Source organism: Camelus dromedarius, chromosome 25, assembly GCF_036321535.1.
Source record: "Camelus dromedarius isolate mCamDro1 chromosome 25, mCamDro1.pat, whole genome shotgun sequence".
Taxonomy (NCBI): Eukaryota; Metazoa; Chordata; class Mammalia; order Artiodactyla; family Camelidae; genus Camelus; species Camelus dromedarius.
The window spans coordinates 17,112,175-17,400,532 of record NC_087460.1 but is presented as its reverse complement, the minus strand read 5'-3'; the positions used below and the strand labels follow the sequence as shown (position 1 = coordinate 17,400,532).

Here is a 288,358-nt window from a genome sequence, read left to right as displayed (position 1 = left end):
AAGGAATACCTTGTCCCTCAAGTCTTTTTTATGAGGTTATATAAGTTTGATATTAAAATCTGATAATGACAGATTTTAGAACGGATAACTATACGCCTGTCTCATTCATGAACAAAGATACAAAAAACACTAGCAAACAAAATTCAGAAATGTATAAAAAGAACAACCCATCATGACCAAAATAGTTTTATCCCAGGAATGCAAGACTGGTTTAATATCTGTAAATTAATCAATATAACTTACCATGGTAACAGCTTAATGGCAAAATATTATTATCTCAATAGACTCAGAAATATCAATAAAGAAATACTGAAAGCATTCTTTTTACAAGTGGAAACAGTATCTTTCGTCCCTACCCTTTTTCAACACTGTATTAGAGGATCTGCCAGTGAAATAAGGCAAGAGAAAGATATATAAAGTATAAGAATTGGAAAGGAAGAAAAAAAATTTTTTTGCTGTTGTTGAGAAATGGTATGATTGAGTATACAGAAAACCCAAAATAACCAACATATAAATTATTAAAATTAGAAAGTGTATCAAGTTGCCGTATGTAAAATCAACACATAAAAATAGCCTTTCTAGATACATGCACCCCAACGTTCAGTCTCATTATTTACAATAGCCAAGACATGGAAACAACCTAAATGTCCAGCAACAGAGGACTGGATAAAGAAGTTGTAGTATATATACACAGTGGAATACTATTCAGCCATAAAAATGATAAAATAATGTCATTTGCAGCAACATGGATGGATCTGGAGATCGTCATACTAAGTGAAGTAAGCCAGAAAGAGAAAGAAAAATACCACATGATATCACTTATATGTGGAATCTAAAAAAAGACAAACGAGAAACATACTCACAGACACAGAAAACAAACTTATGGTTACTGGGGTAGAAGAGGGTGGGAAGGGATAAATTGAGAGTTTGAGATTTGCAGATACACACTAGTATATATAAAATAGATAAACAAGTTCATACGGTATAGTACAGGGAACTATATTCAGTATCTTGTGGTAACTTATGGTGAAAAAGAATATGAAAACAAATATATGTATGTTCCTGTATGACTGAAGCATTATGCTGTACACCAGAAGTTGACATAACAATGCAAACTGACTATACTTCAATAAAAATATATATTTGGATTATAGTTCCCTGTGCTATACAGTATGAACTTGTTGTTAATCTATTCTATACATAGTAGATTGGGAGTTTGAGATCTGCAGGTACTCATATTGTTTTTTAAACCCAAAGAGTAAATACAGACTGTGGACGCCGTGAACTTGGTGTTGCTGAAGATATTTCTTGTACGGAGCCACTGAGCCACTTTCAAGGAACATTTTAATGTTTTCCTAAAGAGAAGGGACAGGGAGTTTCTAATCAAATGCACAGGAGTCCAGACTGACCCTTGTCCTGAACTGTGTGTGAAAAGAGAGATCTTGGTGAAGTATTTAAGAAAGAGTTAAGAAGAAACTTCCCACACACGTTATCTGCCTACAGAGGATTCTCTTTGTTGCAGAGGCAGGAGGGCAGGTAACTGTCCTGATTTCAGAAAGTGGCAGCCACACCAGATAACACACTGGATAACTGATTGAAAGCATCCCTTGGGCACCACGTTTCATGCTCTGGAAAGAACGGTGGCGTCAGACAGCCCAGAAAGAGCTGTTGGGGGCAGGGAACAGCGCCTGGCCTGCCAAAGGCACTGCTTTTCCCCATGGGGAGTGCCTGAGCAGCCCTGCCAGCCCGCACTGATGCCTGAGGACTCTCAGGGAAGAACCTCCCGACTGCACGGACTTGACGGATCTGAGCTCAAGTCCAGCCCCCGCTGCACGGGAGCAGCCCACCGCCGCCACTGACCGTGGGACTGGATGGCCACGAGGGGGCCCCGGGCACAGCAAGAGCACTTTCATCCAAGCCCCCCGCCAGCCCCCCAGCCCCGACTCACTGTGTGGCTCTAGGTGAGTCGTCCACCCTCTCTGTGGACTCCTCATCCGTAAAACAGAGGTTACGATACAGACTAGAGTTGCCCCACAGAGCTTTTATAAGGAAAAAAAATGAGATCAATGTTGAAGCCTTTTAGAATCTATGAAGTTCTGTTGGACAGTTATTAGGTATTAATGACTTATGTGAACTGGGTATGTACATCGGGCTCAGGGCCACGTGAAAGATACAGATGGACACAGATTTTTGATGTGTGGTGTAATCGGAATTCAACACCTAGGAGATGTCTCGTCCACAGAGAGAGGAGCTTTCAGTGATAATGTTTTGATTATACTTTCATTATTTAGAAGACTGCATTCACTTTTATTTTATATGTTGAACCTTCACTTCATGCTGTTGCTTCATTCCTTTATATATTTTAGAACTGACACTACAGATGGTCTAGAATAACTCCCTCTTTTTCCAAGAGAGAAGCAGAGTTCCAGAGCCGATCACGTCCCTTGCCCTTTACCACCCAGCCAGACGCTGATGGAGGAAGGAAACTGTTTAAGTCTCCCGACTCCCAGACGGGGCTTTCCTTGGCTAAACCCAAACCTGTCTTCTCTACAGGCTGCTGTTAAGCCACCTCTTTACCATTTCATACATTTGCATTTTTTTTTATACTTAAGTGCTAGCCTTCTGTTGTTGTTGTCAAGTTTAATCTTCTTTGGTCTCACAACATCTTTGGGGATTCAGATTCTGTCTACCAGATTGACTAAGCCTCCTCAAAATATGCCATCCGCAGAAGTGACCAGCATGACACTTACATTTTCAAACCAAACTTCCGGCTAGCATGTTGAACAAAAAAAGCCGAAGAGGGGACGGCAGGGAATGACCAAACACAGTGGAGGCAACGTGAGAGCCCACGTAAGCGTCAGAGAAGTAAGCAAAAGGTCGACACCAGGAAAGGGAGATGAGTGGCTAGGGTGGACTCAAACAGTCACTCAGGAACCACGTAGGGTTGGGGAAAGCAGTCTGGGAGTAAGACTGGAAACAATGCAAGGGTGTCAGAGAGGCTCGGGGATTAAGTTGTGTTAACTGCATGGACTATGTTGATCCTCATGGCTTAAAATGAGCCAGAGGGGAAACTGGTTTCCTATATGACACATCCCTCCTACTAGTAAAGGGAGGCCAGGGATTTCCCAGGCTTTTTCTGTGCAAAGGCATTTATATTCCAGAGAATGTGTGAGGTTAGATGTGCATCTGCTTATATCACTCCCACCGGACTTGGTACTAAAATAAGCAGACGCCCTGGATCTCCTGCATGGCATGGACTAAGGCTGTCTGTACCTGGTCACCAGGGCACAGTGTTCAGGGTGGGACACAAGCCAGTCGCGTGGGTGTGAATGCGAGAAGCTGGATGCAGAGGGATATGAAATGTATGGCCTGTAAACCTTAGAATGAACTCAAAAACCAGTTCTCCAGTTTGCAGCATGATAGGTATAGTCCAACAGGTGGAAAGGGCATGGTGGGAAAAGTCCTAGCCTGTTCCCCTCCTGAGACAGTCACCTGGCGAGTGGAGCTTGTCAGCTGTGGTCCTAGAACGTCCCGCTTTCCATCACTATATATCCATCAAGCTACTATGAAGCAGACGGCGTGCTTTAAGGGCTGGGAATATGATGGTGAGCAGACACTGCTCCTTCATGGAGCTGAAAACCTACTAGATCTTCCTGCGTATCCTGGAGTTCTACCAGGTACTTGCCACAGGTGTGAGTGCTGCTGATGGAACGGTGAAATGGAGAGGAAGGACAAATTATTAGGAAATGGTATCATTTATGCATTTCTGTGAATAAAATCTAGTACGTGATATTAAAGTGTCAAGGTACATAGCCCACTCGTGTGCCTGAGTGACATTCATTGCCAAAGATCTCATTCCTATGGACTTTAACCGTTCCTAAGTTCATTCATTTGTTCACGTGGTTTCTCATCTGATGGAATAGGGAAATGAAGACTCTTCCCGGCTAATTTTTTATTTGCTATTTGATTCAACTATAGTTAAGTACTGCCTTTTAAGTATCTGTTTTGATTTGGAAAAAACAAGTTTTGCTCTTAAACACTACTGTAAAATACTTTTGGAGAAAATCCTTTTTTAAAAAATCTGGTTTTCTGAATTTACAATAAAAGATTAAGAAGAGGGAAAAGGAACAAAAGATATCCTATTCCATTTATTACTCACATTACTGTTAAGAAAACTGAGGCTCAGAGTGTGAAATAAGATGCCCAGCTGTGTGTTACACTGCAGTTTCAATAAAGGAGACAGAAACAACATAAATACAACAGCCTATTTTGGAGAAACAGTTCTCATGCATGTCCCACTCTCAGTCACTACAGAAATTAAAAAAAAACAAAAAACAAAAACCCAAAACATTTGATGCCATTGGGGAAGGCAGTCCTCCCAATCACTAGCTTTTAGCAAGCAGGCGTCGGGGGCACCTTTGGGGGAGGGCACTATAGTATTGCACTGATACATTGAGAAAAGCTATAAACACAGTGGGTCAGGATTTCACTAAGACATTTTTTCAAAGATCAAGAGTAGTGAGCTACTTTAAGCCTCCAATGTAGTCTTGAGAAACAGACCAAGATGGCTGAGATGAAATTTCAGGCAGGAATACCAGTCAGGCAGCCAAGCACTGCAGTAAATCAGACCAGCCAGAAGAGCGACAAAGGTGGGGATTCCAACACTATTGTAGGTGGGACCACAAATTAAATCATCTTTCACTGATTCCTTGCATTCCAGGCACCATAACCTTTACACACCTGATCTGACACAATCTTCACACCAGCCCTATAGTGATGGTCTGGCCTATGCGGAGACAGGCTCAAAAAAATTAGGCTAACTTGTGTGATGGTCTTTTTCCTGTGTCAGCTTGGCTGGCTGCAGTCCTCAGTGACTCAAACACTAATCTAAGTGATGCTGTTGAAGGTTGTTTGTGGATGTGATTAAACTCCATAATCAGCTGATCTTAATAAAGAAGATTATCCTAGATTAGGATTAGGGTTAGAGTTAGGGTGAGGGTTACCTAGGGTTGTGCTAGATAATCTGGGTGGGCCTGATTTAATCAGTTGAAAGGCCTTAAAAACAGAGTTAAGGCTTCCTTGGAGGAACTCCACCTATGGCCGGCTGCTTCAGTCTGTGCCGGGGCTCTGACCTGCCTTTCCTGATGGCCTGCCCTACCGATTCCAAACTTGCCTGGCCTGCTCGCACATTTGCATAAACTGATTCCTTGTAATAAATCGCGAATATACATATCTCCCACTGGTTCTGCTCCTCCGGTTGAACCCTGCGTGATACACATGCCAAAGATCACACAGCTATTAGGGGACAAAGCTCAGATTCTCTCAAAGCCAAAAGTAGGCCAGGATTCCACAGTCCCTCCCAACAGAAGCAGCTCAGTTTTAGACATCAGCATATCACAGAAACGGCACCTCACCCAGAGGGCTAGCAGGGCACTGAAGCAGAGGCTAAAAGCTCTGAGGCCAGCCTCCTTGGGTTCAAATCCTGCTTCTGCTACTTAACTATACAAACTTGACCTCGGGCAACGTCCTTAAATCCTGTGTCTCAATTTCCTTGTTGGAAACATGGAACAATAATGGTACCTACTTTACATATTTGCTGAGGATTCACTGAATTATACCACATAAAGCATTTAGACACCTAGCACATAGTAAGTACTCAACAGAAGTTAAGAGTTATCAGCTACTTGGTAGAACCAAAAAGTGAGAATGGTCCACGCTAAGCTTTTGAAACGGGGCAAAGGGGGAGTAGAAACAGCCAGGATGACTGTAAGGAAAGGGGAGTCACGGGAAACCACTCAGTCGTTACGCAGAACATAATCAAATGATATAAGCACCAAAGAATGCTTTCCTGTTGATGACAATTCCAGAAAAGGCCAATGTTTCATAAGCACTATAACCTAAGCCAGGGATGGGCAAAAGCAAGAACAAGTCGTTCACCAGGATTTGTTCCACATGGAAACAGAACAGTCCCCTAACTTGCTCCAGGCCTGATTGATCCTCACGCATAAGAAGAATGCAGCGTTCAGCATTTTCAGCATCAGCAGATTTCTCCAAAAGGCACACAAACATATTTAGATTCTGATGGTTTACGCCGACGTCATTGTTACACAGGAAAGTACAATTCTTGCAGGTTATGAGTACACAGAAAACACGACGGAGGCTAGTGTCATGATTAATATTAGGCATGATTGGAGATGCCAAGTTTGATACAGAAACTATAAAAGACACAGTGGTTCCTGACATCAAAAGTATCAACAAAATAATAAGATATCTTCAGTTAGCTTTGAGTGGAAAAATTGATCATTGTTCACAAAAATACTTGTGTATCTTTTCACCAAATGGCGATTATTCTAGAAAGAAGAAAGACCCCTTAAAAGGGGGTTCGGAGGGAAGCACCGACATTGCAACCAGAAAACGCTAAAGTTCTACAAACAAACTGAAACCATGAGTTTTAAAAGTAATAAAACCCATGTGACATTTCTTACTTTAATATTACCTAGGTATACATGATACACCATAGTTATAATGATGATCAGATCTAAAGCTGCCTGCAGGCTGTTCCTAAGCACATAGCTGATACAAAATTATTTAAAAGCCCCTTCATAAATATCCCAGATGTCTTCTAAAATTCGAGGTGTGAATTTGAACACCCAAGATCTGGCTGCTTTGCTTAAAACCACATGTCCCAGAGGTAGCCATGATCACTGTCAAAAAGGCACTGACAAGCCAAAAGTGCTGGTGAAACTCAAGGTTGAAAACTGAAGAAAGGAGAATTGTCCTCAAGAAGCCACTAGCCCCAGGATGCGTGGAAAATAGGGTTTGGTCTCTCTTTTCTAGGTCAGTGTTGCTGCCTGGATGACTCATTACAGCAGAGATGGCCCACCTAGAACGCAATGGCGTTTGTCTCCTTGGTAGTGTGAGCATAGCCTACCTTTGGGGACCACGTCACTCAGAGAGGAAATCCAATTCTCCAACCAGGGAGCTAGTAAGAGAAATAAATGTAGGGCTGGAGGTTGTGTTCAATATTTTAATCAAAACTCCCTCCAGATTGTTAACAATGATTAATCTTCACAATCTTTTACTCATTTAAACCTCTGTTGATCTCTGCTCTGTGAAGTGTTCAGGTTCAGTTCTGGACATTGTACCCTGATCTATCTTTTTAAATCTGTGTTTCTGTAAAACACATATGGGTTTGGTACTATCTAGACTCAACAGCAATCTCTTCTCCCTACATCCTCCTCTCCTGGGTGGAGGGGAAGATGAAGAGGTATTTTGATGCTAACGCTCCTGCTTTTAAGTAACGTGTAAGCCACAGATCCTCTACATTGTATCTGAGTCCAATTAAGAACGTCTGATGTCATCACACATAGGTGTTTCCAGGTGTGCTCTTTTCACATCAGGAACATGTTCAGGTGTGCAGGACGCTGGATTCCTTTTGGTTTATGAACCTTCACTGTTCATATTGGAAGTCAAGGCTGAGGGTATCGTTCAGCTCTGTCGTACATGGCTGCATGGGAAGGGCCTGAGAGCAGACCTGGAGAACATGCCCATGTCGGGGGCACGTCAGTGATGGGGACAGTGGAACAACCCAGGTCATTACGTTAACAGACAACGGAAGTCCAGAAACCTGCTTCCCAAGGGGCTGCCATGGGAATAAGTGAAATTGCACTTGTGATGCTTTTCAGAGGAAAGAATGTGAAATGGATTTAAAGATATAAGCAGCTACTTCTTTTCAAGGAAAAGATGAGAGAAAGCTGTGGCCCAGATGGACCTGGAGTGAAGGCTGAGACCACAAAACCAATTATCAGGCAGGATACTTTTTTTCCTTTCTGATCAGAAATACGCCACAAGTAGCCTTTCAGGGTGATACAAAGCTCAACTACTGAGCAGGAACCAAAAAAAAAAAAAGATGCACGGACCTTTCCTTTAGGAGGCGAGGCGAGTCACCAGCCTGTAACTCAGGCTTCTGTGTTAACAGTCCCGCCACATCACAGGCGGGGGGGGGGGGGGGGGGGAGCCCTCCAGGACACTAACGAGGCAGTGACTCCTTCCTCTTCCACTTGTCCGGGCCAGAGCCGCAGGATCCTCGCACCACTTCTTCCAAGCGTGTCACTGACGAGTTTCCATATCTACGCCTAGTCTCTGCCCTGAAGGACCCTCTTCTCCACCGCCTCCGTAGAATTTTCTGTCCATCAATACTAAAGCTGGCCCCTTCTCTGAAGCCTTCTGTGAGTCCCTCCCTCCCCCATGAACTAGATAATTTCTTCCAACTTTGGATGGGGAGGCTCCCTCCTAGCAGTTAAACTATAGATTTCACCGGTTCTGTCTTGTATGACACATGTTTGGCTGCTTTCCACCTTGCCTCATACGTTTTATAAGCTCTTTAACCCTTCTGCTTCCTTTATCGGTTTCTTCGTCTCCGCCTGGAACAGGAGTACGTACATTCATTCATACTTTATGAATGAACCAGCCCTGCTGGCACCTCAAACCATCATTCACTTAAAAACAATAAAACTTTACTAGGCACTTAACCCATAGGTGCAAGGAGTGGAAGATCGCAAAGGTGAGGAAGAACCCATCCTGCTCTCCTGGGAACGTGCAGCCCAAGGATGGAGCTAAGATACGTACCTAAATAAGCCGGGGCAAGCAGGCACACGTGTTCTCATAGGAACACAAAAAACTACAGTGTGGAAACAGGAGAGGAGCGAGAATCATTTCCATGCGGCGGGGTGAGGGTGGGGATGGGTGAAGGTTCTGGGAAGGGTTCGTGAGAAGAGGAAAAATCATCTGCTGAAGGTCAGATCTCACTAAATAGTTTGTAAGCATCTCATTTAATTCACGCATAACTCTCCAAGTTAGGTTTTTTTTAATCCCCATTTTATAGGCAAGGAAAATGGGGCTCAGAGAAGTTAAGTAATTCAACCAATCTCACATGGCTAGTAAATACACTTACACCCACATTCCCAATGGCCTGGCTCCAAAGCTCATGCTGATTTTCCTACAGTGGCTCCCCTCCTCCACAGGCAGATGAAACACAGTGACACCTGAGCTCAGCCTTCAAGCCCACACAAGGCTTCTTCAGGCTGGACTGGAAGGAGGGGAGGGAGGGGAGGGAGGGGAGGCAGGGCAGGGCTCTCCAGGGGCAGCCAACAGCTTGAGCGAAGGCCTGGATGTGGGAGAGTTTAAACCCTATGGGGAAAGGCAGACTTCCTCACGTACTGAGTCTAGGATGTACGAGGGACACATAGCCGAGATGTTTTGGAAGAGAAAGCTAGTGGGTGGTACCCCACTTCCCCTGTGATACGCTTGCAGCAGATGGTAAAGTGTATTTCCTATCTAAGTAAAAAAATTAATAACTATTGTAAGTAAAACATCTTGAGTGTATTGGAAACTGCTGCTTTATGGCAGTCATCTTGACGCTCAGTTGTAAATGTCTTGTAATGCAAACCATGTTGAGTGGAAGAATGTTTCTCTTTACGCTTCCTTTTCCTTTTCATCTTTGTTTTTCTCCCTCTGTAAAGGTACTATCTGGAGATTTAAACCATAACATTTAAGACTAGAGAAACGAAATACCAATAATTTACTTAGGTAAATGACCAACTTCCTATCACGCCAACCAACATTTAAGTATTTTCAAGTGAGAATCTCAATGTTATATAACTGGACTGGATTTAAATATTTCGAGAAGTTTTCAAACATTGTAAGTTTAAAAACTGAGAGCAGGGTAAATGAGATCTTATTAGCCTAAAACGATATAATATAAATAGTATATTGTATCACGGACCAGTAAGTGTGACTTGACCCAAGGAAGAGATGAAAACAGGGTAGGGGAGCGTGCGTAGCTAAGTGCTTTGTAAATTCGCAGTACATATTCAGAAATACTACACACTACTACAGAGGACATCTTTCACCTGTGGTCCCAGGTCCACTAAGAGCTTAAATTCCAGGTTCTTCTAAGTTCTTACAGCCTCCTGCCACCGGGAAAGAGAGAGGCACGAGGGGAAGCAGGGATCTGGCAGGAGCCCCTCAAGTTAGCACACTCGCAAAAACCAGAACAGGAAACCGCTGTCTCCCAGGGAGGGCAGATGGCTCGGGACCACTTGCCTCCTGCGAGGCACCCGGCTCACTGAGCCCCTGACTAATGACCCCAATCCCAGGCCCTTGAGTAACTCAGCTGTCCCGGCGGCACACTGGAGGTCTTCAATTAAATGGGAAAACAGACATTAGGGCTACAGAATGAAATGTGATTACCTTGTGGATGATGACCCGAACGCTATGTACAGGGAGAGACTTTAAAAGGATGCTCTACTCAATGTTCACTGCACAGAAAGAGATCACGCTTTTTAGAACCAGGAAGTCTTCCACAAACGAAAAAGTAAACTGAGATCACTGTATTCACTCATATTTTGGCTTTCCCATGTATTTTAAACATTTAAACATCTTTTTTTTCCCCTGGAGTCAAACTTTTATGGATAGCAGTCCCTACCCTGCCTTCCTTCTCTCCCCTCCACTCCTCAGCTCCAGCCCTCCTCACCCCTCATCACTCTTTCCCCTGTGCTCCTTTTTTATCTTCCCTCTCTCCTCCTCCTCCCATCTCCCTCTCCCTCATCTCTTCCCACTCTGTCCTCCCCTCTTCAGCCTGTCTTCCCTCACCCCTCCCCCTTCTTTCCTCCTCTCTCTTTCCTCCCCCTAAAACATGTGAAAAGTAACGTTAGTGCATCCTGGTTTATCCTGAGTAATGCACTTTCAGGCTGAAACTCTGCCTCAGGATCTAGGCCAGGAGGAGTTTATGCAAAGTTGATTGGGACATCAATGGAACTCTTGATGCATGAGTCACAGAAATGAATGTAAGCCACTCTAATTGCAGACCTACATCTCAAAAGAATTTGGTCTGATAACATCACAGGTGAAAACATGAGTCTGTTAAAAAAAAAAGTGGGGGGGAAGGTGACAAAGTTGCCCCTCAGATGCCTAGATCCAAGACTAAGTCTGGCAGTCAGTCTTGGGAACGGGCTGCCCCACCCCCAAGATCGCCTGCTCACTAACACCAAGGATTCTGGAATCATTTACCAGGAGGACGCCCAGTCACTTGGCAGCTTGCTTAATCTTGGTGTTTACCAGAAGCCTGCCAAAAAAAGTCAGTGAGCAGGCAATTATGTTAGACACCCGCTGATCTTTGGCGGCCATCTTCAAAACCGGCCCACCAACTTTTTCCAACAGTGACACCAAACCATAAGGGGTTTTCTCTGCACCACCAGTCTTAGATTTATATTTTATCAGGAGGGCCCTCATGTCAACCAACCTCCTAGGAAAAAGGAATCTGCAGGGATTTTGTGCCAGGAAAAAAAAAATTCAAATGGCCCTGGATTCTGATACAGACACCTCTTTTGTTTTGTTTTTCCCTCCAGTAACGGGAGAAGTAGAAACAATATTTTTTTGCTCCCTCTTTCGGTAAAGCAGCATCTCGAAGTGAGTGTGCCCTGGTCATCAACCATCTAGGGAGACAGAAAAGGAGGGCAGCCTGCGCAGGAGCCACAGCTTTCAACTTCAGTTTTGCCACTTTCTGGCTAACATGGGACAGACTCAGTTTTCTCATCTCATCTCATCTTGAATGGGACCAGGGCTGCTGTGAGACTAATGGCAGAATCCCTTATGAAATGCCTGGTACGTAACAGAACCTCAGTAAATGCTGGCCCTCCCAGCCCCCACTGAAACTTCGCCCCTCTTACCCAAGAAAGATTAATTTTGATCATTCCCAACCTAACACCTGGCATTCAGCCAAACGGCAATAAACTTCTCTGTCCAAAAAGTTGTCATATGTCCTTAAAACTTAACTGGTGAAAACCCCTCTTTGAATTAGTAGGTACATTTTTCATATCTCCTTCCTTTTTTCAGTAAAGCCCAAATATTCTTTAAATTTGGCCAATTTTAACTTGTGTGCAACGACCCTTTCTTAATAGACTAAACAAGAGTCATTACTTTCACAAAGCATATTGAAACTGTAAATTAATAACTATATTAAGCTATCATTTATGGAGTACATACTGGGCGAAGCATTTTTTATGTATTTAAATGCATTTATATCTCATTTAATCCGAACAATCCTATAAAAACAGATACTATAATTATCCCCATTTTACAGATGAAGAAACTAAGGCTAAATAACTTAACCCGGGTAACAAAGTAAAGGGCAGAGTTCAGTCACAGCCAGAGCAGAGAGGATGTCTGAGCTTAACACCGTGCATAATGCCTTCTCTTTTCAAACCAGTGCTCATGTTGTAATATCATCCAGAAAGACTTCAAATATTCAAATAAGAGAATTTTAGAAATCTCCCCACGATCCAAATCCCCACAACTGTATTCGATTTTCCAAAGCACTGCTTCTCATTGCTAAACTCATCACAATATTAGAAAAGGAGAGTGGAGATTTAAGAAACTGCTTCCCTGAATTTCTCTCTGCCAGTCTATCTTCCTTTATTTCTGGTTTGTTTGTTTTTTTTTTTTTTTGTCACCTCCTGTTTGTCTTAAGTAACAAATATTTTATGATCAACCCATAATTGAGTAGTCCCTTGGAAGAGACCACGGAATATCGCCAGCGAATACTAGAGAGAGGAAAAAGACATGGCAACGCTCCCAGCTCCATTCACCAAAAACTCTAAAAAAAAAAAATACATATAACAAAACAAAGCAAATTCCACTGACGGCTTCCCTTACGCTGTAATGGCAAAAGACAAGAGCCGCCTCTCGCTAAGGAGAGCTGTCGCGGTGCAATCCGTTTCTGAGGCTAAGAGATGCGAGGGACCTGCCTCCTCGCGCGCCCTGCCCGCCGCACCGCGGGGCAGTTTTTGGAGGGGGAGCAGAAGTGAGCATTTCCAGTTCAGAGACGATGGGCTCGCACGAGCTCCTTCAATGGCTGATGACAACCGGTTTACACAAGAGAAAAATGAAATCTAAGGAGTCCGCGCAGCAATCCCTGCAGACCGCGAAGTGGACGCCCAGCGGGGGGCGAGGGAGGCTGCTCGCCATCACGGGGTGGATGGTACTTCGCCACTCACCTTTGCCCAAACGTCCAGCCTGGGGCCAAGAAATGAGGCTACGAAAGCCGGCGGCGACCCGGGGCGTCACTCCCCACCTCCGGCTCCCGGAGAGGACCCGCTGGGCGCGGCGCCGCACCTGTGTCGCAAGGGACGCCCTTGGCCCCCGGAGCCAATCGGAGGTGATGCCTGACCCGAGGGCCCCCCGCAAAGCGCTCCCACCTGGCGTCGCCGCGCCCGCCCCCCGCCCCCCGGCCGGACCCGAGCGCCTTCCGTGCGCCGGGCGCCGCGCCCCCACCTGGAGCCTCACCTCTCGCCGCCGCCGCCGCCGCCTCCTCCGCCGCCATCGCACGAGCCACCCGGCCGGCTCCGCAGCCCCGGGGCGAGCAGCATGGAGCGCCCGCGGCCCGCCCTGCGCCGGCCCAGGCGGCGGCCCCGGGGCTGGGGCGCCGGCACCCGCGGGGCTCTGCCGGGTGCCGCGGCGGCCGCCACTGCAGCCCCCCGGGCGCGCGGCCGGCGCCGACCCTCCGCCCGGCCGGCCGGGGTCCCGAGTGTGCGGCTGGGGCTCGCCCGCACGCCCCGGGAGAAAGGGACCGCGCGCGGGGAGGAGCCACGGCGGCCCCGCCCCGCCGACCCCTGCGGCTGGAGGCAAAGTGCGAAAGGCTGCCGACGTAGCACCTTGAGCTTTTCTGGAAAGCGGCCTATTTAAAACAGGTTTCCACGATCACTTTAAGATTCGTTGCCTGCCAGCTGTTCTGGAGGTTGGAGTTGGTTCCTCTGCGGGGAGAAGTGAAGGATGGATGGAGATCATCCATGGTGGGGGCTACGGAGCGGGGAGTGCGGGGGAGCTGGAAGCGGGACTTCCCGGGCCCCCTTTTCTTTTCTGCCGTGGAAGGGCTTAACTGCAGAGACGAGGGTACGATGACCGAGGGGGGTCACCGAAGAAGCCGTTGGGGATCCTGCAACGGTTGGGTAACTCCAGAAGCAAGATCCTTGGGGGCTCACTTGACGGCCCCCCATCATACGCTGGTTGGCTCCCCGCCCACGGGCCCCTCGGGTGCCTTGGTTACAGTTCGTCTAGTAGAGGCAGTGCGGGAAAGGAACGGCAGGGAAAACACCAAAGCGTCGCAGCAACCAGCCTAAATCTATTAATTTTCCTACCAGGGCGCTGCATTACAGCATCTTAACTAGTTGCATTTTATGTCCTGAGGGCCACTGGGCGCGGGTGTGGGGCGCGCGTTCCTGGGCGGAAGAAGGCGTGGCCCGGGGAGAGCTGTTGCAGCGTTGAGCGCGGACTGGTCTCCTGCTCGGGAGTGGGAGGAGGTCCTGCCCTCAGTAACACACACCGAGACACGTCTCCAAAACCATTCTTGAAACATCCCCGTCCTAGCTTTGACTTGGAACTCAACCCGAAATCCACGGACATGACACCAACTTAGGCTGACAGCTCAGAAAGAAAAATCCTACGGACAGCCTAGCAGATAGTCTTGAAATCTGGCTTAGGTTTCCTGAACGTGTTCGGACTCTGGCTTTCCAGACAAGTGTACGCAGTTTTGAGGTAGTTTACCCAGACTGTAGTCGGGGAGGCGGGGAGATTCTCTTAGACCCGCACATGTGTTCAAGGAGGCTGGCTGCCTTCACGGTGAAGTGAAATTGCTGGTTGAGATGTGCAGTACAGACTGTTTCCCTTACAAACATTTTCCTCTTTGTCATCTCATGTGAGCCTCCCAACAACTTTGTGAGGTGGTTGAACACTTACAATTCTTCTCAGTAGGCAAACAGCGGTTCAGAGATGAGTCTTTTGTCCACGATCTCTCCGTAGACGGCAGGAGCCAGATGGTAAAAGTCAGATCTCCTTCTTAGGAGTTCATCCGTGGTGTTGTTACACGCTTGCTGGTCGGTCATCGCAGTCCTCGTTTCTTAGGAACGATGATTCACTGCCACCAGAAGCCTGAAAGCAAGAGAGAGGAACCCAGAACCTACATAAGATAGCAGGAAATGTAAGGCACAAGGAGAAGTTAGACCCACAAGATTCCTTGGGGGCAAATCACTCTCATAGTTTAGTATGTATTCCCCCGATTGTTCAAGTTTAATTCTACTTGGTACTTCTTTACATTCTGGAGCTTTATTTCCTAAGACATGATTTTTTTTTAAGAGTAGTTCTATTTATTATACCTCATAGGATAAGGTAGAGTCGCATAATATCTTGACAGATAGATAGTAAAGTAATTGCTCATTTCCAACTAGTGGTCTTTTCGTTTTTCTCCTTGGGCAAAGTATAAGCAAATGCTTTGAAACATAACTTGCGGAGTGCATGGTATAGTTCCTTGGGGTCAGTGTGGTTTCCTTGCCAAAACCCAGGAATGGCTTTGCTCTTCACGAAGCATCACTGATCTTGGGGGAACTTGGTTTGTTCAGCAGTTTGCTTCACTGACAAGTACTCAGGCGAGAGCAGTACTGGTTTTAGGAACCACTGCCTTGCACACCATCAATTCCACTTCTTGTCAACCTCCTGTTGGGACTGTAACAATGTAATTTAGGTTGGGGTTTCCTTGAAGGTCACTTAGACATTTCAGTTAGTTCAGGACAAAAAAAAAAAAATCGACCTGCTTCAGAGGGTAGTTAAATTGAAGATACCATTTCAGTGATGCATAAAAGTAAGTAACAACTACCCATTAACTAGCTCCTAAGTGACTGAGGAAAATAATTAAATTACTAATATTTAAAACTACACTTTCTTCCTCAACACTCCCCCTCCCAACCCCCGGCAGTCTATGGAGGGTGAACACTGGGTGAGATTCCTGGATGTGCGGAGCAGGCTGACGAGTAGGGGTGCAGTTAGGAGAAAGGGGTGGGGGGCAAATGTGTTTAGAGGGATAGATGGCCTATATAGTGTATTTCTGGAACGGGAAGGATCAGCTTGGGCTTGCCTGTAGACAGGAGAAGCAGAGAAGGTAACTGCAGGAGGGTGTACTCAGGAGAGAGAGGGAAGGAGGTGGTGGCAGCTGCCACAGGGAGTGGAAATTTGAGAGCTTTTAAAAGGGTATTTGGGGAGCTTCACTGTGTAACAGAAACTCAGTTACATTAGTTCCCCGGAAAATAACAACTTTACAAAATCTGCATTCCTTTTCAATAATTTTGGAGTTGCTTTGTTATTAAAAGTGAAAACATTTTGAAATTGGCCTTTAATGGAACGTAGGGCTGGCTGCCCACAAAATGCAGTTATTTAATTCATTTATTCATAAATGTTTATAGAGCACCTACACTGTGCCCAGCACGGCTGTCAGCACTGGCTTCCTTACATCACGTCCTGGGCATCCATTACTTCATTCATATAGACATTCTCACGACAATCGATGAAGCAGGTATATTTCAATCTAGAAGAGCCCAGTGTCCTTTGTCCTTTAGCTCAGTAGTTCCCCAAGTTGGATGTGCATGAGACTGTGCTTAAGTTCAGACCCATCCCAGAAATTCTGACTTACTAGGTCTGGGGCAAGACACACTAAATCCTAATTTCAAATAAGCACCCTAGTTGATTTTTGAAACAGTTGCTCTGAGTACTCTACAGGAAATATTGCTTCAACTTGTCAAAAATGAATTTTTCTTAAGCCTAGGTTGTTGCAGGGGATAAGTTGTGTATCTGTGTGTGTGTGTATTTCCACAAGCCAGAGGACAGAAGTAGCAATAAATTAAAATTGCAAGAAAAATTCAGGGAGAACAAAACTTAGGGCAAGATGGAATAGTTGTGCAGGCATCTCTTCATCTATGGAGTCATTGCCCTGGTCAATGGGCCAAGCGCCCATTATTTGTATAATGTCCAGAGACCCACTCTTACTCCTGGTTCTCTGAAGGGCAAGAAACCTGGGACCCCAGCGGCTGAGCCATGGTCTAGCACAGTGGTACTCAGTACTCCTGTTCTGGATAGGTCAAGAAAGATGTTTATGGACCAGCTTTCAGTTCACACATAGGCAATGGCAGAAACAACAAAAAAATCCAGGTGCAGTGGCTTCAGGTAAGAACCATTGCTATAAACCTGTGTGGCACCCTTTTAATAATTATCTCGGAGGTAACTCCAATTTGCTTCTGGTATCAGGTGCCCACGGGCTTTAGGCGAGCAGCAGCCTAGTACCAGGGAGGGAATCCTGATTAGTTTTAAACCAATCACCAGACCAGGTACTGTTGTAGGAATGGATGGATGACATAATCATGGCCAACAGAATGTGGGGGTTAACTTTACTTAGAATACTCCTGAGGGAGATTTTCCTTGCTCTTAAAAAAAAGAGGATGAACAACCAGTAGTTCCCCTTTTTTGTTGCATGAGGATTTGATCTTCAGAGCCCGTGGCCATCTCATCCCTCTGAGAAAACAAGACCAAGGACAAAGCCAACACTTGGAGGATGACAAAGCAGAAAAGTGCAAAGAACCGATGTTCTTGATGATGTTTTTGAGATGCTTAACTGACTCCTCTGGAAGGTTCCCATCTTGTGTCTTAGTGTTACTCATTTTCCTTATTGGTGAAGCTATTTTTACTCGCATCTTCTGATACTTTTTTTGGGGGGGAGTGGCAGTCAAAAGCACCCAAAGTGACAACTCTGTCACTAGCTTCCCATGTATTTTTCTGAGGTCTAGAAGCACATGAGGTAATTTGTCAATGAAACCTGCTCTATGATTTGGAGGAGTGGAAGGAGCACCGGACGTGGGTTCAAGAGCAATTTACTACCCGTACTGGGTAAGTCATGCTCAGCCTCGTGTGCAACACCTGTGAAATAAGTGATTCTGCTTATTTCAAAGAGTGGTAGTAAAAACCAAAATGAATAATGTAAGTGAAAGCATTTGTATATAAATGTAAGTTTTTTAATCACAAGATGCTTTTGGAAGATGACTGTCCAAGTTTGCTCCAAGGTCCAAATGTTGAGATTCAGTGTTTTCAACACCTTGTCTTGGCAACGGCATTCCTGATGTGACCTCAGTCAGGGAGCGGTGGGGAGCTCGTCTCGGGCGAGCAGGACTCCAGCTGGCTCCCGCTGAGCTCAGTAGGAAGAGACCCATGATGAGCCATCAGTGTCTTCCACAGGACAAGATGCCAGGGTACCTGAGCCCCGGGGACTTACATCACTAACTTCCACCTATTCTGAGGCCTTTTCAACTTAACTTTGAAGCATTTTCTCTTTCAGTTCTGCCTACTAATTGGTTTCAGCCTCATGTGTGAATTGTATATAAACCCATACAACTGTCCTGATTGTTTAAACATAACACAATTGAAATGAAATATTTATTTTGTTCTTGATGTGATCTTTCAGTGTGAAAGTTGGGTACATTTACAAAACCGCCTTTCTTGAATTTTGGATAACACCTATCTGAAAACTTTGAAGATAAAACCAAAAAAACCTCACCAACAGAAATATTATAAACATAGTTTTTATTCTTTTCTTACCTTCAATGAAAAAGGCCTCATGCCACCAAAACATTTTTTTGAAACTCAGTAACTGAACACAGAACTCCATAGCCTGATGGTTATTTTTCCAGACAACTGCTGAATAATTTATATTGCTTTTTAAAAAATAACTAAGATCTATTTTTATTACTTCAGTCCTTTTTAAAGCAGCAATATCTGCCTCACATTTTGTCCATAAAAATCTAAAATATCTTCAGTAGTCCCAAGTGTCTTGTATTTATATTTGTTCCAAGTGTGTTTCATTAAAATTTTCCAGAAATAAGTGCACTTCTACAGAGAACGTAAAATTTAGATAAAGACAAGAGGAAATAATCATGGTTGTAGCAAAACAGTTACTTTGAACGTTCTGAATCTTAGCAATTCCAAGAGAGAACGTGCTTATTACCCAGGGACCTCTCTAAGGATTAAATCCCAATTCATTTGTTTGTAGATCACTGAAAGATGGATACGTATTTCTCCTACCAGAAGATACGGATTGATTGATTGTCTAAAGGTTTTCTACAATAAAACGCCAAAAATAAATGTACTTAAAAATATTTTAAGATTTACAGATTTACACAAAGATACGCTGGTGTTTAAAAAACAGAAAAAGTATGCCATTATAGAAATAAACGAGACCCTATCTTAAGCCTTAGCAACCAAAGACAGTTTTGAATATTCCACACGTGTTATTTTCCATTCAACTTATAGCTTATTAAATCAGCTATATGTTCCATTCAGAAAAGGCTGATGTATAAGAAATCCCCTATTTTCAGGCAGCATGCTGCTTCAACAAATTTAAAGATTTAAAGCTATGTTAATAAGAAAAGAATAAAAGAAAAATAACATAACTTGCTTTAATACAAAGGTTTTTTTTAATAAAAAAGTCAAAATCTACATTAAATCAGGAAATCAATAAATCTGAATTATACAAGCTTTCTATATACTTAGAAAAACCAAAAACACACAGTTTATAACAAAACTCTTTAATTCAAAATAGAGTCTAATTTAAAGAAAACGTCATTATGCTCAGTTGATTGGATAGGGTTTTGTCATTTAAATTAAATGGTTCACCTGAAGTACAGGAAGTATATTATAGAGAAAATTCAGTCTCAGGGGTGTTCTGCAAATTATCTAGCTAATTTGCATCATGAATCAAATTCTCAGCTTCCAAAGGGCAGACACGGTCCTTAATTGCTTTTAGATAGGCACTTAAGAAATGCTTTTGATGAGGAGGAAACCCCAAAGATTATGAATCACTCTGTTAACTCCAGGGAAAGATGAGACTCCAGACAAAGCAAACTTTCCATAACTGCCCTTCCATTGCCAAGCAACCATAACTATCCCCACGTTCTTCTTATTAATAAGAATAAGGAGATGGAAATAAAAAATGCTCTATTCTTATTCAATTAAAAGGTAAACCTAGGTAATTCAGCTCCTTTATATCAATCTCTCTCTAACTTGAATTAATGAAAATTTTTTTATACTAGAATAGTTACCATATTAGATGTTGCAATATGCTCGTAACTTAACCCATTCACTATCACACTAGCAAAACAGTCTTTTTTTTTTTTTTAAAGGTGGGGAATGAGAAAATCTCATAAAATAGAGCAGGTTTTTTAAAGATTTTAAAGATTTTTAAAAATTAGAGGCAGTTATAGTAAGAAAACCCAGAGTTAGTCAAATTGAGATAACCCCAGAATTATCATAGTTCTCTCTCCTAGATATGCAGCCACATGATCCAAACAAGAAAAATGGAGATGAGCTATTAGATGAACACATAATAAGTATCAAACAAACACTAGGGAGGGAGAGGAGGGAGGAGGAGGGCAGAGGGGAAGGGAAGGGAGAAAGGGAAGGATTGGAAGGGGAGAATGGGGCGGGGGCAACAAAACCTCAGGATGGCCTTACCGCAACCCTGTGGTGCTCCCTAGCAAGCAGCAACATTTATAAAAGCTTTTGTAGATTTGCATAATGATCCTATGCAATTCTTCCCCATTAAGAACATCTGTACAAATAAATGATCATTTTACATTTGGATCACAGACCATTCGTAATGGCTGTAATTGTATCTTTAAAAAAAAAAATTCTACCAATTAGTAGACAAACATTAGGCCATTTTTTGATCAAGTGTTACTCCTCCACTAGTATTGATGAAACCAAAACCTCAGAGAGTCATTTTAAAATTAAAATGGTGAGCTAGAAAAGACTATTTTTTAGGGAAATATCCCCAAAATTTGATGCTGACATCATCTCCCTATCCTCTAATCATGACCCCCGGGGCCTGCATGTACTTCCTTAATTCCATTTACATTAACTACAGCGATGTAGCTAAACGCGAACTCTATTGCCCTTGAATGCGCAGGCCTCCATCAAAGGTCGGCCACGTCTGAAGACCGCGTTCGCACAGCACAGTGAGACTCTCCTCACTTGTGAACATCCACTCTGTTCAGGATCTTTGGTACATTTGGAGCATAGGAAAATAATGGCACAATAATACAAGTGCTATCAAAGGAAAGGTTTTCTTCGAAAGAAATCAAAGTTAACCAGCCATGATATGTAACAACTTTCTAGAAAAACCAAAGTAAATAGCTCTTTGTTCTCTACAAGTCCATTTACATGATCCGAAGTTTGACATTTAAAAAAATAGTTTAATAAAAATACGCTAGTTCTACAGGCAGCCTTCGTGGTCATTTCTTAAATTCAACTCACCAGAATCAAATTAAAATAATGCCATGTCCTCTGGTTAAAAAAGAAGTCCTTTTGTCACAAGAAAAGCAACTTTACACTTTATATAATACAGTACATTTCCCTATGAGTATACAACTACGTATATAAAGTCGTCAGTATTTCTGAATGCAAAGTGAATATATTAGTGGAGTGCTTGAGTGAAGGTGTCAAACTTCCTCCTTCTTATAAACTTGTCACTCCCTACTGTGGAGCTTGTGGAATAACATGATGATAAACTCTATTTTTTAAATAACCAGTGTATTTCCATTTTAAAACTTCTTAAAACCATTACAGAAATTGTCTTCATACATATTCTACAGGTGTCCCAACCCACAGGGCAAGTGTTCTAATACCAACTATGGAAGATGGCTTTTGTTTTATTGATTATCTAGACCCATAAGATTTGCAGTATAACAGCAATACTGCAGGGTTACCTATAGGTGAGCCTACGCCGCTTTAAATGATATGTGTTTCTCCTGAATTGATTAGAGGTGTTACAGTACAAAGCCACAGCACGCACAGGCAGAATGGACCCTACTACGCATGTAGGCAGTGCGGTTAGAAAGGGATGTACGCTTCTTTTATTCCAGTACCTTCATATAATAAAGTTAACAAAAACAATAAAATATTAAAAAAAAAAAAAAAGCCAGCTGGCACTGCCAACCAATTCCTGTAGTAGTCTTAGAAATCCTAGTCCTGCAGAATTTCCCCTTGTAGTCAGAAGCACCGCCGTCAACTCAGTGTCTTGTCATCTACGCCAAGCAAGCCTGGTGATGCAGCTACCTGAGTTCTCTTGGTTGTGAGCGAAGGTGACCTGCATTCATAATTTCCCAGCTTTCATGTAGGTGGGGATAGAGCCACGCTGAGTCAACCCTTCAAACCTTTTGTAGGTATAATTGAGAAAAACCCAGTCTTTAGATTTGTAGTCCGGTTCTGTGCTGTTTGGCACTAGAGAGAGAGAAATGAACCCAGAGCAAAGGAATTTCATTAGTGAAAATGCCATCCTCTTCAGAGACTTTCAACCGTGTTAATCGTGTTGTACGTGGTCTTACCTGGTTGTAAAATATCAGATTCAGGAAAGTCATCAAAATTTGATGTGTCATCAATGCTTTTGATTTCTATAGGGATCGCTGCTGGCCTTTCCCTGGAAAGAGGGATTGAGTAAAAATGGTCAATTTTCTTGAGTTCGATTTTCCAAAACATAATTTCACGTGTAAATTCTGCATGCTGTTCTCTAGATATGAGAGGAGCCAAGGAAATTTATTGTAGATTGGAAAATACCTGTAGTTAAGTGGGATTTCAGAGTTAGGTCTAACTTTTTATTAAAATATTATCATTTACTTGGAACTTTTATTTCTTTGTACCAAGATTTTCTCATGCTGTTTTTTTTTTTTAAGTGAAAAAACAACAATCAATGAAGGGAAAAGTAGAACAGAAGAGATTTCATTTAAAAAAATGTATCATTATATAAAGTACCCTAGATATTGTGGGGACTGGACCCTAACTAGTTAATTCAGGTATAGAATTCTTCTAGTAGAGGATCTGTAAGTCAAAAGTCATTTGGGAAAACACGGGGCTCAGAGGGTGAAGGGACTACACATTTGCGATGAAATCTGAATCCAAAAATTTCTTAATCATATAAATTTTAAGGGAATTAGGGGCATTAGGTTCGAAAATAAGCCATGAAAATGCCTTCTTATCATGCTAAAAATAGTTAAAAGGTATCAATTTTTATTGCTTCTGTCTTTCCAACAAGTACTTATTGGATCTTTGAAGTGATAAGTTTATAAAATTATGCAAAATCAAGCATATATTTTCCCCCAAGTTACTCTAACCTATTTATATTTAATGTCCTAACTTAATAGATTTACATCAATTTAGTGAAAAGAAGCATAAACCCTGGTGCCCTGAGATCTAATCTCTTGTCATTAACTAGCAGAGTGACCTTTGTATGAGGGCACAGTGACCGTCCCCTCCTACAAAACCAGCAGGCTGGACCAGTGATCTCTAAGCATCCTTCCAACTGTAACAAGGCGGGAATCACAGTTCCGCTCAATGAGATGATGTCTGGATGGTATAATACAGTGTAGCAGCTAAGAGTCAGGACACCAGAATCAAACTGCCTGGGTCCAGCTCTAGTTAGTAGTTCTAGCTAGGTCATTCACTGGCTGAGGCACTGGAGGCAAATTCCTTCTCTGTGACTTAGTTTCCTCATTTGTAACGTAGGGGTAATAACAGTACCTACTTTACAAGGTTTATTATGAGGTTAAGAAAAGTACAGAAGGTACTCAGAACAGTACTGGACACACAGTAAATCCTCCCCCTGCTCCCCAACAAGTGGTTATAATCAGACAGGATGCCTGGCACACTGCGGGAACTCCGGCAAAGATCTCCAGTGAAGTGACATGCCAGCTGTCTTGAAAGTGAGAAGGGGCGGGCTAGGTGGGGCAGAGGCAGGAACGGGGACACGGAGGAGATTTCCGTCACAGCGAATAGCAAGTGACAAAGCTCTGGGGTGGGAGAAGTGGGAAAGACCACACAAGATGCTCCTTGTACAGATGAGGCAAGAGCCACGCCCCACAGTCCCAAAATGCATTTAAGGATCCTTAGTTTTATTCTAAGAGGAAATGACCGATTAGATTTGTTCCTAAACCACTGCTCTGTGGAGAAGAGACCAAGACTATTGGAGGTAGTTTGGCTGCAAACGGAATCAAGGCCCGTGCTCACAACTAACTATAAGCAAAGTCTTAAAAGTTACTTGCATACTTAAGGGGGAGGGTGTAGTTCAGTGGTAGAGTGCGTGCCTAGCATGCATGAGGCCCTGGGTTCAATCCCCAGTACTGCCATTAAAAATGAATAAATAAATAAAAGTTACTTGCATTATTTAACTTTTTCCACAATGTTTAAAAGAGGGATTGTACACTCTTACAAATTAACAACGGAGACACCGTATGGTGTATTAGAGACAAAACTGAAGGGTTATAGTGTGAAATGTAAATATATCATCGTTGTGCTAACAGCCTTTATCATGTAACCCTGAATAGCGCAACCTGAACAGGTGCACAGACCTCTGGGGGAGAGATGGAAATGAGAGGTGTCTTGATTGTGGTGCATACATATACCAAAATTCATCAAACTGTGTATCTGCAATATGTGTAGTTTACTGTACACACATGACACCACGATAAAGTTGTTTAAAAAAATAAAAAATAAACAGGTGCATCATATGTGCTTTTTCCATAAAGTGGACATGAGATAAAATGAGCTATTTAGCTACAGTCACTATGCTCAGTCATTTATCTAATACAGAAAACACTGGCTTAATAACGTTATCACAGTGTTACTTCTTATATTTAATCTAGCAGAATCAGAGACAAATTTAATCACTAAGTCTAGTAAAAAAGCTTTCACTCAGACCTCTCCCGCTCAAAGCCTAAAAACATACCTGATGTGCCCCCAGTCTACACCCTCAAAAAAAGCATGCCCTTTTATTTCTTCTACTCCACTATTTCCAATTCTGTTTTCAGAATCAATACAAAACCTAGAAAATGGAAACAGAGAAATCATCATATGCCAATTATGTCTAAAGTACTCTTTGCATTATTTCAAATATTTTTTTATATTATTATATTTAAGTCTGTTTACGGTGGGAAAAGAACAGAAATCATCTTTAATTGCACTACTTAGACACAACTTCTTTGAAGCCATTTCCTTCTAGTCTTTCATTATAAGTTCAAAAATATTGTATTGATACAGTAATTACCATTTTAGTACTGTTTTCTTTCCACTTAATATACTGAGAACATGTCCCAAAGTCATTAAATATTTTTCTATTACTTCATTTCCTAAAATTTACACATGGAAACACTGTATTTAACCAGTCCACAATTGGTGAACATTTAGATGGTTTTCAATTTTTCATTAGTAAAAACAGTATCAAGATAACATATTGTATCTGTCTTTACACATATCTAATTATCTGCATAATCAAAATTCCTAGAAGTAGAATTACTGGGTCAAAGGTCATATATAGTTTAAAGATTTTTTTTTTTTAAGAATATGCTGCTACTTGGCTGTTCCCACAGGTTGTTCCAATTTATATTTCTTCTAGCCATCTCACAACAGTACCAAAACACGTCATCTTAGTTGAGAAAACAAATGGAATATTGCTTAGAGAAGGTTTTATATATGGACTTTTGTGATATGAACTGCTACTAACAATTTATTTTCTCTTTCTCTTTAGGGGATAAAGTCACTGCATTCCAACAGGAGTGATCTTTGAAATAATATAAGACCTCTCCCCTCTTCTTAACTCTTACTTTTTTTTCTGCATACTCCCTTTTAAGAGGCTACATTTTTTTTTTAAAACAAAACACCTTTTCTTTATTGACCCTTCTGATTTACAGATCAGTGACAGTCCTTCTCCTCCCACCACCAAGCTGAAATACGCAACCTAGTCTTCTTGGCACCTGTGAAGTTTTAAGATACAACAAACTCTTCTAGGGATTTAACCACTAACCTAAGAATTAAGTCCTTGGCTTTCTCAGATATAGGCACCTCTGGAGGAAATACCAGAGTTTCTTTCCAGTTCATCACTTTCCTATATGTTTCTTGAGGTGTTTCAGAGCAGAAGGGTGGATATCCTACGTATCAGAGAAAATAAAACTTTCATTAGCTTTTATGATCAAATATGTTTTATCTACTATATACGGCCCTGAGTGCTCTACTAAGCAATAAAAAATACCACCAGTCATCAATGTATAATAAAATCGGTAATGAAGTCAATAAAATAAAGGATTTAAAGCACCGCCCCCTTTTTACCCAAAAGGCCATGCAGATACTTCTGATACGTGGGAGTTTAGTTAAATACCCCCTTCCTGAAGCAGGGTCCCTAGAGAAGTTGTTGATATTTATCATCGTGTATTTAACTCTCGGGGAGGTCAGAACTCACTTTCAAGAGTTCAGATATTTTAGCCCATAATACCTACAATATGATCAATCAGCAGCACCCAGGGAATGTGCACAGTATGCACATAAATGAATTGATAAAACACACCTATTAGCATCTCGTACATAATTACTCCCAAAGACCACCAGTCACACAATTTGTTGTAACCAGTCTGCATGAAGACTTCTGGAGCGATGTAATCCGGTGTCCCAACGGTGGAATATGCCTGCAAAGGAACAGCTCGTCAGATCAGTGTTCTCAGTCTTTCTTTTTTGAAAGATCACAGTGTGACTCTACCGGAAAAACCAACATATACAGACGCTAACCTTTTCTTTAATATTTGTGTTGCTTACCATGTATAAGGCTTGGTGATAGGAACTGAGTCAGATAATCCATCGTTTAAGACATGATTTCTGTCCCCTAAAGAGCTCAACTAAGTTATTTACATATTTAGGCCTAAATCCATTCCAAAAATAAATAAACAAAGAGGTTGCACCCAGTAGGCCTGGCTTCCCCACTCACAACTAATGTGTTCTCAGGCCAAGTTATTCAACCCTTCTGAACCCCAGCTTCTGCCAACATAAAACTGGAATAATAATACCGGGTGGATATGGGGATGAAACAAGCAAAGGAATATGTCTGTAAACTATAACCTACAACATAACATCAGGTATTTTCATTATAAACTTATTTCCAGGGCACTGCTTATCCATTAGAAAGCAATGCAGTTTATCATTCTTAATTCATATAAAATCTTATAAAAACTTTCTTTAAGGCAATAGTTTTCAACTAAAGGTAGTACTCGAGGAGCCACTTGAAAATGTGTGACAGCAGATTTTGTGACTTCAGTACCTGGGGGAGGACATGCCTGGCATTCAGTGGTCAAGGGACACAGGTTCTAAAGGACTTTCCTGCCCCGAATACCAAGAGTACCTCTATTTCTCCACCGGGAAACACTGATGTAAGTCATAGTGATGGTCATGAGAATAGTAAGACCTGTACATGAGCGATCAGCTGTGAATATTCTGTGATTGGGGCACAGAATATTCCACGGTTCTAAGCAGTATTCAGTTTTCCCTTTACAGGTACGAAATACTGCGATCCTTTTCTCAATTGTAAAATCTGATCTAAAAGTGACACATTTAAAAGTAGAAGGAAGACTCTGTCGTTACTGCACTGCTCAAAATATTTTCAAAACACTTTTAAAGACCCTGAAATGTTTTGCAAGCACAAGACGTTTGCAACTGCTTGGGCGAGTGAGAGAGTGAGCTCAGTAATGCAAAGGTCATTTTCTTTGCTTTGAGAGGATATCAGGCCACTGCCTTTGGCCTATTTACCTTCCTGAGGGAATGCTGAGTGAGTTTCAGTTTCCCTTCGTCGCTTGGTCGGATTTAACAAATATTTAGAATGTTGATAGGTATGGTACGTTGTACAAGAAGTTAGGAAATTAAAGTCAAAAAGCACACGGCTAACCCTGACACTGTTCACGGACCTAGTGAACAGGATAAAAGGAAAGAGGAAAAGGGGCAAACAATTCTAGTACGTGCTAAGTAATGGAGGAGAAATCATGTGGGGTTAAAAATAGTGTTGCTCCACATGAAAGGAGTCATTAAGTTTATCTGCGGTCAAGTCTGCTTTTCCAACTTCACTTTATCTGTTTTACTGTAACACTGTTACCACGCCAAACTTTCTGTCTGTCTATGAAGAAGTTCTCAGAAACACGCAACCACATTACGTATGCTGGTTGGTATTCGTTGTATCAGGACAGGTGTGGAAAATGGAGCCGCAGAAATCACAAGGCGTTTACTACAATCACACTCAGCTCGGTGAGTTTTACAGAAAGTGCTAATTACTAAGTGCTAAAAATCGCATTTTCCTTTACAGGCCAGGAAATGTACAGAGAAACTAAGAAAACTGCATGACCCCTGAGCAAGCTCTAACATTGCTATGAAGTAAGAACTAACCATTCTGAAGATCCCAATTATCAAGCAAAGACCAAATGAGATTTGAGGACCAAGGCACAAAGTTCTCTCTTCAAAACGTGGCTACTCACCAGTTGTCTCCTGTTCTTTTTCCACGTTTCTGCTTTCCTCTTTGAGTTCATGTTCTGGAATGCTAATTTCAACAAGACAGAAGAACTGTAATCACGAGGAAACAACTCTCCCCAAAAAAACAAATTCACACAGATGCACTGAAAATACAGTGGTTTAAGGGGTGAGGAGAGAGAGACAAGCTTCAGTTCCCAACGGTCCTGAATTAAACCAGCCGCACCACCTCCACTCGATAAAAATCAAACTTACAGAAGTCACTTGGGGGGTTGTGTGTAAGATTTCTGTAGAATTCAGTCCTATGAGCTTTCTTTAATCCCGTGCACAAACCAAAATCAGATAATTTCACATGACCCTAGAAAAACAACAACAAAAAACACTCAAATAAAATCAATACATTATGTTGACTTTGAGACAAAGTCTTATAATAAACTCTTCTAAATGCAATTATTGTAAAAATGCTTAGTTTAGAATTCATACAGGTGAAATGCAGATTAACTATCTGATGATGATGATTTTAAGAGGCAGACAACGGAAGACAAAGACAGCCAGTTTTCCCTTGACGCCATGTCACCTCAGAGTCCTCTCCTGTTGTGTCACTCTATGAAATAACGTAGGTGAGCAATGAGAGAAGCAGCAGTTGCCCGTTTCCAATCACAAAGTCAGCCCTATTACTGCATAAAATAATCAGCAACCTAACAGTTCACCAGCTTCTTCACGTGCCTTGGCATCCAACAAGAGGTTGTCTGGTTTAATGTCCCGATGGATGAAACCCAGCTGGTGGATCGCATCTATTGCCAGCACAGTCTCTGAGATGTAGAACTGTGTCTCCTCCTCCGTCAGAGTGTCCTTCTTCATTAGCAACGTCATCATGTCACCTAAGTAAAGGGAAACAGGCACCAGGGATAAGAAGTGCCTCATGGGGGGGGGGGGACACCTCGGAAAGATGTCTTTGTAATACACAACATTTGCCTGATTTTTGCATTTTATGATCCACCCAGTGTACTCTCAACCATCTCTAGGGCTAAATGTAGTTTTCTCTACTTTTTTTTTTTCTTTTTCTTTTTCAAATGGAGGTACTGGGAATTGAACCCAGTACCTCGTGCATGCTTAGCATGCGCTCTACCAACTGAGCTATACTCCCACCCACTCTAGGGCCAAATTTTAAAAAGTGTTGTTGCATAGCAAAAGCTTTTCATGACATTTAATGATTTTTTGGGGGGGGGATGGGGGCGGTATTTAGGTTTGTTTGTTTGTTTGTTTGTTTATTTACTTATTTTTGGAGGAGGTACTGGGGATTGAACCCAGGACCGCATGCACTCTACCACTTGAGCTATACCCTCCCCCTGTTGAAAGATTTTCATGTAGAAACTATGTGAAATCAAATCAGAACAGAGCTGGTGATGATGTCATATGTACCACTCAACATCCAGAATAAGTTGCTGAAGAAAACACATCAAGCTGTGAAAATGAATCAGTGTAAGCACACCTGGAAATGGGATATATTCTTTCAAATTCAAGTTCCAAAAAAAAAAAAAACACTCAGAGCTCTTGGGGCCAGCAAAAATAGGCCATTGTCCCACTAAAAGGGTCACCTCTAGACATTCTTTTATTTTCAAGAAATTCTGTTCTTTTAAAGGGGCAAAGAATATACACTGGTGGACTTAACAACTCAGAACTGACAACTATTAATATTTTTCCATGATGCTTCAAGTCTTTAAAGACAAACCCCATGCAGAGTTTCTGCCCTGCTCTCCCATCCTGGGCCAGTCCCCTTTTTGCTGAGCAGCCATTATCACGGATTTGCTTTGGTGTGTATCCTTCCAGCTTAGTTTTGAAATATGTTTTCATACACGTGTATTAATCTGCAAATTTACGGCCTTTTGTATGTTTTTAAAAATCACATAAGTGACATCAACTATATATATACATAATTCCACAGCTTGCGTTATTATTCTTGTTTCTGAGGTCTTACTGTTGAAACAGATAAAGCTCCTGACTTTTCACTCTGTTAAAACATCTCATCACGTAATTATGCCACACTTTATTTATCCATTCTTCTGCTGATGGACATTTATCTTGCAGTGGGTTTTTTTACCATCACGACACTGCTGCCATGAGCATCCTTTTACAGGCCGCCCGTGCGCCTGCGGGGGAGACTCCCCGGGGAACACAGCGGGCTGGGCTGCTGGGCTGCAGGACACACGCATTTTCAGCTTCACTTGGTGTCTATGAACTGCTCTCCATGAGAGCTGGGGATTCCGTTGCATGGATAAGAGGCCGGCTCCCCCCACAGCCTCATCAGACTTACTGTTTTTACTAGTCAGTTGGGTAAGAAGTGGAATCACTCCTGTTTTAATTTGCATTTCCCTGAATGCGGGTGAAGCTGAACATTTTCCTATATATTTGTAGACAAGTCAGAGTTTCTCTTCTGTTCACAGCCTACCATGTGCCCACTGGGTTGTCTGTCTTCTTCCTAAGTGACTCGTTATTCTTAACTCTAAACTTAGATAACAATCTTAATAATTATATACAGTAAAGACAGAATGGTAATATTTAAAATGTACCAACTTTATCGTTTCTTCATAAATAATCTGATTTGTGGTCAAAACTAGCATTATTATGAGAGCAACTATCAGAAAACCATGATTGACTGTAAAGCCTCAGAGCCAGGAATATAAAAGTGCACCTAATCAATACAATTATAATTGCATACAAGTATGTGCCTGTATTAGCCTGTCACTGCTGTCATATTTGATTTACCTCCAGGGAGAAATTCCATGATCAGATATAGGTTCCTCTTATCTTGAAAACTGTAAAACATCTTCACCACCCAGGCACCATCTGCTTCTACCAAAATATCTCTCTCTGCTCGGATATGGGCCACCTGGATGAATGTATTTTGAAATAAGAATTGTAACACATTATACAGTTTTCAAGCTTACTTCTTAACAATTATCAGTCCAGTTCCTTAACAGTCATAGAGGAAAGTGGGAGTTTTAGAAAAGATCTGAAACCTATATGCATGTTCGTATCCTCATTAAATATGGAATTCAGGAAATAGTTTATTTTAGCTGATAGCTTTAGGCTGGCAAGTTGGAACCACAGGAGGTATATTAGGGAAGATGAGGCCTTCGAGGTAGAACAATGATTAGTCTGAAAAACCCTCTAACCAGGATCTCCACCTCGCCAAGGATCTTGGCTTTGTCATATAAACTTAGGGCCTTGGTCTGACTTTTAAATGTTAAAATTAGTAACCAATATCCTATAGATTAGTACAACAAAGTCAGGGTCCTCAGCAAACTATTTTTAACTGTTACTAGTCCAACAAAGGGCCTGACTTGGTCTTTAGCCATTAAGTTGTTTGTTTAAGAAATAAAAACATATATAATAATTCTATATTATTTTGTCATGATATAAACCGTTATAATATCTATGAACATGATCTACAGCAAATTATTGTACAATTTTTGGGAGTTTTGCTACTGACTTTTGTCAGACACATATTTACTAGAGCAACTATTACGTGAACACTTTGTAGACTGAAAAAATGAAAATTCAATGGTGACAAAAGCAGATTAATTTATATGGGGCGGGGGGGAAGCAACCAAAGTGTAAGACAGACTTGATGCTGGGCTCCAGGGAGATTTCTCCTGCAAAATATTCTAGATCAGGGCTGTCCAACAGAAATAGAACGCAAGCCCCGTACGTCATTTTAAGTATGTCATTTCATGCAAAAGGTAAAAAGAAATGGGTGAAATTATTTTTAATACAGTTTCTGTGACCCCCATAGATCCAATCCAAAATGTTATCATTTCAATATGGAATCAATATAAAAATTATTGAGACGTTTTACATTTTTTTTTCCCACCAAGTCTTCAAAATTTGGTGGATATTTTCCATTCACAGCGTATCTCCATTCAGACCAGCTACGCTGAAGCGCCCAGTAGCCACGTGTGGCTGGTAATTGAAGATGCAGCTGGAACTAACTGCTGCCTTTTGTCCTTCCTCTAAAACCCCACCCGGGACTAATCCTGTATGGCTCAGTTAGAAGATTCCTGAGTCTTCCCACTGCATTCAGAGTAAGACCCGCACTCCACTTCTCGGCCTTCGGAGCTCTGTGAGATCTGGTCCCTGCTTCCCTCTCCCACTGAGTTCCAGCCACAGTGGCTTCCTCCTCTTCTCTGAGCGCGCCAAGGTTCTTCCTGCCTCAGGTCCTCTGCATCTGCTCCCCGGATCTTTATTCTACTGGATGGTTAGATGTCACTCTCATTACTCAGTCCCTCATCGAATACGCCCTTCTCAAAGAACCTTCCCTCATCTAATTCTTCCTCCTAAAGCCAGGTCACCTGCATCACTTTATCCTTTTGTAAAATTCTTCTTCATAGTACTTGTCAATCATGACTATTTGAAACAGCTGTCTGCCCATTTTCCACATGACTATAAATGAACAAAAATCAGGCTTGTCCTGGGAATCACTGTATTCCCAGAACCGTATCTGACATATCACAGGTACCTGATAAATACTTGTTGAATGAATGGAGTAGAAATAAAGTAAAACAATGCAGTGAAAATTCAAGCGGGCCATATTTAAATAAAAATCAACATCATGCTACCGTAGTAACAAGTAAGCATTAAGTGGGACTAAAAGACTAAGCAAATAAAGCACCAGGTCCAGAGCGGTGCCCTCTCCCTCTTTACCCCACTGTTGAGTCCTTCATGAGCACGTGTATTCAGCTGAGGCTTCTAAGGGCGTCCATCCAGACTGGAAAGGCAGGTGAGCACATAAAATAACACTATGGATGTTTTCAGATTTATGGCCATTCCATAAGCTGTATTAAGTTACAGGAGATACAGAGAGAGCCCAGAAGTATGAAACTGGAGTGGTTACAGATTTTGGAAGTAAGTAAACTCAGCAAATTCTCAGGAGCCTGGTTTGCTTACTGGATGTGTGACAGGATTAGGAGGGCTGAGAATGCATCTTTATTTTCACTCAAGTCAGAAAAGTAGGTATTTTCTTACGGACTGAATGTTCGTGTCCCCCCTAAGGTTCCTATGGCGATGCCCCAACCTGCAGTGTGAATGAATGAATCCGGACACAGGGCCTCCAAGGAAGCAATCAAGGTTAATTAAGTGAGGCCGTAAGAGGGCGGTTCAGTGTCCTTGTAAGAAGAGAACCCAGGGGGCTCCCCCTCCGCCTCCCCCTGGGCACACACCGAGGAAAGGCTCTCTGGGACTCAGTGAGAAGACAGCCATCTGGAGCCAGGACAGAGCTCTCACCAGAAACCAACCCCTGCCCTGATCTTGGACTCCAGCCTCCAGAGCTGTGAGAAAGTAAGTTCCTGCTGTTTAAGCCCCCAGTCTGCGGTGTACTGTCATGGCAGCCCGAACAGATGTGTAAATTAGATTATCAGTTTGGGAGCAATTTTAACTGCAAGAATTGAGAAACAATGAAACAGGCTACCAAAAAAAAAAAAAAAAAAAAAAAAAAGCATGGATTCTAAGTAAGATGTGTCCGTTTCTTTTTAAAAACCCTAATGCGTAACGTTTCCTCTCACACCGTCAGTTTGGTCACCTGTGTTAGAGAACTCGTACCTGCTCTTTTTCAAGCATGTCAGCTTTTCTCAGTATCTTCATTGCATAGATATGGCCTGTGTCTTTCTTCTGGACCAACCGCACCTGGAATGTAAAACTTAGTATCATCAATGTCAAGCAGCCACTACTGCTTATTTAGGAGTGAAACGTAGGCTCCTGTAATTTGCCATGGCTGGTATTTTCGAAATTCTACTAAAATTAAGCTATTTTAATACACATTTTAATACATTATACTGCTTTAATACAGATTAAACTATTTTAATACATCTTGTAAAGTGTGGCAAGATGGACACTGTCGGCAGCGGCAACTTAGGGAGGACGCGCACCTCTCCGAATGCTCCTCTTCCTATAACCTTCAGAGACTCAAAGTCATCCAGGCCCAGCCTGGTCCTCTTGAGCCTTAAGAACTCTGTTTCCTTGCGAGCATGTTGTGATCGGCGTAGCTTTTTCTATTAAAAAAAGGACAGTTTAAAAGGATGACTTTAAAATCGGACTGTTTCAAAGGAAGCCTATAGTATTAAAAGATGAGACACAGTATAATGGGGGTAAGGCATCTTAAATATTAGTGCTATAACTTGTTGGCCAAAGCTGAATGTTTATTCAGCCTGGAAAAAAAGAAAACCATCCAAAGATTTTTAAAATGTTTTAACAACTGATAAATCTTTATTCTTGGGTGGACTCCATTAAATATCTCATCTTAACTACTTCACATATTCTTTCATCTATACACTAACTTAATTCAAAAATAAAAATTAAACTTTAGAAAGTGCTAATAGTATTCTGATATTGATTTTACTCTAAGAAATCTATTTTGCTTCAATTCCCTAATTTCCAAGGTTGCCCTGTCATAACTACTGAGACTTATGACACCATAATAACACAAAAGCAGTATTTCTATACAGATTTATTTATGGTAGAATTTATTCTTGGACAAATTTTTTAATAAACTGCTTGAGACCTGGCACACAACTTCCTTGAAAATATAAAATTGTGACAAAAAATAATTACACAAGAATTCTTTAAAATATTCAAGAATTTCATAAGTCATTCTCCAAAGATCACATTATTATTAATTATCATTAATAAGAAACATCATGAACTGCCTGAAGCTTACACTCAGAATGGGCATTTATTTAATTGTTCTAAACCTCACTTCTCCCCTTACCTAACAAAATTCTGGTTTTTTGACATAGGATTATGTCAAACTACCTCTGCCTAGTAGAGGTCACATAGAATAGGTAACAAACAAAATCAGTGAAAAAAATTAAACTCCAGTTCATCTTCAGCTGAACCCTATCAAGCTCCCGGCAGTCCAGGTCCGAGGAGGAGACAAGTCTTAAACGGCTGAAACAGCTCAGAACCATTACTCCTAAATGCAGCTCAAGGTGTAACCACTGATTAGTCCCTTCCTAGCCCTGTGTACATCTGTTTTCAAAAGAGTAAGGTGAACTATTAATTAGAAATATGCAACTATGTAACACCCACGCAATGGGATTCTGATACTTCTGACAAAGTTAATCCAAGAGGATAAAAGTTAAGAAATTATGTCTAAACATCTTTAAATAGCTAAATGGAGTCACACACTCAGGCACATCAGTGGTAGAAACAGCAAAGATATTTTCGTTTAAAAATGCCTTTGGAATAATGTTGAAAAATGAATTACTAGTAAAATGAAAGAATCGCTCAAAAAAGTAGCTTGTTTTAAACTGACTATAATAAAAAAGGCCACGTGGTGGCACTGTAGTACCGTCTTTCAAAGCAGTAAAAACCTTTAAAAAGTTACATAAATGATTAAATATGGGCATTTTGAAAGGCATTCTGGATTTCCAACTTTATGGATTATAAAACAGAGTACAGTTGAATGGATACTCAGAAACTTGTCTAATCTGAATGGAAAAGAAGATCTCATCACACAGTTTCATAAATTATGCTCAAAATCAACAGACAAGAGAGGCAAGCAAAAAAAAAAAAGTTCGTTACTATCTGACAGGTTGTGTAATGCAGCAAGTGAACAACGTTCACGGAGTTTGAGGACAGCTACTTAATGGCCAAGAGGAAAATCACAGGTTATGGAATATTTAATCCCACAAAAAACGGAAATCACTTACGTTACTGCTACCTTACTTAAAAAACAAAAACAGAAACAAAAACAAAAACAAAAAAACTATATTCCATGATATTAAAGCCCATGTTGTGGTCCAGAGGAAGCTGAAGCCAGTTCACATTAAAAAAAAAAAATCAATGATAAAAAGCATGTTGGTATATCTGCTCCCGACTTGTGAAGATTAAGTCGCCTTGAAAAATAAATAACATTTTGGTGGTAATCGCATTCTTTCCCCTCCAAAGACAACAACAAAAACCTGGGGACAGGCTTAACATTACATGGCTCTCTTGCAGCTTAAATTTGCCCACTTTGGTTTTCCATTACAGTAAATAATATTCTGCGTTTGGGATTTTTAAGTGAGATGAAACTAGACATACATTGTTTTCTTTTTTTCCCCTCATTCCTTTTCAAATGGGCATTCTGCAAACTCTCCATCTGCAGGGTGCTCAGCTTTTGTAACAGACAGTGGGCACAGAAGTTTTAGGACATGAAAGGGGTCAGCTCACAACTTCATCTCTGTCCGGATGCTTTTCACAGCCACATTACATATGGTTGGGTTTTCACAAGTAACTTTCACAGATTTCACAAATAACTTTCTGTTACCGGATGAATTAAGGATGAATATATTGTTATAAAACAATTTTACACTGAAAAGACTCACCCCACATAAAGATAGTTTCACCGTACTGTACACTGAATTGAGAGAGGATGTCTGTTTTATAGAACACGAAAGAGTCTAGAATCCAGCATGGGGCCTTACAATACGCGTTTGTGGAATTCAAATATCTCTACTGAAAATTTCAGGTGTTTTATAAATGGTTATTATGGGCCACGGAGCATTTTTAACGGTAAAAATCACCTTACATTTTCTGTAAGTTATTAGGAGGGTTAAAGAAAACAGCTGGAGATAAACTCAGTACTTCCTGGCGTGGACACCAGGTGTTTGTCAGCTGGAAGCTCCAAGCTGCGTCCGACTCACAGACGCATGTGATTTGGCCAAGTTGTTTTTAAAACACTCTAATGACCTGTCAATATTTTAAAAAGCAGGTGATTTCATAAAAGCCCAGATTTCCCTTGGCCTCCCTTGGCCCACAGGGCGGGCCCTCTGGGTGGGCGGGACGCAGCTTCGTGACCAGTCCAGACCTGCCACGGCCCCAGTCACCCGGTGATGGGGATGCGGTGGCGATGATCAGGCTGGCGCTCTTGTCTTCTCTCAGCAAAGTGAAGAGCTGAGATAAATTTATCAAAAGATAAACTGTGATGAGCAAATACTTTACAACAAGGCAAAAAAAAAAAATTCCATTTCTTCGTGGAGGTGAAAAAACATTCTCATGAGTTGACTATGCAAGGTATGTTAGATCAAAAGAGTATAACCTAAGATGTCACTACGAAACCAAGCTGGCCGGCTTCTCCCATTTACGTCACCTGCTCAGCCCTTGGGCATCTGTTTTTGTAGAGTTCATTATTAAAGTTCAATATCCTGCATAGATTCCTTATTTGGTAGATACCTCTTAGTGATAATGTAAATTCTACCTATTTCTTTAAGATTCAAATCAATTGTTAACTCCTCCTTGAAACCTTTTCTGATCCTCTGAATTAGGGGGGGGAAAAATCTCTGTATTTTCAAAGTTCACCACATTCCATCACATATACATAGTTTTACCTGCACACACACACACACACAAACACACACACACAAGTAAAGTCTCCTTCTAGTCTGTGAGCTCCTCATGTCGAGATGCAGCAAAGCTGCAGGTGAAACTCACAGCACTTTAAGCTACTAGGTTAGTGACGCTGGACTAAAGAACTGGGGGTTTTAAGAAATATTTAGGAAAAACTTTTAAGATTTGGCAATTGATTCATTCTTTTTGGAGCCCTTCTCACTCCTCACACCTAGAATATTGTAGATACTGTTCACTGAATATATGTTCTTGAGGGAGGGTATAGCTCAGTGGTAGAGCGCATGCTCAGTGTGCACGAGGTCCTGGGTTCAATTCCCAGGACTTCTATTAAAAAGTATATGTATTTTTTTTCTTGGAATTTAAAAAAAGCTGCCTACTTTCAAAGATAGCCATCATAGCAAAAAAGTAAGGAGCCCACATTCAAATAGGAAATCCACGTTACCTAAGTTATAAAATTATCTTACACCAATAAGTGAAAAAGTCACGGGTTGCTTTTGTATTGCGGTTACAGTTTTTCCCCCTTTACTGAGATATAACTGACATACAATATTGTGTAAGTTTAAAGTGTACAATGTGATGATTTAACACATGTATATATTATGGAATGATTACAACAATAAGGTTAGTTAACACGTCCATTACCTCACATTACTACTGGGTTTTTTTTGTAGTGAGAGCATTTAAAATTTACTCTCTCAGCAATTTGCAAGTATAGAACACAGTATTGTTAATCCAGGCACAGTAATTACAGTTTACGTTACCTCTTCATCTGCTAATCCTTCTTCTTCCATAGCCACTTCTAATTTCTTCTGCCTTTTCAAAAGAAAAAATAATTTAAATTTTAAATATGTTTCTAAGTATTCCCATTTAAGAAATGTACATGTTGTATCTGTATTATCTCTAAGAACAATTTAATCCTTACTTACTTTCCTCCAAACTGATGATCTACTGCAGAAAAATATTTTAATTCTATTTTTAAAACACATAAGACATTATCATTATTGTTGATTTTTTTTGTAGAGTCATTTTTTGTTGAGATTTATCCATATATTTACATCTAGACCTCCTGATTGTGATCACCTTCCTTCTGCTAAAGTTGAAACTTTTGGAATTTCTGCTGATGGCGAACTCTTAGTTTATCTTGCCTCTCTGTTCCATTTTTCTCCTCTCTTCCTTTAGAAACTCTGATCAAAAATACGTTGGTTCTCCTCACTCTTCTCCACGCTTCTGAGCTCTCGTTCGTATTTCTTTACTCTAAATTGACTCTGGAGCAGTTGGTTCAGTTTCATTTTCTAATTCTAATTCTCTCCTCAGCCCTGTCTAGTCTGCACTTAGACCTGCCCCTAAATTATGCCCAAAACCCGATTCTTCCCCTCGAGTCCTAGTTCACAAAGTTGGACTGGTAGTCGCCATGCTGCTACTGTCTTTCTCACTCGGTTCTCCTCTCTCTAGCTGTCATATCCTGATGTGAGCCTCCTTTCCACCAGCCTGGTCTACACTAGCCTTCCCTGTTTCTAACCCCTCCTCCCACAACCCATTCTGTACATCACAACTAAAGGAGTCTTCCAGAGAAACACCGGTGATCATTTAAATCTTCTGTTCAAAAGTCTTCAAGGCTCTTTACTACCAGAGAATAGCTACATTAACCAAGCACCCCTGGCTCTCAAGAAATGGAAAATCCAGCCTGAGCTAAACTGGACAGCACCTGACCCAGCACTGAAGGTGGCTTCTTCTGTCTCCATGATCCTTCCTCCTGCTCCTTGACCTCTTCCTTCTCCCTTTGGAGTCCTGTTTAAATCTCACCACCACTTATGAAGCCTTCCCAGTTGCCTTAGTCAAAAACACTCTCTCCCTGCTGTGCCCTTAGCAAAGGATTCACTTTTCACTCTTTCGTGTAATATTTATGTGCGTGATCTCCCTGACTGTAAGCGTCCGGAAGGGCAAAATAACATGTCATTCATTTTTTTTTTTTAATTCTCCCATTCCCAGTGATAAACACACAACACTGTAACTGTTTTTGGATTAAAGGCAGTCATTCACAAAGCATCCTGCTAAAAGAAAACATAAAGATATATCATAATTTCATGGTTAGAAACATTTTACTTAACACATCAACTGACATGTGGTATCAGTATATGGGTGCACAGAATGAGATGCTATTTTGTGAATATAAAGCAACTAACTAGGCACACTGTCAACATAGGAAGCTTAAAAACAGCGTATCAGGATGCGTAATATTTATATTATTAATGGGCATGTTTATACCCCACTTGCAGCATAATATCTTCTTTAACTACACAAAAATTCTGACCAGCCTTTGCTATACCTGGTCTCTCTCTCTTCATGCTGTAAAATTAGGTTGCTGTAAAAATTCTCCAGCGTGAGCTTGGCCACAGTCACCCTTTCCCGGGTATGGTTGCTCATAGGAAAGGTGGTTGTGGTCCCTGCCGTCATTGCCATAGTAACAGAACCTAGAACAACAGACACACAAGTTACTCAGTAGAAAAAAAATCTTCCTATTCCTTTTAACAAACTCTAGAAATGGCTTAAGTTCTACCAGGCAAAACTGTACCCTAACAGTTAAGATATCTGAGTCGTTAACGTTGTAAGTGATATAATGTAAATGCTATAGTAAAGAAAGAGAAAGATGCACAACCCCCCCCAAAATAGAAATTAGCTTTGTGCTGGCGAAACCAGGGGCAACTTACAGCAAAGAAGCACCGGTGGCAGGCCACACACAATACGGATACAATTATATACAAAATATCATATTCAACAAGCATTCAAAACAAGAAAAGTTCGATCTATTTTGTGGTTGTTTTATTGATTGCTAAACAAAATCCATAAAAGCTTGCTAACACTTGTGTCCTCAATAAACAGAAGTCTCCTAAGAGTTAATGAAGTTCAGTCGAAAGTAGTGGCTTCTACCATATAAAGTCTATAAATCCTGATGTGTTACATCAAACATGCGCACAAGCATCAGCCTAAAGCAATTCTTATGGGTATACATTTTGGGGACAAAGTACTTTTAGAGGCAAGCCCCCTTTGGATGGAGCCCATGGATGCCCTATTTCACCCTGTATCCTATGTCATTCCAAACAGCACTATGACAAGGTCTAGCATACCACTCCAGATGGTAAGGTCCATTTCATTTTCAAATGAAACTCAAATGCCTACAGGAACGAGGCAGGAAACACAAAAGTATGAATCAAGCCAGGTGACAACAGGGAAGCTTGATGGCTTTACCTGGACAGTGTTTGTCTACTTAAAGCCATTCAAGTGTCAAATTTTTTAAAACCCACTGGGCCAGCCAAACAAAATACTGGTTTAAAGAAGATAATGTGGACCATTAGACGAGATAAGGAATGTAGTAAGATGACTACTCCAGAGGGGGGCAGACTGAATTCTGGTGGAAGCTATTGATGGGCACTGACCCTAACAGACTTGCTTAGCACAGTCTGCAACTGGGCAAAAAAAAAAAAAAAAAAAAAAAAGAACCTAGAATGGTTGCATACATTAAAGTGATTTTTGCTTCTCTGGATGGAGAACATAACAGACCATCCTAGAGAAGATGCAGCCTAGCAGGGTGACCATCCAATGTTGCATTCTCAGCTGAAAAGAGTCCCCCCAGATCTGCCATTTACTCTCCAACACCCACCTCTCCTTAATTACAGAAAGACTCAGACCCCTGGATGTGGGCCTGAACTGGACTAGACTCCAGGGATAATGGAATGAACCAAAGATCTCTCTTGTTCTTCACATCAAACAAGCCAAAAACAGGTGGAAAGTAAACAATTTAACGATGGCAAACTCCCAGCTCCACTGTTGCCAGTTTACTGGGTTTATACCTCCACTTCCTGCTTGAGCCTCATTATGCCTAAAAGTGCATCTATTACTTTCACATCATGAACTTGTTCCTCTGCTGGCTACTCTAAATCTTTTTGTAGCAAGAAGCTGATCAACTTACTTGTTTAAAATTGTTCATGGCATGGATAGCAAGTCAAATTAACTTAGCAAGATAAGACCAACTCACACACCCAGACTGCTGGTACACACCAGGAACTTTATGATCGTTTATTTCATCAATTTCTCCTTTTTTTTTTTTCCCTGAAGATCAAGGACGGTGACACTCCCAGGTATGAATGCATTTCATCCTCACAACAGCCCGGCAAGGAAAGGAACTGAAGCTCAGAATAGTCACCCAGCTGTGAGCTGCGGGGTCCCACCCCACCCAAGTGCTATCTCCAACGTGCCTTTCGGCGTTATCTGCTGCCCTCCCTCACCACTCACTCTTCTCCAACATACTTGGCTCTCTCGTGCCTCCGAGCCCTCACATGACCCCTCCTGCCCTGTCATGTCCTACACTGGATTTGCAGGACTCCTGCCGATCCTTTACAGCCCAATTTAGCTGAAATCTTACAGTGGAGACTTCTCTGACATTCCCCATCGGATGAGACGTCAATCTACCAGAAGAGACCAAATCGCATTCATTCAAGTGTGTTCTCTAACTTTTGTAACAATATATCCCAGGAGCTGGTGCTGATCACACCATCTGCCCATCCCACTAAACTCGGAGCACCTCTGGGCAGGAACTTCTGATTCATCTTCAAGTGTTCACCCTGACAGCACCGTATTGGACACACAGTAGGCATTCATGAATGAATGAGTCAACCTATCAAATGGGGGGTGGGGTGGGAGGAGAGTTGAAAGCATTGGCAAAAATGGCCTACAAAAGTTAGCCACTGTGGAAAAAGAAATATACTGAAACTTGGAGTCAGAAATTTAGAGATCTAATCCAGACCCTGCCGCTAACTGATCACATGGGCTTTGTCAGATCACCAGAACACTCTGAACTCAAGTCACTTTCCCCCAAGACAAAGATTATATTTGCTCTGCCTAGTTCACAGGCCGAGTCTAAGGTCATCTAACACAAATATAAGACATTTTTTCATGCACCTAGTTTAATTTTTTAGTATGTTAAATGCTTTAATAATAACGAGTGTTCTTTTTTAAACAATAATACAATTAAGCTCAAGAATTATCCTGGCCAAGTGGTTTCTCAGCACCAAGCTGTTGGTTTGGTACGCTATCGAAGGCACTATACTGCCACGCCTCGTTCGGAAACCTCAGAATCACCGAGTTCGTGTTCTGTGTTTCAGGATCAGATGCAGAATAAGCCAAAGAAAGGAAAAGAAGAAAAGGGATGGTATATAGCAAACATCCCAAATCATGTTTGCTAATTGGCATTTGGGGATTTGATGGGAAGGTGGGAGCTGGGGAGGATGGACTGGAAGTTGAAGAATTCAAATCAATGCAGGAAATCCATGTTATACAAAGTTTCCTACTGCAAGACTTCCCAGCATCGTTTAATATGTTAATATATATCCTAAACTCTCAAAAGGGGGATGGGTATACAATTTGCCTAAGCCGCCTCCTTTAGGCACATCAAATCTAAGTTCATATAGGTAATGATCTTCAAACACTAGTAAAAAAAAAAAGTGCCTGCTACTTTTTTTCAATATGGGGAGGGGGGAGCTTAGAAACTCTAACAGAGAGCAGGACCTAGGGATTTTAGAATGCTTTCTGATTTGTCCAGAGTATCTTTAGCTGACAGAGAATTTTCAAGTTGGTCTGCCAACTTCCAGGAGGAAAAAGGTCAAGACCCAACTAGAGTTGTCCAAGGTCTACATTTTCCTTTCAAAAAGCAAACGGTGAAAAAACTAACAAACAAAACCTTTTAAAATGCCTCTTGAAAGAAGCACAAAGAACTTACACATCAGTAATGCTTGTAGAAGTTGGAAAGAAAGATGAATGATGAACTGAGGGTGTGGCCTTGGAAGGCAGCTGACAGGCTGCCAAGGAGCCCTGCAGAACAGGCTGCTCTGCTCCGTCTGCCAAGGAGCAAGGTCTGGCCTTCAGCTGCCAGTGTCCCAGGGCAATCCAATTCTGGAAGCCACGTTATCCTCACAAAATCCACGAGAGACTGACAGACAACACATAATGGCAATTTACTGATTTACACAGTAAGAAACTGAGGAACCTGAAACAGATACTTGCGTCTTCTGGCAAATGCATTCTGTTCTTGCAGGCGGAGCAGGATGTCAAGACTTAAGAAGATTGCTTGGTGGGCATGGAACCAAAACAAGAGAGCCGTTATTCAATTTAACTGTTTACTGGCATAGGATAAGGTGGAATCTTTAAAAAAATAATAATAAAAAAAAAGACTGATTGCTATCTTGCCTGGGACATCTCTGCCCACTGGAAAGTGGCTGGAGGAGTGGCCAATATTAAGCCTGGCTGCTGACTGGGCTTTACAGATGATGCAAAATTGGGGGGGGGGGGGGCTAGCAGTGGGCAGAAATGTTGCTGAGCAAAGCTTTGGGAGAAATTTTTATGAAACATAAAAACAATGTTAGGGAGTTGAAAACACTTGCAAACAATGGAAATGGTCTGCATTCACAGTACAGAAATCAATATGCAGTTGTTTTAGATAAAAATGTATGAACCTGGGTAGGGTATGGTCTTTATAAAAGAGGGGTAAACAGAAGATCAGGTTTCTACCCTATAAAGATGTAATGAGTTTATAACTCTGAAATCCAGAAGTCAGTATCAAGTAATGAAAAACAACTTCCAAACACTATGTAATTTAACCATGATCACTGGCTGTTCCTTCTATTCTCGTTACACATACATGCAAGTATGTCCACCTTGTTGAAAAACCACATCAGAGGAAAACCTCTGTCTTACTTATCTTTGGAATGAAGGTATCGCGCACATGGCAAAGTGCTGAGCACACAACAGGCATCCAGCAAATGATGGGGAGTAACCGACCTCAAATTTAATGGACTGTAAATTACATGTGTTTCGTATCTCATAATTTCCTTTGGATTGAAAAACCACAGAATCATTTAGTGTTATGTTAACCTTCAAAGAGACAAATCCTGCTTGAGAAATACAACTTGCAGAAAAAGCCGAAACTCCCACCCCTTAGTCTTGATTAAATAATATCTTTTAGAAATTAGCCCAAAAGAAAAAAAAAAACAAGAAAAAGTTACTGCTCTGTAATCAGACAAAAATAGGCTCTATAAAATTCAAATGAAACAAAACTGAGAACAGAAGTGACCAAATTATGACAGAGAATGATCTGGAAGATTGGCACTTATTATAATGGCAAATTTACTCCTTTAATGGATTTCACACTGTTCTTTGTCTTTTATTAAAGCCCTTTCTTTCGCTAGAAAAAGAACAGGATACAATTTGCAAGTCTAGAATTCCTGGACTGATAAAAACAACACGAGGTGCCCTTGAATTTCCTGTTCACGTGTTTTCTCCAGCCTCCCCTATTCATTAATGGAGACACTACCAAGAGTAGACTCCAGCATTCTTTCGTCTGTCAAGCCTGGGGAAAGGAGATAACAAATCTGGCACTCAGGCCATCTATAAATAGATGTGGTGTCTGCAACCATTTACCATCAAACTTCCAAAATAGGAAAACAGAGCCGCTTTACCTGACTCGTAAAACACACTATTTAACCAGTGATTTCACCTTAGTCTGCACATACTGCACTTCAGAGGAAAGCGTATCCTTAATGCCTTCAGCATCAAAGTTTCCTTAAATGCAACCACAGTGCCCTAGGCTACACCAGGTCCTCAGGTTGGACACAGTCTCTGCTGAGTCCCTGATGATAACAGGGCAGCCACAGCCTCTTTCCTCTCTGCGGCACAATCCGAAAGAGCAAGAAATTCATAATCAGGTGACAGTTCAAGTCCCAGCACGAACTTTTACCAGCTGTATTATTTCCAACCAACATGCCTGCAGATACACACTGTCAGCACTGCACAGAGCACTGAGAGCTCGAAGGTGGATCAAACACAGTCTCTGCCCTTAGGGAGTTCACATCCTACAGGGACACAAAGAAGGGAAAAATCAGTTCTCCCAGGAAAAGTGTCATCAGAGATTTCAGAGAGGAGGAGACGCCTGGGCTGAATCCTGTTGGGGGGAGCGGTGGTGGGGTGAGTTCACAAGTTAGATGGATAGAGCAGAGCAGGAAGAAGTCTAAGAGCACGAAATAAACTGACACACGAATACAGAGAATGGCATGGTGAAACAGCCAAAGATGAGGGTGGAAGGGCAGCTAGGGATCATACAGTTCCTCTTTCGCCATGCTAAGTGAAAAATCCTCCTGAGTATGAATGGGAGTCATTCAAGGCTTTTAATTAAGTGGAGAACTAGCAGCCAATAAAGAACTTTTACTGCGTGATCACCCAAGTACCAAAACTCTTCTAAAAAGCTTATGTTTTAATGCATGTAGTCCTCCCAGCCACCCCTGCAATTCTGACTGGCACTTCAGTTAGACGATGCCAGGACAGGGAGGAAGGCAAAAGGGCTGGGCGGAGATTAGACCGGAGGAGAGCACATCACGTTACCGGAGCTCAGCCAATAACAGCAGGGCTGCAAACTGGTGGCCTGCAGCCATATTTTGTTTGGCTTGTACCATGACTTAGAAATTGGAAAATTTCACATAAAAATCCAGACTTCTGGTTCCCCCTGAAAAATCCAATCTATCACACATGAGCACACATTCCTGCCTGGAAACAGAGGGCATCCTTGCCAGAGAAGCAGTCGACCCCTTGCAATCCTGCATCTAGCCAGAGTCCCCTTCCCTCAGGCCCAGCGCCCTGCACTGGTCTTACTACCTGCCTGCTCCCCATAAGCATTTGAGATTACAATCCTTGGTTAAGTACAGGGTAATGAGGGCCCAGTGTAAGACAGTAGCAGATGAGATTAAAAGAAGGGCTCAGATACTCAGCTGAAAAGACTGAAATCTATAATTACCTCTGGGTTTCAGAAAAGAAGTTCAAGGCTGATCCTGTCTAGTTATTTCACCAGACACGGGAGCCACGTCTCTAAAATGGATATAATTCTTGGGGAGGGATGGAAATGTTAGTTATCTTGATTGTGGTAGTGATTTCATTGGTGTAGACATCTATCAAAATTCATCAAATTGTAAATGTGAAATGTGTAGTTTACTGTACAGGAACCATACTACAATAAAGGTGTTTAAAAATAAAAATTAAAAATAAACAAAAATAAAATAAAATAAGCAAAATAAAATGAAATGCAATAGATATAACCCATGCCAACCCTCAGAGCGGATGTGATGCCCCCGGGATGGCAGCGCACAGTGGCCTAGACACGCACGAGCTGTGTGACTTCAAGCAAGTTGCTTAAACTTTCTGTGCTTCAGTTTTCTGTTGACTAAAATAAAGATAATAAAGATAATGATGGCCAACTTGTGTACATGCTTATTATGTTAATGCAAGACTTATACGAATTATAAAAGTTAGTATTTCTAAAGGACTTCATGCCTAGCACAGAGAAATGGCATGTGTTTGGTAAATCAATACATAAATGAAAAAATATTTTTAAAACATTTCGTGGCTCACATTCAATGCACGAAAATGATTAGTTTTCTTCCCTTTCTTACCTAATTGTCCTGCCCGTTCTTTTTGCCTTGTTCCAAACTGCCTAGTAAGTTAGTTTGGAAATCTCTTCTCCACTGGATATTCCCTATGTCTTGTAGTCTTAAAACCTACTTGATTTGAAAATTTAGATTGCTTTTATGGAGAGAGAAGGGAAATGTATCAGAAAGTACTTATCAGGGTTTTTAAAATTTTTTTGAATTTTTATTTTTTTGAGTTTTTTCTAATTGTTTTTTGTTTTGGGGAGAGGTAATTAGGTTTGTTTATTTATTTTGGTGGAGGTACTGGGGATTGAACCCAGGACCTTGTGCATGCTAGGCATGTGCTCCACCACTGAGCTATACCCTCCCCCAACTTACTAGTTTTCTAAACAGAAAGGCTTGAAGTTAAAAGAAAAAAGAAAACTTTCAGTAGAAGTCTTACTAGAAGTCAGCGGTGATGTGGGGGGTATGACCCAGACAGGAGAAAGTGTTCCAGAGAAGAACTAACCTCTCCTCTCCCAAGATGGAGTAATTCTCACGAGGCAACAGACATCCAATCTATTTATAATCCATTTACTGGGTTTCGTGCCAAGAGCTTTTGTTTTTGTTTTTAATTAGTTAACGTGGTGTGTGCCCTGTTCTCTAGTCCAGGGGAGCGAATTCAGACAGACAGCTGTCCTCGCCGTCCGTGTGTCAGGAGCCTGGTGGTGATGGCACAGTTGTGCTGAGGCCAACGTTACTGTTTCTATTTTCAAAACTGTTTTAAAAAGAGACATTTTTCTCTGCTGATCAAATTACAGTTCAAAGGTTGAGCTCCCTAAAGCTTATCTGGCTACAGTAATTCTGTTCATAGCAGACTACTTAAGTATGTTGGTCCAAATAATTACCAAAAACCCTCTGCACGTTATTTTTTAAATTTGCAATGAGAAGGGAAAGTGTTTATGAAGCAAATGTAAACAATTAAACTAAGAGTTAAATTTGTAGTAATTTTATCTAAAAACTGGGCTGTTTACAGATTTTAGTGTTTAAGTACAGAAGTAACCCATTTTTCTCAAAAATATTTGGAAAGAAGCCACCCACTCTTAAATATACTTACATGATTATTTTTTTCTATTGCTCTGTCTCTGTCCAGTAATGGATTAGATTTTGCCTGCAAAAGTTGCTCAGCTGAATCTACCAAGTCACAGTTAAATTAAAAAAAACAAAAGCAAAAAACCAACTACCTCAGCTGAAATGCCGAACAACTTGAGATACTTGTAATTTAGCACCAGAACGGGGGGTGGGGAGAAACTTTTAGACAGTAGCAGGATCCCTAAAAGAGTTTTAAATCAATTTCTATTAATTAGTACACACGTAAGCACACACAGGAACATACTCGCCTTTATTAGACTAAAAGAGAAAAAAAATCACAATTTACAAGGCAGGAAGTGGGGGGCCACAGGGAGGTGGGGGAATGAGGGAGGACCAGAGTGAGGACTTCGAAGCTATTGGCAATGGAGAACTCTTCAGAGCTAAAACAAAACTGACAAGGGGAAAAAAAAAGAAAAACAAGAACTAATAGATTATGAACATAGAGATATACCTTTATTTTATTAATAATTTATTTATATAGAATTCATATATGGAGAAGTTATAGAATTTACAGACATGAATTTAGTAGCCTAAAGAAGTTCTTGGAGAGCGAGAGAGTGTGAGAGGGAGAGATGACAGCGATTTGGAGAATTCTGGGCTACGAGATTTAAGCTGTGGCTCTGAATTGGGAAATGGAGGAGCAGGATGAACAAAGAAGGTACCAGGATACTTATGCGCCCAAAGGAACTAGCCCACCCTTTGCCCTGTCAGTCATGTTCCCATCAACTTTCTTTCTTTTTTTTTTCAATTGTATTTATTGGGGGTGGGGGTAATTAGGTTTATTTATTTATTTAATGGAGGTACTGGGGATTGAACCCAGGACCTCGTGCATACTAAGCATGTGCTCTACAGCTGAGCTATACCCTCCCCCATCCCCATCTACTTTCAATGCCCAACAACATGAGTTTTCTATACCTTTCACTTCAATTATAAAGAATATGGATCAGTGAAAATAAGACAAACGATTTTTTAAATAAAGGGTTCAATGTAAAGTTTAAAATTTATGCTTTAAAAAGGTTAATTTAAAGATACACATTTAGAAATGGAAAAATAATCCTGCTCACAAAAGTAGCAAGGAAGAAGAGACAGGGCTCAACATTCATAAAATGCCTAAGGATAATCTCGATCCAAAAAAACCAAAGTGTTGCCCTTTTTATGAAGAAATCTAATAACAGACTGTGGAAGGAACAGAAGAATCATTCAAGTAATGTGTTGGAACAATTGGTTATCCATTTGGGAAAAAAAGCAAGTCACATGTTCATTTCACTCCAAAAGGCAAAATAAATTTCAAATGGTTCAAAAGGGGGAACATAAAAACTATATTTAAAAAAAAAGGAAAAGAAAGAAAAAGAAGGGGAAGAGAAAGGAAAGGAAGGCAAGGAACAGGGGAAAAATTAAACTTCAAAAGATTACAAGAAAATGAGATGAATAACTTAAACGAAAATAAGATGAATGACTTAAAAATAAGATGAATAACTTAAAGGAAAAGGGTCTTAAAAGGCAATCATACTGAAAACAGCACTAGGTATCATTACACAAAAATTTGGAATATACACATACGGATGTCAAACAAGATGAAAAGACAGTACTTTAAAGGAAAACCTCAAAATAACAGTGTATTTAAAAGTATATTTTAAACCTTTGTGTTAAAAATACCTTATACCTATGTTAAAAATAACAAATTATATTTCTTAAAATATACATAAAGTTCATAACACAGCTTTCGAACATTCAAGCTGTAAAGGGACAATAAAACCCTAATAATAAATGGATAATACTGATTGCCAAATATATGAGTAGCTAACAAATTTATGAAAACTGTCCAATTTTACCAGTAAATCAAAGACAGAAAAACTTTAAAATAATGCAATATACTCCCTACATGAAAGTAGCCACAATTTTGTGGAAAACCTTCTTGGTGGGGTCCAGCCGACCATCGGACACTTTTATACACATCATCTGTGCTCATGTGTATGTTTTTTCTAGCTTTATTGAGATATAACTGACATTATAAGATTGTGAAACCTTAAGATGTACAACAGAATGATTTGATATATGTATATATTGTGAAGTGATTATCATAATATAGTTAACATATTCATAACCCCATATAGTTACAATTTTTGTGTGTCTACTGAGAACTTTTACAATCTATTCTCTTAGCAACTTGAAAGTATATAATACTTTCAAATACTTTCAACTTTCAAATAACAGTATAATACTGTTAAATATAGTCACCAGATTACATCCCGAGAACTTACTCATCTTAAAACTGGAAGTTTGTACACTGTGACCACCTTCACCTATTCCCCCTCCTCATTCTACCCTCACCTCCGGCACAATAAAACCACCAATCTGCTCTTTGCTTCTATGCGTTCCTCTGCCCATTTTGTAACTGGGTTGTTATTTTGCTACTGAGTTGTATGAGTTTCTTGTATATTAACTCCTAGTTCTGGGCTTTTCTTTGTTGAGAGATTTTTGATTACTGATTCAATCTCCTTGTTCATTATTGGTCTGTTCAGATTCTCCGTTTCTTTGGGATTCAGCCTTAGTGGGCTATATGTTTCTAGGAATTTACTCCTAGGCTGTCCAATTTGTTGGCATGTAATTGTTCATAGTGGTCTCTTATGATCCTTTGTATTACTGTGGCATCAGAATAACATCTCCCCTTTCACTTACATTATTTATGAGTCCTCGCTTTTTTATTTTCTTGGTTAGTCTAGCTAAAGATTTCTCAATTTTGTTTTTTCAAAGAATCAACTTAGTTTTGTTAATCTTTTGTATGGCTTACCTATTCTCTATTTCATTCACTTCTGTTCTGATCTTTATTATTTCCTTTCTTCTACTAAGTTTAGGCTTAGTTTGTTCTTTTTCTAGTCCCTGTAGGTGTATAAAGTTAGGTTGTTGACTTGAAAGCTTTCTTTTTCCTTAAGGTATGCTTTGCTTTTATCACTGTAAACTTCCTTCTTAGAAGCTTTTGCTGCATCCCATAAGTTTTGGTATGTTGCGTTTTCATTTTCAGTTATTTCACATTTTAAAAATTTCTCTTTTGATTTCTTCTTTGACCCACTGGTTGTTCAGGACTGTGTTATTCAGTTTCATGTTTCTGTAAATTTTCTAGCCTTCCTCCTGTTACTGATTTCTAGTTTCATACCAGTGTGGGCAGACAAGATACTCAATATAATTTTTTTTTTTAATTTGTTGAGACTTGTCTTGTGGCCTAACACACGATCTCTCTTAGAAAATGTTCCTGTACACCTGAGACAAATGTGCATTCTGCTGCTACTGGAATGGAATGTTCTGTTTTTGTCTGTTAGATCTAGTTGGTCTAATTCAAATCTGTTGGTTCCTTATTGATCCTCTGTCGGAATGATCTATCCTTTATTGAAATGGGTATTAAAGTCCTCAACTATTATTGTATGGCTGTTCATTTCCCCTTTTCATTGTTAGTATTTGCTCTATTTGGTGCTCTGATGTTGGGTGAATAATTATTTACAATTATTCCATCTTCTTGATGGATTGACCCCTTTATCATTATATAATGACCTTCTTGTCACTTTTGACCATTTTTAGCTTAAAGTCTATTTTGTCTGATGTAAGTATAGCTCCCCCTGCTTTCTTTTGGTTACTAGTTGCTTGAAATGACTTTTTCCTTCCCTTCACTCTCAGTCTATGTATATCCTTAAAGCTATAAGTCTCCTGTAGGCAGCACATTATTGGATCTTGTTTTTTTTTAATCCATTCAGCCACTTTATGTCTTTTGATCTGAGAATTTAATCCATTTACTGCCATTTTGTTGTTTTCTGACTATTCTGTAGACCCTTTGTTCTTTTCTTCCTCTCCTGCTGTCTTGTTTTATGAATGATGACTTTTTGTGGCAGTATGCTTTGATTCCTGTATCATTATCTTTTGTGTACCTACCATAGGAGGTTTTTCCTGTGTGACTACCATGAGGCTTATATAAAACATCCTACCTTAAGCTGAGAACAACTTAACTTCAATAGCATATGGAAACCTTATACTTATACTCCTCCTCCCCTTTATAAGTTATTGGTATTACAGTTTATATCTTTTTAATATTGCATGTCCAATAACAAATTATTGTAATTCTGGTTATTTTTTAATACATTTGCTTTTTAACTTTTAAACTAGAGTTATGAATTATATATCATCATTTCAATTTTAAAGACTCTGACCTATCTACCATTACCAGTAAGTTTTACACATTCATGTGTTTTTATGATGTTATTAAAAGCATCCTTTTATTTCTGCTTGAAAAATATCCTTCAGGATTTCTTCTAAGTTAGGTGTAGGGGTAATAAAACCCCTCAGCTTTTGTCTGTTTGGGGAAATCTTTTTCTCTCCTTCATTTATGAAAAACAGCTTTATTGGGTGTAGCATTCTTGGTTGAAAGCTTTTTCTTTCAATATTTTGAATATTATCATCCCACTCATAATCTTATGCAGCCTTCCTTGTACATAAGGAGTCAATTTTCTCTTGCTGCTTTCAAAACTCTCTCTTTTTCTTTGAATTTTGATAACGTAATTGTAATGTGTTTCAGTAGAGTCCTTTTTGGGTTCAACCTATTTGGAATCCATTGGGCTCCTTGAATCTGGATGTCCATTTCTTTCCCCACATTTGGAGAGTTTTCAGCAATTCCCTTCTCCTTCTAGGATTTCAAATATTTGCATCTCTTAATTGTGGCCCATAAGTCTGTAGGTTTACTTTGCTCTTTTTCCTTCTTCTTTTTGCAACGCTGACTAAATAATTTCAGTGACCTATCTTATAGTTCATTCATTCTTTTTATGCTTGGTCAAGTTTGTTTTTGAAATCTCAACTGAATTTTTCAGTTCAGTCATTGTATTTTTCAGATCTAAGATTTCTGTCTGGGTTGTTTATTTGTTTGTTGATAGTTTCTATTTCTCTGCTGAACTTGCCCTTCTGTTCATGCAGTGTTTTCCTAATTTCATCTAGCTGTCTGTCCGTGTGTTCTTATAGTTCACTGAACTTCTTTAAGAGGATTATTATAAATTCTTTGTCAGACAGTTCCTAGATCTCCATTGCTTTAGGGTCAGTTGTCAGAGATTTAATAACTCCCTTTGGTACTGCCATGTTTACCTGATCCTTTGTGTTCCTTGATTTCTCGTGTTGGTATCTGCGCATTAAGGGAAATGGTCTCCCCCTCCAGTCTTTGTAGGTTTGCTTTGCTGGGGGAAGACATTCACCAGTCAGTTCAGCTTGGGATACTGGACAGGTGAGCTGGTGGTGTCTGCGGGCAGGCAGAGCTTGCTACTGGGGTTTCTAACTGGGTGAGGCCACTGCCCATGTTCTGAAGTAAGTGGGGGTGCTGTTATTGGGTGAGCCTGCTGGCTGAGCTCCAAATTCAAGCAGGGCTGCTAGGAGAGCCCCCTACCTGGGTGGGGCCACTAGCTCAGTTCTGTAATCACCTCTGGTAGGATGAGGTAGGGGGCTGTGTTCCCTGGCAAGGTGGTGCTGCTGGTCGGACTCCATAAACAGGCAGGGCTATGGCCTAGGCGCTGCAATTGCTCCTGGCTGGGTGGGGTCTCAGGTAGTGCTTCCTGACCAGATGGTGCTCCTGGCTAGACTCCATATTGAGGTGGGGCCCCTGGCTGGGCTTCACAATTAAGGCGGCTGCTGGCTGGGCCCTACTGTTGGGTGAGGTCACTGGCCAGATTTGCTGTTTAGGAGGGGCTGCATCCTGAAGCTGGGTGGGTCACGGACGGTACTCTACAGATGGCCAGGGTTGCTGTCCGGGCTCCTTCAACAGGTGGGGCTGCAGGTTATGCTCTGAGATTGGTGGGTCACTGGCTGGGCTCCCCACCTGGGCAAGGCTGCAGGCTGTATTCAGCAACTGGGCAGGATCACAGACGGGGCCCTGCTGCAGAGCAGCAGGGTGGCTCCATAGCTGGGCAGGATCGCAGACTGGGCTCCATGGCTGTCCAGAGTCACTGTTCAGGCCACTTAACAAGGCTGCCGGCTTGGCTTCCTGCCCAAGCAGGGCTGCAGGATGGGCTCTGTGGCCACAGGCTCTCTGGCCAGGCCTCCTGGTCAGACAGGATGGAGGATACACTCAGCCATCAGGCAGGACTGGGAATGCACTTCCCCGCCTGGGTCGGACCACAGAGTGGGCTCCATGGCCAGTCTGCTCATTGGCTAGAGACCCAAATCAGGCAGAGCTGCTAGCTGAGCTCCCTGGCCAGACAGGGCCACCAGCCTGGTTCTGCAGTTGGACAGAGCCAGCGGCTGGCATCTCTGCTCAGGCATCACTGTAAGCAGGAGTGTGGTCTGCCAAGATCTGAGCGCTGGTTGCTGGGAACCCCACCCTACTTCTCCGTCTCTAGTGTCTCCCAGTGGCTGAGTCCTGCAGATTTTCCCAGCGAACCCTGTAAGGTAAGACCCTGGAAGGCTTCCTGGGAAGTGTCCCATCACACTGGGGAAGCTGGAAGTCCACCTTGGGCTCTTCTTCCCACTGGAAAAATCACAGACTCAGGGGGGCTCTCTTGCTGTGGCGCAGTGCTGGTCTAGGGGAGCAGCAACACGTTGGAGGGTAGCTGCTCCTTTTATCCTTCCAACGTGTCCTTCTCGGTCTCCACAGTCCAGCCTCAACCCTGGGTTCTGGGATTTTCACAGTGGGTGTCAATTGCCAGTTGGCCTTCTTGTGAGGGCAACTGAAGTCAGGAGTGGCCTATGTCACCATCTTGATGGTAGCATTCCCTGTGCTTATGTTAACTGGTAGGGATGTAATCCGTCTCTGGTAGAAAATATGGCAATTTGTATCAAGAAGTTTAAAGTTTAAAATCTTTTGACATAAATAATTCCACCTTCAGGAATCTATGCTAAGAAAATAGTCAAAATTATAGCAAAGATTTATAGAGTTTTTTTAATCAAAGCATTATTTAAAATAGCAGATAGATAAATTTAAAATAGCAAACATTTAAAAGTAAGTGAAATGACTGGTGGAATGATGATAGCATGAAATATTATAGAAATAACACCGAAGAAAAATTTCCCCCCCAAATTAAGAGCATGAGAAATAATGTTAAATAAATAGGATACAAAGTTCTATCTTCAGGTAAAATATGAACTCCACCATATGGGGGGGAAGGGGTAAATTATGGTGAAATACGGTGTGAAATTACAGATGATTTAAATATTGTCCTTTATCATTTTTTGAATTTTCTCATTTTTCCATAATGGGAAAACAATCATTTTTATAACAAGAAAAAAAGTATTTAAGAGTGTGTGAGGGTGTGGGTAGGAATAGTAAGAGGAAACCAAATTTCACTCCTCAGCCCACAGAGGTGGTTTCTAAGTACCTCTGTACTTGACTTTTCCCCCTAGGAACCAAATTCTTAGTTGTGGTTTACTGGAAGATTATGAAGAACAGCAAAAAGAGTCTGAAGTCACAGAATAAAACTAAAGGCAAACCACAAGACTAATGGGAATTCTGGAAAGTTCTTCAGTCCTACTTTACACTTCTTTTTAGGGAAACTTTTTTTAGTGGCTTATATTTGTGCATATTTACAAGGGCTCAAATTGTCACTCTCCCCTCAAATAGCTTTTCTACTGATGACTCAAAAAGCCCATACCAAAATCAGAAAGCAAGGCAGCAGAAATCTTAGCTAAATTAACTTCAAGTCTTATTTAAGGGGAGGGCGTTACTCCCCGAAAATCCTAAGAGGGATGAAAGGAATGCTCTAGTTTAATGAACATCCCCACTCCCTTCTACTCCTTCTTGGCCTGGCTTAGAGGACGTAATAATGCCTGATTCAAAACACCCGTACAACCCCAAATGCCTATTTTGTGCTAAAAGGTGAAGGTTTGGTGTGACCCGGAACAAGTAATGAATGCGCGAGGCAGGAAGACGATGAGGGGTGAGACGAGGTGTGATCTGCGGGTGAAACAAAGGGGAGGAGCGAGCTTTGGGAAGCAGCCTGAACACAGAAATCCCTCAGCAGCCCAGTTATAAAAAGCTTGGTCATCTCTGCACTCTGAGTTTAATATACTTTCCAAAATGACTCTAATTAAAAATATAAACTCGTATTTTAATTTTCCTATTCTTTCAGAATATTCAAAGCTTCTGCATCACTGAATAGCTTCAGGAGAGGCTTATGTAGATTCCTCCATAGTATCAATTTCTTTTATATTTCTTAAGTTTAATTTTAAAATTGCCATGTTGCTTTTTGTGTGCTTTTCTTTTCTAAATGAAAAGAGATCAGACCAAGTTAACAGCACTAGAGCCATAAACAGGAGTCCTTTTCAAGGGAAAAGATTGCATTAGACTCAAACTAAAACATATCACCATGCTTACAATTTTAAGACGTAAGTAGCTATGAGTTACTTTTAGTTATTCTGAGTGACTTAAACTTTCCCAAGAGACTTTTGACCATTGCAAGTGACCACCGAAAACTGCTCCCAGCGAAAAGCAGACATACCACGTGACTCAGCAAACCTAGTGTGTGTAACACACGGATTACCTAACTTCTGCACCTGTGAGAAAATCCAGGTGGTGTCCACCTCATTAAGACATCAGAGAACCAAAAACTTCACGGTAGAAAAAAAAATTTGGGGTGCTAGTGACCTTTATAATAAATTAATACCTGAAACAGCTTATTATCTAAGTATTAAACAGGGCCATTCCATTTTATTGACCTGTGATCTTTAGAAAACAATTCTGGTTTGTTTGGAAGACAAATATAGGAGGGGAAAAAATGCCTAAAATGGAATAAAAAGTAAATAGTATAGTTTCTGTCATCAAGGATATCCTGTAATTCAAGTGAGTATACTGGCAAACCCTTCCCTAAGCCAGCTTACGAGTCCAATTCTGCTCAGCATTTTTCTAGACTCCACTGAAGGTCTATGGTCACAAATTTAGTTCACGAACAGGCAAGATGGTTAGAAATCACAGAACCTGAAAACAGAAACTATTACCTAGTCCATCTCCCTCATTTTACAGACGTGAAGCCCACAGTCACTTGGATACCTGCTGGAAAAGCCTGGACTAGATAGAACAGGCCACTCAACCTTCAAGCGGAGCTCCCGACCCAGCTGGAGAGTCCCCGGGCGGCGCTGGCTCTGGGTCACTGGGTGAAGCGTGTCAGGACACCTGCAGGGAAGCAGCCCATCAGAGCGCCGACAGCCAGGGCAGTGCCGGCTACAGTGGTACCTACAGGCTCTGACACCGTGCCCGTGTCTACCACTGAGTCACTGCTTCCTATCTTATGATTATGGGTCTGTGGATCAAATAACTGGTTTCTGCCTGCTTTTCAGATGACAGAAGAATGACATTTTTTACCCCTAACTTCCTAGAAACTAAAATACTGTGACAAAGCTTCTTGAAGGCCACAAGGACTGCGATTACATAAGTTAGTCACCATTGAGTGATGCAGATTCAGCTTGGGACCCTACCGCTACCTATAATTACTTCCTTATAAAATTATGCTCCCAAGTGTGGTTCTCAAAAGCATACGTACTGTCCTGTGTGCTCCTTGTCCAAGACACCTGAGTGTGAGGGTAAGCCTACGTGTACAAATATTCAGGTCTCTGCAATTTGCCATAGGAGATCTGTAACAGATGAAATAAGGTTTCCACATATAAAAATGCACTTTTCCCCCAAACTGGAAATATCTTTTTTTTTCTGTTTATGAAAGTAAAATATCTTTTATGTAAAAATGTGAAAATACCCAGAAGTACATAAATTGCAAAGCTTTCAGGGACCTCACAATCCTACCTCCCATAATATCTAGTTTTAACTCTTAAGTGATCACCTGGAGCTAAGACTGCCTGGATTAAATTCTGGCTCAGCCACTTATGAACTGTAAGACCTCTCAGGGTGTCAGTGTCCTTATCTACAAAACAGAGGTAATGACAGCACATGAGAATTATTAACCAGTGTTGACAAAGTACTTTACAAAGTGTAGGTATTGTTCCAAGCACTGACGACATATTAACCAATTTTAATAAAGTAGTTGATTGTTCTGTGTGAAAGCACTTAGCTGTGTGCCCGAGATTTAGTCGAGTGCTCTCTGGAAAGCAACTAATCAGTGTCCTTACTGTTACCAGGGTCATCACTTGTCACCATGGTAGCCACTGCGATGGGCCAGACAGTGCGGTGTGCATCACCTCCACCTTCACACCAACCATGTGAGGTAGGTACTAGTTCCGCATTTTACAAATGAGAAACAGATTCAGAGAGGTTAAGTTACTTGCCAGAGGCCTCTCAACTACAAAAGAGCAGAGCCGGGATTTCAACCCCGTCTGACTCCAGAGCTATTGTCCTATTGTTCCAACACCATGCCTACCCTGTATGACCAGACGCAGTGAAACAAAGCTGAAGCCAAAAATAAATCCGTAACTTCCGAGAGACAACTCAGAAGAATGACTGGTCTTTTCTTACGTGATCACCTTATTTATTCTCGATAAACCTAAAATTGCTGTATTAATTCCTAGTTTTAAAGAAACTTAAAAGGACTGACTTGCCCATTCTTCTACCAGCAACAAGGCTGTGTTAACCTTCCTCCCACTCAATCTGCCCTCTTGCCCGAACAGCTCTATAAGCTGTTTAAAGGGTTTTATAATCTTGTTGGGAAACTTTGCTGTCCTCATTTACTTGACTAAATAGGGGGGAGGTATCCGAATGCTCTGCTGTATGAGCGGGAGGATTAACCAACATTGAGAGGCAGCTAGAAATCTTGGCAAAGATACCATCATTAGGGTTGAAGTCCAGGTTGAAGCTACATCTAGATGGGTTCTCAGGAGCCCTGAAATAACCTCAGGAGGCCAGAAAGGCCTCCTACTGGTGAAAAGGAGTCCTTCTTATCTGCTTGGCAGCCCTGCAATCAGAGTTCTCACAGCTAACCTAAATCCCTCCCTCTGAAATTCAAACCCATTTCCTTTTCTCATATTCCCCACAAAAAGGAAGAACTTCACTGCAGTAAGGAACTTGCTCAAATTCTCACAGCAAATAAGAAAAAGGTAGCTGGAATCCGTGCTGATTTTCTTTGATCCTCTTCATTGCATAATCAAAAGTCTTAAATTTTCAGTCCTTTTTGCTAAAGGAAGAATTGCTTGTCTCTCTCAAGAAAACTGTGAAACTGGCTTGGAAAGAAAGTTGCTTTATTTATAAATCTTCACAACTAGCACCAATCTGAGAATTTTAAAAAAACAAAAGCCCTTCATGGTGCTTTTAAAGGTCTTTATTAACAAAAGTGAAACCTTACGTAACTTGTATCAAACACTTGTGTGTCAGGGGTAGCGCTAAACATTTAGCATGTGTGACGTTCTTTCATCTTCATGACAGTTCCACGAAGTCGATGCTTCCCACACTTACAAATGAGGAAACTGAGGCTGAGTTAAGCTGCCACCCTAGACATACACGTAGTAAGCGGAAGCGGGTCTGCCTCAGACCAGAGTCTAAGCTCACGGCCCCGTCCGCTACATCATCGCTCACCTGACCTTTATCTGTAAGTGGGTAAGCCTCCGCTGGTACAGCACTTTGCTCCTGAGAGCACCAGGTTCTTCTTGATACGTTTTATCTTCCTCATGTGTGTCTATTGTGCAAATATAACAAACCCCAAGGGGTCACCAAATGAAATAGAGTCATACTTAAGAATGTGACAAACATCTTATAAAACTACGGGGAAAAAAAAAAATGTGTACCAAGACTTAGGAGCCTGATTTGAGCAACTATAGAAATTTTGTACTAGGTAACCACCTGGTAGAGGTCCACTTTGAAATCCTACTCAGTTCTACCGATCTCTTTCTCATTTATTCTCATACCTAACCCAAACTATTTTCAGAACAGTAAAATACATTTTAACATCCAGTTGGGCCTCTCCCCTTTTTCCTTTGTTTCCCCCACAAATTTTCAGACACTTTCATCCGGAGTTTATTTTCTGCTTGTAAAGTTCAATTAAAAATACTGTTGGGATTTTGTTTGGGTATCAATATTTTGAAGAGGAAAAAGGCATGGGTTAAAGAAATCCAGCCTCAACCTCAGGATTAAAATTACCCACTTGATTTCAGTTCCTTGGCCAAGGTATTTCTGCCACCTGGGAAACAAATACCCAAACTGAATATTAACAAAACAAAGGTTAAGGTTTTTTTTAAAAGTCCCTTCTAAGAAGCTGCATCCCAACTTACAGCATCTGTTATTGATCACAGAAAACAAAATGAGATATTCTATACCCCCATCAGGCGGTGTCTGCAGGACAGTTAGGGCTTCAGGATGACCAAAAGTAGAGAAATAGGGGAAAGCAGCTAAGCTAATAGTCCCACAGGTTCTGCGTAAGCCTAATCAAATAACTGGCATCATAGCACCTGTAGGACACCAGACACTTTGCTCGCAGGAAGAGACCCAAATAGTAGGAGAGATGACGTGGGCGCTTAAACTCCTATAATCTTTTGAAAAAAGCAAGACTAACCCACAAAACCAATTAGTGCAAGTGACCTATAAGCCTGGGCGGGCCTTTCTGATACAAGCAGGGAGAGATCAGAGTGAGTGCTCAAGAAAAACTAACACATGGGGGAGGCTCGGCTCTAGCTTAACAGAACGCGGTAACCACATTCAACGCCAGCTATTTGGAAGCCCATGTGAAGAGAAACAGTGATGCTCTCAACTTGGTTTACACATCACGACTGAGCCAAACTTCCAGCACCCTGATAAAAGGGTGGAGATCCTATAAGCAAGCATCTCTCACTGTTCTTACAGCAGCTACTCCAGATGACATGCGGATGACTGTGGTTGACACGAGATTAACCCAATGGGAAATCCCCCAATACTGGGTGGCTGCAGGGCTATTCAATCCCAGAACCTGATCCTCCTCCCCCATACTCAACCTCAAGAGTCCCCATGCCTTAGGACTGGCATCCACAAAAACACCACCCAGTTTCCTGACATCATGGAAATGTACTAGTTCACTCAGAAGACCTAGTATGTGGGCTCATCTATTTGTGGAAAGAGGTAGTCTTTCCAAAAGTACTGAGTCAGAAATTTTTACCAGCACTAGATCTGTTTAAAAGGAAAAAAAAAATCTTTTTTTTTTTTTAGTTGAATAAACAGGATGAGCACTGTATCTCCTTCCAAGGAGAAAAAAAAAAAAAAGCTAAACATAGCTGGGAAAACTAGTTGGGAGGAATTGGGGTGGAAATTTTCAAAAATTTAAATCATATGCAAACTCTACAGTTATTAATTCTAAAAGCATTATTAGATAATGCAAAGACAGACATCTCAGTGACTTCTTTACCAACCTGACATGTCCGTAAGCATCACTTAGGAAGGGTATGTTCTCTGAAAATGAGCAGAAACCTTACCTCTAAGTTTTAAAGCAATTTCACTAAAATCAGGAAGTTAAAACAATTTAACCATCTGAGGTTCCTTCCCAGTCCTATTACACTGTTTGTACTTTTTAAAGGTAATTATTAGTCCTCTAAATTAGGCAGAGAACCTGGCAGGATGTGAAGAGCTTTCACAGACAAGCCTCAGAACTCAATTTCTAATGAGACATACTGTAAATCATAAAACATCACTTCATATCCTATAGCTTTTATTAAGTGAAATTGGGGTAATTTGGTGGGTTGCACATTTTTAGAAGTGAAATAAACACTCTATATAGTTCCCTACATACTTCAAGAGTTCTGAAGGTCAACTGGAAAAGGTAAAATTGCTTTCTAAAAGGCAAAACACTACTCAGGGTACAGTTATACATGTACTGGAACAATGGAACTTCTAAATCAAAGATAAGGGTTATTTCTGGGGAGGAAGAGGAGGGAGGACTTTTTAAAAAGGCATCTCAAACTCTATCTATATGATGTGGCATGTATATACAATGGAATACTACTTGTCCATAAAAAAGAATGAAATAATGCCATTTGCAGCAACATGGATGGACCTAGAGATTATCATACTAAGTGAAGTAAGCCAGAAAAAGAAAGACAAATATATATCACTAATATGTGGAATCTTAAAAAATGACACAAATGAACTTATTTACAAAACAGAGACTCACAGACACAGAAAACAAACTATGGAAACAGGGGGGTGGTTTGGTGGTGGGAAGGGATAAATTGGGAGTTCAGGATTTGCCTGTACTAACTACTATATATAAAACAGATAAACAACAAGGTCCTACTGTACAGCACAGGGAACTATATTCAATATCTTATAATAACCTATAATGAAAAGGAGTATGAAAAGGAACACACATATATGTATAACTGAATCACTATGCTGTACACCAGAAACTAACACAACATGGTAAATCAACTGTATTTCAGTTAAAAAAAAACACTATCTGTAATGTTTTCCTACTTTAATAAAATCTGAGGCAAACATAGCAAAAAGTTACGATCTGTGCAGCAGACACATAAATGTTTCTTACATTTTTCTCTGTAACTTTATAATGATTCATAATAAAAATGTCAACTATAAGTTTCTAATGTAATGTTGAGAAAATAAAAATGACAAAGATTCCAAGAACTTTTAAAGGATTCTTATAGATCAATTTTTTAAAAACTATTTAACTCTACATATAAACAGAGTATCTTGCTTTCCACTATTTTCCTTGTTAATGTCATCACCATCTCTTTTCTTCCTTACATCGCTATCTGACAGTTTAAATGAAAAAGCACAACTCTCTCCAGGGCATGTGGGCAAAGGCAGCTCAGGGAGATGGGCTCAGTGGACCTGTGGTCCTGGGAACAGCGGGGGGGTGGCGGGGCACTGAGACAGAAGAGCACCACCCACGGGGGAGGCCACCAGATTTCTGGAGCCAAGTCTTCAGTGAGGCTTCATTATTTTGTTTGAAGCATCATGACTTCCCAGAATACCAGAGAGAGCTGTATTTAAAAGATTAAAAACATATCCCATACATACTAAAATATTCCCAGATGAAGTAATACAACATCAAGAATTTGCTGCAAAATCATATGGAGGGAGTGGGTGTGCATATAGATGAAATAAGACTGATCATGATGTGTGTAATCATTTAAGCTGGTGACAGTACATGGGAACATACTATACTCTATTTACTTCTGTGTATATTTAAATTTTTCCATAATAAGGCTTTCAAAAAAAGTCCCCAAACTAAAATAAACTGTTTAACTGCCATTATTGGAAATCTGATCATTCTACTCCCAAGCCACAACTTTATAAAATGTTAATATCACCCCAAATGTTACTGACAATTATAACAATATATAATTAATAATAATTAACTGAACAATAATTATGTGCCAGGTGATAGGCTTAACACTGTATATATATTATCTCCTTCGATTCTGGTGCTCACACTAACCCAAAGAAGTCGTACATAAAGTTACTGCCATTTTTCAGTAGAAAAAAATGGGGCTTGGAGATGTATCTTATCTGATACTATATAAGCAAAACAAGCCTGTCTGACTCAGTAGCCCAGAATTCCTCACCACTCTGCAGGACCGTCTCTCCCAAACCATGTCAGGTAGGTGGGCAGGTACTATATTTAAGGATTAAAAAAAAAAAAACCCTGAAGCTCAGACTGTTGACAAGACTTACCTAAGGTCACACATTTAGAAAGAAAGCCAGCATCAGGCTCCTGGTTCAGAGCCTCAACCTCTCTACCTCTGATAGTGGATCTCTTCCAAGAAACAAGTCATAACCACCCCACAGGAATCAGCCAAGTATAAATTCCCCACCCTGTTTAAAAAAAAGAAAATCAAACACAAATGGCTTTGTCAACATAGCATAAAGGTCATGAGGTTCTTTAAAAAAAAGAAAAAGCCAGTAAGATTTCTTTTTGACACATCAAGGCCACGCAAATCATAAAAGGAGCTAATTTAAAAAATAATACTTTTCAGATTTCTAATTGTGCATTTATTTTTGCCTTCCCAATATTTATCTATGTGCTTCTTTTGCAGACCATATTCAATTGTCAGAGTTTTCAGTACTTATCAGAGATTTGGGAAAAGGTTAAAGAGCAATTTTCTGTCCCAACCCATATAGAAAACAAGGTATACAATTAACTCTCACAGAATGTACTGCCAAATAGCAAGCAGGTGCACTATTTCTCCGATGCACTTGTGCTGGGGTTGGGGTGGGGGATGAAAGGGGTCAGAAAGAAATATTACAAATAAACCACACACACACACACACACACACACACAACCCACACTTGGGTGGCTCATTTCTTCTAAGTGACTTACATCTCATAAGGCATTTGGCTGTTGACAAGATGATCCTGTCCTTGAATACAAGGAAGTTGCGCCCAGTCTCACAAAGCACAGATTCCATCACCCCAAACAGAAGTCTGGACTTCCCTCCAGGACAAATATGGAATTCAATCTGGGTGATGCCTTGAATGTGGCTAATTAATTTGCAGTCCTTCATTGTGACCATACAAGGGAGGGAAAAGAGCTACTTTCCTAGTCCTTCCTTGAGGGGGAAGCAACAGAGAAAAAAGCATCATATTTAAATCTCATAGCAAAGTTTTAAAACTTTTCCATTAAGATACACACCCTAGCTGAGTCATCAGTACAAAACCCTACAGTGGCTTAACCTCAGTACTAACTACCTTTCCTATACGTGGTCGTTCCAACTCTGCTAATTTACTCAAAACAGAATGGGTAAGAAGCTGTCATTTGTTCCATTCTTTTCACTTAGTCATTTAACCTTATGATTTTTAGAGTAAATGCATTGGCCTTAATTCACTTAAGTGCTTAATCTACAGCTGAATGAATAAAGAAACCACAACTGAGTGAAAATTAAATCTGAAAACAGCCAATAGCCAAAGCAGTAATAGCAACATAAAGAAAATCCCTTCACAAACCAATGAGAATGTTTTAAATCCAAAACAAAGATTATGCAGGGGGAGGGGGTGTGGATTCTCTTAACCTAAAGTCAATGAGTGTATGAAAATGAATATATGTATGTACATGCATGACTGGGACATTGTGCTGTACACCAGAAATTGACATTGTAACTGACTGTACTTCAGTAAAAAAATAAAATGAAATAAAGTCAAGGAGTGGACACTTTTCAAATAAGTTTACCTGTTTCCCAAATAGTTGTGTAAGATTTCCCTACTAAATCTTTTAGGAGGGCTGCATCCAAGCTCTAAAATCAGTTGGAGACCTCTGTGGTACTTTTAAAACCATTTTCCACTGATTACTCTCCAAACATTTGAATATGGCATACGGGGGACTGAATTAAAGGCTACGGATTTCCTGAAATCGTTCACAGGCCACTGTCCACTCCCAAAGATCCAAAGCTGTTCACAGTGGAAGCCTGACACATCAAGCAACTCCAAGTCCAGGCTCTGCTCCTTCTTGATCCCGTCTACCACGCTTTCATCACCACATTAAAAAACAATACAAAGTTTTAGGTAAATTCTTCTTTTAAAACGAAAAACGAAGTAATACTTTTTCAGATACCAAGCTGATAACCATCTTAGGAATCCACTTCTAAGACTGCAGTTAGACTCCCTGAGTCTGAATCCCTAGTTCCACTCTTGCTAGCTATGTGATCTTCAAGAAGCTAGTTCGCCTGTCAGAGCCTTGGTTTTCTCACTGACCAAAGAGATTCTTGTCAGTTACACGTGTAATGCATTCAGAACAGTACCTGACACATGGTAAGTGGTCAATTTGAAGAAACTATTATTATCATTATCATTGGTACTTATCATCACTGTTGCTAATTTGATAACCTGTTAACATGTCCCTTTTGCCATCCTTCCAATATATGGAAGAACCTATCCAGAGGTAATGAGATCTCTGAACTACTAGTGAGCTAAAGAAAATAATATATTAACATTTTGGTCAGCAACTTGCACATTCCAAAGAACTGAAGTCTGTGATCTAACATTACAAGGACTCAACAACTCAACTATAATAACGGTTTAGGATCCATTTGACTCTCTTACGGGCAACTGTTAGAGATTTCAGGCAGTCGTAAGTTATGGGCATTAAACTTTTGAAATCATGACACCAAAAACGTTTTGCCTTCAAAATAATCACAATACATTTGGAGAGGCATATGCATCTATAGCTAGGCTACAACACAGAAAACAAAACTACAGTAATTTGAACAGAAAATTATATAGGTTAATTTTTCCTGGGGTTAAAAAAAAAAGCAGCAGCAGCAACAAAAAATGATACTGAAGGTAGAAAAATTATAGGTTATGAAATATAACATTTGCACTACGAATTTTCCATGGTTATGAATATGTGAATCAAGATTTTATATAAAACTTAATTTATACATATTAAAATACTAAGGTAGAGAAAACACATTAGCATCATAGAATGAAAAATAAGCAAACTAGCTTAAAATATTTGCAACACAAGAAAACAAAGAACTAAATACAATGGTAATACAGTATTGATAGCTATTCTTACATAGTTCTTACTATGTATCAGGGACCGTGGCAAACAATATACATTGTTAATACATGAAGAATGCCTATGAATAAGAAAAACATAAGCAATAAACATTTTAAATGAGCAAAAATCCCACATAAGACACAAATGGTCCATACACATAATGAAAGGTGCTCAACCACAGCTCAAATCGGGGAAATGAAAACTAAAGTACTGACAAGGGATCAGTTCACACCCTAGACGGGCAGACACTTGAAAGGCTGTCTGCATTTAGTTTGACTGAGGAAGTAGAACAACGAGAATTCGTCCACTGCTGGTGAAGGTCTGTACTGGTATAACTGCTCTGGAGAACAGCTGGCTATTACTCAGCAAAAATGAGCACCCAATGAGCAAGCAATCCCACTCCCAGGTATATACAGTAAAGACACTCTTGCATGTGGGGAACAGGGGGCAGTGCCTAACAGCAGTCACTGGATATTGTTTCTACAGACAAAAACAAAAATATGGAACAAATGACCATCAATAGAAGTGCAGTAACGAAAAAATACTCTGGTATATTTATCTAACTGAAAACTACACAACACTGAAAATGAACAAGATACCACTACATGGATGAATCTCGGAAACGCAAAGTTGAAAAAACAAAGAAGCAAGTCATAGAAGAATACGCACTGTATGTTTCCATTTATAAAGAGTTCAACAACAAGCAATCCTAAAAAATAATATTAACTCATGTGTTCCTCGGTGATGAAACTATAAGTAAAGACAAGGAGGTGCCTGGGCAGTTACCACCAGGAGGAGGAAGGGCATCGAGGGAGCTTCTGGGATGTTGGTCAAGCTCTGTTCTTAAACTCTCTGGAAGATACGGTGTTGTCTGTTTCATTATTTTTCCTTACTCTGTACAGATACATTTTATATTCTAAGATGGGGCACAAAATTCAAAACTTTAAAAAACAATTTAAAATGTATTCTTTTCAATGCCTTGCTGGCAAGTCTACATAATGACTCTATCACTGAAACAACGTATACATTGGAAACTAGTAACTATCTTAGGATAAAGAATATAAGAAAATCTTAAATGCTGCAACAGAAACAAAGTCCTGTAACTCTAAAATTGAACCATACTAATTCACAAGCAGAGAAACAACACAATAATGACCCAAAGTATCATTTGTCCATGTATGTTCTACAAAACATTTTTGTCTTAGACGTCTGAGGGAAAACCGGTGGTTGGAGTGACATAAATTTGAGGACAAATGAGTTAAACAAGTAAGACTCCTAAAGGAGAAGCAGAATATCCCAAACTCCTTGACTCTGGAATCTTTCAACATGGTAAATTACATAGTGAGTCTCTGAAGACTTGTGCTTCCTATAACACAAATTGGGAAACAGTTTATAACACAGAGGCTATGCTAGAAAGAATATTGCCCAAAGACAGGTTGAGAGCAGGAGAGACACCAGTACAAGGTACTCAGATACCTAATCTTCAGTAGCTGATCTGTCCAAGCCAAACCCTGGGCCACTGGGATTAAAACCCATAACCAAATACAACCCTTTAGTAACTAAGTGAACAGTCATTTGATGTGCTTGTGGAGATGGCTTTATGTGATTTCCTTGGGGCAAAACACAATATAGGCATAAAGTCCAACAGAAAAGATGTAGATGGAATATGAAGAAATATTTCTACAGCCCTGAGGGTCACAGTAGACTAACAAACAGAGGGTTTTATATGAATTAGGTAGAGTTCAATAGAAGCCTCCAGCACAAAAATCTGCTTCAAATCAGACCTCGCAGTTAAAAGGTTTTTCCACTAGGCTTCCCCTAATAAAATTAGAAATTCTCTAGTTGTCACTGAAGTTTTCCCTAGGTACCACAAACCTGTGAAGTGGATCTGAAACTTCTTCATCATGTGTGTTTATTATCAAAGGAAAATAAGATGGTAAGGCTCTTCAAAAGAAAATATAAACACTGCACATTTAGTTTTTTAAATTTTATGATTAGACCACTAATGCACACACTTCTCTTGGAAACTAACTTCTGGGTGGCAGTGAAACGCTACCTTTTTAAGGAAAATGTTGTCAGATATACTGCCTTTGTATCTCAAATATGTTAAAATATAATTGGAAAAGAATCGCACATCTTGTCTTTTTAGGACAGCACAGGGATCCAGACTGGAAAACATGGTCCTGCAACAGGTTTCTGTCAAGTGAAGGTAACAGACTGGCTTCTGCAGAGGGCTCTTGACAAAGAGGCATCATTACCTGGTGATTTACCCCAACCCAGGCCCAATCAGTCACCTTACAGATTCAGAAATTTGATTTTATGGGCATCAACAAGGTTATCTCCATCTTTTAGAAGCAAACAAAAATTAATTAAGCTTCAACATAAGTTAGAATATAAACCTATTAACACAGAATGACAAATACAACCGTGACTGAAGGAGAAAGGCCTGCTCATGGCCATACATGGCCAATAATCTCATTACAGCCAGATTCATACTGACAGTCAAATCATGATCAGACAGTTCCTGAGTATGCATGGAATCAGAATTAAGGAAGTAAGAGGAATTGAGTGTTACATGGCCGTCTTTCATCCTGTCAATAATTGTTCTTTTTAATTAAGCAACTATTATGTGCAGGCATTCCTCTAGGTCCTAGGGTACAGAGGTCTCTGCTTTCAGACAGCTACATATTTAAGTAACAGCTGAAGAGTTTGTATTTCACAGTTTAACTATAATATTATTAATAAGAGCAAAAATTTTTGGAAGCAATCTGAATGTTCAATGATAAAGTTGTGATTAAATAATGATAAATCCAAATGATGAAGAAAATGCATTTTTTTTTTAAGAACAGAACTTTTAAGCAGTAATTCACGACATGGAAAAATTATCATGATACAATGTTAAATGAAAAAAGCAAGCTACAAAAGCATATATAGTGTATGATCATACACACACACATACACGTATCACACATATAACACACATCTGCATATATTTCTTATCCCTTTATATGCATAAGAGACTAGAAAGTCACCAAAGTACTGTTAATAATGATCTTTTTTCCCTCGATACCTTTTCAAATTTTCTGATTTCCTGAAATAGCATTACCTTTTGTCTTCAGTGCCCTTTGTCATTGAAGAAAAAATTACTTTTAAATTAATTTCAATCATCACAAATACTGGCATCACTTCGGATTTATCTGTAAGAAGCTATCCATGAATGCCAGACCCTGACTCTGTCTCCGAACTCTCAAGAGAGAGAGGCCACCTTTCCTCGTGCCTTTAGGCACCACTCTGCAAGGATGAGCCATACACCTGAGTGACACACCTTCTGATTTTTCCATCCTACCGGCAGGCTCATATTTCTAGCTGTCATTTCAACTTAAACACCTCACGGATAACTCGTATTTAATTATGTCTGAAAGTAAACACCTAACTTTTCCCGTGCAGCCAATCTTCCAGTAATCCTATTTCTATCCTGGCAGTAACCTTCCTCCCCATCAGAAAGCTTGGAAAGCAGTCTGAATTCTCCCTTTCCCACCTCTCCATTTCCCACTTTAAGTACATTAATAAAATCTGTCAAAACCTCCCTCCCATCCCGCCTTACTCGCTCTGCTCACTTCCATCACCACACAGCCCAGGCCCTGCCTGCGCGGTTGGTGACATCACTGTAGCAGTCTTCAGGTGGGTCTGCCTCACGCCATTCTCCTCATCTTGAAGTCACTGCTCCTGATATAAACCTCAAATGAAGTCATTCCTAGGCTCACAAACGTCTGAAGCCTCCTTCTTTCTTCCACTCCAATCTAAACTTCTTTTCCTGGTTTTTATTAAACCCCGTAATTTGGCTCCACCCTAACTACATAACTTTATTTTCCATTATTTGCCAGTCTCATCCCTCATCAACCCACAGACATGCCATAATCAACTTTACTGTCAAGTCCTGGAAGAGCTAAACATAAAAACGGCCCTTCCTCTCCCCTCTACTTGGATTTAAAGAATGTGGTGAATTTCCCTCTTCTATAAAGCTTTTCTTAATTTCTCCAACCTCATTTAGGCTTCACTTTTCAGAACTTGTCATGTGTGTGTGTACACAAGTTCTCCATCCATTCATCCCATCGATGGACACTAAGGCTGTTTCCATGCCCTGGCTAGTGTAAATAATGCTGCTGTGAACATGGGGGGGTGCAGATATCTTTTCAAGTTAGTGTTTTTGTTTCCTTTGACTATATTCCTAGAAGGCACTGTGTAATTTTGAGTCACTGATTAAGTGGACTTTAAGCATAAAATGGAAGAAGAGGTAGAAAAAGTCTAGGTATTACTGTAAATATAAAAGAAGCTGGACAAGCTCTAAAAAAAAAAAGACAATAATGAGAATGGTCTAGCAAGTTATTTGTTTGCAGAAAAACAAATAGGAAGGGTGTTAGCAACAATACGGTCTTAGGTCCCCACAAACCCACACAGAGAATATAGGTATTAAAGAAAGAAATAAAATTGACATTTTAAAAATAATGATACCACTAAGCATCACTGAGATTTGACGGGATGGGACTCAGAACTGGGGAACTGAACAATGATAAAAAAGTAGAAGCTTAAAGAACTGTTGATCTGGAATATTTTAGACTGAAGCTGACATGGAAATAACTTGAGCTGTAATGGGGACTTCAACTTTTGGAATATCTGCTAGAACTCTCCCACAGCTAAAACTCAAGGCATCTGAAAAATGCCTTGTTTAGTCTTCCATCTCTCAGATAGGGAAAGAAACATTCAGGATATGAATGGAACCACTGGGAAGAAATCAGCTGAATAAATGGAAATAATTAACTGGGAAACCTGGGAGTAATTACGAGGTTTGTTACAATGGGTAGGAATGGGAACATGAGACATAATTAGGGAACACAGATTTCAGAAAGTTCAGAGGGAAGAAAAGTGAAACCGGCCTAAGGCTCTAAAAGGGAAGATGCACTGGACGTTTTAGGAAGTTCTCAAGAGTACAGCTCTAGTTACACTAGCCTTGATTAATTAACCCAACAAATATTTACTGAGCAACCACTGTGGGCCAGGACCTGTCCTTGGCACTAAGGGCACAGGCGACACAAAATACCTGCCCTTACGGGGCCTGAGTCCGAGTTAGGAAGGGAATAGCAGCAGGGGCTGGGAGGGGCATTAGCATTTTAAATAAGGTCATTAGGAAAGGTTCCACCGGGAAGAAAATTGTAATAAGGTGAAAAAGTGATTTCAGAACCGGGGGGAAAGGGGCACCACACAGGCAACAGTCGATGCAAAGACCCTGAGGCAGGCAGGTGTAAGCGACAGTGAGGGAATTGGCACGGCAAGAACACAGTGGGTGGGGGGAGCGGTAAGGCACAAAGAGCTCAGCGTTACGAGGTGCCAGACTGCACAGGGCTTCTGGAGACCGCGAGGATTCTGGGTGACTCCTGATTACACACACAAGAACTTCCACTTATTGGGCTCTGCTATGTTAAATGCCTGTGTGAAATACCTTTATTTTACGAAGTTCTCTGAGGAAAATAAAAAAGAAGCAGAAAACATAAATATTGCCCTGGAGACAGTGTCCGTGTTAAACTCTGTTGAAAGTAAATTATAAACTGCAAATGAATTTTTAAAAATAACAAGGGAAAATGTTCCATATCGATACAGGACTTGATCGAATACCAGGTTTAAACGTCTGGGTTTTAGTGTAAATAATTCCTAAAGTTACATCACTAGAAGGATTCAGGAAAGAAGTTCTGAAAGAGAATTAAAGAAAGAAAATGAGTCAGAAAAACACAGGGAAAAGGAAGGTATAACCAAACGATATCATCCCTACTCATTCTAGTCACACAGGAAAATGTAAAACTTGAAATGATTTAGTATTAAAAAAAAAAAAGGAGTTCTGGTTATAACCTGCAACGGATACTAACAACAGAAAAAAGGGGAAGATTCTGAAAAGACAAGCCACACAAAGAGCTCTCCTGATGAACTTAGATTCAAAAAAAACACACAGATAAAAAGGTAGGAGACACACAGAACACGGGCACCTACAAAACACACTCAGAATGACAGCAGGAGGCAAAATGCCCACAGTGAGCCGCCCCTAAGAAACCATTAAGGGGCTTCTGGATTTATGTCTGGAAGAGAAAATTTACAACAGGCCTGGGTACGCTGGCTAATGGTGTAGTTAATACATGGCAGGAAAAAAGGAACCACCTCCATTCCTCTTTTGCTTTTTAAAAATCTCACACTTGAATACCACCTTACAGTTTACATCTTTCTATTTTTACAGCATCCTCGAAAGGCAGATGCAACCCCCTACGTTAAGGAGAACTCTCCATCCAGTGCACGTTCCCCACTCGAGCTCAGCCTCGTTCCTGAGAAGGACGTATGAAGGCAGAGACCCGGGATGAGGGAGGGGAAGCCCCCAGACAGGGGAGGCCACAGGACAGCCGCCCCAGCGCCCTGCAGATCTTCTGACTCGGCCAGCTCACCAGCTCGCGTGTCAGGGGCCTGCATGGGAACTCTGTCAAATGTTACAGTACACTTTGATGAAAGACAGAGCCCAGAGAGCTTTGCTGAAAGACAGGAGACTAGCTGCCCATCATTTCAAAATGAGGAAAGAGCATGAACATTACAAAAGAACATGGACATTACGAAATACAAACGGCTGTGTTTATCATCCAGCCTGAGGAAAATTCTAGAACTGACCATAAAGCAGATGGCTTCTGACCAGAGCCAGGTGATCACTGAAAATCAGCACAGGGCGAGGAGTGGGTTACAGCTCAGTGACAAAGCATGTGCTTAGCACGCACAAGGTCCTGGGTTCAATTCCCAGTATTTACATTTTTAAAAAAAGAAAGAAAAGAAAAAGAAAAGTTAAAAGATAAAAAAATTTTTTTTTAAATCAGCACAGATTTATGGGGAGCAAGTCTTGCCCAGTAACTTTATTTCTTTTCTTGGCAAATCTACAAGACAATCTATGTGACTCTTTGAAAGGTATTTAACAAGCTCCACTCTCCAATTCTTTTTAGGGGAATAAGGGACAAAGATGAAGAAAAATGGGCTGAGTAGTAGATGTGTTTATAATTGAATAAGCAACAAAAATCCAGAATGTTCATAAGTAAGTTCTGTAAAACTCACTCGGCTTAGGCAGTTATATTACTAATGAGCCAGATAAAGCTTTCGACAACATCCTTATCAAAACATGAGGATGAACGGAACCTATAGAATAATCAAAGGTGGGACAGCAGGGTCAGAATCCAAGCCAATTTTTATAGAGTATTAACTTTAACAAATGAAATTTAATAGAGAGGAGGTATAAATTACATTTGGATGCAAATATGATCAAATGCTAAGTATAAATTGTGATAAATTGTTATATACACAAAGAATAACTAAAGATTTTTGTTGAATAAAAACTTGACACAAATTAAGTGTGGAATGGCTGCCCCGCAAATTTACATGATCTTAACCTTAGGCTGAGTTAATAGACATTGGTTAGTAACAGGTAAAGTGAATGCCGTGCTCCGTGGCGTATCAGTCAGCCTCCTCCCCGGAGGAGTTTTCAATAGTCGGCAATGCCCTACAGTCAGCACAGAGGGACAAAGTAAAAGGTCCTCACAATTTGAAAATTAAGTTACTCTCTGGGAGTCATAACAGGGTGAACCAAATGGATCAGAAATGAGCTATCAACATAAGTCATTCCAAGCAAATGTGTAATTGAAAATATTTGGGAACACCCAAACCCAATCACAAGTGAGCAGGGTGTACTCTCTGGGAGGCAGGATCAGAATGTGCATTAAGAAAGCTGAAGCCTTGTCAACTGTGTTTCCTTCCGGCTAAAGAAAAGACTGTGTTAACAGAAGAGCATTCCATTAACCTAGAGAGGAAAAAGCAGGAGTTTAACAAGCAAGATTTTGCCTGCGTTCCCCTAACACTGTCCGGGATGGAAAAGTCTGACCACATCCCGGGCAGGGCTGGGCAGGGGCATCCTTAGATAAAAGAGGTTCTGTCAGCTATCATGCTTGGTGACATGCCCCATTAAGATGACCCGTTATGGTCAGAATGACCGCTTCCCATGCAAACTGCCCTTCTGGGGTGACAGTGCACCGACCAAATGACGTAAGTTTCCATTCTACTCAGTTACATTAACAAATTCATTAGCTGACATTCTTGTTTCTATGTCAGTCTCCTGGTCACTTGCTAAATGTAAGTCAATTCCATAATCCTGATTATTTCTGGACACTCATACACACAAATTCACATTTGTGGACCTGGGAAAGTAAGGTCTATACCTTAAATATAATGATCTACATCCAGGTACTACATGCCTGTGAAGTCCTGCCTCTCTTTATGACAACTGTATTTTACCTAAAACTGAACCACACGTTTTAAGAGAAAAAACTAACAAAATATAACACATATGGAGGAGAGTGGCCAGGAAGGTAAAAAGTCTGGAATCTGAGGTGTCAACAAATAAAATGAACATACTTAGCCCGAAACAGAGAAGATAGAAGATAACTGTCTTCAAATATCACTTTTGTGGTGACACGAAATTCTCTAATTCTGTGATGAGAACCCGCTGAAAGCTGCATAAGGACGAACTTTCCAATTAACACTGTCCCCACATCTGACACATGGTAAAAGCTCAACAAGTTCTGGCACGTGGTGAACGTTTACAATGTTAGTATGGCTGTGTTTTAAGATAAAAAAAGAAATGTCATGAAAGAGCTACGAACAAGATGCTGTGGGAAAGCAAAGGAGGCGCAAACAACTCTGAACAAAAGAAGCGGTCCAGGAGAGCATCCCTGAGAGCACAGATGCCTAAGCCAAGGACTGAAGAAAGCACAGGACTTACCCAGGAAGAGTGTGGGAAAGGGCATTCCAGAAAGCAGCTGGTAAGACCCTAGGTCAGAGAATGCCAGCGGTTCAGTACAGCTGCAAAGGTGAGTAGAGGGAGCCATGAAAGATAAGGCTAGAGAAGCAAATGGGCACCACTTCTTAAAAGGACTCAGACTCACATGCCAAGCTAAGGAGTCTGGAGGAGGCTGTGGGGAATCACTGGAAATTTTAACTGCGGGAGTTATATAATCAGATTTATGTTTTAGGAGAAACCTCTTGGCAACCACGTGGAAGACGGGCGGATTGGAAGAGGGCAAGACTGATGCAGAAAGATGGCTGTGTCAGTAATTTGGAGTCCACGTGAAGATTCTCACACTGTAGACAGAGCAAAGATGGAAGGAATTCAAGAGGTGGTAAGGAGGACTTAACAAAGCCCGGGATGTGAGTGACCATCAAGCAGGAGCCGTCAAGGATGATTCCCAGGTTTAAGGCTTGGGCAACCAAATAGAGAATAACGTCATGCACTGGAGGAAGGAAGGAGCGTGAGAAAGATTTGGAGAAGGGGGAAGATACTCCCCTTGAATCCGAGTTACTTGTGGAACACGTCCAGGTGGTGATAGCTAGGAAAGAGATGGACAGTGGAGTCTCAAGGTCAGAAGGGGGGTCAGATGTGGAAGTCATTATCACAGAGTTGTCACCAAAGAAGACATGAGAGCACATGAGATGGTCCAGACGCCAGGGTGCGTGGCGTGAGAAGAGGACTGGAAACAGCAAGGGCTCAAAGACCAGTCAGCTCTCCTGCGATCTGTTAAGTTCCTTATCTTTAGGCAAGGAACTAAAATATTTAGGCGAAGACTAAACTCCCACTTCTCAGGGCCTAGAGGGAATTCACAGATCAGGGGGCGTTCACAGTAGAGAACTAGCCTATTTGACCTCCACAGCTTCTTTCAACTCTGCAAATGACTCACAGACGTTCATTCAATCCAGTTATTTCCCACAATCTGAGAAATAATTTATTATCATCATTACAGAAAAACTAAAATCATACCTGTTTTTATTCCAATGATGAAAAAACATTTTGAAGAACTAACGTGTCTTCCTGTTCGATGCTGTTGCTTCGGAGAGGGAATGAGTGCTTGGTTGACCTGGACAGGATGCACAGGCTCTAGATCTAATTCTTCATCCTATTTTTCCCTCTGTGGGTCTGGCCACACGGCTGGTATGAGAATGCAGTTTTCACCCAAACACGTGTGCCTGCTTATTCCTTCCTTCCTTTTCTGTCACCTTCTGTCTGACGGGGACTACACATAACCTACAGTTTAAAGTCCTTAAACGTTTTACTACACATCAGAAACGCAGCCATAATTTTCACTACTATTTAAAGTTGTCTTGGTTTCTGTTTCCCTTTCTGCTCAGTTCTACAAACAGAGAGAGAGAGGTACACACATTTTTAAAAATTAAATCCAGAAATATCTGATTAAAACAAACCGTCATTTTTAGACAGGACTACAGGCAGCTCAACTTAACCTTAAAATACGGCACCGGCCCCACCAAGGGGCACCTGGAACAGGTGTTAGAGGCACTTGACGTCTTTTAACCATACGCACGTCCTGTCCCCAGCCTTCCGCCCTCCACAAGGCTTCTTCTCCTCCTGTTCTTGTCTTTCATTTTCCTCCTGGCACTGCCCATAAACTTTTATTACCACTGATGGCGTTAAAGCTAACACAGCTGCCAACTCTCCTGCCTCGAAATACAAGGGATATAAATCTAATTGGGGCATCTACAATATACTTTTTGGTTGCCCTTAGAAAACAACTATATTCTGTGTCAGTGGCCCAATTCGCAGGACAGAAGTAACAAAGGACTATAGAAAGTAAGTCCTTGTGAAAAGGAACCTAGACTGCTGCTCAGCTCTAGCTCTCATGTGGAGCAAGGTTCAGAATCACAACTTGCAGGTGGGGGCTCCTGAACGACTGAAAAGGGTGGACGCGGGGCAAACTAGAGACAATGACACCATATGAAGTTTAGAGTCATGCTGTTATTAAAACATAATAAGCACTAGAGTAAAGAAGATTGGGGTAAAAAAATCAACGCTAGATCCATAATAAAAGGACTTCAGCCCTAGATATTACAATTCCGGGAAAGTTTCAGGGGTGCCATAAAACTTTATGGGAAAGGTGAATAATTACGTTCCAACCACAATCCCCTCCCTCAAGCCAAGTGCTCTTGAAGCTACGCTTTGATGCTGCATTCTCCTTACACAGCCACCCTCGCTGCTCCAGGCATTCACCCAAGAAAGGGGTTTTAGTGGGTTTCTTTCTCTCTCTCTAGCTAATGGTAACATTCCCTTTTCTGTCTAATTTCACAGAATGGAAGCAAGAGATAGTTTATCGCTGGCAGCAAACTTGCAGGCTGAGTGGGAAACACAGCAGGGGCGCTGCCCCGAGGCTGGAAGGGGCAACAGATACACTTCCTTACAAAAGCTCAGAGCGCTAAAGCTGATGAAAAGTAAGTATGAGAAAACGTGGCAAATAAAATGTTATTGCATTAGGACAAACCCATTTATCCTTTCCAGCCTCCTGTCCCGACACTAAAATAACTCAGGTTCTTATGGCTCCCTGAACTGTCACTTACGTTCTATGTCATAATGTCTTCCTGCTGCTTGTTGGCCTGAAAAACTCCTACTCACCCTTCAAGTCTAAGCTCAAACACTACCACCTCCCTGGAAAGCTGCTTTGATTCTCTCCAATAGATGCTCCCCTTCCTCAGGTGCTCCCTCAGTGCTCCTCCGTTACAGCAGCTCCGTGCCATCGCAGTGATTTCTAAACCTGTGAGCAGCTCTGTAGTTGCCTGCCTGCCTGCCTGCCTGCCTGCCTTCTGGGGCGGTACCACGTCTCTCCATCACTGCATCTCCTGGTGCACGACTTGTACCACATAGGTACTTCAGAGTCAAAGAACTCCCGACGTCTCAACATGAAGAGGCAACACCCATCCATCCAAGCCTCTCTGTCCCAGTCCACCTGGTTTAGAACTTCGTTATCGATCTGCTAGATTAAAGTAGCCTCTTCGTTGGTCTTCTCACTTCTGCTCCCTCTTCCCTTGAGTCCATTCCATATGCACCACTGACACTGAACTCTTACTAAAGCACAATTTTAACTGTACCGGGCTGAGCAGTTGATGATGCAGAGAATGAAAAGCTGAAAAACACCTGTTCTCTAAACTGAACGGGCTCAAATCCAATAGGGCGGAGAAAGAAGTAAATAATTAACATATATAATTTCTCAGGTGTTGCAGAGATATTTCCAACTCACGCTAATCTCTCTCTGCCTGGAGTGTCCTTCACTCATAAATGGTCGATTCCTATTTCACCTTAATATAGGAAGCCTCCCTAATCTCTCCAGCCAGCAGTCTTTCCTTCCTCTGCTCCCACCGTGCCCTGTTACTTGCTTACTACTTTCTGCTTGAATTATAGTTATTTGCACCCATACATTATGTCTCTTACTGGATTGAACCTTTCTAAGTAAAAGCGCAATACATTTTACTCGTCTCTCTCTTGCCATGGTACCTAATACAGTTGCCCAGAAAATAGCTGATAAATATTGAACTGTGATGCTTAACCTCATTAAAATATTCTGAGTCTGTGATTCCTTTCGGATTTGCTAGTAATAAGAGTATCAGTGGGTCAAATACATACAATTCAGAAGACTGAAATTTTTCCACTCTGGCCACAAAAACAGAAAGTCTATTCTGTTTGGCGAGATTAATAGTGGACATATGGAGAATACCCTTAACCAGATTTGAAAGATGTGCCCAAATGAAATGGATCTCTATTGTAAAAACACAACAAAGGCAACTCCCTAGTGTTAAAAAGCAGGCAACCAGCCCCTGCTGACGAATACAGAAAAGATACGAAGGGTAAACATGGCGTGGTGTTTCCATAATGGGGACTAGTCAATGGGCAAGTGCTTAACAAGTGAAAAGGTCCACAGCTCAGTAAAAACGAAATGGCATAAAACAACATACTGGCACAAGATATTTTTAAAATGGATCCTTAAATAAACTCTCTGGTCCCTCAAATAACACAACTTTCTAGAGGTGAATACTTGTAGCTTATCCATTCTTTAAAGTTTACAACCGACTTCCTTCAACAGGGCTAATGTAAGACATCTCATCAAGCCCTTGTTAGAACCCCCAATTCTTTCATTTCACGTTTGAAATAATACCTCTCCTCTCTCCAGCCCATTCCTTCATTATAATTAGTTTAGTTAAATGCAACAGTTTCGTGCAGAATGAGGTAGACGGCAACCTAACTACCATTCACCTCAATCACAAGAACTGAGGACTTAAAACATTATATGATTTAAAAATGCAGAACTAAAGTTCCAACTTCTCAATTTTGGCCAAAAAGGAAGCTCAAAACTATAACATGTTTTAAGAAAACAGTGTGCTGCCATGATATATATACCTGCTCCTAACTGGCTCGAGTAAAGTCAGAACATTTGATCACATCATTTGTTTTGGCATTAAGACTACTGAGGGCAAGACTACTACTCAGCTATCAGCTTAGCAAACTGCCTGTGGCAGCTTTTAATCTAAAGACCCGAATTTAAGTTTGCTTTGAGGAGTAAGTGAGAAATGTGTAAAAATGCCTTACAAAGCTCTAAAGCACAGTACAAATATAAGGTTTACCAGTATTATTTTTACAGTAGCTGTCTCCAAGAGCAAGTCCCCTCTACAGGAAATCTGAATAGAGCTGAAATGTTTCTGTACACTTTTTCCAAGAGAATTTGTGATTTACAGCAAAACTGTAAATAATTCCTAAAAAAGGAGGGGAAAGAGGGAAGATAGAAAATTCAGGCTGGACTAGAAGAAGGAGGTAAATTAAATAGCAAAGGAGAAGTTTTTTAATAAAATTAAGCAATATAAGAGAAAGGAAACCCAGACCTCAGGGACCAGTTTCCAACTCCGCCACTTAACCCAGAGCGGCCCTAGGCCCTTCACTTTACTAGGCTCCAGTTTCCTCATTTGTAAGCAGAGATGATAACTCAGAGGGTTGCCGTGGGGATTAAATGAGATAATATTTATATAAAGTACTTAGCACTGTATCTGGTAGATAGTAAGTGTTAAGTAAACAATTACTGTTGCTGATAACGTTATTATTAGACCTGTACCCTGATCGGTGACATTCAGGAAGAAAAAGGAGCCAAGAACATGTCAGCTGGGAAGGTGATGTACAGAGAGCTGAGGCTACACACCACTGTGTGGCGGGACAGTGTTTGAGAAATACAGATTACACAGAGCATTTTTCATAATAAACTCACACATCACTTACCGTGTCTCCTGCACCGCTGAAGAATCTAGAGAAGCGTAGCCAGAATCTCCAAGTCATAAAAGCAGAAGTGCAATGACTGTATGGACAGAGAGCAGGACTGGGAAGGAAAAAAAAAAAAGGCACTTATTGATGTGTACAGAAGCTTCTCTGATTCCAAACTTTCAATTTTCTAAATTTGCATAGACAGAATGAAAGTGAGGCTGTACAGCAAAGATGGAACAACTCTGCTTGCCCAAAATCGATGGTATTAGCAATCAGGCATAGTCCTTTAAGTCTCTGCCATCTTGTTCTGTATTCTGGGGAAGTAGTTGTACCTGTGGTTGATTTTGAGGTGTTAACCATTATTAACTCCAACATACTCGGTAACTGCAAAAGCAGTAAGTGTTCCCAAATTAGGACGAAGGGGAATAGAATCCCCACCGGAATGAGACAAGAGAGACGGCAAGTAACTGTAAAAGGTGAAAAAACAACAGATGCTACCTTTGCGCACGGGATCAGCGGCTTACATACCATGTAAACAGGTGAAAAGTCTACACCCCTGGAATCAGTAAGAATCAGCAAAGGACAAGGGAAACAGGAAGCCTTCCATATGTGTGGCCAGGGAATCTGCATCGGTTTGGGTTGTCAACTGGTCTGGTGTTAGTTCAGGGAAAAGCAAGGCGCTTCTTTAAGAATTTAAAAGCTGAGCATAATACAGGTACTATTATCATAAGCCACAGACAAACTGCAGAAGTTTGAGGCCTTTTTGATTTTACACAACATCGGTGTGAATGAGTGGCTCACCATCTGCCCTGTAACTGCTAAGGTCTTAGGGGGGCTGCCTGTCTCAGCAGATTTTCAATGGAGACAAACACTAGCCTATAATGGGAAAAGGTGCCCCCCCAAATCTATCAGCAAGGAGGTGAGAGGATGCTTGGTTTCCCTTTGACTTTTCCCAGCTCACACTCCTTTTTACTGAGAATAGCCTTTCAAAACAAAACCTGTACTTAGAGGAACATGTAACTTTTTTTTTTAAATAACAAAGCACAGTAGACTTAAAAGCATCTCCCTGAAATTATGGGCTGATCATCCTGAAAATTTTGTCAATCAGGGGTCGTAAATGGAAATAATGTACCATCACTATTGATTTAAGCTGAGTGGAAAAAATACCTTTTTTAAAAACGTGTTTTGCCATTTTTATCTTATGGTAATGAAATGTAAATACATGGGCTCTAAATCCTGGCTTCAGTTCTGCTACCTTTCCCATTAGGCTTTAAGCTGATCAAGGTTTTCTAGGACCTGTGCCACTCACAGAAGACGACACTTACTAAATTCATTCACAAAGACTGTTTCTCTGCAGCTCTACCTAAAGCCACGAGGTAGGTCCACCAGGGTCTGCGTCTTGCTAGGCAGGTAAGGACAGACAGTACCCCATCCACTGCCTAGACAAACCTGAGTTTATTGTGATTTCAGTACTTAGATAACCAATAACAAAAGTGTCCTATTCCTAAAACTTCATGGACAAACTGAGCAGGACCATTCATTCAACAAAGAAGCATTTACTAAGTAGGCTTCTACCGGACCCAGTGCATTTCTACAGCACCTTTCATTTCACAGTCCCAAAGAGCTTCCAAAGTTGCCCAAACATAAAGTATCAGTGACTGGACTTCTCTCACTTTATACACATACAACACTCTAGCCAAAACACTCATTCAGCCATTATAAATTTAGCTGCTTATGGACATAAAAACTAAAAGGGCTGAGACTGAAATCCAATCATTAACTAAATTCCAACCTCACAATTCAATCCAAAAAATATCCAGTGCCAAGTGGTTTAAAAAAAAAAAATTACAAGCCAAAATATACCATGATTCAAACATTCCATTAGGTAAAGGAGTTAATATAGTTATAACTTCTTACTTCTAAATCCTTATGGGTACGGTGCTAGATAATAAATCAAATTTCTCAGAAGTCCCACTCAATGATTACATTTAACTTGCACCAAGAGCAACTTCCAAAAATGAAACAAATATCTAAAATGCCAAAAATAAATTATTAACCTGGGTTTTCATTATTTTGAAGCTCTTTCTAGAAAATAGAGCCCTACATTTAGGTGCCAGAGGAATATATTTTCTCACATCACATCTTTGAAACTACAGACTTGACAAAGACCATCAGAGGTGAACAGAAAATAAGGAGAGTGGTGAAGCACAGAGACAGGTATAGTAAGGCAAAATGCCTGGGCGGGAATCCTCGTTTTACCACTTTCTAGGTACCTCAGTTACCCTGTCTGCCAAATGGGAATAAAAACACCTCCTCCATACAACTGTTGTAAGGATCAAACCCAGGTAAATCAGTACTGTAAGGGTTTAGCAGCAAGCAGCATTACATAAAGTGGCTGCTTATTTTAATTACCACATGACTAAATCATACACAAATGCCTTTCCTTGCTGAAAGCCTTCCTTAATTGGTCTGGCAGAATTTAATCCCTCCCTCCTTGGCTTCTCCACAAAATGCACTGTGTATTTTAGTTATCTGGGTATATTTCCCTCCATTAGCTTTTATCTCCTTGAGGACAGAGACCACAGCTCATCTGAGTATACCTGGCAGCAAATACTGTTCATGGCTGCCCTTCAGCTCCTTCTCTCTAAAGGTTCTGAATAATAATGCCCTGTCAATTAGCAAAACTTTACCTGCAGACAGGAGCTTTATGTAATCAGTGTGCTGAAGCACTGGGCATACCTTGCTAAATAGTCTCTGAAGACTGGAACATTTGGGGGGTGGAGGGGAGGAAAAGAAGGATTCACTTATTATTTTTAAACTACTGACTGAGGTTATCTTTTTAAATTACTATTTTTTAATTTCTTATGCTTTAAAAGCTTACTTCCATTATTTCATTCAAAAAGTCTATGGTGCTTTTAATATAAAAATACAGTAGCATAATTTCTGCATATGTTAAGTCTACCTAATCATAACTTGCCCATCTGCTGATTTTAATGTAATCTTGGGGGTGCTAGAGGACAATATGCTTGCTTGATTGACCCTCCACTGTTTATGTAAAATAAAATCATTTTAACATTACATTGAGATGCAAATCTTTCCAGCTCTGATTTGTGCCCTCTTTTCTCACTCAAAAAAGTGCCACACACATGCAAAAAAACCCTTCCAGCTTATCTCAGATCACTGGCAAAACACTTTTTAAAGTGTTATTCAACTTTACTAACATAATGATGTTGCCCTTACTTTGAAAGGACAGAACTTTTCTGAAAACAAATGGTTGAATTGACTCCATGGCTTTGTTACCACTTTCTACAAAGTACAATTTTTCCTTTTTTTTTTTTTTTAAATAGTGTCCTACCTTTTGAAATTAATGTTTTCAGCGTAAAACTGCTGAGGACATCTTTTTATTTGCACCAAGATCCCTGGTCTCTATTCTTTGATTTATTTTAAAACAAACTCAAAAACAAAAGGCTCAAAAAGAATTGCACCCATTTAATGTGGTTTTTCTAAGTCTAATTTTTTTTTCATTTCCCAGTGGCAGGGCCTTTCAAAGGAGCACATTAACACACCCAGTTTGTTTCTCATTCTAAACATATCCCAACCAAATGGGAAACGTTATCAGCCATCTTAACAAGGAGAGTACCACAGAGATAGACCAGATCGAAACAAAATAAATTTTTAATCCATTGTATTTATCCATTGATCTCATTGTGTCCATCCTTTGAGATGAAGGTTCTTTACATAAAAGTACTTTGATGAACCTAGGCAATGAACAAATGTCATCATAATTTAACATCCTATTTTGGACTAATTTCTCTCCCCTCAAATAGTCACAAGAGTGACCAATTCACATACAATACCTCTCAGGGGTAGAGAGTATAATAAACTTAATTGTTTTATATATCCTGAGGCATACAAAGAAAGGCCAAACACAAAGAGGTTTACAGTATCTTATATACATCTACGATTGAGACAAAGAACTTTCAAAGATCTGCCCTGGATAAGCAAAACTGGGCTTAAACAATAGACCCTCCCTTAAAGTAGGGAGACCGGACAAGTTTAAGCCCCCACTCCACTCAGTCCCTAAAAGACAAAATCTCACTTCCATCTTACAGCCAGGAGGCATACATTAAAAACACATAAAGTTGTTTCCTCAAATTTTAGTAGTAGTAAAGTTAATACTCGGGCCACCTTTTCCAAGCAACTGGCTTCTGTCAAAACTTATCACAAGTTGCGTGAAATGTACAAGAGCGTTGCTTCTGCGTTTCATCAAGTGAGGAACGACATCACACTTTCTGGACGAGCCAACTGCTCCAGCACCACCAGCTCTCCCTGCCCCACTCCCCATTTTTTTTTTTTTAATATCTTTCCTCCAAACTTACAACCCGAAAAGCGATTCCACAAAACAAACGCGGCATCAGTAAACGGAGGGTCACTGGTTTTGAAAAATAAAGTTTGCTCCTTTGCTATCAACCTGACAACTTTTTAAAGGTGAAATGTGTCTTACTCAGTCGGGCACAAGCTTTCCTATTCCCATACGGAACAACCGACCACTCGTTTGTCCCCGGAGGCAAAGGTGGGAAAAAAGGGAGTGGGGTGGGGGGAAAGATGTTGAAAAGAAGGGTCCAGGGTTCCCGTGGTGGGGGCAGGTTTGGAGACCGGTTTTGAACATTCCGTGGCTTCAGGGAGCTGGGCGGCTTTACTGTGTCTATCTGAGAAATGTTTAGCAATCTGACGCATCAGTTTTTAGGAATGGTACACAAACAGCCCCCACAATTTCAGAGCCATGCCCAGAATCCTCCCCCTCGGCGGCATCGGCTGGAGGGCACGGGACGGGAGAGCAGGGGACACGGGAGAGGATCCGCGACGTTTGTTATTGTTTATGAAGCCCAGCCAGAACCCGGAGCGCGGCGCTCGGGGGCCGAGGGGTGGAAGGGGAAAGAAGCCGGGAAGGACAAAGATGCCTCCTCGGGCTCGAGGCCACCTCTCCGGACACCCGGGGCCAGCATCAGCCCGCGGAACAAGAGGGCCAAGGCCGCCGCCGGAGCTTCCCCGGAGACATTTCCAGCCCCGAAATTAGCCCGGCTTTCCCTGGACACCCGAAGGCACGTAAGCTCTCCTCCGGCTCCCGCTCGCGGAGTTGGCGCTGGCGCGGCCAGCCACGGCCCCGGCTCCCGCCGCCGCGGAACGCCGCATCCGCGCACTCACCTGCCTCCGGTCGCGCCCGCGGCCGGCTCAGCCTCCACACGGACCGCAGCCAGCCCGGCGCCCGTCCGCTCCCTTCTGCCCGCTCCGCCCTCGCCCCGCCCCCGGGAGGTGGGACCGGCCGCCGCGCCGGAATCTCGGGGCGGCCCTCCTGAACTCTCGCGAGCCCTCCCTCCTCGGCTTCTCGGTGGCTGGGCCGGTCCGACTCGGCCCTGACGTCATACGCACCACAGCCGGAAGTAGCCTTCTGTCGTCAACGCCGGCCCCCGCAGCCCCACCCACTTGTGCCTAGTGAGTTCCTGATTGGCCCGGGCGGCGTTGCGCCAGGAGGCACCGCGCCCCTCCCTTCGCAGCCTCACCCCACTCCCTATTCTCTGCCCAAAGCTAATTCAGGCTGCTCTTTAGTGTTGCCACTTTAGGCACGTGTCCTTAATGTCGTCAGAGTTTTTCTTGATACTTCACTATGCAGTGTGAATGTTAGAAGTGGAAGGGGCTTAGGGATCACTACAATTATTTTTTTGAAACATTTTGCAGAGTAGGAAAATGTGGTCAACAAAATGGATTGGCTGACCAAGTTGCTTAGTTAGTAGCTGTGGGATCTAGAAGCCACCAGGTTCCTTGACCTTTTTGCTTTTCACCCTAACTCGACTCTAGAGACTTGAGAGGGATTCACATTTGGAAAAGCTACAAAAACAAACAAACAAACAAACAAACAAAAACAAAACAAAAAAAACTCTGCGGCATACATGAAAAACTTGCCTGACTTATCTTGGAAAACCTAAAATAACTGACAATACTGGGCACTTATTTAGGATTAGAGAACTATGAGGAAAATCACCTCCCTGTAGTACGGCTTTTGGAATTTGATGCATTTGACTGGGGAGAAAACTTACTGGTCAGGTTGAATAAGAGAATCATTCCCAATTATTGTTGACAAATTTATCTTCTGCCTGAATATTGGAGATTTTATAAAATCCCTTTAACTTTTAGACTATTAAGACAATACACAAAGTTGGTACTGTGCTTGCAGAAAATGTAATTCAGAGATGCCAACCATTATCTTTAGTTTCACCAAGAGCAGGTGACACATGACAAAGACTTAGGGAAGAATCATAACATCACTTCTCTTTTTACAATCTCTGCTTTCTCATACATAGCTTGATAGCAGAAAAATCACTGTGTAGTCTGGAAATTAGTGTATTCTTGGGGAAATCAGTTCCTCCTGTAGCATATGGTCATTTTGAGGCTCAAATGACAATTGGCATATATGAGCTCTGGAGGTTGTAATTGTGGTCAGACATGTCTGACAGAGGCCTGTATGCCTCCCTCCCACCAACACACGTACCCATTCAAAATAGCTTATGGTGTATTCTATAGCAAATTTATATTTTCAAATGTGCCATGTTATTTTTATGAGTAATATGGACTAATTTAGGGTATCAGACTAGGATAACATGGGGCAGGCTAAAGCTTTGACTTCCAGCTCCTAAGTTGAAGCCATTCTAAACACATTTTCCTAGGTTGTTGAAGGTACCTGAAATGAATCAAATTAGAGCTCTGTGCCCTTTTGGAAGTTTGGTGGAATCTATGGACCCTTTTTCAGAATAGTGTTTTTAAATGCATAAAATAAACTACCTAGGTCTATAAAGGAAATTGATTTTGTTAATATACAATTACTAAAATACTAAAAAGTGAGTTTTTGATATAGTTCTGTGGTAGGCAGCTTCTAATATGATGCCAATAATATTCACCTTCCAGTATTCCTGTCTTGCACAACCCCCTCCTTTTGAGTGTGGGCTGGACCGAGTGACTTGGTTTTGAAAAAGAGAACATGGCTAAAATGATGGGATGTCACTTCCACGATTAGATTACAAAAGACTCTGGCTTCCGTCTTGCCCATCCTCTCTTCCTGCATTCCTTACTCACTCTGATGGAAGCCAGCTGCTGTGCTGTGCCCTGTCTTATGGAGAAGCCCACGTGGTAAGAAACGGAGCAAGGTCTCCAGTCAACAGCCACCAAGGAATTGAGGCATTTAGTCCAACAACCCATGAGGAACTGAATCCTGCCCACAACTGTCTGGAAGCAGATTCTCTCCCAGTGGAACCTCCCTCGAGATGATTGCAGACCCAGCTGACACCTTGATTGCAGCCTGGTTGGTGAAGGACCCTGAGCTAAGCCTTGCCAGATTCCTGACCCCTGGCTCCTTCTCTCATAGCCAAGACTTTCAAAGAGGCTCTTGCCCAGACTGGCTAAATGCAATGGAGTTTGTTTGTTTGAAAAGAAAGGCTCTTTTCTACAAGCTTCAGGGGACTTTCATTGGACCATTTAATCAAACACAAGACAATCCGTTCAGAACTCTCACCAGACTGCCTTCTGCAAAACACTTTATAAACCTGGAAACAATGACTTCTAATTGATGCATGCTTTGACTTTTAACTGGCTCGATTAAACTGCAAACTATCACCTAGAGTTGAAAGCATTCCAGGGTTTAGGCTATTTTTTCCCCAAAGTTAAAAAGCACTTACGTAAATCAGAAACCTGAAGAAAAGCATTAAGGAAAAGTGAAAAATATATTACGTCTATCTGTCCCTTTGCACTATATTTATTGCTCTGCAAAGTATAACAAAGAACCACATGAGACTTATATTCCAAAGACCTGGTTCTGTTACTACTGTATGACCTTGCACAGATGAATAAAGTTCTGTGAAGTCCTATTTCCTCATCTGTAAGATGGGTGAATATCAACACAATAGTTGCAGTAGCTGCAAAGTTGAAATGATTATGTATGCTGAAACATTTGTGAAACATAAAACACCATCGCTGTAATGGAAAGAATACTGAAGACAGAAAAACATCTCAATTTGCATAATAGCTACCTTTTAGAATTAAATTAAATTAAATTAAAAAGGGATAATATAAATTAAACACCTAGTATAGGACTCAGAATATATTCACACTCAATTCAAGGTAGCTGTTACTATCACTATTACTAATAATTAGTGATATAACAAAAACACATGTTTCAGAATGGAACCCTTTTCCTTTTTTTTTTTTTTTTTTTTTTTTTTGGTCAACTGCAAGTTAAATTGATTCTCAGCATCCACAGAAAATTTTTGGTGCTATTTACATCCATGAAGAGAGAAAAAGTCCCTGTCACATCTTTCCTGCTTTGATTCTTATCTGCTCCCTATTAATTTTTACAAATTCTTGATATGAACAGAAATACAGTGGATTTTCTATGTCAAATAGAAAACATAATGCATAGTGCATAAGTCAGACAAGGCTAAGTAATGCTGTGGACAATCACAGAATTTTAGTGGCTTAAAATGGTGAGGAATAATTTATTGCTAGGGTTCTATGTCCTTTGCAGGTCAGCAATGAGGCTTGCTCATCAGGACCACTCAAGGGTCCAGACAATGGAGCAGCTATATCACCTTGAACATTGCGAATCTTCATGCCAGAGGAAAAGACAAGATTGGAGGGTCTCAGTATGACTTCTGCTCACAACTCATTGACCAGAAGTTGTCGAATGGCCCCATACAAATAAAAGAAAGCTAAGAGATGCAATCTTCTGGTGTTTCAGGAAGGAGAGAAACCAGGAATTTTTGGCAATAGTACTGATGACCATCACATATTGTATATGTGAAAAATACTGTCCAAATGCTAGATGTTACATGATTCCCTTTCTCCACCTCTTAACGAAAAATTGATGGTAACCTCTTTACAAAAGAAAAATGCAAGACACTATATAGTATTTTGTAATAATATATGCTATATTTGATATGGTTTAACATTTTAAAATATCAAATTAAAACAGAAAAAAAAAAAAACTTCTATTTGGTGTCTTCAGTCTCCTAAAAGTAATGTTCACTGACATTGGAAATTCACTAACATTATATTAACATTAAATTTTAAAAAGACTTTCTTTTTAAAACTAAAAAGTGTTTTTTTTCCTTAAAATCTCATTCACCTTTCCCATTCCTAATTTTAGGACTAAGTCCAGAAATTTTATTTTCTCAAGTAAGAAAAAGAATACTCCTCCGAGACAGTTTTCCTCACAATAGTGGAATTCAACTCATAAAACAAGACATTCATGGTTAAGAAAAGGTAAAATAATTGGAATACATTCTAGGAAATTAGTATAGTCACTTATTTGTAGAATGTCTATTCATATTTTGTGAATCTAGTACTTATAATTATTATACCATTAAAAAGCAATCACTTTCCAGTTTTAAAAGAAATTTTAATGGTGACACTCCTATTTTTAACTATAAGTTGTGTGTGTTTAGTTTGGTTTTTGGATCTGCACCAGAGTTCCTATACTTTATTTGGTTCCTCTTCTATAATTTATTAGCCCATTTAATACAGAATATATTTTTTTAAAGGTGATTTCTTATAAGTGATTATGACTCTGCTTTAAAATTTATTTGAATTGTTATAATGAATTCTTTAGAGATGATGTCAGGTCTCAGAAAATCTATGAACTAAGAGGGGTTAGAAAGGTTTCTTGCTTACACCTCCCATCTTTTTGGGGTGGGTATGTCTTTTCTTTTCTCACAGCCTCCGTATTCAGTGACTCTAAGGGCAGGTCCTACTCCTCAACTACTATTTTCTACTTTCAATCTACTTTCCTTATTTTTTATTTCTATTTTTTAGTTGTTCAAGTTCCTGGGACCAGAGGAACAAGCAAGATGGAGAATGTCTCCAACTCACACCCTCAATGTAGATGTCCCTCCAGTACTGTGGTCTGAGCCTGGAGGAAAGGTTGGCCATCTGGGCAATCATCTTCCATGGTTTGAAGTAAACTGCCCATGCTCAGAGGTGATGGACAAGACAGATCAAACAGTCAAGAGGGCAGAGGGTCCCAACTGTGTCACACTATACAGTGGAAGGAAGACCACATCTGAGGACCACATTTGGGGTCCAAATTTGGACTAGAAGCTGAATCCTTAGTCTTGTGGTCTTGGTTACTTAGACTCTCTAAACCTCAATTTTCTCATTCATAATTGGGAACATTTAGGAACTTCTCACTATTAGAGGATAATTGTTACCAGAAAAAAAAAGTAAATATCAGAGGGAAGGCCAATATTTTATAGTGAATACAGAAAAAAAATTTATTCTAGATGTATTTTACCACAATAGAGATAATCAGAAAAAAATATGAGGTTCCAACCACAGCCATGCAATACTTAGATTGGGCAAAAGGCTGAATCACACTAGGGATTTTTTAAAACATAATTTTTCTGAGACAATTGTACAATATTATGGGTTCACATCCCTCAGTTTTCATTTAACATTACACCACATCACAATCATGTAGAAAGTTGCATTTAAAAGATATGTCTTCTGAAATCTTTTGATGTTCACATTTTTCTATTTTAACCCATTGTTTGCAACAGTTTCCACTTTGTGAAAACAGTTGAAACAATTGAACTTCCTTCTCAGTTATCTCTTCCCGTGAGAGCCAGTCGACTTAAGGGCAAATTCCTAGAAGTGGGGTGAAGGGAACGCGCATTTTACATTGCCCACACCAATTGCCAAACTACCATCCAGAGGTTGCACAAATTTCCACTGTTACCAGGAAGCAGCACAACAAAATTCCCATTCCCCCACGTGCTTGTTCACAGCGGGCTTGGTCCGCAGTTTTATCTTGCCAAAGAAAGAGAGCCTGAGACCTTGGCACGCTATTAGAGAGAAACCCTAGTGTTAAGCAGAAGAGAAGTTCACGAGGAGACTCATTTTGTCATAGGTCAGTTTGGTTAGTAATTATTTTCATGTTTGGGTGACTTTTGTTCCCTCAAACAACCTTATCACAACAAGGACTCGGGGAATGAGTGCCTGGATAAGGCGGATCCCCTCCCTCCAACTGACTGGGTTGTGAAAACTAAATGAAACAAGGTACATAAAATGACAGCCACCTTATAGGCACTCAGTCTGAGTTCCTCTTCTTCCTTTCAGTTCTGGAGCTAAGGTTGGGAACAAGACTGTGTAAGGAAGTAAGTCACAAATCCTGTGGTTTGTATGAACACAGAGGATTCAGGTAGGGTCTGGGGCAGGCAAGGTCACTACTAGTGTCGTTTGCTGCTATGTTGATAATTTCTCTTCACTAAATAATTTTATAAATCTAGAGGTAGGGATGGGGGGTGGCCGAGGGAGAAGTTACTGGACCCGCCTCTCACTCGGCCACACTCTCCAGCCTCCCTGGGCGTCGGGTTGTTTTCAGAGGCTTAGTCTCATGTGTTTTATGCTGATTTCATTTCCTGGAGGAAGTAACCCAAATCAAGGCTTTCAAAAAATTGATCTTTTTCTTTTTTCTGATTAAGTTGCACAGGCCCTTGTGGACAAGGTTAAGGAGATTTATCTTCACTTAATAGCAATTGGAAGCTATTGGAGGGATTTAGGCAGAGAGGTGACATGTCAGGTTTGCATTTAAAAAATATTCTGATGCCTCAATGGAGAACTGGTCTTGTAAGTATTAAGTTGTATATTGTAAACTGTATGGGGCAAGAACGCCATGGTAAGCAGAAATGAACGTCTGGTCTACTGGTAGATGTGTGCCACCAGGGCTGAATGGTGCAAATATGATCAGATATGATAAATCGGATAAATTAACATCAGATAATTCATCATAGTCATCAAGTAAATTTCTGTTTGGCTTCTCATGTAGATTTTCATATAGATTAAGAGTGTGTCAGTTAGCCAGTAGAAATCTTCATTTTGCTAGGCAATTACACTTCTCATTGTAAATTGCTGTGTGTCCTTTTCTGAATTAGATTACTCTTATTCTGTACTAGTTTTTCTGAGTAGGATCACATCTGACAAAGTTATACTTCTGACTATGCAAAGCTAAGGATCAAGCTTGATCCTAAGCAACAAATTCTCTTGTTGACACATTGGTGTGGTTGTTCTCTGATTATCACTGTCTATGGTAGACGCTCACTGGGGTAAAATTCTTATAAGAGGATTTATATGCAAAGTTATTTTAATAACTTTAATATGTTTGGAATGGGCCTGTTTTAATGCTTGTAATGATTAGTAAACTCATATATGTAATATGGCCCAGTTGGAGGTCAGGCTCCCTGGAGGAAAAGACCCTAAAACTCTCAGATTAAAGATCAGGAGATTTTCTGGGGAGTGATCTCTGGAACCACTCAGGTGACTGAGAGATGGCAGCTGGGTTAGGTAGAGGAAGAAGGTGGACTCAGATGCAGATGCAACAGGTCTTCCTACAGGAAGCTCTGGCATGATTTTTCTGAGTTATCCCAGTTGAGACAAGGGTCCAGGCCTTTTTATGCCAACCTCAATCAGCTGTTGAATGTGGGAGAGGCAGCTCACGTGGCTGAGGGAAAAACAAGAGGGACTTGGCTGTGGGCTTTCAGAAGCCAACATTCCCAGCAGCTGTGGATCTGGGTGGTGCCCCACATCATCCACTACCAGACCACTGAAGTGGTCCTACACTTCATCCTTGGTCCCAGGCTCATTATGTTGTGTGTACCCATAAAACACTGCCCTTTAAAAATGTCCCATTTTGCCTCCTGATGTGATATACTGAGGCCACATTACTTCTGAATTACCCTGCACACCCTCAATTTAATCATGAAGAACATCAGACAAACCAAAAGTAAGAGATAACACACAGAATAACTGCCCTGTACTCTTCAAAATACAACTGTCATGAAGAAAAGACAGACTGAGAAATTGTTCTTGATTTTTAAGAACTAAAGAGATAAGACAGCTAAACACAACATTTAATCCCCAACTAGATCTCTGACCAGAATTTTATTCTCATTTGCTATAAAGGACATTACTGGGACAGTTGATGAAGATGTGTATAAGACCGCTAAATTAGATAAAGTTAATGTACATTTTCTGATTTTGATAATCATTCTGTGTAAGAGAATATCCTTGTTCCTAAGAAATACACACAGGAATATTTAAGTATAAAATGGTAAAATGTTCCATTTGAACAATACCATTTATTTTTATCTCAAATATTTCCAATTTTGCCCTCAAAAAAAAAAAAACTACTCTATCTATCAATGGAGAACGTGACATTTTCAGTAACTAAGACTAATTACATCTCACAGAAATATGTTTACCTAGAATGCATACAAGAAGAATAGATCCCACTTTCTAAAAGGGCCTTTTCTGAACAGTTTTTTTTTTTTTTTATTACAAAAGCCAGGAGGCTTTATTTATTTCAGACGTGTGCAACTACCTCCTTCCTGCCCGTGTGTTTTGTTCCTTAGGTCCAATGGCCTTATATCATTTACCTTCCCTCTTTGATATTTTTTTAAAGAACAATTTGTTCATTTTAAAGAACTAGTTCCATATTATGTAAATATTGTTAGTGAACCTCTGTGGGAATTACAGTTTTTAAATAATGGTAAAATAATTTCTCTGTGTTCAGTCAATAAGGTGCCTGCTGAGTCCTCCTGAATAAAATAAGAATAATATTGTTGTAACCCTTTACAGTTACTTAGTACTGTTATCAAAGGATCCCAAAGCAATTTACCAGTATTAATTAAGCAACTGAACATTCCTGTAAACACACTGCTTATTATTATCATCGCTTGAAAGGTGATTCAACTAAAGAAAAATTAGAAGGAGATAGATAGATAGGTAGATAGATAGACAGATGCATATATAATATGTATACATAGATAATGTATATATCTAAGTTCGGGGTAAGGGTATAGTACAAATGGTAGAGCGCACGCTTAATATGCACCAGGTCCTGGGTTCAATCCCCAGTACCTCCTCTAAAAATAAATAAACCTAATTACCTATCCCTTGCCAAAATAAAATAAATAATACAATAAAATAAAAATAAATAAGTTGAATTAATGTATATATCTAAGTTCTTATATGGAGTATAAAATTAATAGAAAACGACATTTACCACACAGACCTAATGCCCTTTATTTACTTGTTTTTGTAACTCTAATGTATACCTTTATATATATGATGACAACTCACCCCAGTTTGCCAGGGACTGTCTTAGTTCTAGCCCTGAAAATCCTGGGCCCTAGAAATTTCCTCAGTACCAGGCAAAGCAGAAAAATTGGTCACTCTAAGTAGAACTTTAGCTTTTTTTCCCCAAGGTAAATCAATGAAAATTGACTATAAAAATCAGGGAGCCCACTAGTTACTAAATTATGGTCTGGTCATGTGGTCCTATGAAGTTAAATTCTCACTTTGTTCTATTATAAAAGTCAACTTACGTATGGGCTTTTGCATTCTCCACCAAATATTTTAACTTGACATTTTTTGAGGAAGTGTCTATACAAATAGTGGTACAGAACAGAATTGCATGTTGCTCCTAGCCTCTTGTGAGCCCAGTCTTAAACTTCATAGCACCGAGAACAGAAGTTGTTAAAGTTCAAAGGCTTGAAACTTCATAATAGAAAGGTTGACTAGGAAAAACATAAAATCAAAAAACACATCAACAGAACTCTCAGAGATGTGAGGAATAACAGACTTTGGCAAAACAGAAGCGAGAAATATGTTAATGAATGGCTTCCTCCAATAACATTGGATCTTGACCCTAGCACCACCACCACCACCATCATCATCCCACTAAAATTTAGTACTGTATAGATTTTCAAATTATTCATATTTTATATATAAAGACAGATGAGGCTAAAAGGTGACTAAATGAGTAAAACAGCTATTGTGTATAGCCATGTGTATGGCTATTGTGTACAGCAATTAAATTACCTTTAATTCGTATGTTGTAACTATTCCTTAAAAATGAAAACTAAGTGAAACAAAAAGGAAGCAATCAGTCCCTCCTTTAGACTCTGTTTGTATCCTGTACGCATTTTATCATAGCATTTGCAACATTCCAAGCTCCCAGAGTGAGTATTGATATACAATAAACATCAATAAGTATTTTTTGAAGAAAAGACTGAGAGAAAGAAAAGCATTCAGGCAAGTGAAAAATAGTCTACTGGAAATTCACTCTTCTGAACACACAGGTGCTCACTAGACAATGTGGAAGACATTGTTCTAAATTGGGGGGAGGGGAGTGAGGACAAAGAAATGTAAGATTATGCCTTCTGCCACTAACAAGATTAAAATTATGCTAGGGAAGCTAAGATTAAAAGTTTAAAAATGCCTTGTGTTCAGTACAAAAGTACAAAGCTCCACATAAGTAAAGGTCAAATGAATGATAAGGACAGTAAACTTGCAGGAGACTACAAGATCACTGTGACCCAGATTAGAGCAGGTGAGGTCTTAGCTTAGATTCACCCTCTCTGAGAGCCTTTGCCTGATGACCTAAGATTGGGTTAGATGTTCCTCTGTGTCATCACTTTCATAGTAGGAGGTATTGAAACTGCCTTTTCTTCTCTGTTTCTGCCACTAGGCACAAATGTCCTTGAAGGTAGAAACTCTATTTCATTCGCCACCACATCTCCAATGATTGCCATTAAGCCTGGCAGATAAAAGGCCATAAAGAAATCCTTTTTGAAAGACTGACTGAGTAAATGAGTGAATTAAAAAAATATCTTTTGCCTGAATCTTAAAAAGTTTGGAGAAATTAAAGGATTGGACATTCGGGGACAGGTTGGCCAATGGGGGCCAAGGTGCAGAAGCAGAAACAAACATGTTTACAAAACAGTGACTAGGCTAGAGGTTCCAGGAAGGAGAATTTCAAACACAAAGTTTAAAAAGTAGGTTGGGTTTGAACACCAGAGTAAGGATTTTTAACTTGATGTTCTAGGCAAAAGGAAGGCAATGAAGTTTTGGATTAAGAGATGATAAAATCAAAGAAATTTTTCAGGGAGTTTAGTCTAGTGGTGAGGAGTGGGATGGATTAGTTGAATGAGGGAGGGGAAGATGCAGAGACCAGTTAAAAAGCCAGGGCAGTGGTCCAAGCCAAAATGGCAAGAACTTGGGGGTGGCTTTGAAAAGAGAAAAGCAAAGACAGACAAGAGAGAAATTTTATTTGTTTGTGACCCTATGGTAAAACAGAGATATTCAGGAGACATGTTGCAGAAATAGTCTTTATGGTAGACTGGCTATGGTTAAGGGCAGGGAAAGAAGTAAAGAATTATGCTACATTACCATGTGGCTATGGCAGCTAGTCTTGAAGATGCTTCCAAACCATTGCAGCCCTCCCTGTACATTCAAGCTGCTTCTCCCATCAAGAGAGGTAGAGTGTATGACCTCTCCCCTGGAACCTGGCTGTGCATGGATGGCTTCCACCAGTAGAATGCGGAGGAAGTGATGTTCTGGGACATCTAAACTCAGGCATTAGGAAGGCTTAGCAGCTCACTTCCTCCCTCCTGGAGCTCTAAGCCCATCAGGTAAGAAGTCTAGGATTCCCTGCTGAAGAGAGACAGGCCATGGGGATACGATGACACCAGGAAAATCATCAAAGCACCAGACATCCAGTCCCAGCTGCAGCCCTCACTGCAATCTGACTGCAACTGCCTGAAAGACTACAAGTGAGAATCGTACAGCTACCGAACTAAGCCATCCAAGTCAACGGATTTTTTTTTGTTTTGTTTTTGCTAAATCTGGCAGTCTTACCATTAGCCACAATGTGGAGGATTCTTTCCTAAGAGAAGACCATGGGCAGCCAGTGTGGGTGTCAGGCTTCCCCGGTGTTTCCCTTTGCATTCAGGAATTTGGAGGGACTGGCGTAACGGCTGGCATCCAAGGTGACGTCAGCCCCCCAGCAAATCCCACCCAGATGCACAGTTAAACTTTCAGTTGTCTCATTCTTAAATATGAAGAGATAACCAAGCATCTGATGAAGGCCTACAACGTTAAAGAGAAAGATCAAGATAAATAAATACAAAAAAGTGGCCCTAGAGAAAACAGCTAATTCAGGGAATAGGATAGAACCTTTAAAAAATGCTAATAAAATCCTCAGAAAAATTGAGCTGATGTGTTCCTCAAACATGAATGAGATGCAATAAAAAGAAAAGAAAAGTCAGAGAACAAACCTCATCCTTGGAATTTGAAAATACAGCTGCCAAAATTGCTTTAAAACTTAGGAGATTTGGCAAATATAGAATATAGAATAAAAAAGACATTAAGGTAAAAAATAGGAAAGTTAAGAAATGGGAGATCATTCCAGAAAGTCTCAACTGACTAAAAAGCATTTCAGAAAGAAAGAAGAAACAAACAAACAACTAAATGGAAAAACAGACTGTCTTCATATTGCAAAAGCCCTTTGATTGCAAAATGGGATGAGTGGGGGTGGGGGGAACACAAAGAAAAAACTCTGGAACATCACTGGGAATGTATAAAGATAAAATCCTAAAAGCTTCTGGAAAGAAATTTCACACACACACACACACACATAGGTCTGTCATCAAAGGAATGAGCAGCAGGCATGCCTCTGACTTCTCCTTAGTGGTAGTGCTGTCAAAATTCTAAGAGAAAACGAGTTTCAGTCTAGAATTCTATGTCCAGCCAAACTATCAATTATGTTGAAGACTAAATACAGACTTTTCAAATATGTAAGAATCTGGAAATTTTACTCCCAATGCATCCTTAGAAAGTATCTGAATACAGTTTCCAGCAACATGGAAATAGAAATCCACAAAATCAATCCAGGAGAGCGATGACAGGATGTCCCAAGATGGCACCTATTTAGCAAATTTAGGAGAGAAACTTCCTTCATTTATTCAGCAAATACTTTTTGTGTACCTACTATGTGCTAAGCACTCTCACAGGTGCTGGGAAGTCATTAGTGATCAAGAAAATCATCATAATGCTTACATTCCAACCAGGGAGACAAAACAGAAGTAAACTAATGTGCATATAACTAATTGTAGACAGTGATCAGTGCTACAGCAAAAAATGAAGCAGGGGAAGGAGAGATATGCTAGTTCAGGCAGGTGGACAAGGAAAGCCTCTGTGAGGGGCGGCACTTGAAATGAGGCTTGAATGAAATGAGGAGCTGGGTCCCAGGAAACTCTGGGAAAAAGATACTTCAGGAAGGAGAAACAGCAAGTGCAAGGGCCCTGAGGCAGAAATGAGCTTTGTGTATTTGAAGAGGAGGAAGAAGGCAACTGTAGCCAGAATAAGGGGTGAGGAGGCACACAAAGAATGGTAGGAGATGAAGTGAGAGAAACAAGCAGGGGCCCAACCAGGAGGGTCTTCTCTGCCCTGTTAACTGCGCCGATATGTCATTGATAAATGATAAGGGTTTTGAGCAAAAGAATGAAGTGAGCAGGACAATGGAGGAATATAGAAAAAGGAGAATTTCATGGGCATAACTTTATGATTGAAATAATGGAAAATATTAAGGATCAAGGCCAAGAATAGAAAGAAAAAAATGGAAGGTAATTTGAAATTCTAGCCGGGAAATACAAGAAAATAAGGGTAATCATAGCACATTACTACCTCTCCACTGAAAGATATTTAACCCAACACAAAAATGTAAATACTTGTTATTGACTTTCCATTTTTAGGATGGAACTGAAGGAAGCATTAAACAGAGGAAGCAGACCAGCACAGTAGTTGTAAGCATGGCTTCTAAAAGCAGATACCTGAATTCAGATCCTCTGTTCTTCAGTTTCCTTTCCTGTAAAATGTGGATAATAAAAGTACCTCGTACAGCTGTAAGGACAAAATAAGTCAATATTTGTAAGGGAGATAAAACAGTTTTTGTGCACATGAAAAGACACTCAACATCACTAATTATTAAAGAAATGCAAGTCCAAACTACAATGAGGTAACACCTCACACTGGTCAGAATGGCCATCATCAAAAAGTCTACAAATAATAAATGCTGGTGAGGGTGTGGAGATAAAGGAACCCCCCTATGCTGTTGGTGGAAATGTAAATTGGTGCAGCCACTGTGGAGGACAATACAGAGGTCCCTTAAAAAAACTAAAAATAGAGATATACTATGATCCAGCCATCCCACTCTTGGGCATCTATCTGGAGAAAACCCTAACTTGAAAAGATACATGTGCCCCAATGTTCACAGCAGCACTATTTACAATAACCAAAACATGGAAGTTACCTAAATGTCCATCAACAGATGACTGGATAAAGAGGTTGTGATATATATATATAAATATACAATGGTATATTACTCAGTCATAAAAAAGAATGGAACAATGCCATTTGCAGCAACATGGATGAACCTAGAGATCATTATACTAAGTGAAGTAAGTCATACAGAGAAAGATAAATATCATATGTATCTCTCATATGTGGAATCTAAAAAAATGACACAAATGAACATATTTAAAAAACAGAAGTAGACTCAAACATAGAAAACAAATTTATAATTACCAAAGGGGAAAAGAGGGTGGAGGGATAAATTAGGAGTTTGCAATTAACATATACTACACACTGCTATATATAAAATAGATAACCAACAATGTCCTACTGTAGAGCACAGGGAACTATACTCCATATCTTGTAATAACCTGTAATGGAAAAGAATCTGAAAGAAGAATATATATATATTATATATGTATAACTGAATCACTATGCTGTACACCAGAAACTAACACAACAATGTAAATCAACTATACTTCAATATAAAAAATAAATGAGAAGTAGGAACAATATTTGCACATGGTTGTCACTAAGTTAGTGGTTCCTTAAATTATACAGCAGGGTATGATTAGAGGGTAATAGAAAAGTGCTCCATCCGAATTTCTCTCTCCTACAGGTATGAAATTCCATTATCGGAAATTTTGTCAAAGGCTTTACAATCTTCTAATTATTTATTTTTAATCTTTTTTTTAAATGAAGGTACCCAAGACCTCATGCACACTAAGCATGCGCTCTGCCACTGAGCTATGTCCTCCCCTCACTTTACCAACTTTTAGAGTCCCCTGTGAAGTACCTTCTCTCGAGAGGAATGACATCTTAAATTCTCATCTGCTGCAAACTCGTTTGAATTCATCAAATCGTTTCCAGCCTTGGTCCCCATCTGAGCGCAAAGGCAGCATGGTAGGCAACTGAGAGAGGGAGAGGGGCCCATTTGCCAGGAGAGCAAACAGTGGGAGGGGAGAGGACAGACCAAAAGGCAACGACCTTGGAGAACTCCAAGACAAACAACCTCCCAACGTGGCCAAGAGCCAGGCTTTAACCAAGAGTCCTGGCTCCTGTTTCCCCATGGCCAGATCCGTCTGTGTCACGCTGACATGTTTGAACCAAGACAGACCTGGGAATGAGTTCCCGGTTTGGCCCAGGCTCAGGTTATTTATTAACAGACTGAAAAACCATGTTATTTCTGGGGCTGCCATCGAGTCAAACCCAGGGGACACTTTCTTCACAGTTATTTTTGTCCAAGTCTCACTGGCCTCCGTGGTGGACTTGATCCCAAAGGATGGTCCCTGAACCAGTTCAGCCTCAAGGGCTTGGGAGGGGCTGTTTGTTCAGGCAAGAAACGGCTCCCAGAAACCCGATCCGCCTTTGGGAGTGGCTGCCTTGGGAGACCTTTCAATCCCCTCAGACAGGGACCTCTGGCTGGCCAAGTTTCCCTACTATTTCCACAAGAACTGTCTGCATTTGAGTGGAAAGAACACATGTACGAGTTAGGACTTGCCCTTTTTCAAAATGAAAGTTTCTGAACCAAAGACCATCTGCTTTGGGAGTCGATGAAATCTGAAATGAAAACCTCTTCAGGTTTGCAGGTTTCACTTGGAGAGAAATATGATACAGGAGGTGCTGGCTTAACCAGTCACCATCTGCACCTGCATTTAAAGTATAGGAATCATCAAATGCTAAAGCTGGAATAGACTTGACATTATCTGGTTGCCCTCCCTTCTTTTTTATAAACGAGGAAGCTAAGATATAAAGAAGTCACTGAGGGCAACTGAGATTAAACTTGGGTGTGTTGACTTCCAGGGTAAGAATTCACCTCATCAGAAACCATCCGTAAACTGGAGGGGACAGGAACTATACTCTATGAGGTCTGGTGAAAACACTGTATTTTCTTTGTATGATACAATTATCTACAAAAATGCAAAAATAACTTCAAATGCTGTAAAATGTTTCATAGTTCTCAGATGGTTTAAAACATTTTAAAGTCTATAAAAATTTCAAGTCATCTACATCTCACAGACACCTGTAACCTGTGGCATGTCCACTGAGAAACATAACAAATCAGCTCATCTTAGGAGTCGGTAAAGCCCTCTGAAGTGGAAGTAATTAATGAAAAAGTATGACGTATATCCTTTTTTTTTCTTTAACCAGCTTTTATGTTAACTGCACATGTAGGCATATATAAACACACATGCAGAAAATTTCCCCCAAGACTTCTTCACAGATCCAGAGTGTACGAAGAGATGGGTTTCTGACATCAGCCATGTATGCTAGTGATGGTAAGATCATTGTAACAAAAAGAACTAACACTTAAGTGGACAAAGAAGTGAATTTTTCTCATAGGGAGTAGTGTCAATGCAGACAGTCCAGGCTGACCTGGCAGGTCTTCTCCTTGAAGTCATTTAGGTTCCTTCCGAGTTGTTGTTCCACCATCTCCTAGAACACTGCCATCATGTGCATGATCGAAGCAGGGTTGGCATCAGGTATGGGTTCTGGCCAGCATGTAAGGGGAAGAGGGCATGAAGGTTGCAGGTCCCAGATCTGAAAGTGGCATCCATCACCTCTGTTCACTTGGCGTTGTTGGGAATTTAGACGTGTTGTCATCGTGAGGCAGGCTGGGAAATTTAGTCCGCCTGGGTGGCCAGTTCTATTACTCTGGGAGGACGGCAGCTTCTACCACAGCTTACCTCTCTGGCCATCCAAATGTCTGCATGCTCCCTTCTTTGAGGTATCTCCTTTGCAGCCCCACTCCCTCCCGAAAGGCCAGGCTTAGATATCTGGGTGAGGCCAAAAGAAACTTGGGAGCTGGGGGCTGGTAATGGCCAGGCCAGGCCAGTCTAGCCCAGCGTGGCCACTGTACTGTGGGCCCAGGGTTTCTGGACCCAGAGCACCAAGGAGCTAGAGACATAAAGCAAAGACGGGAGAGAACAGGATAGTTTGGGAGCAAACAGGTATAAATCAGACACATAGGATGCTGCTCAGCTAAGCGTGAGTCCATCACCCTGAGACTTAACACAGTCTGTCTATAGCCTAGGTTATAATGACTGGGACATTATGCTATAAGCCAGAAATTGACACATTACAACTGACTATATTTCAATAAAAAAAATAAAAATATAGTCTAGGCCATAAAGCATATCCACTCTGAAATATGGCTGATATCAGGCTGATAAAATGAGCACATGGAGAAACACAAAGAGACTGAATGCTTAAAAGGGTAGAGACAGGGATGGAGTGGGGAATGCAGGATGTCAGGGGAGAAAGCAAACTCTCCTCAGTAGGGCAGTGGCAAGAGAAACTAGCCCCTGCCCTGCAACACTTTTATCCCTCTCTCACTGACTCTTCATTTACACTCTTACAAATGAACTTTATTCTTTAGAGCAGTTTTAGGTTCACAGCAAAACTGAGTGGAGGTACAGAGAGTTCCTACATACTTCCTGTCCCCTCATAAGCACAACCCCCACTACTTTCAACATCCAGAACCAGAATGGTACATTCGTTACATGGACGAACTTATACAGACACACAATTATCACCTAAAGTCTATTGTTTACATTAGGGTTCACTCTTGGTGTTGTACACATTCTTTGGGATTAAAAAAAAAAAGTATGATGAATGTAATCCACCATTAAAGTACCATACAAAATAATTTCACTGCCCTAAAATTCCTCCATTCTGCCTATTCATCTACCCCTACCTGGTAACACCTGGCAACCACGGATCTTTTTCCATGTCCAGAATGTCATACAGTAGGAATCCTATAGTATGTAGCCTTCTCAGGTTGGCTTCTTGGTAATATGCATTTAAGGTTTCTCCACATCTTTTTTGGCTTAATAGACTCTTTCTTTTTAGTGATAAATAATATTCCATTGTCTGGAGGTACCACAGTTTATTTATCCATTCACCTAGTGAAGGACATTTTGGTTGCTTCCTTCCCTAAGGATATATGATGTTGAGCATTCTTTCATATGCTTATTTGCCATCTATATATCTTCTTTGGTGACGTGTCTGTTTAAGTCTTTCACTGATTTTTTTGTTCAGATTGTTAATTTTTTACTGTTGAGTTTTTCTTATTGTTGAGTTCTTTGTATATTTTGTATAAGTCCCTTATCGAATGTGTCTTTTGCAAATATTTTCTCCCATCTTGTGTCTTCTCATTCTCTTGATAGTGCCTTTCACAGAGCAGAAGTTTTTTTTATTTTAATGAAATCTATCTTATCAATTATTTCTTTCATGGAAAATGCCTTTAGTATTGTATTTAAAAGTTATTTCCACACCCAAGATCACCTAGACTGCCTCCTATGTGATCTTGTAGGAGTTTTATAGTTTTGTATTTTACAATTAGTTCTATGAACCACTTTGAGTTAATTTTTTTGAAGGATGTAAGGTCTTTGTCTAGATTCATTTTTTGCATGTGATTGTCCAGTTGTTCCAGCACCATCTGTTGAAAAAGTTATCTTTCCTCCATCGTATTGTCTTTGCCTTTTTGTCAAAGTAAGTTGCTGGAATTTTTATTGAGATTGCCTTAAATCTATAGATCAAGTTGGGAAGAAATGACATCTTGACAAGATTGGGTCTTCTATCCATGAACATGGAGTAACTCTTCATTTATTTATTTCTTCTTTGATTTATTTCATCAGTTTTGTAGTTTTCCTCATATAGACCTTATATTTTTTTCCTAAGATTTATAGCCAAATATCTCTTTTGGGGGCTACTTATGGAAATGATTTTGTGTATTTTATTTCAAATTTTACTTGTTCATTGACGGCATAGGAAAGTGACTGATTTTTGTCTATTAAGCTTATATCCAACAACCTTGCTATAAGAGCTTATTAGTTCCAGAGGATTTTTTCATCTATTCTTTCAGATTTTCTATATAGGCAGCTTATGTTCTTTTAAGGTTTGTTATACCTGTGTTTTGTTTCAGTTACATCCAGTGGAGAGGCAGAGCTGGGGGAAGGGCAGATAGTTTTCCCTCTGGGTTCCCAGACTGAAGTGAGCAGAGCTGCAATTCAGATCAAGTTTGTGGTCAAGGCACTTGGAAGGATAGTGAAAGGATGAGACAGTAGGTGATTAAGGTAATTTCTTCACCAATTTTTCAAATCTTTTGTCTGATTTTTGTCTGATTGTTCCCCCAAGTGTTTCCTTTACCCAAATAGCCAGGGATGGCTGGAGATGCCACCTTGTTCTCAGGACCTGGTACGATGCTTCCAGAGTTTCTAGTGTGCAATTGGCTGGTCTTCAAGTTCTCTCTTTTGCAACCCTGGTTACCCAGCTGGTCTTCAGAGAGGTACATCCTCAATGGAGCAACCTCAGAACTTTCAGAAAAAGATACCTTTGCTGTGTTATCCTACTCCTCTGTCCCAACCTCCTGGAAGTCCTGGGCTAAGTCAAGTGGTCCCTACAGGCAAATATTCTACAAATGTTTGTTCAATGTTGATTTGGTCATGATATGGATCAACTTTTTTAAAATCAACAAAAAATGTATTTAGAAACATATTTATCACTAATTTACTTCCACTAACTGAAGAAGAGGAAATGTTCTAAAAAAAAAAAAATTTCAACAGTCAGTTCCCATTTTTCAGAAGCTCTCTTCTCTCTTGAGTTTTGCTCATTTGTAATTTTATGAACCAGAAAACATTTTGAGAGGCATATGAAAGGGTGGGGAAAACAAACCACTCACTCTCAAGAAACAGCTTTAGGCTGCACACTGATTCAGGAATCTCCGCTGACCCCTAGTGCACAAGTGCATCTCAAAAATGTCCAGATGAGATGAGCTGCTGCTAATAAAGTGTGCTGTTTTCATTTCCCTTTGAGGAAGGACAGTGTCTCCCTCAGTGAGACTGGAACCAATTTTCATTTCCTTAGCGACATAAGGAATTGACAGAAAAATCAGAGTTAAAGGATACTGCTTTCCAGCTCATTCCAGCAAAATATTGGCGCTGATTTGTTTTTGCCAGTGTTAATTTTAAGATCCTTTTAAAATCACCCCTCCCCTCATCCACTTCTTTCCACAGCGTCCCACTAGCCTTCCTCTTTAACATGGCTCGAAACTTTGGTCCCACCTAGTCCAGTCACATGGTTTCTTTCTAAAATACTCTTCCTTGACTTACTGACTTGATGTTGACAACTTACTTTTGCATAATTTAACTACCTCCCCTTTAGACTTCTCTTAACTTTCACTTCTGAGGATAGAAAAAAAGTGAAGGTGTTAGAGGCTCACTACGTAATCGGCTACGGAGTACATGGACCTGACAGCCAGGACTTGCGCTTGGCCTGGTGTATGGGCGGAGTAACCCTAACTGTTCTTCACGCATCGCAATCCCCACCTTTACTCACACGAGTGTGATGATCTGATGGGGACGCTCGTCTTTAGTCGGGAGGGGATGGGGTATGAAAAGAAGAGATAAGATTGATTCATACTGTAATTCTACACTGACCCATTGCAGCAAATATCAACTATAATTCAATTCAAAATTCCACATTCCGTAAATATATTTGGCAATATTGTTCTGGAAGGCAATTTGGAAATATGTATCAAAATCTTAAGAGTATATTAGTCAAAAGACAGAAAGGTGGTTCAAATTATTTTAAGCCAAAAGGGGAACTTATTAGGTCAACTAATTGGAATAGTCTAGGGGAGCATCTTGCTTCTGGCGTGGCTGGAACCAGGAACTAGAAAGATGTCATTAGAAATCTCCCTTCTGCAGAAAACCTAAATAAGCAATTCTCCGGTGAAGACATACAAATGGACAATAGGCACATGAAAAGGTGTTCAATGTTACTACTTGTTAGAGAAATGCAAATCCAAACCACAACAAGGTATCTCTTCACACCAGTCGGAATGGCTGTCATTGAAGAGTTCACAAACAACAAGCACTGGCTAGAGTGTGGTGCTGCACTGTTGGTGGGAGTGAAGTTTGATGCAGCCGTTATGGAAAACAGTATGGAGATTCCTCAAAAAGCTAAAAATAGAATTGCCATATGATCCAGCAATCCCATTCCTGGGCATATAGCTGGAGGGAACTCTAATTCGAAAAGATACAGGCACCCCAATGTTCATAGCCGCACTATTACAATAGCCAAGACATGGAAGCAACCTAAATGTCCATCGACAGATGACTGGATAAAAAAGTTGTGGTATATTTATACAATGGAATACTAGCCAGCCATAAAAAAAATTTTTAAATGCCATTTGCAGCAACATGGATGGAACTGGGGATCGTCATTCTAAGTGAAGTAAGCCAGAAAGAGACAGAAAAATACAACATGAGATCATTCATATGTGGAACCAAAAAAAAGAAGAAGAAGAAGAAGAAGACCCAAATGAACTCATCTACAAAACAGAAACAGACTCACAGACACAGTAAACACACTTATGTTTACGGGGGGGGGGGGGAGGAAGGAATGGGGAAGGAAGGGATAAATTGGAAGTTCGAGATTTGTAAATATTAACTACTTTCTATAAAATAGATAAACAGCAAGTTTATACTGTATAGCACAGGGAACTATATTCAATATCTTAGTTACCTATAATGAAAAAGAATATGAAAACAAATATATGTATGTATATGTATGACTGAAACATTCTGCTGTACAGCAGAAATTGACACAACATTGTAAACTTATTACACTTCGATAAATAAAGAGAAAGAAATTCTCCCTTCTCTCTCCATCTCCCAGCTCTGCTTTCTTCTGTGTTAACCCCATTGTCAGTTCCAATCTTAAATGGTCCTTGGTGCCCATCAGAAGAAAAGATGTTTTTTATCCAAGTATCATTATCAGACTTAAGAAAAATTCTGTCTTATTGACCCTGCTTAGATCATAGACCACTCCCTGTGCCTGGAATGGTAGGAAACAGAACACTCTGATTAATCCCAGCCATGTGACAAAAAATTCCACCAGGTAGGGGAGAAGCAATTCCTAGATGGCAGTGCATAAGTGGAGTATGAGGTCAGTTCTACCATCTGAAAAATGGAAGGAATTCTGGGCAGGCAGAAACAAGGGACATCTATTTCCAATGCTCATCTTCTTCTACATGTTTACCCTTAGGAACTAATCAGAGGTGTGAGAGAGTTCCACGGTGATTCACCCCAGAATGATTTATAATAATGCAAAACCAAAAAGAATGGAAATATTCAATAACAAGGGGTTAGTGGAATAAATTATGGTACATGTATTCAGTGTAACACTATACCACCTTTGAAAAGTGTGTTGCTGAAGAAAAAAGCGTTTATGGTATGTTGTTAAGCATAACAATAGTGTGCAGTGTCCCAATTTATCCACATTTTTACACATGTACACACTTTATCTATAAAAATATCTTGTGTAAACATTTTTGAAAGACTCGAAGAATAGATAATGTTGATTACTTCTAGTTGGTGAAATTAGGAGTAATTTTAATCATTCTTGGACTTTTCTCCATTTTCTACAGTCAGTATGTATCTTTTCTAATTCAAAATATTATTTAAAAAATTTAATTCCTCACTACCAATGTAAAACTGATCACGGTTATTTCTCTCGTGAAAGCAGGATCTGAAATGGAGACCATAATCACTGGTAAAGAGCAAACTCTGGTTAGACTTTAAGGAAACTAATTTGGAGAATAAATTATTCACCCATTTTCTAAGATTAGCTAAGACCCAGATGTATTCTCCATTATGTCACATTTCCATATTTTGAGGTTTTTTGTATGCCCACTGCTAAATCTTTCAGAATTAATCAACCAGCCAGATCTATGCTCAAAGCACAGGTCCTCAGAGCTGCACAGAGAGAGGCTCAAGGTATTCTTTCTAATCTTCACGATTACTCTTGAATGTGTCTGCAGAAAGCGAAATGCATTTCGTACTTCTAGAGACCAGGACTTTTTCTCCATAGTATCAGAAATATTCAGATTAGAGGAAACTACTGCAGCAAAACAGAGAGAAATGAACATCCTAAATAAATAAACCTTAGCTCTTAAATCACTTACTTCACTCGTTTCAATGTTTCCTGGAAAATTCCCTCCTTGAATGAGACTCTGCACCATCCAAAGAGCCTCTGGATTACCCGACTGCAGGAGAGAGGATTGAATCATTGGTCTCTCCCCAGTTTACCAACAAAATATCAATGAGCCAAATCTTTACAAGCCCCAAAAGAAAAACCTTAATTATGCCAATGACTTTTAGAGAAGCACAACATTAAGAGGCAGGACAGAAAGCAACATTCATGTTCATGTATTTCTATCATTACTCATGTTCATCATTTCACCTAGAAGCCAGCCTGTCTCTGTTTGAATAACCCACCATCAGAGGCAGTCTGATGCCACGGGTGGGTGCTCTTAATGGAAAGGACATTTCTGTGTCTTGACACCCTTCCACCATGGGACACAACGACTTGCACAAGTTTGTTCAACATACAGTCCCCTTTATCTGGCAAAATTGTTCTTGTCTCTCAGGTAGGAACTTTAAGTGTATCTGATACAACAGTTGCCTATACTATACCCTTTCTTCTTCCTTATTAACAAAACTCCAAATGTCTTTGGGATGGCAATATGTACAGCTTAAAACTTCCTTTTCCCAGGGCAGCATACCTGGGGATGTCCCACTCAAATCCCCTTGCTTCAGGAAGGGATTTGCTTCCCGTTTCAAAGCGTGTGGTTAGCTGACAATCTCCAGTTATTAGCTGAGATCATGCCCTCCTCAGGACAGTCCCCGGCCAATGACTAAGCAAGATGGTAGTACAGAGGCAGAGCCATTTCTACCCAACGCAGGGTTCCCCTCGCGAGCAGTCCTTGCTCTGGACCTGCAGCCGGGCTGGCAGAGATTTTGTCAAGTCTGCATCAAGGAATGCTGGCTCCCCCTGCCCAATACAGCGTCCTGCTCTTTTCACAGGTATTATTCCCCTAAGCCTTTTTCACTCCTCACTGTCTCCGCATCTGCTTCCTGAAGAACACAACCGGCAACACCCAGCTTCCTTTGTGGCTTTGGGCAGCCACACGACACAGTTCTGGCCAGTGAGGTGTAAGCGGAAGTTGCAAGCTGGGAGTCTAGAAAAGCACTGGAAACAGAAGCAGTCTCAACTGAGATGCACGTTTTGGTCTTCGCATTTTCCCTTCTTTTTGCCTGGGATACAGATGTGTTTTGAAGGGTGGGAGGTAAAAAACACAAGGTCTAAAACCACATACTGAGGATGGCAGGGTGGAAACCTGAAACAGCCTGGGTCCTGGAAAGAATTGTGAAGGGATCATACTAGCCTTGGACTGTGTACCTTTCTTATTTTGTGTCGCAAATAACCCGCTTACTTCTTTAAGACTTGATGTGGAAGGCATTACAGTGGAATGTAAATCTAGTTAATTCATAGGACATAGGAAAATGTTCTTGGTATGGAGCATGTTGTTAAGCAAAACCTGTAGGTTATAGAATATGTACAGAGCATGGTCCTAATTATTTGTGTGTACATACATGCTCACATATGTGTAACTTTTATATACACATTTTTACACATATACACACTTTATCCATATAAAGCTAAAACATGTGCTTAAGAAGAGGAGGTGCATGGTGATATCCACCTATCGAAATGATAGGGGGTCAGCAGTTAAACATCAGTTTATCCTTGCCTTCTCCGGTAATTGTTTAACTCATGGGGAATAAAACAATCAGCATGTGAAATATTTCATGTTCAAGACGGAAAGCAAATGTTTATCAGTTGTGTAATACCCGTACTGATTTACCCAGGAAACTGCAAAGCCAAATGCTGCATATAATACAAGCCAAGCAACTCTTTTCCTAGTAAAGTAAGAGAATTGCAGATTTCTACCATGGCATCATCTGGGAGTTCCCAATGACAAGGCAGGACACCCAACCTTTAAATTTCTTTTTTTTTTTTTACCTTTTGTTTATTTATTTTAATTTTGAGGGGGTCCTTAGGTCTATTTATTTATTTATTAGTAATTTTTTTAATGGCTGTACTAGGGATTGAACCTAGGACCTCATGCATACTAAGCCTATGCTCTACCACTTGAACTTTACCCTCCCCTCAAACTTTAAATTTCTGAATAACGAAAACCAGGCTGCTACCCAGGCATGAGGCAGTAGAAAGGGTTTTGCACCAGAAATCAGAAAATCTGAATTGCAGACCTAGTGCGCTGAATGGCTGCATCTGTGAAGGTGGGCATATGGTTTGTCTTACCTTTCTCACTGGGTGTTTCTGGAAATCAAGTGAGATAATTACTGTAATATGAATCACGAATATAAGTTAATAATAACAACAGTAACAACCACCAAGACTCTGTCTGCCAGGCACTGCTCTACATCGTTTTTTCATTTTAACTCATTTAATCCTCACAACAACCCAACATTATGCAATGTGACTATGAGACCCAGAAAACTAGGACCTCGAATATCCTCAGGGCCATTCTGTGTTTTATGCGTGGCCACCCTAACGTATTTATTGTGAAGCAAACATGTTTCACTGGTATTTTCATATGTTAATGAGTAACAGGAAATTTAAAAAATGTGTTTAATTATGATCACATTAAACACTGAGACACTTGTACATCTTTGTGCTTCTAATTATTCTTTTTAGGGGAGAGGCGGAGGCAATTAAGTTCACTTCTTTATTTTTAGAGGAGGTACTGGGGACTGAACCCAGGATCTTGTGTAGGCTAAGCATGCACTCTACCACTTGAGCTATATCTTCCCCCCTTAATATTTTTTAAGAAAAGAAGACATACGGATCAAGGAAACTGTTGAAGAGGGAGGGACGTCCTTTCACCCTTTTCTCGGGTGTCTGCCTTCTCCCAGAGCAGAGGGAAAGGCACTGCACTTCTGTCCTCTCTCGCTTCACGCCTTCCTTGGCTGCTCCTCAGAGGAGTGACTGAGGCGACTGGTCAGAGCCGGGGACATTCGTTGGACTGGTTTCCCTGGTGGGTAGACCTGTTTTAAAGGCTAAAGGTCGGTGCTCGTGACTGTCCTGTTCTGTTCACGTCCAAACCCAAGTCTGACGTCACTTCCTGTCGGAGTGGCAAGTGCAGGTGGGCGGGGCCCGGGGCCCAGGTTTTGAAGAGAAACTGGGGTCCCTGCGTTTGTGTGCCGTCTGGGTAAACGGCCTAACAGCAGGCGCTGTTCTGAAGGCCCGGCTTGTGTTTCACAGCCGCGAGCCTGGAAATGCAGGTACAAGGTCAACTGATCAATGTGCAAAGGAGGAAACCCCAGGGCAGGCTCGGCCAGACTCAAAATTCAGCCTCCAACACTGCGGCTTATCGCGGCCTTGCATTCTTGGGGGACGGCCTGGATTAGGAGAGCAGCCTGTATCCTTCTCATTCGCCTAGTGCTCTTTTCACGTGTGTTCCTAGAAGAGAAGAGGGCTGGTGGCACCTTAATCCCCTAAAAGAAATCCAAACTGTAACTTAAGAAACCTTATCTCTTTTCCTGGGTGGAACTATATATTCTTCTCCTATGTCTCCAGGTTGTGGCACAGGAATTGACCTAGAGTAGTGGCTTTAAAAATGTTTCCTGGATGAATTAATAGATTTTGTTTTTGTTTTTTTAAGTGGAGTGTGAAAAAAAAAAAGTTAGGTAAAACAAGTTTCCAGAAAGATGAGAAGGTAAACTTAGACTGGGTCAAGGAGGATCTCGGCATTCACAGAGCCAAGCCAAAGTACTCAGAACTAAAGAAAGCCTGCACGTAGGAGCCAACAGAAGTATCCATACTGAAAGGCCAGAGCCAGAACACAAGCGCAGACATCTTTAGGCAGCAGCTGGAATTAAAATTAGCTGCCGACAGGTGGGCTGCTCTGCTGCAAAGCCCCCAACAAGCAGGTCTTGAAATATTGACTATCTGACTCCCCACAGTTAAAACATCTTCAAAAAAAAAAAAAAAGTAATATTAAAAAACAAACAATCTTCAGATGTTCAATCAAGGTATTTGTCAGTACCATGTAATTTACATGTCAAAGGGGAGCAAACTAGTAGATGATACAGCCAGTCCCCTAAAAAAAAAGTTTAACGAATTAATTAAATCTTATCGAAATAACACATGTGCATTTAAAACAAATAGTAAACAAACAAACAAAGGCTTATAATGAGAAACAGCAGTTCCCACTTCACCAATCCCCTATACCTGTCATAAGAGGTGACTCTTTCCTTTTTAACCTATTTCTTCTGGTGTATTTCTAAATAAAATGCTTAAATCGCTATTTCTTGACTAATTTTAGAAATCTACTAACTTCTTTTCATGGAGGATAAAATTGGAACTCTACCTTTCCTAGTCTCATTCATTCCATAGAGTTAGGTCACAATATCTGAGGATTAAATCAATAATATTATCACAACTATGCAATTGTTATTTACTATTGAAATAAATAGTGGGTTTTTTTTTTTTGGTTTTCTCTTTCTATTTTCCCCACAGTTAACCACTGCCTCATTTGTTCATGTGCTTAAATTTCCAGTGTTATAATCCTTATTTTTTTTTTTTTTTATCAATTTGTTGTTCTTGTAGCAATGGTTGTTTTCCAAATGCCAGACACATCAGCTTATTCAACTGAATTTATTTTTCCCTCAAGCCCTCCACTCTGGACCCCCCAATCCCAGCTGCAATCCTGACTGGTTTTGAGGCACAGGATGACATCCAGGGACTTTATTTTGTCATTTTCTTATGTTGGATCCTCTATTCTTAGATCTCCTCTCTCAGTTATATTGAGTTGACAACTTTATAGTTTTTCTAAGTATCAGCATTTATTTTTCTGCTTTGTAGTCCTCTTTATCAAATTTAGGACAGGATGCCATTAAACTATTCTAAAAATGACACATACTAGTGTTTAGGAGAAATAACAGTGCCATCAAACTAACCGGCAGGCAGTACCACCGTGACAATCCTTCATCCTTCAGACATTATTCAGTGTCCGGAAGGTAAAGCGTTACAGAGCCATGCACAGAAAGTACTGCCAGGGTTGTGCTCAGGTGTCTGTGGGCTCTAGATAAGCTACTCATTTGATGATTCTTCAAACCAGTATCTTAAAAACATTCCCTTAACTTGTGTGTACGTGTGATTAAGGGATCAACTGATTTTCTGCAAATTGAATCTGTATGCTTTTCCTTCCTGTCTCTAACCCTGATGCCGGCCGTATACTCACCCTCTTTTTTAAGCTTCCCCCAACAGAACTCCATGTAACGATAATGTTAGTGATTCCAGTACATTTTTTTCCCCTGAAAATTCCACTGAAGAACAGTGAAGAGCTTTTCACCAAAGGAAAAAAACAGGAAGGGAGGAAAGGAGTCTATTAGCTTTATCTCTTCTTTCAGTCTCTATACCTGGCTTGAAACCACTCTTTCTCCCCCCAGCCTGAAGCTGGAGCTGTCCCTGCCTGCTTGCGCTCTCTCCTCCCCTCCCAAACTCTGTCTTACACCAAACATTTCTGCTCTGCCCCAGCGCCTTGTTCCAAACTTGCACAACAGCCATTTGTTACTACTTGCCCCTGTCTTCCCATGTATCAAAGGCTCTTGGATGGATCCTCCAGTTAATGTGGATCCCTTTTCCTTAGAAGTCAGGAAAGGATGATTAATCATAAATAAATTTGCCTCTGGCATGTTCATATTCAAAGTAATGGATTATTAAATGCATTAAAATAACAGTTGGCCTAACTTCAACTTCCCTATTTACATAAGGAGGTGCACGTAAAAAATCTGGGTTTAGCAGCATCAAATTTCCAGCTGTGCCAGGGTTGGGGACACGCTTTGTGCCACTTACAGATTCCTGCCTGGGCAGCTGGCTGACGGATCTAACACTGAGAGTGGGTTGGTTGAGAGTGGAATCAAGGAAATCAAGACCCACAGAGTCTTCCAGAGAAAGGCAAGCCAAAAAGAGCCCTGGGGGTGGGACCTGGGTGCATAAAGCAGCATAACATCCAGTCTTTGGTTCTCTGGACTTTGATGGAGAACCGTGGCACTTTTAGTTATAAATTAATCACTGTAATCACAGTGCTTTCTCCACAGCACTGTTAGGACAACTACGTAAGCTGAGACACAAGAGACATTTAGAGCCCTGCCTGGCATATCATAAGCCCTCATTTGCTAGTAGAAACACTGGCTACGGCTTTGTTCTCTGACCTGTGCGGTTGAGGCTAGTTAACCTGTTTTTCATCCCCTGGAAGCCAGGCCTGGTTTCAGTAAAGGAAAAGAGAAGTCAGCACGTCGCTCAAGGAAGCCTTGAGTCAAAATTGATCTGACTTCCTGGTCCCTCTAGGAGGAAGCCTCTGCCGTCCACTCCATTTTCCACAGGAGTTAAATTTCCTTGCTCGGAATTATGACCTTTTTGACCAGGTCTTTGATGCCTCTTGCTTGAATTCTCTGACGCCAGTCACTTGTCCATATGGGTCTTTGCTAATTATCTGCAGCTCTGTCCTTGGATCCACTGTATTTCTTCTTCACTCCTTGGGTAGAGATGGTTGCTTTGACAGTGGTTCTGACCTTTCGCTAATAGCACATGAACACAGTGTTTGAATTAGTATTGAGTTCAATTACATAAAATAGAAAACTAAAACAACTAGTGTACACAAGTAAGAAATTTGGGCTTTTTTTCTCACGTAAGATAAATCCAGGCTGTCGAGTTGCTCTGTAATGTCATCAGTGTTCACCAGTCTCCCTTCTCAGCCTGTAATCCCGTCTATAGTGGTGGATTCCACCCTCAGGGTTGCCTCCTGATTACCAGACAGCTGCTGTACGTTATCACTGCAAACAGAAAGAAAGAGGAAGAGAAAAGAAGTGTGTGCTTGCCTGGTAAATCAATCCCCTTTTAAGAACTTCCATAGACGGGAAGAGGATACAGCTCAGTGGTAAAGTGCATACTTTAGCATGCACAAGGTCCTGGGTTCAGTCCCCAGTATCGCCATAAAAATGAGAAATTAAAAATAAACAAATTACAAACCTAATTACCACCCCTGCAGAAAAGGGTTTTTTTAAAGAAGAACTTCCGGAATGCTCCACCCAATGGCTTGTGACATCTCACTGACCACCCCTATCTGCAAGACAGGTTGGCAAATATATTTCTCAGGATTTCCAGATAAAAGATTGCATGGGGCATTCTTATACTAAGAAATTATTCAGTTTATCTGAAATACAAAATTAACGGAGAGTCCTATGTTTTTAATTTGTTGGGCTGGCAAACTTAGTATTTTTATGTGACAGGATGCACTGTCATACCCAGCAACATGGGGCATTTACTTGGAAGGTGAGCAGTCCACTGGCGGCCCCTGCCACGGCCAGCCTTGTTTCCTTCTGTTGCTTTATCTTCCAATTTTTAACTCCCTGTTTCCTCTCCCTGTCCCTAGAGTAATTAGCCAGTCTTAGTTTTCACTAGAGTTTCTCATCAAGTACAATTCCAATATTAAAATGCCTTTATTTTTAGCAGCACAATAAACTCAATCGTATATTGGAGGTTTCCCTTGAGAGGTGAACAGAGGGACAGGCGCTTAGCTCATAACTGAATTCTAATGTAACTTGTCACGTTAAATGTGTAACTTAAATCTTTGGGTCCTCCTCCCTATGTAAAATGTCTTCTCTCTCTGCTTTTACAGTACTTCATTAACTTTAAAGTAACAAGTATAGAAATAAAAGTGATGATGTAATTATTTTAAAAGAAGAGCAGAGGGGAAGTTGAGGAAGATGTGGGGAAGCGAGCTGTTTCACCATCATTGTAATAGGATGCCAATAAACCATGCTTAACACTGATAAATTATAAATTGTTAAATGTATAGATTATTTTTAAATGTTCCTTTTGGATTTGGGTGGAGTGGGGCAGGAAGCTATTGCCTTTTTTAAAAAAAAATTTTTGGGGGGGAGGTAATTAGGTTTTAATTAATTTATATATTTTTAATGGAGGTACTAAGGATTGAACCCAGGACCTCGTGCATGCTTAAGTGTGTGCTCTACCACCGAGCTGTACCCTCCCACCATTGCCTTTCAGTATAAATTACTGTGTATTGTTAGACTTTTTAAAAATCCTGTGATTGAATTTTTTCCCAGGAAATTAAAATACGAAGAGGAGAGCACTAACTATGCATGGAATTTTATCTTCTTGGAATAAACAGGATGGCGTAGCAAGAGAGCTGTTACAATTAATCAGTAATAGTGACCAACAGAGTGGACCCTAGTAATCAATGAACAGGCAAAGGTTGTGTTTGGTGCCCCCAAACCACTACATTTTTCTTTTTTACAGACTTCTTTCCTTTCTGTCCACCTGAGAGCTACTATTTTCATTCTTCAGACACTTCTCACCTGCAAGGATCAGAAATTTATCTACTCCACTGTAAATTACCAAAGAAGCTTGAAGTATTACTTTCTTTGTGGATATTTCGATTGAAAAGATAGGGAGCTTTCACAATCAAGGAACAAAACTGGTTAGAACTCTGGGTCTCAGTTGCTAGAGAAAAACTCTCTGGGGTAGCAGGTTTCCCTAGAACTCCTGAAATCGGGGTAAGGAAGTGGTTAGTTAAGGTTTACTTGTTGGTAAGTTGGTCACATTACGAATCATTTATTTGCTGTAGAACTTTGGGTGATATGATTATCCTCAGGAATTAAGATCATTTCTCCAGCTTAACTTTACAGTGAAAAACAAAAACAAAAACAAACACCAGTCTTGGGCAGAGTAGATAAGCCTCTAATTCAGAGCTCTGTTTTAAATCAGGCCATTGCAACACAACTGTAGATTTAACAGGGGCTGCTCTGAAATGGATCCCTTTGTGACAACTATAAGGTATAGTATATATAGAATTGCTCCAGCTTAAACACTCTGCTACAGTATAGGCAGCTGTAATGTGATTTTTAAAATCTCTTTATGTTGGTAGAATAGAAGAAATACCTTGTTCCTTTTTAGTTTTATAGATTTAAAAATTGAAGTAATTTTATGTTGTTTTTGCTCATTCCAAGATAATCCACATTCATGGTAAAAAGTAAAATAGCACGGAAGTATACATAATATACTGTGGCGGGTTGTGTTTTCCAAAGGAGGTTGCACAGTATATAGTGCAGCCCACACTCTCTTCTCTAATGAGATGCTGACACTTTTCCATCAAGAGGTGGAGTCTCGAACTCACAGAAACAGAGAACAGATCAGAAGGTTTCGCCAGGGCTGGGGTTGGGGAATGAGGGGAATGGGTGAAGGTGGTCAAAAGGCACAAACTTCCAGTTACAAGATGCATAAGTTATGGGGATGTGATGTACCACATGGTGATTCTAGTTAACAAAACTGCGTTGAATATTTGAAAGTTGCTAAAAGTAGATTTTAAAAGTTCTCACCACACACACACACAAAATTGTAACCGTGTGAGGAAGATGGATGTGTTACTTATTGTGGTAATCGTTTTGCAACATATACACATACAAAATCACTACATCGTATACCTTAAACTAATACAATGTTGTATGTCAATTTTATTTCATTAAAGCTGGAGGGGGAAGAAAGGTAGGGGTCTAGATTCCTCCCCTTGGACCTGAGCAGACCTTTGTAGCTGCCTTTGACCAGGAGAACGTGGCAGGAGTAACCTCGAAGGCTAGGTCATAAATGGTAACAGCGCTTCTGCCTGCTTCTCGCTCGCTCTTGGCATCAAAGGATGACTTGGAAGCTACCCACATCTCAGCCCGACCCATTTCAGGCTGGGTGGGCTTGAAGCTCATGACACTAACTCAGTTGGGCTCAGACACAGGGTATGGGGAGTCCCTGCAACGGAGGGCCGGCAAGAACAGAAAGTAAGCCAGAATGGTTGGAGACTGGCTTCTTTGGTCTGGACAGAGGCCGTGGAAAGACTTGGCTAACGAAAAGGTCAGTCAGGTGGCCCAAAGTTCAACGTCTGAAGGGCAAACCCAGCTCGGATATCACGACCGCATGAGCAAAGATGGGGCCAGTGTAATTTGGAAGTCAGTTGGGACATTGGTCAATTATCTGGATATCTGCCCAGGTACAGCAGACTTAATACCCAAGAGCAGAGAGTTTTGGGTGCAGGATCCAGCTCCTGGAAGGAAAGGCTGGAAGGTGATGGTCTGGGCAGCAAGGTCCTAGCCCTAAAGAGGCATGTGAGTACCAGTCAGGGAAACTCAGGAGGAGAAACTAGACAAAGTTGAAAGTCGATTAAAGACAACGTAAACGTAAGGCATGGCAAATGCCATCGTGAAGGAAACTCAGTGGGGCATGACTGTGGGAGTCCAGGGCTGGTGCCACCAGATTCAGGGACCCAGGAGCATGACTTTATTCCAGGCCACCTTGGTGAGGCCACCGCTGCTGAGCTAGGTCCTGAGGGTGATGAGTCCTAGAGTGGGCAAAGACAGAAGACCAGCGGGAGCTCATAAAAACATATCGGACTTTCCTCCTCAGCATCCTGGTTCCCTCCTAGTGTCCTCTCGCCCCTGTTCATCTTCTTACATAACTCCTCCTGCCTACAGTCCCTCTCCCTCTTTCCAGGTAAGCTGATCCTATACCTGCTGGCTTTTCAAAGCCAAGAATATTTAGTCCACTCCATTTCACGTCATATTCTGGTTGTCTGCTTACAGATCCCCTCCACTGTGCTGGATTTGGGACTGTGCGTTTTGCATTTTCACGTCTCTCCACAGTGCACAACACAGTGCTGGTAGGTTCTTTTTATTAGATGCTCATAACTTTTCCCCTTTCTTTTAGTTCAAATGTCAGCAAACTACAGCATGTGGGCTAAATTCAGCCCACTACCTGTTCTTGCAAATAAAGTTTTATTGGGACACAGCCACATTCATCAGTTATATATTGCCTGTGGCTGCTTTTGCTCTAAAACGACCATGTTAGTTCATTGTGACAGAAATCTTACAGCCTACAAAGCCAGAAATATTTATTATCTGGCCATCTACAAAAAAAGGCTTACCAATCCTTGTTCATTTTTTGTAAGGAAAGAGATGTGCCCTTGGGCTTATTCCATTAAACCACTCACTGCTTTCCTTCTTGCCTTAAAAATCTACAAGCATTAGAATTGTGCGGTATTTTGAGGAATATTCATCATTAAATAGAATCTCAGTTCAGGAAGTATCAGGTGTCCATTAAGGGCCCTGTAGTAAATTCATGTGCAACCAAAATATCTAAAAAGTGTCTGGTTATCATTAAAGAATAATGACCTGACATTTTAGATTTGTAGATAATTTTCTCTGAACCTGGATAATATGAACCTGCCACATGTTCTCCTCCCCATCTGGAGTTAATCTCTCCTCCCCCAGTGCCTTCAGAACACGTCATTCTCTCTGTTATGGCATCTATTTCAGTTGGCTTTGCATTCATTTCTTTTCATGACCGTACTTCCAGACGAGGGCTATAAGCACCCTGTGGTGAAGAACGCTTTCGTCCAACCCCATAGCCTCCACAGTTTTCCCAAAACAGGTATTGCTAAATGGTGATTGAATGAATGAATGTCATTAAGGCAAATGTGAAAAATACATTTACGATACATTGATCTTATGACACCACAGGCAAACCCTCAGCAGGGTTCTTCGTACTACACTTCACGCAGGCACATTTTCAATCCTGTTTATTCCGCTAATATCCCTGTTTAATTTGCTCACACATGTGTATAGGAAAGAAGTCATGCCTACTATACAATGGCACTCTGTTGTTAAAAACAACAACAACAGCAAGACAGAACAATTCTCTTGAAAAAGTAAATGCCTTGCCTGAGGCCATTTTCTCAGGAAAGTAACATTATTGTGAGCCAGAACACCCCTCTGGACTTCACTTCCTTAACTCTTTCCTTCACTATCAAACTTCAGCAGGTAAGGAATCCCATTTAGCCATCCAAGTGATGCGTGATCAGAAGCCTGAAGTGATGTTTATATTCCAGGCTCGGTGGACGCTAACTAGGGAAACAAGGCATCCCTAGGGAACTTCACTTGCCTAAGTAGAGCTCTTGGTTGCAAGGTGATAGAAACACAGCTTGAATTTAAGAGAAGGGGATGGGGGCAGGGGTTGCTCGTTCGCAAAATCCAAGAAAGAGGTGAACATCCAAATGATGGAGAAAATTGGGAGGCAGCAGAGCATCTGAAACAATGGGAACCAGAGACTGGAAAGCTGCCAGAACTCTCTCCTTCTCCATTTGGAATCTGCTTCACTCCACATGCTCCCTCATTCTCGGTGTAGATCAGTCTTCTCTACCAGGAGGAAATCTAACCATACATAGTTCTTTTTTTTTTTTTTTTCTTTCAAATCTTGCAGCTTTATTCCTAGAGAGGGGCAATGTCTCAATTTTAATTAGAAAAATCCCAAGGAAAACCTTTGGGTCCACCTTGGAGCAAACCTTATAGGAGATGTCATATAAGAAAATAACACTTGACATAGCCATGAAGGGAGAGAAGGAGAGAGGATGGAGGAGAGACAGTTCCTAGGAGAAGGGAGCTGGAAAGGTATTGGGTTAACAATTCCATAGATACTCTTTGCTTTTTTTTTTTTTTTTGAGGGCATGGGCTGTTCTTTTTACAAACAAATTCCTAAGCTTCTGGAAAGACAAAAACGGATGAGTGAAGGGCCATACGCTGGACAGTTGGCCTCAGAGAACAGACTTTGATGACAGTAGCACAGGGAGCCCTCAGCGAAAGACAGGGACAGGTGAAATGTCTATTTCACTGTAGTCAGTGACAACAGGCTTCCCATCCAAGGGCATTGAGAGGAGCTGACAAGCAGCACCTAACATGTGTAGCATCTGAAATGGAACCTACTGGGAGGGGTCTGGTCTGCTTTCCTAATGCAGAAGATCGTAAACTCCAGACCGCTTTATGGTTTCTCCAAGCCCTGCCCCAGGACTGCAGCCAGCCCACGCAGTACCTTTGTGCAGATTAGAAAGGCAAACCTTCGTCGCGACTGACCCAGCCCACCTCCCTAGCACCCCGCCAGGATTCCTTGTTGGGTGTTAAAGTTTGGCCTCCCGTACCCTTCAGCCAGGCCCCTTGGGCAGGGTCCACCTGCACAAGCATCTATGGCACCCCTGGCCCAGCCAGAGGGAGGTGACGTAGGTGGGCCGCCCCTTCTGCAAAAGCAAGGACTCTCCATGTCAGTGGAAGTAAGTCTCGGTGGTCGCTTGGTTGGTGACGGAAGACAGTAGCGGGAATGGCAACGATGGCTGAACTCAAAGGACTCTAGGGATGGACAGTCCATCCTTGGGTGCCGGAGCCAGAGGGACATCCCTGGGAGTGGAGAGGCCAGCAGCAAACTCCACTGGCTGAGCGACGGCGGAAGCAGCCCTAGCTTCTGAGGCTCCTGGAGTGATTCCAGGAGCAACAGTGACCACGGTCCACGCACGGCTTTCTCTCCCAATTAAAAATAGGGTTGGTTTTTTTAAATCAAGAACTTAACATAGCAGAATGCCTTGGTAGAGATGAAACTTTTTTGCCTCCTGTATTTTTACCTTTGAAACATTAAAAATAACTCCCCTTCGACGGGGATGACTGTGTGAGGATTTAAGGAAAAAGTAACTACTTGGAAAAAGTAACATGAGGATTTAGAGATGCCGTTTTTATAAGGTTGTATTCAGAGTCATACGGTAGCCACTCTTTGAAGAGAAGCCACACCCCATTGTCCCCAAAGAGGGAGGAATCAGCCCATCTAAGGCGGGTACCCAAAAGAGAGGCAGCAGCACGTTGGAGGTCCTGACCACCAGGATCCTGGGCGATCAAGGGACATTTCTGCTGCAAGCGGGCATCATGCCCGAGCCCAAAGCAATGGCCAGCATAGTGGAACCACCGTCAGCACCGCAGTCCAGGGAACTGGTGCCCAGGCAGTCTGCCATGGTGCTGTTAGATCCTCGTTTATTTTTGTCCTTTGAAGGAGCCGCCCATGAATGTTCCAGTCACTGCATGAGTCAGAGTCCTGTTCCCCATGAGCTGCTGCAATGCTGCCGTCATTCCAGCCTCTCCCCCCACTTCCTGGACTCCATCTGAGACACCACTCACCAAGACTGTGCAAGAATGAGGGGCTGGGCTGGGTGTCCTCTGACGCCAGCATAGAGCCACAGGGGACAGGGACAGGGAAAGAACTGGGCACTAGTTATGCATGTAGGTAACAAAAAGTGACATTCAAACTGAAGAAAAGAACGGATCATTAAAAAATACTGGGCAAATTGAACAGGAATTAGGAGGGGAAATATTAGCTTACTACTTCACTGCATCTAAGGAAATACAGACAGGCCAAGATTTAATGGAAACATTTTCATTAAATGTTTAAAACATTTTAAACATTAAAAGTAATTTCAAAACAGGAAAAATAATGACAAATGATGTTGAGTACAAACAATTGGAAACTTCTGTGTGGCAAACACTTTAACATCACTTGTAAGTCTGAAAGACAAGTGACAAACTGAGGAAAGTAATAAGGATCATGCGAGGCAAAGGGTTACTATCCGTAATATTAGAAGAGCTCATACAAATCAAGAAAAATCAAAGCTTCAATAGGAAAAAAATGGACAAAAGCCACAAACAGATAACTGAAATGCAAATGGTCAATAAATACTAAAGTGTTCAACTTCACTAATATTCAAAGAAGCAAACTGAAACAGTAATGAGAAAACTTTCACCTATCGGATTGGCAAAAGTTTTTAATTGATCAAACTCACAAACTGACAGGCTTGAGGGAAACACATACTTCATGCTTTTCCTGTGGGCATGTAAAATAGCGCGACTCTTCCAGAGGGCAATGGTTTCAAAACATAAGATGTACGTACTCTTTGGTGCAACAATTCTGTGTACAGGACTTTAAAAAGATTATCATACACATGTGAAAAGATGTATTCAGAGTTTGTTTACAATTGAGAAAAATAAGAAACAACCTTAATGTTCCCCCGCAGGGGCTAGTTAGGCAATTGTGGTATAAGCATCCATGGACTACTATACAGCCCTTAAAAAGAATGGTGTAAATCTATATCAACACAAAAAGATAACTTCAATTACTGATTCTTTGAGGCCCACGTCATTCAATCATATCAACTCCTTATCAGCAGAGTTTTTGATAAATCTCCCCTTATTCATCATAGATTTTGGCACTTGGTTCATAGTCTTCCAAACCACTATCACCCAAGGTGACTTAAATATCTATGTGGACAAGTCATACCCCTTCTAGTCTCAGGAATTCTTGAATTCTTTATTTACAATAATATAGATGACACACTGTTGTCACCTGCTTGCATGGCCATGGTTTCTAAAATTACTAAATCAGTTGTTCTTCTCTGTATTCACATCTCTTAACCTCTCAACTAGCTTGCTCAGTTCTCATAATACATTTGTTTTTCTCTTGCTTCAGATCCTCTGGTCCACCCCTCTATTCATTGTAGACTTAATGATTGACCACTTCAGACATGCTTTTGCCAATATTTTGAACTTCTTTACCTCATTATTCTCACTGGACTTGCTGCGAAATCTCCTGCCCTTCGTGATGTGTATTATCTGTTTTGTTTTGTTTTTTCATACCCTGGCTACCAAGCAATGCCAGAGGATCACATCCTGGAAGGCAGGTATCACTCTTACTCGATATTCACTAATTTCAACCGGGTCCTAGTCTTGAGTTTGGTGCCCACAAAAGCAGAGCCTGAGGCAAAGATCCAAATGTAAATGGTTTACTTGGAAATAATCCCAAGTAGTAAAATAAAGGAGGGAGAGGGAAGAGGAGAGAAAGAGGGAGAAAAGGCTAGGAATCAGGAGAGAGAAATGAGGTGGGGGAGAGGAACCCGTACAGGGTGTGTCAATGAGCAGATGCCCCCTATGGGCAGCTGGAGGACCTCCAAGAGACCATGTAGAGCCCACCTTTGAACCATCCCTCATCCTCTCTGCCGTTGGTTGAGGACTGCTCCCAGGGGCATTAACTCCCTCTTATTCCAGGCTGCCTTGTGCACAGGTCCCACAAGCTCCTCACCAGAGGACACCCCCGGAAGTTGTAGGTGCTTGCAGTGGAAAGCCATCGGCATGTTTGCGCTGGAATTATGGGTGCCCAGGGGATGGTGGTGGACCACCTACCGCATATGCTGCAGCCTCGACGTGGCCCAGCATCCTTGCAGTGTTATCCTAGTCACTTTTGTCTCCCCTCCCTAAACCATTTCAAAATTCCTTCTTCACTTCAAACTTCTGATGCTCTTTGTTGTCCCTTCACTCTCAGCAGAGGACCTTGCCTCCTAGTTCACAGAGAAACAATGAAGTTCTCAGAAAGGAACTCATGAGATTTCTGCTAAGAATTCTAACACTCCATCTACATCGACACTCATCATGTCTCTCTTCTCTCTTCAATAAAATAGGCATGGCTCTTCCTATCCAAGGTCAGCATCTCTGCCTTTCTTGACCCTTCCTTCCATCTTCTTGGTGATGTTCCTCAACTGATTGCTTTTTCTCTCTCGTGAGTCTTCAGCCTCTGTCTCCCTCGCCTCCTGTCTCCCACCTTAAACACATGAACAACCCTCCCTAGAGTTCACCTCCCACTCCACCTGCTGCCTTATCTCCCTCCTCCTCATCACACCAGGTCTTTGAAAGAGCATCTTATCAACATGACCCCCAGTCCCTCTCCTCCCAGTCACGTCTTCCTGTTCCACAGTAACCTCTCTCACTAGGGCCACAAATGGCCTCCTGGTGGCAAAAGTCAGAGGATGCCTGTCCTCGTCTCTCTAGCCCTCTCCGGAGCATTTGACTCTGCAGATTACTTTCACCCTGGGCTTCTGTGATATCTGATTCTTTTGGTTTTGCTCTTTTCTCTCTGGTCACACCCCTTTAGTGTCTTTATTCATCTCTTAAATGATGCTGTCCTCAGCTCTTCAGCGCTCTCCACCAGTGCTCTCACCCGCTTCCTCACCTCTAATTATCATGCTGAGAGGATAACTTCTAGATCGACAGAAGCAGCCCAGATTTCTCTGCTGAACTCCAGATCTCAATATGCATTTGCTTCAGGCACACACTCAAACCTGTCACATTGGCCAACTTACTAAACTTCTCTTAACCTTGATTCTTGGGTGTAAAATGAAAACGTGATACCTACTTCTTGTATCCTTTAAATTTTTTAAAATCTTGAAATAATTTTGGATTCACAGAAAGTTACAAAGACAGTACAGAGAGGTCCCTACGCCCTTCACCCAGTTGCCCCCAGTGGTCACGTTCTACGTAACTATAGTACAATAGTAAAGCCAGGAAACTGACATTGGAACATCGGGCGTGGCTCTACGCCGTATTACCACCTGTGCAGATTTGTGGAACAGCCGCTGCAATCAACATACAGACCTGTCCCATCACCACTAAGAGCTCCCTCAGCCGCATCTCTTTGTTTCTTTCTTTTTAAAATTTGCATCAGAGAGAAAGGACATATATATTATTTGGCTTCGTGTTTTCAGAGTCTTGTGTGGTGCTTTGCTCTTGGAAGGCACTGCTAAATGTCTGTGGAAGCAAGGATGGAAAAATGGAAGGGGATTCCATCCATGGAGACCAGGGACAGTTGCCTGGAATCTTGGACAGTCTATGATCCAGCTTAGCTCCAAGCCGGTGGCCAGGGAGCTGAGGATAGAGGCCACTCCCTAGGATTTACCTCCTATTTGAATAAGATGTTGGCAGACGCAGGAAGAGCCAGAGTGGTGAGGCTTACCTCACATTAATTCCAACAACCACAGCTCTGTCTGTAGAGGAGACGAAGGACGTTCTCAATCCAGTACCTTTTTTGGGAGTCTCTCACATCACACCACATGGCCAGTTACCCACTCCACCTATCTGATGTCTGCCCTGCTCTGCCTCACATCACCGGCACATCCTGTGGTTGCTGGGGGAATCCGGGAGACCATCCTGACCTCAGCTTGTCTGCTACTTAGCGACCATGCAGGGCGACAATTGTCTCAAGCCTCAAGGAAAGGGTTCAGTCCTAGGACATGATTTTAAATTTTCACTTAGTAGTAATTGCTCTTGATAGATAAGTAATATTTTTGTTTGCTCAGTAATGATGATAGTCAATAGGAGAACTCTGAAACTGGGAAGAGAGGAAAAGTGTAGAAGAAAACAGCTAAATAAACTACCTAGACAATTATACATGTGTTCATGGCTATACACACCCCACATAAAATGTGTGTGTGTGTGTGTGTGTGTGTGTGTTTATCACCAAATTACTATGCCTATTAGAAGGAGAAATAAGGGAGTATTTATCCAACATGATCCATGTTATTATAATAGGTTTTAATTGGAGCAAGAGTCAATTTGTGTTCCCTTAAATAGCACGGTTCAAGTCTCTGAAATGAGAAGCATGAGCTTGGAATCTTTGTGTCAGCAGTGAGCAGTTTGTGTTGTCTAGTCTGCAAGTCTCAAAGGGCAATTATTTGATTTCCAAGTCCTAAACTCATTTATCAGTGGGAGTTTATAAACTCAGTGCAGCAATTTGTGAGTTGATGTCATGAGTCCAGCAGGGTGGTTTGGAAATGGTCCGGAATTCATTGTCAGTGGAGGAAGTGAGACGTATGGAGTAAGGCAATACCTGGGTCCCTTCATCTGGGAAAACTGGGGGGGGGGGGGGTGGTTTCGAGGTACAGTGTGTCTTCTACATAAAGTGGAAGCCCCGCTGATCTCACGTCAGGGTGTGTTTGATTTTAAAGGCCTAGGTATACAGAGACCACACACAGAATGGATACGTTCAGGAGGACAGGGATCTTGTTTTATTCACTGGCATTTCTTCAGTGCTCAGAATAGTGCTTGGTGGATGGTGGGCTCTGGGAAAAGTCTTATTGAATGAATAGCCAATACTTACACTGTGTGCAAGGGAGGAGAAAACAAATCAATAGGTATGCAGTTATCAGCAAACCCAGGGCACTCTGGGTAACAATGTCACAACTCAGACTTAGCCACAAAGCCTGCTGGGTCACAGCACACTGAGAGAGAATTGAGAGCGAAACAAGGAGTCAGAAGAATCAGGACAGAGGGGACAACCAAGCCAGCTCTGGAAACCATCCGTGGTTCGGGGCCAGCTTGGGCTGGGTTTGGGCCAGACAGCATGAGTCCCAGCGACAGGCTAGAATCCAAGCCAGGTGGATGGAGAACAGTCCAGTCCTGGCAGAACCTAGTCAGTGGCTGAAGATATGAGAGAAAGGATTTGATGTTATAGGAGAAGGACCTGGAAAGAGCTAAGAAGGGTGAGAGGGCCCAAACACAGCCAAGAATTAGAGTGCAGGACAGCAGAACCGGAGATCAAGCCCAGACTTACTGGGTTGACCTGGTAGCTGACTGGGGAAGGCAGTTATCTGGTGGGTGGACATGGACGCCCAAGGTACCTAGCTTTCTAGGTCCGTCGCTGGCAAGTCTAATTCTAAGTGTTCACCAGCTGATGGGCAGGGGCTCGTATCACAGGCAGGGCTGAGCCTACAGGTAAAGGGAATCAGGTCAGCCCCTCACTGCTCCCGTGGTGCCCTTAACATGCTCTGGGTAGCATGCATCACTCTTGCAATTACTTCAGTGACTTTTGTTTCTTGCTGATCTTGCTGTTTATTATCGCTGTAGGCACAGCACCCATACTTGGCACATAGTAGGCCCCTAATATGAATACAAGAAAGAACCAGGGTCTCCCTAGGGAAGAGGCTTGGGAAAGTGGAGATGGACTCTGCCACTGAGCAGACTTACATCCCGGCAGTGTTTCTCACCCCCCCCCCCACCTCCTCTGTCTGTGTGATGGTCGAGACTGGCACTGAGGGGAAGGATGGAGGCTGGTCATGACTCAACAAGGTGGCCCAGCCACACCGCCTCTTTTCAGCTGCAATTATATACTTTGCTTTTCAAATTTTCTTTTTTTTTTTTTTAATTCTCTTTTTTTAAACTATTTTTAGAGGGGAGGTAATTAGGTTTGTTTATTTATTTATTTATTTATTTATTTATTTATTTATTTATTTATTTATTTATTTTTTAGAGGAGGTACTGGGGATTTAACCCAGGACCTTGTGCATGCTAAGCACATGCTCTAACACTTGAGCTATACCCTTCTCCACAAATAATGTACTGAAAAATAATGTATTTTCATGCCAGCATTTTCTTCTACTTTACAGAAAAGAGCTAGAAAGACAGTCTGAGTTTCAAGGAGAGAAACGGTGAGGAGTAGAGACAGGAAAGAGGGAAAGGAAAGGAAGAAATGAAGACATCCTATTGCCACTTGTGCCGGGACCGGACTGGGGTTGCTGTTCACCCCACCTCCCGGGTACTGCCCCCGTTTTGCCCACTCCTGACTGCCACGCTCCAACAACACTGTGGTCGCAGCCTCAGGAGAGCATCCGAGAGACAGGGGGAGCCCTGCCCACTGCCTCCCAGCACAGCAGCCACCTCTGTGCTGAGCTCCTGCCCTCCGGTACCACATGTTCTGCTGTCCTGTGGTTGTTGGCCTTTTAGGACTTTTTTCTTTGTAGCATGAGCATCTCAATCAGTTTTAATTAAAAACACGTGTCAAGTGCCCACCATGAATCAAGTGCTGTTTTAAGTGGTGAAAATATATTGGTGAACGTGGAGCTTCTATTCTAGTGGCGTGGCAGATATATAGTAAACCAATATACAACACAGTAGCTAATACAGTGGCAGGTAATAATAAGCATTCTAAAGAAAATATCATCGAGAATGCTTTTTTATATAGGGTAGTAAGAAGAGGCCTCTGTGTGGAGATGGTATTTGACAAAGATCTGAATGGAGTGAGGATACAAATTGTGAGACTGTCTCTAGGGAAGAGTATTGTAAGCAAAGGAAATAGCATGTGCAAAGGTCCTGGGGCAGGCACATGCTTTTGGGGTGTTCTTGAGAGAGCAAGGAAATCCAGTGTGGCTCAAGAAGTGTGAGTAAGGAAAAATGGTAGGAAACAAGATCAGAGAAGTAGGCCAGAGCCAGATCACAGAGCCTTGTAGGCTGTAATTAGGACTTTGGATTTGTTTAAGATTAGTCATAAGCCCCCGGAGAGGGAGAGGGTTGAACAGTGAAGTGATGTTACCTGGCTTATCTATAGAAGGATGGCCAAGGTAAGAGTGAAAGCAAGGAGAGGTACTTTGGTAATTACCAAAGGTAATGCGGTAATTTCTTACAGCAGGAATAGGACACTAACATGACAGGGGGATGTGACAGGTATGGCGGCTACCGGGCGAGGAACTGAGGGAGGTGGCACACTGTGAGATGCTCAGAGTCCCCGGACATCTCCAAGGGTGGGACAGGCAGTGTGACAGCTCAGGATGGATGTAATTTCTAACCAGCTCATGGAAGGCCGTGCTTCCACAAAGATCAGGAGCTGGTTTCCCGCTGTTAAATGGCATGTTGAGTCAAAGCAACTCGTGCCGGGCTGACCGGGCCCTTTCTTCAAGGTTGAGGACTGACACTCCTGCACCAGGTGAGACTGGGTCCCAGGCTTTGGGGGCTAAGAAATGACACCTTGGCTCAGCACCCCACAGTGCCTTGTGTATAAAGGGCTCCAGTAAAATTTGTCCCTTGTTTTCTCCCCGACAGTGTGGCTCAAAAACAGGAAACACAGATCCATGCTCACCCATATATGGTGCTAGCTCACAACTGGGACAAAGACTCTCTCGTTCTAGATTTCTAAATAAAGCCCTAGAAAAAAATTGTCTTCAAACTTAAAGGATTAAAGAAAATAATCGCACATAGGGAGTGGCTCTGATTCTAAGGAAATTCACGCCATTTTTCACACGTATCCGGACTCATGAGCACTCCGCCCAGAGAAGTGACAAATGTCAACAAGGGCAATAACCAGTTAGCACTGTACCCGATTTATCACCGGCTCGGGGCTAACTGCAAACATACGCCAAGTAACTCCATTTTAATCTACCACTCTGTAACTAATTGAAATACCAACTCGCTACCATTTTTAACAAGACTGTCTAAATTTCCTGCAGTTGTTCCCTGTAAAGGCTGCTTGCCAAAACACGGGGAGTATCGCTGATTGGCTCCCAAGGGAAACATTATTCAGAGTGACATTATATCATTTCAGAATTCTCAGGTTTTTAGAGAGCTTCAAATACCCTTGGTCTGAATGACACTGAGTCAGAACTTAATGAGTTTTGGCACACAGTCATCAGAATTCACAGACTCAACACCAGATATGTCATTTTTATTATTAATTTTTTTCCTGATTGTTGAAAATAGCACATGTCATTGTAGAAAATTTAGGAATGCCTGAAAGTGCACGATAGAAAAATATAAATTAGCCATAATAGAACCACCTGAATATAGAGCTCTGAGCATCTTACTGTATTTTTAAATTTATTTTATTTCCAGACAATTTTTAAATGTTTACACAACTAATGTGTGTGTTTTCTTTTTACAAAATACAGAACATTCTGAAAAACTACTTTTAAAAAACCCTAAAAATCCAAATTTTTACTGTATCATAAACATTCTTCCAAATCATTAAATATCTTGGAAAATCTGTGTTTACTGATTGTATCATGTGGATTTACCATACTTACTAATGATTTTACATTATTGGATTTTGGATTGTTTTTCCAAGATTCTATAAAGAGTCTTGTACTTAAACGTTTGTGAAAACGTCTAATCATTTCACTAGCTAAATTCTTAGAATTACTGGGTCCGAGGATAGTGACTTTAAAGGTTCTGATACAGGAAGGTAATAACAGTTTGTATTTCCACCAAACTTTTACCCATTCTGAGCACTATCTTGTTTAAATCAAAAACTAAGACTCAAGAACAAACAGAAAGACTCCAATAGTCACAAATAGGCACACATCAGATCATGGGTAAATCTACCTTTCCAGCACAGACGACTGAAATTTCTGCCATCGAACTTCTAGTAGAGTTTCACATTTACAGGCCATTTTTAAAACGCAGTGTTTTCCTTCTTACTTCTTTCCTGGGTGTGTGTGTGTGTGTGTGTGTGTGTGTGTGTGTGTGTTTGTGTCTATAACATCTATGAGCATCTATAACATTCACAATCAGGGAAGCAAGTCCTAGGTTAAACACACAAGGCTATGACTTTAATTCAGTGGTTCTTCAGACAAAGGCTTGCTGGTGAATTCGTTCACCTACTTAGACACAACATTCAAAATAAAACGTAATAGAACACAATCAGAATATTTGCTTTTCTTCTGTGTCAAATGGGATCCAAGGAAAGCAAGACTTTAATTTGTGTGTGTGTGTATGTTTGTCATTTTTGTTTGTTGAATTTACCAAAAAGAGTTTTAACAAGAAGAAAATAAAGCACCAGCGTAGATAAAGAGGCACTGCCTTAGGGCTGCTTGAGTTTCTTTGGTCAAAATGGAGAAGAAAATGATCTTTTTCTATTAAAAATGTGTTAAAAACCCCCGAACGTTCCTTTGACCCCACATCCGCCCGTCTCTTCTACCATCTCTCTCCCTGTCTCCCCATCAGACTTTTGAAAGTCATCTACACCTGCCGGAAGCCTTCACTTCTTCAAAGCCCATAGTTGCATCATAGCTCTGTCCCAACCATTCCACTAAAACATGATTTGCAAGAGCAGTGATCAATGACCTTCTATTGAGAAATCCAGTGATTATTTTTCATTCTTATTTTAGTAGATCTTTCTGCTGAATGTAATGCCAGGAACTACTTCTTCCTTCTTAAAACTCTCAACCCTTGGCTTCGGTGACACCGTAAATTCCCAGTGCTCCTTAAACCTGTCTAACCCTTTCTTCTCGGCCACCTTCCTAAGCTTCCCTTCCACCGTCCACTCCATAAGCCTGGATATGCTCCCACTTTCCCACTAGCTCTCTTCTCTTTTTGTTCTCTGTGTCCTCCCTAGCAGACCTCACACCCTTTCTCAGTTGTAACAGCTACCTGAACACCCAGTCGCCCAAACCCATACCTCCACCTAAGGCTTCAGACACACAAATCTAACTGTTCATCATACCCATTGCAATCCACCACCACAGACCCTGCAAGTAAACACGCCCCAAATTATTCCCCTCTTTCCGTGCTTCTCTATCATTCTCTGTTGTGGCACTACTTAAGGATCCAAGTTAGATCCAAGGGATACTTCCTTGATTGCTTTTGCACATTTCTCATTGAATTATAAAGCTGCAAAATATCAAGCGGCCCGCGGCTCACTTCAAACATACAATCGCATTCCAAGAAACAGTCGTCTGACAACACAAAAATCATGGAAAAGCAACTCAAATCCTTTCAGGGTTCTTTCTAAGAACGCAGTTGAGGAGAATCCACACATAGCCAAGCTTCCTGAAGTGTACTTTCCAGGTCTGTAAACGGACTTACACGGCTGACGTCTGACAGCTGCCATCCGCTCTAGCTCTCTTTTTACTCCCACTGAAGTCAAATTTCTGCTGACATTTCTGCTTGGAGATTCATCGGCCCCTTCTCCCCTTTTATGACTTTTTGATATTATGAGATTAACCTCCTTGTTCTGGCTGTCTTGACCTTGTTTCTGCTTTGCCCCTTACCTCAATTCTACACACACACAAGTCCTGGGTCTGACCCAGGAAGCAAGGTTAGAGGGGGAAGATATTCAATATAATTTATAATTTAATCTCTTTCCTTCTCTCCTTTTAGCCCTTTCACATAATCAAACACGCTACCTATCCTAACAATACCATGTCCTAAATATCTCTTAAATCTGTCTTTTCCTCTCCAATGTTCCTTCATCCAGACTCAGACTCTTACTACCGCTCATCTGGACCATCCAACCAGCCCCCAAGTGTCCTCCCTGCCTCCAGGACTACTGTCTTCAACTCCATCCCCCCGCAGCTGCCCAGAGCTCTGATGCAATGCTCTACCTCTGAGCCCCTCCCCCCAGCACCTGTACCTCCCTGGGTTCCCATTTGCTAGAGCTGTTATAGCAAAGAGTTCTCCCCTCTTCCAGGCCAAGTCCAATCATCTGGTGGTAACTTCTAGAGTCTTGTGCTGAGAAGGATTATTCTTATGAATAATATCTGTCACTGATACGGGAAGAAACAGTGACGGCCCCAGTTATGTGTATTTGACTTTTCTGATCGGCAGAACGGAACCCAAACTTCATCTTTGGGTACTCTCTCTCCTCCCTGTGCAATGAACAGCTTTAAATCCCCTCCCCCACCACTGTTTTTGGAATCTGTGCTTTTGCTAAGGAGCCAGCCCTAAGTGGAATGCCATCTGCCTCCCATACTCCCGCCTCCTGGCTAACTTTATCTCATCATTGGAGACTCAGGCCAGATCCACATCCCCTGGAAAATCTTTACTGACCCTCACAATCTTTACTGACTTCCCCAGTCAAGGCTGGGTGAAGTAGTCTTTCTCTGAACTCCAGGCTTCCCTGTATCATTGCACATTGCCTTTTAATGCATTGACCCCCATCCACTCCCACTAGGGTGTCAGCTACTTGAAAGTAGAAACTGTGTCTTATTCCACTTTGAACGGCTGTTTTAGTGCAATGACTGGCACAGGATAGGTCCTTGAAAAGGACTGACCAGTAAACAGATAAATGCAGGGATTCAAATTCTTTGTCACTCCCTGTCCCCCCAAAGGTGGCATCTATTTCTCCACCTCCTTGAATCTGGACATGCCTGCAACTGATTTGACTAATGGTATAAGGTCGAAATGACTCTATGCTAATTCTGGGCCGCACTTTTACTAGGACTGGCAACTTCTAATTTTGTCCTCTTGCAGCCCAGCCACCAAGCTGTAAGGAAGCCCAAACAGCCACGCAAGGACCATGTGGATGACAACCATCCCCTTGGCTGGCAGCCTTAGCTAGCTACGTTCAGTGTCAACTTGCCAGTCATGTGAACGAACTCTCTTGAAAGTGGGTCCTTCATCCCCCTGGTAGCAATTGAGCCACCCAGACAACCTCAGATGGAACAAAGATGAGCTGTGCCTCCGAAGTCCTGACCAAATGGCAAAATCATAAACAAAGAGATGAGTGGTATCACTTTAAATTAAGCCACAGAATTTGGGGACGCTCTGATATACAACATCAGATAAAACAAGTGGTGTAGGTCCTATTGATTGAAATCAGTCTCTGACTGTGACTTGTCCTCCTTTGTAAATTGTTTTGCTTTCTTTCACTTAACTTCACACTTCGATTTTCCTTTGTTCAATTTCTGATAATATGCCTGGGTGATTAACTAGGATGATTTCTGAACATTATAAAATGCTGCAGAAAAATACACGTGTCTGAGGTATGTGGTTTCCCAGTTTTCAGTGACACGATAATCATTTTTCATTAGGAAGATATACTTTTTCAACAACTTGTTCAAAAACGTACCAGGGTGCCTTTTGGTGCAACAAACAGGAATTTATTAAAGAGAAATGTAAAAGCACACTCATGCGCAGATGCCTCTGACCCACACATCTTATCTGGATTAGGTGAAGACGGGCTGTTCTCTACCTCAGTGAATGGACTTCTTTATGAAAGGCAATCTGCCTCATGCACCCAGCCATGTCAACTAAAAGTGCTAACCATCTTACTTCTGTCTTTTTGAAGCACCCCAGCACACATAGCACTAAGAACTGATAAGATATTCCATGCTGTAAGACCCTACTAGGATAAAAACTTCCCTCTATTCAGAACTGCTTTTGAAATTCTGACCTACCAAAAAAAAAAAAAAAAAAAAAAAAGAAGGAGGAGGAGGAGAGGGGGAGGGGGAGGAGAGAAAGAGGAAGAAGAAGAAGAGGAAGAAGAAGAAGTCCTGGACAATAGCAAATTCAACATCATATCAGGCCTGAATTGATTTTAATTATTTGCATCTATTTGCATCACTTGACAGCTTTCATGTGCCTGCTGTTGAACCAAGCATCCTTTTGCCTCAATGTCAAGATCTGTTTGGATGTCTCTAGGTCTACTCTTCACTTTAGGAGAAGGAGATTCTTTAGAATCTATTCGGCTCTATTCGTGAGTTTGCAGTAAACCATTGTTCCTAGTCTCCCCTTCATAGCCTATTGACATAAACGAGCCCCACCCCTTCTTGCTGTCTCCCCTCTTGGAGAGATGGAGAGTTTTTCTCTTGAGTGGAAATCATTCTAAGTTGAGAATTGACATGACTGTGCATTTGACAATGTTATTCATTCAGTCAGTCAATAAAAATTTTTTAGCACTTGCTATGTTTCAGACATTGTTCTGAGAACTTCAGATTTAGCCATGAAACAAAGAAACAAGGTCTGATCTCAAGAACCTTAAATTTCGGGGAGTGGGGAGTGAGTCAGTTAATTAAAAAAAAATGAATGAGCAAGATAATTGGGGGTATTGCTATGAAGAATATATAACCCAGTAAAGCTGTGTATCTGCTAGAGAGTGCCGGGGAGGTGGTGGGGTGATGGCCCCATAATGTGCTAGAGAGTGCTGGGGTGGGGTGGGGGGTTACTTCAGATCTGATGCCAAGGGAAGGATCTCTGGGTAGGGGGCCTGCAAAGTAAGCCACGCCTCTCAGTCCCAGCCTGGTCTATCAAGGAAGGATTGAGAAAAATAAGTAGAGCTTCCCTATGTAATGTGCTAAAAGCCTTCTTCAGTGATACTGAGGATAGGAAACAGCCTTAGGGAGATGCTTTTGATGAGAACTGATTTTTCATTCTTTTCCCATTTCTTCTGGTTGAAGCTGGGAGAGAAGATGGCAGGATGCTGGATTTCAGGAAGCAGGCACAGCGTATTCGTTTCCTCCGACTGCCATCATCAATCCCCACCAACTAGGGGGAGCTTTAAACAGACATTTATGCTCTCACAGTTCTGGAGGCTAGAAGTCCAAAATCGAGTTGTCAGCAGGGCGATGTTCCTTCCGGAGACTCTGGGGAAGGACCCTTCTTGCATCTTCCTAGCTTCTGGTGGCTGCTAGCATCCTTGGTGTTCCTTGTCTTGGGACAGCGTAACTTTCATCTCTGCCTAAATCTTCACGTGGCCTTCTTCCCCATATCTCCACGGTGTCTCTTTTTATTAAAAAAATTTTAAGATCTTTAAATAAAAATTTCCCTCTTTTTATAAAGAGACCAGTCATCGGATTTAGGAGGACCTACTCTAACCCAATATGACCTCATGCTCACTTGATTACATCTGCAAAACCCTACTGCCAATAATGTCATATTCACACATTCTGGGTAGACGTGAATTTGGGGCTGGGGGGCACTCTTCAGCCCACAACAGTTAGCTCGAAATCTCATCAGTGGGAGGAAATATACCCCAGGAACCTGTCACCCAGAGACTAAAGAGGAAGGAAAAGTGTGGGGTCCTCCTGAGAGGCGTGGTCTATAGAGTCTTGGAGCTACGTTACTTTGCTCTACAATTTTAACTGTGTTTCCAACATCATCAATCCCTTCTGTTATCCTCAAGAATTGGGTTAAATTTTTAAACCACTAAAGCCTTTTAGGAAGTGCTTCAGGAAATGGCTCCGAGAAGTTGCGTCCATGATTAAGCAAAGTGTGGGAGGAGATCACAGCCGCCCAGAGAGGCAGTTACCACATACTCAGCCGGGTTGATCTCAGAGGACAATGAAAACCAGGACTACCTTGGTGTTCTCAGAGAGGCTTGCAGACAAAATCTTTAATGATGCAGGCTTTATGCACCCATCCAACAGCATTCCTCAAATATCTGCTACATGCCAAGTATCTTGTTGGGGTTGGGGATAAAACGCTGAGCAACAGGAGGCTAATCCCTGCTCTTGAGAATTTCTTTGTGATCAAGGAGGGTGAGAATTTGAAGGGTGTTGTTGTTTGGATATAAAGAAAAATGTGACCCCAGGAAACTGAGTTGAGAACAAGACTGGCACTGATTAAAAAGTGGAATATGAAAACGAACATATGTATATATATATGCATGCCTGGGTCTCTATGCTGTACGCCAAAAGTTGACACATTGTAACTGACTACACTTCATTTTTTTTTTTTAAAGTGATGTGCAGCACAACAAATGTTTGTGGATTGCCTCCTGCATACCAGGCATTGTGCTTGGTACCGACATTCAGAAGCAGCATCCTCTTTACTCCCCCAATTTTAGTTTCTCCTTCCCAGTTCCATGGAATCTTTAGACACAGCCAATCTACAAGACATTTTTGTCCCCACTACCTCCCTAAAATCATTTTTTTGATTGGCGTGCTTTATTTGGAAATAGTCCCATAATAGTATCAAATACCAAACACTCAATCACTCAGCATTCCAGCCTGAAAAACCCAAATCAATGCCTCAGCGTCCCTCACCTTACCTTCTATTCAAACCCTATACCACAGAGCAAAGAGACACAGCACAGTGTCCGGGACAAAGCAGACATTCATTCACATTCACAACTACTCTGCACCAAGCACTGGGATGGGCGCTGACCAAATGTTCCTTTCCTTTTTCTTCCTAAATAAGTATCACAGATTTGCTTGCTGATCATAGCAATGAGTTCAGCACAGAAGAAATAAAATTCTGATGAGTGATCTCACTTTAATTTAGCCAAAGAAAGAATCACTATAGTTCAAAATTTCAGAAAAGTTATGCCTACTCAGGATCTTACAAGAACTCATCTCCAGCTATTCTTTAATGTTGAATTTCCCTCCAGGCATAGTTCCTGTTACATAATCCTCCTGTCTTCTCTCTCTTCTTGCCTTCTCCTCTGATCCCCCATCAAAGAAAGGAGTCACTCACTATTAAGTTTGGTCAACCGCATACAATCTGTAATACTTTTGTCTAAATAAAAGTTAGGTGAGCAATTTACATAAGAGCTTCGAGAAATTAACGCCCAAGCTATCCATTGTGAACATACCTGATCTGACCTGCTCACTTTTCCTTTCTAATTATGATATTTTAGAGCAGAGAACATAGTGTGATGAAAGATCAGGGCTTTGGGGTCAGGTCTGGCTTTGAGTTCCTACTCTTCATTTGCTGCCTGAGTGGACATTAAGTTCACTGGTTTTTTTCAGCTGGAAATCAGTTACATTTTTGAGCTGTAGTGAGAACCAGAGACAAAGCTATGAAAACTGTCTGGCAAATGATAAGCATTTAATTCATGGAAACTATTACTATTATTCTAGTCATGGCCAGTAATCTACAGAATCTCTTGGATCTATTTATGGTCACTTCTGACATTCTACTTTTGCCTTTTTTATATTGGTTATGAATGTACTTGTAAAAATAAACATGCTGTCTTCCAAATGCAAAGGGGAGGGGAAAAAAAACGCAGTGAAGATTACAATGCACAAAACAGAGTGTACTGGAATTCAAGCTGTGAGATATTAAACAGAGTAACTACCGTGGGCTGTTGGTGAGGTCATAGCTTAAAATAATTTGGCAGAGCTAAACCAGACTAGCACAAACAAACTTCTGAGTTGGCACACAGAGCACAAGGTAGTTCTCCTTATGCCCAAATATAGAGGTTGACTCATGCAGCCTGGGTGAAACATCTGAGGAACAAAATGATATCATCCAAGGGGCAGGATGACATCATTCTGCAAATGTTTCTCGTCTGTCTGGGTTTTGGCCTGAGACTTAGGGGCTTCTCTTGCTCATGATTTCCATCAGTTGCTCTCAAACACTCCCCTCCTTGAGGGAGGCAACACCAGTTTTTGCCTATCTTTAAATTTCCTCTATGTTATAAATATTTTTCTACGTCTGGCACAGTATCTGGTTTCCATTCCGCTCCTTCTACTGAAACTTGTCTCAGAAGAGTAGCTAAAAATAGTCTAGTTGCCCAATCCAGTGGATTCTTTCTCATTTCCTTCCCACTGGAACTGTGTCCTGTGGTTGATACTGCAGATCAACTCCTCTCCCTCGCCCTTCTCTTTCTTTGCTTCCTTATACTTGTCCCATGATTCTCTTGACTCTGAAGTTCATGTCTTACGAGCCTCCTTCACCTGTTTCTCTTCCACGACTCACCCTTAGATGCTCTCCAGAGCTATCATTCTAGTCTCTTCTCTGGCCACAAGTCCCCTTGGCAAGCTTGTCTCCTAGCTTCCCTGATCTCAGCCACAGCTTCTGCAACAACCTTCTCCAAACCAAACCTGGTCAGGTCACTCCCCCAACGAAGAACCCTCCAATTTCACTGTTGGTTTCAGGATGAAGCTCACACACCCTGGGAAGACTCATTGACTCCTTCCTAACCTGGTCTTAGCAAATCTTCTGACCTTTGTCTCCCACCACGGAGTTTCTCTGCCTCTGCTCTGTTTCTCTACTCTGCCTCCAAAAGCCTTGCAGATCCTCTAAGATCCCACTCATGCTTCTTCTGCGAAGTCGACCTTAGCACCTTCCTCCCTGCCAGTCTGGTGGAATTAGTGGCTTTCTCACCACCTAACTTTTTGTTTTTGCATACTGCCAGTGTAACTCTTACCTTTTGCTACTGTCTGTTCGGCACTTACTTGTCTGCTCCTGTAGGCAGTGGTTCCTTGAGGGCAGAGCCATTTATTCCTTCTCTGTCTCATTGTTAGTCACACCATCCAGCACAGCGCCTTACAGCTAATTACATTCTCCATAAACACTTCTCCATTTGAACTGAATCTGTTGTTCAAAAATCAGTCTTTTATAATCAGGTTCAGTTGCTTTGCTGCTTGAAACAGAAGAGAGAGAGGAACAGAATCTTTGCCAGGCACTCGACATCTGTGAGGCCATGTTAGGCTTCCTTGGCAAAACTCTATTCCACTCTCTCTAGATAATTAAACTGTGGGCAAAAGAAAGGTGTGTTCCATGCTTTTTCATGCACGACCAATTCCCAGGTCAGCTAAATTCCAACCCAGAATCATCAGAAAGCAGCAGCATGTCTAATCTACTCTAACTTAATGAAGGGTCTCCTTTACTAAGTTGGCTAAGCCCTCCTGGGACACCAGGGTATCATTTAGTAAATTTCTTCTCCTAGGAGATGAAATAGGGCCTGGATATACGTTATAATAGGTACACGTAAGCTCTAATTTTGTTCAGCAAAATAAACGGTTACTTAAAATTAAGCCTGGAGCAGCTCAAATGTATCATGTAGCCAACCCAGACAGACAGAAAGCTCATGACAGTGGTTGTGAGAAGCACCTGTGTTTTCCGCTTTCCTCTACTCCAATCAGTCAAGATCGGCTTTGCCAATGATCTCCAAACAGGAATATCTCATGGAGTTCTTTAGCCCAGGATTTCAAAAAGGCAACAGAAAAAAAAATCAGTTGTGAATGACTGGACTTCCACTGCTTTAATAAGGATGCCTACAGTGTGTATGTTTCTGTAAAATAATGGGTGACATACATTAACCAGTAGCATGTGTATGTCTGTATATCTTGTATAGATCATCTCATTTTCCTCACAATAACCCTACAAGGGGAACTATTATTGCCATTTTAGAGAAGAGGAAACTGAAGGTCAGAAGGTCAAGTAACTTCCCGGTGTTACAGAGCTACTGAGCAGTGAGCTAGGAGTCAAAGACTGAACCTGACTCCAGGGAATTTAAGGGACGTAGAGATAATTTTGATGTCAGTTACTAGCACCCATTTACGAAGGGAATGACCACAACCCATAAGTAACGTGGGTAAGGAGATGTGGCCGATTAGGTCTCAGACTTATCCATCAGACAATCAGGTCTCAAAGTGCACACGCCCTTCTTAAGGACTGAGTCTTTCTCCGGCACAGGTACAGAAGACATTATTTTTGAAGTCGAAAAGGGAGTGGGAAAGGGAGAGATGCTGAGGGAGTGAAAGTAGATGAATGCATATTTCCTGCTCAAACTTCAGCTGATAACGACGTGTGGATATGTGGAGGCTGTGCTCAAAATCCCTTAGGACCTTGGCAGCGGGCCAGCAGAAACCGTTCTGCCTTCGCCTGGATGGCTCCTCCACTGTCCGCGGGGAGCTCCGCAGTCCGGGCCCCAGGGGGCGCCAGTGCGCAAATGTCAAGCACTTCCAAGTAGTGGCTTCGTTTATACGGACATTTCTTTTGTCCACTGACATTTCTCTTTTACTTTGTCGGGTGTCTACTGGAAAAATACTCCCACATCACTTTTGAAGTGAAAGAGACAAGATATTAATTCCTTATGCGACTTATTCCATTCTCAGCAGAAACCTTGAAAATAGTGCTGTACCCTTCTGCTTCCAAGATAGGCTACCAGCAAGGATTCCTTTTCAATTGCCAGTTCTTATGCCCCTGGCGTGATCTGTCCGCTCCCGAGAAAGGTAGCTTCTTGCATTGTGTCTCCAAGAACAAATGTTTTCATCTCTCAAACAAATCACTTCAAGGCTCATTTAAAATAGAATTGCAATTGTTATTAAATGCAGTAATTGATGCATTGGATTAGCCAAGTTGCATTTTTTAAAAATCTTGGGTAGGTTACTAACAATCATTAACAAGAATGGTACAGCAAAATACAAAGCACTTGACAGCATGCTATCTTGCTGAGGGTGTGGAAAAACAGTCATTCCCATATATTGCTGGTAGGAGTAGCAACTGATGAAACTTTTCATAGACAGCAGTTGGCAATAACAGTTGAAATTACAAATGCATTTACAGGTGATTCATAGGTGATTCATTGTAGCATTGTTCAGTAACAGCAAAAGATTCCAGGTCTAACCATCCATCAATAGGGTCTATACAATGTGTACCTAAAAAGACTGAGAGAGCTCTGTTGGTGATATGGAAGGAAAGTAAACTGCACATGCGTGTGTGTACATGTGTGTTTGTACTGTGGTGTGCTGATAAATGTCCAACCCCCAGTTCCCCTAGTGTAGTTCCATGAATGTTGGTTGACAAGTAAGATGAAAGTAAACCAGTGAAGATGTATTCTGGAGCTTCACTGGTTCACCCATGATGTGAGTGACTTCTTTGCCAAATCGGATAATAATTTCAAATACTGGAAGAACATTTCCTCAATTTTTATTATATTCACAATGACAAACATTTAGGTTTCATTTGGATTAACATGTCTACCTTCGTTTTCTTAAGTCTAGACAATCAATGAAACAAAAAATTAAGTCCTGATTTGTATGATTTGCTGATTTCTGTGGTGGAAATAGTCCCACTACGGCTAATTTCAAGCTACCAATGTGACATCACTGAATACAGAGTGGGAAGGGATGCACATACCCACATGAATATCATTATATAGAATTTACCCTATCCAGATACAGTAGATATAAATAACCTTATGATGCATATTTAATAGTAAAATTAGTAAGATAATTAGGAAGCAATGAAATTTTAGTATTTATTATGTTATAATTTATTTAATTGTAAGTTTATTTAATTTATTTTAAAATCATAGCTCTGTTTAATAACCAGCACATAAAATTCCTGAAAATTTAACAATCAGCACTCATGAACTGGTATGAACTCGTGCCAGCATGTGACCACATATACAATTAGATAGTGTCCCATCAGGAAACAGAAAACACACTTAAATGAAAATCCAAAGAAAATGTATTGAAGGGCGTGATCAAGGTTAAGGAAACACAAAGAGAGGCTGACAACTCTGTGAATATACTAAAAGCTATAGAATTTAAGTGGGTGTATTGTATGGTATGTGAATTATCTCTCGACGAAGCTATTTTTAAAAAAGAGAGAGATGCTAAAGTTCCCAGGGACTAGCGGTGGCAGGAAGTCACCACCATCTCTATGTCTTATGGGGAAGAGGATGGAACGGTGTTCCCAGAGCCTGTGTGAGATGAAGACCCCAAGAAGGTGCAGTTGTGGAGGGATCCAGCCACTGCTCCAACAGTAGCCGTGAAGCAGAGGAAGCTGGTGGTGGCGATGTGGAGTAGCCCAACCTCGTTCTCTCCTGCCCTTCACTCCACTGATGACTCACACTGGCCAAACACAACTCTAAGTCAGCATAAGGCAAGTTGGGCGATGTTTGCATAGGGGTCAACTCACAAGAGCACAGAGCAGATCCATAAAATGTGGATAATGGATCGGAGTGCAAACACACACATGTGCGTAAGTATTTGCTAGTAAAGTATACACAGGAAATATTTCTGGAAGAAGCACAAGAAACTTGTTAACACTGGTTGGCTCCAGAAAAGGAGAAAAGTTGAAGGACATAAACTTGTTCACTCTGTAACATTTCGCAGCTTTTGAATGTTGAACCATTGGACTATATTACCTATTTCTAAAAATAAATAACATGTAAATTTAAATTTAAAAAATGAAAATAAATGTAAAAACAAGGAAGTTGGTGGTAGTCATTAAGGCTGTTCAAAAATAGCCTGATACTTTTCTCTTAAGCACATGGTAGGACTGTAATTCCCTGTCCCTGTTGAAGTTAGGTGTGGCTACATGACTTATTTGTAGAATAAAATGTGAGCAGAACTAACATGTGTCACATTCAGGCAGAAGGTTTAAGAGCCAGTGCATGTATTACCAGCCCCTCTTTTTCCTGCGTTGTGGATCATGAAGCATCATGGAACCTCTGTGAGCCAGAGTCCATGACTTGCAAGGAGTAGACACGCTCCCTCCCACCCCACCACAGTAACGTTGGACCTGTAGCGTGAATGGGAAATAACCTTTGTTGTTTCAAATTCCTGAGATTATGGGATTGCTTGTTACCACAGCATAAACTAGTCTATCCTTGCTGATTAAAAAATGGAACCAGACAACTCCTGGCATTATTCCCAAATAAAAAAAATGACTTTTTAAAGAATATTTACATTTAGCCTCTTTTATTAAAAACAATACACATATTTACTCCCATGGAAATATCACTGATTTTAATGATGGTATGAATACTGATTTAGGAATATTAATTCTAAGCTTAAATTTGGCAATTTATATCAAAAGTCTCAAAAATACTTATCTTTGGACCAAACAAGTCTACTTTTAGGAATTAATCCTTATGAAATAATCAGTAATAGTGGCTAAATTTTATTGAACAATTATTACGCATCAGACGCTATTCTAAGCACTTTGGACAAATTAATTTAGAATGCTGATAGCAGTCCTACGGTGTATGACATTATTATTATAACCTATTATTAGTACACTTTTACACAAGGACTCTGAGCTTGTGTAAATTTGAGCAACTTGTTAAAAATTCCATAACTAAGAGGTCGAGAAGCCAGGATTTAAATCAGTCAACCTGACTCCTCAGCTTGTGCGAAATTTCAAGCACTATGGTATACTGTCGCTTCTTTTCTTCTCTATTTCTTCTTTGACCTACAGACTTCTTCATTTCCAAATGTATGGTCTTTTCCTAGCAATCTCGTTTTTCCCAACTTTTCTAAAGAATAATTGACAGATATAGTCATATATATTTAAAGTGTATGATGTATGTATACACACACACACACACACACACACATAATGAAATAATTACAAATAATTACAAATAATTACATCTATCACCTCACATAGTTAACTCTGTGTGTATGTGGTGGGAATACTTAAGATCAACTCCAGCAACTTTCAAGTATACAATACCATATTATTAACTGTAGTCACCATGCTGCTCATTAGATATTCAAATTTTGGTTTTTTATAACTGAAAGTTTGTTTCCTTTGACCTACGTCCCCATTTTCCTCTCCCCTAACCCCTGGCAACCAGCATTCTATTTTCAGTTTCTATGAAACTGGCTTTTTAAAAAATATTCCACATGTAAGTGATACCACATCTACTGCTACTTTTTTTTTTTAAGTAACAGTCTCTTTTTTTACATTGTTTTTGGAGGATAGGTAATTAGGTTCGTTTATTTATTTTTAATGGAGGTACTGAGGATTGAACCCCAGACCTCATACACACTAAGCTCACGCTCTACCACTGAGCTATACCCTCCCCACCTACTGCTGCTTCTTAAATAGCTTTAAGGATGTAAAACACAGCACTGCTTTAGAATAACAGAGCTGGGAAATTAACGTCCAGAGGTGAGGCAGTGTTGACTTATTTCAGTTGCACTGTGTGATAGGATTCCATGCCACGCAGCCATTCCCTACAAAGCACAGAGGCACACGGAGAGATGAATGCAACATACAGAGTGAGAGCAGGTAAGCCTTGAAGGACAGAGGGCCGGCCAGTCCTCTTAAAAGGCACATCACTTTTTTTAAAAAAATCATTAAGTTGTCTTTGTAGACCCACACGATTTATATAGGGCTTAAAAACAATATTTGTACTGTTCGTTTGAATTCTCTGGATTTAAGTTGCATCATCAATAATGAAAAATTAAATATTTAGCTATTATCATTAACAGAGTCAGTAAGCGTGAATGGAAGGGGAAGACTTTCAAGACCATATAGAGAACGTGCATGGGAAGTAATAGGCTCTAGAGAATTCTGTTATCACGGCCTCTGCAGTGGGAGATTCGGTAAGCCTTAGCAAAAGAACAAGGAGGCAAGTTAAAATAGCAGAAGGCCAGCAGGGTTTCAGAACCAGACAAATGTGACTTTGAGTCAAGGCTCCGCCACCTACTAAGTGTATGACTTTGGGAAAGCGATTTAATCCCTCGCAACCTCAGTTTCCTTCTTTGTGAAACAAGGTGGATGACACTTTAACTAGGTTCTTGAGAGGCCTGCCAAGTACAGTCGTGCAGCCTGTGAACTGCACAAAGCTACCTAGCGGAGGAGGTGAGAAGGGGCTGCCGTCCCACCTGGGCCCAGATCCCTGGGCAGCACCCGCCACGCAGAGGTACCTAGTTCTAATGTGCACAAGGCCCCCTCTGGATACCTCAGGCCTGCCTGCTGCCAGGATTTAAGTGAGATCACATGTGTAAAGCACCTAGTAAGTTGTAATCAATGGTAGCTCCCGCTGTGTTCTGTTGCGGCCAGGTCCACCAGGTACTGAAAGCTTAAGCTAAAAACGGAAGTCAGAATCCAAGCCCAGCATGATAGGCATGGTCACACAGGAGGGGCATGTCTCTGACAGCACTGGGCTTCCCCTCGGTAGACTTTAAAGATCCCAAAGCTGGGACCTGTCTCACTCGCCTCCGGATGCTCCTGGTACCTGGTACCATTAATAAATGTTTGCTGAGTGATTGGTTGCATGAATGAATGGATGGGTCATTTTCCTTTTTTTTTTTTTTAAGCATCTTTGAAAATATTTGCTTGGAGCTCCTCTTGAGCATCGTCCTATACCTCGGTTTCTGTTTGCTGGTTCTCGGAGTTCCTGTAGTTTTGAGGCCACTTATAGAATAAATCTAGGTCGATGTTCAGAATAGGTTGCTTCCAGTGTCTTAAATTTAGAGAGAGAATCCTCAAATAGTGTGACCAAGCAAATGACGGTCCCACAGACTCTCCCCACTCGACCCTTTGTCATGTTTATCGTGTCATCATACTATGTCTATGCCTTTTGGCCCAGTGGTAGTGAAACTAAACCACCCTTTTATATTGCACTGATCAAGCTTCAGTCTGATTTACTGAGAGTTATTCAGCTGACTTTTGTTGTCACTCCACTTTCTCGTAGACTACATACATAGAAAGAGTCTGATTCCTTTCATTAAGTTGACCGTACTGTGTGGTTGGTGAGGGCAGCTACGGGAAGACGGAGAAATTGCCCTCAGAGAGATGCTTCTGCGCCCGAACCCTCTCCTGGGCCTGTCTAGACTTATCCCCCTTCTCAACCGTGCAGTGGCGAATCCAGCCTCACTGGGGCATTGTTACTAGCACCGTGAAGTTCCAGAACAATTCTTGGGGGATAAAGACGGGTTGCTGTGAGATGTTATATGAAAGCCAAGTCTTTTCAATGGAGTAACTTCCACTAGCACCCAGCATAGTAATGTTTTCAGTTTAGCAAATTTAATTTTCCCAGAGTTACCTCTGACTTAGTGTATGTGGTCTGAACTAGCTCTGAAATATGAGATACAATGTCAGAAAATATGTTAAGCCTTATTCCTGCTGGTCATTTCTTCTGTCTGTGCTCCCTCCCCTGTTCCATTGCCTGCTTGAATTCCTCTCTTCCTCCGACCTCACGACTGACTGGGCTTATTAACGGGTCAGAATTAAATTTTACGCCCTGTGCTGGTAGTTTTAAGCATCACCGAGCACTCCAGGCCCTGTAACTCTCACAGCAAACAGGAGCTGCCGCAAACTTCCCCACCGAAGGGCGGCCTCAGAGAGGATCAGAAGGGCATTTGTTCTTCCTCAGAACAGCTAATCTCTCTTGCTAAATTTGCCTTCCACGCAATTCCAAAGACTTCTGAAGAGTTCTGTTCTTGGAGCCTTTCTTTAGTTGCTCCGAAGATGTTTCATCGTCACAGTTAAGCCAGGTCTTTTGCTGGTTTTAGCTGCCTGCTTAGAGGCTGCTTTTAAGACAGTCTGTTTTTAAATTAATCTTTATAGTCACCAACTTTGATTGTAAACAAGTAGTATTATGACAACATATATGAGAACAGGGTTTCTTAGAATTAACTACATTAAAGCAAAGTTTGGGGCCACTTAAGAGAGCACGTATCTATACATGTAGCTTAAAAATCTTTTCTCATTAAGTAAATTATATTAACTCAATTTATTTCACAGCAAAATGGTGAAAGGAAGGAGAAAAAAACCACATCTGCATAATAATTATGTGCTGGAAAACTGCATTATAAAATCACAAAAGGTTTGAAGAGAGGGTGATATGGATTTCTTCAGGTGATACGGATTTCTTTTGGTCTTAACAAAATATCTGATGCCTGGCATCCTGTTTCTGATCAAAGAAGCTCTAGTTTCCTTTCATTTCAAAATGATTGAGCAAGACTCACTCCATTCCCAGAAACTTCTCCATGCTCAACTCACCAAATTCTCTGAGATACCCTCATGCTGTCCAATTAACGTCTCAAATCCCACTTCCCAGGTAACCCAGAAAAAAAACAATAGAGTGAACCCTTGTAAGGGAATGGTTAAGAGCACAGACCCTAACGCTAAACTAACTCCACCACTTACCACCTGTGTAACACTGGGCAAGTTGGTTAAGCTCTCTGTGCCTTATTTTCCCATCTGTAAAATGGGGATAGTAACAGTATGTACCTCATAGAATGATTAGGAGGATTAAATGATTTTATCTTCCTGAAGTACTCAGAATGGTAGGTAGGATTAAATGATTTTATTCTCCTAAACTATTTAGAAGGGTAGGTAGTAAGAATTATATGCTGCTAAATAAAATTTTATCAAAGTCTAATCCTGACTTACTTTTTCTCTCCAAGATCAGGGGCATTTTTATCCCATAAATCCAGCAGAATAAATTGTTGGTAGTTTTTAATGTCTTTTATGTAAATAACTTATCTAATAAGTATCTTTATCACCGATTATAAACAAACCAGGTGTCTAACAATAAACAAATGGTTAAAATATCAAGATAATATTTAATTTTTAAGTGAAATATAAACTTACTTTCAATATATTTAAATGAAAAAGGCAGGCATATAAAAATAATATGTATTGTGATACCATTTTTTAATTGAAATGATATATATCACATAAGAAGGCCATAAAAAGTCTGAAGAGACAGACACCGAAATGTTCACAGTGGTTATTTCTGAGTGATGAAATCATGGATGGTTTTTATTTTCTTCTTTTTCAAAATCTGGATATTCTAAATTATCTCCAAGGATATTAACTACTTATGAATAAAGGGAAACTAAAAATTAATGATAAAAATATGGTTTATGATTGTGGAAATTAACTTTCTCTCCATGGGAATCTCTAAGGAAAATGGAGAAATATTTTGAATTCCTCTAATTATATATAATGACAACTTCCACAAACCTCAAATTTAGTAAGATTTTTCTTATCCCATTGCCTTTAGATATCTTAAGACACTGAAAGGTATTTTAAACAATTTTGCCTTTATTAGCTTGGATATTTTACTCATTTGTTCATTTTTATCTTACTTTAGTTGTAGATAATTAGTTTAATGTTGGTTTATTTTATAAAACCAAAGTTTTAAAAACAACTCATTAGACTGAATTTGAAAACTGAAGTAGATATTCTGTGAATAAAATAATTTTAATTATGCTTCTTCCATTTAGCAAATAACAGAAATACAAAGGTTTTAGGTATTAATGACAAGGAAAGACAGAGGACGACTTGATTGGATAAATTTCCCAAGAGCTAGAGAGAAAAAATTAAATATACCATCTTGTCATTAGGGAGATTTTACTGGATTCCCTCTGATTTTGCCTTTCTCCAAGTGTGACTTTGTTTCTCCTCAAACTCAGTTATAGGTTTTTCCCAAACTCATCTATGAGCCTTGGGGTTCTTCCTTTTAAAGTGTTCAACAGATTCTTAAGTAAAATCGTTGTAAAAATGCCAACTGCTGCTTTTTTTCCTCCTTTCCTTTCAAAGCTACTATGTGGCTTATCTTCCTCTCTGACACTAAGAACCATAAACCTAAAAGCCACATGAGTCAGTACTCTAAGGAACTGATAAATCAATACATTTAAATTTGAGGAAAGTCAGTTGATTTTTGTTCTCCTACAAAACGGAGAACCCAATCCATTTCTGTCTCTCATTTAATCAGTTGTTAAACCCACTAATTCACACACTTTTTTAAGCCACTAAAAACATTTATTTCAACCTTGCTAACACTGTGCCACCATTTTCTCTAGCCATCTTACTTCTTTTGTCCCTAAGAGGAATTCCCCACGGATTGTAGAAAACTTTCCACCTTTGTTTTCCTTGAATATGTTCTCAGGTTTTGGGGAAAAAAAAAAAAAAGAAAAAAATGTTCTGAAAAGAAGATGACCCAGTTTTCCAGAGTGAATAAAAATGTTCTCCCCTCATGGTGGAAATCTTTTAGAACTTTTCCCCCTAAAGTTATAAGATGGTAGGAAAGGAGTATTTTTTTTTTTATGTGGAAGTATTGAATAAAAGCTATAAAAGATGTCAAAAAAATCTTGACATCTACCAACCAGGAATCAGCAGAAAAAAATCCCTGAAAACTACAAAGAGGTTAAAAAAAATTTAAGGCAAAGCCTCTTCTCTTGTACTCTAACTTTTCTATTTACTAAAAGGTTCAGTGAGTCTTTCTATTCCAGATCTTCCAGTATAAAGACCTTTTATTAACCCATGATACTAGGTTAGGAAAATATTTTACTCAAGAAAAGAGACAGCCTTTTTAAGCCATATTAAAAAAAGAATGCTATTTTAGAAAAACACTCAAATATAACTCAGAGTAGAAAGTATTAAACTCCTTTGATATACATAAGGAATTTATCAGATTTTTCTGGGAACTTGAGAGTTTTTCATATTCTTTCTGATATGCTGTATTGGCTCTTTATCTTCTTCTGCTAAATCTACAAGAAATATTTTAAAGATATTCTTTTACAGTTAACTCTAAATTTTTCCACTGCCCCCCTCCTCCCTGCCACACCCAGGAATCTATTCTGATTACTTACATTTACTGTTTCTCATTCATCCACTTATTTATTTATTCAACAAATACTAATTGAGCACTTAACTGTTCCAGGACCTGGGTTAGTTTCTGGGGATGCCATGGCAAGCATAGACACCTCCCCTGCTCTTATGGAGCTGAGCATCTAATGGGGCATTCAGATATTAATCAAAAAATCACAGTAATGGATGTATAACTATGACCTGATGTTCACGTTCTGAAAAACACACACACACACACACACACCATCTTAGAGCCCAAACAATAGGGACCTCACCCAGACCAGAGGGACAGCCAGGCTTCTCAGAGGAAACAAACAAATAACATATCAAGGACCAAATCTGGTTGGATCTATAACCCAGGATTTAATTTCTTTTCATGATGACACTGCAGTAAGCCAAACAAACAGCCTTTTTATTAATTCTGAAGATAAGTAGAATAAAATTGAATCTTGGCCCTTTCTCCACCAAAATTGTTCCTTCTCATCTGAGAGGAAATATTTATCATCACCCATCTAAGCACATACATTTTACAGGCACCACCCCCCACCCCACTCCCCCAGCTATTTCCATAAATTATCTAAGTGGGGAGAAAAGAGCGAAAAAAAATTCCCAGCAATTTTTCATCTTTTTGCTTCTCTGTCAAATGAATTACCCTTTTGACATGTTTTCTATATTAAAACAAAAGATGTTTCATGGATTCTTATCTCCAAAGATATTGCCATTGTAGATTCAAAACATAATCTTTTTTGCCCCTTTGGAAATCTGTAACTCTAGATCAAATTCCTCCTCACTTACATTTTTTTAAAACATTTTTTATTGATTTATAATCATTTTACAACCTCCTCACTTACATTTCATTGAATGGAATGCATTAGGTAATTTTTATTTTTATTTATTGCTTTATTATTCATCCTGAATCACTGTAAAGAAGGTATTTCTTATATCAAAATATTCTTAAAACTCCAAATATATTTGGTAACTTTTCATTTGGTTGCTTTTATCTGTTTTTTTTTTTAAAGTTTATTCTTATTATAACAGAGAAAATAAAATTTTCAGTAGTAAAATAAAATTTACCAGCCGTGAGTCAGAGATAATCACCATTAAGATTTTGTTGCATACCTACATATATTTATATTTATATATAATTCATTGTATCTCCTCAGAATTTTCATGAGGTGGTTGAGTAAGCAAAAAATTTAAAAAAGCACTTCCCCCCTCAACTATAATTATCCTTTTCCATGATCTTTTGTCAAATATTAAATTATGTAAACCTTCATTGAATAGCTGCTGTGTGCTTATCACAGAAATGGCATGATTCCTTTCTAAAGCTGCCACGTGAGTAATATTGCCACCAGGTTTTCAAAAATAAAGGTTTGTCTTCATTTCTGTTATGTCACTTTAATTATCTCTTGTCCTTATTTTAAATTCTCCTGGGTTTTCCCCGTTATCTCATAGATTTTATCTTTTCGATATCAACACAGCATTTCAGTCTACAGAAATCAGTAGGAATCCTGATTTTATAATCTGTCACTTGAGCTAACCCTCCCATTTTTGTGTCATCAGCAAATTTGAAGATCATTTCTTCTAAGCCTTCACTTAAATTTTTTATTAAAAATGTCAAACCTACGGCTAGGAGGGCGAAAAGAGACAGGACAAGAACAAAGCAGCTCACTCCGTAACTCTAGTGAAAAGACAACGGCAGAGAAAGTAAGAAAGAGACCTATGGATGCGGCAACGACTTGCTCCAGATACACAGCAGGAAGTCCCGCTTAAAAGAAGAGAGGGAAGTGAGCCGACATTGCGTATCAGAAGTGGTACCCACGGTGAGAAAAGGTGTTAGAACGAGGAACTGATTTCAAACAAACCTGCACAAAGCTTTGATAGTGTACAAGGGCGGGCCGTATGTTTATATGACTGCAAAAAATCGCATGTTGATGTCATGTAAGTCGGCCTGGAACATTACAATAAAAATCCACGCTTTTCACAGCCACTTAGAAGACGGAAGGAAGATTTGATTGCTGATGTTAGACTCAGCAATGTGCACACTGGTCTACATGGCACCCGTGTGCAAATTAGAAAAAGGTGACCCTTCCCCAGGCGGACACAGCTTAGCGCTCGGGGAGGACAGCGCAGGTTAGACTTTCCCTCTCACTCCTCACCTTGGCCAGGCGTCCCCTGTGCACTGATCAGAGTGGTTTGCAGGGACTCTCCAAACCACATCTCAGCTTTGCCAGCGGGCTCCTCGTTAGGCTCTGACAGTAGGGGGCGCTAGAGCGAGCCTGAAGGGATGGAGGAGGAGGAAGAAGGGACTTGCCCCTTCCTGTGACCCTCCTGTTTGCTATGTTTTGCCAGCAGCAGCACATGAACCCTTCTTCCCCAAAGCAGCAGTTAGATCCAGTTGGCAGTTTCCCAACACTTGCAGAACTAGTTGCAACGCGGCCCCTCAAAGACACCAGGCACTAGACCCTTCCTCATAGGTGGGTCCCTACTCACTGAGACACCTCCTCCAAACCCAGAAACACCAGCGCCCCCTGAGGAGCTACCCCCTCCTCAGAGGTCTGAGTGTCAGCTCCACAGGGCCCTTCCTCTAAGTTTCTACATTTTGGGGTGTGTGTGTGTGTGTGTGTGTGTGTGTGTGTGTGTGTGTGTTTATTTATTTAAATTTATTTAAATTGAAGTATAGTCGGTTTACAATGTTGTGTCAGTTTCTGGTGTACAGCATAATGCTTCAGTCATACATGAACGTGCATATATCCGTTTTCATATTCTTTTCCACCATAAGTTACTACAAGATATTGAACATAGTTCCCTGTGCTATACAGTATAAACTCGCTGTTTAACTATTTTATATGTAATAGTATACTCAAATCTCAAACTCCCAGTTTTTCCCTTCCCACCCACTTCCCCCGCTAGTAACCATAAGTTTCTTTTCTGTCTTTGAGTCTGTTTCTGTTTTATAAATAAGTTCATTTGTCTTTTTTTTTTTTTTTTTAGATTTCACATATGATTGATATACGGTATTTTTCTTTCTCTTTCTGGCTTACTTCACTTAGAATGACAATCTCCAGGTCCATCCATGTTGCTGCAAATAGCATTATCTTATTATTTTTATGGTAAATTTCTACGTTTTTAATAGTAACTCCAACTTCTTGACTTTGACCCCTCAGTCCTGAAGGCAAGTAAGTTTCCTGCAGTTGCTACCTCAGCAGTATGTTAGATTTCTCTTTATACCTATACGGTTACCAAATTGATAATTTTATACCCTGGTGACAGTTCATTAGATTGAAATCTCTTTCTTGAATAACTGTCATTTCTATCTCTTGACCAGACCCTGACTGGTACAAAGAAGAAGATGAAATACAGCAATGAATGGTCACAATCTACATATGTGGTATTTTCCAGACATCACTCTAACTGCCCTAACAGCCAAACTACTCAAGAAGGGGAAACTTTCCATCAGCCCCTTGAGGTGGGGATTATTGTCAGAATCAAAGCAGTGACACACCAAAAAACTGGATGGCCCAGTTGGAAGGCTGTCCTTAGGGAATCCTGGTTGGAGAGTGATAAATCCAGTCTAGGTCTTTCCAAAGGGGTTGTATTAATCATAGACAGGTTATTCTGCAAAAACTAACAACTCTCTGATTAGCAATGGCTTAGAACAATAAATCTTTACCCATCTTGGAGGTTTCCTGGCAGATGAGGATTTGCTGCAGCTCTGTTCCATGGCTCTGCTCCAAATATCTTCCGCATCTGGGGACTGAGACCAACAAAAGGTGATGCTCCCTTCCTAGTTTCCCAGCAGAGGAAAGAGGGTAAGAGTGGAACCAGGCAACAGCTGCTAGGAGGAGGCACCTAAGTCACCTCCACTTGTGTCTGTTAATCAAAGTAAGTCATACGGTCAAACCCGCTATCAGTGAGGCAGTTTGGATAAAGGGTTAACAAAAATCCTTTCCATATTATGTAAGAATCTGACCTTTAGTTAACTCACTAACTCTGTTCCCCTGGAATCAGATTATTGTGTTAACAACATTCTTCAACAACACTGCTTATAATAAAAATGACCTCTGATTGGAAATTGTATTTGTACCAGGAGGAACTATCAATGCACTATAGGTTTTCGGTGGAGGCTGGGTGGCTTTTAGGGTCCCTGAGTGTGGCGGCTGTTTTCACTGGGCGTGTCCTTATGGGGATGCTAGAGGCTTTGCCTCTGAAGTTGTTACAGGAGACACTGGCTCTCGTGGGGAACGAGTGGTTCCAGCACCTGCCCCAGAAGAATCCCACCTTTTTCCACTTGAGCTGTCCCTGGGCAGCTGTGTGATCTGGTGTCCTATAGAAGAGGAATACTTGACGCTGCCCTGCTGGCAAACTGTGGTTCCTGTCCTACGTTCTTCTGAGTGCCCAAGTGGTCGATGGTAGTTTCGTGCACCTGAATGCTGAGTTGAACCTAAGAATACCCCGTGGGGGGCACTGCAGGCAGAAATGTATATTCTCCCCCAGGGAAGCACAACAAGAGTGTATGCAGGCTCTTCTTACTGGCAGAGGAGAAAATAATTAGGAGCGGCAATAAACTGCATGGGAGATTCTCCTACAGGACCCTGGAACTTTTCAGCAAACAACAGACTGACAGAACTATTGATCTATAGAGGCAAAAGGAAAAGAAAATTAGGTTTGTGACTCAGAGCGATTTGTTGGAAGCTTGGATCTGTTGCTTACTGCTTGTAACTTGAGTAATTGAGTGTCAGAATCCTCACTTATGAATTGATTATCATTCTGGCCTTTTTACTAAAAAGAAAAAAAACCTGGAACACAATTAAGCAAAAAAAAAAAAAAAAAAAAAAAAAAGGAATTATTTGTTCCCGTAATTGTAAAGGGCAGGGATGGAGCTGTAATCTAATGGACTTGAGTCTCCAGGACTCTCTCTTTGTCCTTGTCTCCAATATTTTCAGCTCCTTGGCTTCATCCTCTCCCACTTCACGAAGGATTTTCTTTTTTCACATGACAGGGCTGCTGGCAGCTGTGGTTCACATTCTCACAAGGACTTCTCATACGTCTTTTTCAATTAATGATGTATTTACAAATGTGACCAGATTCTCTCATATCTGACCTGTCTTAATTGAACTGAACATTCTTATTTAGGCTGACTGGCCTGCCATTTATAAACTGAAGAGAATTCTTCTTGCTAGAGAAGCTAGGGCAAAGGTAAAAACTGAGTAAATTGACTATTATAAAGTTCTGCATATGGCAGGGGCCACAATGATCATCTAGCTTATGAGTTCTGCCTTCGTCTAACCTTGTATCATTCTTTCCAGGATGCTGGCCCAGCCTTCTCTTGTTCTTGTTAAAACCATGCCTTAAGAGTCTTTCCATGTTTGAATTCTACACAGCCATAAAAAATAATAAAATAATGCCATTTACAGCAACATGGATGGACCTGGAGATCGTTATACTAAGGGAAGTAAGCCAAAAAGAGAAAGAAAAATACCATATGATATCATTTATATGTAGAATCTAAAAAAACAAAAAACAAAAAGGAAACAAACGAACTTATTTATAAAACAGAAACAGACTCATAGACATAGAAAACAAACTTATGGCTACCAGTAGGGGAAGGGGGTGGGAAGGGATAAACTGGGAGTTTGGAATTTGCAGATACTAACTACTATAAATAAAATAGATAAACAATAAGGTCCTACTAGATAGCACAGGGAACTATATTCAGTACCTTGTAATAGTCTAAAATGAAAAGGAATATGAAAAGGAATATATATGTATAACTAAATCAGTATGCTGTACACTAGAAATGAACACAACATTGTAAATCAACTATACTTTAATAAAAAGGTCTTTCCATTTTTATTAAAAATATTCACAGACTTATGCTTATTCCTGACTTTAACCTTTGCAGCCATCCTGGTGTGTTTAGACATCACTCCTACTGGTTTCCCTTTGGAATTTTCCACATTTGTGCAGTCAGATATTATTTTAGAACTTTCTCCTTTTTTCCCCCATTACATATGGTATTTCTCTGAATCTTTCCAAACGTAGTTTTCTAAACCAATCCATTCTGTTAGGATGCAATTATTTCATAGTAATTATTTCCCATATAATTGGTCTTCTTGACCTATCGGTTAGGAAAAAAATTAGAATATTGGGTCTCCCTTTGGCTTTCTCTACTTTCTAAGAATGTTTTGGTTAGAGTTCTTGGTTGTAAACAAAGAAAATACAGCTAGTTCAGTTAAGGGGAAAAATAATTTTTGGAGGGGTTGAAAGTTGCACAATAGGCAAGAGGGCTGAATAAACAGACTCGGGCAGAAACAGATGGACAAAGCACAGCCAAGGTCCTGCCAAAAGAGCCATCTGTGAGGTGTGCCCTACTGGCACTGTCCCTGCTGGAGAGACACAGCTGTGCCACTGGCATCTGCTCCCTCTGCACACTTACTCTTTTGCCTCTGAACTCATGCTGTCTCTGGATAAAGTGACTGTGCTGATGTTATTAGAATTAACTACGAATTAACCAGAAAGATGATCATTCCTCTTCAATTTCCATGATGTCAGTCAGAGCTCTTCATTCCTTATTTCTCCCTTTGTGATTCTTCCCCCCAAAAAAGAGATGTTCGCATACTGGGCTACCAAAACAGTAAGTGACCATTAGAAAAATCTCCAAGAAATGTAAGATTTTGTCAGTGTCATTCCTTTAACATAACTAGTTTTCAGGACGTTGGTGTGTTTGAATTCTTACATTACCACTCTAACTTGTCCCTCTGTAGTTTTTTATAATTTATATGAGGAAAGCATCTTTTATAAAATCTACCTTCCTACGTCCTCATTATAATCCAACAACAATAGCATGTCTGTTTGTCCCTGTTTTCATCCTAATCTGGGGTCCTACGACATGTTAAAAACGTGTTCTCTGGGGGGAAATCTGTCATGTAAAATTGAGAAGCACTGCAAATGATATCTCTCTTTTGAAAATTTTCGAAGCCCAGTAGCATAGTAAAGGTTTGGGGAAATCTTGAAGTAAAGATATGGATTTAATTTTAACTCAGCTTTGACCATTCTTATTGGAGTATTTTTCTAGTTATTTGACTATTGGCCTTCGACTCTGCACTGTCTTAATTTTTGCATCTTGGAGGCTGGAAGCCTGAAAACGACATCTCCCAGACTCTCTCACCAGCTGGGTCTGGCACAGGAGGTCCTGGCAAGAGGTCAGAAAGCAGGAGGAGGAGAGGAGCCCTATTTTCCTCCCTGTGCTGTGGCTGGGGCAGCAGTGGCGGCAGAGGACAATTAGCCGCTCCAGCAGCAGCGGCGGCAAGTCGATCGGCAAGCACAGGACTGTAGCTTCCAGAAGCCTGAAGTCCCAGTGAGGACTGGGACCCCTGGCTTCCGGTGAAGTAGCAGCTGTGGCGGTCCCAAGCTCTAGAAGCCTCGGCAGCGCAGCGCTCCTGGGACCTGGGCGGCAAGCACCCCGTGCCCTTCCGGCAGCTTCCTGGAACTCCTGGTATCTGGGGAGCATCCTTTCATCCCTTTACCCCTTCAGCCCTTAAACACTTCTGCAAACAGTTCTCTGCATTAGTGGCTAAAGGTTGGAAATACCTGAGCTGTTTCTATTGTTCTGACTACACACTGAAAAAATACTAACACCGTATTTTCCCCCCAGAAAACATAACATCTTTTATGACTGTTGTTTTGTGCATGGCATAGTTTAGGGAAGGCAAAAAGCCCCTCTACTTTTATTCTGTTTCCTAGTTGTTGCTTTTTTCTATAAATAGTAATAAATACAATACTATTATTCCTTCTGTTTTATTACATATTTTTGACCAAAGTATTACTTAAATTCCATATCCCATTCACATTTCACCTAAGAATCCTTATTGATACCTATAAGATAAAATATCAGATTTATTTTGTTCACCATCGTTCTGTGTACTGACCTAGAGACAGCTGTCAATTTATTTTTGAGATATATGCAGTAAAAAGTGCACACATCAAGTGTACAGCTTAATTTTTATATGTAATATAAATATATTTATATACTGTACATGTATCAAATAACAATATAGAACATTTCCAGCATCCCATAAAGCTTCCTCATGCCACTCTGTCAATATTCCATTAAAGATAGTGACTTTTCTGAACTGTACCACGGTTGTGCTTGTTTTGAACTTCACGTAATGGAATCCTGTTGTATGTATTCTTTCACGTCTGGCTTCTCTCAATATTTTGTATGTCAGATTCATTCATGTTGTTGAATGTAGTAGAAGCTTGTTCACTTTTATCGCTGTATTACTATTATTATTATTATATCACTCTATCACTCATTCGCAGGTTATTTATCCATTCAACTCATGATGGACATTTGAGTTTTTACCTGGTTGGGGCCATCACAAATAATGCACTATGGACATTCTTACACACGTCTTTTGATGGATATAAGCACTCTAGGTCTGTTAGGTACATACTCAAAAGTAGAATTGCTGGGTTCCAGGGTGTATTCATATGTTTGGCTTTAGCAAATATTGCCAAAGAGTTTTTCAAAGTGGTTGTACAAGTCTGAATCCCCATGAGCAATGTATGAGAGTTCCATTTGCTCCACATCCTCACCAAACCTTGATGCCGACATTCTGGTGCAGGTGTGGTGGGATTTCATCGCGCCATACATTTGCTTTCTTGATACCTAAGCATGATGAGCGCCATTTGCACTTACTGGCTATACGGATACCTTCTCTGTGTGAGGTATAAATTCGTGCTCACTTAAAAATATTCAGTTGTTGGTTTTTTTTAAATCTTTAAGCTGTAGGAGCTTTTATATATTCTGGTAGGTCTTTTGCCAGATATATGTATTGAAAATATCTCCTCCCAGTCTATTGCTTACATTTCCATTCAATTGATTTTATCTTTTGATAAATAAAGTTCTCTTTTATGTGGGAAGTACTTTATTTTTAATTTTTTAATTTTTTAAATTGATGTATAGTTGGTTTACAATATGGTGTTAATTTCTGGCATACAGCATAGTGAGTACGTCTTATATATCTATAAATTCCTTTGCATATTCTTTTTCACTATAGGCTATTACAAGATATCGAATATAGTTCCCTGTGCTATACAGGAGGATATTGTTATTTATCTATTTTGTGTGTGTGTGATTTTCTTATTTTAATTAATTACTTAATTTTACATTTCTTTTTTATTGAAGTATAGTCAGTTTACAATGTTGAGTCAATTTCTTATGTACAGCATAACGTTTCAGTCATACATATACATACATACATTTGTTTTCCTATTCTTTTTCATTATAGGTTACTACAAGATATTGAACATAGTTCCCTGTGCTATACAGGAGAAACGTTTTATCGATTTTATATATGGTAGTTAGTACCTGCAAATCCCAAACTCCCAATTTATCCCTCCACCTAGAAGTTATTAATTTTAATGCAGTATAGTCTATCAATCTTCTCTATCACAAGCAGTGTATTTTCTGCCTTGTTTAAGATATTTTTGTCTGCACCAAGGTTATGGGGTGATTTTCATGTATTTTCTTGAGAAGCTTTATTTGTGATACATTCAGGTCATCTCAGATTAATTTTTTAGGGAGAGGTGAAGTTTAATTTTTGTCCACATGGATATCCAACGGATCTGGCATCACTTATTGAAATGACCATCCTTTCCCCTGCTGAGGTGCAGTGGCCTCTTGACTGTAAATCAGGTGACTACACATACCTAGGTCTGTTCTAGACTCAGAATTCTATTTGTCTTTTTTTTTTTTTTTTTGAAGGGGGAGGTAATTAGGTTTATTTATTTACTTATTTATTTTTAGTGGAGGTACTGAAGATCGAACCCAGGACCATGTGCATGCTAAGCACACGCTCTACCACTGAGCTACACCCACCCCCCATTCGTCTATTCCTGCACCAATATTAAAGTCTTAGTTATTGTATGTTTAATGTTATCCTTGACATATGATAGTGTAAAACCTCTAGTTTTTTTCCCCTCCACGACTGCCTTCTTTATTCGTGGCCCTTTGTATTTCCATATATATATATTTTTAAAGAGAGTCTTTAGTCCAATTTAATGTAATTATTGAAATGCCTGGATACAAGTGTACTATTCTTGTTTTTTAATTTGTCCATCTGTTTTCATTCCTTTATTTCTCCTTTCTTGCCTTGTTTTGTATCACACTATTATAGGTCCATTTGTCTCCTCTATTAGCTTTTTAAACAGCTTCATTGAGATATAATTCACATACCATGCAATTCACCCATTTAAGGTATACAATCCCATGGCTGTTAGTATATTCAAAAAGATGTGCCCCTACCTACCGCAATCAACTTTACGACATTTTCATGACCTCAAAAAGAAACCCTGTACCCCTTAGCCATCACCATCCCATCTCCCACGTCCCCCAGTCCTAGGCAACCACTATTTTCTGTCTCTACAAACTCATCTGTTCTGGGCACTTCATATAAATGTTTGGGAAAATAGCCTCAAGGGGTATGAGTGTGGTATTGTCTGAGTGTGTGTGTTTGTATGTGTGTGTAAGAAACTAAGAAGGAAAAGAGGGAAGTTGTGAATAACATATTAAATAAGGAAAAATGACAAGAAATTAGAAGTGTGACTAGAGTAAGACTTTATATTTTCTTGAGCACGGACAAGCAGGTGTGCTGAAAGATCAGGTTAATAAATAGGGATATGGAATTCCATGTCCTTGGTGAAGTTTACTAAGAGAAACGGACATTTCACAGATGAACCAATCTCTTAAGTGGAAAAGTTTTGGTTCTCAAATATCTGCTGCAGAAAGACTACACACAGTGACTTTCAGCAGTGCAGTAAGAGCCAACAAGCCGAAGCCAGTTTTGCCCTTCAAAGGAAAGGTGTACTTCGGCCACTCCTTTTTTCTAGAAGGTAAATAAAGGTGATTAAAGCAACGGGTGATCCAAAGCCTGTATTTTCCTTATATGGACAGAAAAGACCTCATAGGGATTTTGAGTTTCATTATTCATAATGAGTCTTCCTTTTTATTCTTATAACACGCAAGCTTGTTCCCACTGCCTGAGCCCTGGCTCTATGCTGTTTCCCTTTAATGATCAAAGTCTCAGCTCAAATTGCCGCCCCCACAGATAGATTTTCCCGGACAACTGTATTGAGACTTCTCCTCCACCCCCCACCGTCTCTCCCCATCAGCCTGTATCCCATCACCCTGTTTTATTGTCTTCTTAGCATCTACTTACACCAGCTGAAATTACTGTTTTGATGTACTTGTTTATTTGTTGATTGTTTATCTCCTCCTTCCATAATGTGATCTCTTTAAGAGTAAAGACCTGGTCTGGCTTACTCATTGCTATATCCCAGGGCAGTGCCTGCACACAGTTGGGGTGCAGTAAACATTTGTATAATGAAGGAGTAAGTAAATGATCTCCCCTTGTACCCTCAAGGGGGTGGGGGGTATAACTCAGTGGTAGAACACATGCCTGGTATGCACAAGGTCCTGGGTTCAATTCCCAGTGCCTCCATTACGGCAAAAAACCATTTTTTTAAAATCGGTTTTTCCCCTAGTACACTCAGTTAATTGTTCAGGCCACTGTGCTAGATCCCTACGAGGTTAAGATGGTCCCTGTTCTCTAGAATTTTGAGAAACCAGCACATCAAGTGTAAGCCAGTGTTGCTAAGTGTAAAGTCAGGGTCCATACACATTATGGAAGAAAGACAGATTTTAATGTCATGTGAAAGTAATACAACACTATAGAGGTAACAAAAAATTGAATAAACCCAATCATTAGATAATGTATGCTTTGTTTCACAAAGGCTCCAATTTCAAGTTTATATACTTATCTGGTTTCTGCAAATCCTCTGAGTTTATTAAATGAGGTCTAAAACTATGTAAGAGATCAAGCTTTTATGATTCTGAGCCCTATACCTACAAGAGTTAGGATAAAGTACTGAGAAGTGCCCCGACTTTGGGATCAGAGGGCCTGTCCCAGGCTGGCTCTGGGTTGATGGACAATTAACCCCTGAACCTCAGTTTACCTTTAGGAATAGGGATATTTACCCCACAATAACCACAAGGATGTGTGAGGTTTAAGAAATAAAAGAAAATCAATTATAAATAATGTTTATGGGTCACTTCAGATCAGACTAAATACCTGACATTTACTATTCATCTCAACTCTGTAATCCTAGGAGGTGGGTCATTATAATTCTTATTTTATAGATACAGTACCTGACACCCAGCGTGGTCATGTGGCTTAACCAAGATCATACAATTTGTAAGTGGTTTGGCCAGGGTTTAAACCCAGACTCTTATGCTCTAAACCATTCTGTTTTATGTCTTCTAAACAGTAAAGAGTTGTTCAAAGGTGGTGTGTCAATAACCTTTCAACCAAGAAGTTCTTGCAGCCATAATCAGGGCACTGCCCAGTGAGAGTCTGTCTTGCCTAAGCTCAACTTATATCTACTAAGCCTGAAGCCAGTGCTTCTGGTATTCTTAATAGCATCGAATTTTCAGCAAAATCATGGGAGTAAAATTCAACCCTGAGTCACCATGGAAGTCCTGATTCTGCATGGGCAACTAATCCATTGTTTTGATTTAGCCAAATCAAAAAAAAAAAAAAAAAAAAAGGCTGACATTGAACTTGCATCTCAAATCTGAAAAAGCCTCTCTGAATTCCTACGTATCAACCATTGTTAGAAAGAATAAGTACAAATGAAGGGAATTAAGTTTAATCCCCCTAATAAATAAAAAGAGCCTCAGCCGGGGTTAGAGAGAAATCTCTTCCAGCAGCGCTGTTAGGTAGGGCAGGGATTTACTGTGCTGTTTTGCGTTATTTGCTGAAGCATTTAGAATAAGCCACTGTCTGAGAGAGCAGGCTACGTCAGAAAGGAGCTTAACTCTTCTAAAATTAAAGTGCACGTTCAATCTCTTATTGGATTTCTTTCTTTGAAAAGCACTTGTTTTCAATAAGTAATTTCTTCCCTGTAGGTTGAGAATAGTAACTTCAAGTTCATAGATAGGACCCTGGTGTCTAGGGATTTTTCTTAAATTTTTAGCTTGGGCAGAAGGAAATTGTAATTGAAGAAGGATCATCCAATCTGAGCCGATCCCAGGTCTGAAAAATAAGTAAGATCCGTGTAAATAGTCTGGATAACTGACAAGGAAGTGCCCCCCTCTCACTCTCAGCAGGGTTATGTGACTTACGAGTGTTCATCACGTCAGGGTTCTTCTCACGGGAACAAAACCACTAAGACAAAATACCAGGCTGTGACAGACTTCAACCAAAGGGGAAAGAGTGAAAACACGTACCCACCAACTGTTACATCTGTCCCAACACTGTTTGATGTCAGCATCTTCTCCTTTTACCTAGACCCTTAAGCAATCTTGCCTAGACTGTACTGTCTTATCTTTATTTTGAGGTAACAGTTCTCAAAGTTTTTAGTCTCAAGACCTCTTTATAGTCTTAAAAATTATCAAGGACTTCAAAGAACTTTCGGTTGGATTATATCAAATAAAACAAGAAATTCTCAACGTTCAGGCAGACCTCAGAGATTTTGTGGGTTCTGTTCCACCACAATAAAAGGAATCTCCCAATAAAGCAACTCACATGGATTTTTTGTTTCCTACTGCATATAAAAGTTATATTTACACTATACTGCAGTAGCATTTTGTCTAAAAGATGTACACACCATAGTTTAAAATTCCTTTATTGCTAAAAAAAAAAAAAAGCTAACCATCATCTGAGCCTTCAATGAGTCATAATCTTTTTGCTGGTGGAGGCTCTTGCCTCAGTGTTAACGGCTGCAGACTGATCAGGGTGGTAGTTGCTGAAGGGTGGGGCAGCCGTGGCAATTTCTTAAAATAAGACAACAATGAAGTTTCTTTTCACAAACATTTCTCTGTAGCATGCAATGCTGTTTGATAGCATTTTATTCGCGGTAGAACTTCTTTCAAAATTGGAGTCCGTCCTCTCCTACCCTGCTGCTGCTTTATCAGCTAAGTTTATGTAATATTCTAAATCCTTTGTGGTCAGTTGCATAATCTTCCACAGGAATAGGTTTCATCTCAAGTAACCACCTTCTTTGCTCATCTGTAAGAAGCAACTCCTCATCCATCCAAAGTTTATCATGAGATTGCAGCCATTAGCCCCATCTGTAGGCTCCACTTCTAATTTCGAGTTCTCTTGCTGTTTCCACCCCATCTGCAGTTACTTCCTCCACTGAAGTCTTGAACTCCTCAAAGTCATCCAGGAGGTTGAGTTCAACTTCTTCCAACCTCCTGTGAATGTTGATATTTTGAGTTCTTCCCATGAATCACAAGTGTTCTTGATGGCATTTAGAATTGTGGATCCTTCCCAGAAGACTTCGGTTTACTTTGCCCAGATAGCAGCTATTGCCTTACAAAATCTGTTTCTTAAATAATAAGACTTGAAAGGCAAAATTACCCCTTGGTCCATGGGCTGCAGAATGGATGTTGCATTAGCAGGCATGAAAACAACATGAATCTCATTGAACATCTCCATCAGAGCTCTTGGGTGACCATGTGCACTGTCAAAGGGCAGTAATATTTTAAAGGGAACCTTTCTCTTTCCTGAGCGGTAGATCTCAACACTGGGCCTAAAATACTCAGTAAACTATGTTGTAAACAGATGTGCTGTCATCCAGGCTTTGCTGTTCCATTTAGAGGCCATAAGCAGGGGTAGGTGGTATAGCTCAGTGGTAGAGCACGTGCTTAGCATGCACGAGGTCCTGGGTTCAAGCCCCAGTGCTTCCACTAACAAATAAATTAAGAAATAAACCTGATTACCCACCCCACCCCCCAAAAACAACCCTCCTCCCAAAAAAGGAAAACAAAAATTGAAGGCATAGGCAGAATAGATTTAGCGTAATTCTCAAGGGCCCAAGGATTTTCAGAATGGTAAATGAGCATTGGCTTCAACATAAAATTGCCAGCTACATTAGCCCCTAAGAGAGTGAGCCTGTTCTTTGAAACTTTGAAGCCAGGCACTGACTTCAAAATGCCTTTTACATTAGAGGAGTTCCTTTCAAACTGCAGATACATATTCTCACTTACTGTTAAATGCTCTCTTTCACTTGAAATGACAGAGTAAATGTGGTTTTTTGTGTGTGTTTGTTTTATTTTGTTTCTCATTTTTATTTCATTACAACCACTTTGAAAACAGTTCTGCAGATTCTTAAAAAATGTTAAATATATACCAATCATATTATCCAGCCATTCTGCTCGTAGGCATTTACCCAAGAGAAATGAAAGCATATGTCCATAGAAGCACTTATATCTAAATGTTTATAAGCAAATTTATTTGTGTTGGACAAAAACTGGAAACGATCTAAATGTCCATCAACAGGTGAACTGATAAACTGTGGTATATCCAGACACTGGAATAAGACTCAGCAGTAAAATGGAATGAGCTATTTATACATACTGCAGTATGGATGACTCTAAAAATAATTATGCTGAGTGAAAGAAACCATACAAAGTACATACTGTATGATTCCATTTATATAAAAGTCTAGAAAATACAAACTAATCTACAGTGACAGAAAGCAGGTTAGTGGTTGCATAGGGTCAGGAAGCAGGAGCAGGGAGGGGATAGCGAAAGGAATTTCAAAGAGACGTGAGGAAAACTTTGTGGAGTTACACACCTACTGGAGTGGCTAAAGTTAAAAGACCGTTCTAAGTGTTGATGAAGGTGTGGGACAATCAGAACTCTCATCCACTGCCGATGAAAAAGTAAAATGGTTAATTTTGGAAGAGTTTGGCAGCTTCTTAAAAAGTTAAATATATACTTAATAAACACCCAGCCATTCCACTCCTACATATTTATTCAAGAAAAATTATAACATGTTCACACAAAGACTTATATCCAGTAGCAGCTGTATTCACAATAACCCAAACCTAGAAACAGCCCAACTATACATCAACAGGTAAAAGAGTAAACTTTTTGGTACATCCATTAAACGGAATACTACTCAGCAATAAAAAAGGAATGAGTAACTGAAAAACTCAACATATGTAAATCTCAAAATCATTATACTTAAAGATGCCAGACCAAAAAATAATACCCACTGTATGATTCCATTTATGCAAAAGTCTAGAAAATACAAACAGATCTATAGTGACAAAAAGCAGATCAGAATTTCCCTGGGGATGAGAGTGAAAGGAGGGATAAATTAAAAAGGGGTAGGAGGAACCATTAGGGGTTGTTGGAAATGTTTGTTACCTTGGCTTTGATAATGGTTTCATGAGTGTATGTCAAACTTATCCAGTTGTACACTGCTCCCCCCCACACACACACACACATGCAGCATATTGTCATCCATTGCACCCAGAGAAATCTGTAGCAACAAAGAACTGGAATATGAGAGTGGGTGTCAGGTGCTACAATCAATGCATGGAGGAGGTGGAGGGTAATAAGAGGCTAAAGGTGTTTTATCAGCAATTTTAGGCAAAGCATGGGAGCTGGAAAACGTCCTTGACAGCAGACACTCAGCTCTTATAGCCTGAAGGCAGAAAAAGCTGAGGATCATATTCAGCCTTTAATTATAAGAGAAGTGAAGCGCCAGAAACATTTGATTCTCAACCCAGGCAAGTCAGCTTCACCACCATCAGCGCATTGATTGGGAAGGATTGTGACCCTCAGGCATAGAATGGGGGCTTCTTGGTTAAAGCATGCAAAAATCTTGAATCCCCAGATTCCTCTGGGCCTGAACAAGTGGCCCACTCCTCCCTACTCAAGGCTAGCTCTACTTACCTCCTTGAACATGATGTGGAACCCTCTGCTTTGCAAGACAAATGCCATCCCCACACACCTCTGCCCAGGATACACCCTCACCTCTTATCCTGGCTACCAGATAGTAAACTAGGTTCACTCACAATCTAACCCAACTGAGGAGGTGCTGGGCCTGCAAAGAAGGACAAGGAGCTGCAGGACCTAGCTAACGTGGACTGGAGGAGCTGGGGAAATACGTACAAGACTGGGACATGACATGAGTACAGAATCGAGACAAAAAATAAAGTCATAGAAGGGAGAGTTTATCCATGTTCGGTCATTCGCTTGTCAGATAACATTTAAAATCTTGTGTTTAACAACTGGCTAATAAAATTCCTTAAACGTCACAATTGGCTCCTGTAAGAGCTGAAAAGAGCCAGCCAGCTCTAGCACACCGCTGCCTACGGCAGATGGTGGGAGATGCTGGCACCCAGCTGGGATACCTGATAGCAGCAGAAATGACAGGATCCCCCCAAAACAGGGGCCAGGTGGCAATGCTCATCAGAAGCAAGGTGGGAGCAACTATGGTCATGAGCAGCAGTGGGGACCCTGACTCTCGGCGAACTATGGCGATGAAGAGAAAATGAGTCCTTAATGGCAGGAGAGGGAATCAACAGAATCAGACGAAACCAAGGGTGAATGATTAAATTCCAGAGGGGAGCTGCCCCAGTAAAAAGTCATGATCTCTCCTATTACCAATCCTGAGTCCCCTTTCAGATTCAGAACCCACCGATCTCATGAGGCTCTCCGACAACACTGGAGCAAGTGTCTATGACAATAATTCTCCTGACCTACCCGACAGGGGCCCACGGCTATTTGTTCAGGTAGCCGTGTACACGGGAAAGAGAAATGCCATGGCGTTTTGAGGAGTGTTGGCTGTAGGGTCTGATTTGACATTAATACCTGAGAATCCAAAGCATTATTATGGCTCTCTTGTTGGGAAATAATAAATGGTGTCCTGGCAAAGATCCCACACACGTAATAGGTCCACTGGTTCCACGATTTATCCAGTGACCCTCTCCCCAGCTGCTAAACCCTGCAGTTAGCATCATCGCCACAAGAGCGCTATGCAAGTGGAAGAAGCCAAGTGGAAGCTCTGAAACTGTCCCTCCCACCCTGCCTTGGTCAAAATAGTAAATAAAAAACAACAGTGCACTGGCAATATTGTAAACAAAAACCAAATATCATAAATATTTGTAAGTACTGTAAACATGAGAACAATTTTATAAAAAATTATTATAAATATTGTAAATTAAAAAAAAAATTCTGCCTAGAACTATGGCAGAGATTAAAGTCACCCTTAAAGGCCAGAAGGACGCAGGCACTGTGGTCACCATCACATCCCTACTCGATCCACTAGCGTAGCTCCTATAAAATCATGTCCCAGAGTGGGTGCTGGACTCCTGCACATGTATACTCATTTACCCTCCATAACAACCCCATGCGGTCACTGGCAATATTGCCCCTATTTTTCAGCTGTGCTGAGACAGAAGTAACCTGCCAAGGTCATACAACCAGTAACTGGCAGTGCTTAAGCAGGGAGGCACAGGAGCGTATGCTATTCATCACTTTTTACACTGCCCCTTCACATAGGGCTGCTCTTCAGCCAGGGAGCAGCAGATTTCTGACGTGGAGCTGCGTAACACACTCACATGCATAAACTTGGACATATAAGATCACCTGCCATCCAGAGAAAGTGCTCACATAACTCGCTTTGTGAGTGCTTAACAACCCTTCTATGAAGAGCCATGAAGTTGTGTCCCTGTCCTTTTGTTTTCAGATGAAAAGTAGAGGTTTGGCCATCAGATTCAAGTTACTGGCTGCAGATCACCAGGTCAAATCAGAATCGTAACACGCACTTTGAGTGGATTCCAGGGGACTCCTCTACCTTGTGACGACCACTACCAAGCTAGTTAGTCCCCAGGGACCGCTCAAGGTCACAAAACATCTTGCCCGACCACTTCCTGAATAGAACCAAAGTTCAGGGTCAAACTGCCCTCTTGTGGTGACAGATTGCTACGTGTTTGGTCTCAGAAGCTCCAATTTGCAGCATCAGTGCCTGAATGGGGCTTTCCCACCATCTGAGGCCTTTCTCAGGCAACCAGAAGAAAGGCAAATTTGCAACCCTCAATAGGCAGGGGCAAGCAGTTCTGCCGAATTCAAACAGGAGTGAAACAATGTATTACGCAGCTTAGAAATGTGCTGCCTTAGACCTTATTATTGACCATGACCCCTAAATATAGTTCACATTAAATACTGAGTTTTATTAAATACATGTCCCCCAGTTGAAGAGACAGAACATCATCACACGACCTTAAAAGGCCCTCTTCACTCCTGACAACTGCTTCTTTCCACCAGAGAGGTAATCACTGCCCTGAATTTTGTCTTTGGAATCTCCTTGCTTTTAAGTCATATAAACAGACATTTATGAGTTTGTCCTGAACATATGCAACCCTGGCCAAGAATCCATGGAAGCCAATGGACCATATATCCAAATGTATGAAATTCATAAATCAAGCTAGCCAATTATTAATTTAAAAAATGTTTGTCCTCCTGCCTGGGAAAGTGAACCTTTCTAAAAACCCAGAAAATTGGATTCAAATTTCTCAGATGACCGACGAAGTTGAGCATTTTTACACATTTACTGGCCATTCCTCTGCTGTGAAATGACTATTTTGTGATTTTTCCAATGGGTTCTTTGTCTTTTTCTTATTGGTTTATTTTCACATATTCTAGATACTAACCGTTTGTTCAGTTACAAGTGTTGCACATACCCGCTCCCAGGTTGAGCACGCACTTTCATTCTTTTTGGAGAACTTTCATGAACAGAAGCTCTAAATTTTAATGTAGTTAAATTTATTAACTTTCCTAAATTAGTAAATATATGTTAAAAGTTTGAAGCAGTGCCTGATGCATATTATTGTAATTTTTATATTATTTTCCTTTATAGCTATAGCTTTTTATATCTACTTTAAAAGAGCCTTTCTTATTCTGAAGTTATACAGATATTTTCCCAAGAATGTCTCCTAAAAGAATCAGATATTTGCCCTTCACCTGGCATGGTTTTTTCCTTCTTTTTGTTAATAAAAGCTTTACTGAGATACAAATAGCATTCCATAAAGGTTGCCCTTTTAGGGGGGTGAGTATAGCTCAGTGGTAGAGCACGTGCTTAGCATGAGTGAGGTCCTGGGTTCAATCCCCAGTACCTCCATTTTTAAAAAGTCACCCTATTAAATTATATAATTCAGTGTTTTTCAGTATATGCACAGAGTTGTACAACAATTACCACTAATTCCAGAACATTTTCATCACTCGAAGAAGAAACCCCGTAAGCACTGGCTTTAATAAACAGCATACAGATAACCAGTATTCCAGCACCATTTCTATTCTTTCCCCAATGATTTGCAACATCATCTCTGTCACAAATCAAGTTTTAGTGTTTGTGTTGAGTTCTGTTAGATCTTCATTCTCTTCCATTAGTCTACTTGACTATCCCTGCACTGATTAATATGTGCTGTTCGAATTCCCATCAAAGCAAGCTGTCATTGTCTTTTCTCATGAGAATCTCGGTATCTACTGACACTTTGTACTTCCATACACATCTTAGAAATAACTTAGCAATTTCCACAGAAATTCGTTAGAAACTTCACTAAAGCTGTGTTAAACCTTGAGGAAAATTCATATTCACAATACTGACTCTTCTGTCCCATAAAGATATTTCTCTCCACTTATTCCAGTTTTTTAAAATATTCTAAAATTTCGCAATTTTTCAATTTTCACTGTTTCTCCCAAAATGTATCACATTTTTATTGTAACCTTAAAAGTTCATTTTTAAAATGCTATTGAAAATGTTCTTTTCAAAGTATCTTTTCCTACCATTTGTTGGCATAGTGCATGCACATTGTTTTTATGTCCAATGACCCTTCCAAAATTTATCGATAGAATCTTCTTGATTTTCTCCCCAGGTAATTATTTCATCTTTAAATAGTAAGGTTTTGTTTCCTTTGTGTAATTTTTATTTCTTTTTGATGCTTAAATGAATTGGCACGACCACTGGCAAAAAATACATTTGGCTATAGCAGGCATCTTTGTCTTGTTCCCAAACTTAGAGGGAGTACATTTGACCTTTCAATAAGCTTGCTGTACTTTGTAAGTTACTCTTCACATTATAAAACTTTTGTTTCTCTTTGCCAAGAGTTTCTCCATAAATGATGTTGAATTTTATCAAATGCTTTTCCTGCATCAAGTTAGATGATCATGATTTTTATTTTAATCTATTAATGTGACAAATTACATCTTCTAATCAAATCAAAGATTCCATCAATTCTAAAACATACTATTATTTTATCCTCCAATAAGGAAAGAAAAAATAGCTTCCCACTGAGTAATTTCCCTTTAAGATACAGTTAAGAAAAAATATAGGCATCTAAGAACTGATAAAATACAAACTAATTTATAAAGATAAAACTGCCATGCATTCCTGGGATTAAACACAAGTTTATTGTGATGTATTCACTTTTTCATTACCCTCTGGCTTTAATTTGCTATTATTTTTGCATGTTCATGAGTGATATGGGCTGTAATTTTTATTTTTGTACCGTCCCTGTCAGATTTGAGGAATGAGATTTATCTATTTTGTATAATACTGGAATTTTTTCCTCTGAATTGTTTAGTAAAACTCTCTAGGCTTGGTGCTTTATTGGTGGGTTACAGTTTTGACTACTGATTGAATTTCTTTATGAAGGTTAAAGGACCATGATTTGTAGATCTTCCTGAACCTATTGGCTGAAGTTTTTTTTTCTAGGAATATATCCTTTTCACCAAAATTCTCAAATGTATTGGCGTGAAGTTATTCAAATTTTCTCAATATTTTAAGATCAATGTACATGACTTTTAAATTCTGCACATTGCTTATTTACGCCAGCTCTCTTTTCCCCTTCATTAAACTTGCCTAAATTATCCATTTTGTTACTCTTCTTGAATTTAAATTTTGGACTTTCCTCATTCTATCATGGTATGGTCGCCTCCTTAACTTCTTCTGTTACCTTTATTATTCCCTTCTTCTTTATTTCCATTTGAAGCTTAGTGAATTAATTTTCAACTTCTCTTTTTCTAATATAAGCAAGGAAGGTAACAGTGCATCTAAGTGCTGTCGTAGCAGAATGCCTGAAGTTTCCATATGTAGTTCGTTTGCATTCAGTTCTGCATTATGTCCCAATCTCCATTATCATCTCCTTTTTGATCCCCAAGTTGTCTCTAAGTGTTAGGTTGTTAACATTTGCTCTTATTAATTTTATCCTAAATGTGTACACAAGATGTTCTGAATCAGAGATAGATTTCTTCTTACCTCAAGGTCAGTAAGTATCTCTGCCCTCTTTGCCCCAGACTTAGCTGTGTGGCTATGCGATGAGATTCCTGGGGTTTTTTTCCTACACAAGAGTGGTGATCAGTAAAAACAAATCCACACTTAGGTACAGGACTTTATTTGCCTTTATTGCAATAGGGAGAGAGGAGCTACTGCAACAGGGGCAGGGATACGACAGTAATTGGGAGACAGCCCTGACCGTAAGACCTGTGAACACTTCAGAATCAGGTGGAAAATGACTTTCAGTAGGAAAGGATAAACAGGGCTAGAAAGATGTGGGTGTGAGGGAGGGAGGTGGGCAGACGACACAATGGGATAGTTGATCAGGGATGTCTTTTGTTGTGGCCAATTTTCAGGAGGTGTCATTGTGGAGACTGTTCCACACCCCAGTGGTGACCAGGCTGAGGGTGGATTAAAGTTTAGGGGCCTGGGGGGGAGAAGCCTAATGTTTCATCAAGTCAAGGTACAGGGCATTTTCTCCAGGTTGGTCTTTGAGGACAAACAGTTCAAATAATTAGTTACAAAATAAAGAATGAGAATTTGAAGGGTGTGGTTCCTCCATAGAAGCCCCACTGTTAACTCGGGCAGGAGGAGGGAGGGGCAGGACCCCTGGGTAGCAGCCTCTCTCTACCCCCTGCCTCGCAGCAGGTGCAGCTCCTTCTGGGAGTGCACAAGAGCTGGCGGGTTGCCTCAAGCAGAAGCGGGGCTAAAATATGAGCTGTGTCCCAGACAGCTTTGGCAGATTTACACCACTAGTGCCTTTGGAAGCCCAGCGCTTGCAAGATATCCAAGGAGTAACTGGTGTGTGGCTGGGGCAGGTCTGGATTAGCAGAGGGCATGCAAAGGCAGCGGCAAAGCAGGGGTCTGGGCTGATCCGGGAGTGTGACTTCACGCACCTACAGTGGGTCCTGGTGCCGGACTGACGCATCTTCTCAAGGTGGCTTAGTGAGCACAGCGCATGGAGGACACCAGGACAGACTGCTTGCATTCCCACGGCCGAGGTGGGGCCGAGGGTAGCACCAACAACAGTGTACTTTGTGAGCCCACACGAAAGGTGACACCACAGAGTGCACTTCCTGGTGGAAAACTGCAGAGGAACACCCAGCGGCTCCTCTGCCCGTGGAAGCGCTCCAGTCCCGCCCACCTCACACCAAGGCTCAGAAATGGATCTGGGGGCTACTACTCCAAAACTGGGGAGCAGACTCAGCCCCTGACAGGGCTGTGACAACCACAGAGCAAAGAGGAGGCTCCACTCCACATCCAGTGTTGGTTCTGGTGACCACAACCCTATCACAACCCCCCTCAAAGGGATAACAGCCATCACACATGGAAGAAAGACATGGCAGGCATCCATACTAAAAGCAGCTCTCACAGCAAAAATATTAGATGTACACAGGGATGCTCTCACATAAAATCAGCCCTTCAAGACCATGGCAGATAGCTGTTACTCCTAAATACAGAGTCAAAGAAATATAAGTAAATTGAAGAAGTAGAGAAACCACTCTCAATTAAAAGAACAAAAGAAATCCCCTGAAAGAACAATGAAGCAGACCTGTTCAGTCTACCAGAACCTGAGTTCAAAAAGGAGATAATAAAAATACTAAAGGAATTAAAAATGGCTATTGATAGAAATGCAGATTACTGTAACAAGGAACTAGAAACTATAAAGAGGAACCAAGTAAAATTAGAACACTCATTTGCCAAGACAAAAACTGAGATAAAGACAATAAATAGCAAACTAAACAAAGTAGAACAATGAATAAATTATTTTGAAGATAGAATAAAGGAAGCCACCCAATCAGAACAACACGCAAAGACAAATGAAAAAAATGAAAACAATATAAAAGAACTACAGGATAACATAAAGCATGTCAACCTATGCATAATAGGTGTCCCAGAAGGGGAAGAATGAGAAAAGGGGGTGAAAAGTGTACCTGAAGTAAATATTGCTGGAAACTTCTCAAACCTAAAGAAGGTAACAGATACCCATGTACAGGGAGCACAGAGAATCCCAAACAAGAAGAACCCAAACAGACCTACAGCAAGACATATAATTAAGATGGACAAAGTTAAAGATAAAAAAGATTCTAAAGGCAGCAAGAGAAAAACCAAGTTAGTTACTAGGAATCCCCGTAAGGCAATACAAGATGAGGATACTACCTCGTTAACACATGCACCCAATCTAGGAGTACCTAAATACATAAAACAAATACACAAGTAAAGGAAGAAACTTGATGGGAACACAATAATAGCAGGAGACTTTTAACATCTCACTAACATCAATGGACAGATCTTCCAGACAGAAAATCAACAAAGCAACAGAGATCCTAAATGACACAATAGAACAGTTAGACTTAGTTGGATATTTTTAGGACATTACATCCAAAAGAAACCAGAATATACAAACTTTTCAAGTGCACATGGAACATTCTCTAGGATAGATCACATAAGTACACAAAACAAGCCTCAACAAATTTAAGAGGACAGAAATTATTTCAAGCATCTTTTCCGACCACAACAGTATGAAACTAGAAATCAACCACCGAAAAAAGAAATGAGAAAAAAAAAAAAAAAAGACTGCATGGAGACTAAACAACATGCTACTAAAAATCAATGACTCAACGATAAAATCAAAGACAAAATTTGAAAATACCTTGAGATAAATGACACTGAAAACACAACCACACAAAATGTATGGGATGCAACAAAAGCAGTCCTAAGAGGACGTTCACAGCAATACAGGCCTTCCTCAAAAATGAACAATCTCAAGTACATAAACTAATCTACCACCTAAAAGAATTAGAAAAAGAAGAATAAGCAAAACCTAAAGTCAGCAGAAAGAAAGAAATAACAGATCAGACAGAAAATAAAATAGAGATTTAAAATAAATAGAAAAAATCAATAAAACCAAGAGTTGTTTTTTTGAAAAAGTACACAGAATTGACAAACTTCTGGCCAGGCTCACCAAGAAAAGAGAAAGAGAGCACAAATAAGAAAGGAAAATGGAGAAATTACAACTAATACCACAGAAATAGAAAACATCATAAGCAAATACTATGAACAACTATATGGAAACAAGCTGGACAACCTAGAAGAAATGGACAAGTTTTTAGAAACATACAGTCTACCAAAACTGAATCACGAAGAAACAGATCATCTGAACAGACCGATTACTAGAAGTGAAATAGAATCAGCAATAAAAAACCTCCCTGCAAACAAAAGTCCAGGACCAGACAGATGGCTTCACTGGGGAATTGTACCAAACATACAAAGAACTCATACTGATCCTTCTCAAACTCTTCCAGAAGACTGAAGAGGAGGGAATCCTTTCAAACTCATTCTGCGAGGCCACTGTCACCCTAATACCAAAACCAGACAAAGACACTACCAAAAAAGAAAATTACAGGCCAATACCTTTGATGAATACAGATGCAAAAATTCTCAACGAAATATTAGCAAACTGAATCCAGCAACACATAATAAGAGATCATACACCACGATTAAACTGGATTCATCCCAGCGTCACAAGGAAGGTTCAAACATATGCAGATCATTGTGATACACCATATCGACAAAAGACAAAAACCACACAATCATCTCAATAGGTGCAGAAAAAGCATTTGATAAAATTCAACATCCATTCATGATAAAAACTCTTACCAAAGTGGGTACAGAGGGAATGCATCTTAACATAATAAAAGCCATTTATGACAAACCTACAGCCCACACAATGCTCAATGGTAAAAAGCTGAAAGCTTTCCTGCTAAAATCTGGAACACGACAATGATGCCCACCCTTACTACTTACATTCAGCAAAGTATTGGAGGTCCTAGCCGCAGGACTCAGGTAAGAAAAAGAAACAAAAGGGATTCAAACTGGAAAGGAAGAGGTAAAACTGTCAATACATGCAGATGACACAATAGTAAAAACAGAAAACCCTGAAGGCTCCACACAAAAACTACTAGGACCTATAAAGAAAGCCATCAAAGTAGCAGGATACAGGATTAACTTACAGAAGGGAATCTCTTTTATTTCTTTATACTGTCAATGAAACATCAGAAAAGGAAAGTTTAAAAAAAAACTGCCTTTTAAAACTGCATCAAAAAAGCCAAAACACCCAAAAAACTTAGGAATAAACTGAACCAAGGAGGTGAAACACTTATACACAGAGAACTATGAAACACTGATTAGGGAAATCAAAGATGATTCAGAGACTGGAAAGATATCCCATGCTCTTGGATTAGAAGAATTAATATTGTTAAAATGGCCATACTATCCAAAGCAACCTACAGATTTAATGTGGTCCCTATCAAATTACCCATGACATTTTTCAAGAACTAAAATAAATATTACTAAAATTTACATGGAACCACAAAAGACCCAGAACTGCCAAAGCAATATTTAGGTAAAAGAACAAAACTGGAGACGTAATCCTCCCAGACTTCACACAATAGTACAAAGTTACAGTAATCAAAATAGTGTGGTATTGGCACAAAACCAGACATATGAATCAATGGGAACAGAATAATGCCCAGAAATACATCCACACACCTATGGTCACTTAATTTTTGACAAAGGAGGCAAGAATATACAATCAAGAAAAGACAGTCACTTCAGAAGTGGTGTTAACAAAGCTGCAAAGCTGCATGTAAATCAATGCAGTTAGAAGACTCCCTCACACCATACACAAAAATAAACTCAAAATGGCTTAAAGATTTATAAACATAAGACAGGATACCGTAAATCTCCTAGAAGAGAACATAGGCAAAACATTTTCTGACATAAATTATGGCAATGTTTTCCTAGCTCAGTCTTCCAAGGCAAAAGAAATAAAAGCAAAAATAAGCAAATGGAATCTAATCAAACTTACAAGCTTCTGCACAGCAATGGAAGCCATAAATGAAACAAAAAGACAGCCCAAGGAACGGGAGAAAATATTTGCAAATGATGTGACTGATGAGGGCTTAATTTCTAGAATATACAAACAGCTCATACAACTCAGTAACAAAAAAACAAACAGCTCAATCCAAAAATGGGCAGAAGACCTGAACAGACATTTCTCCAAAGAAGATAGGCATGTGAGAATATGCTCAATATCACTAATTATCAGAGAAATACAAATCAAAACTACAGTGAGGTATCACCTCACACTGGTCAGAATGGTCTTCATTAAAAAGCCCACAGTAGCACTATTTGCAATAAGCAAAACAAAGAAGCAACCTAAATGTCCATCAACCAATGACTAGATAAAGATATGTTGTGTGTGTGTGTGTATGTATGCATGCATATATATTTGTATACACACACACATATATATATATAATGGAATACTATTCAGCCATAAAAAAGAATGAAATAATGCCATTTGCAGCAACATGACATGGACAGAATTAGAGATTATCATACCAAGTAAAGTAAGTCAGACAGAGAAAGACAAGTATCATATCATTCATATATGTAACTTGAAAAAGTAGAATAATACAAACGATTTTATTTACAAAACAGAAAGAGGCTCACAGACAGAAAAAACAAACTTATGGTTACCAAAAGGGAAGGAGGTGGCAGGGGGGATAAATTAGGAGTTTGGGATTAGGAGATACAGACTACCATATATAAACAGATAAACAAGGTCCTAATGTATAGCACCAGGAACTACATTCAATATCTTGTAATAACCTATAATGAAAAAGAATATGAAAAGCAATATATATAACTGAATCACGATTCTGTACCCCAGAAACTAACACATTATAAGTTAACTAAACCTCAATTAAAAAAAGAAAAAAAAAGAATGGGAATTTGGAGGCTCTGTCACAGGTAATCAAGGGAGTCATCTACAGATCTTACCTTGGTCATACTGAGGAAGGTGGTTCTTTGCAGTAAGCCATTTCCTGGAATACAACAAAGTAGAGGGATGTCTTAACTTCACTGTTTTCCAGGAGCACGAGTGAGCACGGGGTTCAAGTACACTGTCAGTGGCTAGGTCTTCATCAGCAAGGGACAGGGAGATGGGCTGGGGACTGCTTCACACGCCACACTACACTACCTCTCTACATTCAGCACACCCTGAATGGGAGCATCCTCTCTGGCACCTGTGTTGGGAGAACTCCAAGTGTACAGGGTGTCTATTCCAGTAATGCATTCACAGTGGAAGCCATGACCACACCTATCAGATTGGTCTCAAAGGTCTTAGCCATAAAATTTATGTCCCTCCCTCACTGGTCACTTTACCTGGACCCCAGGTTGAATTAAGGCACCCTTTCTCTCCACTGGACCATGTATCATGAAAACTTGGGCACCTGTATCCAACAAAGCCATGAATGTGTACATCCCTCCCTTCCCTGGGGTCTCCAGAAAATGCCAGCGGGGGAACAGGACCTGTAATCCTTCGGGAAGAGATTTTTCTCCTTACAACAACTTAAATATGGGTAAAAGGGAAGGGAGGAACCAGCGGATGAGAGACATAGACATCCACTGTTTTCAGTCCTCCCGAAGCCATGTACTAGGCAGCAAGGCCACCTCTGCCCTGACGTCCACTTCAGCGCCGAGGACCTCCCGACCCAACAGCACGTCCACAAGATGACGGCTGAGCAAATCTGCTGCAAACAATCTTTGTGAATTATGTTATACAATCTTTATGAATAGTTCAGCATGTGTAATGTCCTTTTTCTAGAATACCTTAAACTGGGGGGAAAAAAAGCAATTTCAAATGTAAGAAAGGTGAGAGTAGTATTTTAACAGCAGCCAGTCTACCAGCTTTAAGGCTGTAACTTGTCTTATTTCTCTCTGGGGGCTAATTGTATTGAACGGGTTTCAGTATTTTGAAGATTACTTTCTTCTGTGAGCTCCGTATCTTCTACTTCATTCCAGTGTTTAAACATGAAGTGAATTTTAAGTGATGTCAGAGAGTATAAGCCTAACATTTTAATTATCTATTAGTATGGGTAACACTGAACCATTTTATAAGTTAGTGATTCTATAAATTGTCTTGCGAGAGTTATAATGTGTGCCTCTAAGCAGCATTTTTCAAGAACTGTAGGAGAGCCTGATTATGATGGGAATAGGCAGAATCTCTATTGTTCTTATGTTTTCTTAAACTTCGGAGAGTAATACATTGCAGGAAACGCAACTCAAGATGTTCTGGAAAAAATGTCATCTCAGGAGACAGAACCAGTTACAACATGGAACACATTTCAACTCCAGCTTCCTAGTGGAGATCATCAGTGGATTTCGAGGCGAACCAAGAGTTGGATGGGTAACTTTATTTATACAACGCTGACACAAATGTCAGCAGTATCAAAGGTGCTGGGGAGACAATGATACTGAAGTGACTGATGTAATGGAAGTATGTTCTGGTCAGATTTGAATGCAGCAATGAAGGCTGAGAGGTTTATAAGATCAGAAGACAGAAACTTTGGATAAATAAAAAGAATGAGAAGGAATCAGTGACTCAGGAAACATACTTCACTGTGCAAATTAAGGAGAAAAATGGTTGGGGGGGAAAGCAGGTGAAGACATGGGGAAAAACGGTTGAGAATGAAGAAAATTTTTCTCACAATGGCACGGGAATTCCACAGAGAAGAGGATTTCTTATCAGAAACAAATGTGGAGATGAGCTAGAATGGTTATAAGGTTCTAGAAAAAGAGGGAAAAGCTTCCATAAAAGCGACCTAATTTCTCAACCAGCCACACTTTCTTAAAAGGCAATGTGGTTTCAGAACCATTTCTTGCTCAAGCTCCAAATTTAGCCAATACACCTTTAAAGAGGGAGAAGGATAGCAACCTGAATTCAAGTGTCCACTATCTCTTCTCCTGCAGCGTGGGGGCTTTTTTGATTTGTAAAGACTGTAGAAGTACAACAGAAATAAAGACAGAAATTATGTCACAGTAGAATTTTACACTACATCTGTTTAATCATATTATGACCATTAATGCAGTATCTGCCACAGTAACTTCACTCAGATATTAAAAAATAATGGCATATTGACAGTTTAAAACTGGTTCACAATTTTATAAGCTTATTTATCAAGAGTGAAAATAGAAGACTATTAAAAATAGCTAAAAAGATAACATGTGTCATAGTGCTTAACGTTTCTGTAACTGCTGGTAAGGCTTACATCTCAATCTGATGCCGAATCCTTAATGGCACTGACAGTTCTTTCTCAGCCACATGGTACACATGCACCGGTGCTACGAGTCTGGAAGAGACTGGCTGTGGGTACCACTTCTTGTCTTCAGCTGTGACTGTGCGATATCAGCAAGGGCACTCTGTATCTTCTCCAGAAGCATGTCCCCTCGATAAACCACATCCTCCAGACAGGTGGCGGCTTCGTGGTTTTCTTCTTCCAACTTATACAAGCTAGCAGCCTTTGCAAGACACAAATTTAAGACTCTTCTGAGAAATGGAAACCTTGGAGATTAAAAGCTGAGGAGGAAAGAAACTGCAGGAGAAGTATTTAATTTTAAATCTGGATGACTATGCAATCATTGTGACAGATTTTGCAGTGGCAGAAATACGAAGATCAGGTACGACTTTGAAGAGTTTTTCCTGTGTGAATTATTGAAAAGGATGACTTTTCAACTAGAGATCTCTGGATGACTATCCGAAGATTCCCTTCCACACTGCTTTTGGACACTGCTACGTTACTCCACATCCAAAACGCCACCCTCCTCTCACTCTTTGCAAGGAAGAGAACCAAACAGGAGAAAATGGGAAGTTTCCTTGTAACTCAAAACTGGACAACTATATACATATTCAGCACAGTCTTTAACAGACTACAGTAGTTCACAATTCCCATTTTAAAATTCAGAGTAACTTTAAAGTTTGAATATTATAACGAAAGGTACTAAATCTATCTCCTTTAATTCAAAATTCTCTACTAGCAAAATTCTCGAAGGAAAAGAAATTTTTACCTGTAAAGCAGCTGTAGACTCTTCACTGGGTAAAGAATCTATCAAAACATCAATGTCCTTTGCTGTTCGTGCAATCAGCGCTGCAAAAAGCTGGGCGTATTCTAGAGAAAGAGATCACTCGTTTAAGACATCAGAGTAAAAAAAATAAAAAAATATAAATAAATAAATAAATAAATAAATAAATAAATAAATAAATAAATAAATAAAAATAAATAAAAAATAAATAAAAATAATTTAAAAAAAAGACATCAGAGAACCTAAGTTTTCAGAAATAGAAATTAAATTTTAACTTCAAAAAACCAGAGAACTTCACATTTTCTGTACTAGGCTTCTGATGATGAAAGTGTAATTTTAACACATCAATCCTATTACATGTTTGAGAATTAGCTTTAATATTAACTCCAATTGGGAATTAAGCATAATGTACATCATTTCATTTATTAAGACAACATGGTGGTCACTTGCATAAAGGAATCTGTAAATGGGATGCCTTTCTTACTAAGGTCCCTCAAGTAAAATTCAGCTAAATTCATATAATTCTCCCCTAAAGGAGTAACAATCTGTTACTTGACATGAAAAGAATTATAAGGTGTTATGTAAATTAACTGTAACAAATTCATTTCTTTTATGACAGTAACATTTTTAGAAAGCCATAAATAAATTGAATTTTTCAATAAATCTAATTTTAAAGAATTACAGGTAATGTGAGAATCAAACTAAGAGAAGCCAAGAAAATCTGTTTACCTTCTGTAGGATTAGCTGGCTGATCTTTGTTAATTGCTGTCTGAATATTACTAAATGAAGCAGGAGGACCACACTGCTGCAACACTCCAATGGCATTACAAAACTGATCCGCAAGCTTGAGGTCAAAGGAAACGTGGCAAAGTTAGAAAGAATTGATCAGTTTTAAGGATTTTATTGGCAATGGCAGCAATATTTCTATAATAATGATTTCAAGCAAGAGAATAAAACAGGAAAGAGTAATTCTGGATAACATAAGCCAGTGTACTAACAAGGATTACATGTTCTAATTATGCAAAGAAACATTTGGTATCAATTTAGCTGAAATAGTTAACAAGAAATACAAAAGAATCTTTCTTTTCTTCCCAAGATAACAGAATGACAAGAGAAATATATGCAGACACATATTGCAAGCACAAGCTAAAACTTTTGGGAGAGTAGTGGGGTAAAAGAAGCAAATTCAACAGGCAATTATCCCACAGTAAATTTTAAAATGTGACTCATGTACAAAGTATATGATCCTCTTCCTGAAATCAGGGTAGTTATACGTATAAAGGAATAGTGGGGAAAAGACTGCACCTTAAGTATTCTGAAATGTTTTTCTCTAGGACTCAAGTTAAACTCCTAGTGCTCTACGGTATTCCTTAAACAGTTTTGAAGACTGGGAATACCAAGTCCTTACTGAAACCACGTCCCAAAGAGTTAACAGAAGCTGGCACCTTAACAGAAATACCTGAGTGTGTCTTACAGAACACCTGATATGGGAAGAGTTTGTCAGAAACCCCCTGCTTATAACCTGCCTTTACTGAGTAAGCCTGCCTTAGCTGTGTTTTCTTTCTTTCTCTAATCGCATACCCTCCATGCTTCACATGTAGCCTAGGTAATGTATCACCAGACTTCCTACCACCCCCATAGATAATGCTCCTGATGTATGGGTCACCACAGGGCGTTCAACAAACAAACCTGGTTTGGTAGCATTACCATCACCAAACTTAAGATTTCTATCCTCCCCACCAACTTCTCTCAATAGTCCCCACCTCTCAAATCTCAGTTCCTTACCTTGCATCAATGAATAAGCATTTCCACTGTTTCACTGCCATTATCTCAATGACAGAACTCAGAGTCAATTGTTTCCTTTGTTTAATACCTAACTTATATTGAGAACCTCCTACTCAACCAGCCTAACTTCAGACTCTTAACTTTCCTTTCATCTTCAAATCCTTCTAATACTCCGACACCTCTTTCCATTTTCCTTCTACCATCACGGTTGTTATGTTAGTCCAACCAATTACCTCACAGTTTACATAGCCTCCTCATCATTCTCTAGTTCACTATGTTATCTTACCTGCTCAAAAATTTTGAGCGCAGCCCAGCATGGTCTTCAAGGTGAATCTCTTAACTCATCAGGCTGTTTCAAAGTTGTCAATGATCTAAGTCAACTCTACTTGTTCATTATCTCCCACTCTTTCATATACACCCGACTAGTGATAAATTCACTCCTGACTACACAGCTTTTGCTCACATTTTGCAAATGTAATAAAGCAGCAGTAAGTGCTTCGAAGCTGCACAACTGTGGATTCTAATCCTGGTTCTGGTAATCTGAGTTGTTTTTTTAATTTTTAAACTGGGAACATTCTCACGTTACAGCACTGTTATGAGGAATAGAGAAAACACACACAAAAGTATTCAACGCAGTGGCTCTCTGCTGTCCTTACGAAGCTCTCAAGATGCATTTAGTCAACAAACATTAAAAATCAACTCTATGACAAGCACTGTATATAACTGTGTACACATTATAGCAATATGGTGAACAAGATGTTTCTGCTCTCATGGAGTGCTCGGAGGGTAAAATATATTTTATTCTAATAATTTTACAAATCATTACAAATTAGATACATGCCAACAGAACTCCGTGTAGTTAATATCACTCAATATACCACTTTACTTACAGCTGAAAACACTGGATTCATTGCAACTCCCTAACCACATACTGCTTTTGCATCATTTAAATGTCTCTTGAGTGTATGATACCTTTCTAATCAGACTGTGAACTCCTTATGGAGTATCTCTCTGCAAACATGAGTGTTTATATGCACAGCAGGCACTCATACTAGTTAACCTAGAGACTTCTCTCCAAAACCCAATGACTGGCAATGCCCACCTTGGAGCTAAGGCCATATTCACTTTGTTCTTACTATCCTTCTGGCTGGGAGACATCTATGAATATGCAACATTTCCCCTAAAAGAACATTTCTGTCCAGGAGCATCATTACAATTTGATTTTGTAAAACCTCAAAGGAGCAGCTCCTTGAGGGCGGTTGGCTGGCAGCCCAGGCAAGACCCCAAAAGGTGTAACTTATCTTGGTAAATTCATCAACATTTAGGGGCTGGCCCTCATACACAAAAGTAGATCCTTTTCTATAAGCACATTCACACTCTTTAAGCGTACAAAGACTGAGTAATAACAAGAATGCCAACTTATCAGCTTCCAGTGAGAAAAAACCGGCAAGAGAACAGGTACTTGGATTTTCCAGTCAACATACTCTCTATCTCTAGGAGTCTTACCTGAGACATCAAATTACAAATAGAATGACAGTGAGAAACGTAACTACCAACGGAAAACTACTTAGTTCTTAATGGTAATAAGTCTATGAATCCTTTAGATTGCATATACTTTCCACGTAGACCTAACAGGAAAAATAACCGAAAGGATCAAAGTAAAGGGGGACTACTTACAAGAACGGACCTTTAATAGGGAGTAGACCTTCTAGTAGACACTTAGAAAAACTTAAGTGAAGATATACGAAGATCCTAAGATTAACTATCATAAAGATGTCAGTTTTCCCAAAGCTGATTCCCCCTGGGGGAGTGGCTAAGAGATAGAACGAGACCTTTGGACTACAGGAACCAACTAAGGTAAACAAAATTACTCACTTTACCATCACTCCCGCCCCAACCTGAAAAGTGTGGCGAAGGAATACTCTCGGCTAATGTCTAATGGCAAAGACCCAACTACTAAAAACACGGATTTCCCTCCGTGGGTTAAAAATTGATACGGGGATGGAGGGGGGCTTCCGCTTCCTCTCCCTTTCCAGCAAAGAAGAGGGCCCAAAAGCACCACTAACAATAAAATAAGGCCGTTCCCAGAGAAATGACAAGCCCGAGGAGCGTGGCAGTCCAGGCAGCGACGTGCGAAAGAGGCCGCGGGCTCCCGCAGCTCTCCGCACCTCCCGGCCGCCGGCCTCAGACCTCCCACGGCCCGGGCGTTGTTGCTGAAGCCCGGCCTCAGCCCGCCCCCCGCCACTTCCGAGCTTTGCCTCTCGGACCCCTTTTTCTGCCTTGCCTTCCCTCAGGAGAGAAGAGGCCGGAGACTTTAATCAGGTGCAGTTGCTCACCGAGTTCACGGCGTCCTGCAGCTGCGTGAGCCGATCCGCCATGTTCTTCCCGCAAACAAAGGGACGCTGAAGCCCCTGCTCGTACGCAATTGGGCAGCTGCAGGACGCATCCTGGCCAATCACAGGGCTGCGTTCTCGGAGGGGTTGGAGTCAAACCGAACTTTCCGCCCCGCCCGGAGGGGGCGGGCCTTGCCTGAGGTCGGCTTAATTTAGAGACGGGCTCCACCTGGGGAAACTCCTTTGGGTCCACTCTGTTCGGGGGCCAACGTGCTTTCTCGTGGCTTTTAGGTATTAAACACTTTGCGGAGATTGTTGGATTATGCGGTTTTTAAAAGTAATTTCCCCTGCCCTCCCTTGTATTCATTTTTAAATACCGCCTCAAATACTTACTTTACGTTGCTTTTGCTTTCTAGGTAGACCAGAAAAGGTACACAGCAAGGAACTAAGGAATACTTGGGAGTCACGGTACCAACTTTTGGTTTAAGAAATCCAAAGTAAAATTCACCAGGCAATCAGGACGGGCTGGGTTAGGATGCCCCTCTGTTGCTTTCGGGTGCAGAAGGCCTTCCCCACGTGGAGACTGGTGCGTGTTTACTTCTGAGGGTGGGTGTGCTGAGGAAGCTGACCCACGTGGGACGGAAAGCGTCCGAAACAATTAAGTACGCAACTGAGTTGTAATGGCGGTGTTGGAAGAGTACGGAAAAGGGAGGTCTCGTGGACAAAGGTGAGAGGAGAAAGAAGAACATCTGGAGATGGTAAGGGAAGAAGTAAGGTGTGAACTAGGTCACTGATAAGCATCTCTTGTTTTGTGTGACAGCGAGGAACCCGGTAAGGAACAGAGGAGGGTTAGTGGAGAGGAGAGTGGAGGTTTCACAGTGTGTAGCCGGAAGAGAGGGAAAGACGCCAGGTGCGTATTTGGGGTAAGTTCAGTTTTTAAAAAGAAAAGCTGTGCTATTCAGGCTGAGACTTGGGACCTGTTGAGGGTATCGGTATGAAGAGTGATAGTAGAAACTTGGTATTTAAGGAAAGTTAGCCTGGGGATAGTCTGGAAAGAAATGAGGCTGGAATCAGCTAATGACTTGATTTGTGAACTTCAGACTAACTCACAGGCCCTCCTCCTCAGGCTAATTATCCCTAATTAGCTTCGTGGGGTTGTGGGAAGGTGGAGAAAACTATCCGCTGGGAAGCAGCTGGTGGGATTTACCCCAGCCGTAGCTGGGAAGCTCTACTTCTGCTTCAAGCCGACCCCCACCCCATCTCCAAACAACCAAACCTACAAGGAAGAATGTTGGGTGCTGGGTTTGCAAAGATGGCTAAGCCAGGGGCTCACAAGGAGGAGGGTTTTGCAGTTATTCAAGGATGAGGTGAATTGGGCCTAGACTAGGGTGTTGACCCTGAGGAGAGAAGAAGAGGCTAGTTTTGAAGGAAAAATTCACGTGGATTGGTGCCTGGTTGGACACAAGAGTGATGAATGAGAGGGAGGGAGAATACTGAGTTTTGTATCCTGACTAAAGAGAATCTGGGCGCCTGGGGTAGAAGAACCACCTCAGACAACTCCTGTCACCACACAGCTGTCCACCCGCCATTATCTTCCTTGCAGTTGTCAGTAGCTCCAGAGCCATCAGGTTGATGTCCCGCCGTCCCTGCTTAGGCTTCAAGACTCAGTCTAATCTGGCTCTAGGAAACAGATCCTGCCTCCTCTTGCAATAACTTTCTGAGTGAAATAATCACTTCAGGTTATTCAGCCACAGCTCCTAGAATCTTGGTTTTCCCGGGCTCTTTCAGCATTTTCTGGCCACAGACCCCTTTAAGAATCAGATAAAATCTATGGACCTCTCCCCAGACCAGGCTCTCAAAATTTTGTATACATTTTTTAAAGGAATTTATGAATCTCCTGAAGCTGGAGACTTCAGGTAATAACCCACCTGCTAGATACAGTCTTATGTGTCTAGCTCAGAAGGTCTCAGCGGTGGCTCTATTGACATTTTAGGCTGGATTATTCTTTTTTCTGGGATGCTGTCCTCTACATTGTAGGCTGTTTACCAAAATCACTGTCCTCTACAAATGAGGTGGCAATAAAAACCCCTTCCCCCAGTGGTGACAACACAAAATATCTCCAGACATTCCCAAATATCTCCTGGAAAGTGTAGGGCAAAATTGCCCCCAATTGACAACCACTCAGTTCTTTACCTTTATCAAAACAATTTCTTTGCTGCTATTTAGTTCATAGTCTATCTTTTAAAGTTTTACTTTTTCTCACATAAATTTTATGAATGACTAGAGTCCACCCCTGCTCTCTCCTTTCATGATTTTGATACTTTTTCATATGCTTTTGCATTTGCTTTTCTTGAATCCCCAACTGGACAGTTAAGAGCAGAAACCGAATATTATGTATCTGTTACCGTTTGAACACAGAATTTTGTAAGTATGTTCTTTTAAACTTTATATTATTAAAAGTTTCAAACATGTACAAAAATTGAATGGTATGGTGAACACTCATGTACCGATCACCTAGCTTCAGTTAAAACTCATAGCCAATCTTGTAGTAAGTACGTTGATTTTTTAAAATCTGTATATTTTCAGAAAAATTTCTTTTACAGTGCTTGCACTTGACATTCTAGACCCTTAACTACTTTTATTACCTACTCAGTCACAATTTATTAAACATCTAAACTGCCCCAAGCACTGAGCTGAAATACTATAAATAAGCATTTGCTTCTTTAAATTCCTTGTCATTCCTACAGATGCTCTGCTGTTTCACTCTCCCCTTGCACACCATGTCAGACGCATTAACTCTCTTTCTCCCATGAAATGCCTACACTTCCATCCCTGCCTCTAATTTGTTCCCTTGTTGATCATCCACTCAGCTTTCAAACCTCATTTTAAACATTTCTCTCTTTATAAAACCTTTCCTGAAACCCTAGAGAGAAGTTAATAGCTCCCAATCTTCACCACAATTGTTCCTTCTACTTCTGCTTTTACACTTAGCATATTGAAGTTTAATTATCCATACATGACTCTAATTCACTCACCACCATGAGCTACTTGGGGGCAGGAAACATATTTTAATTGTTTCCATGTTTCCAATACCTAGCACCTAGCATTTAGCCTGACATATGGAAGCCATTGAATGCATATTTATGGGCTAAATGAACAAATTTCCTAGCATAATGATTTCCATATACGTTACTAAATAAACATTTATTGAATTTGATTTAATAAACACAGTCCAAAGAATGTAACTCACAAGAAGAACAAAAGTGTTAAAAAAATATAGAGTGGAGGGGTGGAGGGATAAATTAGGAGTTTGGGGTTAACAGATATATACTACTATATATAAAATAGAAATACACATAGATATACTATAGATAAATGACAAAGATCTACTGTATAGCACAGGGAACTATATTCAATATCTTATAATAACCTATAATGGAAAAGAATCCAGAAAAGAATATAGCTGAATCTCTTTGCTGTACATCTGAAACTAACACAACATTGTAAGTTAATTATACTTCAAATTTTTAATGGTTATTAAAAAATATAGGGAAAAGGTGAAGTTAGGATGGGATGTGATAAATAGGAAAGCCTCAAACAGGACCATTCCTGCCTTTCCCCTGAAGTCGTATCCCCACTTCCATCCAGGGTGTCTTGGGTTTTGTCAAAAACCTCGGATAGGTTGCCTGCCTTCCTTTCCTAAACTTTAAGCAGACCTTATGGCTCTAGTTATCTCTATCTTGGATTTGGGAATCTTGTTAGTTTTTGTGCTTCCTTTCAGTTGCTAGGAATAAAAACTCATCTGCGAAGCTGGGAGCCCATTTGCTTCACTGGTTTCCAGCGGAACTCTGACATGAACAAGGAACCTCAGCCAATATTCCCAAGCTGTCACAGATTTCAGAGCCGAGGTAATGAGGCCCTCTTCTAATTACTGACACGTCTGTCGTCAGCTGTCTGCAGGCACAGGGAACTGCAGTGCAGAACTGTGGAGGAGAGAGAACGGGCTTAGTTCAGGGAAGTGAAATTCATTCAGCACAGTCAGCATAGAGGAGCGGAGGTGTAGACCCTGGAGAGCGGGACAGGAGCTACAGCTTGAAAAGCACTGTGTCATTCTCAGGAAGATGGGCTCTTATCTAGAATGCTTTTAGAAGAGAACCTTTCAAACTATACGTATCTTTTTAAAATTTTTATTTTCTTATTCAAAAGCCATACACATTCAATGTAGAATTTTTACAAAGTGCAGAAATGTGCAAAGAAAATCATTCTTAATCCAATCACCTGAAGAGAAACGATTTTAAACATTTTGATAATTTTCTTTCAACCTTTCTATGCTTATAAACACAAATGCATATTAAAAAGATAACAAAAAAGATTATACTATGTATATTTATTGCTTTAATTTGCCTTTTTATAAACACTTCCCAATCAATCAGTTGCCTTCTAAAACATGATTTTTGAACGGCTACACAGTATTCTATTATATGGATGATCACAGGTTATTTAATTCCTTATTGCTGGGCATTGAGGTTGTTTTAGGGTTTTTTGCTGTTGTAAGTAACACCTTGAGCAGTTTTGTACACTAGTTTTTATACATATCTCTAATTTTAGACATGTTTAAATCTAAAAGTGGAATTATCATACTAAAACCATGAATCTTTTTCAAGATTCTTTAATGCAAATCATGCAACTTCATAAAATTGTATGAAATTACACTCTCACTAGTCCCGTCTTGGAATGTCTACTTCTCAGCTCTTTCATCCACCAAATAGGTTTTTATTCTTTTAAAATATTTACAGTTTAGTTTCTTAATTTGATTTTTTTGTGTGTGTTACTAGTGAATTTGAACTTTTAAAAAATGTATTTGTTGGCCATTTGTATTTCTTCTTCCTTTATTTTTTTAAATTCCCTATTCTGTTCTTCGCTAGTTTTTATGTTTGGTCATCAACTTGACTTCTCATATCATTTATTGTCTATGTTTTTGTAGTTGTTTGGGGAGGTAATTAGGTCTTTTTTATTTTTAATGGAGGTACTGGGGACTGAACTCAGTACTTCGTGCATGCTAAGCACACACTCTACCACTGAGCTGTACCCTCTCCCTGTCTATGGTGTTTTTTGTCTTTAATAAAACTAAAAATTTAAGTAGCCAAATCTACCAATCTTTTCCTTTATAGTTTCCTCCTTTGCTTTTTGGCTTAAAAATTTCCTCCACTGAATGTTTCTAACCACTTCCAGTTTGGCGCTGCCAGATTCCAATAGATTCTTGCTCAAATAAACTCTTAAAAGAAAAAAAAAAGAAGGCAGTTCCTCCCTTTCAGAGAGGAGTTTTTTGTTTTTGTTTTTACATGTATTTCTTCTAGCTCTCTTAAGGTTTTATGAATCACTTTGGGATTTCATTTTGGCAGCGTGAGGCGGAGTTTTACTCCTCCCTCTCCAATACAGTGCAGCTAAGCAGTTATCAGACAATTTATTGAAAAATCCATCCACTGATCCAAAAGCTACCCTTATAATCGCTCCTAGTACCGTCCTGGGATTTCGTCTACTGAGAGTCACAGGAATGAGGGCATGTCGGACAGTAAACAACGTGGGACTAAACCGTGGTACCACAGGTGTGAACGTTTGGATCAGGCAGAGGAAGGACAGGAAAAGATTTGTGCCTGTTAGTATTATGGTGATTGCTATAGTCGGTAGTGGAACAGCCGAATATGTAATTTTCAAGATAGTTGCTCATTAAACTGTATAAATGAAAAAGTTAAAGATCAGGAAAAAGAAAGCAGGGCAATCTTCCCCAAATAATTTTGAGTCTATAGATCGCCTATAGATCTAATTCCACAGTCGTCTCACGAGCCATCTGTCACATGGACTGCTGTCCTTTACACGCCCTCAGGTATAAAATCTGAGAGGAAGTTCAGATGAAAGTCTTGAGTCTTCGAGGATATTTCGCTTCCAGAAAACGAAACTTTCCCCCCCAATGCGCAGCAACCGCTGCAGAAACAGCGCTGCCCCCGCATTTTCGTACCAACATCTCCATGGACAGCTAAGGCAATTGCGACAGGGAGAAACGATCATTTCTAGCGTTTTGAGCACCAGATTCCTCTTTTTTTTTTCTGTTTGCAAAGGACCGTTAAACGTGGGAACGGGAGCCTTGAGACGTTAGGCCACAACAGAAGGGGTTATTTTTTTAACTCGAACGGTGGTTTTCGTAAGTGAAGACAGATACACCTCAAAACTTCCTGGGGGCGCGGGTGGCCCCCCGCGCGGGGATCCCGGGAGCGCGGCCGGCGGGCCGGGGGCGCGCGCCGCCCGGACACGCCCCTGCGCTCCAGCCCCCGCCCCCCGGGGCCCCGCCGCCGTGACGTGAGGGGCGGGGGAGGAGGCGCGGGGCGGCGCTGCGGGGCTCGTTGCCGGAACAGGAACCCTCCTGCTGGGGCGGGGGCGCGCGCCGGCTCGGCGGGGCTGGCAGGTGTGCGGCGTGTGCACCTGGCGAGCGATGGCGCGGGGCGCGGACGCCCCGGGGTAGCGCGCGCGCGGCGGCGAGTCCCGGCCGGAGCAGCGATGGGGCTCCTTCGGCTGCTAGTCCTGGCGGTGCTGGCGTCGGAGCCACGGGCGGCCGGCGGAGCCGAGACCGTGGGCAACTCGAGCGAGGGTAAGGTCCGGGGCGCGGCGCTTGTGCAACGCAAAGTTGGTTTTCCATTTCTTGCGAGGTCAAAATCCATCCCAGGGTCTGTCTACCTGGCAGGGGAGGCGGTGAGTTCAGAGCCAGCTGGAATGAATCGGGGTCTTTTCCTGCAGAAGGAAAATCCCTTTGCTAAGGAGGCCTTACTGTCAACCTCCTAATTTACTAATTTAGGCTGGGGAAATGGGAGAAGATGGGCAACTCTCTTGTTCGGACACATTATTCTCTCCCTTAGGGCGCAGCCATGTTTGTAGGTTTAATTTAACACTGTCCAACACCTCTTTGCTCCCAAGTGGCTGATCTGAGCCTCTGGACAGCGAAGCTTGGTGCAGAACTGAGGGTTTGATGGTTGATGACCCGCCAAGCTGCAGCGGGTTTTTTTTACACTCCAAAATCTAGATCCTTTTCAAATTGGTTATGCTCTACGGAGTTTCAGAGGAAAAGTGAACCCAGAACAGGACTTTAGATTATAGGTCATGTGCTTGGTGAATGAGTTTTAGCAGTAATTGGTGGTTTGTTAATATAAACTGTAAAAAGCGCTAATTGTACCAAGCTGATAATCATGTGCTGTTCTGTGAGGTTAAGCACATTCTTGGTTTTATTTTGAGCTTAAGAGACTCGTTGTAGTTCTGAAACATAATTTCTGAATAATCTGATTGTGTTTCTAAATGTTTATCTTTGAAAAGCCCTTGTGCACACTGAATCCTAGAATATTTTGCCTAGGACTTAAGGCCAAAGCTGAAAAGGGCAGTTATATTTTTGCAGAAAAAAATAGCCTTGTTTGTCATAGGGCCCTGACATTCACCGCGTGCAGCATGTACCAGGTGCTTTTCATGGCAGTGTTATTTAATCCTCACAACCCTATAAGATAATTACTGTCCTCCCCAGCAGAGGATGAAGCTGAGGCCCAAGAGGATGCTTGTTACACAAGTAAGCAGCTAATAGGGGCACAAGCGGCAATTAAACCCAAGTGTGTCTTGCTGTAAATTTCATGACCCTGCACTTCTATAGAGCTGCCGTCCAGAGAGAATATTCTACTTACTATGGTGCTTTCCACTTCCTTCTGTGAATTCTCATCCCTCAAAATAAAGGTCTCCCTCATAAGGCTGTCTCCATTCCTCCATGGTGAAGAATGCAAGAGATTGAGTCTTCAAATGATCAGACCAGGGAAGTAATTTGAGAAATTAATGTGTTTCAGACACTGTTTCTCCCCTCTTTTCTATCATTACAGCACCGATATTTCCTCAGCCACGTTATTTTGGCCTTTCATCAGTATTGTTGTTCTGTGCAGGACAGGGGCAGTATGTGGGAACTTAACTAATGAGGGTTAATAAAGGCTGTCATTCTCCACATCTGTCAGATAAAGAGCAGTGTGAAAATTAAGGAAGACTTAATTCAGGGCTTGCCAGATCCTCCTGGAAAAGGGCTGGATTTCTATTTGAGAATTCTGTAGGAGCTTGAACTTAAGCAAGTGCTGTAAGTTAGGATTTACCCATCTTTAGCAGGAAGCGCTAACTTGACACCTTAAGTAGTGGCTCGGAAGCAAAGTGGATCTTTGAAGGTGGCAGATCGAGTTCCTAGAATGTCTGAGGACGATGCTTTCTGTGACCAACAGCACAGGAGACAAATCATACACCTGAACAATTTTCTCTTGGAGTCTCAGTCCCCAGTCCTTTTATTATTGTTTCAGAGTCATATCCAGTAACTTACATGAGCGTTCCTAGTAACTGGAGTCGAGCAGAATGTCATTTGAACCTTCTCAAGTTTGTGGTATCCTTTGTGCTTTCAGTAAGGTGGCAGGCCACTTGTGTAGTTAGTTGCAAGAGGTCTCTTTCTCTCAAAAGTGTGTACACTTTTGTGTTTCCTTTCTCCTGCTAGAGCTAATGAAAATTCATGAGAAGATGTCAATGAGAAATTGGGAGGGGCAGCTGAATGCCGGCCAGCCCAAGCAGCTGAACTGTTTTGGTTCTTAATATTTCATCTGAAGAGAATTATGAAGCCTACATTTTGACAGACTTTTCCCAGAATTTGACCTTGTGTCAAAGCACCAAGGATGGAGTGCACTTTAGGAAAATCGTAAAAAGGAAAGAGTTGGAAATTTCTAAAGTTGCAAGGTTAGGATCTGATTGAGAATGAAAAGGAAAATACTAGGATTGGGCAGCTCTTTTTAGAAAGGAATTATTGGAAAGAAGAGGTAGCTCTGGGTAGGAATGGAGGAAGGCTATGAAGAATAGAAAAGGGTTCCCTGCTACAGATCAGATGGTAAAAAATATTTTGGGCTGAAAAAGCAGAGCCACCGCTTTTTAGAGGGGAGCTACAGCGTAAGTGCTGTCTCGGTGTGAGCCATTTGCTCTGTAATACCGTTTGATGTGCTGTCTGTTTCCCACCCACTCCCCAAGTCGTAAGATCTAATTATCCCTCATAAAATGTTTCTAATGACTCCTTTTCCAGATGACTGAGACGTGCAGTTAAGCTCCTGTGAACCTCTTCAGGATGTGTTTTGTAGTCTTGTCTTCTTTTGTCATGTCTGTTTTTATGAGTAGAAAGTAAAGGCAGTCTCTGCCCGGCTGGACTGTTAAAGCTGTCTCGACTTTCAGTATTTTTCCTTGTCACTGTGTGGAAGGCACTTTCGCAACTTGATGTTTATGATGGATGTGCTGAGCTTTTACACCTGTTTGTCCTCTTCTTCCCACAGTTTATTTGGAGGAGGACCATACTGAATGCCTGCTTTTTTTTTTTTTTTGAGATGAGGCTCTGAAACATTGGGAAGCTTATGAAAGTTAATAATGATATTTTATTGCAATAGTATTGGAGAATTTACAAAAATTTTCCATTTGATACTTTCAGCAGCCAAGTGATGTACGTAGTGCAGTTACTTGGATTTTACCATGAGGCCCGGAGGAATTAATTACTTGCCTGAGGTCACAAAAGTCAGCGATCATTTACTAAACGTTTAATGTATGACAACCAGGTGCCTGGTACTATATGAGGCTCTGAAACATCAAATATAACAAAGCTCTACAAGCCAGGGGTCAAACCTGAACTGGCTTGTTTAATATGCAATCTTCTATAAAAATTGTGAAATGGCTTGTAGTTTGCCAGAGGAACGCTGCCAAAGGATGTTCACACAGAAGTTAGAAAAAGATAACTCAGAATAGGAAGAAAAAAGAATTTCTCCTTTCCTAATTCATCCAACATTGTGTTAAGTTCTCAAACCTGGCTGAACATTAGAATCACCTGGAGAACCTGGAAAAAAGTCATGTTTGTGAAGAGACAACTAGAAATTGACATTTGAAAGAAGAAGCAGATTTACAATACTATCAGGAAGCATGAACTATTTAGGGATAATGATAATGGGAATATGTAACGATCTTTTCAGAGAAAACAAGGCAACATTCTTGAGATAAATTGAGAAACTGAATAAATAGAGGGATATCTCGAATCCATAGATTAGAAAAATTCTGTATTATAAAGGTGTCATTTCTCCCTAAATTAATACATTCATTGCCATCCGATCAAATCCCAGCAGGCCGTTTTTGTGGAATTTCACACGCTGCTTTCTAAAATTTATACGGAAATGAAAAAGAACCAAAAATAGTCAAAGTAGTCTTGAAGAGGAAGAACAGATTTGGAGCAGAAATTAAGACAGTGTGTTGGTGTTAATGGAAGGCCGTTAAGCGTTCAGAAACAAACCCTCACATGTGGTCACTTACGTGAAGGGTGGTATCGCCGAGCGGTGGGGAAACGGTTTTCAGTAAAGGCTACTATGTCTGCAGGATACCCAGGACATTTTTCACAGAACTAGAACAAATAATCCTAAAATTTATATGAAACCACAAAAGACCCAGAATTGCCCAAGCAATCCTGAGGAAAAAGAACAAAGCCTGAGGCATAACCCTCCCAGACTTCAGACAATACTACAAAGCTACAGTGATTAAAATAGCATGGTATTGGAACAAAAAAGCAGACTTATGGATCATCAATGGAATAGAATAGAGAGCTGAGAAATAAACCCACTCACCTACGGTCAATTAATCTTTGACAAAGGAGACAAGAATATACAGTGGGGAAGAGACAGCCTTTTCCGTTAGTGGTGTTGGGAAAGCTGGACAGCTGCGTGTAAATCAGTGACGTTGGAACACACCCACACACCATACACAAAAATAAACCCAAAATGGCTTAAAGACTTAAATACAAAACATGATACCATAAACTCCTAGCAGAGAGCAGAGGCAGAACATTGTCTGACATACAGAGAATGTCAGTCTCTTAAGGCAATAGGAACAAAAGCAAAAATAAACAAATGGGATCTGATCAAACTTATAAGCTTTTGCACAACAAAGGAAACCATAAATAGAATGAAAATACAACCTATGGGATGGGAGAAAATATTTGCAAACGATGTGATTGACAAGGGCTTAATTTCCAAAATATTCAAACAGCTCAATATCAATAAAACAACCCAATTAAAAAATGTGCAGAAACCCTAAACAGACATTTCACCAAAGAAGACATACAGATGGCCAACAGGCACATGAAGAGATGTTCCACATTGCTAATTATTAGAGAAATACAAAGCTACCTTAAGGTATCACCTCATACTGGTCAGAGGCCATCATCAAAAAAATCTACAAATAATAAATGCTGGAGAGGGTGTGGAGAATGGTGTAGTCCCTCCTATGCTATTGGTCAGAATATAAGTTGATGCAGCCAGTATGGACAACAGTATAGAGGTTTCTTTAAAAACTGAAAATAAAGTTACCATATGATCCAGCAATCCCATTCCTGGGCATATAACTGGAGAAAGCTCTTAACTCAAAGTGATGCATGAACCTCATGTTCATAACACTATTTACAATAGCCAAGATATGGAAGCAACCTAAATGTCCATCAACAGATGAATGGATAAAGAAGATGTGGTGTGTGTATATATGTATGTATACACACACACACACACACACACACACACACACACACACACACACATATACATGCAATGAAGTATTACTTAGCCATGGCAAAGAATGAAATAATGCCATTTGCAGCAACATGGATGGACTTAGAGATCATACTAAGTGAAGTAAGACAGGTATCACTTAAATGTGGAAGCTAAAAGAAATGATACAAATGAACTTATTTACAAAACAGAAACAGACTTATAGAAAACAAATTTATGGTTACCAAAGGGGAAGGGGATGGGGATAAATTAGGGGTTTGGGATTAAGAGAGACACACTACTATATATAAAATAGCTAGACAACAAGGACCTACCATATAGCATAGGGATCTATATTCAATATCTTGTAATAATCTGTAATGGAAAAGAATCTGACAAAGGGAAAAAAATACATATGTATGTGTGTATAACTGAATCACCATGCTGTCCCTCTGAAACTAACACCACATTGTAAATCAGCTATACTTTAATAATTAAAAACACCCTTAAGCTTCTGTTAATCTCAAGGTAAGAAAAGAGTGAAAGACAAGCTGTAAAGAGTGGGAGAAGATATTTGTAACGTATATCTGGCAGAATACTGGTATCAGTGATACCTGAAGAATTCCTAAAATTCAATAAGGACAGATAATCCAATTTTTAAAGTGGGCAAAAGACTGAAACAGATCCTTTCACAAAGAGGATATTTAAATTGCCATTAAATAAAACAGCATGTTCTTACCCAGTGTTGGTGAGACAGTTGGGTAACTGGACTACCTTCTCACGAGTTGCTAGGCGTATAAATTGGCAAAACCCTGTAGGTAACTATTTGGGAGTAGCTGCTAAAACTGAACACAGGTTTACCCTGTTACTTGATAATTTCTACTGATAAGTTTACCCAATAGAAATGTGTATATATGCACCAAAAGACATACAAAAAAATACCGGAATGGAGTTATTCATGATAACTCCAAACTAGAAATAATCCAAATGTTCATTAACAGTAGAATAGATAGATAAATTATGGTATATTTATTTCATGACGTATATAGTAATGAAATTGAATAATAATTACTATAGCAGCGGGGATGAATCTTGCAAACATGTTGATTTTTAAAAGGCTAGACACAAAAGAATTCATGCTATATGATTTCATTTAATTAGATTTCCAAAAAAATAAAAAAAATACTGCGCGCATCTGTGGTGTTAGAAGTTAGGAAAGGGGTTACCTCTGGGGAGGAGGGAAGAGGTGGTGATTGGAAGGGGTCCCTAGAAGACCTCGGAAATGCTTGCTGTTTCTTAACCTGGCAGCGTGAACTTCTGCACCTCATTGTGTGCATGTTATTTTAATAAGTACTTGTTTTTTAATTGATACTTGGACCCTAACCCCAGGGACTTTTATTTAACTGGTCAGGAGAGGGGCCCAGGCAATAGTATATTTTACAAAGCATCTTCAGATAATTGTAATGCACAACCAAGGCGGATGACCACTGTATCAGAATTTCTTTCTAATAAGAACACCTCGTGAGCACAGACAGAAAAGATGAAAAATAAAGACATGTGTAAAGAAAAGAAAAAATCACTTAAAATATACCCCTAGAGGTATTTGCTTTTAATGCTCCTACTAATTTGGTCAAGCAATCAGTTTTTAGAGTAATGTGCACAGTGTGTCTCCCATTTATTATCTGGCTTCTGCCTGGTTCTTGCTACAGACTTTTGACTGGAGAAGGAGGGTTGGTGAGGCTTCATCCTCTTTTTGGAAGCTTTTGGAAATCTGGGAAGTAATAGATGAAAGTTGTAACCTTCTGAAATGCCAGGTGTTCTTCTTGGAGTCAGAAGCAGGGACTAATTTTTTGGTCCTGATCATTATGTATTCTCCCAGAAGCTATTTGTTTTCATTTCTGATTTTCTTAGAACAAGACTTCTTAAGTATTTTAACCATTTAAGATCAAAGCTGATCTGTTACACTGTCACAGCAAAAACCATCTCTGACAGGTTTATTGCCAGATATATTATACTATATATATATATATACTTTCTAGAATACTCTTTCACAAAATAGAACTTTTTTATTTCTTATTTTTTGTTCATGCTGGAATGGTAACAGCCTATATGTTCATCAGTAGGGGACTGGTTGAATAATCATTATTACATAGACTGGAATATTATATAGCTTTTAAAATGGTAAAACTAGGATTATCTGTGTTGATGTGGAAGGATACCGAAGGTCTAGTAAATGGGCTAGCCCAAACATGTTTGTGTCTTTCTTTATGCATCTGCGTAGAAATACTCATGCTGATATCTGCCTAAATCCTGCTATACCAGACTGCGAATAGTGATTGTTCCCGTACAGTGTACTTGCTGCAGGAATTTGCTTTCTCTACATTTCTTGCCTTTTTCTTTTTAATATGGCTTATATATGATCTGGAAAAATATTACCATTTTAAGGGAAAAACAAAACAGGTGACAGAAATGTTGAGAGTGTCACCATTTTGTCTAGGGTGGGTGTGTCCCTGTTTGATAAACTTCAGATGAAGAGTTGAGGTGGAATCCGGGTTTTGAGTTACCATCAAGGATGGAGGATTTTTTTCGAATTGTGCATTTTCTTTCTGATGAGAACACCTCGTGATCGCTATGGAAATTTGATAAACAATGAAATGTGCAAAGAAGAGAAAAATCATTTAACATACATTCCCAGGAATGCCTACTTTTGATACCCCTGCTTATTTTAAGTTACCAGTTGTTTAGTAATATGTTTCCATTTCTATGGCCCTGTCTTAAATCACTGAAAGTTTTGGTTCTCAAGGCATTTCTGAGTTGTGATTTATCTTCACCCTTGTGTGACAGAATAAGGCAAGGTTAATCTGTCACACTTGGTAAAACCAAGGCTTCACTAGTTGATAGCTTTAGTCTCTTCCAGGGCTTGTAAAGATTTCAGGTAGTAGTTTAATTTAAAGCCCATGTATTGATAAGGATTATTAAAACAGTTTCCAAGCTAGGCTTAAGGGCAAATTTAAGTGATAAGTAATCATAACCTTTATGAATTTTACTTACATCAGGTTTGGTCACAATACCCAGGCAGAGCAACTAGTCCGTAAGTACTGAAATGAATGTTTGTCAAATGAAATGTCAAATGTCAAAGGAAATGGGGGAGGGACTGAAAAAAAAAAAAAAACAGAAAAACTGAGAATGTAACTAGATAAGGCAGGCTGGTAAATGAGCTGAGTGCTTTGGACAGTTAAAGGATGGAAATCCAATTAATTCCTAGGAAAATAAACTGCTACTGCTCTTAGTTTGACAGACTAGAATTTGTGGATGGTTTTGAGACTTGGAAGATGGAGAAAAGATGGGACCAAAATTAAAGTGCAAAACATGGAAGGTTTTTAGTGCCATCTACTGAGACCCACTTAGTTTTATGTATAATTTGGTTTCCTAATAAAGTCATTGTGATGATGGGAAGACTAGGGAATGTTAAAATGTTTTCCTTATTTCCCTCTGAAAAAAACCCAGAAAACTCTCTACATTTTCCAGACTTCCATAGATTCTATTAGCCACTCTCTAATATTTTTACCTCTTTTTGGGCTGGAGTTTGGTCCCACATAAAAGTTTAAAAATGTCTCTCTATTTATATAAATAAGAAATACTTCATTCATCACTGCCACATCTATTAAAATAGTCTCTGGATTTTTAGAGGTTAAATTATAACCACAGATAACCGTTTTTTCTATCATCACTTAAAAAATTAAGTTAATCATGAAGGTACTATAATAACATCATGGAGTTTGGAGAACATTTGTTAACCTTTGTTCTAGCCCTAACACTATTTGTATGTTCTGTTTAGTTTTCTTGGTTAGCCTTTCTTGATAATCTTTTTTTTTTTTCAATCATCCAGGTGGAGTGCATGTGTTAACAACGAAAACAGTGTTGAAAAAATTTAGCCTTCTTGGGAAACAGTGCATAAGAATGATTTGGGAAGTTATTTAGTGTCTGGAGTGTTTTTTTAGCTCCCACTGACTCTAATTTTCTTCTAAGATAGAACATGATCTTTCCACTGTGGGACTCTGGTGACAGTAACCTTTACCTCATCAACTCCTTTGCATCTATTCTAGATTGAAGTCTTTCTTTTCTTGAACCCCCAAGACTGCTTATGCCTCTCTGCTCCATGTGCGGAGATACACTGACCATAGGGCGGGGCTGAGATGGGAACCCAGAACCACACAGAAGTCAGAGCAAACCTCTGTAGTGGATTCCTTGAGAATTAGGGCAGAAAAAGAAAGAAGGGGTGTGCAGCTGGGAGAAAGGCACAGAGGGAGGGAGTGAAACACAAGCAGGCAGTGGGGGCGAGTAGACAGACAGGAAAGACCTAGCGAGGTGTCAGCTGTTGTTACAGCCTGTCTGTTGTGTGGACTCTGAACTCAATCCTTAAACAAACGAACAAACAACTCCTTCTTGCAGAAGGCCCTGTGGTTCGAGACTGTATACAAAATACCTGGTGTGGGCACTCAGCAGACATTTTTTGACCATGTTGAGGCACCTTCCTTTGCAAGCCTGGTAACGTAGTCCCATTTGACAGATGGAGAAATGGAGGTTTAAGGGAATTAAGTAACTCGCCTAAGATCACACAGCTAGTAAGTGGTGGGATCAAACTGAAGGCAGCTGGGTTTCTCCAGCTGGGCTGACTTCACAAATCACTAGATCGTCATGTTCTCTAATACCAGTGCATTCACGATTTTTTTTTTTTTGGTTGGTTTTTTTTTTTTAATATCTTTTTGTTGAAGTATAGTCAGTTTACAATGTTGTGTCAATTTCTGGTGTACAGCACAATACTTCAATCATATGAGAACATATATATATTCATTCTCATGTTCTTTTTAATCATGTTACTACAAGATATTGAATATAGTTCCCTGTGCTGTACAGTATGAACTTGTTGTTCATTCATGATTGTTAGTAGCTCATCAGCGTTACTAATCCTTAAATTCAGAGACCCTGTTCCGAATGGAGATGTTATTGCTACTACCAGCTGGGCTGGGCTCTGGGAACCCAGGTCCTTGAGCATCCTCAGGACGTTAAGTATTGTTCACATCTTTGGAAATAACCTTTCTTCCATTTCAGTTCTCAGCTCCACCCAGTCACCCTGGGTGGGCTGTGTCACCCCTTTGAATCTCCATTGTCCTCCTCAGTGAAATGGGGTCAGTAATGATAATATTAATCTCAACGGGTTTTTCTGAGGATTAAATTAGCCCTGCGTGTATATTTAAGTATGTAATTTCTACAAATCGCTTAGAGGTACAAATGTTACAATGAAACATTTCTCCCATTGTAGGTCTTCTTGAATTTTCTGTGGGGAAATTTAGATATTTCACGCTCAAAAGGCCCTCTCCAGAGGAAGCTATCTTGCGTCATATTTCCAGCAATGTGACTTTTCTCATTTTCCAGATACACTCACAGTATCAGAATACAACAATTTCTTTTTCTGAGGTAAGTACGGAGAATTACTTCTGTAAAAGCCATTTCCACATTTTGGGGGCTTGTCTTCAGTGTGAATGTTTTTTTTTTTTTTTTACAAATCTGTTTCTGTTTAGTCTACATGACCTCTTAGACTAATAAATGAATTTCATTCTGCATAAGTTGTGCTTTTTATTTGTCCTAAGCCTACCTTCTGATACTCTGGAATTTGCTAAACAAAGCTGTCTTAGTCCAATGGGTATATATTTTATGGGCATTGGTTATAGTATCTTTCAAACTAAATATTTTGTATTTTTTTGTTCCTGCCTTTCTGCCTCTACCACAGAGATTTTGAAACTGTGTGTGCCTGTGTGTGTGTAGTGTCTTCATAGACCAGAAATGAAAGAATTTGATCAAGAAAGAGAGGAAGGAATAAATTACGTTAATTGAAGAGATAACAGTGTCTATGACCCATAGTTGATTTTGCCAGAGTTCTTTGCAGCCAGAACAGAAATCAAAGCATGTTCAATTTTATAACTTTCTTACAAGGAAGAAACATGCCAGTTCTTCAGGGGAAGCCAAGTTTTTTCTGGCTCTAAATGCAAAGGGAAACTTTCTATTCAGGCCCTTACATAGGAAACATAGATGGCACATAGATGATTTCTTTCTTAACAACATCACAACAAAGACAACATTTGAAGGAAGAGAAAGAATGGAGAAAAAAGGCATTTGTATTTATGGCATGCCTACTGTGTGCTAGGCCAGTGGTGGCACACAGTAGGCATGCAATAAATATAAATGCCTTATGCTCCTGGGGCCATAGACTTAGAATCTGTTGAAATCTCTGGACTCTCCACCTGGCAAAATGCGTGGCTACACCTGTGTAATTTCATGGGCACCTCTGGAAACTCACTGGAGCTCCTATGAGGAACCCTTGCATTTAATTTTCAATATAGTTAATGTAATTCTCACAACAGCTCAACAAAGTAGTTCTAATGCCTATTTTTGCACTTGAGGACACGGAACTTGGATAAAGGGATGTTGGTATAACTAATGTGACAAAAGTGGCCTGTATGAACAGCATCTTGGGCTTCAGTTTTCATGCAGATAGGGTCTTAGTTATCCTCAACCCTAGTCACGTTCCTTCCTGGGCTGCCTTTAGTTCCCGCCGTATTTATACCACTGAGAAGATGGTAACCAGAGGCGCACGTGGCCCTGGAAGTGAGTGGTCTGTGTGAAGAGAGCTGTTTCGGTGGAGACATCTTGGTGAAGTGTGGCACTTTGGGGTTTCTGAGTCATCTTAGCAGTGGGTTCACTGAAACCGTGGACCCTGTAGTTCCTCAGTTAGTATTTGGGTCATTCTCTCTTATGCTTGTCAAACTGAAACCCATCTGGCAATTGTTTCTTCCCATTTCCTTCGCTCTAAGAAAGCACTCTGAATCTACTACCTCTTAACTTAGTGTGTTGTTACCCACTCAGCTTTCCAAGCAGGTGGAGGCAGGGGATGGGAGAGTGGAGGGGGCGTGAGGAAGGGTAAGAGCAGGGCACAAAGAAGGCGATGTGCATGTTGACTGTCCTGGTTGAGGTGATGGTGTTACAGGAGTCTACGTTGATCAAAACTTCCTTGTATACTTTATATGAGGTTTATGTCAATCACAACTCAAATTTTTTAAAAAAGCTTTCCAAAAACTGAACTCCTTGGGGGCAGAGCTCAGCCTTTCGTCTTGGTATTGGTCAAGTTAGTTTGTATATCAGGACCACAGATGGAGGCTGGCCTGGTGGCCTGGCCCACATCCCAAATCCAAATCTAAGTCAGCCTGCATTTACAGGGAACCTCTGTCAAGAAAACCTAACCAGTCACCATCCTCCAACTCAGTTCAGCAAGGTCGCCTCACCCTAGAAATCTGGACTTGCTCCCCTTCTAAGGAAATTTCCAGCCTCCTAGCCAATCATGCCCTTCTGATGTCTATAAAACTAGTTCATGCCCCAGATTCCTTGGGAATAGTGCACCACAGCTCACAAGGCATCATCCTCCCCCAGCCCATGGGGAGTTTCCTCTTGAGCAAAGGCCATTAGACTCGTTACTAAATTGTTTTAGGTTTGTCATTCACACAATAGTCCTTCCCACAGTAGTCTTAGTACTTGACGTAGTAAATCCTAATGGAAGAGATTGAAAAACTTGGGAATTTTACTGTGTATCTGCCATTCCTGATCAAAGAGCATATATGTTAACTAGTTCTCTCCATGTGTACGTATGAGTGCATAGAGGTGTAGAGAATTCTTTCATTGCTTAAGGAAGGTCTGTTTTTACTCCTTTTTGTTTTGAGAAGATTTGGAACAGGGCATGCACACTAGGTCAGCTCTGGACTTTAAAATCTCCCAATTCATGATGACTCTTCTTTTCTCATGGCAGACTCTCCTTCCCAATGCCTCGGAAACAGGCACTGACAAAGGACTGGTTTTCATTCTTAGACCAGAGCAGAGTATGTGCACTTGGCACTTGGCGACTTTAGATGCTAAGCCTGTCCAGAATGTGGCCATCCCACTCTCCTACTCAGAAAGAGGTAACTAGTCTTTCTTCTTTTTTTTATTTCTTGATTGAAGTATAGTCAATTACAATGTGTCAATTTCTGGTGTACAGCATAATGTCCCAATCATGAATATACATACATATATTCATTTTGATATTCTTTTTCATTAAACGTTATTACAAGATACTGAATATACAGTTCCCTGTGCTATACAGAAGCAATTTGTTTTTTTATCTATTTTTATATATAGTGGTTAACATTAACTTGTCTATCTTTGACTCCCTGTTACTCTCCAGAAGGCAGGACTTGTTCATGAAAATTTAGGGGAAACTATAATCCTATTAAACATAGTTATTACGAGTATAATATGTTGAATCAGAAACATTTTAAGAGCAAGGGAGACAGACAGTTAGTGTGATGCTTGAAAGTCCTGGTAGGGACACATTTATTCATTTGGAAAACATTTAGGTGGCCCTTGGGGAACCTGTAATAGAAAGAGAAGACACAGAAAGACAGGACATGATCCTTAACACATTAGGTGGTTATTCTAGGCAGAGGGGGGCATAGAAGAAGATTGGGATATTTGGAGAATGGTGAATAGTGGATATGGCTGGAGCCAGAGTGTGAGGGGCCTTGTATTCAATGTGAGGTTTGCTCTCTATTCTGAGGGGGCTTCTGAGGAAGCGTAGAGTGTTTCTAAATGAAGGAGTGATGTGATCGATGCATTTCATCTCTTGGAAGGTTAACTCTAGAAGCCGTGGGGGGAGTGGATCAGAGAGGACATAGCAGAGTCAAGACAGCCCAGCATTCAGGACTCAAAGTGAGAAATGAGGATCTGAACAGAGGCCAAGAGTGGGGGATAGGGAAGCGGATGGATTTGAGGTGTTTGGAAAGTAGACTTGAAAGGACATAATGACCAGTGGTTATGGATTGTGAAAGTGGGGAGCGTAGACGTCCCATTTGTGCAGCTGGGAGATAGTGATGCAGAATAGCTGTGGAGATAGGGTTGTGGTGGTGCTGGATGTTTTAGGGGGTTGGAGTGGGGTAGATAGTGACATAAGTTTGGGACACAATGCACCTGAGCTGCTTGTAGGATATCTGAATGGGCATGCGTAGTAGCCAGTTTAAGGGCCTGGAGTGGAGGAGTGGGGTTCGATAGCCAACTGAATAGCTATTAGTAAAAGCCACAGAAGTGAGTGAGATTGTCCAGGCATAAACGTAGAGATTTAGGGGGGAAATAATAGCAGATAACTGGATCGTGCCTACCACATGCCAGGCACTGCTTCTGGGGGATGCTAACTGCTGAAGAATAATCGTAAGACTGAGAAGTAGACAGGGAGATAAGAGAAGAGCCTGGCCGTCCTGCGTGAAGTAGGAGTGGTAAACAGTACATTGCAGAGAGGTCAGGAGAGGTGACTGAAAGTGTCCGTGTGCTGGCACGATCCAGAGTCAGCGGTGGCCTTGAGTGAGCATCATTTTTGTGGCACAGCGAGGATGCAAACTACATAATCCCAATTGAGGGGTGAAGGTGAGATGAGGAAATTTACATACTCTTAAAGTTTGGTGGTAAAGGGAAGGGGAGGGAGCAATTGCTAGTAAAGGAGGTAGAATCCAAAAAGTGGTTGGAGTTGAAGAAAGATAATGTCATCTGTAGCAGAAGGGTAATTACCTGAGTTACAAAAAGCCGCTATACTTCAAACTTCCACTGAGGTCCATGTACAAAGGAAATCTATGAACAGTGGCGCGTCAGTTACAACACATATCCTTCTCCCAGGTGTGGTAAATATTGGTAAATGCAGGCAAAGGAGACTGTGAGAGAGGAGCCCAGAATCCTGAGAAAGATTCCCCGTGATACTGAAACCTGTGCACTCTGGGTGTCTCTATTCCCGATCTGCAGGATTCCAACAGTTTATGGAATCTAAGACCCCACTGTGGGAGTGATTGGATGAGTGTATGAAGTTGAGCTCTTAAAAAGTCTTTAAATTGGTTTACCTTGTTTTGTCTTCTGTCGGCCTCTCCACTTGAGTCCACCAGGCTTGGAGTTGAATGAATGTCAAGTGATTTAAGCTTTGTCATGCTTGAAAGTCATGAATAGCATTCCTAATAAGAAAAGAAGAGCTGTTTTGAGCACACTGTTAGCGTAAATTAAATATCCCAAATGTATTTTGTGTTTGGTTAAACATACACGTACTATTCCAATACATGGTCTTGGGGTTCTTGAGGTCTTTTATTTTTACTCTTTTATATGCACACAGAGACTCTTCCAGTGCTGAGGATAACACCATCTTTCTCCCTGTTGAAAGGGTCAGATGGAGAGTGGACACTTTTCTTCTGTATATTAAAAATTTTCGCCCTCTAGGAAATGCACACATGCAGCATTTGGCATGCAGTTTCAGAGTGTGCACGGAGCCCCTGAAACCGATTCTTGGACCCCCAGCTTAAGAATCTTTGTCTGTGCTGACTTTTTTGACTCTAGAGCAGAGGTTGGCAAACTGCAGACCACAAGCCAAATCCAGCTCGCTGCCTGTTCTGCATGTCAAGTCTTACTAGAACACAGTCCATTCGTTTACTATCATCTGTGGCTGCTTTCCTGCCACAGGGGCAGGGTTGAGTAGCTGCCACAGACACCATCAAGTCCAAAAAGCCTAAAATATTTACCATCTGGCCCTTTACAGAAAAGATCTGCTAACCCCTGTTCTATGGCTTGTAACCTCAGTTAACGTTCCCCTTGGTCCATGAGGTAGCACAAAACTTGAAGCTCTCTACTTAACTTCTGTATTGTGAGTTCTTGTGAGAGTGGGGTTCTGTTTATCTGCGTATGATTTGCATACAAAGAATTCTGTGTTAAGAGGGAGGGTGTAGCTCAAGTGGTAGAGCGCATGCTTAGCATGCATAAGGTCCTGGGTTCAATCCCTGGCACCTCCTCTAAATAAATAAATAAACCTAACTACCACTCCCCCCTACACCCCCCCCAAAAAGAATTCTGTGTTAAGTAACTTTCTTATTTTCCATCCAGATCCTATCCCCGGAGGCTGTAATTTGGAGTTTGATTTAGATATCGATCCCAACATTTACTTGGAATATAATTTCTTTGAAACAACTATCAAATTCGCCCCAGCAAACCTAGGCTATGCGAGGTACGTCTGTCTCCCATCTCCTGAAACTGCTTTTAGCTGTTGTGTAGGTTTCAAAATCAATAGCTCTCTTTAGGAAAATTGAATTGTCTCATGTTTTTGTTTGGAATGGAAGTAATTTAAGCTTTCTTGCTAGTACTGGAGCTCTCCTTTACAATGAATGTTGTTTCCCCCCATTCTTACGAAGAGCCAGATGTTGAGTCTTTATTAGGAGCTTAGAAGTACATCTCAGTTTTTTTCGCAAAGAGTTTTACATATGGAAAGCATTCTGGAGGCATTAAACACTCCTACATGTTTGTGAGGATTTTATTATTTTAATTAAAAGTCTGCCCTGGTTTCTACTTTAACGGTGATGATCGTGATGATCGCCGACATTTGAGCAGCACTTGAATGCCCCCGGGCATCTTCCAGTGCCGGGTGCTGTCTGTTCTTTGTCATTTAATCCTAAGGATGTTACGAAGAAGAGGCTGTTGTTCTTATTTTCCAGAAAGGATCCCCAAGGGTTGTTGAGGTTAAGGGACTTGCCCACGGGCACACAGCTAACAAATGGCAAAGCTGGCCATCCGCTCGGCCTGCCCAACAGGCACATCTGGTTATTTAACCTTACCACCTCTCTTTTCTTCCCGATGCCACACTCAGAATTGTCACAGAAGTGTGACGTTCGAGCTTTTGGTTCCTTCCCATAGATGAGACTTGCCCCGCACGAGAGTGATGCTCAGTTAGTTTTGTTGGTTGACTTTAGAGGCGCGGACCCTCCGCCGTGTGATATCCAGACAGGCCGGGGCTCCAGGTGGAGGCTGCAGTACGATGTCTACCAGTATTTTCTGCCCGAGAACGACCTCACCGAGGAGGCGCTGCTCAGGCACCTGCGGAGGATGGCTGAGGTGCCGCAGGTGAAGGCCAGTGCTGTCAAGGTAAATCTGATTCCCCTCCTTTGCGTGGCCAGATCCTGACACTTTTATAAGAGTTGAGCAGGGGAGAAGCTACCGGGAGCTTTTGTGTGTGTGCTGTTTTCTGGGCCTTTCTGGGATTCTCACCTCATTGTCTTTTATTTTGTTTTCATTTTGGGCGTCATTGCTAGTGATAGCTCAAAATCGTGCTGACTTTTTGAGGAGATGCATGTAAATTACATTATGTTTTACCTTTTTTTTTTTTTTTTTTTCAGTGGAGGTCCTGGGGATTGAACCCAGGACTTTGTGATTCTAAGCATGTGCTCTACCTCTGAGCTGTACCCTCCGCCTTGTTATGTTTTACTTACAGCCACATGTATGACCTGGTAATCTTGAGCTATGGATGGAAGTGGGTGGTGGTTTTCTACGTACTCCCGTAACTGTTAGATAAAAACTTTTGGCAAGTATAAAGGTTATATAGTGTTTCGAGAAAAAAATAACCTGAAACTATTTATGGATATAAACATTATCATTAATGTTTAAACCCAAAGTCTCCAACTTGGAGCAAAAATTTTCTCCGAACTTTTTAAGCCCTGAAAACTCTTCCTCCTCCGAGCGTGGGGTACAAGCCGGCAGCATTGGCTTCACCTGGGAGTCTCTTAGAGTTGCAGACTCAAGACTCCACCCCAGACCTGCTAAAGCAGAATCTGCATCTAATGAGATTCCCCAGGGGATTCCTATGCACTTAAAAATTTGAGACTAATGCTCTAGGTCCGTATTTGGAGTGCAAGGTTTTATCTTTATGTCTTAAAAGATGCCTGATACGCCAGTCTAATACCCGGGTCATCCTTTAGTCTAATGGTCTATGTGTAGAGTTTCTCTGGACTGCTCTGATATTCCCAGGAGGTTGTCGATGACCAGGTTACATAGAAAGAAGTGACTAAAACAAGGTGTGTGTGCTTAGCCCAGGGGCCCAGTCTCTCTCAGAGCAAGGTCTCATTTCGTTACTCTGTCACCTGGGTCGTCATTGCCTCGTGCTGAGAGCGAGCCCTGTACCAGAAAACTATCTAGTCTATCAGATGACTTCCTTCATCTCTCAGAAGACACTGGGCGGGTGGGAGAAGGGTGGTGGGAAGGATTGTTCTAGATTACAGAGACTGGAGATAAACACCATTCATGAAACTTGATTGGATTTTGGTTAAAGGGGAGAAAACAGCTATAAAAGACATTTAGGAAAATTTGAATATGGACTCTGTATTAGATAATAAGAAATTATTAATTTTCTTAGGTGAGCTAAGGCATCGTGGGCATATAGGAGAGTATGTTTGTGCTCAGCACTTTGCTCCTCAAGGTGTGGCAGATCCGTGCACAGCAGTGCATCACCCAGGAGAGTCTCAGAAAAGCAGAATCTCAGGGCCCCTCTGACCCACAGAACCTGAGTCTGTGTTTAACAAGCTCCCCAGTGACTCATAGGCCATTAAGTTTGAGAAACACGGTGTTAGGACATGCATGCTGAAGGAGTTACAAGTGAAATGTCACAATACCCATAACTTACTTTAAAATGGTTCAGCAAAATTAAAAGAGAGAAAGAGAGGGGTGGGGGAGTAGGAGGGAGGCACAGAAAAGCAAATACAGTGAAATAGTCACAATTGTTGCGTCTAAGTGGTGGGATGTAACTCATTCATCGTGTTATTCTTTCAGTATTTCTCTCAAGTTGGATGTCTCGTAATTAAAACTTGGGAGAGTAGGAGGTAGTGTTAACATTTTTGTTGGGCTTGACCAATTCTTGGCCCAGAAAACAAGTTTTTGAAGGTTGAGCACTATTTTTATATGGTAGAAGTTTTCTCAGAGGCTCCTAATTATTTACTTCTGATACTCTGTGTATTAGGGCTATGATGTCTGTGGGGGCGGGGCTTTTATTTCTGTTACATGTATTGCCTATCTAAAAAACAGCCTTTCAAAGGGAATATTTGAAGCCAAAGATGACAGCATAACATAGCTATATGTAATTTTTCTCATTTCAGAACCTGGTAGGCAAAGACAAATGGGAGTTCTCTCTGAGATGTTAGCCCACGTGGCTTACGTGGGTTCGTAGCTCGCAGCGATCGCTAATGTTTTGTTGGCCACTTAACTGTGCCAAGCACCACGCTAAGTATTCAGGGGAGGCTAGTTAACAAGATCAAGCAGATGCCTGCCCTTAACGTCATTTACAATCTAGCAGATGAGAAAAACTTTTTTACTTTGTCCTGATGAACATTTACCCATTATTTATATGACATTTTACTTAAATTATGGACATCTAATGCTATACGAAAGCTTTAAATGCATTTTGTGTAAGAGGTGGTTCATATCAGCACGTGCAGACCGTGTAGGACAGTCTTTTGACAAAGCCAGATGGGTCGGTGTGTATCTTAAACAAGAATTATACTTTAATATTCGAATTTAATATTACGTGTAGGTGCGGTTATAATAGAAAAGCTTGTGGAATTTGTTTTTGGTTTTTTTTGAAATCCAAACACTAATCATGCTTTATTTTTGGCTTTAGGTGGTTACCCTAACAGCAAATGATAAGACAAGTGTTTCTTTCTCCTCCCTCCGGGGACAAGGTGTCATTTACAATGTCATCGTTCGGGATCCGTTTCTAAATACGTCTGCTGCCTACGTTCCTGCTCACACGTACACTTGCAGTTTTGTGACAACAGAGGGTAATTGTTCTTCCCTGGGTGAGTATATGGATTTAAACTGTGACAATTCTTCTTTAGCTTTGCAGGTGTTATCAACTGGTACGGAGCTTAAGAATTTTTTAAAGTACGTTTGTCTCATTCATTCATTCGACACACATCTCCTGAGCCCTTCCTTTATTGCCCTCTCTGTTCTAGGCACTGGGTTACAGCAGCGGACAAAAGAAACAACATATCTGCCCTCCTGGAACCTGTATTTTAGTGGGGGGGGTGGTAACGAGACAGACAAGGTACTTCTGTAAAATATACAGTATCTGAGATAAGCGATGAGGGCTAAGAAGCAAAAATGAAATAGGAAAGGGAGAGAACGAGTGAGGGCAAGAGAACTGGAGAAGGCATGGCTGGGGAAGGCCTGCTGCACAGGTAGCATTTGAGTGAAGACCCAAGAGAGGCAAGGAGCCATGCACATGGCTGGGGGAGGGTGGGGGTAGGCAGAGGGGACAGCCAGCAGAGGCCCCCACCTGGGAGCCTGCCTTGATTGCTTTGCAGTTTTTTTGTTCGTTTATTTCAGTCAGGTTTCTGATGAGGTCTGACCGTTATGTTTAGTTGATGTGTCTCTTAAATCTCTTTGAAGCCTTAGTTCTCGCCCCTCCCTCCCTCCTTTGTCTCCTGTAGTCTATTTGTGAAGAAGCAGAACTGATTGTTGCAGGCACACTCTCTCTCCTCCTCCTTTCCCTCTTTCCCCCACCTCCTTCCCCCAGGTATATGTCGGAGTTAGTGCTGCAGATGCCCGTCAGGAAGCAATACTGTCTGGTTTCTCTTTTTAGTATACCAGCAGCCACTGGTATTCATTGCCCAGCTAGAATAATTCCTCAGGGGTGGAAAGAGTGTTTGTAATATAAATTGTTTATGTATGGAATAAATTACTGTCAGTTCACTTTGCTTTTTTCTTGAAACTTTGCTCTATATTGATTAACTGCAATGTATCAAGTTGGATGTATCATTCACTAAATGTTCACTATTTTTAGGAAGAGTGTCTTCCAAAGTGTTCTTCACTCTTTTTGCCCTGCTTGGTCTCTTCATTTGTTTCTTTGGACACAGATTCTGGAAAACAGGTATCTTGTCTGATGTAGCTGTTTACATGCCTCGTGGTCTTTTTTCTAAAACGTTCTTGGGGAATTTCTGACTTGTAAGGAGCATGAGCCGCTGGTTATCTCCACTGTCTTTATGGATTTGTGGCTGGGGTCTTTAGTAAAGATTCTGCTGGGTTATTCTGCATTTTTATTTTTTCTTTTCTCAGCAATGGAGTGCAACCTCCTCTTATTAGGAGGAGAATAAAATTTGATTTGCGCATCGAACTTCTTCAATTGCTAGATTGGCTAGTTGACCAAAGATAACGGAGGTTAGAAATCAGGACGTCTGTGTCCAAATATATGTGGGTTTTGCTGATGTTGATCGGCAGGGTTTCATATAACTTAGGCTGCAAGGCTGCAGTGGACAGTGAGTTTGAAATGTCTGCTCAGTCCTGGGAGGTTCAGACAGCACATGGGAACTCCGCAATCTGCTCAGTGAAACCCAGTGTGGGGAGTAGAATATATATTATGCTATTAAATTGATTTGAATTCTTTGGGCTGCGTTTTATGTCACTAACGTTTGCAATTACTAAAAAAAAAAAAAAAAAAAAAACCTTATCCTTATTTAATTCATTAACAAGGGGTGATCAGAGAATCAATGGGAGAGTGAACCTAATCCTGGTCTTATAAAAACTCTTCAAACTTGCTTTAATGAACTGAAATAGCAACTCCTCTCTCTATTACTATACTTTTTTCTTGATTGAGAAAATCGTGAAGAATATTTAATTCCTCAAAGTGTAGAATGATTCTACAGTACAGAATTTAATTACTCAGCTGTGTGCATGATCCCAAAGGTATTACTAAGGTATTTTAGTGGATGAGGACAATGATTGATGTTTATCCTCAACAGGAAAGGATGAATTAAAGAAGACAAAAAGTCACATTTTGCTTTGGAATATTTTGTTACATATATATATATATATATATATATATATTTTTTAATCTTTCAAATTATATTGTTGCTCATGTAATGAATTGAAATTTAGTATTTGATTCTGATCAGAAACAATGACAAAAGGAAGGTACTGTGTAGCACAGGGAAATACATACAGGATCTTGTGGTGGCTCACAGCGAAAGTGAATGTGACAATGAATGTATGTTCACGTATAACTGAAAAATTGTGCTCTACACTAGAATTTGACACAACATTGTAAAATGACTATAACTCAATAAAAAAAGTTAAGAAAAGAAAGAAACAATGACAAAAGTAGTATTTTTGTTTTAAGTAGGAAGTATAAATATATTAAAATGAGCCACAAAATTAAGTTACCTTATCAATTAAAATTGACCTATAAATAAGAAAATGTATCCTACAGTTAATACTTTAATATTATACTCATTTAATAATAACATATCCTCCCAATGGCTTTGACTTTTTTCCTGCCTTTTAGATAATTATTTCTCTTCTCTGAATGCCCTCATGTGTACCTTCTGGGAATTTAAACATGTATTTGTAGGTTAGACATTTAAACTGCGTTGTAAAAGGACTACTTAACCATAGCTCGTGGCTTTTTGTTTTGTTTTCTTTTGTTTTTTCCCCTTCCCTGGTGGTTTCCTGCTAGAACTATTCTTCATGGGCTTTATCTTCGTGGGATTCTTCTTTTACATACTGATTACAAGACTGACCCCTCTGACGTACGATGGTAAGTGAAAAACATCTCGCTTGACTGAGGGTTCAGAAAGAAGGTGCCGTGTTGACACCCACCTCTCCTACGTTGGCCCAGAGCTGAGAGTGACGTCCTCCTGTGTGTGTGAAGTAAGGGGCCGCCCGTGCTCGACACATCTTCCCTCAGCTTTCTATTCACGCCTTCCCTTCCGGGTTCTCCATCCGCGTGGTGAATTCGCAGGTCCTTAGGGAAACGAAGGGCCATGCTGATTATCCACTTGTGTTCCAGCTGTGTGGCGTATTGAAGAGATGACATTTCCAGCTTCAGAACATTAAGATTTTCTTTACCTTAAAACAACACGACGACTCCTTCCTTGTCTCATTGAACAGAGTGCTTGTCGCCCCTTCTTCCTCAGTCCCAGTTGTATGTTGGGCCAAGCCCCGCCTGTCGCTGGACCTGGGGGGTGTAGCTTCCCAGCGGGTTTCCAGCCTCAGACGAGAGGCTCCCTCCCTGGAGAGGGCTTTCCCACGCTGGTTTCGCGGCACCCGAGCGACAGAAAGGCTAAGGCTGGCTCTGGGGACAGCACCGTGTGTCTAGGCGGCCTTTGATCCCCGGTTTTCCTCTCCCCTCGTGCAGTCCTGCTGGCGCTGACCGCCGTCGCTGGAAGCGTTGGTGGGGTCTTCTTGGCCGCCGTGTGGTGGCGATTCGGGGTCCTCGCGCCCTGCCTGCTGTGTGTCGGACTCGTGCTGGGCTTCCTCGTCTCGTCAGTGACCTTCTTCACTCCGCTGGGTAGGAGATGCCCAACTAATGTTTTGTGTGTGTTCAGTTTACTGTTTTAAAGACTGTTTCGACCCTCCACGCATACTGCTGCATCCGGGATTCAGGGCTTCTCCTGGAGAATTCTGGACATTGGGGATGAAAATGTGGCACTTTTGGGAGAGTCAGTACTCATAAGAGTCCCTCTGTCTTCAAAGATGAATTATACAACCTCTTTGGAGGTGGCTTTGTACCTGTTTGTTGTGATAACGTGTGTGTGAGTTAGAATTAATGAAAGCAGAGGGGATTGTTAATATATGGCACAATGGTGGGTTTTGTTTGTTATTTTTTTAAAACCCTGGAACTCTTTCTTCAAGTGACTCTTCAGCAGGAGCCCAGTACATCCCACGGATACATTCGGTGCTGCTCTGATGGCAGCTGAGTTGGGGAACCTGATGCTTGGTTCCCGGTGTACTCTTACACCCCTGGCCTCTGCTCCCACCCCTGGCTAGACCCCGAGTGTTCCTAAGGCACCGACTTGCAGTCCTCCTAGGACTGTAGCTCAGGGATGGTTCTGCGGATTTTTTTAGTTAACTTGTAAGTTGACTTTCTCTTGTAGGGGAGAAAAATTTTCCTTCTGCCCTTCCAGGTTCTTTGGCTGCTCTAATAGTTAAATTGACATAAGACAGCGTATAGGAGGAAAACAAATTGAATTTCGTATGTCCTGGAGTCCCATTTAAAAATATAAACCCAGAGGCAGTTCAGCAGTTGAGGCTTATCTGCCGTCCTGAGCTAAGACATGAAGGGAGTCTGGGGCTTCAAAGGGGAGGAGGGCAATTCAGAGGAGCTTAAGAAGAGCAGGTGTTCGGTGGTCAGATGTTTGCCCCGCGATGCAGCTGAGTCTTGCAGATAAAACGCTATCTCTGGTAGTTGCTTGCTTTCTGGGCCAATCCCCACGATCTAAATTCTTTTAGGCAGTAGAAGGGGAGAAACGTTTTTCCTGAATCCCAGGGTCTTGATTGTCTTTAGCACAAAATAATCCACATGCCCAAGGGGCACATTTTAGGGTGGCCTATTCTGTCCTCCGTCACTTTGCAGTTGTACAGTACCTTACACTTCCTGGTTGTTGTCAAAACTGCAAAAACAAAGAGGAGTATCTATAGTCAAAGGTTCTCTATTAAGCTATTTCTTGTGATAATGTTTAGTTCTTATATTTCAATATCAGATTAAAGGTTATGGGAATGTTAGATATAAGAATAGGTGTCTCCTCAGATGAATGGAGAAAGAAGATGTGTGTACACACACACATACAGAGACACACACACAACATGGAATACTACTCAGGCATAAAAAAGAATGAAATAATGCCATATGCAACAACATGGGTGGACCTAGAGATGATCAAACTAAGTGAAGTAAGTCAGAGAAAGACAAAGATCATAAGATATCACTTATTTGTGAAATCTAAAAAAATGATACAAATGAACTTATTCACAAAACAGAAACAGACTCACAGGCATAGAAAATGAACTTAAATTGTTACCAAAAGGGAGAGTTGGGGGAGGGATAAATTAGGACTTTGGGATTAAGAGATGCACACTACTATATATAAAATAGATAACCAACAAGGACCTGCTGTGTAGCACAGGGAACTGTATTCAATGTCTTGTAATAACCTATAATGGAAAAGAACTGGAGAAAGAAAAAATATATATAAAACCAAATATATATGTATATATATATATATATAAACTTATATATATATATAAAACCAAATCACTTTGCTGTATACCTGAAACTAACACAACATTATAAATCAACCATACTTCAATAAAAATTTTTTAAAAGAAGAATAGCTGTCTCTTGAGGCTGTCCACTCTTGAGAATGCAGGATACAGAGAGCAGTTGGCTCTCTAAAGATCTTTTTAAGACCAGAGAGAATTGCTGACCTGTGAGTTTACTGACCATTCCAAGGCCCTTTGTTCTGGTTTTAGCAAACCTATAGCCAAGTCCATTCCCACAGTCCCCCTTACAGGCAGCTTTTTAATCTACCTGCAAAGTAGCATTGTTTAGATTTGGCCAGATGACAGATCCACAGGGATGTTCGTTGACAATGCAGGTTCAGGACGTTAGAAGCGCTAAATCAAATACCGCTTAGTGAGCTTCCTCCCTTTTCGTTAATGCTTGGAGGATGGAGGGGTGATTGGTTAGAGTTTTTTATAGCTAATATGTCAAACTGTCTTATTTTTAGTAGCTAATGCATATGAACTATCTCATTGCTCATGGATATTTAGGGTAAGTGTCTCCTTCATGAGAGTGGGTGCAAACTCCTATTTTTAAGCATTAAAATTTGAAAAGTCTTTGGCTGACCTCTCAGATCTAATTAAATGACTGTTTTCACCTTATTATGTGGCTCACAAAGAGCTTGTACTCTGAAAGGGTCAGTCTTCACAAGCCTGGGTCATAACTACTATTTTTAATCCCTGGATTCCTCGAAAGACTTTTTTTTAAAGCCCCATGTGTATTTTGTGAAGGTTAGTATAGTTGAACTAGAGAAGATGGTCCACACACTCCCTGCAGCGGGTTGGAGTTTGTTTTCTGAGATTGTGGGGTCTCCAGGTCAGATCCCCTGACCACGGAACCCCCACTCTTGGCACATGGGTCTCAAGATGCAGGGCCACCTCCAGTTGGACTGAGTGCTGGTGCCAGTGTCATATTAAATAATTCTCAGGCTTATCTTCTTGCTATTTAAGCATAATTTATAATAGGAGTTCTAATGTATCCATCATGAGTCACCCCGAGGTGTGCCGAGTTTTGGAGAGGGTTTAGTAGGGCAAATAAGAGGCTGGCTCCTGTCTCTCATCATGCCTGAGGAAATCGCATCTCCAGTGTGCAGTCGCTGGGCGGGAAATGAATTAATGGTAAAAATCTCTTCAATGGATTTTGCTGCTGTATTGCAGTTCATATGGTTAGCTCTGAATGCCACTTGTATTTTTCACTTTGCAGAACAAAATCATGGAATTGTAGACACTGATAGCGAGAAAGGATAATTTGGAGCTTGGAGATGGAGTAGTTCAACCTTCTTACCTCATAGGTTAGGAAACTGAGACCCAGCATGACAGCTAATGAAGGGAAGAGCTTGGACTAGTCCAGCCTCTTCTAAATTATCCTGGTCATAAGTGCAGAGCATTTACCTACTTGGTTTTCCTCCCACTCCTCTACCTTCTTCGAACGCACCCTTCAAAGGGGACTATATTGACTGTTAAATGAAAAAAATATCAATTCATTTCTAATCGCCAATGTAGTCCCTGGTTGTTACATAAAATCTTCAATGTGTATCTGTGTTCATGTGTTGAGAAAGTGAAATTTGACTTAGTGAACCTGTTTGTGTACCCTTGATTTTTTTTTTTGCTTTTTCAGGAAACCTAAAGCTTTTCCGTGATGACGCAATATTCTGGGTGACCTTCTCTTGTATAGCTGTTGTCATTCCAGTGGTTTTCATAGGCTGCCTAAGAATAGTAAGTGTTTTATGGGGTCAGTTTATTCCTTCTATTCTCCCGGGCCTTCATTTGTTCACTTGTTGCATCATTTTGCATTTTTATTCACTAGGGAGAGTCTGATAATCTGTATCAGATGATTGATTTTTACGTAGCCTGGTTGCTGCGAAAGCGAGAGAAGTTCTAGTTACGATTACCACCCTGTTTTTTTCCATCAAATAGAGCAGGCATTCATCATGCTCATCATGCTTTTAACAGTGGAAGCAGAGAAGGTAGGGCTTACAGTAATGCCACCACCAGATGGGTGGTTAGTTTCAGCTCTCTCTCCAGAGGAATGGTTCTTCATCTAATTAGAGTTCATTGTTGAAGCTCTTTCGTAGAGAAGATATTTCCTATGATGAGGGAACGTGTGTTTTACGAACTGTGGGTGTTGCAGGTTCTTTGCAGTTCATCTTCTCAGAGAACAAAGCTTCACTCAGCTCTAAGACTTGGTTCCTCTTCATGTGCCCTGAGGGAGCGGAAGTGGTTCCCGGAGACTGAGGCCAGTGGTGCGAGTTCAGAGCTATTATTGTTCTGCCAGAGGTGATGCCTAAACCCTTCTGTTCTTCCCCAGCTGAACATCCTGACTTGTGGACTCGTTGGCTCCTATTCGATGGTCCTGGCCATTCACAGTTACTTGTACACGAGCCTTTCTTACATCACTTTGAACGTACTCAAGAGAGCGCTCCACGTGGATTTCCGCGGGGCTTTCCTAAACGTGCCTTTTCAAACGAATGGTAAGACTCCAAATCCAAGAACCAGAGTGATAGTCAAATAGGAACAGTGGCCCACCTGTGCTAACGAGAGCACTCGGTAACTAGATTGGAAGAAGGATTCCCTGGACCAAAGGAGGAAACTCACAGAGTACAGATGCCTTTAGTGTCCTGTGTCAATGATAACTTATGATCCCGGGAGCAGAGAATTTAAATTTGTAAGGTGGTCGAAGTTCATGCTTCTAAAAATCTGCTCTGTGGACTTCATTAAGACATTTCTAAACCAGAATTACTAAGATTCACCTGGTCAATTCCTAGTTGAGGGGAAAATGCTGAGAATAAAGCTGTTGCACCCCTGAGGAATTGGGGTGGGATAAGGGGTGAGAATGACAACCTGATTTTGTAAGCTGTTCCCTTGTTTCCCGCCTGTAAAGAAGCAGGTAATTTGCTCATCAAAAGTGAGAAACAGACTCGGAGACATAGTAAACAATCTTATGGTTCCCTGGGAAAGGGAGTGGGAAGGGATAAACTGGGGAGATTGAGATTTGCAAATGTTAACCACTATATATAAAAATAGATTAAAAACAAGTTTCTTCTGTATAGCACAGGGAACTATATTCAATATCTCGTAATAACCTTTAATGAAAAAGAATATGAAAATGAATATATGTGTATATATATATATTTATATATATGCATGACTGGGACATTATGCTGTACACCGGAAACTGACACATTGTAACTTACTATACTTCAATTAAAAAAGAATTTAAAAAAAGAAAAGGAATATATATGTATAAATGAATCACTGTGCTGTACAGAAATTAACTCAACATTGTAAACTGACTATACTGCAATAAAAAAAAGATGTGCTGAGATTTAAAACTTTTTTTTTTAAAAAAAGGTTAAAGTGATTTTTCAATCAGTAATTGTATGGTTTCCTCAACTGTAAGAGTCTGCCCGTTAAAACTTTCCATTAACTTTTTGAAGGGAAAAAAAAATGACTACTGAATCAAATGTTCACCAAGGTTTATGATACGTTGGTTTCAGAAATGTTAAAATAGAGAGGATGGAAGAGCAGGTCTTAGAATTGAAGACCCATAATCCGATTGTGATTGTTTTGAATATTTAAGGGCAAGTCTTTCCCTCTGCTGTCCTCAGCCTGCCCACGTTGTTTGAGAGGTTGACAGTGGAGACCTTGAAAGCCATGTGTCTTGGAAGTTTGACAATATTTTGCCAAGCCTTTTATTGGAAGCTCAGTACAATTTGTTGAATCTCTTCATGCATTTCTATACCCATCCTACCCAAGGGGGATGAATATAGAAATACCATACAGGTTCGAATGGGGAAAAACAGCATGGTGGCCTCTAATGTTCCATGATGTACATTAGTGAGGTACACCTAGATCACTGCCTTTTCCCCACCTCCTCTGGAGAAACACAACAAACAGCTCTGCCTGTGGGCACTAGTCACAAGATATTGGAATGACAAGGATCCAAACAACTAATTCCTTTACAACCTGTCTGGATTTCAAATGCCTGTAATAGGAAATTCCTATTTTAAAATGTGAGACCAGAGCTTCCTCGCTCATTCCTTGGTTTGTAGGTGAGGAAATACACGTACGTTTGGACTGACTTACCAGAAAGCCTAATATTAACTGAGGAAGGATGAAACGGAGGGAGGCTAGGCAGTGTTGTGTTAGATCTGTGTTAGGTTTTAAAATTCGAGAGTTCACGCTGCGCTTTTCTCCTGGCTTCTAGACTTCATTATCCTGGCAGTGTGGGGGATGCTGGCTGTGAGTGGCATCACGTTTCAGATTCGCAGAGAAAGAGGGCAGCCGTTCTTCCCTCCCCACCCCTACAAGCTGTGGAAGCGAGAGCGAGAGCGCAGAGTGACCAACATCCTGGACCCCAGCCACCACATCCCTCCGCTGAGAGAGCGGCTCCGCGGCCGGTTGGCCCGGATCAAAGAGCTCTTCCGGAAGGAACAGCCCGCCGGAGAGAGGACGCCCCTGCTTCTGTAGAGGCCAGCGGGCTGGCGGCACAAGTGTGATCTTGCAGCGCGGCCCAGGCACCGCCTCGGAGCTGGTGTTGACGGCCGGCTGCTGAGAAACCGGCCTCTGCACCTGCGCTTTGTACAGTATTGTGGTGTCCTTGTGGGCATGGGGTAAGGGTGTGCTGGGGAGATGACAGTAATTCTCAGTCAGAGTGAGAAGGATGACCAAAAATGCTGGTAGGGAGGTTTTTCCTTATTACCGAATGCCTAAGAAATTCCCCTCTGGTTTATAAATATATGATCAACTTATTCCGTTAAATAAATACACTCAAAAAAAAAAAAAAGAAAAAAGAAAAATTAAAAATCAGTTGTTCTGATACTTTCTTTTTATAACTCCTGGAACAATTCTCTCACCTGACTGTCTAAACTCTGGAGCTGGGGCGCAGAGGGTGGTTTTATTTAAGGCTTGGACTGTATTTTTATTTGCTACTGTGTTTAGAGGATTCAATACTGCACCTTTGAACTTCAGAGTACAAAAGAGGTAGAACCAACTTATTTTCTTACTAAAAGCAGTCTGATTACTTAGTTGCACCTTTCTTAGTATCCTGTGTTATCAAAAGATACCACTCTTTTGTTTATTTAATTGTGGTAAAATACATACTTACGTTCCAGTCATTTTTAAGTGTGTAGTTCAGCAGGTACCCTTTGTCTTTGCCTTTTATTGCCCCAAATGGTAATTTAAATAGCTAAATTATTTCAATTATTTGAAAATAGGTCAATTTATATGAATAATACAACTTCTATATGAATGATTTATTTATATTCCAGATTTAAAAAGGGCCCTTTTTTTTCCCTTTCAAGACCTTTTAAAATAATATTGACAGTTGATCTCTAGTAAACTGTATTAGATGACATAAGAATTGTTTTGTTGTTAGGAAAGAGGTTGGCTCCTAACTTCATCTACATGTAGTCCCATTACTAAGGAAATCTTTAAAAAATCTGCGTTTTGTAGTTCTTTCTGCTAAATGAGTTGTTAGAGCATTGATGTAAAATACAGTTTCAAAACATTTCTGTATGAAGCCTTCGTGCTCTCTGTGCTTCAAAGTGATAAGGGGGGATTCAGAAGGGATTCAGGTGTTTAATAGAGCTGCTTTTAATGAGGACCTTGGATTCTGTAAGGAGAGTCTCTTCGGTTTTGACTCTTTTTTTGTCCACCACGAGGCACTCGGATGCCCTGGGTTGCGTCCCTACTCCTCATGGCCTTTCCTCTTAACTTTCAGAGCCTCTCCCCAGGTTCTGCCTTGGATTCGAGGCTGGTGACTCTGACAAGCCTGGGTGATGGTGAGCCTGGGTGTGGTTGCTGCATTTCCACTTGTGAGTGAACCACTGTTTAAACGATGCTGCTTCTAAGAGTTTTTCAAAATAGATTTTTGAAGTTTCAGTTGACTGGAAAATTTTCAACTTTTGCTTTTCAAAGTGTTTTGGAAAGGCTGAAACAAAATGAAAAAAAATTTATAACTAATCCTTTCTGCTTTGAAAAATTATACACAATTGTTCGTTTATTTATTTTGTAAACTTCACTGTTTAGATAACTTCAATAACACTTAAACGTGAAGAGAAAAATATTTTTTTTTATAATTCACCATAGGGATTCTGGCTTCTGCCATATCACTGTAAATTCTAACAAAGTTACATGGAATATTTGTGAGTTATTTTCTATACCATCAAAATGCACTGCCAGTGAGGATTGTAAAGACAGAACACACTTTCTTGGGGGGGTAAGGGGTTACAAATTATTTAAAATTTTTCATGATAATTTGTGAGTAATAAAAAGCCAGTTTGTATAATTTTTTAAATAATAAATACCTATTTTGAAAAAAAATGCTAAAAGTCTCCTTATTATAAAATTCTTATAAAATTTTTTCCCAGCTGTATTGGTACCAAAGTAATAAGATATGAGAAGATAATTTCACAGCTATAAAAATGAAATCATTTCATCTGGACAAATAATTCTTTATCTTAAAAAATCAGTTTAAGCATAAATGGAATGATAGGAATTGAAGGGAACTTGGGGGCATGGGTTAAAAGTTGTAAGCTTTGTTAGAAGGAAAGCTGATGTCTTGAATGCGTTAGTTTGTGTTGGTGTCATTAGCCCTTCAATCGTGTCAACTCAGAAAAACAGCAGTGTTACCGTAAACTTGGTCCTACTGTTCTTTAAGAGTTTTGGTTCTGACTAACCTCTTAAAGATTAGCTACCAGGTTGTCAAAGCCCAGCAGCTAACCAGTGCTATGGACCAGCTGAGTTCTGTTTAAAATGGGATAGAAAACTGATTCTAACAAAGAAATTGCTAGAATATTAGACCAGGAATGAACTTTAGAGATCATGTTGTCTGATCTAATATGTTAGCATGTTATTTTACACCTGAGGAAATTCTCAATCAATTATATGAAGTCACAGTATCAAATAGTAGTGCCCAGACCAAAATCTGGGATGCCTAACTCCCTGTTCAGATGTGCTTTACATTCTTATCATTATGAAAATGTACCTCATTGATTATTTTCAATATCCTTCTGCTGGTGAATTGGTAGGGAGCGCCTAATGTTTATATTGCCATGATATCTTTTGGGGAATTATCAATTTTACACAGTGAAAACATGTTTTTTTCCAAGTTAATTCTCTGCGGTCCTGGACCATTTCCTATTCAGTGCAGGGTATATGATAGATAAAATTTCCAGTGTCTGTAAGTATTTCTGCACAGCCGCATTTGTGTAGTTTTTTTTTTTTTTTTGGTATAAAGTTTATTTTTTGATGATGTACTTGATACCTGTTATTAACTATCATTAAAACCTCAGAATTCTGGGCTCTCGTTTCCTGAGAACTGGGCTGAAGCTTTCCCACCGCGCCCAGGGAGGGAGGTTACCTGTGTTTTCCGTTTTGATACGGGCTGAACTGTGTCTCCCTCCAAATTCATGTGTTGAAGCCCCAGCCTCTCAGTTCTTTGGAATGTGACTGTATTTGGAGAGAGGGCTTTATTAAAGAGGTAATTATGTTAAAAATGAGGCCACTAGAGTAGGCCCTTATCTCATCTGACTTGTGTCTTTACAAAAAGATGAGAACACACAGAGACACTGGAGCAAAGTACATTTGAGGACACTAGGATGCCAGCTGTCTGCCAGCAGAGAGAGGCCTCAGATGAAACCAACCAGATCTTGGACTCCCAGGCTCCAGAACGGTAAGAAAATGAATTTCCGTTGTTTAAGTGATGTCACACAGTATTTGTCTTTCTCTGCTGACTTTTCTCACTGGGCATAATGCTCTCAAGGTCCATCCATGTTGTCACAAATGGCAGAATTCCCTTCTTTCCCATGGCTGAATAACATTCGATTGTACGTATAAGCAACATCTGTTTCCATTCCTCCATTGAAGGACACTTAGGTTGCTCCCCTATCTTGGCTATTGTGGATAATGCTGCAATCAACATGGGAGTACAGATATTTTTTCAATATCCTGTTGCCGGTTTCTTTGGATACGTATCCAGAAGTGGCATTGCTGGGTCATATGTTGCTTCTATTTTTATCGTCTTCTTTTCCTCATTAAATTTTAACCGTACTACAAAATGGCACAGAGCGCACTGCGTCTTTTCATTTACCTTTCTTTTTCCATTCTTCCCAAGACCTTAGAATTTAGCAATTATTCCCTGGCAGGCACATCAGAACACCTGAGTGACCCACACACCATGGCCCTTGGAATCATTCCTTCTATTCCAGAGTCCTGCACATACAAGTATAATAATATACCTAACTCTGCTGCCCCAGGGTGAATGCCTTCCCCTGGAAGGAGGTTAAAGAATGGCCACATTCTTTTTTTTTTCTTTTTGAAATCTTTTGCCTTTGAAGTTCTTAAGGGCAAAGAGGTTATTCTGTCTCACATGAGGTTTTATGGCTCCAGTGAGTGGATTCTTTATTGCCCAGACTTGCATGTGATCAGCTTGCCTGAACTCGTGGTGTACATACTGGGAAGAGCATGGGAACCTGTGCTGGGAGTTTTGAGGAAGCAGGTAGAGCATCAGAAGATGAATGCAGCTGGTAAAATGTATGACTAAGCAGGCCTTTGCACCCAACTTCTCCGGGGACGGTGTTTTCAGGAATTGAAGTAGACCTCAACTCCTTTTTTTAAGTAAACCAGCTGTCTCATTTTGAGACCATCCATGTATCAAAATTCCTCAAAATGACTTAAATATATATATTGTTAGGGCTGGGCCTAGGGTTCTAGGGGACTGATTTCAGGGATGGGATTGAAGGCTTCTCTGAAAAAAAAACTCACTCCCTCATCTTGTGTATTGATGCCTGAAGGTTTTTGAACAGAGGACAGTTTCCCATTCCATGAATTACTCAACCTTTCTTCCAAACCAGCTGTGCCTCTGAAGCCCTTCAATGATAACACACCATGATTTTCTTTCTACTGACTAGAGATGTTTTCACCTCTTGTATTCTGTATAGGTCTTGAGTCTGCCTGACTTAGCCTGATCATAGACAAAAGCCTATGATCATTGAGCCAGACCTTCAAAAGAACATATTCTAGGAGAAGCTTATATTTGAAAAATTCATTCACTTGCTCTCACATCAGCTTTGGCTTGATAGGACTGAGCACTTGACCCCTGATTGGGGCTGAAATCTGAGATGAAGCTGACAAATCCTCAGGCGTTTAAAGCAGCCAAGAGCCACTAGCCCCTTATCAACTGTTTCCACCAGTCAAAGCTCTGTCCTGAGGCTCAGGGTTACACACACACATGACAGGGACACACTCTTAGGGAACAGTGATTCTAACCACATGTCTTCATTGTTAGTTTTACAGGAAGCCCAAATGTAGCCTTCTGATACTAAAGAAGTATACCATGTGTTTCAAGATTAGCATATTTTTATTCGGGGCACAACTCTACCCACTGATACTGATTTTAATGTAGTGAATTTTCTGAAGGCTTTTGGTTAGCAGGCCACAGAAACGAATTGGCTAGTGTGTATAAACAATGGAATAAGTTGTTAGTATACTGATATTATTTGCTTATAGTCAATATCCCCCAATGCATTTGATTTTTACATGATTGTAATTAAATGTGCAATTTAGTACTAAGCTTTTTATTATGCAAATTTAGATTCATATTTTCATTCCTGTTGCTAGAATCTTCAAGCCATAGTATATAATAAACTTCACTGAGTAGGTATCAATACTTTTAGATTATTAAATTAACTAAATTTAGATTAATTAAATTTACTATTTCCCTATTGTAGGGTATTTTTTCCCCTTCTAAAAAACTGAAGTATAGTTGATTTACAATGTTGTATTAATTTCTGGTGTACAGCATGATTCAGCTATACCTATAAATATATACATATTCTTTTTCATTACAGGTTACTACAAAACATTGAATATAGTTCCCTATGCTAGGCAGTAGGACCTTGTTGTTTATCTATTCTATATATAGTTTTGTTTTTTTTTTCTTGCTAATCCCAAACTCCCAATTTATCCCTCCCTGCCCTGGTCCCCTCCTGGTAACCATAAGTTTGTTTTCTATGTCTGAGTCTTTTTCTGTTTGTAAATAAGTTCAATTGTATCATTTTTTTTGATTCTACATATAAGTGATATCATGTATTTGTCTTCCTCTGACTTACCTGATTTAGTATGGTAATCTCTAGGTTCATCCATGTTACTGCTAATGACATTATTTCATTCCTTTTTATGGCTGGGTAGTATTCCACTGTATTCATATACTACATCTTCTTTATCCAGTCATCTGTTGATGGACATGTAGGTTACTTCCATGTCTTGACTATTGTAAAAAGTGCTGCTATGAACATTGGGGTGCACGTAACTTTTCAAATTAGAGTGTTCTCTGGATATATGCCCAGGAGTGGGACTACTGGATCATACAGCAACTCTATTTTCAGTTTCTTAAGGAACTTCCACACTGTCCTCCATAGTGGCTGCGCCAATTTACATTCCCACCAACAATGTAGGAGAGTTCTTTTTTCTCCACACCCTCTCCAGCATTTATCTTTTGTGCATTTTTTAATGATGGCCATTTTGATTAGTGTGAGGTCAGATCTTATTGTAGTTTTGATTTGCATTTCCCAAATAGCATCATTGAGCATCTTTTCGTGTGCCTCTTGGACATCGATATTTCTTCTTTGAAGAAATGTCTATTTAGATCTGCCCGTTTTTTTTACTGAGTTGTTTTTTTGATATTGAGCTGTGTGAGCTGTTTTTATATTTTGGAAGTTAATCCCTTGTTGGTTGCATCATTTTCAAATATTTATTTTTTCCATTCTGTATGTTGTCCTTTCATTTTGTTTATGGTTTCCTTTGCTGTGCAAAAAGCTTTTAAGATTAATTAGGTCCACTGGTTTATTCTTGTTTTTAATTTCCATTATTCTAGGAGGTGGATCCAAAAAATATTACTGCAATTTATGTCATAGAGGGTTCTGCTTATGTTTTCCTCCAGGAGTTATAGTATCCATTCTTACATTTAGGTCTTTAATTCATTTTGAGTTTATCTTTGTACGTGGTGTGAGAAAATGGTCTAGTTTCCTTCTTTTACAGGCAGCTGTCCAGTTTTCCCAGCACCACTTATCAAAGAGACTCTTTTCTCCATTGTATAGACTTCTTTGTCATAGATTAATTGACCATAAGTTCATGGGTTTATTTTTGGACTTTCTTATTCCATTGATCTGTATGTCCGTTTTTGTGCCAGTACCATATTGTTTTGATTACTGTAGCTCTTATTGTAGGGTATTTATATTGAATCCAATTTGTTCTAACAGTATCATGATGTGGATTTAATCAGGAGTGATGCTGAGAAATGGTAGGATTCTGATATACAGTTGACCTTTGACAATACAGGTTTGAACTGCATGGGTCCACTTACATACAAAATTTTTCAGTAGTAAATACTACAGCCCATGATCTGTGGTTGGTCAATCCGTGGATTCAGAACCTTGGATATGGAGGAACTGCAAATGTGAAGGGTCGACTATAAGTTATACTCAGATTTTCGACTGTGTAGAGTTGGTGCTCCTAATCCCCCCGAGTTGTTCAAGGGTCAACTGTATGTAGAAGGGAGTATCAACAGAATTTGCTAATGAATTGAGTGCAAGATTCAGGAAGAAATGGAGTCAAAGATGCCACCAAGGGTTTTGGCCCTTGTAGTTGGACATACGGAGTTGTCATCAACTGAGATGGGAGAGATCTGAGAGTAAGATTGGGAATGCAGCTTTGGACGTCTTAAGTTCGAGATATTTCTTTGATAGTCACAGTTGGATGAGTCAGGAGTTAATGAGAGGTCTAGGGAGCTGTGGATCTGGGAGTCATCCAGCATACAGGTGGTAATTAGAGTCACGAGCCTGGGTGAGATCATCAGGGAAGTGAGTATAGATACAGAGCAGGAGTAAGGCCCGAGGTCTGTGGTTCCCTAACACTAAGAAGTCAGAAAGAAGAAAACAAAGGAGACTGAGGGGCAGTCAGTGAGGTAAAAAGAAGACGTCCCCTCAAATTCATTAGAAATTATTGTTCATTGATACTTCACTAAAAAATGTACTCCTGTTTTACACTGATAGTCAAAAAAGACAATAGTCACCCCAAATTAAGTGAAGCATCTCTGATCTCCCATTCATTGAGTCAGTTTAGAAACACAAAATTTTGGAAGTCATCTTGATATTTAAGAATATCAAAGAATATTGTTTGAGCAGAAAACACTTCATCTGTGAAGCTGTACATAACTGGTTTTTTAGAGCTGCACTCCACTTATAAAATAAATAATACAGCGGACAGAAGATAAACAACGGGTGATGTATTTGTCTCCAGGGCTGCTGTAACCAATTACTGCAGGCTGGATGGCTTAACAGAAATGTATTGATTGTCTCAGAGTTCTGAAAATCAAGGCGGCCAGCAGTGTGAAATCAAGCAGGGCTGGTCCCTTCTGGAGGCTCTGACGGGGACAACATCGCTCCCCACACGTCTCCTAGCTTCTGGGGGGCACCTCATAAAACTTAGGGTTCCTTGGTTTGTGTATCTCTCTGTCTCTGTCTTCATAGGACATTCTCCTTCTGTCTGTGTTTCAAATCTCCTTCTTTCTTATAAGAACACCAGTCATTGGATTTGGGGCCCATACTAAAACCAGGATGATCTTATCCTGAGATCTTTAAACCTACAAAGACTCTATCTGCAAATATGCTCACATCCACAGGTATGGCAGGTTACAGGACCTGGACATTCCTCTGGGGGACACTATTAAACCCACTACAGATGATCAAAATTTCTGCAGAATCAGCAAAAAGTTGCTGGCCAACTCCTAAGAAATACAGACAGGAGCTGTTGCTAAGTACTAAATCTGTGGTAAGAAAAGATAAATAAAAAGCCCTAAAAATAAACTGTATGTAAGAATAAATGTAAACACTGTTTTCAAATTAACTTGGAGATCATACCAATTTCAATCATTCATCTTTATTGACAAAATAGGTTCCCAGCAATACATATTCTCAGACATAAATTTAAGGTTCTGCTTGAAAAAAAAAAAAAAGAATAGAACACTGTTGCTATATAACAAAGTAAATGTCTTTAAACATCAAGTTCTTGAAATAATATTGAAGAAGAGCAAGAATAAATTAACTCAACTTATTTGTTTTACAAAAATAATTATTTCTCAGTTTTTATAACAGAGCTGCCCCAATGAATTGCCTCAGACTTAATCTCAATTATGTAGTTTATTCTAATTCTTACTGGGGATAAAAACTCTATGAATGATGTGCCATCAAATTAAAGGATACTTTCCCCAAAATCAATAGAAAAGTTTAAAAATGAAAACTGTCACTTGTTTATAAAATATCAATTAAGGCCTCTGAATGAGAAAAGAAATCAATTTAATGTTTGAGCCATTTGCCCTTTTCTGTTCAATCTGTCCCATCAACCCCACTTACTCCAAACTTAAGATAAAAAATTCCGAAGTGAAAAGCAGTTTTGAATTTCACCAATATATGAAATTATACATTAAAGTTACTACATGAATATTACCTTAACGAATTATATACTCAAAAGTAGAATGTTCTATCATGCTGATTTTAATACATATTTAGTATAAGTGAGTACAGTATATTAATCATATTTGACACATCCTTTTCTTTTATAATCACCACAAAATACAAAAAATTTAGATTTCAGTTGATGTTAAAGCACATTCCTATTTCTAGCAGCTTTTAAAAATTTATACACTGGATATATATTTTGTAAAAAGTAAAACAAATATTTATAAAGCCACAGATTTCCCCTATGCCACCCCCCAGTCCTTTGACTGAAAGGTGACAAGAAACATCTCATAGGCTCTGAGGACCAAGTGGAGCTTAAGAATAGATCTAGAAAAAAATTTTTTTTAATTTTAATTTACTGCATCTGTATCTCTTAAGAGTGATTACTTTAAAAAAAAAAAGGTTCTGAGGCAGAGGAATTCCCAACTTACTTTGAAATCACCAGACCTAGCCCACCATATCAAACATTTCCACCGTTAGCTAAATGAGCTGCATGAGATTTTCCCTCTCGTTTTCATTACTGATTTAGAACCAAAACTTATTCCTTCAAATAAGTAGTTTAACCTACTAAATATGTCTCTTATAAGATCTTCTTTCTTAGAAAGTAGTATTCCTTCTCTTTCATTCCTGAAATGATATTTCATACACTTATGCAAGTCATGGACAATTGTTAGCTCAGTATTAATTATGATAAATTAGCTGAGATTAAATTACCTCTTTTGTTTATGATGCATATGAAACATCCCTAACAGACTTTCAAACTGCATTTTTTTTGACAAAAATTTAAATTAATGAGAAGGTAAACAGGTAATCACTGAAGCTGAAGTCTCATGGTACATAAGCTACGTGTTAACCTTCACCAAACAGGGAGGATGTAATTAAGTATGATGCTCTTCCATTCACCATACTGTGGCAAAAATCTATATTTTTAAATTGGGATAATTTAATGAATTACCAGACATGTGTTGAGACTATTCATGCTTATCCAAGTATCATCCAGAAAGCCAAGAGCACTGCTGAAAGTTCTTGACAACGTTCAGCGGTCATTGTGAAAATCTTTAACTTGTTCACCAATTAACAGAGGCTTCCTTTCTATTTTTCAATTTATATTTTGGAATAAAAGTCTAGGACCATTAACTATGCATTTTTTGCTGCTATCTTTCAAAAATGTCATTGCCAGTGCACTATACACATGATAGAAAAAAAAATAAAACAAAGGGTAGCTTGAGATGGATTTCTCTTTTAATTTATTCACTTAATAGGCCAGTCCCAGTGACGGTTGGAGCCTTGTAACAAGTTCACAGACTGAAAAGCTCTTCAGCTCTTCCTCAGGCTCAGGTCACTATTGGTCACTAACGCTGACAAAGACGTACTTTCCGAGCCATCGTCTTTCCTAAGGTTCAAGAATGATTCTCGAGTTATTTGAAGGATCTCTCTCAAGCCTTTATTTTCTTGCTATAAGAAAGCAAAGACAAAGAAGCAGTCACCACGGTGGCTACCAGAGTACAAACGGAGCTTAAGAAAAGCCAAACATATGAAGGCATGAAAAATAAAAGGCAAGTACTGTAATTGGCAGAAATGTACTAAATGATAAATGACAGCGCAAGGGGGCAACCTGAATGTAGGGAACACTTTTTTTAGAGAGGTTGAAATCATGTGTTCAGTGCCTTCCACCACTGCAAAGCCTGGCTACTTCTGCAGCGTAACTGCAGACAGAACCTCAGAAACTGCCTTATTTTACCATCACAGGACAGATAAACTAACACCAAGATTTATACTTACATAAACTCAGAAAGTCTGTGAATGACACCTTGGGACTAGAACCTCTCAGTACGTTAGCACTTTTTTAATTTCTCCATGATGGCATGGAGCGCAGGGCAAGCCGTCTGGCTTGCTTTCCTCACTGGAACTTAACAGCAGCAGGGCTGGCTCAATAGACTGATATTTTTCAAGAAGGAAATTAAGTGACCAAATGTCTGGTGTGCAAATCTCACAAGATTTTTGCCTGGCCTTTTATGGAAAAAGTTTGCCTACCTTGGTTATAAAAGAATGAGAGAATGTGTATGCTTAGAGAAATCATTTCTGGCCTTCTAAAACCAATTTCTCCACCATGATTTCAAAATGAAGCTTTTAAAGTTATAAAAGTCTATTCTACTGACTTGAGTTATTCAACAATGACTTGTGCTTCTGCCACCACAAAATAAAGGCCAGATGAGATAAAAGCTTTTATATTCCCCAGAAAAACAGCATCATTGTGATCTCCAATAGAATAAAGGCATTTTTTAAAAAACTGCTAAACTCAAAAACTATATTCACCTAATATAACAGAAGCAACACAGGATCAGAAAAAAATCAATTTTCTCAATTACTGGTGTAAGTTTACTATTGATCCTAAACTCCTGCATTACTCTATAAATGGTCTTGCATTATACACTCATATAACCAGTATCCAGATTAAGAAAAAGAACATTACCAGTATCCCAGAAAGTATATATTTAAAAATAGGACATATTTTCAGGCATAAATCTTTGAATGAACAGTTTTCACCTACATCTGCAATTTAAAACTTACTTCAAGTTGAAATATTCGTTCCTGTTCCTTGCAACCCTGCTGCTCATCAATTTCAATGGCTTTCCTCATTACTGCTGCCATCTCAGTTATCTGGTCAACATGTGCTTGTAATTCCTGAAAAAAAAAAAGAGATGGCGTTGTGAATTGGTGAAATACTTCATTATTTTTATTTTAGGATCGTCTCCTTTTTATAAAAACTACATTGACACTTAATACGAACATAATATCTTTACACTGCCATTTAACATAAATGTAATATATCAAACAGATATTTACAGGAAAGTTGACTGACTGTGAATGGGCTTTTGAAATTAGGTTTCTGTTAGGACTAGGATTAAGGATGAGCCGCATAATATAACTAAACCCACTAACAAGGATACCCGTATTTCACATTCCTCTCAGGACAAATGATCAGCAACTTTCTCTTTGTTACACCCACACACCCTCTACTGATCAGAGTAATTGGAAAGATAAACATTCACTCTCTTTTCCTCCCTGAAGTCTTCATGATTTACAAATATTTTCTGTATTATCCATTCTTAAAAACTGATCTCAATTCACTCTGAAGCTTTTCTAGATTAGAATCCTCCTGAGAGCAGGAACTGTATAGTGTTCGTATTGCCTATCATTTAATGTTAGGTACATGATAGATAATAAGTATTGAGTAAAATGAACAGAGTTCTGCTTTTAAGTATTCAAACATAAAATGGTCTTGTTTGCAAACTGTTCAAAATATAATTCCAGTGTAAAACAGACATCCACATTTGCTTGGCACAGCAAGTAGCATAAAGTTCTCCTCATCTTGTTCTCTTATTCTTTTCTGCACACCTATGATGTGCCAGGCACTGTGCTGGGCAGTAGGAATATGAAGCCTGTTAAGAAATGTTCCCTGATTTCAAGGAGCTTACAGTCAATGAAAGAGACAGACAAAAGGTTTAAAATCAACAGAAACAGAATAATAATTTTTTAAATGAACAACTTCTATAGACCATTGTTCACTGGCAATCAAGAGTTATTTTATTATACTAAAGCCAAAACTTACATATAAAAGTTAATAGTTTCCAAAATAAGCATTAAATCTCTTAAATAGTTGTATATACTCTATTTGTAAAAAGGATTTGAACAAGACCTGCCCCCCAAAACCTATAAAACTAGTAAACTATGGAAGAAATAGAGAACAAACAGGAATATCTTTAGCAAACCACACGTTTAACATCTTCTTAATTAACATAGAGATCTTCATACTATTTTAATGCGCTCTATACAATGCTAGTATGCAGGAAAAAGGCAAAATAAAGGGCTATGCTGTCCAACATGGTGCCATTTACATTACAATTACCAGAGGTCAAATACATTTTAAGAAATTAACAATTCAGTTCCTCAGCTGCACTAGTGACACTTCAAGTGCTCAACAGCCACATGTGGCTGGTGGCTTCCATACTGAACAGCGCAGATAAAGAACACTTCCAGCACCGCACAAAGTCCTACTGGACGGCTCTGGATTAGATTACAGCAGCGAGAATGATGCCGAGACAAACAGCTATCATTTTCTGGAACAGTTAAAAAAATGATTTAAAATCCCTCCCACTGTAAAGGAAGCATAATGTGTAAAAGCAAGTTAAGCACAAAAAACTGCAGCAGCAAATAAAATCAGGGTGGTGGGTAAAAACTCTGAAAAGCCACAGCTTTCTCGGTTTATGGTTTCGTGTCTAGGCACTGACTTAGGATAAACAATTACACAGGAAGCAGATCATTATCTGTCTTTAAAACAAAAAACAAGAAACTACTAAATCTCAACTGTGTAGCTTATTCTTGCAAAATCATCATAAGAAAAAAAACCCCAATACTTCAAAAAGCAGCATATTTCTATAGGCTCAGTTCCTGGATGGTTCACTTATTACAACAAAATCTTTAGGGAAGTATCATACATCTTTCAATGGGCACAAGAGGGCAAGACCTGTGCTTTCCAAACTGACTTAAAGGTAAGAAGGGCTAGCAACATAACCCCTGAACTGTCTTGAAATGCCCTTCATTGGTAAACTTTCGTTTAGGTTCATTTCAACTTTGCTCAATAAAGGCCTGCCACAATGAAATTTAAAAAAAAAAAACTGTCAAAACACAACGGAGAGCGTACTGTTATACTTAATCGTAACACTTAAACAAAGGCATCCTTCATTGTGAACACAAGGTAAAGGACTATAAACTATCAGAAACCTGAATTAAAACAATTTAACAGTTTGGTTGAACAAAATTTTTATGAAGTCAGAGTAAAATGACTGCCAAGAAAATATCTTTGATGTCCAGAAGGAGGACGACTGTTTAAAGCTCACTACAATCCTGCAGCAGCAGTTAGACGGAGCAACACAATGAAAGGCCGGCCTAGAGAACGAACCTTTCTTTAAAGCCTGTGATTATCCAGCAGGCGGGCTATGATGACCATACACAGAGAGGCAATGACAGACTTCAAGTTGCTACACTAAGTATTTCTGGAAGGCTATCAAAAGCACAGCATTTTTTAAAAAAGCAATTTCATTTATTTGCTTATTTAATTTGGGAGGAAAATCCAATGTAAAAGTATTTTTTTAATGGGCCCCCCCTTCCACCCACATCCCAAAAGTCGACTGTTTTATTTAGTGTACATTCTGATTTGCTTCCAAGTGCCTCCTCTCCAGTCCATGTTGAGGTGCTTCAAGGATGTGTCGAGATGCATCAAGGAAGAATCCTTCGGAGTGGTTACGATGCACCATGTCAATCTGTAGTACAGAGTCATTATAATGTTAATACGGACATTATCCGTAATTTAAAAACTGAATGAGTGTTAGTTCATGCGTGTTAGCCAACTGTTTGAAATGTTTGTTTTTTTAAGATTTCCAAAAAGGTATCAGTACAAGAATAATGTAAGAATGAGTATCTGAATGAAAATCAGTTCTGCTCGAACTTTTCACTGATTTTTAAACGTGTGCTCAAAACCTTCTGGGTGAGCGCAAAATTCTACATTACAGCAGTCTCAGAAGGGTCTCTCACTCCAGGATGCTGTTATGTGTAACTCTGTTTATTATCCCTAAATGTATTATAAAATTATTTCTGTGTTTCGGCCTCTCAGAGCGCTAGCACCTACACATATCCTGGAAGCTCACATATTTCTGTGTCTTTATCATGCACGTTTCTCTGCTCACCCACTTCTGCTTGTGACACCTCCCTCCCCCAGTAATTAATGCAAGGCTGGATGTAGATGGATGTTCTACCTTTCTCTGCCACCTTCCCAGATTCTCTTCATGAGAACTAATCTTGCTTCCCTCCAGTATCCCAGTAATAATTCATCTCTCTATTTTAGGATTCATCACATCCTACCTTATATTCGATAACTATGTTTTTGTGTCTGTATCTCCCATTATACTGAAAGCTCCTATGGAAGAGTAATGAAACTTATTCATTCATCTTAGTAATAAACTATGCCAGTGCCGAGTGTTGATAAATATTTGTTTGAGTCAAAATGTCTCCTTTTTGGGAAAAATCAAAACCACAAACATTAATATGTATTAGTTAGAATTAATAACAAGTAACCAAACAGTCATTTTATGGAAGGCAAGGATCAGCACTTAGATGAAGAATTTAATCTACATAGTGAAAAAGGATGGTTTACAGCTATCTTACAAAATGTGTAACTCTGCTAATTAATAAAAAAGCTCTGAGGAATGGTAAAATCTAATGTGTTTTAGAGCACATCTGCTTCTGATATATCTGCTACCATAAGGGACTAGCGAGCTTCAGTATCGTATTCTAAGTACTTTTTTGCCAGAATGTTCTCTTTAGATCTTAAAAAGTTTACTTCTTAGCTTGTTAAACCTAAGGGCCTTTCGGAATTTTTCAAGATGATATTTATTTTACCAATAACTTTAAGTCAATTCATATTTGTACCTTAAAAAAACCTGATACATTTAAATTTAAATGTTTTTCAAATGATCTCACAACAACAGATACATTTTATATTCAAAAAATTAACTCTTAACTATCCAAGGTTTTCCTTTTGGGTCAGAGATGAATAGCATAATTAGATAATATTAAACCCATATTTATTTACATATTGTTTACTATTTGACATAGGAGGTATTCATTACTAACTTCCTTAATATGTAAAGTAGAATTCACATACCAAAGCAATTTACTAGGTATTTAATTTTAATATAATTAATAATTAAAAAATACTGTCAAGCACCATGATGGATGAGGTATTTAAGGAATCTAAAATGTGTTTCAGTAATGAAAGAGAAAAACACATCTTATAACAATCAATATTTCTTAAATAATATTATAACTAATAGTTAGCTCATCATTATCCAATATGAATAATGGTCTAGTAGTCACAGTCTGTTCTGATATTTTTATTTCACACCAGCAGTTAAAAATCAGTTTAAAATAAAATGTAAATGGGAAAGGATTATTCTGCCTGTTTTTGTAGCAGTTGCTAGCAAACACAGGGACATACACAAAGGGAACAGACACAGGGATCACAATGAGTAACATGAACAGCAGGAAAAAACGTTAATTTCTAACCAGTTCAGCTCTGGCTCTAAAAATGTTGTTAACTGATATGTGACTGGCTAGGGAGGTGGGGGTGGGGAAGGCAATATTTTAATATGTTTGTTCTTTTCTTCTCCCTCACCCCACGGTGTTTCCATTAATAATTAGCCTCATCCAGAAAACAGTCCTAAGAAAAACAAATCTACCTTTAGCTGCTTTCAGAATTTTTTTAGTTTTAAGCATTTAAATTTTTGTCTTTGCAACAGATATCAATACACACATTTATTACAAGAAATATTTCTTAAAAGCAGATAACCTTGAAAAATAATTTTGAATAGACTTACCTTTATTTTCTAAATAAAGTTTATTTTTGAATATATATTAAAGCTACTAGGAAAGAATGGGAGTGAGAAGAGTAAATCAAGCAGAAAACGACACGTACGTAACATGAAAAAAATAAGGAAAAGCAGAAAATGTCAAAAAGAGAAGTATTCAATATTATGTAAGACACCTGTGATTTAAAAAGAAAAATCGGAACACAAGTTAGCCGACCGTCCCTCTGTTCCACCTCAAATTATATTTACGGAACGGATTACCTTAGAGTGCTGCTCTTTCAGCTTCATTGTTACACCCGGATCATCCTTTTTGCTAGCCATTAGCAGTCTGAACATTTGCTCTCGATACTTGCTCATTATAAGTTCCAAGGCAGACTGATGTTCTTCCAGGGACGTACGCAGTTCTGTCAAGAATAACAGTATATTGTATTCAAACTTGAGTGCAAGATGTACAAAACATTCTCTTCCACATTACGTTTATCAAAAAAGCAATTGGTAAAGGGGGTATTTTAAAAAGAAAACATGATGCACAAAAATCTAGCCACATGGAAATATAGGACACCAAATGTAGTCTTCTATTAGTTTTTTATTTTATCTATTTATTTTTTAAAATTTAATTTTTCTTTTTTTTGCAGGCGGGGAGGTAATTAGGTTTATTTGGTTTTTCTATGGCGGTACTGGGGATTGAACCCACAACCTCCTGCATGCTGAGCATCCACTCTATCACTTGAGCTATACCCTTTCCCCCATTAGTTATTTAAATGACTATTTTAAACTCATTTTTTGAGAACCATTTTAACAAATATATACCAAATGATAATTAAGTATCAGATGGTGCCCTATATTAGGAATACCAAAACGCCAGGGAAGAGTCTAGTGGAGAAAACAAATCGTAAATAATTATAATACAATAAGCTCTACTCAAATACGTGTAAAAGGTCTGAGAGGAAAAAGTGGTGAAAGCTTCACAGAAGTATACTATTGAGATGAACCTGTGTTCTTTGAGTTGAAAAATAAAGGACAGGGCATTCTAAGCAGGGAGGCATGGCGTGGATGGTGTGTTCAGGAATGAGTCTGATGGCAAGAGGAAAGGTTCCATGGAGAGGAGAGGTTGGGGAGAGTACGAAAACAAAGGCTTGGAGGTGACCCTGAGGGCCTCTGGATGGGGAACTAGTACGCAGTGAAGGTTCTCAAGCAAAAGAATAACATGAGCAGATATATTTTTGAAAATATCAATCTGATGCTTGTGTTGAAGATGATTGGAAGGGGAAAAGAGACTGAAATCAGGGAGACCAGTTAGGACAGCTGGGGGTCAAAGTGATGGGATTAGAGAAAGAAACTGAGCTACTTCATAGGTAACAGCAATGGGACAAACTGGATATTGCGGGTGAGAATCTAAGGTGACTTTCAAGTGAGGAAGACATTCATATACAGCACAGGATAAAGAGCAATAAATAAGACTTAGGCATACCGGACTAGAAATGAGATTAATGCCAAGAAGTAACTATAATTGGCTATTTTCCCATTTAAAAAAAAAATTGGTCCCAGGTTGACAGTACAATTGCAGATTAAAGTTCTCTTTTGATTTGCTATACGTAGTTATATCTTGCCTTTGTTTTCTTGTTGCAATTCTCTGATCTGTCTGTTTTCTTGCTGTATTCCCATAACTAATGTGGACCGTGGCCGATGTCTTGCAACTTCATTAAGTTCCTGAATTTCTTCTTGATACTAATGAAAAGATTAAAAAAAAATGTGGAGAAAATAATTGAAAATATGTATCTGATATATATATATATGTTTGCTAAAGAACTCTTATTACTCAGCAATAAAAAGAACCCAATTTAAAAATGGGCAAACAAGATGAGTAAGTTCTGAGGATGTAATGTACATCATGGTGACTACAGTTAACAAGACTGTATTATATACTTGGAAGTTGCCAAGAGTACACCTCCAACGTTCTCAACACACACACACACACACACACACACACACACAGTAATTATGTAAGGTGATGGAGGTATTAACTAACCTTATTGTGGTAGGTAATCATTTCACAATATACACATATATCAATAGAAATTGTACACCTTAAATTTATACAATATTGCATGTCAAGAATATCTCAATAAAGCTGAAAAAAATGGGCAAGACATTCAAAGAGACATTTCGCTAAATTACACAAATGGCCAGTAAACACATGAGAGATGCTTAACATCATTAGTCATTAGGGAAATACAATTCAATATAACAATGAGATACCACCTTACAACCACTAAGATAACCTTAATCAAAAAGCAAATAGTAACAAGCATTGGAGAGGATGTGGAGAAATTGTTAACTCTCATATATTGTTGATGGTAATGTAAAATGATGCAGCTGCTTGAAGAACAACCAGGCAGATCTTCAAAGAGTTAAACATTGAGTTATATGACCCATCCATTCTATGAATAGGCATATACCCTCCAAAACTGAAGACCTATGTCCACACAGAAACTTATAAGCTAGTATTCATAGTATTATATCTATAACCAGAAAGTAGAAGCAAACCAAACTCCATCAACTGATGAGTAGATAAACACAATGTGCTGTACTCTTACAATGAATATGACTTAGAAATAAAAACTAATAAAGTACTGATACATGCTCCAACATGGATGAAACCTGAAAACATTACATTAAAAAAAGTCACAAAAAGTAACATATTGTATGATTCTATTCATATGAAGTGTCCAAAACAGGAAAATCCATAGAGATAGAAAGATTTATGGTTGCCAGGGGCTGGGGGAAGGGAGACCTAGCGAGTGGGTGCTATTGGATATGGGTTTTTGGGGTGATGAACCGTTGTGAAATTAGACAGTGATTATGGTTGCACAGCATGTGAATATACTAAAATCCAATGAACTGTACCCTTCAAAAGGCTAAACTTTATGGTATGGTTCTTAACTTTGGTTGTCAAACTCCTTTTTTCACAACTCAATACCAGATGTATGTTCACTGGAACACCTGAGTCAAGCTAGACCGGGAGGTATGTAAGGCATCTAGGGCCACAGAGTTGCAAACCAAAATAAGTAAACTTGCTCCGCTATTTTCAGCAGCTTTGTTAAAAGAAGCACCCCCGAGTTGCTTCCTTTTACAAAATGGATGCATTTCAAGAGAGTAGGCTGTGAAGGTCTATTTACCTCCAGTGATTTCCAACATAATGTTAGAGATTTTAAAATTTTCTTAAGAGTTGAACATTTTTTATCAAAAGAGGGCTTAAAATAGTAGCTCAACTCCATGGCCCACTGGGAAGTGCTTACATACAATGCTAAGGGTAACAAGAAGTGAAGCCACTTCTAGTTTTTCTTTAACTGGAAGCATTAAATGAAAAATAAGGTAGCAAGTATGAATGCAGTAACTGCAAAAGTTGTAAACCAGACATTGCTTTGCATCTTTTTAAAAACAATTTTATTAATAGCATCACCTAAATACTCTTACAAGGAAAAATACAACATTTCTACATTATAGAAATAAGAGAAAGAGCAAAATATGTGTCAATATTAGTAAAAGATACAATCTGGTCTTTGTCAAATATATCTAGACCTAAAAAATTCACATATTTTCTAAACTCAAATGTGTATCACTGTCAGAAAAATTAGTGATCAAGTCTACAAGTTTTAGAATATATATATATATACACACACACACATTCATGTCTCCTGAACTTGAAAAATTATATTCCAACCTAATTTGAGGCATAGAAGTCAAGCTACTTTTAAATTTTAGAGAACATTAAAAAAATTAATGAAATACTAATTAAGCAAAGTTTCAGCCACACATAAATGCCAATGACTGCCTTTTTATAATGAAATCAACAAGAAAGAAAAAAATCAAACCTGCTTCATAGCTTCTACTCGCTTGTTGAGAGCTGTGGTTTGCTCAATCAGAGATTCTGCTGCATCGTCGTGATCTCGTAATCTTTCCACAAGAGCTTTAGCGTCAGCAAGTGCCTTCTCAATTGTGCAACTCATTTCTAAGGGAATACCTATAATTAAAAATCAAAATCAAGATTAAAAACACAGGTGGGGTGTCATCTTATTTCAGTTTCACATTAACACAGATAAGTTCAGGTTACATTTGTTACTGGGTTGTTCACTGGGGAGAAAAGCCATCTAAGAACAGCTGTGGTTTTGCTTCCGCTAGGATGGCATAAGCTTGAAAGTGAATTTATAATATTCAAAGTAATTAGAACATATAAAAGTGATTTACAGACATAATCAGAATGTATTTAAAACACCCTGAATTTATGGTGGGGGAAAAAGTACACATCCAAAGAAAATAATCTATAATATAGAAATTGTGCTCTTTGTGAAGGCAATCCCTAGTACATTGTTTGTTAAAAAGGTTACTTTATTAATCTTATTCTGCAATGATTGTCAGGTCTCTGACCATATGACCCTTCTTAGCCTCTGCTCAGTCAGGTGACCTGAGACACAATTCATAAACATTAATGCATACTGACTAGCTACATGGTCTCTATGGGTCAATGCTATGTCAAAGTGTCAACCTACTTCTGGAGGAAATTCGACTTCTTACATAAAATTGCATTATAATCCTAACTCTTTCACTTTCTTTAGTAAATGGCAAAAAAAAAAAAAAAAAAAAAAAAGGTTTGACTTAGAACAATAGCCATTATGGGAAACCTCTGAAATATTAAAATCAGTAATTAATATGTTTAAAAGAAGCTCAAAAAATTAGGAGACAAAACGTGAAATAGCCAGTAGTTAGCTTCTTCAACTGGTATGCTGAGACTTAAAAACAAAATTTTAATTTTAAAATAATCTCTCTCAAAAATCTTAAACATACCATTCTTGAATTCTTCTCTATTAAGTTTTACCTTATCTTCTAGATGAGCCACACTTTCTTCAGGATCTTCTCAAAAAATAAAATCACTCTGTAAAACTACTAGGCCAGAAGCCAGGTCTACAGCAGTTATCAGGTACAGATCCAAGTTAAGGGCTATAATTAACGATTTTCATCAAGTTTAGGAAGACAAGAATCTGCTACAGAATGCAGGACTTTGTTAGATACTACTGTACTGGGCTTTAGATCTGTACCGGCTAGTTCAATTATTAGTCTCTCAGAGATGGAAAAATGCAGCAAAGTAGGAAAGAGACTTTAACCCGACTGTGTAACATTTTAAAAGAAAAAAAGCAAACACAACACATCAGGCCATTTTAGTAGGCTTTCCTTTAAGGTCATATCTAACAAAGATTCAAAATTGCAAACTAAATAAAAGATGAAACATTCGAACAGTATTCTTGGTTGTACTCAACAGCTGAAGCAAAGGGTATCTTGTCCTGTTAATATAAATAGGTTCAAAGCTGAAGAAAAGGATTCAATCAAAATAAACTAAAATGTAAAACTGCCAATTTAGAAAATATTCAACATATGACTAGACATTTCCAGAGAGCTTTAAGAATTAAGCCAGAAATTAATAAAATTTCTAGCTCTCTAGAAAAACAACACAAAACAAAACAAAACAAAACAACCAAAAGATCTGTCTTCTAAGATTTAGGAGGTTTAGATAAGTGTACTTCAAAATACAACAAGCAAAAGGGCCATTAAAGGAACCAATGCCTCATACTGGTTAAAACACAAAAGGACAACCATCCAAAATCCATCTAGGATGCTGCTCCAAGGGAGACATTAGCCTCCAACAATGCCTTGTCCTTCCTCTAAACTTCCAAGGGAAATGAAAGTCACGGGTAGGTAGGCAGTAATACAGCTTTCCTAACTATATGGTAGTCACTATAGCTCCGTATCTCCCATTAATCCTTCTACCATAGAACACCAGATGCTTCACAGTAAAATTTTAAAGTTAGTATGTTAAAAAAAAAAAAAGTCAGGAAAAGAAGGGAGGAATAAGGAGCAAACTGACTTGTAATAAGTTAAAAAAAACTAAAAATAGAAAAAAATTTTGTCTTACAATAAAAATAACTGGTTGTAACAGATGGTGAAAAGAAAATTTTTTAAAAATTGGAAGTCTAGAGAAAATTGTAAAAGATTTGAGAGAAGTAATAAAGGTTTCTCTTGATTTAATATAACAACTCAAGTATGAGGAACCTTTAAAGTCCTAGGTCTCAACCTATAAATGAGATTGCTGGGAAAATTATCAGAAGAATATTTCTTTATGCTTTGCAATAATACAGCCTCTACTAACTTAATAGGTAGGATGCGCTTCCAAACAAAATGGACAAAGTTCCTACATATGAAAATATGACATGTGATTTCGACCTGAGAATACCTGTACTGTGTATAATTCAGTAAGTTGCCCCCTCCCCAAAAGCCATGTCCTTAGAATCCTAAGGGCAAAAGAATCTATAGATTAACTGAAACAGAGAACCAAATCTGGGCTCTTTCTAGATAAAGATAAATCTTTCTTTTTGAAATATGAGAAAGTTATGCTGTGTTCTGGGGGTATCAACTTGAGACAACATGGCACCAAAGACCCACTGCCTGTCAAATTCTACGCTTTAATTCAGTAGCTAAGGCTCACTCTTCCTGCCTCAACTAAGTCATAGAATCTTCAGTTTATACTAGGGTTTTATAGCCAATGTTCCCATATGCTAATCCCTGCTGCTAAATGAAGCCACCCTAAACTTTCTACTAGTTGAATAATTATGAAATACTGTTATTTTCTGTTTTTCATATTACCATCAACTGGTACAAGATTCTCGCGCCAACGACCATACCTACTGAAAAAGAAATCTCATGATTGTGCTTCCATATGGTTTAGGAGTATACAGCATTCCTATGTATACTAGCAATATACTAATAATTGTATGTTTATATGATGGATGGATTTAAGTCCCCTACTGAAAAGTCATAATACTCACAATGGTTAAAATACTATTCTATTTTGTGTTTTCTTCCAAGAACATTCCAACTTGTCAATCAGGTAATATGGAAGCATATGTAACTGGATCAGTTATTCATGAATTTAAGTCATGCAACTCTTTGCTTCTTTCTTAGAAATCTTTGTTTGTATCATTCCCAGTCCTCAGCAAACCCTAAACAGAATAAATCCAAGAAGGTCCAAGTTCAGACACATCATAATCAAATTTCTGAAAACAAAAGACAATGAAAAAATCTTAAAAGTAGCCAGAGAAAAATAACACATTACTTATAGAGAACCAACAATTTGAATGACTTAGATTTCTCATCAGAAATCATGAAGGCCAGCAGACTTGCATACAGATGTTCATAACAGTTTTGTCTGTAATAATGAAAAACTGGAAAATGGAAACAACCTAAATGTCCATCAACAAGTGAATGGAAATACCCAATGTGGCAAATCCATACACCAGAATACCACTCAGAAATAAAACGAAATAAACTACTGACACAACCAATAATATGATGAATCGCAAGAACGCAAGTGAAAAAAGTCAAACAACAAAAAAGGGTCTATACTGTTTGCTTCCATTTATATAAAATTATAGAAAGTACAAACTAATATCTGGTGAAGGAAAAAAGATCAGTGGTTGCCTGGGGATGGTCAGGGGGAGGGAGGGATGATTTAAAAAGAGGCATGAGGAATCTTTTGGGAGTAATATGTTCATTATCTTGATTGTGGCAGTGATTTTAAGGGCATCCATATGTCAAAAACCATGAAATTATACATTTCAAATATGTATAGCTTATCAGTCATCTACTATACCTAATAAGCATGGAATTTTTAAAAACGAAAGAAATCACGAAGGCCAGTGGAAAGTGCTGAAAGAACAGAACTCTCAACCCAGAATCCCATATCCAGTGAAAATACTCTTTATATATGAAGGCGAAATAAAAGTCATTCTCAGATAAAGAAAACGAGAACCTGTTTCTGGTAGGTTTGTTCAGAAGTAAATTCTTCAGAGAGAAGCAAAATGATATCACAAGGAAACTTAGAGCATCAGGAATAAGGAAGAGCAACAGAAACCATAAATATCTAGGTAAAAATAATAGAGTATTCTCTTTTTGAGTGCTTTAAAGTGTCTGATGTTTGAAAACAAAAACTGTACCTTTTGTGATGGAATTTTCAATTTATGTAGCTGTAATATATAACTACAACATAATAAAGGAGGAGGATAATTGGACCTATATTGTAATAAGGTTTCAACATTTCACTTGAAATGATAATTTCAAAATGTCAATTTTAAAATGTCAATTGTAAACTGTAAAAAAAAAAAAATCACATATATAATTGTAATCCTAGAGGAACCCCTAAAAAAAGTTGTACAGAGGTAATAGTCAAAATCATAACAGATGAATTAAAATGGATTAAAAAGTTTCAATAATCCAAAAGAAGAAGAGGAAATAAAAGAACAAAATACTGAGGGTACAAACAGAAAACAAATGGTAAGATGGTGGACCTAAATACAAACATATTAATAATTACACTAAATGTAAATGTTCTAAACACATTAGAATATACCATTGGATAATCTCTTTACTCAGAATTTTAAAAAAGGACACAATTATATGTTGACTATGTGAAACTCACTTCAAATGTGATATAGGTAGGTTAAAAGGATGGAAAAAGACATACTATATAAACATCAATCAAAAGAAAGCCAGTGCGCTAATTGTAAGCACCCGAAATATGCTCAATGTGATTAGCTGTCAGAGAAATGCCAACTAAAACCACAATAAGATTCTACTTCACATGTACTAGGATGGCCATAATAAAAAAGATAGTGTCAGGTAGGATGCAGAGAATTTGGGGCTTTCACAGGCTGCTGGTTGGAATGTAAAATGGTGTAGCCACTCTGGAAACCAGTCTGGCAGTTCCTCAAAAGGTCAAACATATGATCTAGCAATCCTGTTTCTAGGTATACGCCAAGAAATGAAAGCACGTCCTTGCAAAAAATTGCATATGAATCTTCATAGTAATATTATTCATAATATTCATTCAAAGCAGAAATAACCCAAACGTCCATTAAGGGATGAATGAACAAATAAAAAGTGGCATATTCTTATTTTTTGACCAGCCTCTTCCAGAACTGGAACCTAAATCAGTCACTCACGAATCGCCTGGTCAGCACTACTGAGGTAATCTGCCTGACTGACCCCTACCATTCCCCAGTGGAAAGTGGCCTTGTCACAACCAATCTGCTTTTTGCTACTATAGCTTCCTTGTAAGTTAAGTACACTGTGACTAGTTAAAATATGCACTATAAAAATAGATAAGTGGAAAATATCTTTTTTTTTAAATGGAGTCTTTTTTTAAATTTAAAACTCCCTTCGCCTATAAGTCTTTCATTTTGTACAGCTTGTTGGAACTCCTTTTTATCTGCTAGATGGGATGCAGTCTGACATGAATCATGAATATAGTCAATAAGGTCTTCAAAGTTTACTCAGTTGAATTTTGTTTTTTAACAAGACCAATTAGGCTTTTTGAAATAATAATTTAACATCCACTTCAAAAAAATTCTTTAGATTGCATAATGAATTATTAGTATCAAAATGAACTCTATTTAAAATTTGTCTTGTAACTACAAAAACATACCTACTCAGGGAAAGGAATTATAAATAGCAAATAATTAAAAGCATACTTTTATTAGCATTTCAGAAAAACAGTGACAAAATTTCTAAGAATCTGCACGTTCATTTCCTGTATGTGAAACCACAGAAAAGTTTAAAATATTTTATAATATGCATTTACTTTGCCAACTTTTTGAAAACCATCGTGCTTTCCCCAACTTTTTGCCTGGTAACTAGAGTGGGAGGAAGATTGTTTTTCACATTTTCTAACAAATTTTAAATTTTTAAAAACTCCAATTAAAAAAAAAGATATTTTCCATTTATATATTTTTATAGTGCATGTCTTAACTAGTCACAGTGTACTTACTTACATTACCTTCTATAGGTAGGTTCAAATTACAGGTGAAATTTTTTTAAAGCAGTTTCCTCCCTACCCCCTCTCCCCTTACATTCTCGCCCACTTTACCACCTAAAGACATTTGCAGTCAGAATCCTGGCAAAGGGTTCAGAACATTTTGCTGCTGATAAAAGAGAAACTACCACCCACCAAAGACAGCAACTGCCAACTGTTTAGTTTCAGATTTTGGTTAAGAAAATGTTAAAGAAATTCACGTCACTCTTCCTTCTCCTTTCTCCACAAATCCTATAGCTGGAACTACACAGAAATACTGTGAGCGCTGACATACCATAGATGTGTCTATAAATGTCAACAATCTAGTTTAGTTAAAAACTTGGATTGTTCAGGCAGGTGCCTCTAATAAGTGGATGATATTAACTGACACATATGCCAACAGGAAAATTAAATGTCATAGTTATGGCTTTCTTAGAAACTTATGCAAAGAGATCAGGAAAGAATGTAAGTAAAATTACAAATTACATATTCTAAAAAAGCATCTTATACAGACATATCACTGTATCTGAAAGCACAAAAAATTTTCATTGTCCTTAAAAATGATGGAATGAACATACGTTTGTAGCTTAATGAAAAAAATGAATTTTTAAAGTTAGAAGGTACAGAATTTGAAAGGACACAGGAGAATTTTTCTTTTAATTACATGTTACCTTTGACTTGTGGCTAAATATAAGTTACACATACAGATATGTTCAAACAAGTAGACAATTCAAGAAGGAACTAACCTAATCTTAGCCAGTTATTTCTAACCTATGGGTAAGGAATCACTGGAAGGGTTGCATGGATGTGCAAACACCAAGCATGGTCTACAGTCTACATATTTCTCTCACACACATATCCCACTATTTTTTTTTTTTACAGACAAGAGACTAGTTATAATAAAATACAAAATCACTTAAAAGCATAGTAGTTTTTTTTTTGCCATTATGCATAATCTCAAGTAAGAGATACTAAGAGTACAATTACTTGTGTATTAGGGGTCCAGGGTCCCTCATATTCAAAACAGGTTAGGGTTCTCTAAGCTAATATACAAGATTCCTCCTGGTTCTAAAATTCTTTGGTTTTAAGGATGCTAAGGACTCCTACTCTTATGGTGAATCTTGAGAGCTATTTACATTATAAATGTGTATACATCTGTACATATAAATATGCCTGCTATGTGCCAAGCATTGGACTAACTTTTGTTACAAAGATGAATAAAGACATGATTGCAGACTCGAGCTCAAACTGGCATTAGACACAGGTACTTAAACAAATAATGTTACACAACTTAGAAAAAATACCTGCAGAAGTACTGTTTCAAGTGCTCTGGGAGCACAGTGGTACTATCAATGTCATCTGGGGGAGTCTGAGATGACAATGGTCTATGAATCGGATCTTGATAGGTGATTGAAAAAAAAAAAAGAAGAGTAAGCATTCAAGCCAGATGGTACAGCACATACAAAGGCACAGGGCTGTGAAAAAGTGCTTGGCATGTTTGGCGAAACAGCCAGGAGCCAGGCATGACTGGATATTGAGGTATTTGGAGGAGAGGCAAAATAAAACGGAAAACGTAAAATGGATTGCGACAGATAGTAAAAGGTCCTAAGTGATATGTTTAACAATTAGGACTTAATTCTGTTAGCAATACGGTTATCGAAAAAGTTTAAAGAAATGACTAATATAAATAGATTTGTATTTCAGGATGGTAACTCTAGGGAAGGATGATGGGGGGAAATCAACTTGGGGGGGGTGCAACCGTAATAATTCTGGTGAAAGAAGAAAGAGCATAGGGCAGTGCAAGTGTAAATACAGTTACGGGTGAGCCTTAGGCTTCTAGTTTGGGCAGCAGGATGGATACCATTATCTGAGGTGGGATACAGAAGAAAGGCAGGAAGAAAACCAGGAAGAGAGTGGGATTCTTTGAAAGGCAATTTCAAGACAGTCTGGTTATCCATGACAAGGATCAGGAAAAGATGGATATTTCTTGGAGGGCAGTTTCAAGAAAGAGGGAATGGTTACCCACGTCATGTGCTGCACAGAGGTAAACTGAAAACTGACAAGGACCCCTCTGCCATCCCTGCCGACCATCCCCCACCCCACCCTGCAAACGGTGACCTCCCAAGTGGGTTCGGCAAGAAGAAAAGAGAGAGAAGGTGGGACCACAGGGTTAGGGTCAAGGTTTTCACCGAACTTTCCGCACCTCGGTTCCGGGGAAAGGTGCTCAGAGCGGAGAACAGCGAGAGGAAGTACCGCGCCCAGGATCGGCCCGCCGGCAGTTCAAAAGGTGGAGCAAAAGCACCGCCAGGGGAGGGAAGCTTCAGACTCCCTATTTTCGCTCTCGTCCCTGGACTGATTCCACTTACTCTGGTCTCAATCCCTCGCAGCTGTCAGCCGTGGCGATTAGGACTCAAAGCCTCTGCCAACGGGACCTATGCACCCAAGGGAAGAGACGCCTCTCGCGCGCTCAGCTTCTTCAGCGAGCAGACGCAGAACCCAGCAGAGCAGTGCGGCGGCGACCGACGGGGTCACAGCGGATCAGCCCCATCACTGGCCGGAGGAAAACCTCCGCTGATCGCCTCCGACCGGCGCTCTCAGAGCGCTTCAATCTCGCGAGATTTCCTTCCTCGAGTTACCGTGGGGGAGAGCCGAGCGATTCATTTGAGGCCGCTAGCTGACATGCGCGAGAGGTAGGGGCGGGCCATTTCACGTCCCTCCCTATTAATCTACTCTCAAGCTTTCGCTCGGCCTCTCGCAAAGTCTCGCGAGTTTTGCTAGGGGCACTGGCCTGGGTGGAGAGACCGAGAAGGGGAGACCGAGTGGGAGGGCCTTGCGTTTAGGGGACGGTAGCTGGTTTAGCCGCCGCTGTGGTTGGTGCTTCGCTGTTGGGGAGGCTCTCAGGTCGCCCGGATCAATCTTCCCAATGCGTGATTGAGAAAATTAGCGGGTAGAAGAAAATCTTGAGGGTCGGAGGCATTTTTTCCCTTGGCTCCGCCCTCTTCCTGTTAGGGACCCGGACGGCTGGCCCACCGAGGGGGAAGGGCAGTTTGGCGGGGCTGTCGAAGGGTGCTTTGCGCACGCGCCAGTCCGAGTGTGTGAGTGTTTGTGTTCACGCGCAGGCGCGCGCGCGCTCCTGCATTTAGGAAGCCTGGGAAGGACCGGTGTGCTATGAGATGAGCGGGGAAAGCATAGCCCCCTGTCTTTGGTGCCAGGCACTCCTGACTGTGCGCTGACCCTCCCCACCCAGCCAGCAGCCTTTTCCAGAGAGGCTGTGGTCCATAGCCTCTGTTCGTTTTCACTGCAGGACCAGGCACGAAAGTAAGCGAACCTCGATCCTGAGGTCTTCCCTATCCACTCACCTTGTACTTTCCACCCCCCACTCTCCAGCAGAGTGTGTCTAGGTTTCTCAAAGAAGAGTTTTGCATGAAGGGGAAATGCGTTTGAAAGCAGGAGAAGAAAATAGCTGGATTGTAAAACGTCGGTTCGTTTTGATGAACACTTTTGCTCTGTTTACCATGTGCTTTTCGAATGTGGATTGTCTATTCAGTATGAGATTTTATTAGCGAAGCAAGGGAGTTTTTATAAGAAAAAGTTTTTAAAAGTTCCTCTTCCCCATCAGTGTGATGGCAGTACCTAAGTTTTTCTGTTCTACGTGGTAAATTACTGTTGTTTCAAAAGCTAAGGGGAAGAGTGTGAATTTGAGGTCCTTATTCCTAATGCTAAGACCTGATATGCACGTATCTTAGGAGATGTTATGCTTTGGGCTTCCCTTTTGTTGTCACTCTTTCCAGTTAATTCTCCCCCACACTTTTTCAGAAGTCTTGAGTTTTTTTGGAGGGAAGCCCCAAAATGCTGACTTATGTTAATTGAAGGGTTTATATGTGCTTGATGTCAATTAGCAAGGATCATCAAAAGTGTATTTGAAGAGTATTTGCTGTTTATTATGTTTGGTATTATGGAAGGGAGTAAAGTACAAAATATTTGTAAAAATGTTTTCTTCTGACAAATTTTAAGTTCATTCAAAAGGCAAAAAAAAAAAATGCATGGATTGTATTTTGCCTGTGACTGGTAGAGAGACCCCTTAAGATGCTGTAGCTCATCTCTTGAATTGATAGTTACTTTCTGGTTATGACCTCATTAAATCTTGTCCTTTGTTGGATAAATTTCTTTGAATACTGATTATTCATATTTCCTATCAAATCTTCTTGAGGAAAAGACACATCAATTAGAAATACTTTTAAGATAGTAAATGTCATGTGTAAGATGTTTGGCTAATGTATTTTATCTCTTACAGGTTGAAACAAAATGAAGATTTTTTCTGAATCTCATAAAACAGTATTTGTTGTGGATCACTGCCCTTACATGGCAGAATCATGCAGACAGCATGTCGAGTTCGATATGCTGGTGAAGAACAGGACCCAAGGAATCATCCCTTTGGCCCCCATATCTAAATCATTGTGGACTTGCTCAGTAGAGTCTTCCATGGAATACTGTAGAATAATGTATGATATATTTCCTTTCAAAAAGCTGGTGAGTGTGAATTACAAGTAAAATCATGATTTGGGGGATGTGCTTAACTGCCTATTACATTTTTTATATATGAGTTTGCTGTGGATTTGACTTTCAACTGTTTATTTACTACTTTACAAATGTGGTATATAGAACTCCCCTTTGGAATTAATATGTGTATTTAATTGGGGCCAGCAATAATAATAACAGCTAACATATGGAGCACTTACATGTGCTTCGTATTTATTAACTCCTTTAACTCTGACAACAGTCCTATGGGGTAGCTACTGTAATTACGGGGACGGTATTCAAACTATATAATAAGCAGAATGGAACAGGCACGGAGCGTTGAGAACTGTTGCCAGCATCAGCAGAAGGGAGGTTGGCTGTAGGCAGTTTGTCAGAGCGTTTTGGTATGTACCACCTGAAGATCAGCCTTGTTTATTACTGCCATGATGGAGATGCAGAAACTGAGATAAAGAGAAGAAACTTGCCCTGAATCATATGACTAGTTAGAGGCAGAATCAGAATCTGAACTGGGCTGGTTAGAGTTTTAGTGACTGTTTACTAAACTGCTGCAGAATTTGGAAGAAATGCTCTTAAGAATGCTAAGCAGAAATTGTTTTTATCAGAAGAAAATTTGAAGATTGTTAGAAATTCCAAGGGTGAAAATTATCTTCGGATTTCAGAATCTCAACTGTTTTATTTTGGGAAGGTCATTTGGTTAGCCACAAGTGGGTGAGTTGCTTTCTGTCTCACTTGGAGTAGCCTAGGCCGGGACCTCGCCAATTAGACTGGCACAAGCAGGGCAGTAACAGGAAGGCTGAGTATAGAGAATCTAATATATATTGTGCATTCAGATATATTCCAGATTTAAATTGTGTTTAGTCCCTCTGTAAATTGTGCATGTAGGCTAAAAAAATTTACATATATATATATATGAGAGGAGGCATGATGTAGTGATTTTAGGGGGCAGATTTTGATTCACATCCTGGCATCATTGGACTACCAGCCATATAACCTTGATCTTTTTGCTTAATCTCTCCAAGCCTCAGTTTCCTCCTATGTAAGCATGACACCTCCTTCCTGTGATTGTTGTGCAATTGCAGTGAGGTTAATGTAAGTAAAGTGGCTACTAAAATACGCTCCTGTCAGACGAGCCTTAGGAGAGAAGGCTACTTACCAAACTTGCTGGGGAAGCAAAGCTAGTATTTCATGGGTATTTGGAAAAAAGATCATGAATTAGATCATATAGTCCAGGGGAAAGAAATAATCTCGCCCTCCTCCCAAAAGAGAACATAGCCATCATTTGGTGTACTTTCTAATACATCCTTACTGTCACCGTATTATCGCATAGTGGTTTTTTTTGTTTGCATTTTACTTTCTTTAAAATTTAGAGTAAAGCCCAAACCCATTCTTTCGGCTTTCAGTGCCCTGTGTGATACGGCTATTGCTTATTTTTCTGACCTTACCTCCTACCTCTCTGCCCACTTTGACCTTCACGTTTTTGAGGGTACACACTTGGAGGCTTTTGCATTTGCTATTTGCTATACCTGGGATTCTGCCCCCAGCTCTTTCCATAGCTGGTTGCTTTTGGTCATTTTGGATTCCCCTCAATTGCCACTTCTATAGAGAGCCCTTCTCTGATCACCCAACCTGAAGTAGCTAAAAACAACTTCTTTTTCATAGCATTTATCACTCTTTGAAATTATCCTGTTCATTTATTTTTGTTTATATTCTCCTTGCACTGCCCTCTATCTGACTACATCCCCGAACCCCTGGCTTTCCCCATTGTTAGCAGCAGAACTGTTTGATTCATCACTGTATTCCCATATCCCCAGTGCTGAGAATAGCACCTGGCATGTGACTATAACTATAAAATGAATGAATCAATCAATCAACAAACCTGTGCTATGGACTGCATTCTCTGTTTATATTTATATTGTTTATATTAAAACATTTATAATAAAATAAATATCTTAAATATGGTGTGATGGAGTGGAATTGGAGTTGAATACTAATTATTTCTTTCAACTCTATTAGGTGAATTTCATTGTGAGTGACTCTGGAGCACATGTTTTAAATTCTTGGACTCAAGAAGACCAAAATTTGCAGGAGGTATGCTTAGGTTTTGAGCTGTGACCGTTTTTGAAAATTATGTGAACATGGTAATACTTTCTTTAAAAATGATTAATTTTTAGAAATTGGTATAATATTTGTACATAGTTTTAAAACATCAACTACTACTAAAAGAAAAACAACTGTTTAGAGTCCAGTCTTTGCCCGCTTTCTGGAAGCAAACTTTCAACTCTTTACTTATCTAGTATTTACTTCCGTATTTGTAAATAACATGTTTTTACTGCTATTTATATAGAGTTCTCAATTTAAAGTTTATTTATCATTATTGTTAATGGGAATTTACCTTTTATACTTCCTCTCACCCACACCACTATGACTGCCCCCTCCCCTTCTCTCATTTACTTAATATTGTTATATCAGAGGTTTTGGTTAATTAAAAATTCCATGTTTACATTATGATGTCTACGTAAAGCGTTACCCGCTGCTAAGCCAAGTAGGGCATGTGGTTATTTCCTTTCTTTTGCTTCTTTTAAGATTTTATTAAGACAAAGTTGACTGGCAGCACTGTATAAGTTTAAGGTATACAGCATGATGATTTGACTTACGTGGTATTTCCTTTTTTGTAAAACTTTCTGTGTGTTCCTGGAACTTATCATTTCCTTTTTTTCCCCTTTAATTTACTTAGTTTGCTGAGTATCTGTTGCTGCTTTTCCTCATGTCTCTACAAAACTTCTTGATATTTTTATCATTGGTGTATTAGAAATTTAGCAGTTTTTTTTTTTTTTTTTCCCTTGAAAAACTTCTTGGAGCGCAGTCTTCAGCTGCAGTTTGAATTGGTTGCTTCCTAGGCCTGGTGCCCGGCTGTCTCCCTCTCCCCCTGTTTTTCAGATCCTGACTTTTCCCCTCTATTTTGGGGGGTGTAATCTCTTTTTTGGGTAGAATACAACCTCCAGAATTCCTGTAACTTACAGTTTATTGATACTTGGGGTATAAGAATTTCAGGTTGGAAATAATTTTTTCCTCAAAATTCTGAGTGCCTTCCTCTACTGCTCTACAGCTTCCAGTGTTGTTGAGAAGTTCAGTATTAATCTTTTTCATAATTTCTCTCCGAAAGCTTTTAGAATCATTTCTTTCCTCCCTTATGTTCTGAAGTTTCTCAGTGATCTGCTTTGGTGATAGTCTTTTCTCATTCATGGCACTAGGCTATTATTCTTCGGGAAAATCCCCCTGGATTGTTTCTTTGATGATGTTCTTGTCTCTGTGTCTTTCTGGAATCCCTGTGAGTAGAGTGTTGCATCTTCTGGATTCAATTCCTTATTCTTTTTCTCATTGGTCCTCTTGTTGTTACTCTCCTTTTGTGAGCCTTTTCCTATTTCCTTTTAACCCTTATATGGAACTTTTTTTGGTGGGGGGGAGGTAACTAAGTTTATTCATTTATTTATTTTTTAATGGAGGTGCTGGGGATTGAACCCAGGACCTCGTGCATGCTAAGCACACACTATACCACTGAGCTATACCCTCCCCACTGGAACTTTTTATTTGATCATATTTTTAATTTCCAAGAACTTCTACTTTGCTCTAATTATGTCCATTTTTCTCATATCCTTTTCTTGTTCTGTGGGTATAATTTTTTAATCTGAAGGTATTACTAATATTTATTCGAAGTTTTCTTTTGATCTCTTTGCATTCATCTCATGTTGAGGCCTTTCCTAAATGCTGGCTAGTATTTAGCTACGCAGCCTTATTTAAAAGCAAGGCACTAAATGTACAGCAGATGAGACCATCTGCATGTTGTGGAGTATTACTGACTGGCCTTCATCGTAGTTCAGTCGAATTGTTTTCCCTGGAAGACTGCCAGCTGTCAGACTGGACAGACCCTCTCTCTGGAACTGTTCAGTGTCTCCAGAGAAGACCTGCCTGTGTGCTGCAAACTTGGCTGTCTGCCTTCTGGGAGCCACAGGAGATGGTAGGTTTCACCATCCAGAAGTCAAACCTTTACTCAGTCTTTCTGTTTTTGGGCGAGTACTGTGCTGTCCAATATAGTAGCTACCAGCCCTGTAGAGCTACACTTAGCTATTCTATAGCTACTATTTACATTTAAATTAATTAAAATTAAATACTATAAGATATAGAACATTTCCATCATCACAGAAAGTTCTTTTGGGCAGCACTGGTCTAGTCTCTTACCCTTACCCTCTGCTGTGCTTTGTGGCCCCCGTGCTGGTACCTTTCTGGTTCCGTTCCTCCGAGGCATGCGATTCTGTATGTGGGGGGATCAGGAAGAGGTAGGCACTGACATGGGTAGGCTGTGAGTAAGATTAGGAGTCCGGCTGTTCCTCATTCTGACTTCAATCCCTTCATGGTTTTCAATATCTTGCCTCACCCCTGCTTTATGTGGTGCTTGATAGCTCCAAGTCCTGAACTTCTCCTGGATTCTGACAGGCAGATCAGCTTGCCATTTTGCCCTGGAGGCACTTAGATTTCAGCATAGCCAGTCCTACTAAGTCCGTTGCCCTTTCTCCATCCATTTTCATACAATCTTGCTGACATCTCTTGTTTGCTCTCATCTCCTCCTCCATTCCTTTGTTTTTGCAGGTTTATGTGTTTTTTCCCCCTCTTTGGTGTTTGGTTTCTTAAATTAAGTTCTTTTACTACAGTTTTAATGGAGTTTTAGGAGAGAGCAGAAATTAACCCATGCTCAATACATCAGATGTGTACGTTTTAAACATTTGTCTCAGGATATTGAGCTTACGGTAGATTACCTTCTTTGCATTTGTTCAGTTGGGTAGAAGACTTCAGTTTACTACCAGTGAATATGAACATGAGAGACAGGCATTAGTGAAATAGTTGAATGTATTATTTAAACTCTTTTATGTTAAAAATTTTCTATTAATGGATGCCCTTTGGTGGAAATAATCTCATCCAAATGTGTTTTAAATGGGACTGTTTTTTTAAATTGAAGTACAATCAATTACAGTGTGTCAATCTCTGGTGTACAGCACAGTGTCCCAGTCTTGCATATACATACATTTATTCGTTTTCATATTTTTTTCTAAATGGGACACTTTGTAAAGAAAGTGTGTTTATCACAGTGTTTGGTCTTAAAATGTTGTGATTAATATTATAATATGTAAACATTTCTAACCTTTTTGTCTTTTGAGGTAACTCACTGAAACGGCAGGGTGGGGACTTTTATTGGCTTGGCTTTGCATTTGTATCATTTCAGAATGTTCTTTATTCTTTCACTGCTTTAAAAAAATACTAAGGATTCTATACACTCCTCCTGTACTATCTTTTTGAAATAGCACATATTCTGCTTGCTTTCTTTCAAGAGGCACTGTGAAAGAAGCCTGAAGCTTTTCTAGTTGTGTATGAATAAAAATAAGTACAAGTTCGGATAGGTTTTCCTTACTGCACCTCTGCAGTGCAGTAAAAGGTATGCATTTGATGATAATGGGGGTACTGATGATACAAGAATTACTGCTTCCGTCTGCTTTCTGAAGGTGAAGGCACGTTATATCTCACTCACTGCTTTTAGCGTATGATCAGAAGGGGAAACTCCAGTTGTGAAGGCAACTAAGTAGCAAATCACTGATGTTTAAGATGATACGAAGTAATTGACATTTTGTATAAATTATGTGTAACCTTGTCTATGTTAACACATTTAATGTTTAGCTTTGGTTATCCGTGTGACACCTTTCTCTAGTTATTGTGAGTAATGGTGAGAAACAGTTGAAGTAGATTGATTGAAGAATGCATGTTTTCTTTTGGCTCCTTCGTTGTGCTGGTGAAGGAACTGAAACTCCCAGGGGCCAGAGGTTTTTGACTTCCACACCTGAGTCCGGGGCTGTTTCCCTTAGAGCACATATATACCTCTATTCTATATATCATAGGTTTTATGACAAAATTTGTCAGAGTCAGGAGTTTTGGTCTTGTTTTTGTTGGTTAAATTAAATGAAGTTTGAAGGTAGCAAACCAGTGGGGAGCAGGTTCTGTTGTTAGTTTCACTTTCAGATTAGGAAAGGGCGAGGGGAGATTGACCAGGGTCACACAGTATTAAAAGGCAGAGCCGGAATTTCAGTGCAGATTTATCTGCCTCCAAAAGCTAAGCTTGCTTACTGCTGCTTTCCCAGGATCACAGTACCCCCTCCCCTAAAAAGCAGCTTTTTATTGAGCTTCTCCTGTGTCGCAGTGACTTCATATAGTCATATATACACAGTATTTCTTTCTTTCTTTTTTCATTACTTTTTATGAATTGGTAATAACTATGTAGTTTAAAAATAAATTTTACATATACTTGCATGTATATACATATGTACGTGTATATGTGTGTGTAAGCAAAAGCGAAGCCTTGAAACATTTCCCATTCATCCCCTGCCCTGGTTAGTGGTGTACTAGAGGCTGCTTATACCAACGTGGAAGAGCTATCAACTTTGCATTCAGTGAAAGCTTGAAATTAGTGATTATGGTAGTATTTAACCATAGATACTGGCAAGCATTGCAAATTAGGGGTTTTTTCCCCTCTTTGGATAGCTGGTTACCAGCACATCAGTGTTTGTCCACACCACTATTAGTTTTTAATGGGTCCTTCCAGTGTACCTTTATGCATATATAAAGCAAAATCCTCACACTTTATTCTTTTCTAAGATTGTTTTGGCTTTCTGGGTGCCTTGCAATTCCATATGAATTTTAGAATCAGCTTGTCAATTTCTATAAAGAAGTCAGCTGGGGTTCTGATAGAGATTACATTTAATCTGTAGTTCAGTTTGGGTGATATTTTCGTCTTCACAGTATTAAGTCTTCCAGTCCACGAACATGGGATGTTTTCCATTCATTTAGACCTCTAATTTCTTTTAATAATATTTTGTAGTTCTCAGAGTGTAAAATTTGCATTTCCTTTGTTAAATTTATTCCTAAGCATTTTATTGTTTTTGGTGCTTCTGTAAATAGAATTATTTCCTTAATTTCAATTTTAGATTGCTCTTTGCAAGTAGATAGCAATATAGTCGGTTTTTGTGTGCTGGTCACGTAACCTGCAACCTGGCTGAACTTGCTTATTACTTCTAAAAAATTTTTTAATGGATTCCTTAGGATCTTCTACACACAAGATCATCACCTGCCACATAGAGATAGTTTTACTTCTTCCTTTCCAGTCTGAATCCTATTTATTTCTTTTTCTTTCCTAATTGCTCAGGTTAGGACTTCTAGTGAAGCACTGAATAGAAGTGATGAGACTAAACTTCCTTCTGACCTTAGAAGGAACACATCTTGAGGAAGTTCCCTTCTATTTCTAGTTTGTTGAGTGTTTTTATCATAAAGGGTCTTAGGTTTTGTCAAATGCTTTTCTGTACTTATGGAGATGATCATCTGATTTTTAAAAATTCTGTTGCATATTGCATATTTGCATTAGTTAATTTTCAGAATTTAAATCAACTTTGCATTCCTGGGATAAGTCCTGCCTGGTCATGGTGTATAGTTCTTTTTATATGTTGCTGGATTCAGTGGGCTAGTGTGTTGTTGAGGATATTTGTGTCCGTATTTATAAGGTACATTGGTCCTACAGTTTCCCTTCCTTGTGGTGCCTTTGTCTGACTTGTGCTTATTCTTGTCCACGTGGTTGTTTTCCCTTTCCCTTAGCTCATGGCAGCACTAGCTGCTGTCGGGCCTCCTAACCCACGGGCAGATCCAGAATGCTGCAGTATTCTGCATGGGCTCGTTGCAGCAGTGGAAACCCTTTGTAAAATTACAGAATACCAGCATGAGGCTCGTACTCTACTAATGGAGAATGCAGAACGAGTTGGCAATAGAGGACGAATAATTTGCATTACTAATGCGAAAAGGTAAGATGTTAACCCCAGTAATTCTTTCACTGAGGGAATTTTAATGTCCTGTTGCAGTTTTTATTTAAAAAGGCAGGGACAGCATGTAAACATTTAAGCATATCACGTGTGGCCTTTCTAATATCAAAGTTCTGTTTATCCAGTTCTAAAATAAACACTCATCTCAATGAAAACTATTTACTTTGTTATCATGTAGGTCAATTTGACTTTTTCTCACTAGTGTTTTCATTTAGTTGGTTGTTGGGTGTCATGAATCAGCACACTAAAGATAGTTCCTGATTAAAGTAATTTTAAGTGCCTATAACAGGATATTACAGCTGAAGAGTACTTGTTAATTTTTTTCTCTTACTGTTTATTTCTTTAAATTGGTTATGTCTTTTTTATGCCATAGTGATAGTCACGTGCGGATGCTTGAGGACTGTGTTCAGGAAACAATTCATGAACACAACAAGCTTGCTGCAAATTCAGATCAGTAAGTATAATCCACAAATGGAATAAATATTCCATTTTATGGTCATATATATTTCACTATAATTATTCTAAAAATTCTAGTATTGGTAGCATTCCCTTAAATTCTCTACTGGCTCTACAAATCAGTTGAAAAATGTATGTTTGATCAGAAACTTCTTGTCCCATTTTCCCTTTCACTTTGAAATTTAACTGTTTGCTCAGAGGAAAGGTGATCAAAAGGATAAAATAATACATAAATTTATAATGCATATTTTTTGATGTCTTGCTCTCACACTCTGTGTTAGAAATCTGTAAAATGAGCAAATTGTTGGTGGCATTATTCAGTGTGTACCAAATCAGAACATAATGACTGATTGAGTTGTATGAATTTTTAAAAAAGAAACAAGCTACTAAAGACATGTTTGGGACCATTGCAATGTGGAGTCTGTGTTAGGCTGAGTTACTATTAATTTTCTAGGTGAAGTACTGGTATGACTGTTAACGAGTAGGGTTGTTCTCAGCAGGAGAAGGAAGCATGCTGAGGTGTTTAGGAATGAAGTATCATTTCCTCTGCAACTTACTCTCAAATGACTTAGTTAAAAAAAAAGTACACTTATTTAGGCATTTATAGAGACAAAAATTATAGCTAGTGGTGAATGTAGCTTAAGGATATATGGGTGTTCATTGAATAGTACTTTTCTTTCAATTTTTCTGTAGGTTTGGAAATTTTAGAATAAAGAGTTGGCTCTCAGAACAAACTAGTAGTTACCAGTGGGGACAGGGAAAGGGAGAAGGGTATTATGGGGGCAGGGATTAAGAGGTACAAACTATTATGTATAAAATAAATAAGCTACAAGGATATATTATACGATATGGGGAATATGGCCAATTTTTTATACTAACTATAAATGGAGTATAACCTTTGAAAATTGTAAATCACTGTATTGTATACCTGAAACTTTTATTATTGTATATCACCTATACCTTAGTAAAAAAAATGAAATGAAATAAAATGGAGGCGGCAAAAAATAAATAAATAAAATAAAAAGCTGGGAGCAACTTTTTAGCATTACAAATTCTGTGTTCTTGGAAATAATCAGTTATAGGTAATAATATTGCCTGAACTTGTCCTTAAAAAAAATTAGTAAAAGGGAAATTAATATACAATATATTCATTTTCTCTGTGGCAGTTACTATTGAAAATTATACCTGATTATAAGACTTTTCCTTTTATTTTATCCTACAATACACAGAAAATTATTTTTGCATTTGAATTAAATTCATGTAAATTATTCATTAAATGTTCATACAAGTACAGCAGTTTTTCTAAATATTTAGCTTTTATGTTAACTGTATTATCTAATTATAGAGATACAATTGTTTTATTATACTTTTTATAGTTTACCTGCCTGAACTTTTACATAGTATGTATTCTTATATTCTAAGTGAAAAGTTTCTCTTTAAGTCTCATGCAGATTCAGAAGTGTGAACTGGTCTTGATCCATACCTACCCAGTTGGTGAAGACAGCCTTGTATCCGATCGTCCTAAAAAAGAGGTGAGTGCAGAAGGAATGGAAGAAAGATTGTTTGTTGTTAATTATTATTAATAAATGCTGAGAAGTTTTAGCCTGAAAATGATCACATTGCCAAAATTTTCTGCCAAGAAGATACTTAGAATTTTAAAAGCAACCTGTATGGCATAACACCTAGATTGGTTCTTCATGTCATAATGGTATATTTTAAAAGCATTTTCTGCTTTTCTTGCCTGTTGTTGTTTATTTTAAATAAATGTGTTGTCAGACTGTCCACATTTGTATTGTTCCTCAGAGTTCAAGTGTTGTAATGGTGTTCAATTGCTTTAATGACTTTTTATTCTGTAAAAATCTTTTTTTCCTCCTCATTAGGAAAACAATACACTCTTTAATCAAAATACACTTCTATAACAAAGAAATTAATTTTATCTCTCCAGAGGAGGGAAAAGCTAATTTCCAACCTTGATTTTACTTTTTAAATAAATTTGAATAATTTTAAAGGAAGAGATGAATCTGTTGATTATTCAATGGATTCATATCGTGTAATATTCTCCATCAGTGGTCTGTGTTTAGAAATACAGATATATGTATTTATGTAATTATATTAAATGTTTATGTTCTTAGTTCTGGTTTTTCATTTAGCATTATTTAATATAAACATATGAAGTATTAGTCCATAAATTTTTTATAGTTGATTGGTTTTTTAGGTCATCTCTATCATGTGTTTTAGGTGGTTTCCAGTGTAAGCCCATTTTTTGTTAGCTTTTTTCTGACTCTTGTTAACATGACAGTATATTGGCTTTACTTTGTGATAACTAAATTTTACTTGCAATAAATATTATTACCCTGCAATGAGTAAAATTTTGTGTTACCTTGTTATAAGGAACTTTCGGCTGCCGTATCGCTTTTACTGATGACAAAATACGGTGTTTGTAGCGATTTCCATTCTTTGTAATAAGCAGTTCTGTCTGCAGGGGTTTGTCCTCTCCACAAAATGGATTATTTGTTCCTCAGTATTTCTGTGGGCTACTTCAAATCAATTTTGCATTTATATAAATATAAGTAAAATATTAATTAAAATATATATTTTAATCAAAGACTAAGTTTCAAGAGGACAGGGACTTTGCCTGTTCACTGCTGTATCCTCCAGTAGCTCACACGATTTCCGGCAATTAATACAGTAAGTTCTCCTTAATACCTATCTGTTGAGTAACTGAATGTGTGTAAGTCTATTACTAAAATAATGATCATGGTTAATTTATGGACCTTTTTTTTTTTTCCCAAATTCTTATAAGTGAAAGTACTTAATTTTTATGGGTTGAAGTAAAATATTTTAGCACTAAGTTACAATGTGTTAATGTTCTGTGGGTTTTTTTCATACTTCTCTGTAGTTGTCCCCTGTTTTAACCAGCGAAGTTCATAGCGTTCGTGCAGGACGGCATCTTGCTACCAAGTTAAATATTTTAGTACAGCAACATTTCGACTTGGCTTCAACTACTATTACAAATATTCCAATGAAGGTAGGCAGTTCTTTTCCTATTTTGAAAGCTCTGCTTTGCTTTTTAAATATTTGTTTGACATATATTATTTATTTTAATGAACCTTAACTTTTTCTCCCCATATCATATTTTCTGTTTCGCTAGCCCACATTCAGTGTCTTTGACCAGGTTAGTAAATAATGAAAAGCAACAAGAAAGGATCACAGAACAAAACGCTGTATTTTTCTTTTTAATAAGAACACTTTATATCAGCTTTTGTTTTTAATTTTTTTCTCGTTATTTTCATCAAAATATAATTTCTATCTGAAATGATTACTTTTTCTGTGATTCTTTTCCTGACAGTTGTTATTAGATTTTCCTTACTTTATATTTTGTAGTAGATCTTTTATTTTCTATATTTTTGTTCTTGCCTACTCAGTATATAAAGGTGCTTGTAACTGATAGGTCTGACTAGGGAAAAATAATTCATAGTTTTAAAAAAGTTTATTACTCCAGCTGAAAAACCATCCATATGAGTCTTATAATTTTACTAATGGATATTCTTAGGAATCTATTACATTTTTGTCATTTTCATTATATTGTCATTTTGTTGTCTAGAATCAGCACAATGCCTGGCCCATAGTAAGCTTTAAATAAATTTTTACTGAGTGGAACTTAATTTTATTGATTATGTTTACAAATATAAAATAGTCACTATATCTAAAAATTTAAATTAGCTTGCTTATAAGTCCAGTTTCATTTTTTTGCCACCATATGATGAAAATTAAATCGCATGAGAAATGTAATCTTTCCATTACTAATTTCCTCCTTATACTACTGACTGGCTCTTTAATGAAAAATTACAGCCTTAACCAATAGAACAGTTTGAGTGAGGAAGCAATTGATAAGTAAAGTAGCATAATAGGTGTACTTTAATATATATAATTTCATGAGTTTTAAGAAAAACACGCTGAGGGTGACAGATACCTTACTGTTTAAATTTGACCACATTTGTGTGCTACTGGTTTTCAGCAGCTCACATTGAGTGTTATGTTGGCTGTGGGTTTGTCTTAAGTAGCTTTTATTATGTTGAGGTATGTTCCCTCTGTATCCACTTTGGTAACGTCATGAATGGATGTTGAATTTTATCAGCTGCTTTTTCCGCATCTGTTGAGATGACATGTGGTTTTTGTCCTTTCTCTTGCTGATGTGTGCTGCTGCTGTGACTCTCCAATCTTTGTCTCTTGCTTGTAAATAGATAATATTGAAGTTTCTATCTACTATCGAGGAAAAACAAGTTACTAAACTTGTTTATTAGTCTGTATTTGCTATTTTATATGATTAGTGTTTGCTAATTTACTGTAGGTATTTAAAGATGCTATTTCCTCCTTTGAACAACTATTTCACATTGAATTTATGTAAACTATTTCAATTACATCATATCTGTGTATAAAGAATATTGTCAAGACGGTGCATTCAGAGTAAAAAATATCTTTGAATTTCTGGATGAGTCGTCTTTGTTAATTCTGACATAACATAAGGAAAATCACTTATATTTTATTAGTGATACATAGCCAGTTTATATTGCTGTGGAAAATTATTGCATCTTTAAATAGATTAATTACTGAGCAAACTCTCCCATTATTATAGCTAATTGTTGGGTATATTTAATCTCACTTTAAGCAAAGTGAATAATTAATAACTTCATTATTTTAAAAACAAAACCAAGTTATTTTAAATTTTACTTTAAGGAAGAACAACATGCTAACACATCTGCCAATTATGACGTGGAGCTACTTCATCACAAAGATGCACATGTAGATTTCCTGAAAAGTGGTAAGTAAGAGACATTGGAAAGTATTATTTTGTAAGATCTGACGTGGGAAAACACACTAACAGCTTTGAGAAGTTCTTCAGTAAATAAACCTGATTGAGTTTAGTTCATCCCTTTCCAAACTTATCTGACAGTATCACCTATTAATGGCCATGGAACTCGTGTTCTGTTGAATTTACTTTGGGAAAGTCTAGGCTAATGGGACAGATACAAGCATACCTCATTTTATCGTGCTTTGCTTTATTGCACTTCGCAGATGTTGTGTTTTTTACAAATTGAAGGTTTGTGGCCACCTGGGTTGAGCAAGTCTGTTGGTGCCGTTTTTTCAACAGCATTTGCTCAGTTCATGTCTCTGTGTCGCATTTTGGTAATACAATATTTCAGACTTTTTCATTGTTGTTATATTTGTTACGGAGGTCTGTGATCAATGATCTCTGCTATTGCTATTGTAATTGTTTTGGGTTGCCACAAACCGTACCCATGTAAGATGGTAACCTTAATGGATAGATGTTGTGTGTTCTGACTGCTCCACTGACTGGCTGTTCCCCACCTCTCTCCCTCTCCTTGGGCCTCTCTATTCCCTGAAACACAGTATTGAAATTAGGTCAGTTAGTAACTCTGTATTGGCCTCTAAGTGTTCACATGAAAGGAGGAGTTGCATGTCTCTCACTTTGAATAAAAAACTAGAAAGCTTAGTGAGGAAGGCATGTTGATAGCTGAGACAGGCTGAAAGCTAGGCCTCTTGTGCCAAACAGTTAGCCAGATTGTGAATACAAAGGAAATTAAAAGTGCTACTCCAAAGAACACAAGGATGATAAGAAAGTGAAACAGCCTTATTGCTGATATGGAGGAGGTTGCAGTGGTCTGGATAGAAGATCAAGCCAGCCACAGCATTCCCTTAAGCCAAAGCCTAAATCCAGGGCAAGACCCTAACTCGCTTCAATTCTGTGAAGGCTGAGAGTGGTGAGGAAGCTGCAGGAGAAAAGGTTGAGTCTAGCAGAGGTTGGTTCATGACGTTTAAGGAAAGAAGCTGTCTCCATAACATCCAAATGCAAGGTGAAGCAGCCAGTGCTGATGGAGAAACTGCAGCAAGTTGTCCCGAAGATCCAGCTCAGATGATTCATGAGGATGACTACATAGACAAAGTCTTCTATCAGAAGAAGATGCCGTCTAGGGCTTTCAAACTAGAAAGGAGAAGTCAGTGCCTGGCTTCAAAGCTTCAGAGGACAGACTGACTCTCTTATTAGGGGCTAATGTAATCGGTAGCTTTAAGTTGAAGCCAATGCTCATTTACCATCCTGACAGTCCTACAGCCCTTCAGAGTTACGCCAAGTCTACTCTGCCTGTGCTTTGTAAATGGAACAGCAAATCCTGGATGACAGCACATCTTTTGAGAATATGGTTTACTGAGTATTTTAAGCCCACTGTTTAGATCTACTGCTCAGAAGAAAATATTCCTTTCAAAATATTACTGCTCACTGACAGTGCACCTGGTCACCCAAGAGCTCTGATGGAGATGTACAAAGAGATGAACAGTTTTCATGCCTGCTAACACGACATCCATTCTGCAGCCCGTGGACTAAGGAGTAATTTTGACTTTCAGATCTTAAGAAGTATATTTCAGAAAGCTATACTTCCCATAGAAAGTGATTGCTCTGATGTATCTGGGCAGAGAAAGTTGAAAACCTTCTGGAAAGGATTCACCATTCTAGATGCTGTTAAGAACATTTGTGATTTGTGAGAAGAGGGCAAAATATCAGCATTAACAGGAGTTTGGAAGAAGTTTGGTTCCAACCTTCATGGATGACTTTGAGGGGTTTAAGACTTTGATGTTCATTATTATTTTAACATCTGTTTACTGTAGACTCCATTAAGGCAAAAAATGCTCACTATTATATATCTTCTTATATATTTACCGTATAGATCCCTCATTTTATGTTTCTTCTAATAAGTTTATTGGGATTCACTATAATTATTTGTGCATTTTAGATTCCCAAAGCTTTCTTTGAGTACATAACTGTGTAATTTTATCTTTTAATGGTGTCAGAGGGGAGCAGTTATAGATTCTAGAAGTTTAAAAAAGTGTTAGCTGTTGGCTTTTTAGTGTAGTGACTGAAATGACTTTAGTTAATGAGAAGTTTGGAGGAAAATATTTATTTTAATCATAGTTAATATCTAAACTTTATTTGGTATTTTCCTAGAAGACTTTATAGTAAAAGATGTTATTCTAGAGGTATTTTCTTTTACAGAGCTTAAAAACTCTTTTGGAAACCTTGGTAAACATTTGAAGTTTGTGATCTATTTAGTAATGTTACTATTTCTCTGACTTATTTTTAAAGGTGATAACCACTTAGGTGGCAGCAGTAGAGAAGGCTCATTTAAAGAAACGATAACATTGAAGTGGTGCACACCAAGGACGAATAACATTGGTAGGTATTTAAAAACAATTGAAAGAGAAGAGAATAAATGGAATGGTTCTTTAAGTATTACGTGGGGATCATTTGTTTCTTCTTGAGTTTTTGTTTTTCGTTGTTTCAGGGGATCAAGGAACACGTGGGGTTTTTTTTTTCCTCTTTTAATTGTGGAAATATTTCTTTATATTCTTTCAAATCAGTGTGTTCTTCTGTTTCAGAATTACACTATTGCACTGGCGCTTACCGAATTTCACCTGTAGACGTAAACAGTAGACCCTCCTCCTGCCTTACTAATTTTCTTCTAAATGGTAACTTTCATCATTTAATTGTTTTCACTGAGATTTTTACAAGTGAAATCACTGGTGAGAATATGTGAAAAATGTGAATTCTGGAAGGCTGTTTTCTTCAGTATAGTCTAGCCATTTTATTTCCTAAAACTGTTTTAAAGTTCCATAATTGTAAATACTATTTGACAGTTTCAGTTGTACTAATGTTTAAAAATAAGATGACTTCATGTCTTTCAGACTGTCGCATCTACGTAAATTTTACTTAGTATGGTTTTTAGTATTTTTAGTTTAAATATTTGACATTTAGAGTCTAAGCTGATTTTGGGGGGATGATAGAATAATCCAGACCATTTATCTTGGCCTATTGAATTTTAAATTACAAAATTTATATGGACTTATTTCCCTTTAAACACTATACCTTTAATAAATAAACATTCTATTTTCAACACTGTACCACCATTCTTATAGACAGGATGTCAAATCTGTTGTTTCCTTGTGTAAAAAGTCTTTTTAAAAGACCAGATTAACTGCACTCCACTTACTAAATCTAAATTCTGCTGGCTCCTCTGGTGATTCTTATAATAACTAGATTTTGGAACTACTGCTGTAAAGAGTTACTTTGCCTTTATCATAAGGTTAATTTAATTGTTATATGAAGCACAATTTGATTATCAGACTGTGTAGAGTCCAGATTAAACAGCATTTGGTCACGTAGACTAGAAACCAGTTAGTGAGTTAAGACTGTGCCTTCTCCCCCAGACGGCTTGTAGCTGTGGCAACCTGAGGGTTCTATGTGCGTTATCCCACTTTCTTCCTGACGTCCAGGAGAAAACTTTTATATGAACTTGCAACTGAATGAACAATATAACCAAACATTATACCACAGACCACTATAATTATTTTGGAAACCTGTCTGTATGACTGTGTAAGCTGAGGGTAAGCAAGAGAAAGCTAAGGCCAGAATTCAGAGTTTTACGACTTGAAATGCAGATATACTCAATTAGCAATGCTGGTTAAAATATGGAGAACAATAAACAAAATGAAAAATCTAGACATCAATCTTAAGAGAAAAATTAAGAACCCTTTTGCATTTCTTTACTGACAGAATAATCTTGCTTTTGACAGGTCGTTCTGTTTTATTGGAACAACCACGAAAGTCGGGTTCCAAAGTCATTAGTCATATGCTTAGTAGCCATGGAGGAGAGATTTTTTTGCACGTCCTTAGTAGTTCTCGATCCATTCTAGAGGATCCGCCTTCAATTAGTGAAGGATGTGGAGGAAGAGTCACAGACTACCGGATTACAGTAAGACTCTAACTAATCTATAAATTTTATATTTTGAGTCTGTCATCATTCAGCGAGTAGTTATTGAATGCTATTATGTGCTAAGATCTGTGACAAAAAGAAGTTTAGAGAAGTTAATTTTCTTATTATTATTTTAATTATTAATTTAATTTAATATTATTCCTGCAGTACTTGCTCAGAAGAACTATTTATCACTAGTCTTCCTTATGTATTTGTGTGTGCTGAGAAGTATCTGGATGGCATTGACACACTGGAGTTACAGGAAAGAATGGAAATTGATTCAAATTAATATTTTAGGGGGAACTTTCTAGTAACTCAAGTGCCAGCCATAAACATTTGAATATTTGGATTGCTGCTCCTTTGAAATAATGCTGTAAATTTTTGTATTACTGAGAGATGCATACAAGGAAATTGTGCCTATTTTGGGTAGAAATTGTATTGTTCTAATTTGAGTTTTTCACTCCCTCACCCCTCTTTTATATTCAATATTTCATGACTATACTTTTTGAGGTGGTTATAAAATTAAATGTGAATGATATATATGAATATACTTTGTAAACTACAAAGTTTTATGTACTGTAATTAATCATTTTTGATCAGGCTTTTTATTTTCACATAGTTTTTTAAATAAGGAGAGTCTGGTAACTATTCATTATAGAAAATTTAGAAAATATAGATATCTTTAAAAATAAAAAACAGAAACTATGAATTACCTATAATTCCATCATTCAGAGATAATCACTTAACATTTTGATGTTGCATCAAGGTAATTTTAAGTAAGCAAAATGGTATTGTAATGTGATTAACTCATTCTTTTATCTGAATATAATAGAAAAGAGTTACATTACAGAAGTGAACAAAAATGAGTGTTTTAAAAAGTGGAAAGAACCATTAATGTATTTACGTTTGAGGTGTTCTTCCTCTCCGTTGTATAAGGGCTGATAGGTTTCATGCTCAAAAAGAAGGGAAAAAATTGTGTGTTGGGGAAGTTGTTAGAGGAAATGCTTTATTGCGTATCACAGGATGGAAGACATCAGGGGAACAGACTGTTACATGTAATCCATACTGAAACATTAGAAAATAGTTTCTAATTTTATCTTATTTGGTTATCATTAGGATTTTGGTGAATTTATGAGGGAAAACAGATTAACTCCTTTTCTAGACCCCAGATATAAAATCGATGGAAGTCTTGAGATCCCTTTGGAACGAGCAAAAGATCAGTTAGAAAAGCACACCCGCTACTGGCCTATGATTATTTCACAAACCACCATTTTTAACATGCAAGCGGTAAGTGTTTCATAGTTTGTTTTTCTTCTAGATTGGGTATATATTGTTTACAGATTCCATTTATCAAGCAAAGAGTGAAATATATGAGTTTGCTACAGTTAAAGAATCAGTGATAGAAAATTGAAGTGATGGTTATGGATTATCTCACCATGATGTTTAAAATCAATTCGAGTTCTGCCTAGATGCTTTGGTACTTGTATTTCAAGACAGACTTTTCTTTTTCTTTCTTCTTTTTTAATCTAACAGGTAGTCCCCTTAGCCAGTGTTATTGTGAAAGAATCTTTGACAGAAGAAGATGTGTTAAACTGTCAAAAAACAATATACAACTTAGTTGATATGGAAAGAAAAAATGATCCTCTGCCTATTTCCACAGTTGGTACAAGAGGAAAAGGCCCCAAAAGGTAGGTTTTTTTCATACTTTCTCATATATCACATTTACTTGATACTTACTGTTTTTTTCAGCTGACTTATTCCATGTGTAATTTATATGTTTGGGAGTATGTATACACATACATGTGATTAAGATGAAATGATACAGAATATAGAATAACGAAACTAAACCCATTATAACTTAGAATTGCACCATTAACTATCTGGAAAGAGAAAGGAACCCCGTGTTTAATTGCATCTTTTTGCTTTATCAGTACCGAGTGACACTTCCATATTATTTAAAAGAGTATTTTGTGAGAACGTTATTTTAAATCTTTACTTTAGAGATGAACAGTACCGCATCATGTGGAATGAATTAGAAACGCTTGTCAGAGCCCATATCAACAATTCGGAGAAACATCAAAGAGTCTTGGAATGTCTAATGGCGTGTCGGAGCAAACCCCCAGAAGAAGAGGAACGAAAGAAACGAGGAAGAAAGAGGGAGGACAAAGAGGACAAGTCGGAGAAAGCAGTGAAAGATTATGAACAGGAGAAATCTTGGCAAGATTCAGAGAGGTGATTTGTTGATGTTAATATAGCACTGTGGTGCCTTTTGTCAAATCACATTCTGCATATAGCACATGTGAACAGTCAAACCTTATTTATTAGTAACTCATTTAATGTGTTTATTGTAGCTTACTGTGATTTTTATCATTCTTAAAATCTGGAAGGTTTTTCTTGGCCTTAGAGAAGTATAATTTTTTTGTTTGTTTTGCTGTTAGGGGCAAAGACAGTGTTTAATTCTTTCCTAATTAACTTCTGAAAATCACACTACATGATTTTTGGTATCGGTAGTTGCATTTATGTGTTATGAATATCAAAGACATAGCTTTATGTCTTTGTTCCGTGACTGTTAAATGCCCGCGATGTGCCAGGCATTTGGCATAAGATCCTTGCCCTGGAAGAATGTGCAGTGTTGTGGTAGAGGCAGGCAAACCAGCGGTGGCGGCCAAGTGTGGAAGATGCTGTTATAAAAAGAGGCACGGCGGGGGGTGGGGGGGCCATGTAGCTCACTTGGTAGAGTGCCTGCTGAGCATGTACGAGGTACTTAGTTCGATTCCCACACCTCCATCTGAAAAAGAAAAAAAAAGATAGAGAAACCAAAAAAGAGGCACAGGAAAGCCTTGAAAGCATGAAAGATCATAGTCTTAATTCTGAAAACCTTTATCAATAGTACACTCTTTTCCCTTAGTTCTTGATTTATATAGTGATATCAAGGCTAAATCTGAAAAAAACATAAAAAGTAATAAAGGTTTCCAAATAAAAATATCATTAACATAGTAGTTGGTTTCATTTTCTACCTTCTTGCCAGAAATCAGGCAAAGAACCAGGTAAGTATTATAATGGCGTTGTAGTCGGTCCCTCAGAAACAACAGAACTTAATATGGAAAATTTCAAACATATACGGCAGTAGAACAAATCAGTTATCAAGTCATGGCCAATCTCATTTCATATATATCCGCATCCATTCCCCTCATTACCACCACACTCCGCCTACCCCACAAGGATATTTTGAAGCTAGTTCTGGAAATGGTATGATTTCATTCATAAATAAGTAGAACACTTTAATCTCTTTGGCCTTAGAAGTTTACTTCTTCCTTAGGGCTTCTGAGCTTCTGAAACAGAGTGGTCTTGCTTTAAGAAGAGGAGGGAAAGAGTATTCTCATTCAGATCTTCAGGTGTATGAAACTCAAAATAAGCTTGGAGTTAAGTTCCTAACTTGTGGAATATAAATACATTTCCACAGTCCATAAACTAGGGGACAAATGCTAGTAGATTTCTTAATCTTCTTTGTAATTTGTAGTATTTTGTCAATATCTTTAGAAATTAAAATTATGAAGTATCTTCCAAAGATCACATTATTGCTGGCCTTTTTAATTTTATCTTCTTAAAATTTCCTCCATTAAAAAAAAATAGCTTCATTTTACAGCTAACTGCATTACTGATTTATTTCTCTATAGTAAAGGAAAAGGGAAACTTGTGTTTAAGTTCATTAAGCTCTCTTACCCGATTTTAGATTGAGGTTTGGCTGCTGATTAGTTCCTAGGTTTACGTTGTGAGAGCAGATACCTTTTAAGACTAATATGCAAAATCTAGTTTAATTATTGAGCCATTTAGATTTCTAAGAATTTAAACTTAGATTTAAACTTAGTTTTTACTGTTTGTCTCTTTAAAAGATTAAAAGGAATCTTAGAACGTGGAAAAGAAGAGTTGGCTGAAGCTGAGATTATAAAAGATTCACCTGACTCCCCAGAACCTCCAAATAAAAAGCCTCTTGTTGAGATGGATGAAACTCCACCAGTAGAAAAATCGAAAGGTGAGACAGAACTGCGGTAACTGTGTTCATAAAAAGTTTTCCAATTTAGATCTGTTGTGCAGGGTCCTTTACTGCTCTGTATGAGGAGGAGCTACTCACTGTTCCTCATGTGGCTTAGAAGACCCTTTGTTCACAGCCTTGGAAAATATAGGTGGTAAATATATTTGTCAGCTTTAAAGAAAACATAGTGTCATATGTTTATTAATGAAGCCTTTGGAAAATAAGCACTTTTAGTATAAAGTCTGTGTTTTAAGAAATTTTAATTACATGAATTTGAATCTGTTTATGTTCCTAACACTATGCTAAGTGGTAGATTATTGAAAACCAGACTCTTTGTCCTAAACGCTTACTGAATTTAGGGGAGGACCTAATATCATCCATTTATTGATAATTTAAAATGTCATGTGAACGATTTTCAGAAAAGGTATTATGAACAGTATTCTTACTGTAAAAGCCTTTTATGTCTTATTTATAGACTGAGAAGCTCAATTTCCTCTTGAGGAATTCTAGGCATCAAAGATAAGATTTGGGTTTGGGAGCTCTTGAAATCATTGTAGGCCTTCGTTATCTTGAAGGTAAACTAAATTCTGTTACTTTCGGATAAATGGGAAATGGTCCTGTCCTATGTCAACAGGACTGAGTTCTTCCCACTGTATCTTTACAATACAGTAAGACCTCAGGGCTGGCTAGGTTACGGTTACTGGCAGCTCATCCTTGGGGGAAGGTAGGCTTGTTTTTTGTATGTACTTTTGTTGCAGTATGTATTGTGATTCATGTTAATAGTCTCTAGTTCACTGATTTCTTTGAGATCAGAGATAAGGGTGATCCTACGAGATTTATCTTTCACGTGTTAGTAAGAGAATGACTAAATGGTGGTGTGTCCATAGGGTGGAATTTTTAAAGCCCCAGAATAACTATTGTCACGAATGCCCACTCTTCCCTCTCGCTAATGTGTATCATTGAGATTTTAACTTAAGCAACCCTTTTTTTGAGAAAGACTTCCCTGAACTCCTCTCACAATTAAGTTAAGTGCTGCTTCTCTGTGTCTCCCTTGCATCCCAGGATTAATGCTATGGTAGCGCTTACCGCGTTGGCATTGCTTGACATCTTGCCTCTACTGTTAGTCTGAAATGTTTTAAAGGTGGGGTTTTTAAAAATTTACTGTTGTATCTCTACCACCACAGTCCCTGACCCACAGTAGGAGTTCAGTTCTTATTTATTGAACAAGTAAGTTAATTAAATATATAATAAGTTAAACTTAAAAAGCAGGCTGCACGAAAGAGAAAGAAAAATACCGTATGATATCGCTCATATGTGGAATCTAAAAAAAATAGGCAAATGAACTTACATATAAAACAGAAACAGACTCACAGACATAGAATACAGACTTGTGGTTGCCAAGGTTGGGGGGCGGGGTAGGAAGGGATAAACTGGGAGTTTGAGATATGCAGATACTGACTGGTATCTATAAAATAGATAAACGAGTTTATACTGTATAGCACAGGGAACTATAGACAAGATCTTGTAATAGCTCACGGTGAAAATGAATATATGTATATTCATGTATGACTGCTGTACACTAGAAATTGACACAACATTAAACTGACTGTAACTCAGTAAAAATAATAAATAAATAAATAAATTTTAAAAAGCAGGATACAAAACCACATGTACCATGATCTCCACTTTGTTTTAAAGTAAGTTTTTATACACATGCGCACCAGCTTGTCACTCAGATGAGATATCAGCTAAATTAAATTACATGGATCCCTGATGCTTCTCATCCTGGAAACACTACAGAATGGCCTGTATGAGAAGCAGCTTGATTGCAGATCACTTACTGCCCTTGTAACTTTGCCATTCAAGACTGGTACCTGGAACTTGTCTGTTTCTTTCCTTTCATTCTGTTTTACAATCTAAGTTGTATGTGTCTTCTGATCAGCAATTTTATATGGGGCTCTAATGTACCCTGGTTTCCATCTGTTTTGGAAAATGACTTCCTAGGGCTCTCCAAAGTGAATTTTGTGTCTGCTGTGTAGTCTGCATGGAAGGTTGGGTTATCCCAAACATGCCCTCTAGATTTGGTAGAAATCTGTTCTACTCTCTTTGTATGATTCAATAACAGAATAACCAAACTGTAATTTTATTGATACAGGTTGGCATTGAAAAAAACCAAAATACATACAGTTGTTAGAGCAGTAGTATTATGGGTGGTTTTATTTCCTTTTTATATGTTTCGCTGTTTTCTAAATTTTATGAAATGAATATGTATTAGTTTTATAATAAGAAAAAGTTTTATTTTGTTATTTATGAAAGGTTTAGATGCAGTAACATTAACTCTTTTTGTGTACAGTTCTGTGAGTTTAGACCTTATGTATAGTTTGTGTAACAAGCACTACCACAATCAGGTATAGGATAGTTTGATCACCCCACAAGATTCTCTTGCCCTACACTGTAGTCACCCCATACTCTCCTACCCCCAGCTCTCATGGCCACTGATGTGTTTTCTCTTCCTATAATTGTGCCTTTTTCAAGATGTCATATAAGTAAAATCAAAGTGTGCTGCTGTGTGAGATTGGCTTATTTCACGTAGCATAATGGATTAGTGGTTCATCTGTGTTGTGCGTTTATCAGTGTTTTTTTTTTTGTTCCATGTGTATGACTAACTATTAGAAACGGCCAACTCCTTTTTCCAAGTGGCTGTACCAAGGTGCATTCCCACCAGCAGTTACTGAGAGTTCTGGTTATTCCGCCTCCTCGACAGCACTTGGTATTGTCAGGATTTTTTTCGCCCCTCTTCTAATAGGTGTGTAGTAGTGTTTCCTCGTGGTTTTAATTCATATTTGCTCTCATGGCTAATGATGATGAGCCTTTTTCATTTGTTTGTTTGCCATCTGTTTGTCTTCTTCAATGAAAGGTCCATTCCAGTATTTTGCTCTTTTTTATATTAGGTGGTTTGGGATTTTTGTTGTTGTTGTTGAATTTTGAGAATTTTAAACTTTATTCTGGATACGAATCCTGTGTTGGAGATGTGATTTGCAGATATTTTCTCCTGGTCTGTGAATTGTCCGTCTCCTAATTGTGACTTTTGCAGAGCAGAAGTTTCTAATTTTCATGAAGTCCAATATATCAATTTTTAAATGTTATGATTATGCTTTTGGTGTTATATTGAAGAAACATTGCACAACCCGAAGTCACAAAGATTTATTCCTATGTTTTCTTTTAGGAGTGCTATAATTTTAGACTTTACATTTAGACTATGATCCATCTTTTATTTTTATTTTTTTAGTAAGGTGCAGGGTAGGGTGAGTGTTCATGTTTTTGCATGCATTTGTTAAAAAGACTGTCCGTTCTTCATTGAGTTATCATTAGAAAAGCCTGCCTGCAAGTTTGGCTGTTGGCTGACATCTGGGAATATGGCTTTTGAAATATTCCCCAAACGAGAGAGTTATTTGCCTTATATCTGAACTGAACACCTGCTTTCCTTCTGGGAGTCTGGAATTTTGGTAGTTGTAGTTAGGGAGAGAACGCCTACGTGACCAGTCCCCAGAAAAACCTTGAACTCTTGAGTCTTAAATGTGCTTTTCTGGCAGAAATACTGTACACACATGGCTGCATTTTTGCTGCTGGAAGGAGTATGCACTCTGTGTGAACCCTCACGGGAGGAAGAGAGCGTGGAAAGCCTGCGAATGGGTTTCTCTAGTCTTTGTCTAATGTGTCTTCCCTGCCCTGGTCTGGCTCTGTGTCCTTACTGTGCTGTTGTAATGATTCTCAGCTGTGACTGTAACTTTATATTTAGTCATTTGAGTCCTTCCAGCAAATCACTGAATTAGTAGGTGCTCTTGGGAACCCCTAAACACATACAAATTTTAGAATAAAGGGGCGATGATACTGCTTTAATTATATAAAATAAACAATAGAATTAAGGTTAAATTTTGTTAAATTTGTAAATTTTGAAGTAGTGAATTATTCTTTTTTCTCTTCTTTCGAACATGCCGCCAGGGCCCGTGTCCTTACTATCTTTATGGAGTAATAGAATCAATACTGCCAATTCCAGAAAACATCAAGAATTTGCTGGACGTTTGAACTCTGTTAATAACAGAGCTGAGTTATATCAACACCTTAAAGAGGAAAATGGGTTTGTATTATTTATTGTAGAAATTAGTTTTGTTAATTGCCTTATCATATAATAAGTTTAAAATAATAAACACTGCTTGTTGGTTGTGTCCAGCAGTTTTTTTATTACTAGTATTATGATCTGATACATGCTACTTACAGAGAGAAAAAAATTACCTTTGATTCTTAGTACCTGTAAAAGACCTGATTATATTGATTGTAAACCTGAATGATCTGTAAACATCATAGAGGGGAAAATCACAGAGAAAACTTAGTATACAACACTGAATTTCGTTTAAAATAACACGGAGAAAGTATTTTCCTAGTTAGTAAAACAATATTAGGAATATTGATTTTAATTGAATAAATCTAAAATCTAAAAATAATTAAAAATTTGTTAGAATAAGTAAGTCTAAAATAATTTAAATGATTATTTTAATCTCTTTTTAAGAAGAAATCCTCTTAAACATGTATTGATAAAGGAATTTCTTTAATGGAAAAGGAAATAAATCCTTGACTAAATGGTAAAGAGTTTTTCCCTAGGTTCTGCTTGGAGAGGTAAAGTGAGAAAAAAACAGACTAGTAGCCTTTGAAATGAAACCTCTGGGCCTCCCTCAATTTTCACTCATCTGTGAGATGAATAAGTAAACTAACCAGGGGAATGTAACTTTTCTAAAGTCCTTTTCTAAAGTTCTTATATTCGTCTGTTGTATGAATGCATTAGGTTTTAATTTCATTTGAAAGTCATGTAAGGAGAAAAAACATGGATAGCTAATGAATGTTTTATTTTACCAACTCATTTTTTTCCTCCTATTTTTCAGAATGGAGACAACAGAAAATGGAAAAGCCAGCCGGCAGTGAAGAGTGACTTGAGCACCTGAATTTAGTATATTGCATAAATATTTTGGACGGAATTTGATACAAGTACTTTTACAGCAAGATTGTATAGTTATGCTGCCTGGACTGGTTTTTACATTTTTAAAATATTTCAACTAACTTTATCTTTTTTGTATTAATTGTAAAATTGGCACATATGTCAAAAATATACATTTGTCCTCCCAAATTAAACAAGTTTATTTTATGGTAAAGGGTATTCCCTCTGGAAATGTTTTTTAAAAAATTCTCAGGCTTCTCTTTGCCAAATAAACTATTAAAATATCTGAAATGCAAAATACCGGAGTATTCCTTTAGGAATAAGATATTCATATAATGATTGACAACGTTGAGAAATTTTTAAGAAACTTGAACAGAATTTGGGTGAGATTTGCAATTTTAATATGAAATATTGCCTGTTAATCTGCAGCATATGCAGTGCTTTTCCAAAAAATAATGTTTTTGTTTGTTTTGTATTTTATTTTAGCTATTGTGTGTGTTGCACATTTAAAAGCAGAGTTTCCAGGTAGTTGGAGTAAATTTATTTACCCATGTTGGATATTACATTTTTTTTTCTGCAAAAAACTTACTATTAGCTTTTCATATTGAAAGAGAAGCGTGAAGGAGATTTCTTTGCAGACTTGAAAGAGAGAAAAGTTACTATGTTATTTGTTTTAATCCCTGAATAGAATCTTACCTCCTCATCTCGCAGAAATGTCATGGTTGTTTGGTGTATGTTTGGGGAGGCTTCTTCCTGCGCTGATTCTGGAACCTCATAACATGTTATTTCAGTGTTAAATGCTAATTCTAAGTTTGTCGTTTTTCCTTGAGTATCTGTTAGAGAGGGGAAAAAGCTCTTTGTTTAAATATAGAGTCAATATTTTTTGTTTTAAAAAAAAACCTGGTGGTTAAACAAGGCTTCAGCAGGCTCTCTTGTCATGTCTAGTGAAATTGACACTGTTCTCTCTCACCTCCTGTCTCATCCTTAGCCCTTGCCTCTCCCGTAAGCTGGAGCCATTTTTATTGCTTACCCCTGGGTTTAGATACACACCACGCAAATCATAGAAAAGCATGACCAGCCTAATGAGTACCTAGACTTGCAAGATTCAAGGAGCTGTAACCCAGCACCAACCCACTGGATCACATTTACTTGTGGTTGAGCTCTGACCTTTTGTGTCTTAATTCTTTTGTTTTTTCTAATTATTTGTTTATTTTTAATGGAGGTACTGGGGATTGAACCCAGGACCTTGTGCGTGCCAGGCGTGCTCTCTGCTGCTGAGATACTACCCTCCCCCACCGTGTGTCTTATTCTTGATACCCCTTTACCTTGTACCAAGTTGGGGTCCTGGGTTTATTTCTTGATCCAAAAATATTTTCTTTACAACTCGTTTGAAAAGAGATCCTTTTTCACTCTCAGTTTGTGCTTCCTTCTTTCCCATGGGCTAAGGCCATGCTGCCTGTTGACAGACTTATCTACATTTCAGCCTATTTATGCACATATACTGCTGTTAGTACGTTCTGCCAAGTGGGAGAATGTTTCTATGGCAGCATTTGGAACTACTGTACCAGCAGCTTTCTGTATTATTCCATATATTGTTGGTTGTTAAGATTGTCCAGCAGACTCATTCTACCTGCTTAACTAAATGCCTTCTGAGCACCTCAAATTGAGCCCCTCCTCCACCCCCTTCAGAGGGTCAGGCTACGCTTGGTCTTATCTAGAGATACATATTACTGCCTTTTGATGGAAGTGACTATTTCAGGACAAAAATTGAAGAATGACTGGTGGATGCTGGCTTTCTTTTTTTAGAACAGGATCCATATTGAGGATTTTCTAGTCAAGAGAAGTGAACAAAATTTTAATTAAAAAAAATCACCATTCATATTGTACTGGAATCTAAGCTTAAGTCCAGGTTTAATGATTGCAGGACTCAAAATTACCCTACAGAGAACAGGAGCATTTTCAGTTACAAAGATCCTGACATCAGTATCATGGTAGCAAAAGATGTCCCTTATTTTTGTCCCCTTGCCTCCCTGAACAATTTGGCATCCATCATGGAGTAAAGGAGCTGTGGCATCTCGTACCATATGCCAAGGGACCTGGGGGAGTCTCACCCACCTGCGTGTTGGGTAACTAGGCAGACAAACCTTGGTCCCAGCTCTGGACCCTGCAGTGGGCCATGAAGAGGCTCCACTCCTCTCAGCCAGTCTGGGAGCCCCTGGAAGACACTGTCTTAGACAGTCACCCATGGACATGAGAGCCTTTATGGAACTCCAGGTTTCTAGATGAGAAGTTTCAGCACACCACTGGAGAAAAAAAAATAAGTGCCTAGAGGCACTGGAGTGAATGAGAGAAACAGCTTCACTTTACCTGGCTCATTCTTCCTTCAAGGCAAGCTTAGGGCCAAGAGAGATCTCAGCCCATGATTTCTCCCGTGGGGGAAAGGGAGAAAGGGAGAGCGTGTGAGTGAGCACCCAGCTTCCCCAGCCGTGTGGGACATTGCCAGAGGGGCTCATTTCTTTCTTGTCCCACCCAGAGTACTGAATCATGAGCTCTGTGACAGGGGGCCAGGTGGAAGGGGTGGGAAAATGCTGGGAGAGTGGCAGATAGGGCTCTCAGAGGGCATTAAAGGGATGTAGGTCTTAACCATTGTAGATTCTATTAGGAAGCCAATCCACCAGTTGCTGGGGACACTTCACCTTGGATTCCCCTCAACTAGCCCATGGGCAACCCTCTGCATGCCTCACCCAGACGCCCCACCACCCTGTGGCCAGCTCCCTTTGTGTGCTGCTGATGGCAGCGGTGAGAGTGAGCTTTGACAGACAGCTAGTGAGCACATGCAGAAATCTGCAGGCCAGGGCGAAACCACAAACTTGAGCTTTAGCACTTAGCCTGGTAAATTGCAGAATCCAGAGGAAGCGTATAAGCTTAAGAAATCTGCCACAAGAGGGAGCAAAAAGCATGGAGCCAGCTGTGCTCACAGAAGGTCTGAGACGCGTTCAGAAGCCCTAGCAGGGCTGACAGAAGTTACCTGTCTCCCACAGGCAGTTAGTTAAGACTGGAGGAGGTGACTGCTTCTTCAAAAGCAAAAAAAAAAAAAAAAAGCAATGTAAAACTTCAAGGAATATGAAAAACCAAGGTAACATGATAACATGACACCACCAAAGGCTCACAATCTTCCAGTAACAACCCCCAAGTTGGAAATCTGCAGTTTACCCAAGAAAGAATTAAAAATAGCTGTTTACCAAGACTGGAATTTGACACAACATTGTAAAATGATTATAAATCAATAAAAAATGTTAAAAACAGCTGTTTACCAAGAAACACGATAAGCTACAAGAAAACAAAGACAATTCAACAAAATCAGGGACAGAAATACATGAACAAAATGAGAAGCTTAACAAAGAGAAATCATAAAAAAAAGAACCATACAAATTTTGGAGATGAAAAATACAATGAATGAAATGAAATGGAAAAATGCAACAGACAGCATCAAAAACAGAAGGGATCACTCAGAAGAATCTGTGAGACAGGAGACGGAACTTCGAAATTATCCAATCAGAGGAGTGCAAAGAAAAAAGAATGAAAAAAAGTGAAACAAGCCTATGTGCTCTATGGGATACCATTGAAAGGACCGATTTGTGAATTACTAGAGTTCCAGAAGAAGAGAGCAAGAAGGGGGCAGAAAGCTTTAAAGAAATAATGACTGAGAACTTCCCACATCTGGGGGAAGATTTAAATACCCAAGTTTATGCAGTTCATATGTCATCAAACAAAACTAACTTAACAGGATCTTCCCAAAATATATTCTAATAAAAGTGTCCAAAAAAAAAAAATCAAAGACAGAGAATCTTAAAAGCAGCAGGAGGGGAAACAAGCTTGCAGTCTACACAGGAACTCCCAAAAGACTATCAGTGGATTTTTCATCAGCCACATTATAGGCCAAGAGAGGGTGGGATGATACATTCAAATTGCTGAAAGAAAAATCTGCCAAACAAGAATATTTTTACATGGCAAAGCTGTTCTTCAGAAATGAAGGTGAAAGAAAGAACTCTCCCAGACAAACTAAAGCTGAGGGCATCATCACCGCTAGACCTGCCTCATGAGAAATGCGGAAAAGAATTCTTCAAGTTGAAATGAAAAGGACGTTAACTAGTAACATAGAAACATGAAAATACACTGGTAAAGGTAAGTGTATATAGTCAAGTTCCGAACACTCTAATACTGTAATAAGATGTAGTGTTAACCACTTAATGCCAGTATAAAGGTTAAAGGACAAGAATGTTAAAAGTAACTATAGTGGCAATAATTTATTAAGAATATGCAATATAAAAAGACGTAAACTGACACCTAAAGCATGAAAAGCGTAGAGTTTCTGTATGTGATCAAAGTTATTACCAGTGTAAAACAGACTGATGTCTGTAAGATGTTTTATGTAAGTCTCATCGTAACCACAAAGCAAAAACCTATAGTAGATTCACAAAACATAAACAGAAAGGAATCAAAGCAAAGCGCTTCAGAAAACCATCAATTCACAAAGGAAGGTAGCGTGGGAGGAAGAAAGGAACAAAAGAAATACAAAACAGCTGGGAAACAAGATGACATTACTAAGTTCTTGTCTATCAGTAAATACTCTAAACGTAAACAGATTGAATTCTCCAATTAAAAGACATGCAGTGGCTGGATGGATGAAAAAATATACGTGAGACAAATATACGCTGTCTATAAGAGAATCACTCCAGCTTTAAGGACACACATAGGCTCAAAATGGAGAGAAAAAGATATTCCATGCAAGTAGGAAAGGCAGGGTAGCTGTACTTATATCAGACAATATAGACTTAAAGCCAAAAATGGTAACGAGAGACAAAGAAGTTCATTATTAAGATGGTAAAGGGGTCATTTCATCAAGAAGATCTAAGAATCACATATGCACCCATAACTGAGCACCTTAATATTCTGAGCAAATGCTAACTGATCTGAAAGGAGAAATATTATTGTATTGTAACAATACAGTAATAGTAGGGGACTTTAGTACCCTAATTTCAACAATAGATAAATAATCCAGATAGAAAACCAACAGCAACAAAATAATTGTATTGTAACCAACATTACTTAGACCAAATGAAACTAACAGACATACAAAATACTCCATCCAACAGCAACTTAACAAGATGAATAAGTAACTAGGGGGGTAACATACACTATGATAAAGATAATTAATTACACTGCCATTCGTTATAAATGAAAGTTGTTAGGAGAGTATACTCTGAATTCTCATAACAAGGAAAATTTTAAAAAATTTCTTTAATGTATCTATATGAGATAATGGGTGTTCCCTCAATCTATCAAGGTAATCATTTAATGACGTATGTAAATGAAGTCATATACAGTGCTGTATGTCAACTACGTCTCAATAAAACCGGAAGAAATTTTAAAAATACAATGGCGAGGTAAAATTTTAGTAATTCTTTCTTATACATAGTCGAACTCTAACCTAGTGCAGAATTTATTATTTACAGTTGAATTATTTATGCCTTCATAATGAGTAGCTTGGACTGGCAGTTGACAGCATTTTTTACGTTTGGAGATGCGGTTGCCAACAGTGCAATTGTGTTCCATAATGAATGAGTCATTCATTACATGATCTGTTTATGGTAGAGGTGGCCTGGGTGACATCGATTTATAATTCACCATTGGGCTTCTAAAGGGAAATAAGTGATTAGAATTAATTGGTAGTATGTTAGCACAATTAACACAGAGGATGAATTATTTATTGCGTCTCTTTTGACAATCTGATTCAGCAATTGTTTATTTTACCTGATTTCTAGACCAGTTATCCCTGTTTCTCCTACAGCTGCTGACACATTTGGACTTCTGAGCGTATTAGTGGTCCTCTGGCTAGGGAGACCCATTTCACTATGGGATGAGGGGTGGTATTTCAGAGGCGGGAAGCACGGCTGCTCTTGTGTCTGTCGCGGAGGTCACGTTTCCTCCCTAAGGTTGATGTTGAGAAGACCCCGGCGCCCCTCTCCACAGCGGAGGTGAGGGTGGAACTTTACTCTCCAGGATAGGTGGCTTTCGGGGCCTTGGCACATCCATTTCTTGCTCTGTGGTACTTATTAAGGTTCTCCCTTGGAATACGAGGGGCTGAGGAATAAGAAAAGTCTTTTAGTTCTTACAGAAATGGTAATCTGCACCCATAGTCAGCATACCTACACTTACCACCAGGGCCAGGAAGAGACTGCTGATCCGGGGGCTATTTTCCACATTAGATGAGGCAAGAATGCTGCTTTCAATTAATGATCCAGGGTCTGGCTCCAGAATAAGGCAGATTCCACTCTATGCAATGTTCTCAACTATGCCGACTTTGTATTCTGGTGACATAGCAGATGCGAAGTTTGGATGGATGTTTCCCTCAGGTCTCCTTCGTTTAAACATCACTTCCTGAATTTTTCTGTTAGAACACCTTTTCCGAGAACTGCCGTAGACTAAGCATAAGGTTGTTATACCAGGATATGACAGTAGACCCTGGTCTCAGGGTGGTCAATACAATTTGTTCAAGGCTACTGGAGTTTGGATAGTCAGTGAGTTTAGCAAAAAACAAACCAGTCCTCTCCCTCTTCTCTATAAACGAGTAGAAACTGTTTTTTGTGTGCAGAGTGTTAAGTGTGGCAGAGTGTGACTCTGGGCAGCTTCAGTTCAATGGTGAAAATCATCTAAGCAGCCAGCCGCCACAGAATCGGTGGCATGAAGAATAAATTCCTGAGGGAAATATTGTAAATCCAATTCCAGGGGATATCCATATAGTATTTGATGAGTTGAATTAAATTGCAGCCAACTTTCTGAGACTGAAGGATATTCATTTACTGATTTTATTCCAAGTGCCGGGTGAGTTGAGCTGCTGTCTTCCTGACCATGAAACGTGTCTGGAGGGACTGGGGAATTAAGTCTGTGCCCGATAGTTGCTGTTATCAATTGAATTGGATGAACAACCGTTTGAAATGTGTTGGACTGACCTAGAAGGAACAAACAAGAAACAAATGGCAACAAACACCGCTCTTATTTAAATGTTTAAGGTTGTCTTGATGGTTGACTTATTTCCCTCCATATTCATTTTTTTGCCTGATTTGCACAGGAATGTGCATACATCCTGTATCTGGGTGGTACCACATAAGGAGCCCCAGGAGACAGTGTTTCATCTCTGTTTTTAGCCTTTGATTTGGAGACACTTCCTCCATCCACTCAAGGGTCAGGTTCTTCCATCTTAAGCTCTGTCTGCCCTTCCTCTTCTGTTTTATTTCCCCCATTTCCCTCTTCTTCACCCTTTTTCTTCTTTTCTCTTATCATCAACTGGTAGATTCTGTATTATACAGCCTTGATGCTGCATCTGCATATTCATCAAGTCTGTAAATTTCTAAATCTCCTGATTCTTTTAGTCTTAAATTATAGTATGGAAGAAGACCTTAAAATTAGCTCGTTAGTACTATCAAGTAACTAAGTCTGGGTTAGAGGGCTTCAGAAAAACAACACTTTGGCAGCGGGCCCAAAGTTCTAAACTGATTGTGGTCTGTGTGTGTGGTTAAAAGTTCAGCAGGGACATTTCTTAGTGTTCAGGACATGAAAGTTACTAACCTGAACAGAAACATAGTAATGAACTACTGCTCTAATTTCAATTAATACATTTAAATCTCAAGGAAGCTAGAAAAAGAATTCAAGCTCTGCACAGAAAAGGTGTTGTCTGGGAGAGAAAGATGAGGTGATGGATTACCGTAAAACCGAGATGTGCTGCAGCATAACAAAGGCGGGTGGCTTTCGATACTGGGAGTCACACTAAGTTGGAAAGAAGAAGAGAGGCATACTCCTGGGGAAAAAAATAATGAATCTGGAAGACAGACTGGGGCAATTACTAGATGAACAGGAAGACCGTTTTGAAGTGAGATCTGAGCACTGTTGCATATTTCATGGGACTGGTTAACAGTGTATGTTCTCACTACCAGGGAGATAAGTTTCAAACAGGCTCAAATTCCATCAGCTTTCTCTCCTGGGTGACAGAATTGCTTACCTGGGGCTGACATGTCCTCAGGTTTCTGAGATTCGGGATGGAGAGTACATGTTTTCAGAATCTTTGTTGCGTGAAGCAATTCATATTTAGTGAGAGACAGACTGGATGTACCCTGTCTAAATGATGTCTCTGGGGGCTTGGTAGGGAATCCAGATAAAATGGTGAGCATCAATTTAAATTAGATGTTTAATTCAAACATAGGAAATCCCCCAGAATTAAAAATCATCCGTGAAATTTTCCACAGAAGTTACCATACAGGTATGCTTCAATATGAAATAAGTTCTAAGTGAATCGCTCTGAGTACCCCAGCTCAGAAAAGAGAAAACGGGCAGAGATGATAACAGGTTGTATTGAAAGAACATTCATCAGATGCCAGGAGCTGCTCTGAGCAAATATTTCCTTTTATCTTCATGACAAATATATTGGGATAGTAATTATCCTCAATTTATAAATAATAAAAGTGAAATAATAAAATTAAGTAGCTATCCAAGGTCACACAAATAGTATGTTATGGAACCAGATTTTGGAACCCCTGTCTGACTACAGATACTAAATTCTTAATCACAATACTGCCTGTGTTTGCAGTTTGGTGAATGAGAAGATGGTCTTAATTTTACCAATAGAGAGTGAATTTGTTAGCAAGCCTGTTTTGGGGGGGGGTAATTAGGTTTATTTATTTATTTAGATGGAGGTACTGGGGATTGAACCCAGGACCTTGTGTGTACTAAGCACGCACTCTACCACTTGAGCTACACCCTCCCTCTAAGCCTTTTTCTAAGTACAGTAAACCACAAGGTTGCAACAGATGATTAGTGTTTTTCTAAAATAATTTAGGAATAATAATAACTAGACAGAGCATGGTCTGAGTGATGGCTTGAAGTTC

General features: G+C 39.7%; 7 protein-coding genes across 23 annotated transcripts in view; 3 read left to right on the top strand and 4 right to left on the bottom strand.

Annotated features, from left to right (window-relative positions):
* BMAL2 (basic helix-loop-helix ARNT like 2) overlaps positions 1-13,400 on the bottom strand; it is a 58,016-nt gene extending 44,616 nt beyond the window's left edge. For both annotated transcript variants that reach the window (XM_031443899.2, XM_064479143.1), the window contains exon 1: positions 13,345-13,400. In XM_031443899.2, the coding sequence (XP_031299759.2) occupies positions 13,345-13,381 (37 nt within the window). In that variant the 5' untranslated portion in view covers positions 13,382-13,400. The remainder of the gene's footprint in view (positions 1-13,344) is intronic.
* Positions 13,401-18,436: 5,036 nt separating this feature from the next.
* STK38L (serine/threonine kinase 38 like) lies at positions 18,437-85,973 on the bottom strand. 3 transcript variants are annotated; one of them, XM_031443902.2, is made up of 15 exons: positions 85,894-85,973; positions 80,707-80,803; positions 39,902-40,046; positions 38,337-38,388; positions 34,116-34,238; positions 33,790-33,873; positions 30,958-31,081; positions 28,918-29,072; positions 28,447-28,549; positions 28,200-28,261; positions 26,255-26,372; positions 25,718-25,841; positions 24,644-24,739; positions 22,251-22,342; positions 18,437-22,146 (listed from the first exon to the last, which is right to left on the bottom strand). In XM_031443902.2, exons 3-15 carry the CDS (start codon positions 40,033-40,035, stop codon positions 22,019-22,021), a joined length of 1,395 nt encoding a protein of 464 aa, XP_031299762.1. In that variant the 5' UTR covers positions 40,036-40,046; positions 80,707-80,803; positions 85,894-85,973; the 3' UTR covers positions 18,437-22,018. The 3 variants fall into 3 exon arrangements, with proteins under 3 accessions (XP_031299762.1, XP_064335212.1, XP_031299764.1); XM_064479142.1 differs by lacking the exon at positions 24,644-24,739; XM_031443904.2 differs by lacking the exons at positions 80,707-80,803; positions 85,894-85,973 and adding an exon at positions 80,064-80,161.
* On the top strand, positions 85,438-86,106 carry LOC135319274 (sterile alpha motif domain-containing protein 1-like). The gene has a single exon (XM_064478792.1). The coding sequence runs from the start codon at positions 85,438-85,440 to the stop codon at positions 86,104-86,106; it is 669 nt and encodes a 222-aa protein (XP_064334862.1).
* Positions 86,107-112,808: 26,702 nt separating this feature from the next.
* MED21 (mediator complex subunit 21) lies at positions 112,809-186,319 on the bottom strand. 4 transcript variants are annotated; one of them, XR_004134019.2, is made up of 7 exons: positions 186,239-186,319; positions 182,847-182,961; positions 182,103-182,203; positions 181,307-181,556; positions 179,037-179,080; positions 115,487-115,631; positions 112,809-115,376 (listed from the first exon to the last, which is right to left on the bottom strand). XR_004134019.2 is itself a non-coding variant. In XM_010997115.3 (4 exons), exons 1-4 carry the CDS (start codon positions 186,278-186,280, stop codon positions 181,380-181,382), a joined length of 435 nt encoding a protein of 144 aa, XP_010995417.3. In that variant the 5' UTR covers positions 186,281-186,319; the 3' UTR covers positions 181,081-181,379. The 4 variants fall into 4 exon arrangements, 1 of the variants encoding a protein (XP_010995417.3); XR_010377830.1 differs by lacking the exons at positions 112,809-115,376; positions 115,487-115,631 and adding an exon at positions 180,947-181,034 and having other exon boundaries at positions 178,661-179,080; XR_010377829.1 differs by lacking the exons at positions 112,809-115,376; positions 115,487-115,631 and having other exon boundaries at positions 178,661-179,080.
* A 555-nt stretch (positions 186,320-186,874) lies between these two features.
* Positions 186,875-222,623, top strand: TM7SF3 (transmembrane 7 superfamily member 3). Of its 2 annotated transcripts, XM_064479140.1 has the most exons (13): positions 186,875-186,962; positions 190,017-190,143; positions 203,168-203,322; positions 205,703-205,853; positions 208,837-208,957; positions 209,697-209,868; positions 212,390-212,567; positions 213,554-213,640; positions 215,222-215,302; positions 215,903-216,055; positions 219,443-219,540; positions 220,133-220,295; positions 222,032-222,623. In XM_064479140.1, exons 2-13 carry the CDS (start codon positions 190,089-190,091, stop codon positions 222,292-222,294), a joined length of 1,677 nt encoding a protein of 558 aa, XP_064335210.1. In that variant the 5' UTR covers positions 186,875-186,962; positions 190,017-190,088; the 3' UTR covers positions 222,295-222,623. The 2 variants fall into 2 exon arrangements, with proteins under 2 accessions (XP_064335210.1, XP_010995416.1); XM_010997114.3 differs by lacking the exons at positions 186,875-186,962; positions 190,017-190,143 and adding an exon at positions 192,635-192,878.
* Positions 222,624-232,561: 9,938 nt separating this feature from the next.
* FGFR1OP2 (FGFR1 oncogene partner 2) lies at positions 232,562-251,289 on the bottom strand. Of its 5 annotated transcripts, XM_031443909.2 has the most exons (8): positions 251,033-251,289; positions 245,647-245,820; positions 242,644-242,792; positions 240,379-240,496; positions 239,030-239,172; positions 236,552-236,665; positions 233,913-234,026; positions 232,562-232,796 (listed from the first exon to the last, which is right to left on the bottom strand). In XM_031443909.2, the coding sequence occupies exons 3-8, from the start codon at positions 242,776-242,778 to the stop codon at positions 232,659-232,661; spliced, it is 762 nt and encodes a 253-aa protein (XP_031299769.1). In that variant the 5' UTR covers positions 242,779-242,792; positions 245,647-245,820; positions 251,033-251,289; the 3' UTR covers positions 232,562-232,658. The 5 variants fall into 5 exon arrangements, with proteins under 5 accessions (XP_031299769.1, XP_010995412.1, XP_010995411.1 ...); XM_010997110.3 differs by lacking the exon at positions 245,647-245,820 and having other exon boundaries at positions 250,870-251,289; XM_010997109.3 differs by lacking the exon at positions 245,647-245,820 and having other exon boundaries at positions 251,033-251,288.
* Positions 251,290-251,340: 51 nt separating this feature from the next.
* On the top strand, positions 251,341-279,703 carry INTS13 (integrator complex subunit 13). 6 transcript variants are annotated; one of them, XM_064479135.1, is made up of 17 exons: positions 251,341-251,356; positions 252,961-253,196; positions 255,219-255,293; positions 260,892-261,094; positions 261,486-261,566; positions 263,010-263,100; positions 264,468-264,596; positions 266,306-266,390; positions 268,728-268,817; positions 269,003-269,110; positions 270,215-270,393; positions 271,510-271,680; positions 271,927-272,081; positions 272,395-272,625; positions 274,287-274,426; positions 278,429-278,564; positions 279,364-279,703. In XM_064479135.1, the coding sequence occupies exons 2-17, from the start codon at positions 252,972-252,974 to the stop codon at positions 279,401-279,403; spliced, it is 2,139 nt and encodes a 712-aa protein (XP_064335205.1). In that variant the 5' UTR covers positions 251,341-251,356; positions 252,961-252,971; the 3' UTR covers positions 279,404-279,703. The 6 variants fall into 6 exon arrangements, with proteins under 6 accessions (XP_064335205.1, XP_010995410.1, XP_031299766.1 ...); XM_010997108.3 differs by lacking the exon at positions 251,341-251,356 and adding an exon at positions 251,450-251,984 and having other exon boundaries at positions 269,021-269,110; XM_031443906.2 differs by lacking the exon at positions 251,341-251,356 and adding an exon at positions 251,450-251,984.
* Positions 279,704-288,358: the final 8,655 nt, after the last annotated feature.

Excerpts from the sequence above, each read along its gene's own strand:
- STK38L (XM_031443902.2), bottom strand. The coding sequence starts at position 40,035 with ATGGCAATGACGGCAGGGACCACAACCACCTTTCCTATGAGCAACCAT. Across the intron at positions 33,874-34,115 it reads GAAGAGGAGCATTCGGAGAG|GTGCGGTTGGTCCAGAAGAA; the intron begins GTGCGCGTCCTC and ends TTTACATTCCAG. Across the intron at positions 28,262-28,446 it reads CAACCCCCCAAGTGACTTCT|CATTCCAGAACATGAACTCA; the intron begins GTAAGTTTGATT and ends TGTTGAAATTAG.
- LOC135319274 (XM_064478792.1), top strand. The coding sequence starts at position 85,438 with ATGGTACACAAACAGCCCCCACAATTTCAGAGCCATGCCCAGAATCCT.
- MED21 (XM_010997115.3), bottom strand. The coding sequence starts at position 186,280 with ATGGCGGATCGGCTCACGCAGCTGCAGGACGCCGTGAACTCG. Across the intron at positions 182,962-186,238 it reads TGCAGGACGCCGTGAACTCG|CTTGCGGATCAGTTTTGTAA; the intron begins GTGAGCAACTGC and ends TTTGACCTCAAG. Across the intron at positions 181,557-182,102 it reads AGTCTACAGCTGCTTTACAG|GCTGCTAGCTTGTATAAGTT; the intron begins GTAAAAATTTCT and ends TGTCTTGCAAAG.
- TM7SF3 (XM_010997114.3), top strand. The coding sequence starts at position 192,788 with ATGGGGCTCCTTCGGCTGCTAGTCCTGGCGGTGCTGGCGTCGGAGCCA. Across the intron at positions 203,323-205,702 it reads CAACAATTTCTTTTTCTGAG|ACTCTCCTTCCCAATGCCTC; the intron begins GTAAGTACGGAG and ends TTCTCATGGCAG. Across the intron at positions 209,869-212,389 it reads TGAAGGCCAGTGCTGTCAAG|GTGGTTACCCTAACAGCAAA; the intron begins GTAAATCTGATT and ends TTTTGGCTTTAG.
- FGFR1OP2 (XM_010997110.3), bottom strand. The coding sequence starts at position 242,778 with ATGAGTTGCACAATTGAGAAGGCACTTGCTGACGCTAAAGCTCTTGTG. Across the intron at positions 240,497-242,643 it reads GAGTAGAAGCTATGAAGCAG|TATCAAGAAGAAATTCAGGA; the intron begins GTTTGATTTTTT and ends TCTTTTCATTAG. Across the intron at positions 239,173-240,378 it reads ATTGCAACAAGAAAACAAAG|AACTGCGTACGTCCCTGGAA; the intron begins GCAAGATATAAC and ends TATTCTTGACAG.
- INTS13 (XM_064479135.1), top strand. The coding sequence starts at position 252,972 with ATGAAGATTTTTTCTGAATCTCATAAAACAGTATTTGTTGTGGATCAC. Across the intron at positions 268,818-269,002 it reads ACCAAGGACGAATAACATTG|TGTGTTCTTCTGTTTCAGAA; the intron begins GTAGGTATTTAA and ends CTTTCAAATCAG. Across the intron at positions 270,394-271,509 it reads TCACAGACTACCGGATTACA|GATTTTGGTGAATTTATGAG; the intron begins GTAAGACTCTAA and ends GGTTATCATTAG.